This window comes from Anomalospiza imberbis, chromosome 5, assembly GCF_031753505.1.
Source record: "Anomalospiza imberbis isolate Cuckoo-Finch-1a 21T00152 chromosome 5, ASM3175350v1, whole genome shotgun sequence".
NCBI classification, from domain to species: domain Eukaryota; kingdom Metazoa; phylum Chordata; class Aves; order Passeriformes; family Viduidae; genus Anomalospiza; species Anomalospiza imberbis.
In genome coordinates this window covers 7370758-7649742 of record NC_089685.1, presented here as the reverse complement: position 1 = coordinate 7649742, position 278985 = coordinate 7370758, and the positions used below count along the sequence as shown (strand labels likewise).

Genomic DNA, 278985 nt, shown 5'->3' with positions numbered 1-278985 from the left:
TCCTTACAGAGATGCTTCTCTCTCCGGGCAGCCAAAGGAGCACAATGGCAAAAGGCCAACAACAGCAAAGACCCAGCCCTGCACACAGGGAGGTCGCCCAGCTCAAAGCTGCCCCGGCACTGAGAAGGTGCCCTAGGTATGCCAGGAATGCCCTTTGCCCAGAGGGCCTCTTGTGCCCCCCTTCAGCTCCTCTTCTTGCTCCCTCTTGCCTCACTGTCCCACAGCTTCTGCCAATGGAACTGCCAACACACTCAGGCTCGAGTGACCTATTATGCCCTCAGCATCACTTGGGGCACCCACTTCTCCCTCAGTGCTCATTCCGGTCCCTACAGATTACCTCAGATTTTCCCCTCACAAACAGAAACACCCTGCAGTCCTGTGACAGCACAGACCCATCCGTTTTTTTACCATAAATTCCCTGTTCCTGATTTTTCAGTTGTCCCCAACCATTTCTCCCCTGGGTGACATTTCTTATCATTCTTTCATTTCACCCCACAGGATTCCAATCCCTGTTTTACATACCCATTTCAGATGTGCATCACAGTTTTACTTTTCTTCCCCCTTATCCTGTCTTATTTTCTCCCTACGGCATTCAAGTAACATTCTTCCAGCTTGCTCTGTCATTACCTATGAATATCCCCAATCACACCCAAAGCTTTACTTTGCCAGTCATGGAAAAAAAGTACTTTACCCTTCCAGATGCTCTCTGGACAAACTCAGTTTGGGAACGGGCTGGTAGCAGGGGCATTTTGACTCTCAGTATGTGTGACTGCCTGTAGCATGCACGGGTGACCCCAGAACCATAAGCACAGTGTTCTGCCATTCCCAGGACTGGAGATCTTAGTCAACATCTTCAGGACAGTTAATGACTAAATATGTATCCATTGCTAATATATAATTTTTTTAAGGCTGTAAATGTGCACCCTTTTTTTTTTTTACTGTTTTGGTACATGAAAAGAAACAGTGAAAAGAGAAAAATCTGAAGCAAAGGCTACTACCCTCTTCTCCCTGATAATTTTTAGCCTTCACTCCAGACTTTAGGAAAGTTACAGACATGTTTACCATAGTGCTTTGAAGGCTTTTTTTTTACCTTGATAGCAGTGTTTAACAGCCTCACCTCTAGGATGGCTCTCTGCCCAGAGAAACTGCCAGAGAGCCAAGCCCCATGGAGACAAAGGCACACGACAAACTCTCACACAGCTTCAGAGCTGCTGGAAGAGGAGAATCTGATCTACTGCCTTGTTCCCAAAATAGCACCCGGTGGGAGGTGACTGACTGGCTAATACCTGTGGTGTTTCCATTACCGATTGAGATGAAGTCTGTTGCCAGGAATCCTGGGGTGGTTTCCTTGACAACCAGAAGAAATGCACAACTGAGATGCACATGACTTTACAGGTGTTTTTTTTAACTCCTCTGAAACAATGAGCTGCCCTACCAGAACTCAGATAAATAAAGCTGAGGTGTACAGTCAAATGGTGAACAGCATTTATGTTCAAGGGCAAATTTGAGCTGAGCCTGAAATCTCCCAAGAAACAAATCCTCAAGAGAGCAACCAGCCTGGAAATATTTCTCCTATCCAATCAGGCAGAGATCTTGCAAGATTATCTACTTTGTTATTTTTAGCCTTTTTATGAGAAATTTTAAGAGATGGAAGGTATTTCCGCTAGAGAGATGGATATATCTAACATTGAATTAATTGGAATGTCCCTATTAAATCCAAAGCCTTCAAATTTCAAAGTTGATTGCAGACAATGCACTGTTCATCAGAAGCACTAGGGGCATTTATTGAAATCAGAACATATTTGGATATTATTTTAACAAGACAGTGTAAATTTTAAGCTGGAGCATACAATATTAATAGGACTAACAGTATCTTGTTACTCATTGTTTGTATGTAGACATGGCCACAAATTTTCTATGGACAGTAAATTCACTGAAAAAATTCATATTTTCATTAATTCAAGTTGTACTGATAAACAGTTTAAGCCAAATTATAGCCAATATTTTTCAACAAAGGATTCCATTGTAAAATATTGAAATGTATTATATAAGGATTTCAAAAGGAAATGTTCTTTTAGGTTTCATAGTCTTGGCATTTTGTTTGACAAATTAACTAATCCTTAAGGGAAATAAAAGAAAATAAAGTAAAATAAAATAAAATAAAATAAAATAATAAAATAATAAAATAAGGAGTACCCCAAGGAGTATCACGTACAATAGATTGACAAGTAGTGTTAAGACCAAAAATATATTAAGGATTTTTTTGGCTTTTGTTTTTAGCCCTTTTAGGTGAAGAACCAAAATATTACTATTCCAGTTGAACACAGTGTTTTATTTTTCCTTTTAGTAAATATTCAGAAACATCCAGTTCCCTGCTTAGTGCTTAGGAGGAATAAGCACATGTGAGGAAAGTAAGGAGAAATTGAAGGGGATGCCATGGATCAAATAAGCAAAATAGAAGGAGTAAAGAAGGGACTTATCGAAGCTGACAAGCCAGATGACAAATGTAAATGTTTTTGAACTCTATCTGCTGACATAAGGAGGCTGAATTTACTCACTTTACTGTTAGTGTTGATGGATGACAATCACTAGAGAAGCACTGAGGTCCAGAACTAATTTTTTTTGAGTTAGGAATCTGGGGTATAGTATCCCAGCAAAAATGTTGGCTGGCAGATCATAAGAAATTTCAGAAAACTTCCCTAAATGTTACTTGTGGCTGAAAGAGTGAGGAAGGTAATAAAGTGTTACTGTGGCGAAAAATAGCTATAAAATACAAAGGGTGTTGCATAAGGAAATAAATCATCCCAGTCTGTCATCTGCAGGAGTCAGGCCAAAAATATCTGAAACAGAGTGAGAGTGGAAGCAAATCAGGTAATATAGAAAAATGTGCACTATTAAAATAATCCGGAAAAGTGGGGTTAACCTGGACATTTTAAATGAGGACAGTGCATACATCTGAATGAATCATTAGTGGAGATTTACGTGCTTTTCTAAAACAGATTACATTCATAATAAATAGACTTGAGCAGAGAATTTTAAAACCACATTAGTGGTAAAGGTTGATGCTGGGGCCACATTAGCTCAGCATCAAGCTCTGATCTGTCATAGATCAATGAAATGTAGCAAGCCTGAATTGCTGATTCAATTTAGTATTCATTTACTTTCAGAGCAGAACATAAATAGTAGGGAAGAAAATGTGAAACATGATCTCTGAGACCAAGATCATTTTCTGTGGGGAACTTAGTATGCATGCACACATTCATTTTGTGAGTATTTAGGGAGCTAAGTACTGAAAGAGCCCAATCAGTTTTAAAGCTGAATCTGCTCCAGTGCCCCAAAAGCCTTTTACCCCTAAAGTTAAAAGAAACTTTGTCTTCCTTTGCAGCAGAGGCTGAACACTACCGGGTTGAGTGTATAAGAATGAACCTCTGCAGAGTGGCAGTGAAAGCCCCCAGCAAATATGTGGTAATTGTAATATCTGATTTAAAATCATCGAGTCACAGAATATCTCAAATTGGAAGGGACCCTTAAGGATCATTGAGTACAACTCCCTGCTCCTTGCAAAACTACTTAAAAATAAACCATACAATAAGAGCATTTTCCAGACCCTCCTAGAACTCTGACCAGCTTGATGAGTGACCACTTCCCTGGGTAGCCTCTTCCAGGGAATGACCACCTCTCCGTGCAGAAACTTTTCCCCATGTCCCATCTGAACTACCCCTGATGCATCTTGATTGCATTTCCTCATTCATTGTGTCCTGACATGGTCACCAGAGGGAGATCAGCCCTCACAGAAAGGTGAAGCCTCTTCTCTTTTCCAAGCTGAACAAAGCAAGGAACCTCACATGCTGCTTACAAGACTTTCCCTCCAGGCCTTTAAACATGGTGATTCCCGTCCTTTAGATGCTCTCCAATAACTTTACATCCTTCTTACACTGAGGTGCCCAAACCTGCACACAGCACTCAAGTCGAGGCCAATTTAGTGCAGAGTAGAGTGGGACAATCATCTCCCTTGACCAGCCAGTGATGGATGCTGTGCTGGATGAACCCCAGGATAAGGTTAGCCCTTTTTATTAGTCATTTGTTAGTCAATTTGCCATCCACCCAAATCTTCAGCTTTATTTCCATGGTGCTGCTTTTCAAACTCTCTGTCCTGGTACCCCAATTTGTGTGTATAACCAGGATTGTCCCATCCCAGGTAGACAATCCAACGCTTACTCTTGTTAAATTTCATGCAGCTCTTTATTGCCCAGCTCTGTAGCCTATCCAGATCTCATGACTGAATGAGATAAGGTCCAGTCTGCATAGCATTATGAGAGAAGAAACAGGAATACATTGTTTCTTTTCCCAAAAGGCTTCAAAATGTTTCCATAGAACTTAATAAGGCTAGCTGGCATGTCTTTAACAAATTCAAGAAGACTGATTAATATTTATTTTATATTCAGCTTTAGTTATTTCATATATTAAATCAGATACTGAAATTAAAGTCGGGACATATAAATGTGGTGCCCCAGCTCAACACAGAATCATAGAGTATCTGTTGTTAAGAGGTCCTTCCTGTAATGCATGTGGTACAACACCCCAGCTTTTGCCATGGCAACATTGATCTGCCAAGTGTGATCTGATGCTGACTGTTGGACAAAACAACAGCCTACAGCAGCATTAAAACTTCTCCAAATGTTTTGAAATATTTTCTAAAAAAAAAAGAAGTGGTTTAAATTGTACCCTAGTCTCACAAAAATCATCGTGGTATACTTCTACCTGAACCAGCCCCTGCAGTCAACAGTTTCTGAAGGCAAAAGTATACTGGACTCTTCCTACTGCTCTACTGAGTGTTGACATTCTGTTACTGGACAAAATATAATCTCTTTATCCCATCTCTTTTACCACGTATGACCCTGTATGTGTAAATGCTCCTCTTTCAAATACCCCTATGCATTTTAAAAGATTTTCTTTTCCAAAATAGTAGTGCTATCTGTTCATACAAATAACAACTGACAAGAAAATGTCATCAAACATTAACATATCCTCTGAAGTTTAGATTTGCTTTCAAACTCTTTCTACTCCACTTCTTATTTTGTTGTGGCAATAAACAGCTTTAGATTAGAGTTGCATAGCTGATAGAGTGTATTTATACTTAGCTACTGTCTGTAGAAATAAAGATTAGCATCAAGGCTATATTGGTTTTCCTGTCAGGATGCTGATCTTTTGAAGCTGTACTGTAGCCAGCAAATTCATATTTGCCTACAGATTTAACACTGCCAATGCAGATAAGAATATACTAACAGTTGGGGTAGGAATAAAAGATTAGTTTCTTTCATGACCAATTTTGCAGTAATCCTATCTCTGTCAAAACAATTTGAGAGGGGTGTCCTACAGTGAAAAGTTGCACCGATTGAGATGCACTCAGAAACAAGAATTTGTTCTGCTATTTTTTCATTCAGGTTTAATATCTCTAAATGGAAAGTTTAAATTTAATGTAATGCAAAAAGTTTTATCTGTGTCCATACATGCATGTATTTTTGCTTGACTGTGGATACATGTGTGGGTGCACATGTGTGAATGGTTGTATATGTATATATGTATGTATGTGTGTATTCCTACAGGATTATATATATTTTTACTAGAATGTATTTTAATATTAAATAAATAATAAAATTTAGGATCTTCATCTCTTGGTTTGTCCTGACATCTCCTTGTAACTTCAGTCTGTAAAAGCTTTAGGATTTACCAGCATTCTCTTATTTTTATGCATTATGTGTGTTTAGGATTTGACCTAAATTGCTGAATCCCATTGGAGAGGAGCTGGACAAAGGTTGTCCCTGTCTGCAGTGTTGGAGAGGAACATACTGCTATGTTTACAGAGAGAAGAGTAGGACAATCTTGATGTTGAAAAATATTCTTGGCAGTGATTCAGTATTAAAGCTGCATAGTAATTGCTATGATTGTGGCAGTCAACTATTGATTATAATATTTACTATGCATGGTAGCAAAATAAAAAGATATGCATAACTGGCAATATGTGCTTTTCTATAATGACAACAATAATAGCCACTATAAAAAATTACACTGTAGAAACACCATGGTTGTAAGGGTAGGTACAGAGATTGGCTTTTTTTGCTGCCAATTCCTTCCCTGGCTGCTTAGGCAGTGGCTTGCAAAGGTCACTAATTTCTCTAAGCTTAGCAAAAAGGAAATTTTTTGTGTATTTTCAAATGCAGCAATTAACAGCATAAATTCTAATTGTGGTGAGGTTTTTCATTAAAAGTATATGTGTGTCATATTCTGGTGGTGATAATTCTCAAAACACAAAACTGTGTAGGGGGCTGGATGCTGTATATTCAGTCACTGGAGCTGTCTCTTCTGCCAGACAGAAATTCTGCTTTGCATCTGTCATCTTTCCAGAATTTTCTTTTTTTTTTTTTTCCTTTTGGATTATCTTTGTCATAAAGACCAAGTTGATTTAGTGTTGTCCTGTTCCTGGACAATACATGTATTATATATGAAGCTAAATATATGTATTACAAATGGAGCTGAACTTTAATATTAATGATTCTTCTATTTTTTTTCATTGGGAACCATCTTCCAAAACATTCTCAGACTGGTTCCAAGGCATAAATTCCCCAAGGCTCTCAAGTGCACCCAGGATGGCACTGCCTCAGAGCAGACTTCTGGCGCATTATGGTGAATCATATCTGAAAGTCTTTGCTGAACTGACCAGCTGGACTGGTAAGACTTGACTTGGTTATTGTTGTGCCAGTCCTGAAACTGCAGCTCCTACCTGTTCCTGCAAAACTCAATAGGAAATATCCACAAATCCTTTGCATTTTTGTATGTTCAAAATTATCATGATCTTGATCAGAGGAGTGTACAGCCACACTCTTGTCCAGAGCATGAAAGAGGACAGTGATATGCACTAGTGAGTGTTATTTTTGATCCACAGTGCATAAATCTGTGTAGTTATACGATAGCTTACACACCTATTAAAGCCAGTTAGCCCCAGAGAAGCACATTGCTAATGCACCTGAGATGCTTTTATGTACATAAAAGTGACAACTCTGCTGTAAAAAAAAACATTATGCAGTAAAGTTTAAAACCCATGTACAACTGGGATGTGGACACCTGTGACTCTAAACCAGAGGTGCCAGTTGAATTTCAGAGATTCATACAAAACTGTGCTGCAGAAGAACTCAGCCTTTTCAATTAAATAAAGCTTCCTGTAAAGATAAGATCTGGAAGGCTGAAACAAAGACCTTCTGGAAAGTGAGCAACTATAAAAGTCAGAGATGAGCTCAAGAAACTGCAATCACAGTCTGTTGATAGGAGTTTTTTTGAGAGCTAGAAGTCATCAAAGTTATACTCAGTGACCCTTTCTGTATAAAGGTTTGTGTCAGTATTTGGGAAGTGCTGATTTAATGGCACCAAAACTGTGAATTTCTCACATTTCTGAATTTTTTGTACTGAAAATATAGAAAAACCGAATCAGTAGACTAAATAATTCCTTCTTTTCAAAAAGGTAATTTTAATTCAAAAGTGTATTTTAAAATGTTCATTTGTTTGCCTTTTTTTAAAGGCTATAGCTTCATCATAGATCAAAATAAGCTTTGTTTTTGATGAAACTAAATGGCCATATGTCATTTTTAGTTCACTGGTGAGCATTAAAATTAAAATTAGTGGTTGTTTTTTTCAGAACCTCTCTTAATTTTGTTCATATAAGATTCTAGATGAGCTGTCCTGCAGTTCACAGAATTTAAATAACAAAATTAATCTACTTAAGGTGACACTCTGCTCTCTAGATAATAAAGAGCATGTTATCCATTAGTAATTTTTTTCATTAGTGTTAGGAATATTTGATGTGACAATCTACCATTGAAATTTTCTCTATTGAGAAAATAATCAATAAAACTTCTGTGTGTTTCATTTTAAAAGAAAACTGTGTTAATTTAGAAACAGCTGGTAATGATGGAGAGAGATTTTTGACCTTGATAAGGTCAAAATTGAAAAGAACTCCATTATTTATGTGAATATGTGATAAAAGCAGAGAACTGAAAAGATTTGATTTCACTCCAGCAGATACCACAGATGCACACAATTATGGGCAAATGTCTGTGCTTTGTAGCAGGTTCATTGAATGCCAGCTCTCAGCATTCCCTGTGATTGGCAAAATGAGAGCCTTCAGAAACACAGAAGTTTTCTGATTGTGTGGGTGTCTTGAGAGCCTTAAAAAGAAGACAAACAACCTCTTTTAAGGAAGAGCATCCCAGGATGACTTCTGTGATACTTTTCTACAAATTAAAATACTCTTTTAGGAAAGATTTCAAAATATTTTGAGAAGGTCAAATGCTTCTCCATGCTGGTGTTTTGTCTTACTTCCAGCATCTGATCATATTCGGCAGCTTCATGTTCCTATGGAAAAAACTTCAGTGTTGTGGTGCGTATGTTACAGGAAGAACTCCTCAATATGACCACACTTATGTTGTACTGGGTTTAAATTCAGCATCTGATATAATATAAATATAAAATAACTGTAGCTTCCTATAAATGGAATATTATTCAGTCTTTCATAGCTTTATGAAAGACATGTTGAATTACATTTTTAATTAATCAGAACAGTTAAAATGTCTGAACAAGGTCATGAGCTGCATCTTGGCATTATTTACTACTTTCTTTTGACTGTAAGGAGGGATTAAATATTCAATTATTTAGTTAACTGCACAAATGTGTCTAGTGACATGGTAAGTATTATGGAGAATCCAAGACGCCTGTGCAGGACCAATATATAACACCAGATCTTCAGGAGAGTTTGCCTTTTTGGACCAGCAGTCAGAGATAGCATGGATTTGTGAGGGCATTTCAACTGACACTGTATTCATGTTTGCAGATATATGAGTGAAGCCCTAGATGACTAGCTCAGGAGACAGAACCTATGCACCTTTGGTTTTCCTCTGTACAATTAAGAAACATTTTTGGCGTCCTTACAGGAGTGTTGTGAAGAAAGTTACTAAAATTAATTTCTCCCCTCATGCTTCCTTTATATCTCTCAAAGTTGGCACTTTTGCTCACAGAAATTTCTACTACATATGAGTTGCTACTCAGTAGCCCAGCCACAGAGTTTATCAAACAAAGGAAAAGAGATTTGGCTGCACAGTCTATGTAATTTCTAGATTTGCCTTATGTTGCAGTAAAGTTCTGGAAGGGCATTACTATGGAGAGTTTAATATCAATACTGACATTCAGAGCTCTTGGGTTTATGAATCAGATAAACTACTTGGAAAGCACTCTGATTCTTTTCACTAAGTACTTGAGAACTAATTCAAAATTAAAGCTTCTAAAATCACCTCTATTCTTGATTTTCCAAATTAAAAACTTGATGTGAAGAACAGTCACATATTTTCTGAAGTAAATATCTTTAGAAGGAGAGATTGTTCTCCTTTTCCTTGATAATTAGAGCAAATTACTTGGGAATAGACTATTCAGCATTTTTATGTCTTGTCTTCAATGAGCTTCAGAACTTGAACACTTTAAATCCTCACTATAAAACACCCCTTGATGCCGTTTTAACCAAAACAGTTTATTCACTCTGTTTTTTAAATAAAAGAACACTTATATTCTGGTCTATTCTTAGGCTTAAATAGCAGAAAATTGATTGCACAGAAGACAAATAAACTTTTTTTTTTTTCAAAAGACAGAGAAAACCAGGCATAGTATTTGCTAGTATCTCTGCATGATGTGTCTCACATTCACACATGGATAAACACACTGTGAATTAATAAAAAAAAAAACTATTTCTGATGAACCCAGCCTTTTTTTTTGCATATACTTAACTATCATGTGAAAAGCAGGATTCCTAATCTCATAACTAGGATCCAAATTCAGTAGGCAATATATAAATGTCAACATGTGGTCTGGGTGTATAAACTCTAGCTACGGCCAGAGCTCTTCAAGAGCTCTGTGCAGAAGGTCAACATTTGGTGTTAGTGTTGTTTGAAGTGTTCTACAGTATCCAAGGACTGGGAGATCATGGGATAAATCAGGTGTGATTTATCAGGTGTCTCCTGAGACCTCAGGAGACCTCTCTTCTAACTTTCTGTTCATCTGAGGTCGTAGAGGTCATCTGTGGGGTCCTTTTAGGTTTCTTTGCGTTATTTGTCTCACTGAGTTTTGAAAAATTCCACAAATGGAGACTACACCACCTGCCAGTAACTTGTTTCACTGTTAGCTGACCTGATTGGAGAAAAAACTTTTCTTGATACCCCATCTGAACCTTGCTCCCATTCAGCTGGCATACACAACACAGGAACTATAGGAAAACCATGCTCTCAAGACCACCTGGTAACATGTCATCCAAAAGGTTCTGCAGTTCTCATGGACTGTCCTGGTTAGAGCTTCCCTGTCTATGACAGAAGCTCAGACACTTACCCCACACCTAAAAATGTAGGGGTGGAATTCCATGTCCTAAAATTAATTGCCCCAAATAGCTACTTTTGAAAATGGAAGAGTTCTGGTATTTACTTCTTGTAGAAGCCTGAATAATCTGGGATATCTCAAAGAACAGTAAAAGTATAAATATAGGCAACTGAAATCAGATGATATAGAATACCCAAAGAGATTCATTTGGTATCTTTCTTCATACTAGTTAAAGGGAGTTCTGTATTATTCCACTTTTGACAGCCTATCACACATTAGTCTCACAGGCTTCCCATATGCAGACATCAGACTGTGAAGTGATTTTTCCAAGAATTCTCAAGAATAAGAGAAAAATTAGGAGGTTTAAAACCCAAACTTATTAACCAGGATCTTTTAGTCACACAGGAGAGGAACATTTGCATGCAGCTGAGAATGACCATTCAAAACACTGAAATAATTCCAAAGCTTTTAATTAGAGTATGCTACATGATCCTAAATGATTAGATTGTAATTTTCTATCACACGGATGGATAATGTATGAAAATGTTAGAAAAGGGTATCCAGGAAAGTGAATTGAACTACTTTTTTTTTTTTTAATATAAATTAATCTTTTATTTGCAAGTCACAAATATCTTTTCTGTTCACTTCTGGAGATGAAGCACTATAAATGCCAATTTATCTTTCACTGTGAGGTTAGTCTTTGGAGTAATGGAAAATAATTTTGCTTTTCTTTAATGAATAAATCACTGTAGGAGGCTCTGCATGATAGTTTGATCCCGCATAGCTATTTCTTCTGATTATTAGCAGAATTTTACATTTAAATTCCTTAAACATTATTAACTCATAATCATTTGCTTTCAGACCTTTCTTGTAACTTTGCTCTTTCATTAATTCCTTTTCACTGAGGTAATAGGGATTTACTTTGTTTAGTGATTCTCTAAAGATCCAAGAAAGCTAAATATCAGAAAAAGGCAATTTTATTTCACAAATAATATTGCATTCACCAATATAATTAAATTATAATGTTTTCTTCAGTAGGTCATGTCCCTAGCAATGGGGTATGCAACACCCTAATCCAGAGGCAATTTTGGCAAAATGAGCTTGTCCTTTCCTAGACCTAAGTATCAGTCAGTGGAAAATCATCAAATAGATTGTTTACTCTGAGAGAATATTTAATATCACAAGAAAAAGAGAGAAGAACTCCTTTGGAGCAAAATTCCCCTTGAGTTCTTCTCCCATGGGCAGTTAAGCTATTGAATCCCTTGAATATATCCTTAAAGGTAAAAAGCTCATGGCCTGGCCACTCTGAGGTGACAGTCACCAACCCAACCCTTCTGTGACTGACTCTTCAGGCTGTTCATGGCCCCTGAGTCCTGCAGTGGGCTCTGTGTGTGCCCAAGTCTGGCCCATGGTGACAGTGGCAGAGAAGTCAGTCCTGCAATAGAAATGTGACTTGCCAAAGCAGTGTAGTACAGCATGGCTTAACAGGAGAGGTTTAACACACACTGCAGTAGATCTCTCCAGGGATCCCTTCCAGCCTCACACAGGTGGGATTTATCCTTGGGAGTGAGCTTCTCTGTATGCCCTTCTCACTCCAGATTCTGCGTCCTTGAAGCTTTTACAGATATACCCCAAGGAATTTCTCCCACCCTAGTCCACTCACCAAGAACTCCTTTGTTTCGACGCTCAGGATTTTGCAATAGTTGATATCCTCCTTTGATTGTAGGTGCAGCCTCAGGAAAGGAAAGCTTTCTCAAATTGTCTTCCCCCTAATCAAAAGCTTTCTTGTTCTCTGTCAAAGAGTTCAAGTTTTGTCATTGTTTCGCCTTTCCTTCTCTGTCTTTTTACAAATGTTTTCTTGATTAAAGTAGTTGAAAATCCTTCCAAACAAAACCAAGAAAAAACTCGGATTTGCGCAGTAAAAGCCTGTGGGTTTACTCTGTGTTATATTTTGCCCTGAAATTGACAGAAATCCCCCTGGACTTCTGCATGTATGTTAAAGTCCAGGTAAATTAACGCATTTTAAATCTGTGATAAGAAATACGCAGCCATGCAAAGGGAGGAACAAATGAACTTGAAATTTTGGTATATATTCCCTGCTGTATGGATCCACGGGCAGAGTCACTTGCAGTCTACAATATCTGTGGTTAAAAACTGCAGCCTGCAAATTCATGAGCAATCTGAGAAAGATGAGGATATGCTGCTGTAGCACTCCAGCCTACACCAGCAGCATAGCACTTCTTCCAGTGTAAGAAAATATTACCCAAATCACAGCTAAACCAAGCAGCTTGAACTGGCAAATAATAAGTATTTTATAGGAACCTCAGGGTATGGCATACATGTAGTGTCATAAACAGTCCAAGAATGTTCTGCTTGCATACAGTGTATTTCTCTTCCCTGCAGCTTTTACAGTGAAGTTTCCAAGCTGTGCATAAGCAGCAGTATAATAGGACCCCTATTTATTTCTCCTCCAGGAATGCTGTGTGTATTTACTTGCCCATATTCCTTCTAGTTCTCCCAGCAGCTTTGCTAGAAAACAAGTATTCTCTAATAATTTGCCTTTTCCATCTGTTTATTTTAGCAAGGAGTTTGATATTTTTTATCAACTGGTCATTATCATTTATTTTGTTCTGACATTTTTCTTCCCTTCTTCATGACAAGAGTATAATAGATGCAGACTTTGAAAATATAATAGATGCAGACATCTCAGTCTAGGAAGAAGGATGGTCTTATGAACTTCAATTCAGATAATTGGATTCAATATTTGGTTCTGCTAAATGCCTCTTATTGGTGTTCAATTTGGAAATGTGAAGCTACTGCAGATAGTCCCAAACCCTCAAAATTCCTTGGAAAGGCAGTCAGTTTACATTGTGCTGTCCAAGGCCAGGCTCTGAATGCTGTATCCTGATAAAGTTGCTTCTTATTTTGATCCCTAAAGAGAAACTAAATTCCATGGTCATTCTCATGTGTTTTCAAGATTACTCAGAGGTTCGTGTTTTATTTTTTTGAGAGCCCTCGAATCCTGTCAGCCAAAAAATGTCACTTCTTTCACACTCAACTCTTTCAGTTATTTACCTTCTAAAGTTTCTGACTACCTCAGTAAGTAGCTTCAAAGTCCGTAAACAGAAATGTCAATAAAATAATCAAATTGTCAAATGTTGGAGGGCATTCAAAATTAGTGAGTTTTGTTTTTTTCTCTCTGCATTTCCCTGAAGTCTCTATGGAGGTAAAACCCCAGACTTTAATCTCATTTGTAGTCTGGTCACCCACCAGCTCTAGATGAGGCACACATTATTTAAGCCTCCTTTCACATCTTAATTGTCTCAGTTAGAAGGGTATTCAGTGTGGTCAGTGACAGGGATAAGGGCGAGAAAAGAATCTGAGTAGAAGTGGAACTAGGTGAGATAATGAGGTACTATTTAATCCTTCAATATCATCTTTCAAGAGTAAGCATCAATTTTTCTTATATTCCAAGGTGGAAATGAAGCCACATTATGGCATCTGAGTAGTTTCTTTATTTGCAATAGTCAATAAAAGTTCAACTGACCAGCAGTACATCCAAATTGAGCTTTTACTTGTGATTTCATCTGAGCAAAAAGTATCTTGAAAAATTTCAAGGCAAGCAACCAGCCAAAACTTTCTCCCTTTTCCAAACAGCTTGGGAGCACAGCTTCTGAAAAGCCACTCTTTTCACCTTTCTTTCCATTACTTTCTAAAACAAGCTTTTCACAGAGGAGAAACATTTGCCACAACAATAAGGGTATAATGTGTATTGGATCTGTTTGAATACAAGTATGACAGCAATATTGTGGGTTTTATTGATTTTTTGTGTTGTTAGTAAATGCTTCTGAATAAAAAACTTTTTTACATTTTGAAAAAAAATACTTGTCATGGCTCAGTAGGTCACTTAAAAAATAAATCAAAGGAAAAGAAAGTAGACGTAGTAAATATGACTGTGTAATTTCCTGGATTTTTGGGAAAGAGGGATGAATTGGAACCTGAGAGATCTGTAAGTGATATTTATGGATGCTGCTGTACACCTTTGACAAAAAGGGCCTCATCCCTGTGCTCACAGAATCTTCTGGAGTTTGCCCTTGACAATCGGATGAAAACAGCTTCTTTTCTCACTTGCTAGGCTAATGCATGAAACCCCTGGGAGGTTTGAGGGAAAAGAGAAAATAATGTGTCTTTTGCAATCTCTTCTGAGTTCTTGGGAAGTGTTTCTGTAGACTTCTTCACAGTAGAGGCTTTTGGATGCTGGAATCCATCTCTTTTCCATGGTTCCTAAGCCATACGTCTAAGCTGCAGAGGAGGGGAAGAATTTCAGACACTCCACTATATTAAGGAGCTTTACAGTCAGCTCCCAGGGCTATCTGCTGCACTACATGGATTACTCCACAGTGGCTCACACTTTCCATGCACTGAGACCTTTCATAAATTCCATGTAAATCCACCTACCTTGTGTTTCTTCTTGGCCAGATGTATACTGCCAGGGCATGTAGCTTGTAGGAATGGTGAGGATATTGCTGGAAATTAGGCCATAAAAACTTGAGCTAAGGTGCCTACCATGGGAGTTCCAGCTTCCATTTTGGGAACCAGACATAGAAAAATAAATGTCTAGGCACTTCAGTCATTTATTAAAGCAAGCATGAGACCTCTGTGCTGAAAGTTGCCAGAAAATTGTAGTTCGAAGTGTAAGACATCCTTCAAAGATGTAGATTTCTTTTTTTCCCATCAATTATAATTTGTCCAGATGAAGATCTCTTTTAAGTCCCCTGCAGCTATTTCATAGCTTCTCAGCTACAAAAACAAGCAGCATATCAAAACCAGCACTATTTTGAAAATTGACAGTTAGAAAAAATGATGGAAGATAATGTAGTAGCAGCAATGAATCAGATTAACATGGACAACATGGGGAACATTCCACCTACGCAGGGAGCAGTGCCTGATATCAGAGGGCCCTTTCATCTATGATAACAGGACCCAGTGGCTGAGAGCCAAACCTTCAAACTGGAAATGAGATGGAATTTTTTATCAGGAAAATACTTAACCATTTGAACCATTTACTAATAGACATAGCATATATGCCTTCCTCCACAGCCTTTAGACCACAGGTGATTCTCACCCAAAATGAGACTCAGGAGAGTTTGCAATGAACTGAAAGTTATCAGGGTGATAAAACCACTTCCTGGGTAAAATCTAGCCCTGAGTTATGAAGATGATCACATTTATAATGGCCTTAAAAATTAATTTCTCTATAAGTGAGGAAGCAGCTAAAGGATATTTGTGCTTTGGGAAGCCAGACTTTAATCTGACTATTTTTTGGTGAATTTTAAGAGCCTGAATACTGTAGAAAACCTACACCATTCTGGAGTTGAGGGATCTTTCATAAAAACAGAACTGTTAAGCATTTGAATTTTAATATTCTAGATGGACCATATTTCTTCTAAGGAAACACTATTTTTAAAGTATCTTTGTGTTCGACAGAACTTCAAGTCTTTTTCTGTGCAAAACATTTCTTCCTCTACTCTCAAGTTTTGTTTATTAACAACAAATCCTGAATCTTTGAATTCTTGCCCAGGTATTCACAACAGATAATAAATTACAACATTCTTTATCTATGAAAAGAAATCAGCCACCTCTTTGAGATGAACAACAAGAACTAAATCAACCTATATTTCTGTGATGTTGGATAAATTACTGTATCTCAACAAATAACTTTACCAAATTCCATAACCTAGATTTGTAAAAGGCTCTAAAAGACCTGGATTTAGCAATGAATAGTAAACTAAAAACTTTTCTTAATCCCATAAATATTAAAACATACATTTTCTTCTGTTACATGACCATTTTCTATTGATCATATCTTCTTAGTGGTCTTTCAGGGATTTCCTCACATCATTTGTGTTCAAGTTTGTCCAATAGACCATGAAGAACTGACTCTTTTAGTCATGGAGTCATTAAAATGGATGTTATTTGCCACTGGAAAAAACTTGCTAATTGGAAAACTGCTGTACATTATGTCCTTCCTGAACAGATCAGGTAGTTGTCACCTCATACTTTGCCGTGGACTCTAATGCAGACGTAAGTATTGAAACGACTTCAATATCCAGGCACTGTATAATTTAATCACACTTAAAAGATTTCCATAATTGTATCTACAAACATTACTGCAAGATCAGCTTTCTGCTCCACAAGTTTCAATTAGGATGTGCAACACAGCAATGCATTAAAAAAAAAACAAAACCACAAACAGAATGCTTCTATTCCTCTCATCTTCAAGAGGTTTTTATACAAATATTAAGCAAGTGAGCACTGCCACTTCTCACTTTCTAATTAGTTTGTTTTATAATGTTCCTCTCTCCTGCACTTCATGTCATCCTTGTAATTTCTTGCATTTTGCTAAAGGCACAAGGAGAACAGAATTTTACTGGAGATTGCTAATGAAATATGGAGCTATTCACTGCTAAGTTACACATAAAATATCTGGCCTAGCTTGTTCACAGAGCAAAGATGTATCTCCTGTCTGCTGGCTGTTCAGAAAGCTGTTTGAAAACCACACTTAATTTCAGTCTCTTCCTACGAAGTCAGGAGAATTAACTGACTGAGACACAGGCAAATTAAAGACGTTTTCAGAAGTAAATGGCCAAACATCTGAAAATCAAATTGCTTTCTGAATAATGACATTGGATCAAGGTGCTAAAATTTTGATATCTCAGTCTGAAAAATGTGGACTAAAAATCTCAATTGTCATGATATCTTGGCAAGTCTTAGAAAAATGGAAATGGAAAGGACTATTTAGTTCTTCGTGTTCAAGAGACAAAAAAATTAAGGAGGATTTTAAAATACATTACACACTTGTAAAGCTAGATTCCCAATTATCATGTACTTCTTTGAGGCTTAATCAATTCAAACTCCAAATTAATGAGAAATGGTTATTAGTTCATTCTGTTTAATAAGTTATTCTCATTATGGTTTTGTCAGTTATGGACTTCAATAGAAATTTAAAAGAATAAAACAAGAGAATGAACATGGTCTAGTATTAGTCCATTGAAAAAAAAACATGATTTGTGGAAGGTACATGAAAGACAAGAAAGTGATTCTTAATTTCTACCTCTGATTTACTAAAATAGTTAGGTTTAATCTACCTGAGTTCCTTCTTGATTTGGAAAGAACCTGAAAGATCATCAGGTTCCAACACCCAGCCATAGGCAGGGATGAAAGCCACTACACAAGGTTCCTCAGAGCCCCATCCCAGCTCGATCCAAGATATCCTGTAGGGGCTGTAGTGAGGCACTGTGCCAGCTTAACTGGGCAAGAATCTGAACAAACTGATCTAACTTTGCAATTTGCTCTGCTTTGAGCATTGGACTACAAGTCCGCCAGAGATCCTTCCTAACTTGAGTGCTTCAAGGAAGATAAATACTGAAAATTCACCACCAGCAGCTGGTTCACTGACACTCTCAGCTCTTCTTTGATTCTTTCTACAGCCATTTTCATGGTTATCTTCAATGTGTTCTTCAAATTATCGTTTTTCCTGCTGTTGCTTTGTTGACAGCAAAAACAGTTTTCCTAGATGTCTAAACCAGGTTTCTTTGAATAATGAATTATACACCTTGAATAATAGGTCACAGTCTGTAGTCATGTTACACAGCTGTCTGGATATCACCAGGGAAGGAGATCCATTCTTAATGGGGCTTTATGTAGGTTTTCGAGCCATTATTATTGGGCAACTTTTTCCAACAGGTGATTCCCCATCCATTTTCACTATATAAAACTTGGTCATTAAAATTATATGGGGATATATGGCTTGACCTTTCCAGGAGGAATCCATCAAAAGATTTTTCTAACTTCCAAAAAAACAATGCTCACAGACGGGAAATAAGGACAATATAATCCAGCTGTAAGAAAAAACTGACAAGGGTTTAAGTGCTTGATCAAAATCCATGGAGACTATTAATAACTGGAATAGGTAATGGATCATGGCTGCACTCAGGAAAAAGATAATTTTTTCCATAATCCACATTTGTAACATATTCCCTGAGAGCTGTTTTATAATGAAGCTGGGCCATTCCCTGAGTATTGACACTTTTGAGTAACAATCCTTCCAGCTCAGTGGGCAGCTGCACTGAAGACCATGACCATGAAGACACTTTTGCAGCAGACAGTAGGACTGGGAGGAGATGATGAAGTGGTAACATGCCACACTGTGTCCTCCACAAGCATGAAAGTACCAGGAACAGAATATTGTCTCACTTCCCATGATTTTAGACTTAACTCTCAGGATACCATGAAACTTCACTGTTATATTAAGATTTAATCCTTCCTCTGATGAAACATCTTATTATTTAATTTGCTATTTTAAAAAGCACTGTCCGTGATTTTACAAACAATGGTTGCTCAAATGAAAATGTACAGATTTTTCTCTCTGCTTTCCTACAGAACACTAGAATAAGACAAGCATAGGATAAATGTTGGAGGCCACCTATCTCATGAGTTTTGTCCTGGTGATTTGAAAGCAAAACCTTCTGCTTAGTGACTTCACTGTTATCTCCCTCCTTTTTTCTCCTTTATTTCAATTTTTGCTTTTATATTCTGATATTCAATCCCTTGTTTTAGGGAATGTCAGCCCAAAAAAATCATCCATGCAGCTTTGAAACAAGAATAATATGAGTATCTGCAATATTAAACTTCTTTGTATATGTTCACAAAACCAGGAAGAGGACAAAAAGAAAGTACTTTGTGATCGTTCTTTATTAACCCAGTCTTTTGGGTTAATAACCAGCCTCAAAAAAAATTTACATTTTTTAGAATTAAGATAATTTTTAAAAGTGAAATCATTTTAGACAATATTAGAAATATAAAGCCCCAATTTGTCATCTGTTATGATATGAAAAATTCTTTGCATTCATTGCCCAGTGTTTAAAATAGATGTTAGACAGAGCTGGTGGCAGTTTAAGCACAGATACATTCTAGCAGTGCAATTACTAAGAAAAATAAATCAATTAGAATAGTTTGCTAACATAGAACCATTAGTTAACATATTTTCTCTTTCATTTATGAGCATATGGTGAAGGTTTCATCTTTTCTTGGCATAAGGACATTTCTGTAGAAGAAAAATGGGATTGACATTTTATTTTTACACCAAGTTAAATTTCCTTGTAAGATAATTATTTAAGAAATATGATATGTAAGTTGATGCATGATCTCTGGAAGAGGTTACTAAAGAAGGAATAAAATTGATGGTTTTAGCTTTAGTACATAAAATATATACTCAGGAGTGCTATTAAGAAAATTTTCTGATTACCAGCATAGGAGCTGATGTTGTGATAGCTGCTCTCCTGGATGATATTGTTGGGATTTAACTCAGTACCTCTACAGAGAAAATATCAGTTGTTATAGCTATAAAGCTCTGCTACCAACAGCTCTCCTCCTCACAGAATGAGTAGAGAGGGAGGAATTTGTAACCTGCACTTTCTATAAATGTAACTTCTATTATCTCTATGGTATTATTCCTGTTAAATGGAAATAACATTAATGTTGATGTTAGGCCACTGGGAATTATTGCCCTGCTACTCAGACTTAAATCTTGTCACAATCCTAAACTGCTCAAACTGGGTTGAAAGCTGACACAGCTAAGATCTGATGCAAAGATGTTGGATTGGCACCAGTGCCAGGCTTCCCCTTCCCATAACCATGTCTTTTTGTGGTAGGCAATATATCTTCATCTCGTCCAAACTTCTTCCTATCTCAGATATTGATGATTCACCACATTATTCCTTTATGGAAGCAACAGTCTGTGACCAAAATATACCCTCTGGTATGAATAAATGAGGAGAGAGTCCAGCACAATTTTAATAATTTCTCAAGTACATTTGCATTTAATTTTTAAATAATCACTGTATTAAAACTGTCTGACCCAACTGAATGACATTTAGTGTCCAGACATCCATATGGGTTTTCCCAGCTACACAAAAAAGGCTGAACACCCCAGCAGGATTCACTGGAATGTATATTCCCCATGTCTTGAATAACTAGAATAGATTTCTTTTCCAATTTTCTAATAGTCCTTTGAAATTGTAAGCTCTAGAACTGTTGATATAGTAATAATAATCTCTTCAGTATTATATAAGAAGATGTTTCTTATTTTAAGTGACCCCACACACAAGACTTGGAATGAGTGTTTTTGAACTCATTTTTGAATCACTGCAGAAACCACTGATTCTTTTTCTGCTATTATCCCTATATATATTAAATATCTTCTGTAGTTACAATTTTTCTGCTGTAGGAAGTGATCTGCATTCCCTATACTTACATGGATAAAATTTTTCATTTACCTGAGCTGAAAAAGCATCTTGATTGAATACATCAGTTCACCAGACAGTCTTGGTCATTGTGTCTGACTGCTCTACTTCATCATTTTTTCACCATCCCTCTACTCTTTGTGCCAGTCTCATACTTTATTGACAGTGTTGATGTATCTACTACTAAATCATGGAAAAAAACTTGAGTAGTATCAGGTAGATTTTCCATGGTTATTTTTCCCTCTAGAAAAACCTATCATGAAAATTCTCCGTGAATAAAATCTCCTTATTTATTATCCTTAATTTGTCAGTTATACCATTAATCAGCTCATCCTTGGTAATTCACAGTGCAATATTTTCAATTAGAATGTCACAAGGTTCTAAATCCTTACAAAAGTTTAAGTAATTAATGTAATAATTAATAATTGCATTAATAACTCTAAGTTATTAATGTAATGATTAATAATTAATTGAATAATTCAGGTACTTTTGGCATCCAAAAACGAATTTATTCAAAAATATTTCTCTTTTTTTTTTTTTGAGCCACCATAAAGTACACTGGCATTACTTAAATTTGAAGCTTTTAATCTTAAGTAACCAAATTGCATTATTTTTGTTTGGCCTAGAAACATGCAAATAATTTTCATGAAATGTCCCTTTTGAATACTTCTTACAGATTGTTGTAACCCTTCTGAGCTCCTTCTGAGTTCTTCTCACGATTTGTCAAAATGTTCTCATCACCAGTTTGGGCTGTGATGTACAAGTCATCTAGGTCACACAAATTCCTCATTGCTTTTCCTCAGTAGATGATGTGTGAACTGAAAGGTACTTTGTGTTGCGCAAGTACATTATTCTTGCCTGTTTGCAGTTATGAAACAGAAATATTTATTGACTGCTTCTGTTTTCTATTTGTGGATGTTGATTGTATCATCTCCTTCTACAAATTACCCTGCATCATCTCTCATGACACATCCAATCTACTTCAGAAATGCTACTGTGGAGGAAGGCAAAATGCTCCCTCTTGCTCTTGAGTCTTCCATCTGGAGAAGTGCCACTGAGCTTAGTGCAGGGTCTCAGGAAAAAAACCTAAGCACATCTAGCAAAACCAAACGAGGACCTACCTGCTTTGATGTTGCTAACTCTGTCTGTTAATACATCTGATTATCTTTGCACTCTTGCTGTGCTTTTCTTTGCAGAGTATTTTTTTCCTCAGAGATTCAGCTGAAGTGACATCATGAAAGCTTTCTTGGGATACATTGTGCCTTTTTATTAAGACTTCTCAGTAGCCTTTGTCATATTTCAAGATTCTCTACTCCCAAAAGCAAAGTTATCTTTAAAGGTTTCTTGCAAAAACATTACTGAGGAAACAGATAATAAAAGTCTTTGTCCAGATAAGCTGAAAATTCATAGATATTTTCTTCTTCCATTTGTTTTCTTGCAATAAATGTAACTTGTGTATAAAATCCATTTTGTCTTAAACACTATTAAACCTTTATAAAGATAGTTTTATCTAAACTGTAACAGAATAGAGCAGCAGTGATAAGACTGCTAGTTCCTGTGTATCCATATATTAAAAAATATTGCTGAGCTCATGTACATACAGAGCTGGAGAGATCAAGTAAATTGCCTGAAGTCACATATGAAAGTGCATTTGAAAGGAAGGACATAAACTATAGGATTTCTCTCCCACAGCCCAGAATGTTTTCCACAAGGTCCTTGGGGTGGTTTTTTTGTTGTTTCTTTGTTTGTTGTTGTTGTTGTTGCTCTTGTCATTTTGGGGGTTTTGTTTGCTTTTGCTATAGATGTTGAGATTCTTTGAAAAACATTCACCCTTATGGACAGAAAATATCATTCTTCATGAAAGAACTGAAAAGAAAAGAAGAAGGGGAGGTCACAGGGGCAAAGTCATCCACTGGATTTTTTGAACCCAGCTGTAAATCAAGAGGAAAATTACACAGCAAAAACAAGCATTCATTTACATTAGAAAAAAAGACACCATTTTAAAATCCAAATTCAAGTTGCAAGGATCAGACTGAAGCACATCTCTCTTCAAAGGTTCAACAGCTGTAATATTTATCTAGAGACCATTAGTTTTCTTCTGAGAATGAACTGAGGACCAGCAGCTGTAGAACTAGATTTTCTCCTTCTCCTCTTTAATGTAGCTATCTATTAAAAAAGAAACACAAAAACAAATCTAAGCAACTGATAGCAAAGTTTACAAGGACCCTCTAATTGCTTATTTTGAAGCTGTTTTCTCATGAAGCAAAAGGAGTGTGAAAGAGAGAGGGAACATTTTATGCTGGGGAAAAAATACAATGTTGATTCTATTTACTTCCATATGGAGGCAATGTTGGAAGACTCCACTAAGTTGCCTGGCACTAGCTGGCAGAAAAAAATAAATGAAAACACAGCTTTAAGAACAGAGCTTTATTTACTGATGCCCATAAATGGAGCAGAAATGGAAAGTGTTCAAGATTGCTGACTGGCTGATTGTCACAACTGATTGTTTTTCACATCAAGTGTTCCACACATTGATACACACACCCTGCCAAGACACAGGCTGCCTTTTTTTAGAGTCAAAACTCTATAGAGGCACAAAGCACACATTGCTAACACAATGCATAGTCATGAGTTTAGGTGCATCATTTATATTAAATTGTTTTTCATACCCAATGTGTTGTTGTGTTTCTAAGCAGGCTTGCTACCTGACAAATTAAAGTTTACTCTCTAATATATGACGACAGTGCTAAATGATTGTTTCAATAAGTTTTGCCCAGAAACGTCATTCCTGTTTTGATAGGCATTGATCTCAAGATTTGAACAAATACTAAAGGAAAGGCTTAGAAACCAACTGGTGGTAAAGGCACAGTTTGGAAATATCAGTAGAGCAAACGTATTGCCTGCTGCTTTCAGTGGTTGCAAGTACAACTTGAGTATTTTCAGTAAACTAGTGACAATTTCAGGTATGAATTCAGAAGCATAGAGTCAATTCCTTCCTATATTTCTACGCTAGTTATATCACCTGAAGTAATAATTAATCCATAAAAATTCATTATTTTCTGCCTAAATCTCTGTTAGTTAATTAAGGTTTAAAATATAGTACACAGTCATCTATAACGATAACCCTTTATGTACAAAAACACAAAGATAACTATGTGAATCTGCTCTTGGGTAAGAGTAAAGCCCCTATCATCAGATCTCTTAAGAGCTTTACGATCAGTTCAAGATGTGAATGCTCAAATCAAAATATCTTGCTGTGATTTCATGTTCTGAGATTAGGCGCTCCTTAGTTTATGAAGATTTCTTGGCTTCTGTTTGATTACTCTGAAATTAAAACACATGAGTTAGGGATGACTTCTAAGTGTATAAACAATAAAGCCTTAAACAATTATAAATCTTAATAGCAGGATTTTAGTACCCACTGTAAACAGTGAATCTACAAAAAATGAAGGTTTTTTATTTGCTCTCCTCTACTTATTATGCTTCTCTCACTCTCAGGTTTGATTTTCTCATCATACAAATGGAAAACAAGTTCTCCCTCACAGCCACTCACTCAGAGCCACTTTGGTTTCTGACAGGGGGTCTTTCTTTCTGACACAACACCAGTGACAACAGAGGTTGTGTTAGCCAAACTGTGACCTAATCTCCTTTTCAATTCTACCATTGTTCTCAAAATGTGATATCAGTGACACCAGGATAAATGTCTGTCAGATTTTTTGTCCTGAAGGATGTAAGAGTGAGAGAGCAAGACCTGGAAATTCTGCTGTTGCAGCATTGTAGTTCAGGGTTTATTCTACCCAGTTGACTTTCATTAATCTGGCTGTAATTTTCATCTACTGTTTCCACATTCAAAATTGAAGGGATTTAATAAATAATATTAATATTAATATTATTATTCCTTCCACATTTTTTCTTTTTGACAATTCTTGAACACATGCATTTAAAACACTTTATCTCCTCCCCTCCTCTCTGCCTTTTCTAAGCTCTATCAGGACCTACAGCCATTCCCCTTTCTCCTTTCTATATCTTGCTAAATACACTAACATACTGTTACACAATAAAGAATGTCCTCTTAAAAATAGATACTGTGAAGGTATCTGGTGAGGACACATGTTGAAATTGCTGCTAGGCAATGGGCAGCAATCACTGTTATCACAATTACCATTGTTACTATGAATCACCTCCACAGCTTTTCTTTCTCACTCCTCTTGAAAGTCCCTCTGGTGTGTTGATATCTTTCTAGGAATTAAATGCTTAGAACAGACCAGAAACCGTTTCAAATGTATCATTTCAGGAGGGCGTGAAGGATAAAAATGAAGAGCAGGTAGAACTGTAACTAAGAGGAAATAGGACTTTGAGACTGGGTACCGTTCATGTGCTGCTGGGGGGAAACAGATCACAGTGGACACCCACACACCATATGCTGTCTACCATCATTCTCAAGGACTTCCAGACACCTCCCACCATCCAAGGTATTTGTCTCAGGCTCCTTTCCACTCTTGATGCATTAATGCTGCCACTTTATGGAGTAAACTTTTTCTGAGACACTCCTCCAACCTGCTGTGATTTGTTCCTCGCTTGTCTTTGCTTCTTCACTTTACTCAATCCCCTCCACTGCTGTGTTCTTAAAATAAAACCAACAGACATAAACACAGTCATGTGCTCAATGGAAAATCTTCTTCAAGATTCTGGAGATTCAAAAAAGAGTTTAAACATTCATGGAGTTTTCAGTACTTCAAACCTCCAAGTTCCAGCACTGTTGCTGTACCATCTGGAAATGTGAAAATTTTCTCCTCATTTAATGGGTAGCAAAACAACACCAGGCTTACCTAGTTCAGGGACACACACACAAAAAAAATCATAGTATCATTAGAAATCAGGCTGCTTCACAGTAGAAGAGGTATAAAAGTTCTCTGCATGCAATCATGAGTAGTTCTGCCTCCAGGACTGGTATATCAAAATAATTCTAAATGGGCACCATAAAAACATTAGAGAATATAAACTAGATTTTGTGTGATTTTGTTGCGCAGGAGAAACATCAGTGTTAATAAGCATTGGAAATCTGATTGACATGAAAGTGGTTTAAAATAAAAGTCATTAGCTTAGGCCAGGCTAAGGAAACCTCAGGGTAAGCAGAAATGTCTACAACTGCCTTCTTTAAAATGTCTTTTAAAAACCACAGTAGTTCTTTGGCTAAGCAAATTTTGGTCTCATTAGTGACTCTGACAAATATCATCTGGAAACTAGAACAAGAAACTAGGAATAACTCAACACAACATAAATTCCATGACCCTGAGATTAACTCAGTTGGTAAGAGCATGGTGGTAACAACACCAGTCATGGATCCAATCCCCATATAGGCAGTTCACTTAAGAGTTGGACTTGATGATCCTCGTGGGTGCCTTCCAACTGTGATTATGTTTAACCATGGTTAATTATTATTCATTCATCAAATTGACACTGGACAGACTACTGAATGAAATATGAGTCAAAGTCATTTGATAACTTCATAACTGAAGAGGCCAAAACAAACTCTATGACAGCTTAGGACCATGTCAAGATTATTTTAATTGATGATCTAATGGTCTGCTACTACCATGCACATTCCAGGCAGCCACTCAAAGCAGGGTGTGATGAATTCCAGCTGGATGTAGTACCTGAGTGCTGGTTTGTGTCAGCTGTCTTTCCATTCATATTCATCACCTGTCCCCTTAACAAAGACTCTCACCAAGGGTACAGACTGTCTGCAGTGACATGAAAGAGGCAGATGATCTGAGTCATTGTGAAACATCACGGGTAAGCCTGGATTTGCCATTTCTAGGTGTTAGGAAGTACAGGGCATGGCATTTGGATTTTGACCTTCAGTTTCTTAAGTTTCAATGACCTAAAATGAGATTCTAGCCTCGTGATTCTCAAATCAATTCAGAAAATGGGATTTGAACATGTCTGAAGTTTTTTTCTCACCATTTTTATCCCAATAAATTTGATTTAGAGCTTGAAAATTACCGTATGCACTTTAATTTGCATGCGTCATTCTACTTTGCATAGCTGAGTAGTGACTGCAGCTTTCTACTCAGAACTTTTGCATTTCATTCTTTGATTGCTCAGGTTGCTTACAAGAACAAAGACTATCTTTTTAAAGTCCAGTAAAGATTAATGTAATGTCTTCTACTTCATAGCAAATAAATTAGTCAATTGTTGTTGTTATTATATTTTCTCTCTAAGGATTTCTAAATATTGGAAACTCACTCCGACACAAACTTGGGATCTGTTGTTAGCATCAAACAATTATGAATAAATAAACACATAATTAAAATTATGCATAAAATAATAATGATAAAAGATAAGAAACATAGTAAAATAAATAATAAAAATTATACTGATAAAATATTTTGTATTATTTTATTAATCTCAATAAAATAAAATACAAATTTTTACGTAGTTTCCATTTGACACTTATTCACCTCATACCAGGCTGCCAAGAAGCTTATTCTGAATGCCATCCTGTTGATTAATTCCTTGGGAAAATGGTTCAGCTGATAGGAAACCAACAACGGCATCAAAGGAAATTTGATGCCATCATGAACAGAAAATATGATCAGATTGATGGGTCTTAAGACCTTGGCAACCAAGATGGATTATGACTGAGATCTGGTATCTAAGTAAGGATTGTGCATGCAGCTTCAGATTTTACATGATTCAGTTTTGATGTTTAATATGAGCTGCCTGGAAGTGGATTTATTTATTGCAATGTAGAATTTTCTGAAAATCAGGATCTTTTAGAAGGCAAAACTATATGCCAGACTTGTAACTGTCAAAGTTCTGAAAAATGTCTGTCTTCCATTACCAGAGTAAGTATATCTTACTGCTTTTAAATCAGTCATTTTTGCACAGATCTTCTAGAAAAACATTCAGAAGGAAACCTCCCCTAACATCTTCAGAAGCACAGACAATATGTGGAGGTGGGAATTTATGACATTTTGGCATTTAAAGAAAGAAAATACATTGTTTTCCTCTCCTAGTCAGATGTTTGAGCACAATAAAACACACCAAAGGTTAAATGTGCCTCCAGAGAAAGGAGGAGAAAGAATGGTTCAAAAGCCAGAGAGAGAAGGAGAAAAATAAAACACATTTCTCATCTTAATTACATGAAAATGAATCACACATTTTAAAATCCAGCAGTCCCATTTTGATTCTTGGCTGCAGTTTTCTGGTAACACTTCTATCAGTCACATTCATTTGAAGCATGTGGCTACACGTATTGGAGATACGAAGACACAGTTTCTGCATTTGCAATTTCCCATCTTCAAAGTGCTTTTCATTTTTGTGATAAATCTAGAGAAAAGCCTGTGATGTGTGAAAGATATTTCTCTCTTCTTTTCTCTTTTTTTTTTTAATTCATCACTGTTATTTTCTTTCGTTTCTCCCTTAGCCAGGATGCTAATATTTATTTGTGTCAAGGACATCTTTCAAGTCTAATGAAGCCAACTCCAGTATCCCTTCCAGTTAAACCTTAATTAAATGCAAATATCAACCATTATACTTCAGCAAAAGGGGAAAACTCATGTAAACATTGAAACACAAAAGCTTCTGTTCTTTACTCTTAAACCTGAATGGACCTGGACAATATCTAATAGGACCCAAGAACTAAATTAGCATAATACTGAGTCACCCCTATTGACCTCCACTGGTTTCAAATACAATTCAATTTCAAGTACTCATTAGTCTAAAGAGATAATTGCAAGGACGAGAAAAATGACCATATGAAAATATATTATTTATGAGTAAGATACCCCTGAGGCAGCCTAAGAAAACCATAAAGTAGAAGACAAGGATTGTTTAATGTCAGAAACATGCAAAAACCTAAACAGACAGCATGTGGGCAAATCAATTTTAGGTGCACACATTCATTTATATTTATATAAATAAAAATGGAAATATAAAAACTCTTCTAGAGTATTATGGAAAAGCAGAAATGTCAGTTTTGGTATTTTAAAGTTCTTCCTCTTCATGCTATTTCCCACACACATAAAGTACCAGTACATGTGCTTGAAACACTGCTGTGGCAGACTGGAAAATAATTGACCATATAATGACTTCATACCTGGACCTCATCCAGAATCTCAATATAAAAGTCCTTGAAATGAAGACTTCTCAGGTCAGTGGTGCTTCACAGCAGTATGTGAAGGCATTTCATCTGTGAAATAGTACTTTCAGATGACAAAATACAGAGTGATCTGAGTAGACTGGAGGTTTGGTTTGAAATCAGCAAATGAAATTTAATAAAACATGAAGGATGCTCCATTTGAAAGAAGGAAATCCAGCACTGAGTTAAAAAAAAAAGCTTGAGCTACAAACCAGTATAATAGTATAATATCTGAAAGAATACAGCAAATCACATACATATTAAGGAGGAAATTTTTGTATGATTTTAAAAAAGGCATATGTGACATGTTATTAAAGACTTGACTATAAAATAAACAAGAGTGTCCAAGGAACATTCTGGGTTCCGACATCGGCATTTAATCTGCAAGAATGTGACAAAGATTGAGATAATAGATAATCTAGAGAAAGTCTAAAGGGGACTGGAAAACAATAAGAGGTTTAGGAGCACATACTAAAAAAACTAGATTTATTTGATCTAGAAAAGATTAAACAAAGATATGATTCTACTCTTCCAGTAGTTTTGTTTTTATAGTAACACCAAAGAAGAACAATCAATTGTTCAGACAGTTCAATACTGGTCAAACAAGAAGTAATTGTCTTAATTTGCAGAAACAAAGATTGAGGTTAGATACTAAGAAAGCTTCCTAACTAAGTATAAGGAAGCACTACAACAAGTTGCCTAGACGGGCTGCAGAATTGGTTTTATCTGATATTATAAATCAAATATCTGTTAGAGGTGGCCTCAGTACATATTACTTGCCTTTTTCAGTGAAGGGTGTGGGATTAAGAGGCTAATTAAAATCCTTCCCAGGTTTACTTTTAGAAGATTTATGATACATGAGATCATGGGCTCTGATATGTATACCCTTTTTCTAAAGACATGTATGAAAAATTGTCACCCTTAACTAATTTTTATTTTTATTAAACAAGCATCTAGTGCTTATAGTTGAAGAAAAAAATTTACTTACTTCTTATGCTCCAAGAAGTGTTATTCAAACTTCAGCTGAATTTGGCTTCCTTTCTGTTGCAGGTCAATTGTGCAAAGTTGCCAGCTGTTGGCCAGCTCCCAGTAACACAAATGACAAACTCTGCTTGGTGTGTTAGAACATAAAGTAGATATCAAAATTAGCATGAACAGAGATTTTTAAAATTGCTTCAGAGAGAAAACATCCTGAGAGAAGTCAGATACAGTAACAGATACCACTGTAAATCAATGGGAAGCTACACACTAAGGCAGTATTTTTCCTACCCATTAAGTTCCTTCTGCAAAGGAATCCTGCCTTGTGTCTTCCAACAGTGCTGCCTGAAAATGTGGGAAGATATTGCAGAATATTGCAGTTCACAGAGATGAGAGAAGCAAGTGACTTCTGCTGTACTGGTGGGAATCAGGTTATTGCCACAATGATCTCGTTTTCCTTGAGTGCAAGATGGAGGCTGAAGAGGAGAATGGGATGCTACATCCCAAATCAGGCTCTTGTCTCCAGCCCCTTGGCTCCATGTGTGCACCCCAGACAGAGAATACATGAGCATCCCAAGAGCCAAAGAATATAACTTTAAAACAGCAAGACATAGGAAAATACATAGCATAAACTTGGGGGAGGGGCGATGAGAGGAGGGGTGTGTCTCAAGCAAGATTGAAATTTTCAAATTTCAGTCCCTGAGGCAGTCCTGGTTTTTTGGATAAAGTTCCTATAAAAATGCCTCAGGCTGGCAAGAATATGGAAAAATCTGACTCGACAAAAAAAAAAAAGAAAAAAAAAAAAGAAAAAAAAAAAGAAAAAAAAAAGGCTAGCTATATAATTCTAAAATACTGTCTGTCTGATATACTGATATATATCTCTTCTGACAGCTATTCAGTAATTGTTTCCTGTTACAGCCCAATATTTTACAGTGATGGGGCTAGGTCTGCAGCACAGGTGGGAGCTGAAGGAACGGTGCCCTGGAATGGGATGGGTCTGCTCATGGTAACCTCCCCAAAGGCTGCGGCTGCTGTGGGCTGTTCCTGATCATCTTGGAGCATGAGGGACTCTCTGAACCTCGGCAGCCAGGCCTGACCTCCAGGAGGAACAAGGGTGCTCTGAGCACCTTTAATGTGGCTCTAAAAGGAGACATATCAAGCATCAGATATTAGAGACCAGTGATGGACTAATCTGACATTCCCATCCTCCAACATTTTGATGACTCTTTCCCTGATGTGACCAAAATCCACTGGTGTAGTACTGCCATGCCATTCACACAGGACAGGGCTTATGTACAAACTGACCTCCAGCTTCTCACCAGTGCTATGGATCTCATTATATGGAATTGCTCCTAGGACAGTTGGGAGAGCACAAACAGACCATTATGTAAATCACTGCGCACAGCTCCTGCCATGTGGGTGGCACTCAGTTCATACCTGCTCACCAGGATTAGGAACTCAGGTAGAATCACCTTTTGAGTTTTTATTCATAGTCACTATTTCAGGACCTAGCTGCAACCAGCTGCTCTATAGGACCTGTGAAGCCCATGACCCACATCCTCAAAACTTCCCACAGCTATTAAGGAAGATTTCTGACCCAGGAATCCCACAGGTTGTGCTACATACCCAGCATGAGCACAATCATTTTACAGTGTGCAATCACTGAGGTGAGTTTTGGGAAGAGCTGATGTGCAGAGAAATATCCATTCTTTTTTATCATCCACCTTGAACACAGACATCAACAATCAGCAGTGTTATTCATGTGCTGCCTCTTCTGAAGAATATATACAAATGGACCCAGAATAGAAAGTGCACTGTCAGACTCCTCTATGGACAAGGTTTTTTAAATATGGTGAGGGCATAAAGAGAGTTGCCTCTGTCCCTTCACCTCTCTTTACTCTGCATTTTGCACTCCGAGAAGAGAAATTATGTCATCTCTTAATAAAGATTATTCCATCACTAAGGAATTGTCTTAAGGCACTAGGTCAGGTTCTGCAGTATTTAATTTCTGGGAAAAATACCAGTGTAAATGGATGTGGAAGTGGTGTTATATTTCACAGGAAGAGAAGGAAAAAAAATTAAACCTGAGCAGAATATATGTGGTTTTCTTCTGGCTTTAGCTTCTAGAGTAGCATGACTGAATTTTAGACATTTTCAATTGGTGGATCCAAACATACTGCAAGATTATTAGAATTACCGACACCTAAAGTGAGCGATGGATCAGGGTCAATTTGGTAGCCAATACACCGAAACTGGAACAATTTATCTTGGCTCTCATTAGAGGAAAGTGTGAACTCAGAGATCCATAGAAGTGACGGTTCTTTCATGCTATGTTAATTGCAAAAACACCTCATAGTTCACCACTGGAAATCCATAACACATTGGAGGAGTGAATGTTTCTACAGAGGAGTTTTGCTTTGCCACTCACAGTAAAAAATGAAGTCAGTCAGTTAAGGGGAAAGAAAACCCCTCAATATCCATGTATTTGCATTTAGAACTTCCCTTTATGTTTTCATAAAGACAACTCTTTTTGAAGACAACACCACTGCATTTTTAATTAAAAAATGCTACATTTTATGGCAGTAGCAGAGAAAGGATACAAATTTGTTTGTGTTTTGTATCTGATGCCTTCATATCAGTATTGGGCCCTGTCCTAGGCCATTCTCCAAGTCAGAACAAACAACTGCCTTCCACTTTCCCTGGGCATGGCCAATTCACTCTCTGACCCATGGCACTGAGCATACTTGGCCTTTCATAGACAAGACTTTTCTACCAAGTCTGTCAGGATTTTTTCAGTAGTCAGCAGAGATGGACACCCCTCTTGAAGGCAACTCATACCCATGACTAGAAGACAGAATATTAATTTTTCTTTGGAGGTATTTCTCCCGCTCTGTACTCAATATAGAGAGCCAAGAGGATGGCTTTAATTTAGTCACCTGAATTTCAAGGAGATGAAGTTATATTAGGTGAATCCCACATTTAATCTTTGTCAGGTTTTTCATTTCCTGCAGATAGTTCCATTATCTGTCAAATAATGGAGGTTGAATCTAGAGATTAAAGTTTTCTTTCTGTGGGATTTGTAGGAGTGAGATTTTCACAATTATTTTATCCAGAACTATTTTTCTCCTTTGTTTATGTGTTCTAGAAAAAAAAAAATACAGGTCCCACAATAGAAGTTTTACACCATTTCCATGTGTTTCTTTTTAGTTCATTATTTCAGCCTTTTTCTCTTTAACACAATACTCTTTAGCTTGCTTCTGTGAGGAAATCCTTATTAGCCAAGAGGTAATCAGAACTTGGAGATGCGGCTTAGACAATGAGGTATATAGCATCTGACCCACAAAAACTATCTTTGACAACTATCAAATAGATTCACTGTCTATAGTCCTCAGTGGGAGACAGTTTTAAGAAGAAACTTTCTGAGGGTGCTCTTAGTCATAAAAGAGCTATGGTTGGTAAAGCTAAATAAGCCTAAATTTTCCTGAAATTACAATGAGCCTCTGCACTGAAGTTTAATCACAGAAAATGAGATTTTTGACTAAGTTTTAAGCCACATTGTCACATTACTTTTGTGTTACTTAGAAAACAAAAAAGCAATGTGGCATTTTGTTCATCACTGAAGTGTGTCACTGAGGTCAAGGAAAATAGTTCCTTTCTGGTGAGAGACAGCTGGTGTGCAGGCTGGAGCTGTGAGGGTAATGGATCAAGAGCAAGAAAAACTGGCAGTCAGCATGGACTACAGGACTATGGGATGCTGGGAGCCGCCTCTTCCCACCACCAGACCACTCTGTAGCTGTCAGCTGGGGAAGGATGATGGGCTGGTGCTGCATCTTTTGGGTCCTGCCTGCTCCTTTTTCCAATAAATGTCTCTAAAATGCATGTGTCTGAGAAAATGAGAACAAATTTTCATTCATTCATTCAAATTCATAGACACTGATGTCTCAGGGAAAACACTCAGTGTCAGAATGGGCGCAGCCAGCACAGCAAAAGTTGCAGAGGTGGGAAGGAGGAAGTTTAGAGCACAACATAATCTTGGGTCTATGAGACATCATAGCTGCTTGCTTTCTGTGATGCCAATGCTGCAGAGAGGGAGAGGGAAGAAATTGCAGAAGAGTTGTTTCCTTGTTTTTCCTCCTCACACTTGGAGAGGGATTTGGGAAAGCTGAAGATACAATTTCTCCTTCGCCTTTCGCTGTTTCCAAATAATGGTGTTGCTCTTCTGTTCCTCATTTTACTGTTGTGTTTGGAGTATACTGTTCACAGGATACTTCTTGTCAGTGTGTGTATGGAAAGAAAAGATAATTTTGGAGGAAATTAATCTCCTTTTCCTAGAATTTGTTTTCTTCCAAAAACTAGTCTGAGCAATAAAGCACTTTTTCTGGCAAGGTACTGCCAGTCCTTTAATTTTCTGTGCATTTCTGTGCTGAGAGAGAAAAGATTACTTCTTCTGCTTAACCTGGTTCTGGGATTGGGGATTATGCAGATATTTTGACCCTTGTTCCTTAACAGTCTAATTCCAAACAATGTAGAATGAGATATATCCCTTCATGTATTTGCATATCCATTACAGAGTTGACTGTCTTTAGGTGATATACATGTGCTCATGTATATTTACACATATGTAAAACCTGTAGGATCAGACCCAAAAGCAGGCAGGTTTGATGGCATTGCTCATTTTTGGGCTGCACCACAGAGCTAAACTTGTTGCTGTGTTTTCGCTCTCTGGGATTTAACATGAGAGCTACTGTTTGTAAGGGTGACAAACAAAATGTCCTCCTCATCCAGCTTTGTTTTTCTTGGGTTTCTTATTCCTCATCAGACTTTCACCCTGTCCTGGCACAGGACAGGAGCAGCTATCCAGGCTCTCTTTGCAGTGATTACACAGCCTGTAACTAAGCTTCAGGAGTGAAATCCAAGTGGGTGTCAAGAAGGCCAGAAAAAGGAGGATGGGTTTGCATGGTTGAACTTTATCCTCTTCTCTCTCAAATATTGGGATGATCTCTTCCTTATAATAGAAGAATGAGAAGGAAAACTTCTCAAAAGCATGCAAATAGCTTTTGCTGTTTCTTCCAACCTGATAGATTTACAGGTGCCACAGGCAGAAGTGAAACACAACATTGGAGCTGCAGAATTTTTATTTTAAACCTTGTGCAGACATGTCTTACATGTCTCCTTCTTTCCAAGAAGAGATTCTAACTTATTCTGAGCTTACCTGCTCATGCACAAATAAAATGTATGACTTGAGAAAGACTGAGGGTGGATTTGAATGACTAATGCTTTGGGAAGTGTGAGCACTGCTCTGCTTCTCACAGACACTAGAAAGCTGGCACCCTACAGTCTTCCTAACATGACTCACGGTGGCGTGTGAAAAGAAAGGTTTTATGCAGGTTCACCCATTAAAATCAATGTGTTCAAGCAGTAGATTAGCTGCTGCATACTCTGGTTCCTGATGGAACTAAGGAGTTAACATCCCTCTGCTAGCAGGCACCCTGACAGGCTCTTCCAGTGGCTACTGAACCACACAGGGTAAGCACCTGCTCTCAGTGGAGTCAGAGGCAAACCTCACCGTAGGAGTAATCCTGCACTTCTTGAAATATGTGAGAATAAAAAGGTGACAGCAAAATTGTAGAGGGTGAAACTCTGCTGCCAACTCAAGATTGTATCAAAAAGCCATTTGGCCCTTTTGCGTGTGTTCAAAGACTTGTCAAGTCCCACAAAAAGGTCTTTTGTTTCCACACTCAGTCTAGCATTTACTTTGCCAAGCAATACATCAAGGCATGGACCTTTCATGGGCAATGTCTGTGGCTAATCTTCTGTTGCTGATAACTGAGGTGAGCACCAAATTCAGTAGAGATGCCCAAGGTGGGCAGTGAAATAACATTAACTATTGCAAAGGCAGGTTATTGGTGAGATGAGGCAACATAGTCACTGCATTGTGAATTAACCTGACAGGCATGAATAGGAAACCTTTAATCATTAAGGAATTAGACTGGACTCAATATACATCAGTAAATAAGAATTTGCAAAAAAATTAATTATAGACAAACCTTTAATAATTAATAAAATATTCTCACTAAAATCTAGAAATGTGGAGGTGAAATGAAAAAATCAGTTTACTAGGTCCACTAGAAGTCTCAGATTTGAGCTATTTATCTAAATCATGCTGTTTTGGTGTTTTTCAGAAAGAATGAGCTTTCTTCTCTCTATTCAGCCTCCAACTGTACTCTCCTGAGACCTCCCCAGACCACTCACACCTGTCTCTGTCTCTGCAGAAGGTCTCAGCAGTAGCTATTTGTGTGATGATTCCTACTACGATCCAAATGGATGGAGCAGTGAAGCAGTGATAAACAAGATTAGCTCCACCATATGGCATCAGACACATTACTCCTCTAAACCAAATGAATACGCTGACTGTGAGACTCTTGCAGTCATAACTCCATCTCTGGAATGCTTCTGTGTTTGTGGACAGCTCAGCACTATGGCAGCTGGTTGAGTTGGCTGACTCCATCATGCTCTCTATGCTGTCAGTGCAGACTGTCCTTGCAAAGCGTTCAGATATCTGTCTCCAACATAAGAGTTTTGTTGGCAAGAAGGATGCACAGGAAAACTGAATAATTAATAAGAAAAGCATCCACAAATATGCTGGCTGGGTATAAGAAATGGGTCTACCCCCAAATTTCAAAATACCTTCCTCAAGTGAAGAGAAAAAAGGTTTTGTCAGAAATATTCCTGCAATGCCTTTTGGGAAGTGGCTCCTTAATTCTTCTTGGTACGTTTCTCCTCTGCAAAAAATCTCTTTAGAGCAAACTTACTCATAAACCCCTTCCCTAGAGGATTGTGCACTATGGGAGCTGACGGTCAGCAATGCAGTCACCTGAACGTAAAGAAGACATAGAGAAGAAGGGTACCTGCATTCAGACACCATCAATCAAAACTGCCATAAAGAATTTTTGCATTCAAAATATTTGGGGTTGATGGGGAATTTGTTTTGGAGGTGATATCAAAGTTACCTATCTAGGGTAGATGTGTCTTGTAAAAAGCATCTCTTAAAAAGTCAGTTTTGCAAGAAGCAAAAGTTATGCTGGGGATTTTCTGGGCTGAAAGACATTCTATTGTCACCAAAGGTAGTCTTAAGCTCTCCAAGTGTTTGACATGAAAAAAAACATTCTGGCACCTGCTCAGAATAACATGACTCTAATTCATGAGATGCTAAATTACTCTGCTAAAATGCTGCTTAATTCTACTGGAGTACAGGTGGTATTTTAGTCCATGGATAGATTCACAAGCATTTGATAAAAAATGTTGGCAGAGATAGGTAAGAGACTCAGAGATCCACGACCATGGTAAAACTCAGCTTCTTAGGCACTGGGAGAGAGGGAAGCCAGAGCCACTTAACACAGGTACTGCTCCAATATTCAACCATTCATAATTCTGAAAAGCCAGTACATGGCCTCCTATTCACCCAGAAAACGTGTAGAGGAATCAGGATGGAGCTAGAAGCTGTGTGAGTTGCACAGGGGGAATGTTAAGTGCACAGACACCAAACAAATCAGTCTTCATACTCCCCTCTGTGTTGAGGGTGCACATTATTCCTCTATCAGGTGTGCAGCTGGTCCCAGTATCCTGGGTATTATGCATGCTGGGGTGAAGAGTTCATAACCACTAAACATTTCTCAATAGTGCTGTTAACATGAGCAGTTGGATCATGTAGGGTTTTATACCAGAAGTATTAGACATATTGCAGAGCAGGAAAAGGAATAAATTATAACTTTTCTGAAGTTTCTGAGACGTGAAATCATGCATTATGAATTCTCCATAGATACGTCGCTACTAGCCATCCTCTGTTTTATTTCTAGCTGCAACACTTAGTTTCTGTGAGAAATGAATGAATATGTTAGCCAAGAATTTCCAAAGCAATGAGTCAGTTAAGACTGGCAAAGGAGAGAGGATGAGGAGCAATAGCTCCTACCCCATTAGTATCACCTGGCTCAGAGTGCCTACCCCAAGCTGCATGATTGGTTAGAAATGCCAGCACACACATTGCTCCCCATCTTCCTTTTCTCCTGATCTATGGTCCAGACACATCCATCTGACAGGTTTCCATTTTTAAATTCCCTAGTCAATTAATTGGCACATTCCTTTAGACCTCTCAGCTCTGGCATGCAAAGATGACAGTTATTTTTAGAAATCTGAACTACTGTTTTTCATGAGTAGAAAATTCACATTTTAAGAAAAACTGTCACAGTTGTTTTGTCTTCAAAAGAAATGCACCACCAAGGAGCTAAAGGCTAAGTTTTTGCAGTTTTGTGTTTGTATTGCATTGGTTAGCTGCAGAGTGGTTGAAGGCTGTGACATTTGATAGGAAATGGATATTCAAAACAAGATGAGAGATCAGGACACTCCCTTATCAGCCTGGCAGAGAGGCCTTTCCTGGTGATATGTTCAGAATTATCAGGCATGTCCATATTTCTTTATCTCCTTCCTCTCTGATTTTGAGTTCCATCTCAGGGAAAATAATTAATATTTACCAACAACATCTTTTAGCGATTTACGTCTTAGGATTAAGGTGATTTGCTAACACAAAACCTCTGATGTACTCAGACACCAACTGTGCATAAAAAGAGTTATTCATTCCCCAAGCATGTCAGTCTGGCACCTTTCACCAGTGCTACACACACAGAGAAGAGAAACTTGGAATTACACAAGACAAAGGGCCAAATAGAAATTGCCCTCTTTTTCTCAAAATATTGTCTTTTTAAGCATTTCACCTATTATTATTCCTAGCTTAATGAACAGGCAAAGGCAACAGATGAGGCTTTTGAAAGCTGAAAAAAGGAGTGAAAAATGTGGGTCACTTATTGCTTCTCTGAGTTTGTATTTAACCATAACTCCAGTGGAGAAGCTGAACTTCTAACTGAACCATCCCAAGCAGAGCTGAACTGGAATAAAATGAGATGCAGCCTGATCTCAACAGCTTCCCACTGTATCCGCAGCTCTGCTACCAAATTGGATGCTGAGCACAGCCCTGAAGGATGCCTACAGGTATTCCTCAAGTTATAAGATAGATAGAAAGGATTTATGGAGGGTTCTTCCTACAGCTTCTGCTGGGAATCATTTACTCAAGGCAACCTTTCCTTTAAATATGTTTAAATTATGCTTCATATAAGTTAGTTCTGCAACATCAACAGAGCAATATAGGACAGAGTTGGGGTTTATGACTCCCATGTTAACAGCATGGCATGGCAAGAGCTAAAAAGTGTTTCATCTCACACCCAGTCCTGGCAAAAGTTCCCTGCTGATGAAGTGACGTGTTGCAGGGAAGGTTTGGTCCTGACTGAGAGCACCTGATCTGGAAATCAGCAGGCAGCTACAAAACATGGAATCTGCATGAGTATTTCTACATCAATTTTCTCTCAGGCAAGAAATTACAAATTTAGAAGCACCCAGGTTTATACCTATGTGCCATAAAACCATGCAGCATGAAGATACCTAACAAGTGCTTAACAAACAAGGTGCATTGTGGAGCTCCACTGTGATTAATTAACATCTAGAAGTTGCTATATTAGTCCGGGCAAACTGCCATGCAAACCTACTATACTGCTTTTTGCATCCAAGCAAATTACATTAGAGATACCTAAGGCATCTGGAATGCAATACACTTTCAGAATGGAGGAGCCTAACTCCCACAAATTATTAGAGATGCAAGGCTTCCAAAAGCCTAAGTCACCCCTGAATTCTATTTTAAAGCAGGAATAAGCCTAAGGGAGCAAAGGCGCTTCAGGAAATTGGTCTCTACATAAACTTTATTTACTAAATTCTCACTGTATTATCCATTAGAATTCTTTTAATATCTTGTCTGATTTAGATAAATATTGTTTGTGCTTAAGTAGTGTGAAAAAAAGAACCCATAAGAAATCCAGAGAAAGGTGATTCCTTCATTTTAAAGGTTACTTGTATCATTAGTAACTGATTAATATTTTTTCGTCTAACATTCCTTCCAGGAATGAACACGGTTTCTAACACACTCCTGAGCCAAGGTCCTACTATACTACCCTAGTTTTCTGACATTGTTTTTAAATTATTCCTCCTAACTTATATCTGCACAAGTAGCAAAGAAATTACCCCCTGTAATGGACTGAAGAAGGTGATATTTATTGGTTTGAAAACTTCAGCAATTGTAGGTTTCATGAGCACTCCTGAAGAAATGTTTATCCTTAAAATAGCTGAGACAATACAAGTTGTTCAACGGATCCTTGTGTGGGAGTATGTTAAGAAGAATTGTTCATTGAAGCTTACAAATATGATGAGCTGTTTTAATAAAACAGGAGAAACAAGAACTAATGGAGGAGAAGGGATCTGCCTGTCTCCTCTCTGCCAAGATACTGCCAACCAAAATTAACTCCTATTTCAAATCCCAGTGTTTCAATGAAAGGATTAATCCTTACCCATGCCCAGCTGTGTGAGACTGTTTTAATCTACAGGACTGATCCAGAGCCTGGAAGCAATTCCCAGCATCCATTCAGGACATGAGGACTCTGCTGGAACAGCAAGCAAAGGTGATGCAGGTAACCAGCTGCTGGTTTCTGAGAAATGAAGCTGTAGCTGCTGGGAGCTGATCCAAACCCTTCACTTAATTTGATAAAAGCTTTCCAGCATTATTGCTATCGCTTACAGTTTCTGTTACTATAATGTTGCTTTCAAGTGCCTGACTTAAATGTCCCAATATTTTTCAAAGAAGAGTGATGGATATATTTATTCATCTATTTGATAAATAAATATCTTGTTTGCTGGAGCTGACATGTGTTGCTCTGTATGTAATAAATTTCAAAAAGACACAACAGATATCAGTGGCATCTAGGTAAGACACATTTTAAACATCTTTTCCACATTCAGAAGAGAATAGGAAAAAAAAAGGTTTTGAATGTGATTCGTCTTTCTTACTATTAATCTGTCTTAGAATGAGTTGAGTCCTCCTCCCAGCATAACAGTCTACCTATCTTGGGTAGCATGGCTATTTTTTTGCTTCAGACTTTCCAGCACAGTAAGTCATTGAAACCACCACAGTGCCTTTAAAACCGGTGTTAGGGCTGTTTCCTAAGTCATTGAGGTAGGAAACATAGTCATGGACCCTGATTTCAGCATGGTAACTGCTGTATAGATGCTTGCAAGCATACAGTGTAAGATGTAGGGCAGGAATCAGTAGATGGACAGAAGAATGCAGAGTAGCAAGGGATTCTGTTAATTAATGATGAAATTTTACCACAGTATATAAAAAGTCTAACTACAACCAGCCTATGTGTGTATCATGACAGAATGTGGTTTTAAGAAGTATCAGAAAATGGCATAGCAGATATTCAAATACTGCACTCCTCCAAGCATGAAGGGGTTCAATCTACCCACCCTGCTCACTCAGGTCTCTGAGAGCACCAACATGAAAGGAGAAACCCCACTCGCTTTTCCTGGAATGTATCCCTGGAGGGAGACTTCATCCAGTGTGCAGCTGCACTGTACAAGGGGAAGGTGGCCCAGCACACCTGGGAATGGGTGCAAACCTGCTGTGGCCATCCTCTGGGTGCACACATGAGCTCAAGGTAAGACCCAGCCTCAAAAGGCCCAGGGACATTTTGCTTGCCCTCAGCATTTTTGTGCCTTTGAAAGCAATATATGCAACAATAGCATCACATCAGTTTGGAAAAAAGTAGACAAGCTTCACCATGTTTCTGTGCGCCACAGCAGATCTCATTTTTCAATTATATCAGTCTAATAAAACTCTCTAAACATTATTTCTTTGGCATGCATAGTCCAGATTAGTTACAGCACCACTGGTATTACTTAACATTAGGTATTACTAAACTGCTGTTCATAAAAGATGTTTATGAGCCCTGAAACAAATCAGCTGAGTGCTTTTAAGGAAATATATTATTTTTCTATTTACTCCAAAGAGCAGATTGATACAGAAGTTGTAAGGGCTGATTTATATTATTTCACTTCTGATAAATAAAGTATTATTTGTGCTCTAAATTACCTCATTTGTCATTCAATATGGGTATTTTCCAAACATTTTATTTTATGGCTCATGTAAGCAGTAAAAGAAACACCAATTTTTTCCTATATTTGCTTGACTTAAAGAATAGTAGGAGACTAATATTTTCAAGATACAATATTTTCACTACTGCTATTTGTTACTATTTCTAATTAATTTCTTCTGAGGTTTATAATTTGGGACTGTTATGAGGGTTTAGGGGTTTTGCTTGCTTTAAGAAATTTGCTTGCAAGGTATAATTTTTTTACCTATAAATTGCAGTTGCAACTAAATCTCCAAGATGACACCAATTTATTTATCTTAGGTAAAAAGAAACATTAAGACGATGCCTAGCAGCAGCAGGACACAGTTGAAGTAGAGTATCATGATAAATTCCTGGCTGAGTAGCAGCAAATCTAGTGCTTTGCCTACCCTAAAAGACCATGGTCTGAGATTTCAGGTGGTGTAAAGGAACATTGTCACAAAGTTCATGGAGTGGTTAAGACTGTCCAAGAAGACAGCATTTTAATATTGGATTTTTTTTCTATCCTTAGGTTTCATGCCCTAAAAGGTCATTTCCTGCTAAGACCTCAGTAAATGTCAAAGTTTGGAGTTTTGCCTGAAGATGTGCCTCAGCTGCAGCTTTTGTTCCTAGGGCACAGGCTTGTGTGCAACAAAGAGCAGGGAATATAGCCCTTACCTGCAACCAGATTAATCAACACAGCCTCTTTCCTGCTGCCTGGGTTTGAACAGGAGTTTACAGATCCATGGGCATCATAATCATGGCTTAGATGTTTGTGAATAACAGCATTCCTTTCCTACCAGAAGGCAAATTGAGTGTAGAGGGAAGGCAGGCTTTTTTTCCTGTAATCCACTGTAATCTATAATAAGATTTAATGTTTAAAACAACAGGTTTCCAGCTCTTATATAATTGGAAAAATGAATGTAATTTCTGTGAATGAGAGTTCTGCTTGTAAACGACTGTTTCAGTAGGCACCTAGTTATCACCACAATATCACTGGCTTTCCATAGTTGGTGATTTGTTTCCATACCATACACCAAACCTAAATGCAGCTTTTGGGGCTGAATGTGATATTACAGCCATTTTAAATATGTTTTGAATCACCCTGGATAATTGTTAGGTCAGTATGAAGGATTCTAATGCTCAAAAACCTAAATCAAGCCAAATTTTCTTCTAGTGTGACTTCTCTGAGTTCTGCTGTAAAGAATTCCCCAAAGTGCAACATTGTTGGTAGTATGAGTAAATAAATTGTTTCTGAATCAAAAATGCCTTCAGCAATCATTGGATTAGGCACTAATTGAAGCTCCAGCAGATAATAAAACATGACTGTAAATGATTGCTTCAGCTTTATCTTTCAAAAAATCAAAGTCAAAATGCAGTTTCTTCCAAACAAATAAAGAAAGTATTTAAAGCAAAATATACTCCCTAATGAATAAAATGTACAGCCAGCCACAAATATGTGCAAGAATCCATTCATTTTTTTCAAGGAAATCCATGGGCTGCTTATAAACATACTGAACCAAAATATTTAGGTTATCACTTGAAAGGGTCTCTCCGCTGAGATTAGGCCAGGAAAGTTTAAAGCCTAGAGGTTGTTCTACAAATATCTCTGTATGTGTCTATAAATATCCCAGCATTTCCTGTAATTAGTGATGCTTGATACTCCCTCTTTCAGGATCTTTTATTAGTGTCTCATAACTTTGCTAAACATCTTGATTAAGGGTTTTTCCCTACTAGGGCTATCCAGGCAGAGTCAGAACTAATTTGTTTAAATCAAAACAGCTAAGCCTGTACTGTTGTTCAATATGAGGGGGGAAAGAAACATGAAGAACATATTTTTTTATAAAGATTGGATAGTTCTAAAATACTTTGTGGAGGGTTTTGAAATTTGGTCTCTTCTACTCAGTGTATATAAGAAAATCTACAAGGAGATGAGCAAATTACAAGTCTCAGAGAAAATAAAAACAGTTCATGTATGATTAAGAGAGATTATTCTGAGCCTAGCAACTGAAATTAGCAGTAGCACTCTCTCCTGAGCATACTTCAGTCCCAGCAAGGATAATTTGTCCTTCAGTGTCCCTTCCATTATTTCCCACACAGCAAACAAGTATGACCCAAGCACTTCCTATCTCTTTGGCCAGTCAGTTTTGTCTTTACTCTTCCTTGAGACTTCTCTCTTTGTTTACATTCTCACATATCTGAAGCCAACTGAAGGCTCTTATTGGACCATCGGCCCATCCAGTACTGACCTACCCCCACACTTCTTTCTCCTTCCTGGTCTTATGGGCCAATCTTTTTCCCTGAACACCTGCTATGATTGTATTTTTCCCTACTACCCTAAGATCTTTCTTTTTTGTGCTCTTATGTTAGATCTTATTCCATTTTATCTGCAGCCCTAAGCCATCCTATCAATACATATTCCAGATTCTCATGCTACCCCCATGTATACCAACAAATGTACTTGCAACAATTTTCCAAACTGTCCCCCTCCCTGAATTGCCACCCCTTCATGGTACTTTGTTCATTTTACACAACCTCCCAGTCCCAACATCCACTTAGAGACAATCTGTTCCAGTCTCTCCTCCACATGCCCAGACACACCAGAAATTTTTACCTAATATGTGCATCTGGATTTTGTTTTGTTTGTAATTTTCATCCTTTATTCTGCCTGAGTCCAAAAAGGATTATTGATGATGTGGAGGACTTCAGCTTTCTGACTAACATTTAGCAAGACTGTAGGCAGTTGCTCTTATCAGCAGAGATGATGGGTAAATTTAACACCAGATGGTGTTACCAGGCCCACCACGCTCACAGAATAGTGTGTGTGTACGTGTAAACACCCATGCATGTACACATGCAAACAAATACCCTGCTGTGTACATGCAAATGCTCCTTCACACTACTTGCAGCAGAAGAAGCTTTATCTGTCTAGGAGGATGCAGCTGCCACTTGCCCTGGATTTGTTGATACACCAGAACTCCTTGGCATTGCTCCACTGACGCAGTGAATCACAAATGCTGGCTGTACCACTTTACAGCTGCTTTCCATCGTTTGAGAGGCACCCCACAGAAAGCTCATACCAGTAGATCTAGTTCTGGTCTTATCTTTATTTTCAGACACTTGCAATCCTGATCACTCTGTCCTTTCCCTGATTATCCTTATCTAAATGGTCTTTAAATTTTAGATGATGAAACAGATTTCCACTGTGATTCTTCACTTTAAAAAGTGAAACTCGTCCAAGAAAAGTTTCCTTGGAACATGCCCAGGTGAAATTATCCTACCCTAAAAAATATTATGAAACATTTTCAGATCAGTATTTTTTTATTAAGAAAAGGTCTTTTCTTCTGAAAACTTGTAGAGGGACTTAACAGCAATTTCAGAAGAACTGGATATGAAAAACAAGATGCAGTACAGTACTAACTAGGTTTGGGGACTGAATGATGGCCCTCAGGACAATTTACACCTACCTAATAAAAAATGTGGGATTTATAATAGATATCTAAATGGAATCCGTACAGATATTTACTTTGATACTGAGAGATTCATGTTGAACCTGGTATCCACCAGGAGTTCCATGTCCTTTTCCGCCAAGCTTCTTTCCACTGAAGAGGTCGCCATCATACACTGGTGCATGGGGGTGATCCTCCCCAGGTGCAGGACTTCACAATTCCCTTTGCTGAACCTCATGACATTCCTGCTGACCCATTTCTCCAGCCTGCTGAGGTCATTCTGGATGGCAGCATGACTCTCTAGCATAACAGCCGCTCCTCCCAGTTTGCTATCACCAGCAAACCAGCTGAGGCTACACTCTGCCCCATCATCCAGAGGTTTAACAGGACTGGACCCAGTACTGGTCATTGAGGAGCTCTGCTAGCCACTGTCTCCAGCTAGATTTGTGGATCACCACTCCCTAGACCCAGAAACTCAGCCAGTTTTCAATCCACCTCACTGTCTGCTCCCCCAGTCTGTGCATCAAAAGCTTCTCTGTGAGGGTCTAATGGGAGGCATCATCATAGGTCTCACTGAAGCTCAGGCAGACAATACTCCCTGCCTCCCTCTCATCCAAGAGGTCGGCCACTTCACCACAGATGTTGGGCAAGCATGACTTCCACTTGGTGATGCCTTGCTGACAACTCCTAATGATGTTGTCATCTTCACTGTACCTGGAAATTATTTCCAGGATTAACTGTGATCCTAAAACCTGAATTCAGCAAAGATCTCAGGAAGATAAAAACTGTGCAAATTAACTTTGAGCAAAAACCTAAGTGCAGAGTTCTGTCCACATTCCCATTAATTCAGAACAGTTCAGAGACTTACATGCTGTGTAATTTGAGCAGTCATCCAATGTGGCAAGCACATTTCTCTCTCTCTCAGGATTTTTATAAAGGTGCACAGCGAGAAGTGAAAGAGAAAACAATTTCTATTTCTGCTCCTTGTTTTTCTCTTGTGGAATGTGTTTGGAGAATTGTTTACCTAGAGCGAATGCCTGGTTGGATCCGATGGGCCTGATGGCCAATGAGATCCACCTGTGTCTGGGCTCTGGAGAACAGGGTCACAAGTTGTGAGTTAGATATGATAGTTAGAGAGAGTAGCATGTAGTTTTTAGTATCCTCTTTTATATAGTATATTAATGTATCATAGCATAATTATAATAAAGAAATCATTCAGCCTCCTGAAATAAGTCAGACATCATCATTCTTCCCATTGGGTTCGCCAACATCTACAACAATCCAATTCAAATATCTACAGGAGAAGGGAATTCCAAAACATCCTGGAGGTAAAAATATGTGAATTTTTAGAATTAATTAGCACTAAGCATAAATTACAAAGGTAACTAAAAGGGGATATGTCAACTTAGTGTTTACAATCTTTTCATCCCTCATTGTATGTATTCCAACTCTTCTCTTTTCCATTGGAATAAGTGCAGTGAAAACATGCAATGTGTCACAATGAAAGACATCAGGCAGCATTATAAAAGTGGCTGTAACATATTTAGCTGCAGTCCAGTTTTACCATAAAATGTTGTGCCTGGTGTTAAAATAGTGTTTTAGTACTCACTGAGCTGCAGAAATTTTGCCCAAACATCCTGTTGTAAGGAGGAAATCTCTAGAGCTGAATATGACAGTCTTCCTGGGCCTTGTGACTTCTAAACAGTCAGCTTTGTTAAAACATCCAGCATTATGCTGTTTTGTTGTGGCTTGAAGCCATGAGACAGGCTCCTAGGATCTGAGTCTGGAGCAGTCAGCAAAAAAGGCACTTTCAGATTTCAGTGGGTTTGCAGCAACTGAGGCTTTCTGGAGTTCAGTCTAAAAGCCTAGCTCCATTCAAGTATCTTCAGGGCTTCCAGGGTCCTTGAAAGTCTTTTCAAGAGCTGTGAGCTTCATTAGTCTTTGCGGACACTGTGAGAAATTTTATATGTTTGATCATTTTACAGCTCTTACTGCAGCTGTGGAACTGACAAAAAATCCAGCAGACAGCTTGCAGGCCTAGTCCCAGCCTGCGTCAAGCTAAGTCCTAAACAAGAAAGAAAAAAAGAAGTGAAAGAAAAAAAACAGGTACTTCTGAAGGAGAATTTCCCTGGCTGCAGCACTCGCTGGGTTCTGGAACCCGATGGAGGTGGTCTTTAACCCAGCAGGCTGGAAACCATCAATGGACATGGGAGAGACACCTCAAAACAAACTCCATTTCTTTGTGAATAGACATTGATCCCCATCCCCAAGGCAAGCTTTGGGATAAGGGTTCTGTTGAGATCTGCTTTAGCTACCTGAGTTAAAGGCTTCTCCCAGCTTTTTATCTCCATCTCAATCATCTCTTAGTGGTCCCATTTGCAGTGAACACCCCTCAGAAGGAGGAGATCAGAGATCCCTTTCCTGATGGCACTGAAAATTCCTCACACATGACAGCTCTAAGTTCCTCTCTCTCAGCAAATGGGGACATCTGAGCCTGAACAGACTTTGTACCTCCTCTGAATGCAATCAAATTATTGGGAAACCAGAAACACTCTTTTCTTGCTCCTTATCCCTATATGTGGCTATGTGAGAACTGCTGCTACATTGGGCTGGGTCAGAGGCCTGTGCTCTGCTTGTTACCCCAGGTGATGTGCAGCCACAAGATTCAGGGATCTTCCAGCACTGTCACTGTTTCACTGGTTTTTCATATACTGAATACCACAAATATATGGAATTGACAGGCTCTTGCAGCAGGAAGTTATCAACGTCTTCAATCATCCACTAGTTTAGGAACATGGGCTCTTAAGATTAATACCTTTATCATATGTATCAGAGCACTGGATAGTTTTACATCCAGGCAAATGTGGCATTTTGGAAATTAACTTGTGGATGGTCTAAATCTTACTGGAAGTATTTGGGGTTTGTTTTCTCAAATGCTTCAGTCGTATTTAAATATACTCTAGACTTCTAAATCGCGTTGGCATGTCTAAAAATTTTGCTGAGAAGATCTGTGAAATATATGATGTGTATTTAAAAATGGCAATGTGAAAGTTTGCTGAAGCTATAAATCTGTCCAAGTTTCAGAAGCTAAGAACATTGTTATTGACTAGCTAGGCAGGATAAGATTTAAATGCCAACTTCCCTCCAAAAAAAACACCAAGACACCTTCAAATCCAGCTATTTACAATTAATTCCACATGAACTATGTTAAGAATAAAGCTGGAAAGAAGACAATTCCTATATGTAGGTCACTGTTAGCTTGCAGCTGTTTTCAAAATGAGAATGCTGGTTTTCACATGGAGCATTAAATGTGAACAAATATATTGATCATAGGACTGCAGCATATCCAGAAGAATATGCTGATTTTCCCTGTGGAGAGGAGTTAGCTAGTACTGCAGAATTCCTCCTCTTAGCCTAAAGATATGACAAATCTCTTCTTGGCAGCAATACTGTTAACCATCAAATGAATCCATTGCTCAAGGAGATTACTTGGATTCAGAGAATTCCCAGAAGGAGTCATGCAGCTTGAAGGCAGATGCTTGCAGCTTCACAGCTCAAAGAGAAAAGCTCATATTGGTCAGTCTCCACAAATAGGGTGTACAGTATTTATTTATGGAACAGCCAGATATTTCTGTATCCCCACCCTTACAACTAACAGTTTCAACCCATATAGGCACGAATGGTCTAAGAAAACACTTCGTAGTACATAGAGAATTGAGCACATTTACCTTAGCAGAGATCTGAGAAGGTCATAAATACAAACCAGGGTTCATAAAATAGAATTGAAATCCTCCAATCAATAATAGCATTTCTTTTTCACTATCATAATAATAATTTCCTTGGCTAAGCATTTTATTTCTCTTTGTTTTGTATGCTAGGATTTTCATTTTCTAACCCCACCCTTCTTATTCTCCTCCCCTGGTGTGTAATGCTCTACATTCAATCTGCTTTAGTTCCTTTTAACTACATGGGAAGTCTGTAGAATTCCTTAATTTAATTGGTTTGCTGATGTAGCAGCCCAGGAATAATAGACCTTTACTTACTTGAGCTGAGAGGTACTGTCTGGTTGCATCAGTCAGTCAGTTCCCATTCTCTTCCTGCCTGTATCAGGCACTTGTCAGCATAATCTCGTTGCTCTGACTTTTTATTTCTGCTTTACACAGATGCAAATTACTATTACTCAAGGGGGGAAAAAAGAAAAAGAAAAAAAAACAAACGCAAGCCTAGCAAATTACTTATTTGTCCTACATGAAAGAGGTTTTCAGTGAACCAAACCATCACTGTTACAACATTTATGTATGGCAAAAAACCAAACTGACAGAAACAAAAAACTTTTTAGAACACTGAAATATTTTGTTTTGACATTTCCACAATAACACATTATTTTCTGGGAGACAACATATAAAGAAATAGGTGCTATTAAGAAACCCAAAGCAAGTTTTCCCAGTTTTTGCTTACACCTCAGATGCTGGAGGTGTATGCGTTGTCTGGGAGGTCCACATCCAAACTGCTTCTTACCTGACTTGGAGCACAGGTAGGACCTGTCTGAATCTCCGCTTACACCAATCAAGCCTGAAAGTCATTTGAGCCTTTGCTACTTAAATAAACATGTTCTCAGTTGCAAGCCAAGATAAGACCTCTTTGGCACAAAATTGCATCCCAGTTCCTTTATTCAATCTAAGATGTCTTAATATTTCTTTAATCTTATTTTTTAAGAGAATGAGTTGTCCAGCCAACTCTTTGCACAGTTCTAATCAGGACTAGCTACAGGGAAGCCAGAGGGCAGAAAGAAGTGTGTTAAGTAAATTCAGTGAAGATATCCCTGACTGGCACTGACATAAGTGAGAAGAAAATCAGACAGGGTGAACTTAGCACTTCTGTCATTTGCAAATACATATTTAAAAAATAAACTGCAAATAGGTAGAACCCCTGTTTTTGTAACTCAGCAAATCACTGAGCTTTGCAAATTTGCACAACCTGTGGTTCTGTCCCAGCCCTACTGCAGTTAGGACCGTGCTATTTGGGATTGTTTTTCCATGGCCTTCACTTTTGTTTGATTCTTTCTAGGAGGAGATGTGCTACACACATGCACAGAGAGCATCCTCTGACAACTGCCCTGCTTCTGGTTGAATCACCATCATGTTTCACCTTATCCTTCCATTAATCCCTAATAAATGTTAAATCCTGATGAGTTTGAAATCCTGGATAAAATATCAAGTTTAACAATATTTGCTTGATCTTTTATAGTCAATGCTTATTCTAAAAAGCATTGGTGTTATTTTTTTATCTTTCTTATATTCTTTCAATTGCTTTCAAATAAATCAGTAGGTATAAGGGTATAAAATATGCACACAGAGCTTTCCTAAATGGAACTTTGACGTTAGTATTAAAGTATCTGTTTCTCTGCAGAACCCATCATGTACACAGATGATTTATAGGACATTCATGAATTTATAAAGATTTATATGTGAACTATATGTGAACTATCTTCTTTAAAACAATGTAACAAAAAGGATTATAAATTAAATTCTCAAATAAAGTAGTCATCCTTTGCAATTCACTTCTATTGCCCTGGCTTGGTAACCACAAAACAGATTCTTCCCTGTATCCAGTTCCTGCTCAGTGCAGGAAAAGAGAGAAGTCACAGCCCTCTGCCTGAATTGATTGCTCAGCATGAACTAACACCAACAGACTCTTAAACCAGCTAAAAGTATGGCAAAGATCTGCCCTGTGCCCAAGGAAATGTCTGCAGGGCTTTACGAGTCAGTGTGCTCAGTTCAGCACTTGTGTTTGCTGCATTGTAACCTCTGCCCTCTGTGCAGCAGCTTGTTCCACAGGGGGTGTCAGTCCCTTTAAAACCACATGAAGTTTAACAAGGGTTAGTGCTGGATTCTGCACCTGGGACAGGAAAACCCTGGTTGTATGGACAGACTGGGGAATCAGCAGGGCAAGGGAGGGGACTGTCCCGCTCTGCTCTGCACTGAGGTGGCCTCACCTCAAGGCCAGTGTGCAGTTTTGGGCACCACAGCATAAAAAATACTCTGAGCTATTAGAGAATGTCCAAAGGAGGGCCACCAAGATGGTGAAGGGTTGGAAAGGGAATCTTTATGAGGAGTGGCTTAGATCAGCCAGGTTAATTTCACAGGCCTTTGCTTCTTTTTCTTTCTCCAAGTAATTTCCTTGTAGATTATTTGCACACTCCTTTGCTTAACAGTTTGCAAGCTTTGGCTAGAATAACAACAATTAATGGGTATAAAAAGAAAAACAGACCTAGTTCACTTGTAGTTCTAAAACATAACCAATAACTGAGTGCAGAGTTGTGGTTTAACCCTATCTACAACTAAGTACCATGCATCCACTCACCCTGCTCTCCACTGGCTCCCCAGTGGGATGGGGTCAAAAATTTTTTTAAAAAGGTAAAATTCATGAGTTGAAATAAAAATTATTTTAAAATTGAAATAAAGTCAAATCTAGTAGTTATAATAATGATAACGACATTTTAATGGAGAGGAGAACAAATGACCAATGATAGAATTATTTACCATGATCCAATCAATGCTCAGCCTACTCATGAGCAGCAATTGTCATTCCCTGGCCAACTCCCCCTGTTTCAATACTGAGCATGGTGTGGTATGGTATGGAACATCCCTCTGGGCAGTTCCAGTTCTCTGCCTTGGCCATGCTCCTCCCCTGTTTCTTATACATCTGGTCACTGGCAGAGCATGGAAAAATGAAAAGCCCTTGATTTAGCACTATTGAGTAACAACTAAAACATCAGTGTGTTATCAACATCATTTTCACTCTACATCCCAAACACTGCACTGGAGCAGCTACTAAGAAAAAAAATTAACTGTTCCCCAGATGAAACCAGGACAGGTAAAGGTACTGCATCAAAACACAGCACTGGAAAGCGAAGCAGTTCAACCTCCCAAGAACCATGTGGACGTGCACACCATCCAAATGTGTGTTACAAAGGTAGCAAAGTCAGATTTCAGGAAGGAGGGGGATGAATGCGTTTTCTTTGTTCTTATCGCTGTTATGGTTTGTTATGCATCAACAATAATCCCTTATTGCTTTTTTATTCCAGATGCAATAAACTTTTTTTTTATGAGAGATTAGTACCTCAACTTTGCTTCTGCATTTCATCAGCCAGAGCAGCTGTTCATTATTTTGTGTATTTCAAAATATCAGAGATTATCACTAAAACAGACATCAAAACTTGTGGTGGGGTGAGTAATCATTTCAGCTGTGGGAAAACAGATTTATTTGCTCTCTTAAAATATTGTAAAATGTTCAAATATTTCTTTGACAATGTGCTGTTTTGATTGTGTTCTCTGTCACTTCAGTTTAGTGCACAGGCAGTAGTTGCTACCCTTTAGCTGGTCTGGGAGGTGTTAGAGGCTTGCAGAAAAACCCAGGTGTTGGTTTGAAGAGAAGTCAAGACTCCTGATATTGAAAACACTATACTAGGATTCCAAAATCCAGATTTTATTCCTGTCTTCATGTGTTATTTTGCATGAGTCACACGGGTCCGGCTACTTGAGACTTAATCATCTGAGGTCTTTTACAACCTAAATGATTATATGGTTTAAATATATTGAGGAATTAAAGGAATTTGGGTGAATCTAAAGTTTGTTACATATGTCTCCAAAACAAGATAACAGATTTATTTAAGAGTTAATTGAAAACTTTCACTTGAAAATCAGCATATTTTACTTGTTGAAATACCACAGCCTCTCATATTAGATGAGCATGAGGGAAACTGGGTTTGAAATCTGTTCATCTGTTCATTTCCAGGGAAGTGTTTATATACTGAGACAGTTATTTGTCTTCCTGCCCACAATATTAAAGAACATAAATTAATAAAAATGCAATTTGCCATCAGATGTGCCCAGAGAGTGAAAACAAAGCCCTACTCCATAAATGTTTTCAAAAGTTAAGTGTCTAGTGTACTTTTGTTTCAGTATTCACTGAGGTCACAGATCCCAAAGGAGAGGGGTCTCTTCATTTCCAATTAATGAAATCTGAAAATGCAGTAGAAAATACTTGCTTAGAAATCGTATTGATTGGAGAGAATCTTCTTGCTTTCAACTCTTATGATCATCCAATTAAGTGCAAGAACTGTGTTCACTGTTCACGACAGAAGCCCTGTTGCCTGCTCATGCTGTGCTGCCTGCATATGTGTATAAAAAGAGAAAGATAATTTCTATCCTGCTCATTTTCTAAAGACTAAGATCAGCTAAAAACAGCTGTTATACTGAGAAAATAAGGGCAAAGCAGGCTGATAAAGATAGACACCTTGTGAGATGTTCAATTGTGCATCTATATGGGCACCTAAAGTACACAGGCCTGAATAAAATCTAGGATGTAAAAGTAATTCAACCTAGTAGACTTGAAAATTTTGGTGGAACATACACTTAGGGGACTAAACTTTTCTGAAGATCTAGTCCAAGATTAGGTTTGTGACAGAAGAAAGATTGTGTTACCCCTATCACATTAAGCATCTTACCCACAGGACTATCAAGCATAATATTTTGCTAAAGGGCATTATGAAATTGTCATGGACAAAAAGGAAAAATAAATTCTTGCAACAATGAAAATCCTCACTGATCACTTTCCTGAGACAGAAAGTCTTAAAGAATCTATTCAGAAAACTTGACAACATTCACATGAGCTTTCCTAGCTCTCAGAAACTTGGGGTCAGAAATACTGTTTGGTAGGTTCCCACCTCTCAGCTCCCTTGTCCCTAATCTGCCAGCAGGGGGACAGGGACAACACATCCGAGCAACCAGCCCCTCTGGCAGCACGGTGTAATGAGCTGAAATCAACTGAGTTTAACACACATCTCTCTATTTTTCACCTCCTGGTTATAGAGGGAGGCAGCTGAGTTTGCAGGTGTCCTCCTTGCAGGCCAGCATATGGCTGGAAGAAAAGCAGAACGTCCCTGCTGGACTTTTGTTCCAGCATAACTGACCTTCAAAGGATAGGGAATCTCATCATATGGAGCACTACAAGTCAGACTGGGGAATGTATCACCTGGACAAAATAGCCTTGGGGGCTGCCTGTCTTTCTGTCTTTTCCTTCTTTGTGGTCATAAATCAAATGCAGACTTCTACACTTGTCTCTGAATAATAAATTAGGACTGGTTTTAAAACATATTAAGCATTTCAATTTATGAGGGGGTTGAAATTTGGCCAATATAAATTATGAAATCGCCAAGAATATTATTTCCTCTCTCCACTCATTCCTTTATCTCTAAGCAGATTTCATGGTACAGTTCTTTTCAGAGTTCTTTAATTTGCATTCCACGGGAAGAATGCATCCTTCCATTCAGTGCATCCTCTGGGTTCAGTGTACCTTGAAAAGTCCAGTCTGTCCAAGCATACAATTTACTTCTCACCATGGTAAGGTATTTGTTTATTTAAATGCAATTTAAATTTCGGTCTCCTTCTGGAGTCAACAGGTTAGCTTTATCTGAAAAAATTGTGAGCTTGCAATGAAGTATTAGTAGCTATCCTGTAGTTAATATAATTTTATCAATGCAGGAACTGACAGGAATGCTTCTCTTCCAATATCATTCTTATTTTCTCTTTTTTTTTAAATTTATTTTTTAAAAATCATTAATTCAGAATCTCATATCTGAATAATCCCTGGTGCATAGGATGCTAATTCTAAAATACCACAAACTGAACTTCTTTTGTCCATTTATTGGTTGGCTTGTTGCATAACAAAAAAAAAAAAAAAAGTTTAATTACTTTTATGAATATAAAAGGGAACTATTATAATTTTGCTAGAGTGTAAATAGTAGTGCCACTTTAAACTAAACTAAAGCATGCCACAGGCTAAGTGACATGCTTGGTAGGGAGCATATCAAGGATTGGAAGAAAATTCATATTTATTAGGACAATATTAACATTTTATGGTACAGAGATTGATTACCCCACCCTCATTTGTTTGTTTCTCACCTGCCATGCAGTTCTCCTTTAGGCTCTTGCATAATTCCCTGTTTCCCAACAGTAATAATAATTACTTGATTCAATGATAGATTATGTAGTCTGTTTGTAATCAAGAGCTGGTAGCAATTAAATTCAAATTTAAAGAATTTAAAAGAATGTTTACATGGTAGATTGACAATTACATAGATTAAATGTCATGGGTCTCATCCCTGAGGACAGAGAGACAGGGACTTTTGCTTGTGTTTTAATTCTGTAAGGAATTCACTATCATTCATATCATGCACATTTTATGGATGAGTTATTAATCAAACTTCTCCCTTGTTAGTACCACAAGTTTCTTTTGCCCTCATTAACACTGCTGTCCACATGCAATATACTCCCACAGAAATGTTGCTCACTTGTGTAATTCAGTTAATTGTCTTAAGGGTTACTTTTGACGTCACACCATTAGAAGTTAGAGGGAAAATCACCCCAGAGACTTCTCTGGGAACATCATCTGTCACCAAAATCTCCACTGCTCCTCCACCACAGGTCTAATTTCCACAACAGATCAAGGGAAGGGGGAATCAAAACCATCATATTGCATCCTAAAATAAATTTGAAGGCCATTTTGAAATTGGGTCATGGGTAGCAGTTGGGCTTTTAGCTGTCTCTGAACATTTTTAATGGCACAACTATTCTTAGTTGCTGCATGATTTAATTTAGTGCTTGGGGAACTTAAGGTTGAGAGATACAGATGCAGCCCTTGTCTTCTTGTTATATTTGAGGTAAATGATCTAGTTAAGCTTTGGGCATATCCCCATCAAGTCAACTGGCATGACTTCATTGATTTTGACCAAAGGCATAACAGTTTACATAGCTGAAGATGAAGCCAAGAGTTAGGCCTTAGATAGAAAGAGATAGGTAAGGTCTTTTCTCCTTTGCTTGCGTGAGATTTGTTTTTGAACAACATCCCAAAACCAAAGTGAAGGCATCTACTCATTCCATTGCTAAGAGAACATAAGAAGTTAATTTTTGTATTTATATAATGGTTCAAACTTGTAATGAGGTGCACAAGCATTCCTTTTGACTAAGTTCAAGGTGAGTCATATCTGCAGGATTATGTGAAAATCAACTGAATGAACAAGAAATTCTGTAGTATTCTGACTGGCTTCTAGCTGCAGCTCCAGAGAGCTGTGGGCCTCTGATAATTCCTATGGATTGCAGATAAGCAGGTAGTTCAGATGCTCTGGGGCATCTGAAAGGTCACTCCATGCCTGCATTTAGGTGACTGACACCCCAGGTGCCTACATTCAGAACACTTATCTCCCCTTCCAGTCAAAGGGGTTCAAATCAAAATTGCTCATAAAGTCTAGGAGATGAGTCCTGCCATCACTGAGTTCTGCAAGCGGTCAGAAAAACACCACTTAGGAGCTCATCTCCTCCCTATAAACAGCCTGCACAATCAGGTGTAGCCATCCATGCTGGAAGCCCGGAAAGCTCCCACTCTTCCAGCCTGGGATGCTGCTGACTGCAAGTATAGCAAAAACAGCCTCTGGTAGTACAGTTCATCTCAAGAGTGAAGGACCTGATGCAGGTTCACTCTGATGAGTGCTTAGAAAAAGAACACTTCAGGCTTTGGAATAAAACTCAGGAAATAAGGGTTGAGGTACTGGCTTATTCAGACACTTGCTATGAAATCTTGTACAGAATAGGGGATTATTCACACACAAAACTTTAAAGTCAAGAGTGTCAAGAAATAATTTTACAGATAAAGTGGTGTGCTGGTTTTTGAACAGCGTCATTTTTCTGTTGAGGGCCATGAGAAACAGCTGCCATTAACCATAAACGAAGCAGGGGAAAGGACAGAGTAGAAATATGTTGCAATTTGAACTAACACAGTTTGTAATCCCAGACTAAGTCAAATTGGTGTGGCCTCTCCATTCCAGCAGTAGGATCAAAAAAAGGTCTTAAGATAAGGTGAAGGAGTACAGTAGCCTCCTCCTTATCTTCTTTGTTGATTAGATATCATTATTAAGTGTCCTGATTTGGTTTAAACACAATAGTTTCTGTCTGGAGGCAGAAATAGGAACCAAAAAAACTCTGAGGTCACTTTGGAGCTTAATGTCTGTGTGCCAGGATGTTTCATGGCTGTATTTCCACTTGCCTTTCATACTAGAAATATTTGGGTAATTTAGTCTCCTTGGGATGCCATCTTGTCCAACTTACCACCACACACAGTTGTGACTAAAAGGATGAGTTGAAATTTTCTTACCTGTGAACACTAAAAACAGGCTGCTTCAGTGCAGCAGCACATAAAGACTGTTTACTTACAAAACACCTAAATGTTATATATCCTTTGAAAGTCCGTTTAGCCTCTGGGCCAGATCTAGGAAAATGTTTACCTGCTTGCATTCGCTCTGAGACAAATAGAAATCAGGCATGCAAATACTTTGATGTATCCATTGCCGTGTTTGATCCACTAGTTTATATAAAAGAGCCATATTTTTATAGTTCTTCCACCTTTTGTACTCCTTACAGGGAAGCCTGAAAAACTACGCTTTCAGGCAATCCAGGGGGATTTTAACAACAAGCATTCAATGCTTAAGTTTAAAGTGCCAGACCTTAAAGGTAAGCCCCAAAATTCTAGGTCAACTTGGATCATCTTGGGACAGACAAGGAAGGAAAGAGGACACCAAGGTCTGAGACATCTGATTAGGCACTGAAATAAAGTGGCCTCTGACAATTCAGCAGCTGCTCTGGGTGGTTAAGATTTCTGTGCAGTTCTCAGAGTAAGGAAGGTGACTCGGAAGAAATTGGAAATGCCACATGGAATCCTAGAATGGTTTGGGCTGGAAGGGGCCTTAAAAATCCTCTGGTTCCAACCCCTGGCTGTGGGCAGGGATACCTTCCACAAGCCCAGGCTCCTTTGAGCCCCATCCAGCCTGGCCTTGAACACTTCCAGGCTTGGGGCTTCCACAACTTCTCTGGGCAACCCTGAACAGAGCAGAAAAGAGCCCATTTCTAGAGAGAGGGGCAGATCTGCCTGCCTGCCTTTGCAGGAAGCACTGATGCACATGAGTAACCCTGATAATGTTAGCAGCCATACACTGCTGCTGTTAGAGTGACCCATACACAGGAGAAGAGATGGGATCCACCTCTCCTAATCCTGCAGGACAGACATTTTCATCTGAGCTGGTTGCCAGAATCTGCCTTTGGAAGCAGTGGAGAGGAAAAGGCACCCTCAGAAGTCTCTTCACCTCATCCTTAGGTAGACATAGAGAAAGGAAGATTCACGTGAGTAGCTCACAAACATGCCTCCATTACAAATATCTGTCTTTAATCAGATTAATCTTGCCTATTCTCACAGTGTCCTCAAACAGAAGCTCAAAACCCAGGGACCCAAGGGAAATCAGGCTTTGCACCTCTCAGTGGTGTGGGAGCTGCCATCTCTCTGTCTGCAGGATTTGCAGGGGCAGAGTGAACAAGCCACAAGCTCCCTGTAGCATCCATCAGGAGTAAAAAGCCCTGGAGAAATAGATTTGTGAAAGGTCACAGGCAAAGCAGATTTGGATGAGGCTTCACAGCTAAGGCAGGAAATGTTTAGCAAGCAGATAATTATTTCATTGGTGCTTCCCCAGGAGGTGGAGGCTGGCTTATTCCACGCTGTGCAGCAGCAGGTTCCAGACACATCCAAAATGAGGTGCAGTGAGATGAGATTTTATGAATACCAGAGGAATTTGCATTAGATAACATTTGTATATCTTCAAAGCCTTAATATCTGCTTGCAAATCTCATTCCCAAATCCCCAAAACACACAAAATTAATTTCATTTGAATAAGTCAAGGCCTTAAAAACTTAAACACTTAGAAGTCTCCTATACTAAAGTAACAGGCTGCCCAGACCAGTGATGCAGTCCCCATCCCTGGAGGCATTTAAAAGATGTGCAGATGTGGCATTTGGGGACAAGGGTTAGTGGTGGACTTGGCATTGCTGGGTTAATGGTTGGACTCTGTGATCTTAGAGGGCCTTTTCAACCTAAATGATTCTATGAGTCTATGGAATGGTAAATTTTATCACAAAGTCATACCATTTTACCATGTTCCCCATGGTAGCAACTTCCACATTAAAAACAGACAGCATGTATGAAACTGGAAATATTTTTGTAGGAAAGCATGTGTAAATTAACATGAATAGGGTAAAATGGGGTCATGCTGTATCTTGCTTTTTCTATGTTTGAGAAAAGTGTCATTCTGGGGGCAGAGAAATAAGTGAAGAATGCTTATTAAATAGAAAATCACATTTTTGAGATGAGTTCAGTTTTATTTTGCTGTGTTTGCTGTATAAGGAGCATCTCAGAGGTTTACAGTACTAGTGTCTGAGAGAAAATTATTAGGAAACAGTGCAAATGAAAGGCTGCAAAGTTCATTTTCCATACAGTCACCTGCATTCTATCCCACTCATTTTTTATCACAGGTATGTATTTAACATAATTATTTGACAGAATTTTAGCACATTAGAAATAGCATAAACAGAATTTCTTCACAAAAAGATGTTTTTCCTGAGAGAATGCTCACTAGCAACATTAAAATTTGAACATGAATGTGTCAGAGCAAAACAGTATACAAAAATATTTTCTGCTATTTCTCTAGCACTAATAAAACAAAAAAAAACTCGAAAAAACATTCTATCTGTAGCTTTTATTCCCCATTTCACTGTTATTTCTTGCAATTCCTATAGAAATATATACAGTTACGTGGAAATAGATTTTACAAATCCTAACCAGACATTTTTTTGCATCTCCTTTTTTTTTTTTTAATTAGACTTATAAGTATACAACGCAACTTTACAGTGCAGACTTTTCAACTTCCAGCTGGCACAAAAAGATTAAATACCTGAGAACAACTAGGATGCAACTCTATAAATCAAGGTGATGCTGGCGTGTCCATTCCTGCAGTCCTCTACTGCCCCGAGGCAAAAAGCAGTAGGGATTTTCTTTATTCTTTCCTAATCCTCTCCGTTTCAGTGACTGACAGTGCTGGCAGCACTGCAGGGGAAAGGTAGGTTCTGTGGCTGTGCTATTGGAGCTACAGGGCTGGAAACCATGGGGCTGCTGAGGTGACATGAAAAGAGGATGGGCATTGCCACAGGGAGCCCTCTGCAGACCCCTCTGACCCCTTCACCAGGTGCATTTAGGGCTCAGACACATTTAGGGCTCAGACAGACATCATCAATTACAACACCTACAGAGGCGTTCATCTGGCCAAACGTCTGGGGTGCAACCAAGACTCATTTCACAATTAGCAGAGGGAGACAGGCAGTTTAAGGATGTGAGTCATCTAACACCCTACATCTAAAAAGAGTTGTCAAAAATGGGTAAGATCAATTGCACATCTTAAATTAAAACAAAGAAAAAAATTGTTGCTTCTCTCCATCAAGTATAGCCAATTATCCAAAAGTGGCCAATCCACTTTACCCATTTATGCCATAGATATTTCACACTCTTGAGGTCTTTTTTTCTGTGCCACAACTCACAGCTGATGTGTCAACTGGTTTTCAGACCTTTTTCCCTCTGTCTCAGTTGCCTGGATCATAATCTACAGCAAGTCAAATCTTTCCTTTGCCTGTCTCATCTGCTTCATCAGTAGCATGTGTTTAGCTGGACTAGCAAATTCAGAAAGTTAAAGTTATTCTGACAGCCACCCTCTGAGTGTGGGGTTGTCTCAAGTACTTAGCAATATGTGTTTACATGCTAGATACAGGTAGTTGGTGTTTTGATGAATCTGCCAGGCCTTTTGCAAGCACTTGGTGCCAGATTTCTTCTTTCTCTAGTTGACTTATGTTAGCAAGTCCCATTGAGTTGAAACCAGAGGGAAGTGTCTTTCCTTTGCAGATGTCCTCAAACCTTTTTACTCTTTAGTATGCACAGGTTTCCTTTGGGTCTGCCTAGACTGTAGAAGTAAAGAAAGCTAGTTGTAAGCTGTGAAATCACCTAAGCCTTCATCTTTCTACTGTAGTGCAAAAAAAAGGCATACATTGATTAGTCAGGTGTAATAGGTTAGACATTTCACTTCCCATTCTCCTGTTTTGCTCCCATAAAAGCAATTCAGGAAATATGAAACAGAGAGAGAAGAAAAAAAAGGGGGGTTTTACTGCTAGGGTAATATCTCTGACTCTTTTAATGTTTAGAAGTATGACCAGAAAGGTGAGGAAGTCAGAAATGAAATTACCAGTCCAAGAAATGAGAGTTCTTTTGAGCAGTGTCAGCAAAATATTTCCCATTTGCTTCTCCACAAGACTTTCCACAGCAAGCCTTGACAGCTGCGTAAGAATCGACGAAGTAAAACCTGTGTGGCTGGACTGATGGAAGAGGAGCTGCAAGGGTACTTTGATATTCCACTAAACTGAACTTATGAGTCCTGTCATCTACCTCACACTTATACAAGTCACTTCAGATGCCAACCAAATGGCCACAAATATCCATTTGTTCACAAACAGCTGGGAAGTTCGCCTTCCGTACAGCTCATTTACATTATTCCCTCTTCTGCAGTCAATTGCCTGTTGGTTTAGAGACAGGATTTAGGCAATTGCCTTATGATCTATAAAAGCTTCAGTGTCAGACATTAAACAGGAAGGAGTTTTGAGGTGAAATGTGCAAAAAAAGGCACAATATCACATAGAATTATTTTTTTTACTTTACTACCTCAGAAGAAAGCTGGCAGAGTTGGAGGGGCAATAAATAGCCCAGGTACAGAAGAAGTACTGAAGGATGTTAAGGCTATAACAGACAACACAAATTATTTTTTTGCATCAGTGTTCACCATAGCCTTTTTTTAGAGGTGATCTGTCTCAAATCTAGCTGTCAAGAGGAAGAATATATAAAAAAGTGATAAAATGAACAATAAAATACCTAGAGTCCCAAGTGATAAAGGGATTCAGATATGAAATTGCTGATCTGTGATCTGTAGCCTCTTTCTTAATTCAGCCCTGTTACCAGAGGAGTAAAATAAGTCAGCTGTTGTTTAATAGTATTTTGGGGGTGATCTGGAGAAAAAAAGATGAATAAGCCTGTCTGTCATATCAGAAAATTGCTAAGAAAACTAGCTAGGATGGGTTTTAGTAATGTGTGGAAAAATCTGTTTGGAATAGGGGGAAATCAGTGCTGCACAGGGCTGCAGAAGCACTTTGGATCCTGTAAGATACAGGTGACTTGTATTTGAATCTTTGCAACATTTCTGACAAATTTCCTCATAAAAGAGTCGCAAGGAAACTTAGCAAAGACAAGAGCAGGTAGAAGGTGCCTGAAAATGAGGAAGGAAAGGGAAGGGATTCATGTTCCATTTTCATTATGAAGGAAGACCTCCCTCCCCAGTGAGTTCCCCAGCTGTCTGTTCTGGGACTAATATTGATTCACATAGTCTGGAAAGATCTGGAAAATGGTTGACTAATGAGACATGAGACTGTTACTTATATAGAGAGATATTCAGAATAGTAAAATGCCAAACTAGCAGCTACAAGGCACAAAAGGATCTCACAATATTGACTGACTGGACAATAAAATGGCAGATGAAAATTACTGTCAGTAAATGTGAAAAACTGCAGATTAAACAAAAAGCTCTGCATATGATACAATGGCCTCTAAATTAACTACTACTCCTTATGACAGTTTCTCTGAAAATGCCAGCTCAGCTTTCCTTTGTCAAAATGACAGAGAAAATGTTAGAACTTTTAAGGAAGAAATAGGGAAAAAAAATAGAAAACCAGTATCATCATTATGAGACTGTAATAATAGGTATTTCTCCCACACCTGGAGGTCTCCAAATGGTGGTGTCCTGATCTCAGAAAAAGGGAATGTAAAGTTAAAAAAGAATAGAGAAGGACAAAAATGTAGACAGAAGCAAATAATGAGAAAGGAAAACTGAATAGCCTGGGATTTTTCAACTTTTATGCAGGGGAAGGGTATGAAAAATGTCTGAAGCCATGAATAGATTGAAGAGCATGAAGAAGGAAAAGGTATTTGTGGTTTCCCAGAACAAGGTAGATCAGGAGTTTTGCTGAGGCAGGCTTAAGATTTAAAAAAAAAAATGGAAGTGCTTTTCACTCACTGACTATTTTGGTGAGGGAAATCCCAACAGCAGGGTTTTGTAAAGGCAAACAGAATAATGGGATCAAAAGAAGATTAAAGTCCCTAAAGCGCAGGTTGCCCAAAGCCATAAGTGGTATATCAAGAGAAAAATGTTCTATTTTGTCCAGTCCCCAAGTTTTTCTAAGTATATGCTACTGACCAGGATTAGACAGAATATACTCTCCTTGACTGACATTTGGTGTGATCACAGAACACTGTGCTTAGGAAGCTACTTCTGTTCCATGGCCAGGATCTGATAACTGTCACCACATGAGGTGCTCCTTCTACTCCATAAGAGAGCCACCAGGCCAAAATCCATCCAGAATCTCTACTTTGGGGATATTTTCTCTTCTCTTCTCTTCTCTTCTCTTCTCTTCTCTTCTCTTCTCTTCTCTTCTCTTCTCTACTCTTCTCTTCCTCACCCCTTCCCCTTCCCCTTCCCCTTCCCCTTCCCCTTCCCCTTCCCCTTCCCCTTTCCCTTCCCATTAGAACTCCAGGATTAATACCAAGCAGTAGTCTAATTAAATCTGCAAAACTAAGACACTGAGCATTTCCCATGATGAAGCTCAGCTTACAACAGCTTGCACCCTTGCCAAAATTTGGCTGAGATGGAGTTTTTCATGTTGATTCTCTGCCTCTCTGCATAATTTCATACAAAAATATTTAGTCACTTATGAGTCTAAAAAAACCCATAATGTTCTCCTAGTCATATTCTAGGACTAGACAAAAACCAACAGCTGGGAGCACAAAATTAACAGAAGGTGAGCAACAGCCATTGTGTCAAGGTATCATGTCAGTTATTCTGAAAGTGTAGAGCTCCTAATTGTGAAAAATCAGGTACTAAGAAGTCACTGACACATTGGGTTTTAATGCATATGTCTTATCTGGGAAACAGAAAAAAACAACATACCAGCCCTACCTCAGGAGTGGAGTAAAAACTAAATTAAATTTTAAAAAGTTTCAAAACACTTGAATGTTTTTCTGAAAAGAAATGGACCATTCTCCCTGTAATGCAGAGGAAGATGAGTGCACAGTATACAAAGGGCAAGGCAGAGTCACTGAGCAGTGCAGGGAAATCAAATTACTGGCAAAATCCTATTTCTTTAGGGTGCTGAATGTGTCAGGATTTTCTGAAACAGAGAAAAAGACAGTGTTAAACCAATTGAAGAGTGTATCCACATGCACGAGGGAGCTGAATTAAGATTCCACTATCAACGTTTGTTCTCATTGCTTTGCAACTTTAAGTTATTCTCTTAACCACATTTAATGGTGGGCAATTTAAATAGAACAAGCTAAAGAAAAGCATACAGATCTCACAATTTCCCTGTATTTCTTCTCTTTTCTTAAATCAGAGAGCAGAACAGCATTCTGGAGGGGAAAGGAAAAAAAAAAAAAAGAAGAGGCATTCAATAAAAGGCTTTTAAACAGCTCAAGTGCTATTTTTGTTGCCATCTGCTCGATTATATTTTATGCTACTAGCAGTTTTCCAAGGCCAGGTATGTCTTTCCTTTTGGAAAATGGTTTGTCTTTGTTAAGGGAAAGTCAAGATCCTTAGCTTGTGACTGATTTGGATTTCTTGGCTTTTTTGTTCCAGTCTCATTTCCAGGAACTTCATTCTTTTTATTTCAGCTTTCTAATTCTGGACTCACTGTTCCTTCCAGGGGTGCTAGTAAAATTAAATGGTTGGGAAAAAAAAAAACAATAAAACCCAAAATACCACTAACAAAAATCTAAGCCAAGATAAACTCTAGAATATCTTTCAGCTGAAAAATACAATAAACTTCCTGTGTATAAATTTATCCATTCATTTTTAACTAGTGGCAATGCAGAATCTCAGCAGGACACTTCCAAAGTAGTATATCCAGATGGATTCTCAGTGTGAAAGAATTCAGAAATAAACTCACTGACATAATAAAAACAGGGTTTCCAGGCTTGCAAAGCAGTAGTGTAGGGACTGTGAGTAAATTTATTTCATAGGAAGCCTGTATCTTGTGCTAATGGGAAAATGTAGATCTCTTACTTTGCTCTGTATGTGGTAGGTCATAGATATGATGGGATTATAAAGGAAATGGATCTGTGTGCCACAGACCCTGACAGCACTGTGCTACATTTCTTGGCCCGTGCCCTAATTCAGAGTCAGAAGTAATCCCTCCTATGAGCCAGTCAATGCTTTAAGTGGTTCACAGCTCGACTGTGTCACATCACCCCCCAGGGGCAAGGCAAACCTGTCAATAATTCCTAAGCACCTTAAACAAAATATGTAAATGCAGTAATTCCTACAGAGAATTACTATTCTCTGTAATAGTATATTACAGAGAAGAGCTAAGGGTGAAGGGAAAGTGTTTCACAGAGAAGAAATGTTAGGGGATTTTCAGGGGGGAGGAAGAAGTAGTTTGAAGAAGCCAGACATCTAGCAGATCAGACACTAATAAAGAGAATAATAATGCATAGAAACTTAAAGATGACTTAAAAGCAAAATATGTAGGAAACTCTGGTATCTGATATCCAGTTATTCACAAGGTAAAAGAGATAACAGTCAGTATTTTGTAGAATGGGGTCATCTGTTCATATTACTTTAAATATGGCAGAGATTGGAATGTGCTACTGTGCCATGCCCTGTCCCCTGCACCTCCTGGGAAAGGCTAGAGCATCCTTTCAGAAGACAAATAAGACAAATAAGAAGACAAATAACACCTTCTGTATGAGACATGGAAGGATGGAGTGAGAAGATGCAGAAGGGTGGTGGACCTTGGACCCGTAGTCATGAGCTGGCACAGATTTAAATTGTCCTGCACGTGTCAGGCAGATCCTGTGTCATGTTCATCCCTGCACCTGCACAAGCAGCAGCTGGATTTTGGCTAGCTGCTGGAGTGGGCTGGAGTGTTTAAGTGGAGAGTGTGTACTTGTATATATGGAGGGACCCTTGCCGCTCAAGTATTTTTACAAAGGAGCCCCAGTTGGATAACATCTGGATGTCACGTGTGTCTCCAGCAGTATGTTGAGAAACCTGATTTCTGAGAAGGAAGCAGAGGTGGAAAGAGGGCAGCTGGTTCCCACAGTGAAGCCAGACCTTTTCGCCTCTTGTAGCTGATGAACAACAGCTGCTGTTTTTTTTTCCATGGAAAGAGGTTTCTTTGTTGAGAAGGGGCAAGGAGACCTTGGAGTTAACTGGAGACATGGCTAATAGGCATGAGCAGGCAGCCAGCTATCTAAAGAGTAAAAGAGAAGGAGGTGAAAAAGGCAGAGGGAGACTGAAAGAAATGGGAAAATTCTCTGGAGGAAAGGTGAGAAGAGACAGGTAAAGACATTGATGGTCATGGGAGATGGAGGCAGAAGGGTGGATGCTGCTACATGTGCACAGACAATGTGGAATGCAGTCTTTCTTCCATGTGCCAGACCATACCACATGAAGCACAGGTTTTTATTGTGTTGAGCCTTATAGTCAGAGTTGCCACTGTCCTCGGGCATGAGAAAGGCTCAGAATGCACCAAAAAAGCCTGAGTATGTCATGGCATATTCTTCATGTTGGTACTAAGCCAGTAACCCTTCACCAGCTAAGAAAGGCATCGCAGGACATCTGACAGGGAATAACAATGTCACTGAAGGCCCAAGGGATGCCACATGATTCAGCCATAAGAGGAACGGCATTGAATCTACATGAGGACTTTCTGCACCATGTTTATTGACCTAAAATCTCTTTAAAGCCACTTAACAATGAGAAAGGAAGACATTCCATTTCGATGATGAACTTCATGATGAAGACCATCAATGTTTTTTGTTAAGAGAAAAGGAAAAGTCTATTTTTGTTATATTTTCTACACCCTGCGCAGCTGAGGAAGTAGAGGGGCTTTGTTGGGTACTAGTGTCCAGCCAGCAACCACAGCAGTGCATAATTTTCCACAGCAATCCATGAGGTCCTGGAGTATGACAGAGCAACACCCCTTACACTCTTCATTGCTGCGGATCTTCCCTAGGGATCCCATATTCCTCTGAAAGCCAGGTGCCACGAGACTGTTCCTTTGGAGTATGTCCGTGTCCCTCACAACTGGCAGGTAGGGATGAGCCAGAGAGTGTGGGGTTTTGTAGATCCCTGCATCAACCATTATGAACTTTTTGCCTTTCTGTCTCAGGAGACAGAGACTGACATGGCTATAGTGTTGTGGAGACACGTCTAGATCCCTGTGACTTCTACCATCCAAGCTGGGTTTTGTACCCTGAGACTGGCAGACTCCCAGGAGAACATGGTATCATCTCTAGGTGCTTCTGATGTGTGCCCCAAACCACAGAGGTAAGGATTGGCCCTGGGGTGATGACCACAGGTGTTAGCTCAGGCAGAGCCGCAGAACAGGATCCTGCCCACTCACACGTCACTTCCACACAGGAAGGAGATGCAGAGCTGTTAGAAATCAGGTGGCAGGAAGCAATTTGCTAGAAAAAGCCTCATTGATCTATGGCCCTATTCCTACCCATTTCTGTAAGGTCCCCAGGAAAGAAGGAAAGACCATAAGCCTCATGAATTATTCAGGGAAGCCAGACCCAATCCATAGGTCACTCAGTGGCTGTACAAGCACATTTGCAATTTTTCTAAAGCTGTGTTTTAGCCTTTAATCAGCAAATAACTTGAGTGTGTCCCAAAACAGATGCTTATATAAAGTTAGGGAACCCTACAAAGTGTTTTGCTGGAACAGTATCTTCCTATCAAATGTAAAATTGGAAAGTTCCCATTCATACAATCTTGAAGCTCTTGCTAAAATTCTGTGTAAGGAAAAGACATGCATCTGTTCATTTGTGGTTCTGAGCCTGTTAATCGCATTCACAAATTTTATAAAAACAAATTCTTCAGCTCATCAAAGCTTTCTATGAACTCAATTTGGTGTTATGTGAGATCTGAATTTGAAAAAAATAGATCTTTTAACTAGATATATCTACTATTTCAGTAACAGATAATTCACAAAGGCAAAATATTTCTATTTCAGAAAATTTAGTGCTGCTTTGCCATCTTTGTTTCACAGGCAAGAAGGAAATAAACATATTTCATATTAAAACCCCTTCTTTGGATCCAGGCCATAGACATTGAGGGCTGTTGATTGTTTTCTCCAAGCTGTCCCCTGTCAGAAGTGACACAGTCTGATTTCTGTGTCTAACCGTGGGTGTATCGACAATTAAGTGTAGCATGAGGTGCTCAGTTTAGCCTGAAATGGATGATTTGCCAGCAGCACCCAAACACAGCTTAGCCCAGAGCTTCACTGAGATCATTGTATTGCCTTGCACTGTCCCACTGTGTGTACCTGTAAGCCTGAACCTCTGACAGACTGAAAACACACGCTCAGTACGCGGCTGCATCTTCAGAACACCCTACATGGATGCACCACGTGCTATCCCAAAAGAGAATTGAGGCACAGTTGTGTTCCCTACAAAAGTCACATGTTCTTCCAGGGTCATAAACTGAAATGAGGTCTCCAGAATCCTGGTTTAGAAAGACAGTGGTAGGTTGCCTTATGGCTAAAATGAGACCCTACTGTGCCAGGAGAACTGACTGAGAAGCACCCTGGAAGAAAATGGGAATGAAACCTTTCTGTCTTTGCCTACATCGTGTTTGCCTGTTTCTCAGTAGCTATGAATCATGTGTAAATGCAAGTAGTAGCAACATTAGGAACTGATATCAGATGTTGCAGGGCAGTGAGGCATGGAAAGGGAGTAAACCATTCGTACCACTGATGTTTTTTGAAGCACAGAACAAATGACTGGGTCGCCTCCCCGGCTCTAAGTGACCTGCTGCAAATCAGTCAACACATCTCAGCCAAATTCCACTTGGCGCCTGTGGTGGCCAATTTCATACACAGTGGGTTTTACATCCTACCCAATGAAGAAGTTACTTTCATACTCACTTTGAGGCATGATTGCTATGTACAAAGCAATGCAGAATAAGATCCTTCTTTCCCCTAGTCTCTTTTGGCAATCAGCCTGCAGGACTGTGAAAAAAATTGTATTCTGAACCTATTTGTCAAATTGTGGTATGATTCAAAAGACGTGAGACTGATTTCCTATTCATTTCAGTTTACCCTTATGTTATAGCAATGTCTCATGTACATTTTGATCTAATCTAAAGTAGGGTAAACCTGAGAGAAACTGCTATCTTTCATTCTGCTCCCTGCTTAAGTTTAGTCCTCAATGAAACAGTTGTAACATGCACATCTCTGCAAATGTCCTTGGCTTCCAAGAAAGAAACAACTCATAGAATTAGCCAAGCAGATAAAATATAATGGCAGATCACAAAAGTAAACAGATGTTAAATAACTAAACATAAAATATTACAAAGCAGAAGCAGATTTGGTTTTATTTCCTTTTACTTTGGTCTAACTCCTTACTGGAACCGTGGTTGCTGCAACAATAGTGGCCCCATGTGAGCTGCTGGATTGCAGCTTATGGCTGCAGTGTCTCTTTCCTTGCTTTAACTGAGCACTGGTGGGGAGTTGCCTGGGGTTAAGTCCAAGGGTGGAGGGAAACATTCAGGGAGAAGTGGACAGTGGGCATCTCCCTGCTAAAGAAGGACAAATCCACAGTGTCCCAACTGCAGCTGTATGGAAAGGGACGTATTGGGATTTTACAGGCATCCTCTTCATTTTACACCCAACCAGCACGAAGCAGCTGCTCAGTGTCCCCCATAGCAGAGAATAAACAATGGAGCCACATATAACACCAACAATGTCCCATGCAGCATGGCTTAAACTCACCCTCTCTAAAGTCAACGCATCCATCCTCACTGACTCTTACAGATCACTCACCTCATCAGGTTTAATTCTTTCTTTAGAACCACAACCTTCTGTTAAAATTACAGCTGGTGTAAGCCTATGGTTTTCAAATATATACAAGCCAAAAAGTAGCTTTATTTTGCCCTTTGCATCCAGCTTTGCTGCACTCTGAAGTGATCTTTTCTCAGTAACTATTTTTCTTCTCTCTTCCCATATAGGAGTTAGAATATAGAGCAATAATATAAAGACTGTGGATAATACATATACATGTATCTGTATATACAAATGCATATGTGTATATACATATATTTGTGTGCATATATTGGTATATTTTCTATCTATCTATCTATCTATGCATCCATCCATCCACAAACAAACATACATACATACATACATACATACACAAAGACATTCTTTTCCTAGGAGATGTAGAGCAGAAGCAAATTGATCAAGCCAGCTGGAAGCGAGAAGGCAGGAGGAGGGTAACACAACGCCCTGAACTGCCTCGGCTCTCCCGGCTGCTCTGTGCTCACCCTGCCCGCTCCCGGCTTTTTGAGGATGCGACAAGTCGCAGTGCCGGGGCGCAGCATCCTCGGAGGAGCGTGTGTGTTCCCCCCGCCCCGGCCCCGTCCAATCAGGCCGCTGGGGGAGGGATGCTCAGGGCAGGGATGCAGGGTTGCCAGGCGACAGCAGCGTCCCCGTGTCCCGTCCCCCCACACCCCTGTCCTCCCCCCGGGACCGGGCTGCGCTCTGCCCGCGCTGCCGGCGCAGTTAAACAGCCGCGGGGAGCCCCGCAGCATGGGGCTCGCCTCCTTCCCAGGGCTTCTGCCACAGCCCCGCTCCCGGCCGTGCCAGGAGCAATAGCCAGCTCCGGAGTGAGAATTAGGAAGGCAGTCAATGAATAAATGGTAGGGATAAGGCTCAGCCGGCCCCTCCGCGCAGCGCCGAGCGCCGGGGGAGGCGGTCTGCGAACGCCAGCCAGCTCCCACTCCCTGTCTTTGCAACTCTAGGTCGCCTCCTAATTTAAAGCTTTGCACCAATCCCCTTTGCCCGGAAAGGAGAGGAAAGCTAGAAAGATGCCAGGCTGCGAAAAGGGACCCCAATTCACAGCGCCGGTCCCAGGCGCTGCCTGGCTAAGCAGAGCCAAAGTTGGTCAGAGGAACGGGAAGCGGGTGCTCCAGAGGAGAGGGGAAAGGAAGGGGATCATCGCTTGGTGATCACAACCTCTCCGTCCCGTTGTCCCCCTCTTCTTCTTCCCTCACAGCTTACCTCTGACCACTTAGGAGGCCTTGATGAGTTTCCATCGGGATCCGATCCAAGGCGGGGGGGAGAAAGGGTGATTGTTCCCGGAGGAAGCAGCTCACACAAGTTTGGGGGTGAGACTCCCCGCTGGATGTTTAACGAGCACATCGGGAGGCCCGCGATGCCCGGGGACAGCTGGAGACCCTCACCAGGACCTATCCTCATTGCACGGTAAGAAGCTGGGCACTGCTATCCCGCGTCCTGGTCCCTGCATCCCACATCCCTGACTCTGCATCCTGCGTCTCGAATTCGCGCATCCCGGTCCTCACATCCCCGTATCCCGCATCTCAATCCTCTCATCTCACTCCTTGCATCCCACATCCTGCAGCCCGGATCCCTGCATCCCGGGTCCCTGCAGCCCACCCCCGCCCCATTCTGCCCTCTGGATCAGACGCAGCCGCTGCCCCGGGGGTTGCGGGTTGTGCAGCCAGGAAAAGTTTAGAGTGGCGAATTGCAAAGAGGTTTTCTGACGGGATTCGGGGGGTAGGAAAAACGGGGAAGGGGGAAGCAGGAGGAGAACAAGGGCTTTTACACTTGCAGAGGAAGGGTAGGATTCAGGGGCTACCCTATGGATCGATCGGGGCAGTGTGAAGAAAGGAGCTGTGTCCAGATGTCGCCCAGAGGTTCCTGCTCCCACAGGCTTTGGGGGTGAAAGGATGAGACCTTAAGCTTGCCATCCTATGCCCTTCCTTAGCCTGGGGTGGAAAGTGCCAAGCCAGCAGTTGGGAAAGCTGTGCTGAATGGCCAGCTCATCTCCCTGGATCTGCTGCTGGGAGAGAGGGCGAGAGAGGTGGGGAACCTTAAAGAAATTGCAAGTGCTTTGCTCCTCTGGGAATATCTCCTCTGCAGGGACCTGGCTCACTCCAGGATCCTAAAACTGGATTGTTTCAAAAAGGAAGGAGAGATTAGCAGGGTTGATATAGCCATTGTAATTCTTCCTCACATATATAATCTGTGTGTCCATGTGAGTACACAGCCAGCTGTGCAGGTGTGTGTGTGTGCTCCTGGAGCTGTCTGTGCCTGTGGATGTGCCTCGCCCATGTCCCCGTGTCTCTGAGTGTGCAGGTGTGTGTATCTGTGCTTATGTGTTTGCTTGGATTCATGTGGATGTTTTATATGTACAGATTGATAGGAATGTGTTTTTTATTCCCAGACAGTGTTTATCTAACCCTCTGTAGACCTAGAGGTGTGTGGGTACATACCTTCCATCTGTGTGTGTGCCAGCCACATGCATCTGCTGGGACACATGTGGGTGTGAGAAAGTGTATCTCTGTGACAGTGTGTAGGTAGGATTCTGGAAGGAGGGTTGGATTTTGGGGGCTTTATCCCCCCCATGTTATCACAGAGATTCAATGGATCATTTTATGTACACATCTGTGTATTTCAGCAATCTTGATAAAAATCAAGCAATTAATAAAAAACTAGGCAGGCATCTCACCAATACTGCATTGAACTGAACTAAGGATTTGCTGGTAGTTTGTGAGTTCTTTGGCTTCTCAGTTTATGCCACCTGCTGAAGATGATTTCAGTTCTTTTTGTTGTTGGTGGTGGCAGTTTTTTTATTAGTTAAATCAGTTTTTAAAAACACTCAATTGGAAGACTGTGAAACAGAACAGCCTGGGACACAGACTGGTACCTATTTCAGCTTGCATAAGTTTATGTCTCATGTTGATTAAATATTCATGAGAACAATTTGAAAATCACACAATCCACCTGATCAAGTACATATTTTAGGAAAATAATGTTTTTCATTTTCTTGAAATGCACCCAAATCATGATAACTTCTTCTGCTGTTATTTATGTTGACAAAAGTATTACAAGAAAAGGTAACTTCTCCAGTTATATTGGGAAAAATTGCACATTAAGCTAATTTTATTCACAGTTAAGGTAATAGAAAAAATATACTTCTGTTCATCCTTTGAGTGAAATCAGTAGCAGTTCATGCAAATCCTTCTTAATGAACTGATTATTTGAAGAGCAATGCAAGTCAATTTTTCCCTACTAGAATATTTCGTACTTTAATTTCAGTGACTTTTTTCTTGGTTTTTTGTTTGTTTGTTTGGTGTTTGTTTTAAGAATAATGTTCTCCACTACTCTCAATATCTCTTGAGCCCTCCATTATGTATAAAACATAAAACACGCTCCAAAACAGAAAACATATTAGTTGCTTTACTGCTCTGTAACTTAAAGACAAGTAAAATGGCATTGGTACCAAGTACATTAAAACTAGACTTTCATCCTGGAGCCAAGATGCTTTTCTAATCACTGTTGATGTTTGCCTGGGTTACTTGTGTTGATGACCTACTTATAAGCTTCTACAAATAAAGGAATAAAGTTTTTTTTTTAGGCAAATGTTGACACCTTGTCTAGAAATAAGATTCTAATTTTATCATTGAAAGACTGGATCTAAAGCAAGATGCAGGGATAAAGCCTCTTTCTGGATTCGCATAATGTTTGTACAGTTAAATAAATGTGACAAAGCAAATTACTAAATCAGACTGGAAAGCCAAAATAAAAGAAATACATTACAAACAATGCTATCATTCAGTTCAGTGGTCTGTGTTACATAAGTGGAGCTGAATTTGGAAATGAAAGCAGTGTAGGGACATGTAGTGCATTAAAGAAAGAACAATTTGGGTGTTTTGCGTGAACACAACTTGCCCATGGCAGTGTCCTACAGAACATAAATTGTGCTGTGGCTCACAGAGTCCTCTATAGAATACTATAAAACATGAAAGACCTGGTTCTAATATTGCCTATGCTGGGGTCAAATTGCAATTTTTTTACCTTTAAAGCCAGTGGGCTAAATTCTCTGTTTGCCTACAAGAGTTCAGGTGGGTACATGAGGTGTGCACCCACCAAAAGTCTGGTTTAGTAGTGCAACTTGAGAATCCAGTCTCAAGATTTCACAGGGCGTGAGATCCGGTCTATGAGGCTGTTAAATTTGCCAACAACATCCTACTAAAAGGACTTCATTCTCTGACAAGTTTTTGAAAGCTGTCTCAAAAGTCCTACAAAATTTTATCAGGTTTGTTGCACCATGTTTGCTCCATCTTGTTGTACTATAGTTATTGATCTGTTAGTATGAATTTTTGTCATTGGTAAAGTCACTCTAAGGATGTCACAGAACGCCACCAAGATGTTTGACACTCTCCAGGATCAGACAGCATTACTGTCTCTGTTGGAATGTGTATAACTATGGCAACATACATAAGCCGTTTTGCAGATGGTGTAATATTGACTGTTGGGACATTTTTTAGGCTTATTAGCATAAAACTGAGAGCTGGTTTAAAGCTTCATCAAGAACTTAGTCCAGGTCAGAGAGTTAAAGAGAAGATTGTCCTCTTGCTCTCTCTTAGTGTGGAGAATAAGTCCGTGCTTTAATCCCTGAGTGGGTTGCTTTTGCAATGGAGGGGTATCCACAGCCAACAAAATGGGGTGACCAGACGGAGAATCAGCCACCCTGCCCCTGCAGCCAGCCCTGAACGTCCAGAGAAAAACCGTGGTGGACCTGGGGTCCAAAGGTGGCAGGAAAGGAGGGCAATACCCTTCAGTGGTACCATCCTCCTAAGTCTCTGCCTGTGACTGTTTCTTGCTATGAATTTAGCTGATAATCCAGCCCTAAACTGGCAGAAAAAAAGAAACAAACAAACAAAAAAAAAAAAAAAAAAAAAAAAAAACAAACAAAAAAAAAACCCTGGAACACATTTCATTTTATGGAAATAAAGATTGACTGAAAATCCTGAGTTTGATTTAGCAGTAAGAGTAAAATGACAAAAAAAAAATTCCTCCAAGGGACAATGCTGCCTGGGAATAGCCTCAATGCAATTGTCAGGTGTTTCCACTGGGATAAAACCACAGTTAGTTGTGAGGAGTGCTTCAACTATTGCAGATTAATGCAATTTCTTCAGGTCTCTTTCTTCAGTTAAGCCCAGAATGCCATATGTGATCTCAATGGATTTTCTGGTTTATCTATTGTCTTAAGAAGTTTTCAGGCATTAATTTCAGGGGTGTGCAGATTTTCAATAATACTGCAAGAAATATACTGTCTTGTTCCCAGCTGCCTTTCGAGAGTAATGCAGCAAATTTCCCTGTGAACCTGTCAAAGTCAAAAAGAAGTTACAAGAGCTACAGCAAACTATAAAAAAACAATTGGGCTGTAGAACTATATTGCTTTTATCTGATGTTGGTCCTCTCAAATATAAAATTATGTAGTTGGAACAATTATCATGCTTGTTTTCATAGCTATGCTGAGATTATGGGAGTAGTTGCATAGTCAGCACTGATACTTGTGTGGGAACGTATGGGCTCCTCATGTAAATCAACAGGCTTTCCCAAAAATGTAAGAGTCAGGTTAGCAGCTTTTCCAAACTGTCTAAGACACACATGCAAAAGCGTGTCCTTAACACCAGTTACTGAGGCAGCCTTTCTTCAGAATACTTTAAAGTCTGGCAAGTGGCTTGAACTTGATAGTACTGATGACCCTGACCTTCAAAGTCACTTTCCCAGTGCATCCAAAGGGATACAGCATGATCACCAAGTATATAAACCAGATCAAATATGCATCAAGCAAGGTGTGTAGAGAGGGAATCGCTGATAAACTTTTCACGGATGAAATGGGAACTTGGGCTTTTGGTGGATGCTGTCAGACCTTGAAATTCTCTGTTAGAAAAGTGAATAGAGAAGGCAAAAAAAAAGTGGAAAAAAATAAAAAAGATTGAGGAAAATAGCTCTGTACAAGACAAAATGGGAAAAATAAAGAGAAGAAAATTGCTTGATAGAAAAGCAAAAAAATATCAGTAGAGATACTCAAATGACTATTCAAGCTGGAAGAGAAGTGAAATTAAATGATAAGCCAGTTGTGGGAAGAAGAGCTTTTAAGGCAGATGAAGGTGGTGAAGTCAGTGGAAACATTGTCAGATTCCAGAGGAAAATCAAGCAAGTCTACACAAGAGAGAATTAAGTCAAAAGCTAATTGGGAGACCATAAAGTCCGAAAATTCATAGGACAGAACTGTATTAGGAGAAATCACAAGATAATTGGCTTTTCATCTGAAGAAGGATGAACATGTTAGTTTAGAGTACCCTTTAAGGAACATGGTATCTGAAAGAAGGGGTGCTCCATAGGTGAAGTAGGGTATGCCAGTGAGAAGAAACAAAATCTTGATAAAATGAGAAGTGGTTGAGGAGATAACAAGGGGAAAAATAACATTGGGAAGTAAAATGAAAGGATTGGGACTGGCATGACATCAGCGGAAAAGCACTGACAAAGGCTGGAAGAAGGTATTGAGGAAAAAAAGAAAGAGGACAAAAAAGAAAATAGTAACAAAGGGTGTAGGAGGTACAGAATAGTCATCTTCCACTGGTTCAGAGGAGGAGCTGGGGCCTGGGCTTGCCAGGAGGAAAGAGATGAAGGGAACCTGAAAACTGAGAGAAACCTTTGTCTAGAACATGACATGCTGGTGGAAGACAGAGAGAAGAGAAAATGTGCAGAATGTCGAGACTGACAGCACCCTCAGCTGAGAAATACCGTTAAACTTATACATTAGCTTCCACTCCCATGAAAAGCTCCACTAACGAGCCCAGACACAAACCAGGGACAATTTTTGTGTTACCTGAGTGCTGCATCTGGAGGAGAGACACACAACAACGTAGCTGCATGACCTGGGGCTCTGCAAAGCCTCAGCCCCTGTGGGTCGTGGTGCTGGTCCTCCAAGGGACGCATTGCTGAGCCGACTGAGATCCTGCCCTGTGCTCTGGGAAGGAGGATGCTGCAGGCAGCTCACCGCGTCTGGGACTTGGCAGCAGCTGGATTCTTCTCTGCAACGAGCCTTGCAGAGAAGCTGGCTGAGATAATTTCCAGCAAAATTAATGTGTCAGATGTCAAATCTAACACTAAAGGGACATTAATGGCCTGCAATAGGCTTTGAAGACTGTGTAGTCAAACTGATACTGAGGTGTAGAATGGGACACAAGTGGAAAAGGGTTTGAAAATCTTACAAAATATCGTTTCATACCTAAATTCTTAAATTTTTTCCCCAAATATATTTCTAAATTTTTTCAGCCCTAAACGTTCCTAAATATTGTTTCATCAGTGATGTGACTCCCTGCTTTACAGACATGTAATATCAGGGCTATAGAAATTGTCTTTGTTATAGGAATGCAGGTTAAATACACTCCTCCTCCCTGGTGGGGAAAGGAGCCCTAAGGGAAGGGCTGGGGTTCTCTGAGAGTCTCCTAGACCAGTATTGATCTTTTTGACCTTGAGCTGCTAAAAGCACAGTTCACCATATCAGAATGGTTATTTTCCATAACATAGCTGTGATTAAGTCTCCTTAGATCCCAAACTGTCCCCAGCTTGTATGTGCCAGGCCTCCACGATGGCGCACCTGCAGCTGTGCTTGAGGGAACGTTTCTACATGTGTGTTTTATAAGAGATTTTTGCCTGAGGTATTTTTGGATCCAATATCTTACTGCCTTGCAGATTCGGTATTGCTTTATAATCATTATATATTATATTTTTATTACTAATTTAATTCATATTGGCTGCATCATCTAGTGAAGAAATTATCAGGAAAGCATGAGAAGACATGTTCTGCTAGTGTTTAAAAATATTATATTTGTAATGCTTAGCAGAAATTGGCTGCGCTACTGTTAGACTCATAGCAAGAAATGTGATAAAAGTCAAGAAGCAAATTTTGGAGAGGTTTTCAGAACCCATAGAATGATTAATTTTTCCCTTTTATTTATCTGTATTTTCAAGACAAGAGAAAGCAGATAAATAGACAAAAGGATGGAGGAAAAAAGATAGATAAAAATATTGCTCAGTAACACATGTAGGGTTCAGTGCTGAGGCATTAAGAGTATGCATGGATCAGCTCACATGGTTAAGAAATATCAAAAATTATATTTCTCTGCAAGACCATTTAAAATTTTATATTTTTATGCAAAAAATATAATTGGTTGTGCCATGACAAATCAGTTTTCAAAAAGCTTCCTTATAATTTTTGGTGAGATTATGTGAGTATTTGATTGTTCAGTGTCACCGTCAAGAATATAACTAGGGACTTCTTTGCTTTTCATCATAGATTTTTAATGTCATTTTTACAAAACTTTAGTCAGTCATAAAGACTTCTTCACTGTATGTCAACTAAAACTGCATTTTGTTCCATTGCAAATATTCCAGATGTTTCTGTAATACCACAAATTGCCTTGATTTTACCTTGTTACAGATGTATTTTACCAGTATTTAACTCTGCTTTGCAAAAAGCTGGGGAGAAAAACACCCACATGCGTCATAAATGTAGTAATATTGGATTAAACTTTGGCAAAATTGTGTGAAAAGAACACCTTTACAACACCTAATAGATGTGACAGTGCATTATTTGCATAGAGACTATTAAGTTTCTTGTTTTCCTTATTATGAAATACTTGTCTGTAAAATAATATTTTACCAGAAAAATTGTAAAGTTTATAGGAATCTTCTTAGATATTTTCCAAACACTGCAGGAACACACTAAAGTATACTTGTTAAATCTCTGTTGCGAGTGTTTCATTGTATTCCCTTGGGATCTCTTAATTGTGCTGCTCATTTTATTCCTTGCAGCCACCACGGCTTTAGAAGAGCCCTGACAATACCAGAGATCAGCAGACAGTGTGTTTTATTAAACAGGTGCAAGCTCATCCTACACTGACTGATGATGGGGTTGAGTTATCAGGCAAGTCTTTGCTCTCAGACGTTGGGGAAAAGGAGAGCAATTGTGTGGGAATGGTAGACCAATACTCAAGTCTGTTTCAGCCAAATACTCCTAAACCATACAGCTCAAACTTCTTTATCACACCATTATTACAAAATGCATTTACATTAAAAAAAAAAAAAAGGGCTTTTGCTTCATAACCAAGAAAAGAAATAAAACTGTCTACCTCAGTTCTTAAAAGCAGAACAAGCCCCACTGCTGTTCCAACAAAAGCAACATGCAGCCCATGTCTTTTTCATACATTCACTTGTCATTGTAGCTGTCATAAGGTGCATTTACATATGGCAAATCCCACAGCTGGTTCATTAAGATGATTTTATGGGTGAAAAGGGAACATGACTTAATGGAGTCACTCCAGGAATACAAATAAAATCAGATAACTTTCAGAGGATAATAACTTTCATTTCTGAAGTGGACTTTAAATCTCAAAGAAGAGAATAGCTCTGCTTAAAGCAATCTTTGCTTCTTCACTCAGAAGTGATTTCCGAATAATTGTTCAGTTTAGCTGAACTTTGCTTTCCTTGGTATCCTAGGAGAAAAGCTCTGACAGACTGGGAATTTTAACTTGTTTGTAATGTAAACTCAGTATACTGGTGATGCTTTTTCAACACTCCAGAAACTGCTTGGGAGGAAAGAGAAATAAATAAAAAGGCTTTGATCCTCTGAGCAAACAAAGGGGAGAAGGAGGCTAAAAGAACCATCATTTGTTAAAGGCAGAGAAGGAAAATGTGGGAAAGGTGTTTCTATTTTAACAGTTTCAGAGACTGAAAGAAATATCAGACACTTCAACAGCATTAGAGGGTTCTGAGGAATAAGGTTGGATGCTTTATTTTTATCGTGTCATTGACATTTTTGAGATTTCTAAGGATTATGCAATTCTCAATAATATCAATCATCTAAGCAAGATCTTTTTTTCCCAGAAGCAGATATCCAGGACAAAGCTTAGTGATTAATGCTAATACCTTGAGTATCAAGCTCAGATAAACATATTCCAAGTGGCATTATTCAGTATGGAGAAAGGACAAGTTTAGTCTGGAAGTAACACCACATCCTGGGAGCTGAGATTTAATTTGTGTATCAGGTTTTTGGCCAAAGGGTGGGAATGTAAATTGAAGTTTGCAGTAGCAAGGAGGGGTGTGACCCAGCCATGGGTGGTTGGCTGGTTATCTCTGAGAGATGCTTCCACACCCTAAAATGTGGGTATTTTGGCCAGTAGGTAAGATGAAGTTAAGTCTTACATTACTTCTACTTATCTGCCTGTCTATTTCACATTTTTTTAAGGAAGGAAGTAGACAAATAGTTCCACTTAGACCTAACTGCCTTAAATCAATGTCCAGGGAGCGGCTGCAGAGTAATAAGGTTTCTTAGCCCTGTGATTTCCTGGCGAGGGCACAAGGTTCCAATTAGAAGTTATCCTGAGAGAGTGCAGTGTCCATTAGGGTAGAAATGGATGGAAATAAGCCCTTTTTATGTAAGATTCTTCATTTTCAAAGATTGTACACAATGTTCCCTTTGCCTGAACACAGCATTTATAGTTCCACAGATAATGACACCAGTAAGGACCTCGTCTGATCCATCTCCCCCTCTAAAGATGGCATAAACTGTCTTTAAGTTTTTATTAACTGATACCTGTTGAATGATTTCCTTAAAATCTGCAATGACACATTTCACAGCCTCTTGCAAAAGCATATATCTTAAGTGCTTCACTGCTCTTATGGACAGAAGGTCTCCAAAAGCTTAACTGAATTCCACTTTTTGCAACCAAGCCTATCACTCTTATCCTCTCTACTATGGAAATTTGAAGCAATTCAGTATTTTCTTTCCCATTCCAGCCTTTTATATTGCAAAGGGATTAGATTTTGGCCGTTTAATGTTCATTTAGGTAATGTTCCCCTCAGTCATCTCCTCCTGACTCAGTGAAATAACTGGTTTTCTTTTGCCATTTGCTTTTTTAAGTAGCTTGTTTTTCTTGTTGTTTTCCTTTTTGCCTTCTCCCGTAGCTCGTCTGGACCCATACCCCAAAGAAGAGTACAGACAATGAAGGGCTCGATTTCCCTTGTCTTGAATACAACATTTCTCAAAGAAATCTTTTATACCATTTCATTCTTCTGTTCTCCAAGCCTCCCTCCAGCCAGCATTTTGCCCAAAGAACCCTCAGGAGCTGCACAGAGCCATAGTGATGCCCTTGTCCTGTCACGTTTCAATTTGGTATATTTTTTCTTGACTGCTTGTAGTCATTCCTAGTTTGCAGCCACGTCCACCTCCAACCAAGTAACTGTCAGCCCTCACATCCACATTAATATTTCAGAAGAAAATTTTAAGGCACTTTGAACAACCTGTTGCTTTGTCTTTGCCAGAAGGGTCTGTGTGGACCATGGCTCCTCTTGGCTCAGTCACTGCTAAAGAGAGGGGATGCTTGACTGCTGCATTGTCTACCACGTGCCATGTGCAGGAGGGGAAGCCTCCAGACCAGCTCCAAGCATAAAACATACTGATGAATGTTGCAGAGTGATGGATACAGATGTGTGGTGGGTACTCCTTTGGGTATTCCAGCTGTAGGCCCATGGAAAGGCAGAAGCTGTTCATGCTCTCAGGCTCATAATCACAGAGTCAGGAAGTCTCAAATGAAATGTTCAACCTGGCTGCTGGCAAACCCACACAGAGTTCATCTACTTTAAGCCTGATGAATGTGGCATTAGGCAAGAATCCAGAATTTCAAGACCCCTAGACACACTTTGTGCCTTACTTGTTTAATTTCTCTTCTTTTATTAAGACTCAAACTTTTCCCAAAATGTACAGGACATGGATAATGTCAGAGAGGTCCTAATGAAGATGCCACAGGTACTTGCCCCAAAGGCTCCTTAGAGAACCCTTTACATCTGTTACATTTGTGCATAAGAGAGTATTAGTTACTGCTAAAAACGAAAACAAAAACAAGCACAAAACCCAAAACCAAAACAAAAACAAAAAAACCACCTCATGAAGACAAAAACAAAAAGCTCGTGTATCTGTAGTAATTAATGGAGCACTTTAATATTTCAAAAAAAATGTTCCCTCTAGCCTTCAAATTAATCAACATGCTCTTTTAATATACCTTAGTGAACTAAAACACATCCAGTCCAACTCACTTTTTCCTGACCATTAACTTCCAAGCCTTGAATTCCCCTGAACAGGTAAGCAGCTTCTTTGAAGATTTAACTGGTCTGACTCTACCAGGGCACAAGACATCATTATGTATGAGAGAAGTCCCTTTTCTCTGTCTAGCTTTGTCACACTGGACAGCTAAATAATCACTCCTTGGATGCACTGGGTGAAAGGGAAGACAGGTGTCCATGTGAGACAGAAATGTTTTGCAGTGTGGGGTAGGGAGACACAGAGACACATATTCAGGCAACCCGTGGATGCATCTTGATGGCTTTTTCCTCTCCACTTGTAATATAAGCGACCCCAAATACTCATCTGATATGTTGGCTCTTGAACCTGGATCACACTAAATAGATCAAGTACCTAAGATACACTGTCTGATCATGGTCATCAGGGCCTGGCATTGTACTGCCACTTATTGAATGGCCAACAGTGTGTTCCTAAGGCCTTAAAAAACAGTTTCCAGGTAGATTCATCTGTATTTAATCAACAGGCCTTATCTCACTAGTATTTCAGAGTGCTGCAATTTTTTGCAACACTTTTTTTAAAGTGCCAGGTAAAGGATCCTCTAACATGTCCCATTTTTGTTCATTCTCATTTATGAGATGGTTTCCATGCCAATGATTATAATTAAATACTAATATAAGTAGTTTTCAAAAATAAAAGCATGTCTGGAATGATCCATGTTTATCTTTAGAGACTAAGAGCAGCAAAGACTAATGGATTGAGAGGGATTAAACACAAGGCTAATTGCTCATTAGGCAACCTAAGACCAATTAAGTGTGCTAATCCATTCAATATTTTTTCTAGCTATTTCCATTACTATCCATGTCAAAATTATTTTGCATGTATTAATTCACCTATGCTTATTTATTAATAACAAAAACTCCCTTGAAATGCAGGTCTTGCATCCTATAGTCCTTTCTCAAGCAAAACTTTCAGGATAGCAGTAGCAGAAGGACTTCAAGATGTGACTGGAAGTCTCTGTACTGCTCTTCTCCTAAAATAAAACGTAAATTGTTTCAATAAGATTAATGTGAGTGCATTCTCCATTTGTATCGATTCCAGATACTCTCCATGTTTAATTAAGACATAACATCATGCAAAATTATGCATAGCTCTATGCAGTGTTCAATGAAAGTGGCCCAGACTGTACCTGACCAAAAAGAATTTATCTAAAATTTATTGCTGATTGATGACTATTATTATGTATTAGTTTTTACATTATTTTGATGTGTAATTGATTATCTGTTTGCCAGATAAGTAGACAGAGAGTTATTGATAGCTAACTTGATCATCATGTCTCCCAAGTTCCAAAAAGTAATATTTTTGGCTCAGTTATACATTAATATTGTCAGATTCTGGCTTCCAAAATAATCCTTGGAGGAAAACAGATTTATCATAAAATTATTCACAAAAATGTCACCACAAATATGGGAAATGAGCCACAGGCCAGGTAGCAGTGCAACAGGAATAGGTTTAAGGCTATGGAAGCTCAGAAGCAGACCATGACTCAACACCATGGTATCATATTGCTGTGGAAAAAGGAAATTTCCTACTAGGATTAATTAACAGGAATATTGTCTTCAAGATACAGAATGTAAACATTAATCTCTACTCAATACTAGTAGGGCCACTTTCAGAGTATGGTGCCCAGTTTTGTGAATAATGTTTTAAGAAAGACTATGACTCTCTTGGAGTGCACAGAATATCAACACGGAGAATTGTGTGAAACAAATAGATTTGTCACAGGTAAGTAAAAGGCTTAAATTGTCACATAGAAGACTAGACCTCAGGAAAAGCTTTTAATTGTAAGGAATGGGAAAGGCAGAATAAACTGCTGGGAAATAGAGGAAGTTCCTGACACCAAAATATCTAGAAAAAACTTACCCAAGACATGAGTTAGATAAGACATAAATAAAATTGATCTTGATTTGGGTAATAGCAAAAGGAGATCAAGATCAAGACTTTCAGGGTCCCTTCTAACCCTCTCCTTCTCTCAGTGACCTAAACATAATTCAGGGTTCCTATCCCACGGTCTGTTTTGCAAACCCCTCATGGTGAAGCACAGCAGAGGCAGTCAGAGCAGGGAGCATCATGCTCCTCTTGGGGAAGAGAGGGGAAAATGGACAAATTGCAGGAGCAAACAAGGTTGTCCTGCACGAGAGAGGCAAGCTCTGCCATGCAGGGGGAAATCACGTGCGTGTACAGGGCAAGAAGGGATCACAAGTCTCTGCTTAGTTCACACGCAGACTCCTTATGAGTGACTTCAGTAAAGACAGACACATCATGTAAAGACCACGGGCAGTCTCCCCTCTCACTGTAGGGGCTGTGCAGAAGTCCCTGTGTGCCTGCAGAACCAAGCATTAAATGAGTTCTAGTATTAGGACAACAGAGAAACAAGAAAGGAAGGAGCAGCATGACTTGTGCTGTCAACTTTAAAATCTACTCTGCATGTTCACAGCCTTTGATACCCTCATGTGTAGGCAGCATGCTATATAAGGTTATAAACTTATGTATGTTTTTGGAATATTTGCATAAGGAAATGAATGCAGTAAATCTGTTGACGTCGTCAATGCAGAACTACCGTAACTCTAAAGCTTTCTGCACTGCAGTGATGATTATGAAACTAGTAGGTAGTTTATGTTATTAACTCAAGGCATCATTTCTAATAAATACTCATAAAACACATCAGCAAAAGCATAAACTGCAGGAACACGAGTAGGAAATTTGTGACATGCCCTCTATCATGGATAAATTGTTAACACTGCTGTTCTGTAATTATTTAATCAAAGGCATACTTAGGGAAAATCTGAAATAACAGAGAGATTTCAGTTTTTAGACTAAGAGTCCTATCTTCATGTTAATTACTGAAGCGGGGTTGTAGTATATTTTAATAAAATTGTGAGATGGTATTGAAATTCAAATAACTCCTTTGAGGTTTTATGGCTTATACAAAATGCAAAGAAATTCAGAAAGAATTTTTTTCCAAATTAATAATTCTTTCTTAAAGAGTGATAAAGAATTAGATGTTGTCTTCTAAAGTACATTATGTTTTGTCGTAAGTTTGTGAAAAAATATTCATGTCATGGATAGGAATGATATGTCATGTACATTACACTCTTTCCTTTCTATCCTGAAGTTTTTCTTCCATTCAAAAGATACTGTATCTTTCATCATTCAAGGCCTCTTTGTATTGACCCTGGAGAATACTGAAATATTCCTTTTGTCTGTCCTAAATCAGGTGAAAAATAAAAATATATTGATTTTTTCATACAGTATAAATAGTTCACAAATGTATAAAAATTTAATTCAGGATTCACTGGGTCAAATACTAGATTGTGATAAATTAGCAACAAACAGTGGAGCTGGTCTATGTTACAGCAACTGGCAGTGCTGTTCAATTTGTCAGGAGTGCTGCACTTCCATCATTTAATAACTTCAAGAGATAATAACAACCGCAGTTTTGGGTTTTCAAAGTCAGCCTCTTCCTTCCCTTACTCTTACTCAAGCATTAGAGAGGACTTTGCAGCAAAATCTTTGCACTGCAATAAAATATCTCACTAGTCCCTCTCATTGACAGTGGCTGCTGCACTCTGAGCTTGGCCATCACCAGTAGGAAGCTGCTGAGGAGCTCATGGTATAAGAACACGAGACATGAACATGTCCCAATCCCCCAACTAGTGTAAATCAGTGTAACTGCACTGTTACAAGCTCCAAGGACAGAGACAGCTTATAAATACAGGAAATATAGGGGTCGTGCAACATAAATAAAGCCAGAAGAGACAATTCAATCTCCTACCCCAAAGCAGAGTCAGTATTATTGTGTCACTTCTGGAAAAAAGGTTGCTTTTTCTTGAAATCTTGTGATGGTAAAGACTCCACAACTCTCCTAGACAGCATGTCCCTATGCCTCAGTACCTTTATGACGAGGACATTTTCCCCTAGTGTCTAGCCTATATATTTATTTTTACAGTTTAAGTTAATTTCTGCTGTAGCTAATGACTGACACCAAAGTTCTTTCATCCCAATTAATTTCTCACACCCTGAGCTTGATGCAGCTTTGCTTACAATCTGGTCTGGCCAAAACTGTGATGAACCTGAGACTGCTGATTGGATTTGGAAAACTGTGAGTCTCAGGCTGGTGTATTCATGCCTTCTCTTGAGGTCTGAAACTGGCGCACTTCTCTGTCTGAGAGATCTTCCAGTCTGTTGAATTGGCCATCAGGCCATGAAACATCCATTGCTTCTGGAAAGAGTCAAAGTAACACTTGTGAAAAACCAGCATCCCAGCATTGGGGATTTTTCTTTGTCACCTATTACAGGAATATTCTGTTAGGGTTTTTAACACAACAAATAGATACAAAGACATGTTTTAGACTGTGTGATTAGTACAAAGGAAAGTACTATCTCATCAGTGGGATAATGCTTTCTTTCTAAGTTGTAGCACTTTTAATCTTGTGCTCTTTAGTGAGATGACAAATGTCAGCTGGCACATTAAGTGGTTTTAAATGGCATTGAGCTTTTGTTGCATTGTGGTTCCAACTAATGCTTAACATTATAATCTCTTATGCTCATTAAAGGAAATGTTTAGTTTCTATCAAAGTAAAAGACTTAGTGTTAGGTGAAGAAAATAGCATTGGTTTGAAAATAAAATGTATAAGTAAAAGAAAGAGCTGTTGCTGGTGAAAAGGGCTTTGATGAAAACATTATTGAGAATGGCAGAAATGTCTTTTTCTCTGATAATTTCTTCTCTATTAATGGCCTATTCTGCTATGATAAATAAAAACTCCTTCAAGGGTCACTGTTCTTCCCAAGTTGATTACTGCAACAGAAACAAATCGGTTCAAAGCCTTTAATGAGTAAACAGTTATTGATAACTCTTTATCCTCCCTGTTCATTGCTCTTCACTAGGGCATGGTCTTCTCTAGCAAAGCAACTGGAGACAGCAGCCTTGGCTAAACCTCAGGCTGGGGGCATTTCCACAATGAAGAGATTCACAATGGCATTTTCCTGGCCCCTGCTCAGCCTCACTTGGTACCAGGGTCAATTCACTTCCCTTCTCCTGAGATGGAGGGAAGGAGCTTGGCATTGTCTGGTGGCCAGGAATATGTGTAGACTTTTCCAAGGCTCTTCTCCTAATTGCTGACTGTCAGCCATGCTTTAGGGCCTGGAGCTCTTCTTCTGTTTGTTTAATCCTCCCATTCCACTGCAGAATGCAGGAACACAGTTTAACAACGTCCTTCTGGTGTTTCTAAGCCACTTTCCTCCCTGAAATTTTCCAAGAGCCTTCAGAGTATGGACAGATTCCCTAGCAAGCTCCTTTTTGCCTCCTGCACCTTTAGGAGATGGCCCTCTTGAATTTCTAAGACCCTTGCTGACTTTTTCAGAGTGGCAGCGAGCAAGAATACCTGAAATTACAAAACAGGGTTATTTTCTCAGCTGAGGCACATTCTTCTGGAGTAAAATTGCAATGTCTCAGAGGACCTTTGGGCCTGTGGGGAGGATCTGGATTGGTGTCTGGCACGTAGGCAGTGATCTCCTCACTCTTGCCCACAAACCTCCTGCTGTCTGCAGGCTGAGAACCTTGTGCCCCATGCCCTTGAGGTCATGTGTTTCTCCAGCCCAAGTGTGTGGAGAGCAACTTCGAAGGCTTAGCTGGTTACACAACTATGTTAATTGTTTTGCCTCTGGGTCTCTGGTATCAGTTCCTTTTCCTGAGAACTCCTTGCAGTTAACTAAATACTTGCAGTTCATCTCAGACGCTTCAGGCTTTCACCACATAAAAACCTTTGCTAAGCAGGCAAATAACTCTTTCCACATTGACTCAAATTAATGGATTTCTATTGGAGCTTTTTACTTGTGACTGATACCAACAGTGAAAGTAATATTTAATTTGCCTCATGTTCCTCTAAAAGACCAAAACTGTCTTGACTTCCACTCAGATGTCTGGAAGAACAAGCAATCTCTCACCATTGCCCCTTCTATGAGATAATCTTGCTTTTTCAGTAAAAGCTTGTGAACTTTAGGGGACATGGGGAGAGAGAGAAGTATTTGTAGTGACTTCTTGTACTTTTCACCATTTCTGTGACTATTGGTGCTTCTTTTGGTCGTTTCATTCCATAGCCTCATTTCTTCCATACAAATCAAGGAAAAAAAGTATTTGAGGGTGGGATTTATCTCAGCAGACATAACCTGAAGCCATAGTGTGGAGGTCTACATCTTTGGAGAGTCATATTTCATTATATAAAAAGAAGAATTACACTTTTAAGGAGGGATTCAGCTGACCTGTTTTAGACATCTAAAACATCTTGGAAGAGAGAAATAATGTTCAAAAATTGTGGGTTTTTTTTTTTTTAATTTAAATAAAGCGACTATAAAAGGGCCTTTAAATAAGCAGATCACATGCACGACCATATAATGTGACTGTTTCATGAAAAGAATCTCACCTAAGTGTCTAGGAGGGGACTCCAGCAGTTCAGGCTGTTTAATCCATGTTTCTTACAGGACTGAAATTTTAGTCATAATTTTATTCATAGCCTGCTCTGTAACTGAACTCAAACAAGGTGCTATGTCAGCGAGAGAGGAAAACATGGTGCTGCTGGTTTTTTCTCTGGTCCTTGCCAAGTTGTCCTCCCTCATTTATTTCCACAAGAGTCTGCTCTGTGTCTGTTCCAAAAAGAGACATTTTTCTCTCTGCAACGCATAGGAGGAAGGCAAGATGTGTCTGAGATCCCACAATGCCATCTTTATTATTTGGAGATAACTTTGCTTTGCAAAATTAATTTTTTCTCCCAGAATCCAGAGTTTGCCTTTCTATTGAGGTTTGACTTTTTAACCACACATGAAAGCAAGAACTTACTTGTGCTGATGGGGATCTCTTGCACTGTTATAACTATGCTTCCTTGAGCATAAACAGATGACCTCTGTCAGAGGCTGAATAATGACAGACATGGGCTACAGGAGCCTTTGTTTTAACCCAGTGCAATGCTTCCTAAATTTTTAGTGCTAAACTGTTAGCCTTAAAGTAGGAATTAATACAGGGAGACCTTTTTGCTTGCATTATAAAAGAGGCCAAGCAGGAAAGTCAGTTGTGGCCCCTGTGCCTTTAAAGTCAGTAGATATGTGAATTAGCCATCCATAATCTTCAGGGATGCCAAATTAAAACTGTGTTAAAATGAGGAAGAAATAAATTAGAAAAGCTAGCAAACATTCAAGTCTAAGCTCACTGTTCATCTTGATTTTGTTGATTTGAAAGATTTGTATTTCAGGCTTTTCAGAAAACATTGAGCTATTCTCTCAATCATCTCATAGTGTCAACACACTGGTCCAATATTAAGGTACTCATATATGCAAACTCTTCTCAGTTTATATACTATGCATATGTGATAACTTTCGTCTTGGTTACAATAAAGACTGAAGCAACAATTTCCTAAGCCAAAAAAATTAAAATTCTTAAACTAAAACACTGTTTCCTGTTCATAAAGTTGATTTGGGCTCAGAGCTTCTGTGGTTTGAGTGTGGAGGAGGTTGCACTGCACAAATTAAAGCAAATACATTTCCTTCCAAGTGGTGCTGTCAGAAAGTCACTTCTGCTAGACTCCAGTTTTCATGTAGAGGCGTTTGCAGTATCATAAATACCTGTTCTTCCTCCTCACGTCAAGAGCCCCTGAGACCTCGGGTTCCCTAATTTCCTTTTTGAGCACAGATTCCCTGACAGGGTTCACCAGAGTTTAGTTTAGTTTAAATTTGGTGCCTGGTGGGTTGAGTTCTTTCTTTTCTTTCTTTAGCCTTTGCTGCCTTCTGTTAAAAGCTGTCATGCATTTGAAGGTCTCCGATTAAAGGCTATACTTTGCCTTTTCTGCATAAAACAGCAGGAATCTGAGTCCTATAGCCCCCAGGAGTGGATTCTCATGATTTCCCTCATATACTCCTTCCTCCTTCTCAAAGCTACCTTTTATTCCTCCTCCTCTGGTGCACTTTGCAGCATCTCTCATTCTGAAGCTGGCTCAATTAGAGCTAGGTGAACTCATTCCTGGTGTTGTCAAAGCTTCCTGGAGGTTCCCACGAACCGTAATCTTGCAGAGATTTCCCCACCTGCTGGATTTCCTACTTGTTCACCAAGTCAGCTAACTTTTAGCCTCAAAAGACAGGAATACTAACAGCATCAGGACAAGGCCTTTATAACATCGATCTTCTGAACAATGGATGTGATTTTGGTTAAAATAGTTCATTCCTTTACATATTAAAATTGTCCTGTTGATTAGTTCAAGGTGTTCCTTTGGCTTTTTGTGGCTGAACCAGGTAATAGCAACAATTACAAGGACATTCCCCTGCTGAACCTCAAAAGGACACACCATCTGCATTGCTCCAGTCGTAGAGCCTGGGCAATATTTGACTTCAGGGTTCAGGGATTTGTGAAAATTTCTCACCTCTATGTTCTTTCCTTGTACCAAGGGTCTATAATCACACACCTTTGCCCCAATATCTGTCAATGTGGCAGAGGACTAATTACAATACAGGCAGCCACTGCACCTACACAGAGACTGCTCATAGCTCTGACCCTGCTACATTTTGTCCACAGGACTGACCCACCAGGATGTTGCTGTTGCATTTGTGATTTTGATGATTTGGTTTTTCCTAATCTAGAAGTGAATAACAAAAATTGAAATTTAATATTAACATATTCCCGCTGTGCCCAGGAATGTCACTTTTTTCCTAATGTCTTCACAGCTGAAAATATATCTCTGACAAGAAATTGAAGGATCTCCACTGATTTTTCACTGAATAACTTTTGAATTACATCACCATAAATATCAGGGAAGCAGACCAAGTTATTCTTTTGTACCGTTTGAATTCACAAATCCACTAGTAGTAACCCTCTTGTGATCATAGCTGTACTTAAGCAGACTAAGTGGGCTGTTTTTATAGATAAACCTTTGTTTATGTCTCACCAGGCTTCATATTTACTGCTAAAATCAGTCAAGAAGTACTTACAGAACCAGGTAACAACTCTCCTTATGACTCATATACTACTAGGTCCAAACTGCTCTTAAGCTGCTCCTGCACAGAGTTAACATATTTTTTAAAATAAATCCCAACTGTCAGTGGATGACTAGAGGTGCAGAACTTACTCACTCTAAAAGTTATCCGGTTCCTAATGTCACATTGTGTTAAAACAATTGCGAATTAGGCTAGACGTTTCATAATTCTGGACATCTGTCTTTGATAAATAAATATGTCATAGTCAAGCAAAACGGCCCTAGAAGAATATTAAAGATGCTACTACCTTTTTAAAAAAAGACTAGCATAATGAATTGAAAGAGTTAAGGCCGTGTTTTCCACAAATACAGATGAACAAGCAGCTAAAGATTATTAAGATGACAGCAAAGACTGTAGTTTCATAAAGTTTTATCTGTAGCTTGTATCATACATCTGAGCTCTGTGAATGACCCTCTATGTGATTTACTCAAAAATGTAGATTTTTCCTCATTGTTCCTGTTGATTGTGGGTTTTATCTGGTCATTTGACAGTCTATTTCCTAGATGATTTTTTCTCTGGTTTGGTTTAGTTCTGAGAGCTGAGAAATGCTGCAGATATTAAGCAGGGTAGGACTTTGAACTCTGTTCCACTTGCTAATTCTCCATTGGATATTCAGCACAAACTTGTCACAGAAGAAAATGACATCTCAACATGTAGGAAGTGAGGAACAGAGACAACACCAAGGAGAAATTATTTTCTCTTTTTGTGAATTATTTTTACCTCACAGACTGTTATTCCACTGAGCAAACTCAAGATAGGCAAAAGAAAATGCACTTTGCAGGCTCATCTTGGATCAGTTGGAATCCTCAATATCTTTATGTGCTCATATTTTTACCACTTGGCTGGTGACGTTGTGTCTGGGAGGTTGCTGTGGCAAATCCAGCAACATTTCTTCTGTAGACCAGCCATCCTGCTGTATAATAACGTACTCCCAAAATCTGCATTTTACTAAAATAGACACCATGATTATCTAAGAACAGCCTGCTTGGAGCTTGCAGAGTTCAATGCTACATTTATATTTTCTGCAATAAAAATAATAGCAGTCTGACTCCAGTCCAGCACTTTCCTCACCACTCTCTGGACAATAACAGTGTCATTGTTGACATTATCAATGATTATCACCATCTACCTTCTCTGCATTTCAGTCTTTCCTTGTACAAGGGTAGGTGATATTCCATTAATCAAGGTGCTGTCATTTAAAAAAAAATGCCCAGAGGAATCTTTATCAATTTTCTCATGTTGAGTTCAAAACCAACCCTTTTGTACCAGTGGTTTTCATTCCTTATTGCTAAACCTTTTCTATTTCTCCCTGTGGATGCAGATTCTGCTGAAAATATATTATCATTAGGATTGTGTTTCTCAAAAAAGTAGAAAAACATAGATATCATGAGGTTAATCCTGCACCCATGAAGAATCACAGACCACAGACTGAAAACTGAAATTTTGATGTTATTGGGGAACAGCATTAAAAAAAAAAAAAAAACAAAAAAAAAAAAAAAAAAAAAAAAAAAAACAAAAAAATTACCTTAGAAGCAGACTTTGAGCTACCAGAACACACACTGAAAAACAGCATTTCAGATGGATTTCTGGCTAATGCTTTGGAAGAACAGACAACTGTATGGATTAAGTTTTTCTCCACTAAATGCTTTTCTGAAGTACTTTCTTCTACATTATCCTGTTGAAGTGGGATTTTGCACTCTTGGCTCCCTAGGAACGCACCTCCAGCCAAAGGATTTACCCAATGCCTCTTTGTCATTTCAAAAACCACCATCAGCACTATTTATGATGAAGTGTGTTAGTAGAAACATATCTCACTGTGATTACACACCCTCCCTGTGTTCTTAGTTCAGCAGGTAGCTCCCATCCTTTTCCCATCATCCCAGCATCTACATCTCCACAATGCCTGTGTCCTGACACAGAACATAGTCTGATTTGGGACTGCTGGGTGGGATGTCCTACACATTTGTCCAGTTGGTGCCCCAAGACTGTGTTCAGCTCTCATTCTGTTTATTTCTGGAAAAAAAATGAAGCAGATTTCCCTTTCCATGTTCATGTGACGGCTTCCCACATTGCTTCTTGACAGCTTTTTTCAGCCTGTTAAAGCAGAACGATGAACTGTCATGAGAGGGTAAAAATCCACCAACTTGTTTGCCTGATTGAAGATTTGTGGCAGGTCTCCTGCAGCCCCTCTGTGATATCAGCTCACACAGGTAGCTTCCCCTCAGCTCATGCAGGCACACAAAATGTTCTCAAAGATGATATATAGGCTGTTGAGCATCCTGATGAGTGTGTAGCTTACCTTCCATCACCTCACATCTGGCAGAGAGCTTCTAGTGCAATTAATGAAATCCATGAGCTGCCTCTGTGTTATTAAGCCAATAGAAATGTTCTTACCTCCTTTTTGGAATACCAGAAACTGCAAATAGTTCTGCTAATCTTAGGCTGGCCATAGTGACCTGAGGTAATTTTTTAAAAATGGCTTTGGGAAGGAGGAAGCTCCCATGTGTAACTCTTGGAAGGGTTAGACATCCTGCCTACGTAAGACCAGATGAATTAATCTCCTCCAGTTCAGAGAGACCCAGTGTCCCTGCTTTTTAAGCATTTTTTTTCTGGGTTGGTATGAACATGTCTCCCTTGAGGTCTCTCATGGGAGAGGTAGCTATGTTGATACACATGGCTAGGCTCCAGGCCTTTGAATTATCAAAATTAAACAGGATTAAGTTCACCCATTTTGCTATTTTTTCACCTATGGCAACAATATACTGGAATTACTGAATTTACCTAACCTTTTTTCTTCTCACTAGAAGTTTGGAGGTATTAATTTTTTATCACTTTAAAATTTCAGATTTTTAGCACAAGCTACAATGTGTATTACCAGTGAAAATGTTTTTATATAGTAGGGACTTTACCACATGCTCCAGTTGTTTTTATATCCGTTATTGCTGTGCCATTTTAATGCAATTTTCCGCAGACTCCCGTGTTATTAACCTGCATTCATCATTTATATCCCTCTCCCGAGGCTTGTTGTAAGACTCTATAGAAAAAGATAAACAAATTACAGATACAGGAATTAATTGTTGCCTGACTGGAGCACCCCTCCCAAGGAACTTTAGGAACACTGGTTGGAATGAAGCAGCACATAGGCCACACTGATGGGACTGGTAGGAAGAAGGCTGAATACAACTGGACAAAACCATATACAGGGAACCACACAGATTATGGCAGACATGAGAAAATGGAAGGCAGTGAAAGTGAATAAAATTATTGCAGGCCTCCAAGGAATGAGGCTCTGCAAATCAGACGTTAAACACTCCTCCCAGCCAGGTTTGCTCCCCGTTGCACACACAGCCTTTTCTACAAGCTGTGCAATCTCTGATGAGCTCTGCCTCTTCTTTCTATTTAGGTCCCTGCCCACTGAGGTTCAGGCATAGAAATCCCTGCTCCCTCATAAGGGAGAGGAGACAGAGTGGCTCGACTCTTCCTGCAGATCCTGGGTGTCCCCTGGTCCCAGCCCCCTCTCCAGCCCAGGACAGCTGCCCCAGGCTTGGCAGCACAGCCCTGGAGGAGGGCAAGGGGAGAGTGGGGAAAAGGAAGAAAGACTAAAGGGCTGAGAAGGAAGACATTGTTGAAAGAACAGTAGAGAGAAGAAGAAGGGACATGAGGGTGAAGTGAGTTCAGAGGAATGTGAGGGCACATCAAAGAGATTGTGTCTTTTAAAGAAGCATATGGTGCCTTGAACCTCGGGGGAGTTGTGCTGTGCTACAGTGGGTAATGACAAAGAGTAACAGACTGTCCCTTTCTTTGAAAATCACGTGGTTGAAACAGATAAAACACATCAGAGGAGAGATGAGTGACTGGCCCAGGGTCCACAGGAGCTCTGCACTGGAGCCACTGGAGCACCCAGGCAAAGCCCAGCCAGGTGTGCCAGCAGTGAGGGACTGCTGCCCTCAGAGCACGGGCAAAACCCGGGGGACAGGAAACTGTGATGAGGCAGAGGGTATGAAAAGGGCAAGGGAAGGGTGCAGTTTGGCTCCAGTAAGGTTTGCTAGCCTGACCTCAAGTGTACACAGAGCCCATGAGAGAGTGAGAGCATGACTGAGTTCTTTGCTTGAGCAAAAATAGTGGCTGTGAAAGAAATGGGAAAGAGGCAGGCTGATACAAAAGAGAAGAAAGCTGGGGAAGAAAGGAAAAAAACATGAAAACACTATCCTCAAAACCAAGGCAGACATGCCAACCATATTAATTTCCAGTACAAATGCCCTTCTTCCACTGCAGCTCAGTGAGGGATCTGACCACAATTAAGTTTATGTTGTGTGTTTTCAATAATAGTAATAATTACAACAAAAAAGCCAAAGCTCAGAATTGAAAGTCAAAAGCTCAGCTTAATTCTGAAAGAGGAACAGAAGGAACAGTTTGCATGGAGGTGAATGTGTTTTTCTCTGTCTACAGAAGAGTTTTGTGGGTGGTTTTAAGAAGTTTCAGTGGTGGAGCTGATAGTTCTAAGGAACAATCTCTTCTGTTATATTCTACAGTTATTTTTTAGCCACAGCTGTCAATCACACTGCTTTTCAAAGAAGGGAAATGTCAGTATCTCTGCTCTGTAGAGACAACACAGAGATGAGAAACAGCTTGGCCAGTATCAGTCAGTAGAGAACCTGTAAGGCAGCCAGTACCAGTAAGAACCCCACCAACAGGGTCCCAGCCTGGCCCACACCTCCTCTGTGTCCCCTCTGTGAGTGCTGGGGGGTGGTTAGTGTTGATCTGCTGAAAAGGTCCTGCACCTCATTCAAAACCACAGGGTAGATTCCCATTTGCCTTGACTGCTGTCTGGCCAAAGGGGAGTGGTCATTTCCATGCCACATCCCAGATTGTGGGGAACTCTGCTGGAAATATATACTGGAATTACTGAATGCAGAGGTGGGAGTCAGGTTTTTCGGCTTCATTGCAGTCATTCAGTGTATGACTGGGAGGAAGCAATTAATGCTTTGGACAATGATACCTGAAGTCTGAAATGGACACTTCTGTTTCATTTTTGTGCTGTAGAAAGAAAATAAATCTACACATAACAGCAGCAGCAATAACTGGAGATTAGAGAGATGTTTTCCCCACTTGTGGAAATATGACCTGGTCAGATGCTCTTGTACCTTCTCCTGCAGCATCTGATGCTGGTCTCTCTCTGACACAAGATGCTGGGCTAGATTGGAATTGGGTGCAGTCCCATCTGAAAATATCTGTGTTCCTAAACAAGTTGTGAAGTTTTCTCACATTCTGTTCCTCAATCTGTATAGAAAAGCCCAAATAAAGCATAATCTTCTCCTTTGAGAAATCTCACATTACATACTTTCTCATACTCTGAAGCAAAATTCCTTTCAATACTCTCTTCAAAGCACTTGTACTCCTGACAGAGTTTTTGTAGTGTGCTTACCAAGGCTCTGTTTTCCCAGTGGAGTGCCACAGCTCATTACTACAGTCACAGTCTTTGTAGAGCAGGTCTTAAACCTCTTGCCATCCTCAAAACTGTCTGGTCTGTTCATTCTTGAAATGACCACCTAAAATAACAGGGTAGGTAGAGATGCTCTGTTTGCTTTGCAGTTTTTAGTATGAGATCATTTAGCACGTTTCATACTTCAAATCTGCAGTTTGTTAAACCAGAAAAAAAAAGAACTAGGAGGTGAAAACACAGCTTTTGAATCTGAATTCCATCATGTCATGAAAAAATATTTCTTTTTGTGCTAGAAGTGGAGGATAGATGAAGAACAGGTATTCATTTAAAAACACGAGATGCCAAATTGATGCATGAATGAAATTGTTAATTTTCATTATCTCCTAAATTCAGATCAGTGTTCTTTTAATATAGTTTTTATTATTACAAATGCGATTGTGACTTCTATTACATGCACCTTGCATCACAGGAGAAAAATGTCTATGTTCCTTGATGGATGCCATTTCAAAAAAGCTATGTGATGAATGTGGAAAATGCTCTGTCCTGGGACACTGGCAGACGGAGTCCAGTATCTGAAACACAACATCTGCAGAGGTAATAGTAAGAGATGTGGCTGGTTTTCTTTGAGGGCCAGACACAGAGGTTATGCTCAGTATAAGAAACTGGTAGATAATGGATCCAACCTTGCAGACAGCGGTGAGCAGCCTGAGATTTCAGACAATTCTGTGGGAGTGATGAGGGAAAATTGAAATCCACATGACAATAGTTTTAGGAAGAGAAAAAAACCCAAACCTTTAAGAGGACCCTTAAGTTGTGGATTTCCAGAAGCTGGGAAATTTATTTGGAAAAAAAATTGCTAAATGTTTGTATTTTGTGCCATTCCATGCCATTTAAGGAATTATGAAACATACAAAGGAAGATGACAAAGTAAAACAACCAAACCTCTAAATCCAAGTAATGAGACAAAACAGAGAAAGCAATTGGCCTTTGAAATGAAGATTCATCATCTTCATTTCATCCAATTTACACCCACTGTAGAGCTGACCCCTGTAGGAAAAGAAAGACCAGTCAGTTATTGCCCAGTCATGCTGGGTATTACAATCCCTCCCCACAAACCACTAGTGGCCCATACATTGATTTTGCAATCAGGCCAAAAGCAACATCCTTAACACCACACTGGATTATTGCCCTGACTCTGACTCAGGGAACATTTCCTCTAGCTCTTGTGTTTTCCTTGGAGACCTTTCCATCTAAACATTGACCAAGCTCAACCTGCTTTAGCGTTTGAACTATGACAAGGTAATAAATCAGAGCCACAAGCAAGCAGGGCAGCTGTGCTATTGCAGTTAGAGGGAAGGCTGCCATACAGTGCCAGGACAGCTTCCCATTTCACACTGCCAGCAGCACTGTGCGTGTCCAAACCATACCCCAAGGCCAACAGGATCCCTCCTGTGATCCCACACTCCAGGGGGTGGTGGGGAAGGGATACAGGTAGCCAAGCCATGGTTTCAGTGATTTACAAAATTAACCTTGATGCCACAGTCTTCTGAAACACACCATAGGACTCTGTAGCCACCACTCTTCACAGGTAAGCCCTTGTCTCAGGTTAGAAACCTGTCTTCTGCCCTGGGATGCTCCAGGCTGGAGGGAGGAGAGAAGTAAATCCTGGTGTTCAACACCACTGCACCACTGGCAAACCTCTGAGCAGTGGACAAGCCCCGAGATGTAGATGTTAGATGTTAGGGAGGAATTCTTTACTTGAAGGTGGTGAGGTCCTGGCACAGGTTGCCCAGAGAATCTGTGGACACCCCATCCCTGGAAGTGTTCAAGGCAAGGTTGGATGGGGCTCTGAGCAACCTGGTTTAGTGAAAGGTACCCTTGTCCAAGGCAGGGTGTGGGAACCAGAAGAGCTTTAAAGTCCATTTCAACCAAAGTCTTTCTGTGATTCTATGAAACTGTCCCGACATTCAAAGATGCTGCAGCAGGTCCATCTTCTGCCCACCACAGCAGCCTTTCCCACATACAGCCTTTCCCTGTGCTCCTTCCAACACTCCTCATTCCATTACAGTGCTTTTGAGGAAAAAGAAATTGGACATTTGGTGCCCAACACTGGAGGAGCCATTGGGAGGCTTCCAGATGAGTTTAGGGAATTTTTATCCAGCACATCAGTATCAGACAGTGGAGCTCTGCTCCACAGCCGCTTCACTGCCAGACTCCTCATGGCAAGGCTGGCAGACCCCAGCTTCCTGCTGGAAAGAGGAATCCTCCTCCAGGCACTTGCAGCCAGCTTACAGCTGCTGCAGCAGTTTTGAGGGAAATTTGTCCCTCTACTGCCAGCACCAATTTGTGCACATTTGCAGGTATGACAAATTTGCTTCAGATGACCTCTGGGAAGGCAAAAGCGTTGCCTTGAATGTGTGTCAGTGATACCACTTAGCACATTTTCTACTTCAAAGTGTTCTACCAACATTAATGAAGTGAGCTTAAAAACAAGAGCTGAAAACACCCTCATAACATGAAAATACTGCCCTGGAACAAGTATATGAGAAAGAAGGCAACAAAGCCATTATAAAATGAGGACATTATTATTTTTTCCTTTAATGAGCTTGCTTTACCCAATCTTATTTAGAAGTAGCTCATCTGTTTAGCTGAAACCCTCCAGTCATTTTTTGAGAACACTGTGAGGTGGAATATAGGTATATTACTAGGGATGTAAAATTTCAGTTCTGTGACCTTGGTGGCCTGGGAAAATATAGTTTTCTATTTAGGAAGATCTTAAATTACTTCACTTATCACTCCAGACTATTTTTAAGACATATGCAAATGTATGGTGCAGAGTCCCTCAAAGAAACAGCCCTGTTTTGAAGCTCTGAGACTGAGGGACTCAGCTGAGATTTGACCAGGAGCTGTACACAGTCACAGGTGTAGTTTTGTTCTGAAAGCATCATCAGGGCACATGTAGCTGTGAATAGATCAGAGAGGTTTGAACAAAGCAAGCAAAAATTGCCAAATCCAGGCTTCTCATAAGTTAGTCTCCCATTGCTTTTAATAGGGTTAGGATTTTGCCTGCTGGACTGAATTCCCAGCTCTACACTGAATTCACTGTAGCAGAAATCCCTTAATCTCACTGTGCATCCTTCTCTCTGTGCTCTTTCCTATCTCCTCATCTGTGGATAAGAATGATACTAACATCTGCCTCTATGGGTATTATGAGAACTAATTAACTGAGCTTTCAGGAAAATTTCAGCAGCAAAGGCAAATTTCTCCTCTGGAGATAAAACACATGCGCACACACACACACACACACACGTATAGATACAGATATTTCTGTGTGTTGATAGATATACACGTATAATCTGGCATATATAATATACCTATCACCTGCCAGACCTTTCCAAATGTCAAGGCTCCTCTTTTCTCTGCCTTGTCTTCCTTTTACAGTCCAACTATTTTTAAATGCTGTACTTGATTCAAAGTCAGTGTGGAGATGTCAGGCAGGTAGTTATTAAAAAAAAAAAAAAAAAAAAAAAGGAAAGAAAGAAAAAAGAAAAAAGAAAAGTCTTTGCCTTCTCCTTATTTAATAGCATTTTTCTTCTGCAACCATTGCTCCTGATAGTAAGAAAAACTGCTTGGTTTTTAATGAAAAATCCTAACAGCAACAAATTGCAACCCTCCCTTTCAGCACAGGCATGCCCTTTGAATTTAATTATGCCTCAGGTAATGCATTATAAAGAGCGTGTGATAAGTGACACCAAAAGTCTTCCAACAAACACAGCAGATATCCCCCACTGGGCAAAAATAGCTGAGCACCAGGTCACCTGTTTTGGTGCAAACTCGCTCAGGGCCAGAGTGGGTCTGCCTTCCCCCACTGGGCTGGGGTGTCACAGCTTGGCCCCGCTGATGCCAGGAGAGCCGAGCGCTCCCTGCGCAGCCTGGATCCCGTCTCCAGGAGAACACCAGCCTCCAGCAAGGGCTGCAGGACTCTGCCCCGGCGGGGACATTCCTGGAGAGGTGATTCAGAGCACCAGCAGGAGCAGAGGGGAACCGGGGACAAAGGAAGTGGAGGAGTTTGGGAGGTTTCCTTTCCTCCCAGAATAACTTCTCACAAGCTGTGTCAACTATCCACAGTTAAACAAATACTTGAAATATCTATCATCATTTCCCATTTGGAGGGAGAGGCAGCACCAATATCCTTTGTGAGCTGCCACAGCCAGAGAGGAGACGGCCTGGGATTTTTCTGATTGTTCGCAGAAGAAAATTTCCTTTGAAAACAAACACCCACAGCCCTACCTGTAATGCAACACCAGGGTCAAACTCTGTCCCTTTGCATCCTTCTGGGTGCTAACTTGGGATAATGCAATACCCCTGTGTTATTTAGATCTTCTGGGATGGCCAGTGACTCCCAAGAGACAGCAGACCATGGAATTACAGGACCACTAAGGCTGGAAAAGATCTCCAAGATCATCAAGTCCAACCTTTGACCGAATGCCACCACGCCCACTAAACCATATCATAAACTGCCATGTCTACCCAGTTTTTTGCCACCTCTGGCAATGCTGGTGGTGCACAATGGTTGGGTCTACTTATTATTAGGATGCAAAGTATTCATTGCACAGGGAGACAAGTCACAGACACCTCCTGACTGCTGGTGGGCAAATATCAGGACAAGTTCTATTTAACCTCAAAAGCCATACAGATGTAAACATAAAATGAAGCAATTCCAATCCTGCCAGAGGGTTTTGTTATTTCAAAATACCTGCATTGGACATGGTCTCTGTCTTCCATTTCCTTTCTTGATAGTACAGGTGCCTTGGCTTACTGGTATTTTAAGAGAGGTGAGTTTTCAGTTTTATGCCAGATATAGCTGCTCTGGGTCTGAACACCCTCTTGCTCATGTCAGGGAGCTATTTCCCTGCTGTGGTACAGCTCTCTCGTGAGCTTCTGCAACAGCTGTTTTCATTGAAGTCTTAAAGCTGAAAGAGAGGCAGAGCTTTTAAAAAGAGGGGGCTGGGATTCACAATCAAGTTCTTGCAGTTTAATGTGTTTCTGTGCAGCAGCTGAGCCACACCAGCCAGCTGGGTTCACACCCTGAGCTTCAGAAAATGCAGGATTTAAACTACATGTTACCATGGCCTGAGTATGACTCTGGTCAGACATCCACAATAAATCATTCACTTTCTTGAGCACAATGACACCATCATGTAACCGAGTTCTCCAGATATTTAAATGCTTGATTCTTCTTTTCACCACTAATTTACCCTGCAACCATGGGTCTTACCACCTCCTTAGCTTTCAAGTGTTAAATGAATATGAGGAGTGCTTACACAAAAGGGTACTATAAGAACAAAAATGAGAATCTATGAGGTGCTGAGATATTCTGGATACCTGGCCTAAGGGTCATTTTAAACAGCCCATTCTGCTAAGAGGAATCGGAGCAGCAGTGCCTTGCTTTTAGTAACCCTCAGTGCTCCTTGTTATTTATGCAGCTGTGGAGCTGAAAAATGACTTAGAGTCCTGGCTTTTTCCTGCAGTAAACAGAAGCCAACAGGGCTGCATTGCTCTACAGGAGCCGAGGAGCTGCATCGCTTTGTTGCATGTTTTAATGAGAACCTGTGAGTCACAGTTCTTGTAGCAAAATATTTCCAAGTACATCTCCTTTCAAAGACAAAATTTGAGGAGCTGCTGTCATGTGTCACACATAAACAATGTGAACTATAACATCAAACACTTGGAAAGTGTGCAAGTACACCAAAAGGAAGGAGGGTGATTTACTGAGCTTTAGTTCAATATAACTGCATGAGTTTTACACCTAGAGGACTCGGATTGCTGTAACTGTTACCGGTGAATAAAGCTTTCCTCCGGCAAGTGATAATTAATTCTCAGATTTTAGAAGTTTCTGAATTTCAGGGACCCCTGAGCACATTTGTATGAAGATTAGACATTGTTTCTTTTCTCCTTTTCTCTTTGAAGTCTTTTCTTCAAAGATTGCAGCTCACTGTTCAGACTGCATAAATCCTCTCTTGACAGAGCTGGCTTTTCTCTGCACTAGCAGAGCTCTGAGTCTGACTCTGCTCTCCCTTACTCTGCTCTATGCCCCATCAAAGAACAGAGAGATTGTCAGCACCACATCGCTGCCAGTGGGGAGGAGAATCAAACCCTTTGCCAAGTACATCAAGTGAATTGCTCACCCCCTGTGGGGAAAATTTACCACCTAAAAATGCAGTAATTGATATTGATGGTGTGTGTTGTTCACATTTCAATTTTTTAGAAACTTGTTTTCAGGATTGTGAGAAGCCAGGTTACAGTGATCAAAGATCGAAGCCTTTATTTCCCTGTAAAACAACTTCCCTGGGGCTATGCCTGATGTGGGAAGAAAATTGTGCTTTTGGAAAGAGATTTGTACAAGACACGTACCTAAACTAAAAAAGACCAAAGATGCTAAATTACAGGAGTGAGATTTTCTTCTTATTTTATTAACACCTATGAATTGTAAGTAACTGCTGAAGAAATGAGCTCATCCACATTTTTAGTTGGAGTAGTAAGTGCTGGGTCCATAGAAATGCAGCTGAGTTCTTAATGTTCACACCTTAGAAGTTCTTACTTTTCTCTTCTTAAACTGTGCTCCTCTGAGCTTGTCGTGAGATAATATGTTGCAACTTCTTTTCTAATGAAAAAAAAAAAAGGAGAAGTGTTTGCTTTTCTTTTCTTTTCCATCCTGTTGAACTAATTTTGGGAAGGGAAGAGAAAATGGAAAAAAGAAAAAGGGAAAGAAAAGGTGAATATTCATATAATCCAGAAATTCCCTTTTTTTAAAGCTTGGGATAAATAACCTCCATTAGTGAGAAATTAGAAAACCAGTGTTTCACATTTATAATTCACAAAATGCTCTAGCTGTGTGCATAGCTGAATTTCAGGCTTGGTGTTTAGTACAAATTTTCCAATATTCCTACTGCTGCCGCTGCTCTCAGCTGCCCTCCCTCAGTGACCACTGCTGACAACCTGTGTGTGAGGAAGTCACTGCTGAGGTGAATAAAAGTTTCACCATCCAGTCGAATTCTTGTACATTGAGTTTCTACTCAATGTGATCTTGGTGATGACCCAAGACAACCAATGGGATAAGAAGAAACAGTGTTCTACAGTCAGGCCAAAATCGACACTTTTCCTTGTGGTAACATCATGGTTTTAGCCAAATCACTGCAAGTCATGGCAGAAGCCTTCACGCTGAAAATACATGGCTGTGTGTTCAGTGATGCAAATTATATTTAATTTTCACACTGCCTTGCTCATTAGCAAGTACCTTAAAAATACCCTAAATTATCATAGGCATTAGAAAGTTCCAGAGTAGTGAAGTGTCTTGCCCGAAACATCTGGGCAATGACAGAATAAGGAGTAGAGCCTGGAGAACACATACATCCCACCTTCAAACCACTCTTTATGTTACATTGCTTCCCAGTTTAGTGTCCCAACTGGTCTAGTCATGCACAGCCCTCTTAAGCATTCTTGACTGTTCTCTCACATCATTTCACAGAAATTTCCTTTCATAGCCTGACAAAGGAAATATTTCTAACTCTTGTTATGAGTATTTTTTCTTTTTCCCCCAAAATATTCAATGCACGGACCTGAAATTTTAGGTCACTTCTTGGAATTGGCCCTCTGAGCCCCATATGCCTCCTTCGCCTACCCTGAATATTCACAGCACAGCCCTGTGGTGGCCCAACGTGCCGGATGCACAAGTGCAACTGCACCAGGAGAGCTCTCTCCGGGGGCCACAGGCCAGATGACAAAGAGCCAGGGAAGGAGGTTCATAGCTGCATGTCTTTGCCCAAGGGAAAGCAGACCAAAGAATACAAAATATCAGCAGAGGGCATGTTGCCCATGATTGAGACCCCGCTGGCTGGAAACCCAGAATTAACAACAGCAACAACAACAAGAAAATTAGTAAGGCTTGCCAGCTGGGGAGAGACATCTGGCTAGTGATCAGAGGGGCATGTGAGTCAATTAATCCATCTCCGAGCTGGATTAGCACATTCAAACATGCTTCCCTTCACTGCTGCAGAGGGACCTGTTGAATGAGCTGTAAAGATGAATGGAACTAAAGAAATTTCATTTAGATGAAGAAAAATGGCTCTGAAGTAGTGAGTGGGTGGTTTTTACATGCCTTATGTGCTGCAAGAATTAAGCACAACTCAGAGAATTTAGGGCATGAAACAGCCATTTGGATACAAAAATTCTTTCATTTCAGATCTCATTGATTTAAAATTTGTATCTAGATATCTGCCAATTTATTTCTCATGTTTATAGAATATCCAAGTGAAAAAATACTACAGCTTAGGAAAAATATATCTTTCAGTCCATTCTTTCACAACTGTGGTAAATCAGTTTACTGTTGCCACAGAAGCTATTCCTGGGCTCTTTTGCTATTAAATGGAATGGCAGGACTGTTGCTCAAGGGTATCACGCTGCCTTTAGATCTAGAGAGATTGAGACTCAGTCTCCACCCTCTCTGTCGCTGCAGATCAATGGGACATGGTCTTCTTAAATACTTTTCAGATCGTCAGAGATAGGACCTGAAGAGATTACTTTGGTCACTGAGTTCAGTTCTTGCTGTCATGAACCATCAGGTCATATAATCCCTTCTTTGGAACTCTTCAGCCCCCTCTTAAATTTTGCTTTTTTGACTCTTATTCCTGCAGTCAGAAAGCTCTTCCAAAACTTCATTCCCCTACTGTTTAGAAACTTCTTTATAATTCCCATTGTCTGTTTATTCAGGACCAGGTTACAGTCATTTGTTCTAATTCCAGAAATGTCTTTTACTCTCCTCCTTTTTGAGTACTCAGACCCCTGAGGCGTCTATGGATAGCTGTCAAAAACTCCAGCTTTCCTTTCACTAAGCTAAACATGTGAAGCCATATTTTTTCTCCCTTAAAACAGCATCATCAGTCCCATGTGTTCTGTAGTATACTTATATATCTATATAATATATATATTCTTTATACCTTCTTCAACTATTATTTTCACAATAATACATGGATTATATACAAGTTTCCTGTGCAATGGCAGCAACACCACCTTGCACATGCAGAAAATACCCTTTCTGTCTCTCTTCTGGAAGTTGTGTTCACTGACTGGGGAGCTTTCAACTTTAGGAAAGTATGAAGAATTTCAGTTAGCATCTAGAAGTTTATACTTGAGACCTCATAGGAAGAGGCACATGGGACAATCTTGATGCAGCTATTAGCAAAGCAAACTGAGTGCTGGGATGCATCAGGAAAGATTTCTCTAGCAGAAGTGGTGAGGCCTTTTTGTATTACTAATGAGGTAAACAGTGCCAGTGAAAAGACATTGACAATATAATCCTGATTGCCAATACTGAGAAAATGCTTGAATGATCCCTGGAGTTCTTTTGGGATGTGGCATTGTTCTGAATAATTCATTGACATGTGTGGGGACTTAGCACATAGTGGGAACCATTCACCAGATACATTTACAACATGGGCCCCCCTTTTCAGAGGCTGGCAGAGGGGAGCTGGTTGAGTGCCCACTACTAATGGGCTAATGATCTTATTGCCTCCGGATGGTCCCGCAGAGGTTTAATTTATGAGACCAGACATAGCTATACACATGAGGGTGCAGCTCCTCATGTCAACGGCTGTGCACAGTTCTGATCATCTGTACTGGTGGCAGAGGAGCTCAAAGATTGCAGCTACAGCTCTTAAACAGCGACAGACACCAGAATATGATCGTATCATTTAATGGCTAAAACAGTCTCCAGCCACAGAGTTTTGACCAATATAACTCTCCCAACACAGCTCCTGGGAAGAGGCTGAAGATTGTCTTAGCCCCAGCACTATTCACATCAGATCTGTGGGATGGGATCTTCCAGTTCTGGGGTGCCAGAGATTTTCTCTGCAATGGCACAGCACAGCTGAGTCAGATGGTATCCAGATCAGAGTGGTCCATGACCCATCCTATTCACTAAGATCATTTCAGCCAAACTGGCTCAGATATATTGAAGAACTACCTTGGTGATCAAAAGAATCCAGAATTAACTCTATGAGAGTAGGAATAGCCGTTTTTGAATGCTTTTGAAAAATCTCCTTTATACTCAAAGAAAGCTTTATGTACAGAAACTGTCCATAGCCCCTGGGAATTTGGCTCTCAATTCCTTTAACTGGAGCATGTCAAATAATTTCAGCTGTCACATGTCATATCTGAGAGACCATGAGCTTTGACACAATGTGTGTCAAATATACCTTCAAACGAATGCAGCACTTCTCTGGGAGGTAATGACAATTGCTGAGCATGATTTCCTTCTGAATAAATATGAAAACTCCACAGACATCAGTCAAAAAAAATTAACTCTCCTTGAAGACATTTCATAAGAAATGCCTTCTTTCATCTGTCTCCTCTACCTCTCTCTTCTCTCATGGAAAAAGCCAAAGTGGATAAGTTCAGGACATACCACTCTGAAAAACAAGGGGGCCTAGAGTAATGAAAGCCCAAACCCACAAACATTTGTACACAACTAGAGTTGTATGAAGTTGACAGGCATCTTGTCCCTATTGCTCCTGTGTCACTCAGTGTCCATTACTGGCTATTGACTGTTGTCCAACAGACAGACCCAGAGATAAACAGGGAAGGACTCCCTCTTGGCATGTGTATGAAGCCTATTGCAGGGAGCATGTCACCTCTTTAGGGCCCCAGCTTACACTTACACATTGCTTAAGATACAGTATTTGTCAGACATTCAGTTATCTCCTCAGAGGAACCAGGAAGGAGAGGAGAAATATTTCTCCCCTTTTCTCTTTAAGCACAATGAAAAGACTCAGACCTAGTACACAGTTCAGAACCTGTTCAGATCAGAGATCCAGCAAAGCAAACTCCTCTTTGTTAGGGGACCACCAACAGTTCATTTGAAAGGAAATCTAATTTTTAAAGTGATCATAAATAGATACATGTACTTGCTAATAAGAATTTCAACATGAAATGCAGTTAGATATAAATAGAAGACAATCTAAATTTATTGACTTTATAAATATATCCAAACTTACTCTCAAAGCCCATGAATGTGGTGAAAGGACTCCAATGTGTTTCATATCTCCAGTGGGGAGTATGGGACTTTACAAGGATGGAGAAATGTCCCTACAGTCTCACCTGACAGAGAACTATGAATTCTATTGAGATTTCATGATCAGCAGATGATAAGTTAATAATGATGAGAGAAAAGTGTCAATTAGGACAGCTCTAAGATCATGAAATAGATGTAAATATCCCATTATAGCCACTAAGCACTATTTCTTCAATATGGCACAGCAAGAGACACAGGGAAAAGACCAAGGAAAGACAAGCCTGACCAAGCTGGTTGTCACCTAAGCCAAGTGTAATTTTATCCCTGTTTGCTGCCAGCAAACACAAACCACCAGCAGTGGCTATCTCAGGAGTAAGAAGTCCCTGATTCAAGAAGGAAAAACAAATGGGTATTTTAAGTTTACCTGCAAACTGTCCTGACTTTACTCGTCTCTAAAATAACCTGTGTATTCTAAAAAGAAAGTGCTCTTTAAGAGGAATTTTTAGCCTGTTTGACAGGATATTCAGCAGAAACTCTGGGAATAATAAAGGAATGTTTAAAGCAGATTGCCTGTCTCATTCAGCTGTGTCATGGAGCTGATCCAAAGACTCCCAGGAACTTTAAAAGGTGCTGGAGCTGGCCCATCGGTTTCTAGTACTAATAGGAACCGAGCTGTTAGTGTTTTTGCATGACATCCTGTAAGGAAAATCACTGGCATTTGGCTTACTCGGGAGATTTCACCATCTGTTATTGTAGAGACCCAATAATGATACAAAACACAAATAAGCAAAAAAAAAAAACCCTAACACTGTCAAAGTTAGTGAGGTCTTAAAATATTCCTGCACAGGTAGAGAATTTTGCTGGAGGAGAATCAACAGAGCACCGGGCTCAATTACATCCGAGTTTCCTGTGTAAGACCTGTCAAGCAACTCCTATCATCACATCTGTAAGTGAGTGTGAGTAATGGGTTTGATTTAAATTCATGCGGTGTTTGCTACCTACACCCAGACAGATAATGGACAGATAGCAGAACAATGATCATTAAGAGGCTATCACTTAATTCTTGTTTTATTCTGCAGCTTGCCTGCTTTCATCTGTCTTCCCTCCTGAAGAAGTGAGCACGTTCCTTCTGTCTCAGATAGAAATTCAATGGCCTATTATGCATTCATCACAAGTTTTCCATTTTATTCCAAAATCATGACAGTGATACAAATATGAAAGCCCACAGAATTTGTTTCCAAAAGCATTCAGCTCCACGCATATATGTTTAGCTTTCTGCAATTGAATTTCTTATCCCCCAAAACACACAGCCGACTTCCTTCTAAATAGCAAATATAACATTTAAGGAGTTTATTTGTCTTACCAAAAACAAGAGGTATTAAGTATGGTGGTAAGGGCAGAGCATCCTACAAAATATTGAAAAAAATCTGTTGGCTCACTGCAGTTCTATTGATTTAAGAAGTACAAAGGGAATATGCTGAACAAGATGAGATGAGAAATTCAGTAGCATCACGTGAATGTAGTAGTAAAGCATCCTACATACCCTCATCACTGTCAGCTTCCTGCAGGACAAAAATGTGTGTTCAGCCCTGAAAACTATGTCCTTCCAATAAAAGTATTGGTATGTATTCATTGCCCTGGCTATCTGAATTCCTTTGAGTTTAAGGAAGCTGTCAAAGCCTTACAAGTTGTGAATGCTGTTGTGCAAGTAAAATGAATGACTCCTTTTCTGCTTCCCATATTTACAGCTTTAAATGAGTCTTATTGCTGTGGAAAACATGAGGACGAGCAGAGGGGCTGTCAGGATGGAATTGTAAATCTTTTGGCATTTAAAATCTTAGACCTGATTGACCTCATGACGGTGCTTCAGACCAGTATTTATCTTGGTGTTGTAAAGCAAGCAAATTACCTTTACCCAGGCATGAATCCCACTTTGCAGTCTGCTGTAACTAACTGGGGTATGAGGCTCAAGTGAAATGCTCCAGTCAAGCAAGTAAACATCGAAAAACAAACAAAAACATTTGCATCTAGGAGGAAATAATAAATGTATTTATCATCTGCCCTTTGAGTCTGTGTAAGTGCTGGAGTAAGGAGACAGTAATATGAATAGTTGTAACTCAGTTATTAAATAAAACGGAAATACATTAATAATAAATACAGATAATAACTGGTGCTTGCCCAACTGGTGTATGCTGAGGTTTTAGCTGATGCTTGTCAAGTCATGATGGACTAAGGGTTGCTTGGGGAGAGTGCTCCCTTGTTGCCCAGATCCCCCAGCACACTGTGGGCTGCAACACAAGCTCGGGGCTGGCTATTTTCAGTGCAGTGAGGAGCTCTCAGCAGAGCCCTGCTCGTGGCTGTAGGATGAAGCCTGGCTTCAGAAAGCAGAGTCAGCCTGCCAAGCACTTTGCCTACGGTGTCTGTTGAAGCAGCAGCTCTGGCCCAGGGGAACTCAGACTCAATAGGTGTTATTGACGCCCTCGTATTTCAGCTGGCTTCCCTGCTCTTCCCCACAGCCATTAGAAAGGCTCTCCAGAAAGCACTTTGGAACAGCAGCCAAACCCACATTCTCTGTAAATCCCACAGGATTTTCTTAAGGAACATTCATGTGCCCAGAAAGTAGAGGGAGCCCTGGAAAAATGGCTAGCTTATGATTGTCTCTCTATGTGCTAGCAGTAGAGATGACCCCACATGCCCCACTGGATTGTTCTTCTACCAGTCCTTTCAGAAGGGAGCAGGTGATAAAATTCTCCAGAGTATCTCCTGTTTTACCAGCGTGCCCCTAGTTCCTGCTTTACCTATCAAGATACTCTCCCACAACCCAAAAGTTACCTTTCCTTGCAAGATATGTCACAACATTGAAGTTAGGTCTGAGGCATGGTGCCAGCTGAATGAATCTGTCCATAGCCTGGAGATCATGGGATTAATCCAATGGGGCCAAATTTCTGCTGCCATCAGAGGCACACCTAATTTACCTCCATGCAAAGAAGAACAGAGTGTACTCACTGACCTGACTGCTGTTCACTGTGGGAGTGTGTAGTGCATTCCAAGCATTAATCCTTAGGACACAACTGCAAGGTCACAAAGTAATATCTTCTATTTTCTATAGGTACAAAGAGGTGAGCCAAAGACAGAGATGAGACTGGAACAAGATTTCACTGCTCTGGTTTACCTGCTAGACCGAAGCCTTTCCAACAACAGCTGGAAGGGGATTTTGTATATTATACTGTGAACGCAAAACCACCAGAAAAAAATAATCTTGTGTGCTTTAATGAGGAGAGCGTAGGAAATATGTGATGTACATGAGTTTTTCTAAGATTTGGGGAAGTCAGTAATTAAGTTAGATGATTGTCGTACATTCAAAAAGTGCTGAAGTACATCTTCATAGAGAATTCCAGGGTTTGCTCCTTCTCATCAACAACACAATTCAGGACACTTTAAATGGTCCTGACCTATTATCACAGAGCTCTTTTCTCTTCATTCTGCTGCTGGCTATGCATTTCCCCATAGAAATTAATTATCTTTATGGACAAAAAGCTTTGTAAAGCACTAGCACTGTGGCCATAGCTGTCTAGTTTAAGTGAGGCAGCATAGGTAAAGAGAAACGGGTATTCAAGTAATGTTTTTGAGGGGAAACAAATTAGCTTTGGATGAAGAAGACCTGAAAAAGTGTTTTGGTAACCTATATGTTGTTTACTTTTAGCAGCTATATCAGTCTTATAGCAGGAACCATTTCTTCTTTTGTATGGACTGGGCTGCAATGAAGGTAATACCCTATTGCCTGCAGCTTCTTGTTCTCTGCATTGTTCTTAGCCATTCATGATCTCTGAGAGTTTTATGCTGACACTGGGAAATAAGTGATCTTTGCTTCTTCTGCCATTGATTCAGGCCATACTTTGTTTTCTCCACAGCTTCTCATTGCTAAATACAGGGATGGCATTATACCCTGTAATAAAGGGAGTTGTAACTGTGGAAAAATACAAAATCTTGTTTATTGGTTCAGCTGCTGAAAAGGAGAGAGCTGTTCATAACTCTGAAAAAAAATATTTCTGAGTGTAAGGGCTGGGTGTTCAAAACAGAGAAGTAAACTGGATAAAATTAGTTTTGTTTCACATTTTTCTTCTCTGTTGCCTTGCTGATCCATGTGGGACACTCTCAGTCCCTGAGTGAAGATCATGTCATTACTTTAGACTCACAGTCTGCACTGAAGCACAGCTAATGCTCTCCTGTAATTGTTTCCTGAATGCTGAAAACAGCAACAAAGCCCACATGCATGCATGCACATATATGCTCACTGCTATGCTTAGCCTGATGGAAATTTTGCAAATTGCTAACCCTGTCTGGAACCGTATCACTTCCAACCAAACATTAGCACAACGGCTTGGGCAGCAGAGCTGGGAGTCAGAAATGGCTTCTGTGGAACAGCAGGCTTAACAGCTGAAACCATCAAAGCTCTGAGCCTCCATGCTGGCCAGATGATGAGTTTTTAATTTCTTCCCTGTGGGTCCTGAGATGCAATAGATAAAATAGGAAAAAAATCATACATCAGTTCTTTTGGCCTTTAAATGTAAATGGAGAAAATCTGCAACTTCTGTCAGAAAATAAACTAATCAATTGATATATTTCTGTGGACCTGCAATAGTCGTGTATTTCTCACATGCAGATATCTATCAAAATGCTCTGAATTTCTTGGTACACCTACTCAAATTCCATATACTTTGTACTAGATTCATAAAATCAGAGAGGAAAGGAGGGAGGAATTTAATTTTACACTTGAAAAATTATGGATCTTTCATTTCTATGCCTCCCCACATTATACTCATATTTAATTTAAGATCTTAAGTGGTTCTAAATAAGCTTCTAAGATTCAGTTTGAGCACAAAATATCCAATCATGATGAATGAACAATTCTGAATTGCTGGAACAAGAGAACAAAAAGGTTTTTAACATTAACAATAGGACAGATCCATCAACAAGATAACTATGATTGACACAAATGGAGCCTCTTTCACTGGTACTTGGTTTGGCCATTGCATTAGACAATGTTTTATTCCTTGTGATAGCAGTTCTAGCTCAAAACAGTCTGTTCATACAAGAAAACTTGTAGCTCAAGTCTATAATACCCTTGACCCACTGAACTAGTGGACCAGACAAAAGTCTCATGTTGATAACTGGCACAAATTCTTGAATTTATCTTGAAAAATGTACAAGTTTTCTCTGACTGTGGTGCATCTTCTTAAATTTCTCAAATATTTCCCATCACATGGTTGTCTCAAGCCCTAGGTGAGTGGAAATGTAGAGTGTTTTCTACTTCAGGCTAAGTGCACCAATAATTTGGGAGAAAGAAGCTGCTGGCATGAAGAAGGAGAAGGCTTGGAAGAGGAATACAAGGAGGTCAACTTTGCTACTTCTCATCAAGGAAGGATGGGAATAAGGAGTGGGATACACCTGAGAGCTGCTGAAGGGCTGAGCTGAGCAGGAATCAATGAAAGGAACAGCTCACAGACTGAAGAAATGGACCTTTCAGCATTTAAAATGCTATTGTAACAAACAAACTTCCTGAATGCCAACACCCCGACTGCAAAGTGCCAAGTTAACTCACCAAGTTCATGCTGGACTAACTGGGGCATGCTGTGAAGATAATAAGAGCATTTATCTGTCAGGAATGCAAGCTTATGGATTGATAGATCATTTGATCTGTATGACTGTATTATGGATTTGCCATTAGCTTTTATCTTTAGCCATGCTGACAGAATCAAAAAACATATTTATTACACTTGGTGGGTTTTAATCGACTTTGCATTTTCCTATGAGTAGAGTTGGAACACAGATAATCTGCAAAATACACTGACAATCTTCCAGTTTATTCTGGTTTATTCATATTTTTTTCCAAAAAACAGCTGAAGAGCATATCACAGACATATTCTCCTGTAAAAGTTTTACATAAGATTTGAAGGAGAATAAACTAGCATTAGCCTTAGAAGAGAGAAAGATGCAGTGGGAAAAAAGCTTATCCTCTGGGCTTGATGAAGAAAACAGCTCAAAGCCAGTAAATCATTGATCCCAGAATGAAACTGAAATACTGCCCACTGGAAAAATGGATTTGCAAAATGTGAGTTCTCCCTACCTATATATGGTATTGCTCCTTCTCACAGAGGAGAGCTTTTAGTGCTAGGTGTGATACTACCAAGGCCTGATAACATCCAAATAATGTGACAGAAGGACCAGACCTCTGCTACACTGAAAATCTGAGAATGAAGGGGAGTCCCTCTTATGGAGATATCTTTGTTGTTAATGTCTCATGTGACCCAAGTGTCTATATGTGGATTTTATCAATACAGTCAATAGAGGGCAGGCTGTGAATCAGCCTGAAATAGAAGGGACCTGGGGCTTCTGGGGCACAGCAAGCTGTCCATGAGCTACAATGTGCCCCAGGAGTCAAGAAGGACAATGATATCCTCGGATGCACTAGGAAAAGCATTGCCAGCAGGTCAAGGGATGTGATCCTGCCCCTCTGCTCACCCCTAATGAGGCCACATCTGGATACTGTGCCCAGTTTTGGGCTCCTCAGTGCAAGTGAGAGGGTCAAAGAGGCTACAAAGATGGGACTGAAGCATCTCTCCTACAAGGACAGGCTAAGGGAGTTGAGCCTGTTCAGCCTTGCAGTAGGACAAGAGGCAAAGGGCAGAAACTGAGGCCCAGGAAGTTCCAACTGAACACGAGGAAGAATTTCTGTCCTGGGCAGTGACCAAGCACTGGAAGAAGTTGCCCGGAGAGGCTGTGGAGTCTCCCTCACTGGAGATAGTCAGAATCATCTGGACACAATCCTGTGCTCTGGGATGACCCTGCTTGAGCAGGGAATTTGGACAGGTGACCCACTGGTCCCTTCTAGCCTGACCAATTCTGTGATACTGCGAAATTATTTGCATGCCAACAATTTTTGGCCATGTTGACCTCACTGACTAAATGAGAGTCTAAAGAGTCTACTCCACCCAGGAAATTCTTTTGTCCAGTTCTACAGACCCTGCTCATTGCCCATGGAGAGAAATAGATATAGTAGTGTGCAATTGATTTCATCCTATTTCAATGTCTAAAATATATTTTATGAACCACGTTCTATAATTAACTAATTCCAGGAATAAAGCTGTGCTATTGGCTTATATAACAATAGGGGAGGTTCAAAAGCTAAAGCCTGGGACCCTGCAAAGATAGAGGAGTTCTTGTAGCATGCCCTGGTCTTTTGAAGGTTTTTTTCCTAAGGAAATAGGGCTTATGCAACTACATTAACTGTCAATTACAATAAAGTTTCAATGCTAGCCAGTGTCAACAAAATTATACAAAATACAGACTTTGAAGATATACATTTGTATACAGGTTTCCTTTTTGGGGAAAGGAAGGTGGCTGAATGAAGGAATGAAAAATGTGATTAAAATCCCTTGATAAAGAAAGGCTGAAGAGTGAGCTCAGCCACATAGCAAACACCAAAAAATGCCCCTGCAGGAAACCACAGGCAAAGCGGCTTTCCATAGAGAGGCTGTATCACTATTGTAACCTATCTTACATCAGCTGGAAACTGCCAGATAATGTATGTGTCTTGGAAAAAAAATGCCCATGTCTTATTCTATGTCAGAAAGAATAGACTCAAACTAGAACACAAGTGTCACCTGGGGATAGCCTGTGTTTGACTGACATCAGAGAAAGCTTGGCTCTGAATTCAGTAAACCCTGATTTCACGCCTTGCAGATTTGTTTTAGACAGGGAAGTTACAGGCAGGGCACAGTCAAAGCAGTCAGTAGCTTATCCAAACCAGTGAGAATTCCTCTGGTCTGGACTATTGGCCATCTTCAACACCTTCTTAGTGCAAATGTAGATGTCACTTCTACAACCTACTGGGATGTACCAAAAACATGCAGCCTGTGATAAGAGTAGGCTGCCACTCAAGTGTTGTCTTCATTTTATATTGGAGAGACGCCATAGGAGTTCCCATTTTAAATTTTGTCACCTGTTTTCACAAGCCTCCCCTGTTTTCCATGAATATTTTTCATTCCTGGCTGGAATAGGAAAAGACAGAAGATGTTGGCCTTGCTGATTTTGCTTTCCTGAGAAAAGGTACCTGGGCCTGAGCCATGAAGGGAGGGTATGTCACTGCTTAGTGCCAAACTGAGTGTGATAATCCTAAAAAGCACATAAGGTCATTCCATTTAAAACTTAGGGAACAGCAGTTCTTTCTCCCTGCAAGCTGTCATGTAGCTTAAAGGTCTAGAATTTTGTCAAAGATATCTGCCCTAGAAAATGAATTTCAAAATTTCCCCTCAAATTCCTTCACAATTCCATGCTTGTTATTCTTCTGTAATTCCCTGCTTCCCAGGCACTTTTAGTGAGATCCCCAGAGCTTGTTCTCACTCTCATCACACCCTGAGATGCTGTTCAGCTACTGCTGCAGCAGAGCCACATCCAGGGCTGTTGTTTGCTTCCTGATTTTTCTCCTTGCTCGAAGATCCCTCTGCAGTTCATCACGTGTGATGTAGGGCCCTTTGCCTCCCAGAGGCATGACACTGGCATATGGAGTATCACCACAGCCCCAGGAAAAACAGACAATCTCCAGAGATGGTTCTTCTCCATCATCTTCCTCTCCATGGAACAAGCTGTGGAACTGGAAGAATATGCCCTTGAGGGGAGTGCAGCCTGTACAATCTGGCATGTACAGTTCCTAACCTACTTTTTATCTCATGCACTTGGTCTTGTGGTTCTCAGCTCTCATTTTTCAATCACTGCCTGACAGGAGAATTTGAGGCAATTATCACAGAATGGCTTTTATTGCGTGCCTGCTGCCATGAGGATGGCTCTGCCTTCCTGTGGTCAGTAGAAATGTTGGCAATCATGAAGTTTCTTCCCAGTCAAAGCCAGAAAGTGCAAGCAAAGCAATGAAATCCTCACCTCTGGTTCAGTTTTGTTAACAAATACAACTAGTGACTCTTGGCCAGTTCTTGAATTCTTTAATGGGATTATTATTCATTCATGCTGGTCTCGGTGAAATTTGGGATACAAATATTAATCTTAGATTGCAATGAGAATTGTAATAACAAGAGAGCTTGTTATTACAAGCACAGAGGCCACACAGAAAGAATATCCAGTCCTGATCCTCCCAAAATAAATCAGATCTAACTCCTCCTGGAGTGAGGCAGGAGTACATCCTTACTGTGGACTGTACCTTCCAAGAAATTATAAGCCTCTATACAAACATCCATGCAAAGCAGTTTTAACTCTTCCTTGAGCAAAACTCTGTCTGCCTCTAGTGAGGGATGAAAGGAGCACAGTTAACACCTGGGCTCATCCTCCTTAGCTTTAGGTTCCAAAGAAGGAACCCCACTTTAGATGGCTAAAATTGGATATGAACATTTCTCTGAATATTTTTGCCTATTTCGTGTTTCATCCAAAGCAAAGGATCATCGCCACAGAACAACCATAGAATGATTTGCATTGGAAGGGACCTTAATGACCATTTAATTTCCACCCCTGCTAGCAAGCCACAGCCAATTGAACACTTCTAGCAATGGGGAGTCCACAGGTTCTGTGGGTGACCTGTCCAAGTGCCTCTTCACTCGCACAGGAAATAATTTCTTCTCTATATCTAATGTAAATCTACTCCCACTCATGCCCTTCTAAAAAGTCCCTCTCCTTGTAGACCTTTCATCTTGGCTTATATAAGATGTGACCTTATATAAGAACATAGGACAAAGTTTGCACAGGTTTTAGAAAGACATGAATTCCCTCAGAATTGTTGAGGTTATTCATGTTTGTGTTTCCTCTACTTGGTTGTTATATCAGAGATTTGGCACCACAGAGCAGCTCCTTGCAAGGAGAAGTGTCCCAGACATGCACTGTGCTTCATCCAGCAACTCAGCTGGGCCTTCATCTGCCGCCAGATACACTGATGCAGAACACTAGCCCTGTTCCAGACACTCTAAATAGGGCCTGTGTCTTTCCTTCCCTTCATTAGTGAGGAATTCCCCCATCACACCACCAGGCCATGAATTATTCCAGCAGAGGGATTGAGGACCAAGCTGGGTGGACTGCAAATTCAGTTCTGTGGCCAATCAGATGGCTGAAAGTCCATTTACTGTCAGCACAGAAAATAATAAAGACAAAGCCAGTGCTAGAGAAAGCTGTTTCCTGCACAGCACTGGGCAGAGGGTGACAGACTACACGTGGCAACGTTCCCGGGGTGTCCCGAAGCAATCGGTGAATGGAGCCACAGTGGGCCATCAAGCCATGCATGGCTTTACCCAGTGTCTCATCTCTTCTTTCATAATTTGTGCTAAATGCCTCTCTAAATTTTGAGTTAAGCTGCTGTTGCCATAGCAATGGCCATTTAGAGTGAGAGAATGCAGCGTATGTGTTGGGGGTGTGAGGCTCTGGCTCCTCTCATAAAAATATATGTCTGCATGTACATACACTGCTGCGGAGCTGCATGAAAGGAGCCAAGCAAGCAGTTTGCATCAGATCTGAGGGAGGGACAGGTGGTATGGAAAGGGGAGAAGCTTGGTGCAGGTTGAAGTTGTTTGTTTCAGGATGCACCTGCAAAGAGCTGAGTACTAAACTGAAATGAGCCTGAGTGAGAACTGAGTGAGAACTGACTGACATTTCATTTCCTAGCAGTAGAAGTCACTCCCTTGCTCAGGGCAAGTCATATTTGTTGCTGCCTTCATGAAATAAATCTTTGCAGAAACAGGAAAAATTTGCTTTCTCTGGTTTATTTTCATTAAAAATAACTCTTGCTGCTAGATCTCTAACAGGAAATGCTTTTAAGCAATCTACTCCCGCCATTTATACAAGTTTATTTACCAGGGCACAGGCTGAAAAAAAGTCAATAAATAATGCAGGCATTATATTACCTAATTTTAGATCCACTTCTAAGATTTTTCAATACGCTTCTAAGATTTTTTTCAACACTCTTAGCACTAGCATTTTTAGTGGTCACAGCAGGAACGATTCAGAACTTGTGAGGTGTATTCTTCACTTTATGCCACCTCTCTGTTGGGTGAGGAAACTTCTTTAATAGTTACAGCTAGGGCAAGATCCTGCTCATATCCCTGAGCCTATTTCCCTGAGGACTTCGGCAGAGGTTCATCTTCCTCCAAATAAATTTGGCTTAGAAGTGGAGCTAAGCATCACCTTGATGCAGGCAGGGTCAAAAGTGTTTTGGGAATTCTCAGCCTGAGAGTGAGATTTAGGTGCCTGAAGCACTTACTGATGGAGCAGTCCATTTGTGTCACTGGCTGGGCCTCAAGTTCTTTTGAGGTCCCGCATTTGACTGATTGTGAACAGCCTTTTTAAAGTCCATAAATTCATAGGAGGGCATCCAAGTTTGATAATGTAGCCATAAACTTGTGTGACACATCTTGTCCCTCCATGAGCCCAGACAGGGTCATGAATCAGAATTACCATTCCAGGTTCCTGTAAGAATACTTGATTTAAGTTTTGAAAATAATCTGGGGCCCAAAAGAGAGACATAAATGCGAGTATTTACAAAGTATAGCTCTGTATTTGCCTCTTTCTCAGGAAATAGCAGCCACCAGCTCCTGCTCCCTGTTGGTGCCATAAGGACACAATTTGTGCATGGTAGGTCTGAGACTGAGCTATTGTTTCCACTTCCAGTTGTACTTTCTGGTGGAGGTGAGGCAGTCTTGTGTCTCTCTTTGCTGACTAGAAAAGAGAAAGGCAAAGAGGATCTATCAGTCAGCAAACCCCATAAGCTTCAGTAGTTTACTGATTTACAACAGCTGCAAAACAAATTCTGTAAAATTTTTAGTACAATCCAGTTCCCACAAATAGCTGAGGGCAGCTTTTGTTTCCAGCAAACTTCTGAGACTTTTGTGATTACAACTATAAAGGCAGTAAGCACAATTCACAATCAATTATGTTTTATTAATGTTTTTTTAATGCACGCCACAGCCCAGTAATCATGAAGCTGTTCAACAATGTTGATCTAAAGTCAGCTAATAGCAGGATGTAATTTGTGGCCGTCTCTGCTCACTTACAAAACACTTGCTCTGTTAATTGTGATTTCACACTCCGCTGAATGCTGTTGCCTGGAGGTAACATTCATGTGATGGAAGAGTTACCAGTCTGGATGGTGTAGGGGGGTGGTGGAGGGAAGGATCATTTCAACAGAGGCTACTGTTGTTAAATTTTTATTCCTTTTATGTTTAAAAATAAGGAAAGAAAACAACTAAACATCAAAAAGCCACAATAATCCACTGCTAAATAGGTCTTTCTTTAAAACCTAAACATTCTTTCCATGTTTTGATCCCTTTCTATTGCTTTGTTTTGTTACCAGGAACACGACAAAACACGTGGCCAGTAGGTGAAACCCTGTCAGGGTAATCAGGCACCTACCTTGACCTCATACTGTAGATGCTGGGCAAACCCAAAGCAGGAGCATACCTTTACATTAAAAATGTTTTCGTGCCTTTGGAGGTTCCAGAGACAACTGGTGTCTTTCTTAACCAGAATAGGCAGGAGATTCTCCTGGAGGAGGTCAGAAGTGCCTAAAATGTTGCCATATGATAGTGAGCAAGTTAAGCAGATGGAATCTCATCACTGAATGGTTGGTCAGTGGTGATGAGACAAGAGTTCAGCCCTGCACAGGCACGGGCAAGGCAGCTCCTGCTCTAAGTGCTTGCAGTGAATATGTCAGAGGGAGAAATATTGCCTCAATCAAAGGAGAAGAACCATCTTAACTTGGAAAATTTCCAGCTGAGTGTTTGGTACTGCTGTGGCAAACTGGGAGATACAGCTCAGACCAGACAGGGACAGGAGCATCAGCCTGGGAAGGTTGTTGTTTGACTCATCACTAAATTGGGGCAGGGAGAAGGAGCCACAGAGGGGACTTTGTCCACTGCTTGCCATCACCTCCACTATTCCAGTTTCTCCCATCCTGAGCAGTGATGTGGAGAGCCCCAAGCCAGGTTTGAGTGCTCCTACCTGGGGGTCCAAGCCAGGATTGAGTCTCATCAGAGCAGGCTGGGTGGCAGCAGAACTCACCACACATGCAGCCAGAGAGGAAAAAGGGTGCACACTCTGCTGCTCTGTGAGTCTGGTGTGACCCTGAGGCTGCCTGTGCTGCCAGCCAAAGCCTCAACAGAAACAACAGTAGCGAAGGACCCTCTGCCCTCCACATATGCAGAGGCCCAGCCATATTTTCTGTATTGCCAAAATGTGGGGAAAACACCTTGGCACAATAGCAAGAGTGAAATCTGGCAGCTCGCTTTGGAGTGAGCCAAGAATGCCCAGGCAGAGCACCTCAGCTGGAACACAGGTTCACGGGCAGATCCAGCCTCAAGGAAAACCCTGCAGGCGCTGCAGAGAGCTGAGAAGTGATTAGCAGCACAAAGCAGCTATGATCTCTGTGTGGGCAGAAAAAAATAGATGCTTAAGAATCAATTAAGAGGGAAAGGTTAAATACGTGTCTAAAGAGTAAATGCACAGATACTCCTTAGGGGGCTATGCTTTGGATGGTGTTAACTTCACTAAGTTAAGCCTCACTTGCATTAAGCACAAGTGTTAAAGCTTCTCTTAGCTAAATATTTCATCCCCAGGACATGACACTGAAAACATCATGGTTTACTCTGGGCAAGACTGATGCCATCACCTCTCTCACCCAACATTTGACATGGCTGACCTTAGCCTGGTGCTGGTGTTCCCACGCCACCCAGGAGGAATAATTGCAGTGACATCCACAGGTCACAGAAGCCAGCTGCCCTTTGTCCCCAAAGGCTTTATAGTCCCATTTTTTTCCTTTTCCACGCCTTTCTGGGATCACAGGTGAAGGCTGAGACTAAAGTCAACTAACACACAATCAATAAGCACATAGCACTTGCCTGTTCATTGCAGTCACTGCAGGTGGGCTTTCAGCTGTCACCAAAGCCTGGAAGAAATAAGCAGATGGACAAAAAGCAGTAGGATTCAGCTGATTCCAAAGAAGACAGAAGGGAAGATGGTGGGACTTTCAAAGGTCTAACCCTGCATTACATCAAGATCATTACACCACAAATTGTCCAGATGGCACAAAGCCTCGGGCTCACGGCTGGACTTCTCAGTGCACTTGAATGTACTCATTGTCAGAGTAGGGAGGAACTCTAATGATTTAGGAGCCTATAATGGCCTGACCCAGAGCTCTGCCTCTGGTGGTCTGCTCATTGTAACTCCCTCTCCTGAGACCAAACTCACTTTGGAAGAACTCAGTGCCAAATGCTCTCACGTATTTTAACAAATAACAAAGACTCATATTTCCACACCATATTAATGTCTGGCTATCTTCAGGGGCTCCTTGTTCCTCACCAGGCTAAATTAATACGTGTAGTTCTAGTCTATAGAGTTATTTAATATCTGGAAACTTAAAGAGTAACACGTCAATGACATCTGTTTTCCCACGTGATTAATATTTTAAATACTTTTTTCCTGAAACAGGATATCATAGATCTCTGAGGAGAGGGTTGGGCATCTGCTGTATGTTGACATTGTAGAAAACATAAAGCATCAGATGTTGATGCTAACACAGTACAAATAGTTACACAGTGTTCTGAATTTTTCTTCTTGTTCTAAAGCAACAGAATATAAGTTTTTATTTTAAGATTGATGATTTACTTCTACACTGATGTATTATCTCTTGCTTTGTATGTCTTTATACTGAAATTTCCCCTAAATTTTTAGAGCTTTTCAAACTCTTTTACAATATACTAAAAATGGCATAAACTTGTATGGTTTGTAGCCTCTTGCTACTGCTGGTGGTAATTGCAATAATTAATGTTTTTCGTGTACAAGTTTTCAAGATGAAATTCACAAAAATACCTAATTGGAAAGCCATTTTTGTCCTTTTTTCACAAGGCAAGAAAAAAAATCTGAGATGGAACAGCCAACAACTGAAATTTAAAGCACTTAGATTAATTTTCAGCAAATTTACATGTCAGGACCTGATTAACATTTCATGAAGGAAATTCTCCATTTCCATAGAAGAAATTTACTTGTTTTCTCCACCTCATCACATGTTCCACAACTTTTCCCTGGTTTGTTTTTTTCTTTCTTTTCTTTTATGTCCTCATTTAAGCTACCAGATTTCAGCCAGTCAGAATCAGGGTGTGAGCAATTTGTGTGCTTGGCACAGGTCTGTCACTGTAAGCTTTGGGTTACTTTACAAATATTTCTCTTCCAGAGGTGATGACATCTCTAATGTTAATTGGGAAGGAGACTCAAGCTTGTCTATCACTTTTTTCCTGATTAAATAAGACATTATATTTCAGTGCAGTTCTCATCAGGTGTTAAGGTCAAGTTCTGCCAGGGCACATATAAATGTGATAAATGTGTTGGATGATCTATGCTACTGTGTAAGTTATCCATGATCTCTGAGAGAAAGAAATTCAGCTTCTTGTGTCACTCTTGAAAAACACACTGTAATTTTGAGCTGAAATTTGAATTGTTTTAGAAATTTGCTTCCCTAAGATAAAATTTGTAGGGCACAGCAAGGGCTCAGGGAAAGATACATCTCTGATGGGTGACCTTGGAGAAAGATCTATTGATGAAACTATTAGCTTCAATATTTGTAAAATGTCACAAGAGCACAGGTGTGGTGGGAACTTCCTCTGTGACCTTACACTGGGCATGGTTCTCCTCCAAAGAAAGTTTACAAAGGACAGCAGGTGATACTGAGCTAACATATGGCTCCAGGCACCACAATAACACATTATGGTTCTGAATAATGCAGTATAAATCCTCAACTGTCAAGGGGGAGCCACCCACAATGAAGCTAAACATAATCTTCTCCAGCACCCACGTCAGCTCTTGTTGCATCCTTTGTCAGGAAGCTGCATAAACAGATGAGCCCTGTAAAACACTGTGAAGGGGAACAAATGTGGGGAAATTTAGGATATAGCACATGGTAGGGAGGAGAGGAAACCTCTCCAGAGTTTTAGCCCTGTCATGTGGATTGCCCTTTTCATTAGTTAATGGTGTTGAAAAATAGCTAGGCAATCTGAAGTGCATCAGCTCTGTAAGGCTTCCCATTCCATCCTTATAACTAGAAGATTGGAAAATACATGGCTGCTGGATGCTGGATTGCCAATACCAAGCATTGGTGCTGGTATGATGGAAGGCATGGACAAAATTGCCACTGGTGTATAAGCAATAATGTTTGATTTATAAGTCATCTGGCTAAATGAAAGATTCAACGGCAATTCTCTTTGAAGTTTGACACCTACTAGACAAATGGACTGAAAATGCTTAGTCTGATAAGAATTCATCTCTGAACCAACACCACAGGTGGACCTGCTCTGTGAGCTACAGACAGAAGGCCTGCAGAGGACCAGAGCTGACATGTGAATACAGCCCTGGAAGACTGATTTAGTCTTCCCCAAACCCCAAACTTCTTTTTCATTTTAATAGCTTTCACAGAAACAAGAATGTGCCCATCCTTAGTAAATAAGCACATTTACACCAAGAAATAGTAAATTTGTGCAACCAACTTGTCACACACAGAGAAATAATCCACCAAAGCTGATGATTCAGACCTAGAGGCAAGTGGATTTTCAATGAGAGCAGCACAGCTGCTATTGTACACAAGTGAGTTGCTTTCAGTAAGGGGTATACTGAGTGTCCCTCAAGGGCAGATATGACTTCCCCCTGTGGGCTTCTTGTGGTGGAAAAAAAAGGGGCTCTGGAGTGCCAAATGAAGATATTTCACAAGCAGGATGCTTCTGGCTAAAGTTCAGATAGAGCAATGCTGACAGAAACAATGCTGCAGATACTTTCCTCCATCATCCTGTTTTCTTTTCATGTTGATATTTACATTGGTTCTACACCCAGACTCTACTTCTATTTCCACCAGGGATCCAAAGACTATAGGGCAGGAATGCAGTGCTAACAGAACACCTACAACAACACGACCCTGCCAGTAGCTGACATTAAAACTTTAAATATAAACAAAAAACAAAAGAATTCCCACTTTATCAGCAAACACTTCTTTTAGAAATATCCCAGAAACATGCTTTTAGTAGGAGACAGTACTGCAAAAGCCAATAGGAGTGGTCAGTATAGTGAAATCACTTCAGGAAGGATATGATCAGTGGTATTTTCACCATGTTTAAGAGGAGGAATATGGGCTGTATCAGCCTGGAATAGGTAGGAAATGTTTGCATATATAGTCCCGAGTTACACAAGCTGCAGAGAAAGCATGTGGGAGGCGCACACCAGAGAGAACAGGAGAGGAACTGAGCTGCAAGCTCATCTCTGTGATCTGCTTTAAAATATTCTCCATCCCACCAAGATGTCTGTTCAGCATCACCATAGTGACGCTGCTCACTGACCACCCAAATCTGCCTCACAGCTTCCTTCAGGAGTCCCATCCATGAGAAGCCCTGGAGGCATCCATCCCTCACAACCCAAAGGGGGAAACCTCCCCTGACAAATCAGCCTTTGCATGAGCACCTTCACTCGGAACCTCTGCTCAGCATCCTTGGTGCTCAGCAGGACACTGCAATGCCACCACATGGGCAGCAGTGCTGCCAAGTCTGATGAAGGAGAGAAGCATATTTTATACCCTAAGCTGTGATTTTGTTTACTGTCTCCCATTTATAAAGAGAGGATTTGAACACAAAAAATAGGATGTTTTTCCTGGGAAGCAGGGCTCTGCATCCGTGGTGTCATCCTGCAGTCTCAAAGCTCCCATGACAAGATCAGAATTCACAGGAGAGCAAGACAATTGGTGTAGGTGGGTGGCCTCCACCCATGGACACCCCTTACCAAGCATTATGTCCCCAGATAAAGCAGGACTGTGGGGATGAGTCACTTGCGTTCTCCAACCTAAATGGGGTTCCCACCACCTCCTCCTTTCACATCCCTGGACACCTTCAGACCAGTGCTGTCAACACAAAGTGGCAAAGAATCAGAGAAATGGTCATTCCCAATCCTCACCTACTTGGATTGCCCCTTGGGCTCTGCAGGGACTGATCCCTTGCTGTGCCATCACTGATTCCAGTTTCCCTCATCAGTACCACTGTAACAAGCAAAAGTGACAGGACACAGAAATCCTTTGCATTCTTTGCTGAGGAAATCAGTTGTCCATGTGCAATGTTGAAAAAAATTTCAGTACCTTTGTATCCTTTCTTGCTGATGTGTCAGAGACACACACATTCCTGAGACACAGAGGAGATGCAAGGTGAAAGGCAATGCCATTTACAGAAACCAGCACCTATGAAGGAGTCAAGGGAATGGGAGCATCCTCCCTGCTGTGAGGGTAAATCCACTGTAGCTCTAGGTACGTCCCAGGGTAGTTTTAGAAAACCTTATAGAGGGTCCCATTTTAAAGCCTTTTCTTGGGGAAACTGGTCGTGTTGAAGAGCTGTTGAAAGCAGATTGGTTTAATATGACCTTATAAAAGACTCACATAAAAGCCAGAGGGAGCAATAGGAAACAAGGGAGATTTATTGTTAAGGTATCAGAGGAGCACTGGGAAAGATCAAAGTTTGATTCTTGGCTGTGTTGATGACCTTAGTTAAATCGCTCAGGAACAAGCTTGGAAGAACTTGTTTAGGAAGTTTTTCAGGCTCAGTGCCTCAGTGAGAACCAGGGGATTCAGGGCACAGTTAACCTTTCCAAATTTTGATAGTGATTGTGAGTGTTGAGCAAATCAAAATCTGAATTTAGAATCTTCTGAGAATCTTAATTCATCTCTCTGTGTCTCTTTTTCTCCCAAGTGTAAAACAGGGAAAACAAATATTTTGCCACTGTTATAAAGCTAAATTTATGAATGTTTGCTGAGATACAGTGGCAACAGAAGCCACAGAGGTAAATAAGATGGATATTGCATTAAAAAAAAATCCCAAGTCCTGTTTTTATCCAAACGGTGGATTAGTGATGAAAACAATGGAAGTCAACACAACTGAATTATTAACCACACAGTCATTTATGCAACAAAAGTCACCTTTTTATCTGATAATGATTTCCAATGGGATAGTACCACCATTTTATATGCCCTGTATACACTTGAATAATGTTTGGTAAATTAGAGTATTAAGTCTGATACAGAGAGTACTGCTGAATACAGTCAACATCATTACTTCTGTTAAAAATTATCAGAAAATATATTTTCTGGACCTGTTTAATAATCCACAGGTGATAAACCAACCAGCTTACTTAAAGATCATTTAGAGATGAGGAAGCCTTTTTTCCATTGACATTTCTGAATGGAAAATTCTGCTGAGACAGTCTGCAGCTCAGACATTCAGAAAGCAGAGGGAGACCTTTAACAGTGCATCTGACCCATTACTGATTTATGAGAGAACAATGTTGGAATAAATATGAACAAAAAACTATCCTTTCACTCAATTTGGTACAGCAATGTTGAAATTGTACTAGGATAAACAACTGCCTTGCAATAAGCATGCTCATTCATTATTCAGTGTTAAATCTTAATTGTTGCTGATTTCAATTTCTTTGTGCTAAGTGTTTCTAAATTATAAATAACCCTGCAACTCTAATAGTATATACTCTGTTAAGGAAAAGGTAAGTACAGAAATAAATTATTAAAGTGCACTGCTTAACTATTGCCACACAATTTGTCTCAGGATTGGGACATTAAGGCAGCCACTTTGATAAATTTGAAGAGATATTGACAAGGAGTCTATGGACAAGTCACGTATCTGTGTCGCATAAACAGACTTTGTGTATGTATATTTATTTACAAAATTGTTACATTGTGATCTTCACTCAGAGGTTTGATTTTTCTCCTTTTCAGGTCATTGGCAAACTGTCCTGACCTTAGTGAGAGTAAAATCATATCCTAAGTACACACATCACTGCTGTGTTCTCCCTTTGATCTGAGCACTGAACTGTGATTAACATTAAAGAGAGAAAGTCCAGCCGCAAGCATTTTCATGCCCTGAGCAAGCATCAAACATGAGACTCCTTCTTGTCATGTCTCTTATTCTCCTCTTTCATGTCTCTCTTACTTATGTATTTACCTTAATTTGCTTGGAAGAGGTTTGTTTGCCTCAAGGGAGGATGGTTGTGTGATTAAGGCATCTCACATCCCTTTTGCCCTTCTAATTCTTTGCATGTCTTCTTTAGAGGTCCAGTGGAAAGACTTGTTGGCTTGTTCTTCACGGGCTTGTGGGACAACACTTCATATCTGGCAATGGATCAGAAGGACTGAAGAGTGTTTTTGCTCCCACCTATGTTTCTTAGAGCTGCTAAAACAGGACCAATGAAGATGTTCACCAGACTCCAAGTCCTTGCGCTAGCTTTATTTTCCAAAGGAGTTTTCCTTTCCCTAAGTGACCACAGCTTTGTCAGAAAGGAAATTAAGATAGAAGGAGACCTGGTCTTAGGAGGCTTATTCCCAATCAAGGAAAAAGGCACTGGGATAGAAGAATGTGGGAGAATCAATGAAGACCGAGGCATCCAGCGCCTGGAGGCCATGCTGTTTGCTATTGATGAAATCAACAAAGATAACTACTTGCTGCCGGGAATTAAGCTTGGAGTTCACATCTTGGACACGTGTTCCAGGGATACGTATGCCTTAGAACAGTCTTTGGAGTTCGTCCGAGCATCTTTGACTAAAGTGGATGAAACAGAATACATGTGCCCTGATGGCTCCTATGCCATCCAAGAGAATTTGCCACTGCTCATTGCAGGAGTCATAGGTGGTTCCTACAGCAGCGTCTCCATACAGGTGAGTCACAGCAGCCCCACCAGGTGAGAACTGTTTATCTGCAATTCTAATGAGAGAACCACTGCTTATGTAAGTTTGCCAGTAAAGCAAATCTTAGCTTGATCACTTTAACCTAGGGGTCAATCTAGCATGTGATTTTTACTTAATTTACATTAGTTTGATTCACTCTTTAAAATACTTACTATACTTCTAACCTCTGGCAGCTGTCCACTTCTTCTAGTTATGTTGTATCCTGAAGGCATCTGAAGTTTCCAAAAGTCTTAGTATTTATTTTGAACTTTTCATTTCATGACACTTCTACAGGTCTAAGTGCAGATATATGTTCACATCAATCACAAATTGTACCACCTATGTGTTTGAATACATGTGTTTCTGCCATGCTGCATGTTCATAACATTCATCATTTTAACAACAGATATTAAAAATTAAAAAAATTAATCCTTGTCTTACTTCTAGTCGCTAGTGGGATTCCCCAAGGCTCAGTACTGGGGCTAGAGCTGTTTAATATCTTTATCAATGACCTGGGTGAGGCAATCTAGTGTATCCGCAGTCAGTTTGCAGATGACACTCAGCTGGGCAGGAGTGCTGATCTGCTGGAGAGTAGGAAGACTCTGCAGACTGAATCAATGGACTGAGGTCGTCAGTGGCATGAGGTTCAATAAGGCCAAGTACAGGTCCTGCACTTGGGTCACAACAACCCCCTGCAGGACAACAGGCTGGGGGAAGAGTGGCTGGAAAATGTTCCAGCAGAAAAGGACCTGGGGATGCTGGTTGACAGTGGCTGAACATGAGCCAGGTGTGTCCAGGAGGTCAAGAAACCAATGGAATCCTGGCTTGTATCAACAATGGTGTGTCCAGCAGGACCAGTACGGTGACCTCTGTACTGGGGACTGGTGAGGCCACACCACATATCCTGTGCCCAGTTCTGGGCCACTCATTGCACCATTGAGGTGCTGAAGCATGTCCAAAGAAAGGCAACAGAGATGGGGAAGAGTCTACAGATAAAGATGGTGAAGAGTCTCCTCCTGAAGGAGCTGGGGGTGTTTAGCCTGGAGAAGAGGAGGCTCAGAGGGGACTTTATAGCTACAAATACCTGAAAGGAAGTTGTAGCCAGATGAGGGGTGCCCTCTTCTCCCAGCAGCCTGTGACAGGTTGAGAGAAAATGGCTTCAAGCTGCACTACATGCGGTTCAGGTCGGACATCAGGAAGAATTTCCTCACAGAAAGGGTTGTTAAGCATTGGAATGGACTCTCCAGGGAGGGAGGTGGTGGAGTCACCATCCCTGGATATATTAAAGAAATTACTGGATGTGGCACTCAGTGCCAAGGTCTGGCTGATGTGGTGGTGATCAGTCAAAGGTTGGACTCTGTCATCTTGGAGACATTTTCCAACCTAAATGATTCTGTGATTCTGTGGTCACATTATTTTGGGTCAAATAAAACAAGCCAGTTCACATGACTCATTATCACAATTGAGTGGTGTCTTAAGTCCAGACTGACGTAGACTAAGACCCTGCATCTGGTATTTCTTCATGGTCAGCTGCAGGCTTCCAAAGGCATCAAGTCTTGACAGAGCAGGATGTTTTTTTCAGACTCAGTGTGGGACGTTTTTCCAGACTGAGCATAAGCCTTTATCACTGCACCAATGTCAACAGCAATAAGAGTTCTTGTGTACTGCAGACTACCCCAGCAGTGACAGAAAGCCCACAGAACCTCATTTGCCTGTTTCGTAAATAGGGCAAGAGTTCATCCAATGTTCGTTTCAATCAGAATTACTCCGGGGAGCTGGTAGCTGCTTATGTGAAGGCATTAAATCCCATCAGTTGGGAGCATGGTCAGATCCCATAGGACATGCAAAAGCACAGAAGAATTTAAAGAAATTACATTTTATTTCCTTTTGTATTCCAGTGTGTAACTCATCTGTGTATTCATAGGGAATATAAGGGCAAATCCTTATCCATACTGCAGGAGAATATTTTCTGCAGAGCAGAACCTCAGCCATCTCTTGTAGTAGAAGTGGTTTTGTCCCACTGTGGACCAGCTAGCAGAGCAGGAATGCATCCTTCACCAGTTATGTGGGTCTGATCACTTGGAGCACAAAGAACAAGTAAGTTTCAGGCTGAAAAAGAGACATCTGAAGGGGAAAAATGGTAGCTACAGAACCTTGGGCAGCACAAACTGTTAAGGAAACAATTTTTCATTGTCTCTTCCAATCACACAAAGAGTACAGCAAATGAAACCTGTAAATGGTAGGTTGTTGTGAATGCTAAAAGCTGAATGAGTTCCAGAAGTGATTAGAAACAAAAAGAAGAAATTCTGTAAGATACCTCCTTTGGTTCAGCCATTCCCAGAGCTACAACTGTCTGAAAGCTGGCAAATATTTTGAAGCATCATATGACTGCCCTATCCCACTGGTGGAGGAGTAGGAGTTTTTTTGCTGTACCTTTGGTTTGTGGTCAGTGTGTTTCTCAGTCTACCCTATGTTCAAGTGTGTCCAAAGGACATGAAGATATGAGGTAACCTAAAAGACATATCTATAAAAGTAGTTTCAGCAGAGGAGATGGTACAGGTGTTTCACTCCTTCCCAGAAACCCAGAGGAAGTCAGATCACATTTCTAAAGTAGTCTGTGGCCTCTTGCACAGCATCTTTCAGCCTGTCCCTTTGAAACCAATCTCTGGTGATCACTGATCTTACACTAAATCCATATCTGAGGCACTAGATTGGATGCAGCACACATCAAATATACATAATAGAGTGTATATAGATATTTCATATTCCAAAATCTTAGGTTTGGAACAGCTGTCCAATGAAAATTGGAAGTCCTAATTAGAGACTTTCCAAATCAGTACATGAAAAAAATAGTAATATAGCTGTATGAAAATCTGTAGGTAATCCAATTTTCAAAACCTAAGGAGGATGATGGAACAAAACTTATAATTAATATTACTCTGTGGTCTTCTCTAGACTTGTCAATAGTTTTGCAAACATAAGGTCTTTCTTAGCACAGTTCTTCAGAAAAACAAATCGTTTCACAAATCATTCAACTTGTCATCAAGCATCTTCCATTTTTTCTTCTAGAAAAAGGTATTCGGTTGTTTATTTTCTCTTTACATCGATTGTGTTGGCCTTCCTTCAGTCCCTCTTTTCTAGCTTTCCTCTAGATTTCACATCACCTAAAAAAGATGTAACTAAGCACTAGAAAATATATAATTAAGCCATTCACTCCTGTTGCCCATCCTGTTAAGATAGTCAGTCACAAGTTCTCTTTCAAAAGAAAATCCCTGTCAAGAATAATAGACATTGTAGACTCAAGCCTGAAATTGTAAGGACTTTCAAGCATTGAAGGCAAGCATTTTGGTGCCATACCAATTTCAGAGTCAGTCACCTGTACAGAGTAGCTCCAGTAACAACTGGAATCACACCACTGCTGAAAGTCAAAATATTTAACCAGGGGTGTGTGTGCAAGGCTCAGCACCCCCTTTCCCTGTGTTTTCAAGCAACATCCAGGGTGCTGGATGCTTCCAGATGTAGCCCTGGCAAGCATTTTTCTTTTGCTGAGAGCTGTAAACACCATAAAGTCCACAGTGCAGTTTCTTAGCCTTAAAATAAAACATGCTGAGTTCTTCAGACAAAAATTATTTCTGGCTTTTTTATTTTTTCCCTCCTGTGAACTTGTCTTTATATTTCAATATTTTTCTTCCCCTCCCTTCACCCTCCCTCTCCTGCTTTTTTCTGGACAGCTGTCTGCCAAATCACTTCATGATGCTCCCGCTGTCAGATTTGTACTTCTTTCATTACCCTTCCACTAAGGAATAAAAGATTTTGCTGGTAAATCAGCAATGAACACCTTCCCCACTGAGTCAGTATGTGCGATAGACACTTTTTGCAGAGACTAAAAACAACAAGAGAATGCAGAATGCTTAATTATTTTCTGGTCAGACTAGGCTATTATCGTTAATGATGATCTGGATAATTAGTTTTTAGATGTTGTGTTTAAATTAGCAGTGAGCCAAATCTGCACAGCACTTGATTCTTCAAAACTCAAGCCAGGATTCTTAGTCAATGGAAAAGCTCATGTTAAAAAAAAAATTTAAAAGCTGTTTTTGTTAAATTAAATTCTGACTTGAGTAGAATCTAGCATCAGGAAGTGAAGAATTCAAAATTTCAAGAGTTTTCCTTTGGGCTCATGGTTTTTCATCTGAGCCAGGTTATCCACTCTTTCTTAGTTTACAACAGAAATTTCAAACATATTTTCCTTGGAGAGATTGACACAGTAAAAATGATAAGAAAAAGAGACAGTATTCATTTGCAGAAGAGCACCTGCATAGCCAATCCCAATTCCATGTTTAAGATACTTAGGTCAGCTCTTTTCAGGAATATGCATGTGGAAGCAGGAATACCTTTATTCAAGTACTGGATTTGTTCTTCCCTGTTTCTGAAAACTGGATTTTCTTCTGAAAATGAAGACTAGAGTCCATTCCCTTCAGTCAGCTCTTAGAAAAATTAAAACATTCTTTTAGGTGGGCTGGATTTTTAATTTCTATGTATACTATATTCACATGGATGTAAAGATTGTCGACTGGCTGTCACCTGGCTGTCAACACACAAGACCTCCAGATCACGACCATGAAAGTTATTTCCAATTTAGAGCCTCATCGAGAAAAAATGGCAGAACAGAAACCAGTGCCCTGCTGTCTTCTCTTCAGTTCCTCACTGTGTCTCAAGCAAACTGTAACAAAACCACTGCAGCAGATTTAACAGTGCATTACTGCTATCACAAAAGCTAAAGCCACTCCTAAGTGAGTGACCATCTAGCATGAAATTCAAAATATGTACTCATTTACTGGCAATCTTTTCCTGGCTGTCGTTTCTGCTTAGCCACAAAAGTCTGCCAAGGGCTCATGGAGCCTGAAAGATAACCACCTCCATTTCCTTCCTCCAAGGATAAACCATCTTTCAACCAGAGTCTTAACAATAGCTTCTGACTTTCATCACCACTGAAAATAGTGTAAAATCCTTAAATTAATCAAAAAATAAATGAAACATAGCACATGGGGCTCTGTCCCACTGTGCATGGACCCAACAGGGATGTGGGCAGGAGACATGTGCAGGGTGTTGCAGAGGTTTGCCAGGCCACACACACCATTTGTGCTGTGCACTGACAGCCTCTGGTGATTTTGTGCTTGTGAAAGTAAACCAGATCCTTATTAAAAAAATCCTTTCTGTGAGATGGACCACCTACCACCAGCATTTAAGCTACACATGCACTTGCCAGCTTCCACGAGTCTCCTTTATACTCTCTCCTCCTTTGTCTCTGTTCTTCCCCTCTTTCCATCACCTCTCAGCCAGAGCCTTGCTGTTTGTTCCTCTCTTTGTTTCTATTCCACATTCAGAAACTGAACAGCCACTAGGCTGAGATTTTCAAATGCCCAAAGAACACTGAGCATTTATTTCCTAGAGATTTCAAAGGAATATGTGTACCTCACTCTGGCTTCTCTGAAAACCCCACAGTAACCGATTACTTTGCAGTCTTTTTGATTTGGTTTTGGGCTATAATTTTTATTTCTTAATTGTATGCTGTGCATTTTGTCCTTTTGCTAAGGGGATGTTGTAAGATTTTACAGGGATAGATAAGTAACCACTGAGATCATAGGTAAGAAGGAAGGAGCTCTACCATACAATGAGAGAATCATAGAATTGTTGAGGTTGGAAAAGACCTCTAAGGTCATTGAGTGGGACCTTTACCCTGCACTGCCAAGTCCACCATTAAACCATGTTCCCAAGTGCCACATCTACATGTTTTGAGAATACTTCCAGAGCTGGTGAATCTATCACATCCCTGGGCAGCCTGTTCCAATGCCAGACCACCAATTCAGTGAAGAAATTTTTCGTAGTATCTAATCTAAACCTCCCCTTCCTCAACTTGAGACCCTTTCCTTTTGTCCTATCACTTGTTACATGGGAGAAGAGACCAACCCCCACCTGGCTGCAGTCTCCTTTCAGGGATTTATAGAGAGCAATAAACTGTTCCAAGTGGGAAGGGATGTCACTAGAAGAGAAAGTGGCCAAAAATAAGAACTAGCTAGGGTCACCTAGACATCCCCTGTACTTGTTCTACCCCTTCTGACTAGGCTTTACTCTACACTCATTCTACCCCTTCTGACTAGGATTTACTCATCAGTTAATGAGTGTCAAATTGCCATATGTATCACTGATAGCTCTTTTAACTCCAGAAGCAATTGCATGTCCCTTTAGAACCAACAGCCCCAGTTTTAGCACCTTTTCTGATCCTGTGTAAATGGGACATGAGTCACGGGCAGGTTTACAAAGTCTCAGAGAAGAGTTGCAGTCTCATGCAAACCAAGATCTTCTGCACAGGTCTCTTTTCAGGGTGCAAGTTTGGTGTACTCCGCTTACTTCACTGCAACAGTAATGCTGTATGGAGGCAGAGTGCATATGTGACAGCTTACTGTGCCATCTTCTGCAGGAAAAAAGAAAAAAAAAAGATTTCCAAACAATTCCTTCAAAGCACAACATTTCTCTGCATGCCCTCCATGGTTTACTTTTTATTGCAAGGACAGACACAAATATAAAAAGAAATTCCCAGGTCCTATGCAGAAATCCTAGCTGTTATTCTGACAGTATTCCTTATTTCTGATGTTCATATTGCAGATGAAGTTATTTCACAGTTCAAACACTGCTTCTCTCTGTGTGGCAGCTACTGAGTCCACTGCAAACATTTAGCTATATTTTTCCTAGCTTCATTGCCTAAACTTTCAGAAGTGCAAGGCTAAAAATAATGTTTCCTTCACCCTTCTTCCCGCTAACAAAAAATGCCAGGCATTTTTATTTGTTTGATAGTGAATTATCTTTTCCTGAGTTACCTTTTGGAAGCAATTTTATTAAGGAACATTACTTACAAAGCAGGAAACAGGCTTCTTAATACCAAAGAGTGTGAAAGCTGGTGGAAACCACTGCTTCAGTCCTGCAATGCACCAGAAGATTCCACAGGAGAACAAGGCTGGGACTCCTAAATAACCTCACTGCATCTGATTGAGTTCCACCTGACCTTTAATGATTTACAGAACTGGGATATTGGCATTCCCAGCAACCTTCCGGGGTCAGTGCTTGGAGTTCTGCTGAAGCCAAATTGGTGCTTTCTGCCGCAGGTCATGACACAGCCCCTGTGCAGTCACTGCCTTCATTAGTGCTCATTATGATATCCCAGAGATGGCACCCTTCATTTAAAAATGGGCTAGGGAGAGATGATGTTCCAGGCTGATAAAGATTTTTCAGTTCTGAAGGCAGTGAGGCCCTTAAGGTCCTAATTTCCCTTTGAAAACAAATTAGCTTGGAGTGAATTTTTTCTTGGGTCCAAGGTGAGCAGCTGCGTTTGCATCACTGAACTTTCCTCCTCCCAAATACTCCCAAATTATGTGAGTATGCCAGAAGTGTCCAGACTGAGTCACTCTGGGTCACACTGTCCCCAGGTAGGAGCCTACTAAATCCCACGAGAAGAGGGAAAATTATGGTGGAGCCCAGTTTTTCAGTATTGCTCATATTTATTGCCAGTGATACAGTCTGGCAACTCACAGCCTGCTGGGCTGTGTCTGCAGAACATAGCCAGTACATAGATGGAAATAAATATTTCTGTTTATTCTATTCTCACTGGACCACATCTAGAATATTACCATTAACTTTGGGTCCCTTGGTAAAAAGAAGATTCAATAAATACAAATATAATCATGGGGAGGAGAGTCTGAAGCACAAACCCTACAAGAAGAAATTGAGGGAACTGCACGTGTTTAGCCTGGAGAAGAAAAGGTTTGGTGGGAAACTAATATCAGCTTTTCAGTATATACAGGTTTGTTCTCAGGAACAAAAAGTAAATGTCTTTATCAACATGATGCAGGACTAGACTATAGAAGAAAATACTTATACATGGAGAAAGGGGAGATTTTAACCTGAGAAAAAAAAAGTACATTCCAGCAGTTGGGACCAGGGGAGACTGCACAGGCCAGTGGAGACTGTTGGCTAGAGAGGTTCCTCATTTAGTCATTACCTTAGGTTTATGCCTGCCACCTACCACACACCCAAATCCCTGCCCATTCAGAACCAGTGTGTCTTTCCTGCCTTTCTAAAATAGCTCTTTCTACCAAACTTTTGGTATATTTTTATATTTAAGAAACAAGAAAAATTTAAATAGGGAAAAAAAACTGTACTATATATTGGTATGAATGCTTTAGATGAAGTTTGACTTCCAGCTGCCCAAATAATAACAAAAAGCCAACAAGCTAGATTACCATAATTTAGGAACTGGATAAAACATACACTAGCTGCAGTCCATGTTTTTTCAAAGCAAGAGCTCAGGCCCTGTGTTATAGCAATGAAATTAGGAGAAACCTTGGGACATGGCTTTGCCATGGTCTTGCTGTGGGAATCTGGACTTGCAACTTATTCCCAGAAATATAAAGACTTTCTCAGGAGACCAAAGGCAGCAAAAGAATCTCCATTAGGATAGATTTCAGCTCAGAGAGACAGAAATTTGCCCAGTTTCTCAGTAGAGAAAAAACTCCTTAACCTTAAAGTTATTCTGCTCCACAGCCTAATTTATTGTCTGTTCAGAGTAGCTCTTCCCTGTCTCAAAGGAGCTCTGTGAAATTAGATTCATTAAGCCATGTTAAGTGCCATGAGACTCTCGCATGGTTAAATTTCAGAAGGGCAGAGAGCACTGTCATCTAACAAGGGGCCTCCTCTGTCCAACAAATGTGCAATACACACTTGTGGTAAAGACACCCTACCTGTTCTAGCACTTCTGAGATTTATCTTTCCTTCTTTTCTCCAAAATATTTCCTGTGTTTTCCAGTCTCATAAACATTCCAAAAAATCCATGTTATAATCTCAGGGCCATTAAAAAGGGAAATTTTTAACAAACCATCAGAATAAATCCTACTGCCAGCAAAAATAAAAATCTTATGAAGGTTAAGAAAATGTTCAGTGAGATTCAACAAATCATAATATAGGTCAAGGTTACTGAGACATAGAGGTGCTACCTATCTGTCCCCATTTACCAGCAAGATTCTTGAATGGCCACAAGTACACCCAGAAACCAGGTTCATGTGTTTGAAAGCTTTATTTAATTCATGGCTCCTTGCAGGTGGTTATTATGAAGCCATTTTCAGTATTTTAAACAAGACTGGCAATATCTCACAAGCATTTATCTTGTCCCTGCAGCTCAGAGGAGCAGAAGTGACAGATGTGGAGAGGGACACTGGTCCCCCCTGGCACTGCCACGGCCACTCCATTTGCAGGGTTTGCTGGTGCCAGTATGCCCCTGTGGAGGGATGTGGCTGGCACTGGACTTACTGCCATGATCATGTTGGGCAACAAATCACCCAGCTGAGTGAGAGCCAGGTTTGCCTGGGGAGTGGCCACTTGACCACAGGATAGTAGCTGCACTGATAAGCCCAGCAGCATGAGAGCAAATGAAGGTTTCCCATCTCTCTGAATGCAGAATCCATCGACATGCTTTATTCACAGCAAGCTGTGCAAAGTGGCTGGTTTGGTTTGCAGATGCAGAACATCCAGACTTATCTTCAAAGGTATCTGCAAAACCCACCAGTTCTGACAGCAAAAAAACCTGGCTACTACTGCTGCTGAAGTGCCAACATATGGATTTCAGGCACTAATTGCATGCACCACAGCTTGATTAAATTGTTCCCTGGAGCTTTGCCAGAATAAATTATTTCACTGAGCTAAAGCTGGATCTGCACTGCAATTTTAAAGCTGTTCCACACGTGCCAAGGCAGCATGGAGCTACACTGGAGGTGTGCCTCAGGTGGTTCGATCTCAGTGCACATAACTCTGGTTTACATCTCACTGTCCTCTACTACCCTGGGCAGACATAGCCTTAGACATCATCTCCTCTGCAGAACCTGCTACCTGATCCTGTTAGTCTCTCAACTAGGATAACATTTTCATGATCAAATGCTCAGATCAGCATGAAAATGGCTAGAAAAAGAGACTGTTCTGAAATCAATTGCATCAGCTAAGTGCCTGAGACTTGTGCTTTTTTGAAAAATTAGTCCCTAATATCACAACATTACAATATTCCAGAAAATCCCCTCTTGAGAATTTCAAGAAGAATGTCCTGATCTGAATTAATAACAGATACAACTTCACTGAACTCCATGAGCAGTAATAGTTCTCAGGGAGGATTGGATCACTATCCTTTATGATTAATCAGACTTCCTTGTATTTTTTTTAATTTTTAGTCCATGAAAAATCTACCATCTGGACAGCTTCATAATGAAGAGCTTTACAGCAAACAGCTGTAAACACATGAAAACTTTCTTCTCTCAGAACACAGGAATGAGAATTACAGGTGTTTGCAGGGACCCTGGAAATATAGTGGCCTCCAAGGCTGAGGGTCCCCATGTAAACTGGGAGAGTAGTTCTATGGATGCTTTTGCCACTTTGACTAAAAGAAAAAAAAATTAAAAAGGCACAAACAAACAGAAAAAAAAAAGAAACTAATTATAAAGCTGCTATATTTGTTAGGAGCACCTTTCTGTGAGCTGAAGGCTTGTCCCACTCACTGATCAGCATTACTTGAGCTGCTGAAAATGGACTTCTTCTTTAGCCAATTTGAGGGGGGAAATGCAGAAAGGTGTGTGTGCCTATCTTCATTATGGTTTAGCACAAATGAAATAACTCCTGCTAGAATAAACTGAGACCAGAATAGCAATTCCAGCCCACACAGTTCTGCAGGAAATGTTCCAGAATAGCTACATGGAGTACATTCTTATTACCAGATCGGATTGCTCTTGAGAGAGGACATGTGAACCAAACCATGTGGATATGTGGGCATGTAATCAAAGTTACAAAGCCACAGGGACTTAACAATGCTCAAAGCATCCATTGTACCTTGGTGACAGAACAAGCCTCTCTGCCCATCCTGTTGCTTTAAAGCTGTTCATTTCCATCACCAGATGCAAATTAAATCCCACACTTCCAGTATAAGGTGGTTTAATGACTGTTACCATCCAGCAGGGAGGTTAAGAACACAGCAGCTGCTTTCTGAGGGACAGTAACTCGTTCAGCTGCAGCACTTCCCAGCCTTGTGCCTGTACCCACTGGCAAAACTGCAGTGTCAGCTAAAGCTCAGCATACTCCTTCCAAGTACTGTAGGAAAGGTTTTATTTTGGCCTAAACTAAAATAAACCACTACCAATGTTGTTTTTTGTGAAGGTAAACTTCAACTCAACAGCTACAGTTGAGATGCCAGGACACCTGGTCTTTCGTGGTGCTCCAGAAGGTCAGGAGGATAAGAACCTCCTGAAGTCCTCAGTTCCATGTGGTCCAGAGGTTGTAGAAAGTCCCTGTACATACGTGGCTCACAGCAGAGTCTGGCCCAGATGAGATTACACCAGTTTACAAGGGCAAACTGTGCTACAGCAGGATACTAGTTCAGTGTCTGCATTACAGAAAAGACAGACTCTAAATCTATAAAATCCTAAGTCGTACAGGTTGCTGAAAAGCAATAAAATTCTTCTGTTTGTTTTTTGGGCTTTTTTTTACCAGACTGTCTAATTTGCTACTGATGTCTGAGCCTCCAAAATTTGCCTCTTCTACAACAATCTTTTCAAAACAGTCCGTTGCCTTTGAATTCTTACAGACAAACTGTGGTCAAAGAAACATCTGGGGAAGATTAAAAAAAATTAAAGGATTGGGCAATTTTTAATAAGTTTCCCTTGGGAATCTCAAGTACACTACTGCAGAAATCTCAAGCACACTGTTGCTTTTCAAATGGTTTTTGTACTTAGGCTGTACTCTAAGATTAGCTTCAAATTTTATTTATTGGACAGAACTTCTAGTCACCAATCTTCTCTTTGTCATTTAAGATATTATCATAGGAAAAAAATGCCATAGCCTTTCTTCATTTCTTTCCAGATGTGACCAAGAGTTGCACTTCTGTGAGAGCAGCAGAGTAGATTTGGAAATATTTAAGTATTGGACATAGCCAAATTAAAAAAAAAAAAAAAAAAAAAAAAAAAGGCAGGACTTTGGACCACATAAATCAAACTGGAAGGACAAATAAAGATTATTATTTTTTTTTTTTTTATTAAAAACTGTAGGTCAACATGACATTAGCTCAGTTGGGTAGAGCCCAAGGTCATTGGTTTGGTCCCCATATGGGCCATTCACTTCAAAGTTGCATTCGATGATCCTTGAGGCTGTCTTCCAATTGAGACAATTCTGTGATTCTGTGGTTCTGTGATTTTGTGGTTCTGTGACATTGTGAAACACTTGAAGAGTACTAACATGCCACAGATGTGCCATCTCAGCTGGTCTGCAGCCAGAACATCTCAGAAAAAAAGTTAGTTTAAATGAGTAAAAAATAGGAGAAGTGGGGACTTAGCCTGAGTAAGTGAGATCAGAAAGTTCTGCAAAAGGCCTGTATATTTGTGATATTTGCACAAAACCGAAATTTATGTCTTCTTAGTGCATTTGGTCATCAAATACAATGAATCTTGGAGAAGATGAATCCCACTACGAACAGCAAAGGCATGCAAATCCCCAGGCCTTAGTAAGGAACACAGTCTGAAATTGAAATATATTGTCCATTTGTGTCTAATTATTTGCTGCTTAAACAGGCTGAGTTTCATGAAAATAAAGGTCCATTACATTCCCAGCAGGACCCAGGGAATTAACTGGGCATCAGAACAGGTTTTGTGCTTATGCTCAGTGCGATGCTTTCCCTGGAGTTTGTTATCAACATCCTCTATCAACACCCTCAATCTATGATCATCAGAACACCTCTTATTAAAAAACACTGTCAATGCCTTTCCCTAAAAATATTTCCGTTCCATTTTATAAATACCCCTCTTTAATAATCTGTGCACCCTGCTTTGTCTCTAGGTGGCAAATTTGCTCAGACTCTTCCAGATCCCCCAGATAAGCTACGCCTCCACCAGTGCCAAGCTGAGCGACAAATCCCGCTACGATTATTTTGCACGGACGGTGCCCCCGGACTTCTACCAAGCGAAAGCCATGGCTGAAATCTTGCGGTTTTTCAACTGGACTTACGTGTCAACGGTGGCTTCTGAAGGAGACTACGGGGAGACAGGGATCGAGGCCTTTGAGCAGGAAGCTCGCCTGCGCAACATCTGCATCGCCACCTCTGAGAAAGTGGGACGGTCCAACATCAGGAAGTCTTACGACGGCGTGATCAGGGAGCTGCTCCAGAAACCCAACGCCAGGGTGGTGGTGCTCTTCATGCGAGGCGACGACTCCCGGGAGCTCATTGCGGCTGCCAACCGCTTCAACGTGTCCTTCACCTGGATTGCCAGTGACGGGTGGGGAGCGCAGGAGAGCATTGTCAAGGGCAACGAGCACATAGCGTCCGGGGCCATAACCTTGGAGCTTGCTTCCCATCCAGTTAAAGAGTTTGACAAGTACTTCCAAAGTCTCAGCCCTTACAACAACAGGCGCAACCCCTGGTTCAAGGACTTTTGGGAGCAAAAATTCCAGTGTAACCTGCAGAACCGGAAACCGCATAGAAAGGCTTGTGAAAAGCACTTCACCATCAACAGTTCCAACTATGAGCAAGAATCCAAGATCATGTTTGTTGTGAATGCTGTGTATGCAATGGCTCATGCCCTGCATAAAATGCAGAGGACTCTCTGCCCAAACACCACCAAACTCTGTGATGCCATGAAGCATCTGGATGGTAGGAAGCTGTACAAAGATTATCTCCTGAAAGTAAACTTTACAGGTAATAACTCCTCTTTTGGTACCTACAGAATTTAATTAAGCACTGTAATTAGGGAAATGTTCATCAGTCATGGTAACAGCTCACCAAATTTCTGGTAGCAACTATTTACACAGTTTAGACCAGGATGGTACACAGACAAGGTCACTCCTGTCACAAGAAGGCAGGAAGGAGAAGGATGAGGAGCTTGATGAGAGCTCTAAAAGAAACAGGCTGATGCTCCTCCTGCTTCCAGCAGAAGGAAGAGGTGAAGGTGGCAACAGCTGGTCTTGGCAATGTTGTACTCCATTCTCTAAAATTCCACACACCAACACCCATTTAATTCACAGCCAGTTTGGGCATGTCTGAAAGGCAATGGTCCTTTCACCACCTGCTACACCAGGCAGCCGCCTGCTAATCCCATGCCAAGACTTGGCCTTCTCTCTCTCGCTTTGCTACAAATTTACATAATTGCTGGACCATGGCCAACGTCCTTGCAATAGTAAAGTAATAATTCCTGTCATAGAACCAGAGGTACATAAACTATTCAAACATATGGGGGAGTGCCATTACTTGTGTTACAGAACTACAGGCTTAAAGGCAAAGTATAAAAAAGCTGCATTAAACATGTGCAGGAGATGTGGAGGAGGGTGATCCTTATGGGAATGATATGAGCAAACTTCACGGGGACTGGCTGCACAGCACATGGCATCGCTGTGGTTTTGCCACCACATAAGGCTGAGTTTAGCTTTTTTATTAATACTATGACATAACAATATTACACCTCAGCAAAGCTAAATAGATCTACAGAGGAAAGTAAAGTGTAGAACATCCTGTCTTTTTGTTTCTTCATGTCTGAATTTCTTCTGAAGCATCTAGGTTGAACTTGAATTTCTATGTACTGTGAAACTGATACTCTCAACTGACTGAGTCGATAGTAAGGAACCATCATGATGTGCTTTGAGTGAGAACTAGCTCCAAGAGGAATTGAAGGATAAACATGTGTAGGATGCAGCATGCTCAATCCCAAGAGACCTTCAGTAACTGTACAATGCTAATAACACTGAAATCTACATAAAACTGTCAAATTGGAGCTCGAACTTCCCCCTCCTTTAGAGGTGTTCTCAGTGTTTGGCTCAGATCATTTCTAGATACTACCAACCACATCCCTGGTGCTTCTCTAACTCCCAGTGGGGTGCAGCTGCTGTAGCCAAGTACTCAAGACAGAATAAAACAAACTTTTTGGGTTTAGACCTCTAGAAATTAAGAATAATCCTTTCTCCTTCCCCTCCTCACAGTACTTAAAACATAAAAACTCTTTTTTCGCTTGCCTGCACTTATCCTCAGAGATACTTGAATGTCTTTAAATTGTTGAAATCAATTGGTTTTAGGAGGACAGCACTTCATGGGAGCTGATTCCTGGCATGCTGATCAGGAGGGAAGGCAGTGGTGTGCTTCTGTCCCTGCCAGGGAAATACTTCACAACTGTAATGACCTACCTAAATGAGTAGGCAATTCAATATTTTAAACTTCAATTATTTTGAAGATTTTTCTGACACTACAGGTATTTTTATGAGCTTAAATGAAAACACTCTTAATAGAGTCCAGCCTAAAGACTAAGCAACCTTTGTTCAAATATAGGATTCTTAATAATTTTTCTAACATGCAGATAGTTTTAATACCCAAGCATTTTCCCACTCAACATCCAGACATAAAGCCAAAATAACCCCAACTTTCTTTCACCAAAATCTCAGGAAAAATTTTATTTATCTAGAACCAGAAAAATTAGTTTCCATTTTGACTGAAATATCCTTTATTTTTTTATGAATTCAGAGTTGAAGCTGTTCAAACTGGAAAAAAAATTGAAGCCTATCATTTTTCAGTTTTGAAAACAGAAGGGTCTTTTTTGAACCAAATTAATTATATTAAAAATCAGCATGGAAATCTTTGAAAATCTGAAGAGCTTTATTTTCTATTAATTTTCATTTCCAATTTAAAGCATTAAGAAACCTGTCAAGTGCTTTTCCAATGGCTTTGTTCCATATACCTTTTTTTACCAGCTTACAACATTATTTGCTCATCTCCTTTCTTTATTATTAGTTCTTCCATTATAATGTGAATCCCTGTTTTAATGTAAGTTATTTTTTGAGCAGGTGAGTGATTTTTATGTAGCGAGTTATTAAGCAAATCTTCCATCCCTTCCTCCTTTCAGAAGGGTGTGAAGAATTAATACATATGTGAGATTTTAATACATATAAGTCTTGTCATTGATTTCTATGGGACCAAGAATTATTCTTTGCTCTTTCCTGGATGAAGAAAACCTTTGTGTGTGTTGTTAATGCAATACGAGGATTTTGTTGCATGGTACATTTGATCAAAGATGCTCTCATATTTCCATCTCCAAACCTGACAGTGTTTTCCCAGCGCAGAGAGAGGGTGGCATGGAAGTTACCAGTCCAGCAGCTACACTGCAGCCAAGTCAGGCTGTGGATGTTTTCTCTTCTTTAGCCTGGGTAGCAATCCAGACCCACCACAAGGAAACAGGCAAGAAACAGAGCAGTGATAACCATATTTGCAGACACACAAAAAGCTATTTAAGCAATGTCTCCTCTGCTAAAAGGCAGGGGTCCACATAGATAAGCCCTGCCAGCATAGAAGTCAAGCAAAGAAATAGTGGAAGAAATCAAGCAAATGGCCCTGAATGTCTTGTCCCAGTTTGCTGGAACATGGTGCATTTCACACACACCAGTCTGAGTAAACGATCAGGTGCGTTTCTATCACTGGTGTGGGACAGAGCAATTTTAGACATTTACCCTTCACACTCAAATTAGTTTTGATTAGACTTTGATTACAGTTAATGGAGGGGATCAGCACTTGCAGAGTGTGCTCCAACCCATGCGAGGTATGATTTGCCCCTACATCTCTTGCTACTGACTACAGATGGAGTATAGAGTGATTAAGGTTTATTTTCATTTGCCATTTAGCTGAAACCCTGAAGTGAGACTCTCAGGAACAGCAATAATGTGATTTGCAAGGAAATACTCAGGGACCAGCTAACAGCAGGGTGGTTGTAGGGGACTGGCAGGATTTGTGCATCCTTGTGCTGCCACTGTTGCTGACATGCTGTGTGACAGGTAATTTCACTAATATCTCTGGGTTCCTACTTATTTCTTTTTCATTAAATTGAAATAACTCCACAGAACTGCAGTGTGGGATGAAGACAGCGTGAGATTTCACTCCTTATTGTCTGTGAGATACATCAGGCGCATAATTTTTTTGCAAGTCAGTAAGACATATATGACAAATGTCATGGTATTCTGAATCTTTTTAATAAAGGAAAAAAGAGACACCTGTGCCTAATTCCAGCTTCCAGCACCAGGATGTGAGAATGCAAAGTCCAGCCTCTAGATAAATGCACTCACTCAATTTCAGTGTATATTTGGCTTTTCAAAGAGATATAGGCTGGTTCTTCTTCTTGATTTTCCCATCCTCTACATTCCCTCCTGAGGGCAGAAGTGCAGCACTTGATGTTCTAAATCGTGATGGTTTTCTGCTGATAAAGAGATGCCAGTTCAAGAGGCTGTTAACTTCTATTAACAGAACAACAAAGAAGTGCTGAACAAAAGTAAAGGTCTCCACGGCAGAGAGCACAGAGTAAACTCGACTTCTCGCCATACCCTTCACCGTTGCCTGGTGGAGGGCAGCATACAGAGGAGCTCCTGGGAGGGCTATGAATCCAAGTATGAACTCACACACCCAGAAGCCTTCCTCCCTCACAAGGGTGGAGGGGACAGTGCAGCAAACAGCTTTGCTGACTTATTTAGCTCGTTTAAGCCACCAGCACGACACAGGAAAGCAGCATTGTCATTGGCCACAGCACTACTGCAAGCATCACATTTGACAAGTGCCAGGACAGTGTGAGAGGGGTGTCCATCATTTGGGATAAAAAAGTGGCAGGGTCCTGCACAGCTGTGCCCTACATGTTGCTGCCTGGTGTAGCTGCTCCTCCAGGACATTGGATTGGAAGGGAAGGGTGAGGAAGGGTAGCCATGATAATGAAAGGCCAGCAGTAGCTCCAGGGTTGTTTGTCTGTTGTGCAGAATAACAGCCTTGTCATGCAGGAGTGTGGGGATGGGCTCCAGCTTTTCCCACACAAGTTAGCAGGGCTGATGGTGTAACAGGACTAACCCTGTCCTCAGTCTAGTGTGGGAGCATATGGGCAGAAAGGGGTTGGATTTTGGGATGTATTCATGTCCACATATCTTATGCAGTTTTCAGAACCTGCACAGCTAATGGTTGGAGGAATTTAGCTAAAGTAGTAGACTTGGAAAAAAGATCATTAAAAAATTTAGGCAATGCATATTTAAAGTACCCAGTGTCTTTTCCTATCCCTTTCTCCCTCCTGAGTTAACAGAGCCACTGTCATGGACCTTTCTGTCTTGTGTTCAGAAATCCATCTCTTCTACAGCAAAGCCTGTATCACCAAAAATAGCTTGTCCTGGGCAAGTCCTCTCCCCTGGCTAACCAGAATGACTACTCCAAATGAGAAAAGTCTTGTAAGTCAGGTCCGATTTTAACTCTTTCCTCCACTGGACTTTATGACAAAACTTCTATTCTTACCTGGTCTTGCATTTCTATGTGGTTTGTTTTTTCCTTCTCTTCCTCCTCACTCTGCCCCAGTCAACACTGAAATGATATGAAGCAGAAGCACAAATTCACCTTTTCATTTATTCTTGAACACTGGTGACTTCTGTTGTGGGAACACAATTTCACAGACCATTTCCATCCTATCTGTTCTATCCAAGAAAGAAAGTGCTTAATTCATGGTCTGCAACAAGCAGATGTCACCTTACTTTTGAGCACAGCAGCATTGGGTAGTCCCTGCTCTGGGATTTACCCATAAATATTTCCTGTCAAAAGAACACTTCAAAACTCAGTGCTCAGCCAGGCTGCATGGAGCACAGACCAATGGAATCTTGCATTTGCTATCACAAGCAGATTACAGCTGCAGAAATTTCAAAGGCTGGCTATGAGTTCACAGCAGGGAGTACTTGTGAAGGCTAAAGCCAGCACTCAAAGCCAGGCTCTGCAGCAGTTGGCCCTGCTACTCCAACACTTCACCCAAGGAGGTCCTTCTTGTCGGGTCAGATCCCCCTTGCCTTCAGCACTCAGTCAGCAGTGAGGTCCTCATGGCCTTCCTTGTGATGCTTATTTGTAGAATAAACCAGAACACACTTTCAGAGGAAGGCAAAGCTCACATGGGCAGAAGGCATCCACTACCTTGTTAATCATAAAAGTTGTAAAAGTGTAATACATGATGGATTTGTAGCTAATAAAAGCAAGGAAAATGAGTGAATTCCCCAAGATACTAATTAAAGATATACATGAAAAAGATGTCTAGGATTTATAAGAAAAAATAGCTGTCTTTTCCTGGGACCACAAATGTGTCATAGTGTTTAAAACCTTGCAAAGAGCTAAGCAACAGTCCCTGAAAGCACACTTGAGACTTGCTGTTTCAGAGCAGAGGAACAGTTGAACCTGCACAGTATTTTCCCATATTCTCTCCGTATTGGAGTTACATTGGTGTAAATACACAGAGAGCTGCAACGAGATTTTGATGGCCTGGTAATCCTGATGTTCCCATCTACTTTCTCCTTCCTCCTCTCTTTAGAGGCCTCATGGGATCTGCTGTTCCTTTTCTTTGGGTAATGTCATGGTTTGACACTGGCACAATGCCAGCGCCCCTATGAAAATGTACTTTTCTAAATAATTGCTGTGAGATGTGATCAAGAACAGAGCAGAGCAGGCCCAAGCTTAGTAACAAAGAAAATAACTTTATTAAACTACTACTACTATAAAAACTACAAACACTAAATCCTGGATGAAGACTTTCCAAAACACTCCTCCTCCTCCCACCTAATTTCCAAACAAACTCAACAGTGAGACACCACCCAGGATCCTGATCAAGTGTTACCCTTCAGATATTCAAATACTCAATCTTTTAAGGGAGACAGGAGTCTCTCCTGTGCCACAGACTCCCCAGGAAACACAATTGCCACCCTTGTGTTTCCATGTCACACATGGCAACTGCCCGGAGAAAATCTGCCAGTGTGACACTCTCCTTTCCATGTCACAGTGCTCTCACCACCGTGCATGGACAGACTGCTCATAGGGCTCCTTTAAGGATGCTTTGCCATGGACCAAAAGAAACAAGAGTTCCGTTTCTCATTTTGGGACTACCGTCCCCCCCATTTTCCCCTGGGGCTGAGGGTCCAAGAACAGAGGTCTTCTTCTCCTCTTCTTCTTCCTTGAAGATAGAGGGCTTCTCCACACCTTCTCCAACTCTCCTCTGTTTTCTCTACTCCTCTGCTGGTAATCACTGAAACAAATCTCTTGGCACACCAACGCACCACCCTAAGTGCAGCTTCTGTTAGGAGAATTTCGTTCAGTCTATGGCTAACAAGAAAAGTCCAGCCACAAGCCACTCCATCATCTCCTTCCAACTCAAGAATTTCTTCTTCCATCATCTCGGATCCCAGACTGTCTCTCTTCTACTTCAAATCAAGGAGGAGTAATATTTTACAAAGCCTTCATTTCTCAGGAAAGGGTTAAAAGCTCAGACTCCCTGGACGGCTGATATCTCTGCCCAGCAGCCAATTCCCAAGGTGAAGGCTGGGCACCTTCCCCCCACCTCCTTCTCCTCTGCCGGTAAAGTTACAGGTGCCGTCCGGACTCTCTGTCTCTTCCCTCTGGTGGGGGGGGGGGAATGAAAAAGACATCTCCGCTTCTCTCCACCCTTCCATCCACAGGAGCTGGCTCGGTTCCAGTCCTTCTACCCCTCAGCTCACCTCAGCCAGGCCACATGGCTTCCCCTCCCCCACCCAGCCCATGGCTGGGCAGGGGAGGTCTGCACAGCACCCTGACCGGAACCAAAGAGAGCGAGCTCTTGGGAGTTCTTGCTTTTAACCCCCTGTGTTCTCAGAGGCGTATCCCTATCTTCAGTGGTCACTTCAGGTGCCAATATACAAACTTGACCACTGATTGGTTTGACCCAACTTCCTGAAAAAATCACTTCCATGTCAAACCACGACAGGTAAATTTACCCTCCAAGAGTAAATAAGCCAATCTCTACTTAGTCCTCCTGAAGATTTTAGTATGTGTATATATTAATATATTTATATACTTATATATATATGCATTTATATAGATTTTAATTGTGCATGCTATAGATTCATAATATAAAATCATGAAATATAAAATCATGAAATTAAAGAATAAAGCAGGTTGGGTGGTCTCTAGGCTAACTTCCTGATGAAAGATAAGGCAGCTGTGCAGTCAGAAAAATTTGCTCAGGTCTTTATAGATGTAAACCAGTTGAAAATAAAATACTATAGAACCTTTTCAACACCTAGTTCAGGTTTGAGGTGTCATGATGGCAAGCAACTGGTCTGCACTCTGGATGTGTTGTGTGTCACTCACTTCGCTCTGTGAACTGGATACCTGGGCTGGCAGAGGGGCACGGGTATCGTCATCTCTAGGGTACTTGACCCAAATAAAATTTCCATTAAAACTTCTCTCACCATAATGGCAGGTCAGTGACCTACCTGTTAATGGTGACTGCTATCAAGCCAGAGACCATCAGAAAAATCTGCTGTTTCATGCTTTCCTTTGTCACTAAGTCACAGTAATTAGCCTGAGTGAGCAGGAGCAGAGGTTGAATTGGCCAAGGTGTGCTGGGCCATTGCTCCCCATCTAACTCGGGGGCAAGGTACTTTTGCCTGCTGCCACCACTGTCACCACTGCCTGCTGCCACCACTGCCACCACTGCTGGCTGCCACTGCTCTCTGCCTGACATGGGCACTGAGCTCCCATGGACAGCAAGATGGGAAATGCAGCATTAGCAGGATGCAGAGCAGCAACAGCTTCTCTACATAATCCTCAGGAAGTCTCTGGAAGTATGTTGCCTTTGGCCTTTACCCAGCTGGGTGTCATTCCTGGAAAGCCTGCAGAAACCACAGGCCAGCAACAGCCCCAAACTTGCTATAGTGGCATATTTAGATGAAAGTACTTTGGCATCCCTAAAATTGCAACTGGATCTCCATCTCGGTTTCCTCTACTTGAATATTTAAAGAACCCACCACTTCAGCTGAGCTATGAAATACTGAACATAAAATTATATAGTCTATGTCTTGTATGTAATTTATAGTCAGCTGCTTATCTCCTATTAATAATGTAGCCTTTAGGCAGCCATAAATCTCTAGATTTCACAGCATCCATGGGAGTGTGTAAATGAGGATGAGATTAGACACCCTGTGTTTGTGGAAAAACACATGACTGGCAAACAGCAATGATTTTCTTTCAGCTCACATAGTTGAGAGACAGAAGGCTTGGTAACCTAATTTCTCTAAATCACAGGCTCCAATGTTTGCCTGCTGCTTGTTTTATAATAGTTATTATTTTATCTTTTGTTTTGCTGGCAAATGATAAGTGAATCCCAAACACCAAGGGTCAGTACAAGTCCTCAGAGGAGCAGGAAATCTCATACAACATTTTCATCCCCCAACTATGTACATTCCCTTTCACAATCCTACTGGGTTTTAGAGTAGGAGGGCAACCCAGGACATACCATGGAATTATATTCTTACTTTTTGTGCAGATTTACCTGGGAGAAATGTTTCCACATAAGTAAAGAGATCTCAGGTCTGCTTTTTCCTGTGACATTGAAGGAGAAGATGTCAGGTGAGAAAGAAGACTTTGGTTCAGGATTCCTATCCCTAACATTTTAGCATCTAATTTGGCTCTGAAAAGCCCATGGCAAGACCAGATTCTTCTCTACCACCTGCTACAGAAGAGCACTTTGTCACTTCCACACCTAATATCATAGTCTCACTTGGGTGCTGAGATACTACCACGGGGGCTGACAAAGGCAAAGGCTGTGCTCAGAACATGACCCCAGAAGTGTTGAGGATGAGGACAACACATGAGAAGGTGATTCCATTCTACTATTTTGAGTAATCTAGGTGTGCCCTGGACTTCCAGTGAGTCTTCAAGAAAACTCATCTTTTCAAAAGGTGATGAAGAAAACTACAGAAAGTCACATATCCAGATGTCTAATCCCAAAGATAACTAAATGTTACGTTATTTTTACAAAACCCATGTCCTTGTTGGCAGCTAATAATTATACTACAAGGGCAAAAGTGAAAGCATAATCTATAGAAAAGTATCTTTTCTCCTCTAAATAACCTTAATTTCACAACATCCCTGGCAGATATTTTCTTCACCCAGTAGATCACAGTACAACGATATTTCCAGGCTAACAATGGTTCAAAAAAAACAGGGACAAGACCAGTAGAGCTGCATTAGTGAGACACTAACACTCAACCCAGCCTGGTGCTGCTATCTAGACACAGATCATGGCCTGAATCCTACATCTATTCCACTTAGCAAGTTTGCAGAAAAGTTTGTCCCAAGCTAACTGCTGTATTTGTACTTGTAAACTGCAGCCCAGATGAGCATGTGAATCTATTTCAGCTTTCTGCAAAGCCTAAACTACTCTCTTCAAGTTTGTCTTTCCCATTTCTGATTCCCAGTGCAAAAAATCCCCACTACTCAGTGATACAGGGCCGTTTCTCTATAAAGAGGGACAAAGAAACTCAACCCAAACTAAAAACAGCCATTATTTACATTTTCCACTAACATATTTTTCCCAAAATTCTTCCAATTTTTTTCAAAAAGCAACCACCTTTACATCTCTATGGAGCAGAAACTCCTTTTACATATGCATGCTTTTCACAAACTGACCTTCTACACGACTCCTATCAACTGCAAACTGGATGGAACTGACAGACTAATGTGCGTGACTTTTATTTCCTCATTTGTCAGAGCCAAGTTTCTAAACACCTCTAAAAGCATCTCAGAGACTATCTGCCTTGGCATCACTGCAATATTTATGGTTATTTAGTTAGCAGATATAGAATATAATGTAAAAATACATTTCATTGCTGCTATCTGGGTGAGTCATTTCCTTTTGTTTCCTTCTTCCTGCCTGGAAAGTGCATTTGTCTGAGCATATAACAAGTGAAGACAAAGAATATTAAAATTCTTCAAGGCAAGGGGAACAAGACGCATATTCATGTGGAATGAATTAATTTGCTCTTTTGCTTTTTGCTCCATCCATGGACAGCTCACCTGCTTACTGTTGGGATGAAAAGGGGTTCAGCACTAAGTCAGAAAGGACCATGTCTCCAAATAGAAATCCTTAAACTTAAGGCATGTATTTTGTCAAGAAATTACCTAGATCATTAATTTGTGATGTAGGGTCTCCACACAAAAACTCACTTTTTCCTGAATGCATGTGAAGAACAGCTCACAGCCAGAAGCTGTGGGGATGGGAATGGTGGTTACAGACACCCAGTAGATGGAAAGCACAGGTTATTTTACCTCCCAGTCTGAAGGCACCTGACCCCAGTCTTGCATCTGAATTTCATCTCCTAGAGTTTTGATTTTCTTGTACAAATCCATCTTCCTGCTTGGCAATATATGAATCATCCCATCTCTCCTAGACTAATGACACACATCTAGCATATTTCTTACAAGAGCAATTCAAGACCATTTCTGAAGGCTGAGAGACATTCACGTTTTCAATGTATATCTGCAATTGCTCCTCAATTCAATGGAAGTTTCATGCAGTCCATTTTTCTCCTTGCTGCTAGACACAGATTTCAGACAATTTGATGGAATAAGCTAAGGCAACTATTCCTTTGTACATATGAAATATTTCCCCCTTCTGTGGCTGAAATATGAGGCTCAGCAAAGAAAACAACATCATTTTATTCAGGGAGGGGAAAGCATTGTGCTCAGAGGAAAGAGGGAAGCTACTGGTGTGAGAAAGCTGAGGGAAGCCCAGGCTTGAACAGAGTCCTCACGCCAAATGTATATGCTACAGAAATCCCATGTAACTCTGTAGCTGAGAGAATATGGATTTGCAGGGTGGAAAGTGATTGCTAAGGGCTACCTCTGATATCACTATAATTCTATGATCCAGTATTAACCACGTTTGCTGTATGGGTTGGAAAACACACAGAGAGGCATGAACTCGCACATTCACAGGAGCACTCACCCACTGTCCTTTAAAATTTACTTTACCTAACCCAATTCTATAGTAAGAAATAATACTTGATGTATGATTGTTGGGATTGCATTTATAAAAAAGTGAGCAGTAAATACAAAATCAGTGGTCTTTACACACCAAAGGGAAGGGAGGACCTCCTGGTGTTCAGTTAGCAACACTGGTGAGTTCCAGTATTCACAATCAGGGGACATTCCCAGTTCTTTTTCTTGGATGGGCTGTACCTTCTTGTTACTGCATTTGTTTATTCACCATTCACAGGATGTTTTGCACATGCTGAAAACATGCTTTTCTTTCTATTAATTATGCCCTAAAAGCCATCTTCCCTTCTTCCCAAGGTTTAATTTGTGTAGTGATCAGTAGCTAACTATTTGTGTGCAGCTCTGGAGCCTCGAGCATCTTCCTGTGCTTCTGCTACAGAACTGTCCTGCTCTCTTCCTGTGGGAACACTTTCTCTGTGGCTCTAACTTTTACAAGAAGTCTTAAATTTGCTTCAAAACACCAAGACATGCCTGATCATATGCAGAAATTTATGGGGTGGGGTTGCTTGACTCTTCTATCCTAAGCAGCAACTATGTCATTGCCTGTAACAGCAAAAGGTTGTGCTCTTATGGTTCCTTCCCTTGATATAAATAATGTACCCCAAATAATACATTTTACCTGTGGTTTCTGTGAAAGTAAAATTTTTCCACGACATTTCTCTATTTCCCTGATGAATGCAACAGCTGATCACTGCTCCGAGTGATCAGCTTTGTGTCAAAAATTGGCCTGCTGTACCAGGATAGGTGTCTACCAGACAGTGGCTTAAAAAACAATTAAACTAGTATTGGGAACTGATGAAAATGTGCTGAAAAAGTTTGTTAAACTTCCTCTATTACATTTGCACATCCATTTGAATAAATAGCTAATGGCTAGTTAATGTTCCAGTAACTGAAAGAATAAAAAGCCCATCTTTAAAGGCTCTTTGGAGAAGAAATTATCTTAAGTCAGAGGAAGGTTTGAGGCAGTACTGTTAATGTCTTTTCTAGATCTCTGAAACATTTTATCAGTCTAATCCTATCAATGTGTCTCTACTTCCACCATAAAACAGGCAAATAAATCAACATTTTCATTTTACATTTTCCCCTGAGGTCCAGTGATTGCTGTTGCTGAACTGATTCAGTGGAGAAAAGCATTAGCAAAAGTGATTCTGTGGTCTCAGTTTTATCTTTTATCCCTGAGAACAGAAGAATTTGCAAGTATTAATAGGACATGCAGGTTGTGCGTTGTAGCATAACACATGCAAATGAACACTCAAGATGTTGGGAGAGATGACGTGCTACCTTGGCAGCTTGTGTGTGGTATGCAGGAATAACCTTAAAAGCCAGGAGTTATCCTTTATCTGACTCTCTTTTAACTGGAATTCATTGTTGTGAGAAGCCCACTTTCCCCTCTCTGGCTGACTCAGCATTTGGTCAGCTGAGATGGACTCTGTTGAATACGGAATTAACTTCCAATTTCAGTAAATTTACATTTCCAGCCACTGCCTTATTAAATGGAAAAGAGTAAAAATAAAATCCAGACTCATACCTTTACAAGGGAAGATGAGCACAATTAATGTGTGTGGTGGGCCTTACTGAAAACATTAGTTTTATTTCTCCATCAGTGGAGAAATAAAGTATTCTTTGACACACTTTTGTAGTATAACTGGAGAACTATTGATGGGGGAAGTTACCCATCTCCCTGATGGCATCTCACATTAGCAGGAGCCCCTTTTTGGAGGTGCCAATTTCCTTCCACTCTCCATAGGAGATCTGTAAGAAAATTGCACTCCCAAAACAGACACTCCAATTAAATTTCTGATCATGAAATATATGTCACTTTTCTTTTCATTCATATATTATATTCCTAGAGAAAACTGATCCACTCCAGAATCTTACACCACATGATGTGTGAAGCATTCACCTTTCCAGCTGTACTCCAATTCTTTGTCCTCTACCAGCATATGTCAGATGTGCCAAATGTTATAACTGAGCTGCATAGTATGTCTAAGCCTAAAGGTTCCTATGTTTCTCTGTGTTATTGTGTCTTTATTCCAGCTCTGAGGCATTCTACAGCTCCTTTTTTCCCCACAAAATGTTCAGTAAATTTGAGCTTCAATTATTTCAAATACATGCACTCCTTAGAATTCACTACTTAGGGTTTTATTTTCCTACTGCAAATACAATTTCATTTTGCAAATTACCTCATTATTAGCAATTTGTAGGGTGATTGCCAAGAGTTTTCAGTAGCTCCTTAACAAAAATAATAGCATAGTCTCATAAGATTTGTAAGAAGAGGCAATGCCTTTATTCGACTGCCCACATATCTGGAAAAAAAAAAGAAGCTTTTGGCATAACATCTCTTTGCCATATCTTGTCTTGCATCTCGATCAGACCTTCTGTTTCTGAACTCTATACTTTTAAAGAAGTGAACAAAGAGCTTTCAGCAATTACTCTGCAAATGGATGGTAATGAGGCTGTTTGCAAAGGGAAATTGTGTTTCCAGCAGGAAATAAAAACCTGATATACTAAACTCCGAGCAGAGTTGTTCCTTCAAAATAAATGGAGGTCAAATTTATTGAGCAATGGTGCTGGTGACCTAATGGAGTGACCTTGGGCCTGAAAGCTTGTGCTCTTCTTCCATCTGTAAGTCTAATAAGGAATACTGCATTTCTTAGATACTTGAAATTTCTTGTATCTTGGACTGTCACAGCTACAATATTACTACTACTAAATAATAGAATTGCAGTATAAGTAATTAAATCTATGTCAGTCCACCTGATTTGGGAGTGTCTTCATATCAAGTCAATTAGGAAATAACAGCCAGAGGGTCTATTTCATGGTTCATTTGCTTCTGATCTCTAAGGGCAAACTATCTAACTAAATTATTCAGAGCTGTGTCTGGAAACATGTCTCTAATCCTTAAGTCCCCCACAGAGGAGAGAATGTTTTAACCAACTTCCTTTAATATCTTAATAACTAAAACTATTCAGATTTCCTTCAGGCTGACAAAGAAGGGCAAAAATATTATTAGGTATTTAACACTTCCTTAGACTGCTACGTATGCAGTCTGGGGGTGGAATTAGCACATTATGGAACAGTGCCTCCAAAAAGAGAAAGATTCGCGCCCCAGTGATATAACCATGTCCCAGATTTAGTCCAAAAGTAAATTTTAGCAAAATTAAAACACAGCTTCAATTTCTTCTTGCTGCACCTTGGATGTGCTGGGAAGAGAGGGGTAAAAGACATGGCACCAGTTCCCAGCTCTGAGGTCACATGGGAATGTCCCTCACCCCAATGTTCAAATTGGACACAGGGCACCCAGAACCCCTGAACTGGCAGAAAGTCACAATCAAAAAATCCATCACGTTCTCTGAGAGCAACATTAATGTTCAGCAACTGACAGAGAGCTCACCAGCCAACTCAAATTTTCTGTGGATCAAAACTTTTCAGAAGCTACCAAAGGCCAGCCCAGAAGTCACAGTTCCAGCTCCTGAGCTGATGTGCTGTCACACTAAAGAGTGGCCATAATTCTTCATAATGGGGGTGGGCTCCCCTTGCTTCTGTGTACAAAACAGGGAGTTGGCCTGAGGGGGGAGTTAGGCAGTTTGATGTCATGGTTTAATTTCCTTTGTAATTGCAAGTTGATTGCTGGTTTCAATTACACTGCATGCATTTTGCCTCTTGTGCCAACCATTTCTTTAAGTGGATAAACTTAAATTAAAAAAAATTATATCAACTGAAATTAATTATCAACTAAACAGACATTTAAAAAAAAAAGAATAACACCTTGGATTATTTTCCATATGTATTTGTTTTATTTTAAAGTTAAACTAATAAAACCTTTACAAAAAAACTGCAAGAAATATTCTTAATTTCAGGGGAGATTATTTGTGTTTTTGTGGAGAAATACAATAAGTGCAGAATTTTGACATGTTTTTACCTTCCACGTCTCAAAATCCAAATGCTTTAAGAAAGAAGAAATTATTTTTTAATTCCTTAAATTTCTTTAAAAAGGGTAAGGGCAATTCCACAGTTTCCTTGATGAAGGTTTGTAACTTATCATCCATTTCATTCTCCCCACATCCTAAAGACCACATCTGTGCCCAAGAGCTGCACAAGCAAGAGGACAACACATACCTGGAAATGTAAAACATTGAGCTTGAGGCAAGTAATTCACAGGAAAGGTAGCCTGGGAGTTCTGTGCTCAGCCAGGCTGAGGATAATGAGGGTAATGACAAGCTGAAGGAATTCCCCTAGTTTTTCAGACCCTTCTTATCTTATTTTGCAAATGTTCCCAAACCATTCTCTCTGATAGCCCCCACAGCAGCCTGTGCAGGCAGCTTGAGAGGCACCTGCTCTCAGGTACTCTACAGAGAGCTTGGACATGCTGCAGCCACTTGGTGCTCCCGCTGCGAGCCTTTCTGTCCCAGACACTGGAGCTGCTCATCTCACTTGACTTCAGATATGTAAATAGTGGGTGTATTTCAGATAGGCACACTCATGGTGGTCAAGAGAAAAAGAACTGTTTGGCTGGGCTGTTCCAGGTACCACTTTAAAGTGAGCCCTAGAAATAGCCAATACTCATTCTCTTTTGTAGGACACAAGTTTGGGATAACAAACTCATCCACATATATCCCTTGATGGATCCTTGCAACAAGGCCTGAGGAAAACATTTCTGCCTCTGACCAGTGCAAAAGTTGTGGGGGTCTATGGGTAGTTTTAAAACTCCCTATGGCAAATATCTAGCCTAAGAGAGAAACCATAGACCTGAGTGGAAAATCTGTAGACATAGATAGGAAAATGACATTTTTAGGGGACTAATCTGTCTTATTTGTCTCATTTATTTCTTAAATGAGAAGAAGCAATTCTGCCTATGACCCAAACACCAGACATCCAGAGACAGTGGTGCAGAGGTTAAAAGTGACTGCTGGTCTCTGTGGAAAGTAGTATGTTGTTAATTGTGGAGAGGTACAGTCTAGTGACACTTCACTCTGATCCTTCCCCATACCAACTTTTAAATTGCCAAATTTCAGTGTCCCTACTGTCAATCACATATGAAACCAGTTGTTCTGTGCTGAAGCTGGAACAAGAGTGGGTGCATCAGGTCTCTGTTGCTTGGTCTAAATGTTCAGCCAAGCAGAAATAAGTCACTTTGACCTCAACAAACCATATCAAGCTAAAAATAAAAGAGAATGAAAAGAAATGTGCATTCTCAGGGTCTTTTCTGATTCTTTTCAAGATAAGGCACCATACACACAGATGAGCCTGTTGGACAAACACAACATATCTTGTTATATTATTATCTAGGCTCTCCATTAAAGTGTTTTAAAAAGGCATTGCCCTGGATATGGAACAGGAAGAGTAGGGGGGAATTAAAAAATAACTATATTTTTCTGTTACATAAAAATTTTCTTATTTTTCAGTCTTAAATCAGGATTTTGGAGTTTTTGCAGCACCATCTAGTGAGACTAAGGAGGTTTTACTCAACTTTTCAGAAACTCCAGCCTGTTCCCTCTTTACTTTTCCATTTCTATTTAATCATGATCTCCTCATAGTCTTTGGGGCCAACAAGATGTGGAAGAAGGTAGCTTCAGTGCACTCAATAGTCCTTTTTACATCTCTTTCCAAACCACATGAAATCTCCCAACTGTCAAGCTGAAAAACTGCAGGGCTTTCATCAAGCCTTGCTATTAATGAATTGCCTCCTAGCTAGTGAGCTGTGTCTCTGTGATCTGTGCCTTGTTTAGAAAGAATACAGTCTGCAAACAAAGAACAGAGGTGCGTTTTAGCGGACATGAAAAATGCTCTTAGATGTAGGGGTATCTGTCATCATTCCTACCAGGAAGTGTTAGTGAGGATGTTTTCTATAGGACAACATCTACACACTCAAATCTGTGCCAGATACTCTGTGCCAGACACGTGAGAGACTCTATGCAAAATATCCTTCCTGGCCCAAAGATGTTGCTGACAAACAAAACCCAGTCTGATTCCAAGCCAGTTAAGATGACACACATCTTTCCCTAGGCTGCTCAGCCTCTTAAAAGATTTCCAGTGCCTAATTAGGATGAAAACTTCTTTGTTTTCCTCATCTATTCATTCCTTGTTAAAAAATCCTGGACTGTTTTTCACTCAACCGAGGCATTGCACAGAATTAGAAGTATTTAAACATATTTTTCATACTGCCTTTTCAAATAAAGGTTTTGCCCAAAGACAAAATAAATCTCCCCTTCAGAACTTTGTTTCTGAATTTTTTCATGTCATCAAGAGCTGTACATCACTGACACCAAAAATATCAAGGATATTCAAATAAAAGCAACTCATCTGCTTCCAACAGCAGATAAGCACATTTTTGCAAGTTATGTGACTGTTGGAAAAATTGCTCCCACTTAGGAAGATGGAAACAAATGACATAATTCACTACATAAAAGCTATGATGTTATTTTATGTTCTTATCTGTATCTGCTACTAAAACAGCCATAAATCTGCAGTTATTCCTCTCTTATCTGAAGCTGAAGGAGTTTGTCCTCCACTTGCACAATGAAATCCTCCCCTCCAGTAGAATTTCTCCAGGGAGCTGACAGAGTTGAACTGCCTGCACTGGGGTTCCAAAGATTTCTGCCTTCTGCCCTCCTTCTCTTATAAATGTCACTGCTGCTGCACCTTCATTGCTGAAATGCTGCAAGCTGAAACACAAAGCATCACTGCTTTAGGTCTTTTTAAATTATCCTTTATTTTCCTTGATAGCTTCTTTTGCAAAATTCCTCTTGTATAACTGCTTTTCACAGGACTAATTCATTTCATGAAATACAAGGGAAGGAGAATATTCAAGGGCTCAAAGTGGCCAAAGTTCATATTGTCACTCAGCCTCTTAGCTAGCAGCTGATGAGATCCAGAGGCTCTTGTCTGTCCTCTCCTGAGGGATAAGTGTAAAAGAGCTGAGCTACAATTCTGAAATAGACCTGCCAGAAATACCTGCTATAAGGATTGTAGGCTTCCTCTAAAAACTGAGATATATAAAAGAATTTGCAGAGTGACTTATGACAGACTGACATCATCTCCAGGAAAACCAATTTGCAAAAAACAGTTATTTTTACTCTAAAGCATAAGATCCTGCCTTCTTGTGATAAGCACCTTTCTTGCCTATAAGCATCTTAATTGTATTATTATTATTACGTCATATTTTGTGAAAACATTACTTTTTGGAAGTGTTCCTACAGGATCTAGAACATGTTGATAAATGATACGTTAAATTGCCTTAGTGAGTTTATACATAATCAGTGGGTATATTAATTGCTGCCACTCAGTGGGCTCATTTGTAGGCTTTGGCTCACCATACTATAATTTAATACATCATTGTTTGGTTAAATGATTTCATCCTTTCCATCTGAAAGATGGTGATTTATTTTCCTCTGTCAGCAGCCACTAAAAATGAATGTTTCAAGCTGCAAGCTTTGGTTAACTTAGAACATGTTGTCCTACAAAAATCTTTTGTTTCTTGTAGCGTGGGAACAGCCCTATGGAATGAAATTATACTTGAGCTTCAAGCTAACTCTGTGTGGGATTACCTGCTTTGCCTTCTGAACCTAACTGCAAAATCTAAGGAAAATACTTTTCTCCATTTAAATGATAAATATTCTATCAGAACTTCTATAAGAAGTTGTTAAATATGTTATACAGAGGGAATTCTTTCCTGAAAAGTGCAGGTGTTTCAGACCCTGAGGTAACTTGCACTGGGGTTCTTGTGGCCTTCAAGTTATGCACTTGACAGATGTCAAACAAGCAGTTTGCAGTTTGTCTTCCTGACCTGCAGCTCCACTGGTGCCAGCAGCAGTCACAGGCTCTCAGCCCACCTCAGGAGCTGGCCTGGGTAACACTGAAGTGAATAAACTGGCTCTTAAAGCTGGGCTGCTGTGTTAACAGCTTCTACAATCTATATAAGTGTTATGAATAATGAAATAAGACACAGGCAATGACAGCATATTATTGAGGAGCTGTTAAGTGCTGCATTATGGTTTCATTTAATGCTGCTCCTGGATGAGGGAGCTTGCGTGCCTGTGCATGAGGAGGAGGAGGGAGAGGAGGAAAGCTGCTTTGTATTCTTCTTGTTGACCTATATTTTGAATTTATCTACCTGTTTAATTTAGAGCATGTCACTTCCAGCAGGACTGGCCATTTGGGGGAGGATTATGCTGCTCTTAATTTTTGTGCTCTCAGAGGACTCGTTGGACTACAGAGTGTTACAACTAGATGCCAACAGTGACAAAAAAAGATAAAATAAACTTCTTACAATTTTCTGGGCTACCCAGTCCTAATTTGTACAGTACAAGAAAGACATGGAGCTCCTGGGGCAACTCCAGCAGAGGGGTATAAAGATGATAAGGGTACTGCATCATCTATCTTATGGGGAAAGGCTGAGGGAGTTGGGCTTGTTCAGCCTTTAGAAGACACAGCTAAGAGGGGAAATCATCAGTGTATGTGGGTTTCTGAAGGGAGCCAGGCTCTTCTCAATGGCAATGAGACAGAGGCAAAGACAGGAGCTGCAACACGTGAATATGAGAAGGAACTTCTTTTATGTGCAGTGACAGAGCACTGGCACAGGTTGCCTGAGACGGTGTGGAGCCTCCCTCACTGGAGATATTCCAGAACTGTCTGGATGAGTCCTGTGCCATGTGCTCTGGGATGGCCCTGCTTGAGCAGGAGGGGTGGATCAGAGGGCCCTGATTGTTGTCCCTTCCTACTTGAATTATTCTGCAATTCCATGATTCTGTAATCCTACAAACCAAAGTTGTCCACTACTGTGGCTGACAGAGCTGAGGTGGGAAAGAGCAGGAGAGGGTAGGGATGAGAATAAGCAGAGTCTTGACTCAGAAGAGAGTGTAGGTGGCTGTAAATTAGATTACAGTTTTGCCCTACAATAAGCAGAAAGTTGGGGGAAAATGCATACCAAGAGCAGCACCTGAGGATGTGCAGATCACAATTTCAACCCTCCAGCTGGGGCTTCTGTGCCAAAACCCAGTGTCCTTTTTACTGACCTTAGCCAGAGTGCTGCAAAATAAGGTAATGCTCCGCAGGAATAAAGGTGAAAGAAGTTGACCTCAGTGTTTTAAAGAAGCTAAATAAATCTACCACAAGAAATCCAAAGTATCTGGAGATTGAAGTGGAGGAAGGCATTACACCCTTATACAATATTGCTCAAGCACAGTATGGGCACAGAGGCAGGGAAAGAGATTTATTCCAGCAATGACAGTGGAACCACTTCTATGGCCAAAAGACACTGGGAAATAAAATCACCTTTATTGCTCATCAATGGTAAAAAAAATCCTTTTGCTTCCTATCTGTAAAGCTTTTTATCTTTGATGCTGCAGCAAATGACCAATAAATCACAAGGTAAATCCAATTTCTTCCCAGATTTTTAATATTTCTTCATTCTCTGGCTAAGCCTCAGCTGGAGGATAAACAAAACCCTGCGGAGCTTACCGGTTAGAAGTGTTACAATATTGATTTCACAGAAGGTCCCAGATCCAGCTTGTGGTTTTGTCATGTGTTCCCCAAACAAGATACAGGACCAAAGCAACACATGTTGGGGACTTCAGACCATACAAGAAATATCAGAAACTGGTAAAACTGAAGCAAAATAGATGGAATTCAAAACTTCCTACAACACAGGGAGAAGAGAAAAAGACATAGTAAGAAATTGTTGAGGATTTCACAGTTATTTCTCCATCATCCTAAAATGAATCCTTTATTCAACTGCATTCCAGACTGGTGGCATCAAAACTGTCATTTAATGACCTGACCATTAATTTTTCTTATATTATGGCATCCAAGTTTCACCAAAAAATGCTGAAACTCAGAAGCAGACCTCTTTCTTTCAAGAGAAAATGTGAGAGACAGCAGTGATGCATACTGGGACAAATAATTAGAGAACTGATTTGTATCCAAGACAAAATAAAGTAAGGACATTGGTCATCTTAGATTTATAAATGTAAAGTGAAATAGAGTTCCATTATGTGAGCTCTTTTTCCAAGTTCAAAACTGAGACAGACACAAACCTCTTGACTTACCTGTTGACAACTGAATTGTTTTCTGTAAGCTGTCAGGTGCCTGTGCTTGCCAAAGGGATGAAAAAAAAATCATATGTAGCTCTGGTAATAACATTTCTCTGTTTATTTTTTTTTTCTCAGCTCCCTTCAACCCTCCCAATGACGCAGACAGTATGGTCAAATTTGATGCCTACGGGGATGGGATAGGACGATACAATGTGTTCAATTTCCAGTTCACTGGAGACAGATACTCCTACGTGAAGGTTGGTCAGTGGGCAGAAAGTTTGTCACTGGAGGTAGACTCCATCCACTGGTCCAGGAGCTCTGTCCCTGTCTCCCAGTGCAGCGACCCCTGCGCTCCTAATGAGATGAAGAATATGCAACCAGGAGATGTCTGCTGTTGGATTTGTATTCCCTGTGAAACCTACGAGTACCTGGCTGATGAATTCACTTGTGCAGACTGCGGGCCTGGAAAATGGCCCACAGCTGACCTGACTGGCTGCTATGACCTACCAGAAGACTACATCAAGTGGGAAGATGCTTGGGCAATAGGTCCTGTTACCATCGCATGCCTGGGCTTTATTTGTACTTTCATGGTCATTGGAGTGTTCATCAAGCACAACAACACACCCCTGGTCAAAGCCTCTGGCCGTGAACTGTGCTACATTTTGCTCTTTGGGGTCTTCCTATCTTACAGCATGACTTTCTTCTTCATAGCCAAGCCTTCTCCAGCCATCTGCACCCTCCGCCGTTTGGGGCTGGGAAGCTCCTTTGCCGTCTGCTACTCCGCCCTCCTGACAAAAACGAACTGCATCGCCAGAATATTTGATGGCGTAAAGAACGGTGCTCAGAGGCCCAAGTTCATCAGCCCCAGCTCTCAGGTGTTCATCTGCCTGAGTCTCATTCTGGTACAGGTGGTGGTGGTGTCCGTGTGGCTGATCCTGGAGGCGCCAGGCACCAGGCGATACACGCTTCCTGAGAAGAGAGAGACTGTCATCCTGAAATGCAATGTCAAAGATTCCAGTATGTTAATGTCCTTAACATATGATGTCATCCTCGTGGTCTTATGCACTGTGTATGCCTTCAAAACCAGGAAATGTCCAGAGAACTTCAACGAAGCCAAGTTTATCGGTTTCACGATGTACACAACATGCATCATTTGGCTGGCCTTTCTCCCTATATTTTATGTGACATCCAGTGACTACAGAGTAAGTCTTTGGGCATCTGTTTCCATAAATCATATGCAGCACTTTAGAGGACCATGTTAGCATTCACTAAAGGCTTTTTATCACTTCTTTTGTCCCCTGGGTCCCTTGCAAACAAGTTCTCTTTCAACGTTACCAGATTTTGGCTTACTTCTAAGAAAAGTGGTCGCATTTCAAAAAGAGGATGTGCAGTCAGAGTTGGAAGGGATTAATACTGCTAGTCTGATTGCAAAAGAGGCATAACACATGGATTAAGTATTCATTTGGGTTCATCACTATCTGAAGCCACAGTCCCAACAGAAAAACCCAGTAAATGACCTAAAATTAGTCATAATGAATTATTGGGCAGAAATTGAGCTTAAAATAAAATCTGTATTAACTAGTCTCCTCTGCAAAAAAAAATCTGCTATTAAAACATGCTATTAAAAAATATAAAGATCAAATTTCAAAATTTCCTATGAAACAGGTTTGTTTAGAAAAGTTCAACAAATTCTATTTAAGTACAGAACTTTTTATTCTTTCTGCACTTTATAAAACACATACTTCACTGAGCAGCAAATATTGGTCAGTCTTTACCAGTAAACTTTAGAAACATTAAACTGTTTAAATTGCCAGATAGTGTTGCAAGGCTTCAAGTCCAATAAAATTGTATTTTTGAGCAGAAGGAAATTGTCTCAGAAAAAAGATTCAGATCTGCTCCACTGGAAATCTCACAGTTATTACGATGTGAGAAGTGATTGTGGGAGTTAGCCCTTGCAGCAGTTTGCAGAGAATTAGTTCAACTTTCTGCCAAGAAGAAAGGTAGATTACCTTAGGGGGATGTTATTGCCAATAGTGTGTACATGAAACAGCATATAAGACTGTGGAGTTAATAATGTCACTTAACATATTTTTGGTGTGGGCCACTCTGGAACAATATATTTAGTACTATTTTACTCGTCTTAGGCAATGTACTGAAAACCTCTAGAAAACAAGGATAAGTAACAAATGACGCAGAGAGACATGCAGAGTGACAGTAAAAGAGCTAAATATATTTAGTCTAGACAAGAGTAAACCCAGGGAGACGTGATCACAGACCATAAATAATTTCAAGGCAACAAAACGAGAGGAAGGGATTATTCAGTCTCAGGAGAAGTTAGAATAGCAAGTAATGGATTGAAGCTAATGAAGGAAAAGTTTAAGGAAGGCACTAGGGAACAACTCTGGACACCCAAAGTAATCAGAGGAAGACAGACACAGGAGGAGGGAAATATCAGTGCAGACAGTCACATGAGTGGGCAGTACAGACAGTAATGGCCAAAAGGAGCATGACATGATTGTTCAAGCAGAATTTTACAGCCTTGTCTCCTGAGTGGAGTTTTCAAAACCACTTGTAGGCATTTAATTTATATGCAAGGTTCCAAATAAACCAACTCAAGTACTACAAAAATAGCAGAAAATGCTTTCAACATCTTTTTGATACTTTCATGACAAGTCTACACTTCTGGGGTTCCTTTGAAAAGCCCATATTTAATTTTCATGCAGTGTCATCTATTGACTCTGAATCAACTTGTACCGTCCTAACGTAGCCCTAGTCTGGTAGCATAACAATAAATAGTCTTAGAAACAGCCCCACTCAGCCTGGAGTTATCTGCAAATTTGCTGAGCATACACTTGATCCTTTCATCTATGTCATTTATGATGATATTGCATAACACTGGTCCAAAATATGGGCACCTGAAGGACACCACGTGTCACTAATGCCCATCAGAACTCCGAGCCATTGTCCTCTGGATGTGACCGTTCAACCAATAACTTATTCACCTAACAGCCCACCCATCAAATCCATATCTCTCCAGTTTAGAGAGAATGGTGCTAGGGGGCACCTGTCAAAGCCTTTACAGAATTCCAGATAAATGACATCTGTAGCCCTTGGTGAAGCTGTGCTGGCTGTCCCAAAACACCTCCCTGTTGTCCATGTGCCTCAGCATAACACATGGTCTAGTGGGATTTCCTCCACTCTGCCAGCACACCGGTCCAGTCTGTGAGGCTGGGTTACGCACTGAACCTTTGGAGTGACCTGGATTAAAAGGAACCCTGTGGGATGGAGCTATTTTTAAGCCAAATCATTTAATTGATTGAGTGTATAATTATGCCAGCACAGCTGAGCTGCTCCAGGCAGCACAAACCCTAGGAAAAGCAGGGTGGGGGAAGAGAGCTTTGATAGTGAAAAAATCGTAACTTGAAGCTAAGGAAAATAAATGTAGCTTCATTTACTCTTGTTTTATAAGAAAACTCCTTTCATGTCTTACCCAAACAGCACCCAGTTCAACATCCACCTGACCTGACAGCATAGGTCTGTGGACAAAATGCAGAGAGGTGAAGGAGAATGTGAAATAAGCCATTCCTTTATCATGCAGGCTCTGTTGGATCTTCCGTGTTCACTCACCCTGTGAAAGCTGAGCACATTCCATGGTGTTTGCAACATCCACAATGTGCAAAGAGCGAGTATTAAATGATCACATTAATTATCCTCATTGATGACAAAACACCAATTGTGCTAGTGTATATGTAAAGCAACAATGTCCACTCCCTACTCTATTTTCCAATTTGCACCAATTATTTCTGACAAGGAGATATGAAAAGCATTCCCATGGAAGAAGGCTAATCTCAAAGAACTGCAGGAGTATAACTAAGGAAAAATGATCTGTAGATGTATAATCATTCACATTAAGCAATAGAGTTTAAAGCAGTTTAATTCAACATCTTAATTAAGGAGTCTGCTTTAGAACAAAAGAGTATAAACTGAAAATGAGGCAGTAAACTGGCACCTAGTTATACTATTGAATAAAAAGGATAAAAGATAGACAGTGCCAGCAAAGCTATGCTAACAAATGCCCGAAGGCAAATATTCTAAAATCCTGCCTCCTTACAAACAATTCATTTCTGAGCTCAAAAAGTGATGTCTCAAAATCAGGACACCTTTCAGACCCAGTCTGAAAACAGTCACCAGATATTATCTTTACTCCAAATCACACCTTTTTTTCTGCAAGGGCTTACTCAAGTTCTCTGATTAGGACTGGAGGTAGAAACTAAAGTGGTTTTCAGATGCATGCTTTGCATGAGACAACTGATGTAAACCCACATAATGTACACTCTGTGTGAGCTGGTTCCCACTGCAGCCAACATTGCTCAGATATTGCATGACAAGCATTACAGAAGGTTCTGTCATCAAGTTAGAGATCAAGGGTAGGAGAGAAAGAGCAGATCTATCCTTTCTGTACTAAAATGAGGGAGAACACAATCAATCTCTCCCTGACATGCAGAGACACAGGGTACCACCAGCACCAGCATCTCATTCCCATGATACTGGGATTGTGGATGGTAAGAATGCAACAGAGGCTCACACCAGCCTGCCCCATTGCAAACCCCCAGGACTGTGGTTCATGCTGTTATGTAGTAATGTTTCTAATATTTGGCATTTCAGAGCTCTCCATACTGAAGCACAGTGTTTTGTGCCCACTCTCTCCTAGGTGCAAACCACCACCATGTGCATCTCTGTGAGTCTCAGTGGATTTGTTGTGCTGGGCTGCTTGTTTGCACCCAAGGTGCACATCATCCTTTTCCAGCCCCAGAAGAACGTGGTCACTCACAGACTCCACCTCAACAGGTTCAGTGTCAGTGGGACCGGGACCACTTACTCCCAGTGTAAGTAACAAGTCTGCCACTTTCTGTGGGGGTGTGGTGGGTTCAGGTAAAGACAAGGTGGGCTGAACTGTGTAACCCTGTGAAAGCATCATTTCCTTTGTGTCTGGAGAGGAAAAGTCACTCCCCTCACATGGGAGTTTGCTCAGAGCCTGCTCTGACGCTCACAGAAGTCAGCAGAAAGTTTTTGGCGGGCACTGACTCCAGCCTGATGGACACACCGAGCAGACCCTGTGTCCCACTGTCTCTCTGGCAGTGTGACAGGAGCAGATTGCCTCGGAGAATTCCTGTCAGAGCAGCATGCTGACAGGATCTGGGCCACAGCGCAGCGTGCTCTCAATGGCTCATCACCTGCATTATAAGGAAAGGCTCCAAGTTTGCAGAAAATGCATCCAAGAGATGCTATAAACTGCATCTGTATGCGGAGCATGATCAATAGCCTTTGTCAGTGCCACAGCCTGGAGAAGCAATCAGTGTTCTGTTGCAAGGACAACTCATTTGCTCTGATTCCCTTCTTTCCTTCATCTTCACTCTCTTCATCACAAGCAGGTTCACAGCTGTGATTTTGTTTTGAGGCTGTCCCTCCTTTTCTGTGTGAGTTACTCAGACAGTTTAATGGATTACAAAGAAAAAAAAAGAGAAAAAGGTCACCTGTATATTTCTTTGTCCAGCTTAACTAATTTAACTCATCAAAGATGGGAGCACACAGTATCCCATTCACAGAGCTCTCTGGACAGCATGTCTACCCTGGAAATCCAATTGAAAAGCACACTACAACTATAAAGAGGAAGGGAATAAGAAATAGAGGAAAGGGGGGAGGGGGGGGCACAGAGCAAGGGTTTTCCAGCAAGTTGACAATAGCCTAGCCTGAGGTTTTTGAGTGTCACTTAAATTTCAAAACTGTCTCAAAAGCTTTGGCACTTCAGATTTCAGACAGAACATGGAAGTAACTATGTATCACATTAGCAGGATTGGGAAGTGAAGAGATCCCAACCATCCCTGGCTCTTCCATCCCAAAACACACTGTGCAAGAATGCCCAGGGTCCCCTAACAAGAGATCAGCCATCTGGCTCTATAGGTCCCCAGTGTCATCAGCCAGGACTGCATCCAGTCCTGACACCAGAGAGCAAGCACTCCTTGCTATTTTGGAAAATTTAATGACATGGTACTATGTGCCTGAAGTGCTGAACACTCCCAAAAGACCAATCATTTCCCAAAAACTCTTAGAAGTGTGGTCCCTTGGTGAAATGGTAAGTCCCATGAGATTCTTTTCATTCCTTAACAATTTTGTGTAAGTGATATTTCCAAGTTTTTTTAACATTCTCATGCTATGGAATGAGCTTAGTCAGAAATCATTTTGATTCATAAATACTTTCTACTGGATTCTGTATTGCATTTTGGAATTTGATGCTTTTAATGGCTGAATAAAATATGTGTGTGTAAGCGTGCATGCAACTGAGAGACATCCTCAGTGTTCATCTTCACATTAAAACCTGCACTTTCAGGCTTGTGAACAGCTTGAAGACATTAAGAAAAGCATAAAAATACAGACTTACAATTTCTTACAACTTCATTGTTTAGAAAGTTTGCTGCAGTTATTTACTTTTACTGCTTTCACCTAATTGAATCAGGGCTGCTTACCTTGTTGGGCTTTTTAGACCATGAAAAGACATGAAAGTGGGGCTAAAAGATCCATCACATAGAAAGGAAACAGCCCTATGGTTTCCATCTAGCACAATTATTTGGGAAAATAACACTGTCTATCACAGTGACAATATTTTCAAGATGAAAAATCTTCCCTTACTCTCTTCCATTAATTTAAAATTATTTTAAATAAATTTCCATTATTTTTCTTAACTATTTAGTCCTTTATAAAACTCCAAAAAGGTTGTCATCCAAATTGGTTCTAATCTTTGTCTAAAATATTCCTCTCATCACTCCTGGGGCTGTCAGCTTGTTTTTATTTTGGTCTCGATAGCATTTTTCATCATTCAGAAACTTCTTCATATCAAACTCATCAAAATTAGCTCTAGGGCATTCTAGTAACTTTGAAAAGCCAGCTCTTAAATATTATCAGAGCTCTAGAGGTCAGTGCTTTTCCTATCTCCAAAGATTCCCACCTCTATTGCATCTCAGGGCTGCCACCACCTCTTCAGTCCATTGATCATGAATGCCATGAGCACAGTGTCTATTGAACAGCAAGTGACACACAGACAGTTTTTAACACAGCTTCCTGAACCATGAAAACTGGACACTCTGAGAAAAAGTGACACTCATGATGCTTTTGGGTAGTCTAAGTGTTAGTGTCAAGCTTTGATCGTTTTGATAGCTGAAGTCTGGACTAAAAAAAGAGTATAGATTTAAGCCAAATAGAGGCAGGCTAAGAGTGTACTTGTGTATATGACATGTTTTGAAATGCATATATTTGTACACATTGTTTTGGTTCTGAAAATTCCCATTTGGCAGCGTGCTGCATAAGTTTTGCTGCCCCAGCAGTGTCTCCGCCATTGGGAAGCTCCCCTGTTTTCCTCTTTTATGGACTTCAGCACACACAAAACTTCACAGAGAACTCCCCTTCCTGAATTCATAAGCACCTTCATGATTCAGACTAAGCTTTTACACCCAGATGTCATTCATCCAAGTTCGGTCCACATGGAGAGCTGCCCACAGAGCTGAGCTCCTCCAGGTGGCCTGCACAGGGGTCACAAGGAGAACTGAACCTACTGTTTATAGCCAGACTGGCAGTTTTTTCTCTCTGAATTTATTTTCCCAGGCCTGGCTCCAAACTAGCCCTGACATAACAGAGATTAACTCACAGTTATCCAGTTGTGAGCATGAATAGAGGAGACTGCTCTCAGGCACATGGTGTGATTCCTGGGGTTGCCCAGTGCGCAGAGGGGAGCTGGACTCAGTGACCCTTGTGGGTCCCTTCCAAGACAGGAAGTCTCTGTCTCTATGATTCCAGTTGGCACACAGACAGCAAATTCAGATCTGCCTGTTCTTGGCTGTGTAGGCAAAGCTGCAAGGTCACCATGGCAGTGCTGGGCTCTTGCATTGTACCTCTGGTTCTTTTCCTTGGATTACCTAAGCAAAATGAGGGACAGCCAGGAAGAGGGAGATCAAAAGCATGAACTTGAGCCAAATCACAACTTCTGCTGATGTCACACTTTTTGTCCTTGGTCTCAACACAAAATGAAGGTGAAGTGTCTCTTGCACATCCAGCAGTATTCCAGGAAAGCCCTTGGTGGCTGCTATCAGACACGGAGTGTAGCTCAGAACCCTGCAGGGCCAGTGATTAACACTGCTGAGGTCTGTAATGAAAAGCAAGGTCTTTTGTTCTGTCTCAGGAGAGCTGGATGCTTGGTGTGAACACTTTACTCCACCCAGCAGAGTTAATAACTGCATCCCAGCATTGCAAGAGAGCTACATGCTGTGCAGGAAACCTGGAAACTTAAAAGGCAAGGCCACTCTTTTCTCACCTACCACCATATATTTCTGTCCAATTTTGATATCCTCCTGACCCAGTTACCATAGTATTTGAGCTATTCATGCTTGTCAGTGTGTTGGACTTCAAAAAAAAAAAAAAAAAAAAAGCCTGAAGCTAAAAAAAATTCTGGTTAAGAGACTGATGTTCATGGAAACAAAATGCTTTTGCCTGTAGCCAAACTGAAGTGGAACAGGGATTTGAATCAGGTTTCCTGAGCAGAACTGATTTTTCTATTTTCTAACAAAAAGTAGAAAATTAAAATAACAATTAAAAAAAGTTTAGGTCATTGTGCTGCCACATTATACCCAGTTAAAGACAGAATACAAAACCAGAATAAAAAATACAAAATAACTTTTAGAAATCACAGACATGATGCCCTGTGGTCTTTCACATACAACAATTCCTCCACGCCTGTGATTCACGACACATATCCATGTTGTGAGAGATCAAATTCCATTGACCAATCCAGAAGAGGGGCTCGTTCTTGGGTCTCCTGTTTCAGGAAGATATCCTGCCCTTTGAGTCGTAGGTTAGTCCAGTAGATTAATCTCTAAATTTCTTTTGTTAAAGGAATTGTGTTTTCCATGAAATATTTATTCAGTCAATAAAAGAATGAAAAATACCAACTGATTTGAACTGATTTCTAAAAATTATACTGAGCATCTTTACAGAACCAGTGTGCAACTGAGATTGCAGCCAGCAGCAGATGTGGAAGATTGAGCATGCCCTTGTCAGCTGCATAAATTGCTTTTTACACTGGATGATTGAGTTTACTAAGTCATTGCTTGCCATGTGTTTTTGTTTTTGATGAAGGCATCACATTTCTCTGGGTCACTGTTACCATTAACCTAATGTATCTTTCAAAAAGCAGCTTTATGGTGCCCTGAGCAGAGATGTCAAAGAGTATCTGAAAACATGTTCTTGATGCCCAATGGATAATTTTAACAAAGATGGGCAAAAGAATCTGCTTTTAAATGAAAATCCACAAGATTTAAGCAGAATAGGGCAATATATTCTCTGCTCAAAATGCAAATACATTTGCAAACAGATTGTTATACTCAGCTTCAATTGTCACCTAATACCACTAAAGCAATGAAAAACTGATGTATAAAATGTTATACCATGTAAACAAGTTTATCAGAATCTGGTCCTCATCTCTGGATGAATACTGAATCCCGATCCAGAGCTCCTAGAAGTGAAGTGTATTATAGTTAGGAATTATTCTGGGATTAGGTGAGAAATAATCGTGCTTTTAAATTCAGTTATTAAAAAATTTCTTCACTTCACCCAATATGTTCTTAGAACTCTTATTTTTATTAATTAAAATGTGATTGACACAGAATTCTAATATGGTAGATTATTTCCTGGATTTAAAACTATATTTATTTTCTTCATTAATGTCTGCTCCAATTACATGAAAGCTCAAAGGATCAGACCTTAGCATTTCTTGCCAATAAAACATAAAAAATCCAAAGGTTCACTTTTTGCTACTGAGGTATTTTAATGCCATTATAGCTGTATTAATTCACACTACCATTCAAAGTGCTACAAAGTGAGATCCAGTGGCACAGAATCATTAAAAAAAAAAAAAAAAAAAATGTATTTTATTCTGACACTTCTTTGAGAAGTGTAATCACCCTCCATACTCCCAGTGGGCAGCAAAGTGAAATCAGGTTTCTTAGAGGATGCTTCAGCCTGAAGTCTGAGTTGCCATGCAGAGGTGCAAGCAGCACCTGCATCAGCTCTGCTGCTGACATAGGCAGTGACTTTTCATTAGGCACCTTGGATAAATGGGCTGAGCTGGTCCAGACCAGCACGAATTCTAATCCTGTGTTCTAATTCCCTTTTTGCTGTGCTGAAGTCGGTTGATTTTCCCCTCTCTTTCTCTTCCAGCATCTGCCAGTATGTACGTGCCAACCGTGTGCAACGGGAGGGAAGTTCTGGACTCCACCACTTCGTCTCTGTGATTGTGGCTCGTGGTTCAGTTCTTGAGTTTTTAGACTGTTAGGCAAAATTTTGCACATGTTGTGCGCTCCAGAGAACACCAGAAAACAAAAGACATCCAAGCAAAATTAGTACCTTTTTTTAGAAACAGTGTAATAAATTATTTTTGAGGATTGTACAGTATATAGTGATGTTCTGGAACTTTTTAGACTGATTTTAGCCCTTCTGTTGTTAATGGTTGTAAGGGACATGTAAATAACCATGGTTCACAATGTGCATAGTCCTGCAGTAAGGGAGTGATTGTTGCAAGCACAGTTGCAATGTTAGGTGACTTCTTTCCTACGAATTTTTTTTGTAGCTCCTTGTTGTAATTAACTTAGACTGCATTTCTATGTTGTATATTACAGTTACCTTACGTGTAACAGATTGGTTTTCTCAGCACAAAACAGCAGTATTAATGTAAAGGCACCAATAATAAAAAGATAAAAGTTTTTCAGCATGGTTTCATTTTTGTTTCTTACTCTCTCAAGGTCATTACATTTTTCTAGAGAGGACGTTAGGTAAAAAGGATAAAAAGTCTGGAGTGTGTGTACACAGGTGTTTGTGCGTTGGTCGGTGCCTGTGTTATAAAATCCATATCACAGTATATGTGCTTATGATTAATGTTTTTTCAAAGTCACATAGAAATTCCCTCTTAAAAAACTCCCACATTATTAAAGCTTCTCAATTTCTTTTTCTGTTATTTAAATAGAGGGTAATTTTCAAAAGTGAAAATGTCTAATTTCATGTTAATGAGATGCTAGCAAAAATTTGTTGACTCCTGGTTCACTCATTTGGCACGACTAAATGCTGTCATGCACAGAATAGATTGGTAGCATATAAAAACAAAGAGAATTTAGATTAGGTTGGAAGGAAATCTGTCAGAAAATTAGCTAAGACTGTTTAATAGCTCCAGCCAAAACAAAGCTGGTTCAGCTTGTCTACATCAACAGTGCTGCGAAAGGTAATTGGAGCACCACAGAGACCCGAAAGTCAAAAAAGAGAAATGCAGGAGACATTTACACACGTCTCTGGGGTGACCTTTGCGTTCAAACCAAATGCTTCAAGACATACATACCACCTACTTAGGCAATTGCAAAATACCTTAAAAATCTGGCTTTTGAAACTGCACTCTTAAAGCTGCCCTCACTCTATTGAAACAATCTGAAACCCTCTCTTCTGCCAGGTCTAAAAGTCATTAAGGAAACAAACACACCTTTGATTAATGTGTCTGAGCATATTTACCTAAGGGCTTGTTCCCATTGATCTCATTCCAGCTGAGGTCAATAGCAAAATTCTCATTGGCTTCAAAGACAACACCAGCAAGGCTTGAAAGTCAGATGCCACAGATGCATAGTGTGGGATGTACGTGTTCTCTGGAGCCCAACTCTCCTGCACTTGCAGATGTTTCCACATATTTCTGGAAATCTGCAAGTCCTTTAGAGCGGAACTGGCAAAGGAAGTAGCTGTTATTAGGAATGCTAAAGATGCATAAAATTAAAGATGCAGGTTCTTAAAATTCCTACTTATAGATGGATGCTTGTGTATTTTCTAAACATCCACATGTCCACCAGCAAAGATCACTTGATGTCAACACTTCCATGACAGAGTCAGCCATTTAAGCCTCTGCATCATGGAGCTGTGCAGAACAGGAATCTCTGAGATTTCCCACGGAAGTGGGCATAGATCAGCCCACCCTACCTGCAGAGCTCTGCATTCAGCTTCTTCGTCTCCACAACCTGATGTTTCAGGCTTGTTTCTCACCTTGATGCAGGGCCCAGGGTCAAGTTTTGACAGGCTGGGAGTCTTCCTTTCCAATCAAGACCTCTTAAAGCACCACGGGTTGGTTCATTTGCCTTTGGTGTGCTCTTTGGTGGATTAAGAGGCTGGTCACATGTGACAAAAGGTCAGAATAGCTGACCATAATTCTGACATCTTGCCTTTATGGAGCTCTTAAAATGCCTAGGCCAATGAGAGTTTCTTCTCAATTTTTATGGAAAGCCACAATCAGGGTCAAATGCACCTCATCTAACACTCATAATTTACAAGGACTAACTAAATATCTACATCTGAGATTGTCAGCCTGTCTCCCTTTGTACTCAGTGGAAGGAAGCAGGCATAATTCCCCTGGCTTCTCTCAGGAAGACACTTCAGGCAGGGATGAAACTCTCCAAATAAAAGCGGGCACAGCTTGCTCGGATCACAAAGTTTGCACTAAAAATTAAGGCATTGTGTCAAATGAATCCAGCCCCAGGATCAAAATTGACATTACTGAAGTTAATTTGTAGCAGGTGAGGATCTCACTGTGCTGGAGTTTTCATTCATTTTGATAGGACTATTGAGAAAATGACCCAGTGTCTGTGTCTGAACACCTGCTATGAATACTTAGTTGGCTTGAAAGCCACTTGCATGTGGGGTTTTCATACAAAAAAAACCCAACAACCAAAACATGCAGAGCTCTGGACTTCCATCCCCACTGAATTCTCCTGACATTCTTGTACCTTATTTGGCTTTGTCTTGAAAGCATTTCACTACTTTCTATTGGATGTCCACAGATGCAGATTGTTTGGTATTGCCTGATGAAGTAATCCAGTTTCAAAACACAGCAGGACGGAAAAGGAAAATGACAAAGCAGAGGCTTTCCACACCATATGGGCGTGAAAACCTTTTAAGAAAGGGAATTTTAGGTTGTTTTTTTTTTTCTTTGCTGTTGTCTCACATCACTATTTTATTTTCTATATTTATAACAGTTTATAGTTTTTGTACCCATTTATGTAAACCTTGAATTTAGAGTACAAACCTTTTCCAGTATCTTTATTTTCCCATCATATTTAAAGATTTGAGCAATTCACCTCAAAGTAAAAGGGTCCTATCACAGTTCCTCCCAAGTACCCTGACTGTGAGCCTTGAGAGTAATCACACTTCTCTAAGCCCTGCACACTAAGAGTAAAATGCTGAAATCAGAGGGAATGCTGTGAATGAGAGCAAGGCTTAACCCAGAATCGACAATGCCTAATTGGAGGCTGAAGAAAACTTTAGTTTTTTACTCAGAAGACATAAGTTCCAAGTACCTCAGCTCTCTGATAAAAATCACAGTTGCAGAAAGGTTTGTGAAAAACTGATCACTTTTCATTTATTAGCAGAATAGAAAAGTAAGACTCAAAAAGTTTATTGCAGGCCAATCTGAAATAAACAAGCTTTGTGGGTTTTTTCTCTTTATTTATGGTGTGGTTTTTGGTGGTTTGGTTTTTCTAGAAGAGTTGTTTGGTTTTTAAATTGTCAATGAATTTTGAAAGCAAGGCCAAAATCTACTGTGGAAAACCAAAATATTTTATTTTTTATCCAAGCGATTGTTTTTCCTCAATTAATTGAACACAGATGGTTTCACTCATAGCCAAACCAATTTACAAATGAATTGTCTTTTCAAATTGAAAAATCAAAATCTATTTAAAATATATTATGTTCCCCCAGAATGGAACAAATTCTGGAAATCAGAAAAAAATACGTCCAAAATACCTGACCACACCCAGAAATTTCAGCTCTGTTTAAGGAGATTTCCACTGCAATCTTTCACCCAATTAGTACAATTAGAGTAAGGGAGATCAAAGCAAACCCTTAACTCATCACCACATGCAGTCTGATGTCCATTGCCTACTCATCGATGCCAGCAGTCTGCAAGACAAAGGGCAGAAGCTGTTTGTCCAGAGCCACCTCAAAGCTTCCCAGCAACACAAACACAGGCAAAACTGAGCTTTCTTACTGCAAGAAGAAAAGGCCAGGACCAGGCTGTGCTGGTTCTGCAAGAGAAAAGGGATGGGGTGGCAAATGCACATCACAAAACCCTGCTGTGGCTTTTCGGTGCTGTTACAGCATCAGCCTCACAGTACACGGAACTTAGAGAATTCTTCCTGATGGGCTCCTGCTCTACAGACCCAGAGGAACAACCAAAACACGATGGCAGCCTAGAATCACCTCTATTCTTGTGTCTCCCTTGTTCCTGCTGCATGAATTCAGAGGGGGCACCATCCAGACAGATGACTGGGGATGTCACTGTACACTGTGACACACACTGCATGTTCTAGGACGAGCTGACTTCCTTTTGTTTCTGTTCCTCTCCCCTTACATCTCACCAAAGCAGCACAGTGCAGAAGTCTTCAACAAGAAATAAAAACAAGGGAATTCAGTGAATGTAGCACACAGGGGGAAAGACTAAGGGAGAACACCACTAAAGATAAGCAGAACTTCATAAGAGTTCTCTTGAGGTTATCACTGAGAAGAGAAGGCTTTGGGGACACCTCATTGCAGCCTTCCAGTACCTAAGGGGGGCTTATAAAAAAGTTACTTTTTTATGGGCAGATAATAACAGAAGAGTGAATGGTTTTAAGCCAAAACAAGGGATATTTTCGATTACATGCTAGGAGAAAACACTCTGAGGGTGGTGAGGGTCTGGAATGTGCTTCCCAGAGAAGTTATCAAATATTATCTAGAATAAATATTTAAGTCCACCACGCTTCATGATGTGGACCAACCAGCAGCACTCCTTGCTGAGGAGGAAATCCTCACTGGTGTGTCAGCACAAATTGTAGCTGCTTCTACACTTATATTGAAGCATCAGTGTTGGTCACTGCTGGAGAAGAGTCAAAAACCACTGGCTCCTAAATGGTGACATCTGCTGCTATCTGATTATAATTAAGTCCCTTGATTTTACAGGTACTACTGGCTCTGGAAAGACAAAACATGCAAACTTTCCCCTCTACTATCAAAGAATCCCAGAACCTATTTCTCAAAAGCAAATAGTAAAATCCTTTCTTTGAACAAAGATTATAGACTATTGAAGCTACTCAGTAATTTCCCTCTGTGGCTCTAAGACATAGTTTTCCCCAAACCTTAATCAATTGTATTCTGTATTACAAACACCAACTAACACAATCAGAGCCAAGAGAGAACATATTCTTTGTGCATTTTCCCCCTAGCAAGGACTGTCAAAGCTGAGACAATGACATTCTGCTAATTTGCAAATAATTTATACAGACACCACTAAAATGTGCTTAATCCTCAAAGAGATTCAGTTGCTTGACTCCAGATTTCAAAGAAAAGCATGCAAATGCAGCAATAAAATGTATTCCGTTTAATCAAGTGAACACATAACAGACTGATTCACATTGTTTTATGGCATCAAATAACACTTTTCTAATGTGATACCATGTGGAAGAAAAGGGGGGGTTGCTGTCAGTATATTTTGGCAGAGCAGTAGAAGAGGTCACACTTAGCTGACTTTTTAGTGAACTGTTAAAGGCTTCCAAAATTTGTCTCTTATGGGAAAATGGAAACTTCCCCTCTCTACTACATCTTTAACAGAAAGAAATGAATAGCAGAAATCAGCTCAAATATTTCAGTTTACACTTGCTTAATTCTTGGAAAATGCCGTTTTCTTATTTTAAGGTAAGTAAATTCTACAGTATTGGTTTGTGTCCCACTGTGTTAGCACTGCACCAGAAACACCATTAGTCTGCCTGGGAGAATTTTCAACAGCATAATGATAAACCATTTGGAAGCAGAGCTGAGAAGAGTCATACAGCAAAGTCTGTCACAGCTGTCAAAAAATTCCATACCATTTTATTTGGAAAATATAATGGAAAGAGAAGGGAACCCAATGAAACCTGTGCGGTATTAAGTCAAATTAAATATAGTTCATAAAAATTAAGGCATTTCTGCATTACAGGGATATGGGTCCAGTAATAAAAAAAGAAATGGTGTTCTGGAGAATGAACTGTAATTATGGCTGAAAAAACATATGGAGAGAGAAGGGGAAAAATTAAAGGAGTTGTAGACAAATACAACTTGATGGCAGTGAAAAGCTCGACTCATTACTGAAGACCAGCAATGTTCAGGAAAGGCTGCAGTGCCACCAAACATCTCAAGTCCAAAATTTCAAATATATTTTTACTTTATTTTATGAATGTCCATCAGATATATATCTTTGATGCTACAACACACTAATTGAATAAAAATTAACAACATAAAACCCCTCATCATAAAAGATCCAAGAAGTCCCCAAGAAATCCCAAAGCCATAACCATTTACTCCATGAGCATATCATCTTTGACAACCATATATAAATGACATCATGACAACAAATACAGTGTACAACAATAAGTGTGCAATGGTACAAAATATACAAAAAGGAATGTGTATTTAATATACATTCAACATTACCCCATAAAAATCTTTGTTGGGAAAGTGAAGTGCCTTTTCAAGACCAACAGAAAATGTACACCACTTCAGTTAAGATGCCTGAAGGATCTCCCATCAAAAGAGTAGTGTGTGTTCTTTGACTGAAACTATAAAATAACGGAGCTGAATTTTCCCTAATGAAAAAAAAATCTAAACTTCATAAAATTTTTTGTTCACATCTAGAGTATAATAAAATATTTAGAGTGCAGAAAATTCAGTTTAATTAAAATTTTACTTAAAAGTGGGCCCTCTTTTATTGATAGACCTAGCTCAGTCATATAAAATCAAAAATCTATATTCCTTGTAGTAAAAAGACTATTTCTGCCCATGACTCTTTTCTGGTTTTGATGCATTCCACAATTCACATAAATTTGCTGTAATGGAAATATGAGTCAGACCAGAGGTCAATACAAGAATCGTTACTCTTTTTTCTCTGGCTCTATACAAGTCTTGCATAATTTTACTCAAATATTTTTTGCCTAAGTTTCAGATTCCTTTGAGCTCGACCTCAGAGAGAATTTCAGGAAATTATTACTGTGGATATTATGAAGAGCACATGCTTATAATGTGACTGATTTTATGGAAAAGTCCACCTAGCCTCCAGTTTCCAAGCCACCACTTTGTGCCTTTCCTCCAGAGTTGCTACTTGCACTGACACAGGATGCATTTAGATGCTGTGCAAGTACATAAACCATGCTTAGCTCTGCTGGACATCCATCCATCCCTCCATCCATCCCTCCATCCATCCATCCATCCATCCATCCATCCATCCATCCATCCATCCATCCATCCCTCCCTCCATCCATCTATCCCTCCATCCATCCATCCCTCCATCCCATGTGGGCCCAGGAATAAAGGAGGCCGAGTATTTCTAACAAGTGTCCCAACTGACAGAGCTGATACCTGATTCTCAAAAGTAGAGATTTTTGCTGTACCTCCAGAGTTCAGGTTTTGCTGGTTCCCAGCCCTGGGAAAAGTGACATTTACACAGCTCAAGGGAGAACACTGAATCTGCCAAAGACCTCTCTTGAAAGGACAAGCTTCCACAGAGAAGGACAAGTGCAACTTGCACTGTAGGTACCACTTTACTTCTCTATAAAGAGTTTGAATCTGCTGCTGCCTACAGACTCATGGGCCCAGACCTATAATTCACACAACAGCTCTTACCAAGTTTAAATTTAACAGCACTAGGTTTTACTCCAACCCTGATGGCCATGACTTAGGCATTAAAATAGGTTCAATTTGCAGGTGCAACACAATTCCTCTTGCATTAGAGGTCAACACAGACCATCCAGACCTTCAAAGCATTAAAATCAAAAGTATTTTCCAAAGTCCAAAACTCACCCAAGGCTCATTCTGAGTACCATTAACAATTTTGATTTCAAGAAAGACTCACAGTTATGCCAGTAAACAACAACACACAACCTTTGCAGGAGGTTGCAGGCCTCTCTGAAAATAATTTCTTAGGAATATGCACAGGAGTGAGAAGGAAACAAAAAGTACCTATAAATCATATGGCATGCCTGAGTGTTGCCCAGGTGAATGCAAAAAATTCATGTTATTTGCAGTATGTATATCTCTTCCTGAGTTGAATTTCATTCCCAGTATGGAATCCAAGAATCTGCTTTCTTTTTTTGGCAAGGTACTCAATCACTTGGTAAGGCAATCCAATTTTCTGGTTTGCTTCCTGTCTTCTTTCCTCCTAAAAGGCCAAGCATTTCTCACCAAGATCACCACTATAATGTGTGCCAGAATATGTTTAAAATATAGTCCTGTAAAAATAGAAATTAGGTTTGTTCCTTTGAAGGCAGCATTAATTCTTCATATATTCTGGGATCTTGAAGATTTCAGCTGAACAGATTCAAAATTATCTTCCTTTTCCTGCAATGGAAAGAGAGGTTCCCATCAATTGGATTTCCTCAAAATCTCTCCAGCAGTCAGCACAATCACTTCTTCTCTCAATATCCTTTGCCAAAAACTTCACTTTATTTTTACTACGGTATTTAAGTGCACAGTTTGACCCTTTAATATTTAATAACATTGCTAGTTCTGTAAAAATCTGCAAAACAAAAAAAAATTATGCTACAGCTATTGTTCACGGTACTTATCTTAGAGGGTACAGGGAAAGTCTGCATTTCATATTCAGAGAATAGGACAGGTAGTCTGAGCTGGGGAATTGCAAGGTATTCATCTCTGTGGTTATTATCACTTTTTAATATGTTTCCTGCAATACATAAAATGCTTGAAGCATAGCACATGACTGTGAACACCACTGCTTTGCTTCTGGATTCCAATCTCAACACCTCCTCTGGGAGACCCACAAGCCGAAATATCAGTTTCCATCTTAAAAATCAGGGCTAGAGATTTGAGTTTTCTCTCTGTTTTCACTTGCTGGTTGACAGCCTTGGCGATTTGGCCAGCAGGCATCAGGGTGAGCGAGAAATGTGGACATGCACACACAAATAGTCTGCAAACTGTCTTGAACTACCTTCATAATCTGATTTTTAAAGCCATCTCACACAGATCAGGACAGCCTGATGCAGACAAGAGAAAGAAGGGGAGAAATTGTCCTATGCTAATCTAGTGAAAAATATATGTTCTGAAGAGTGTGGTATTGTCGTGCCAGAGACAACAGACACAACTAGAACAGCCCCCAGTCTGAAACAGGTTTGTAATTATTTGGCTTATATCTTCTCATTAAATATAAGTCATCCCTTTCTATATTACAGGCCTAGCCCTCAATCCCTTGGGTACTCAAACCCACCAATACCTTTATGACATGTTGACAGAAATGCCATAGCCTGAAGCTCGAACATATAGTTAGGGTACTGCAGATTTTCTTTCTCTCTCATTTTACGTTTCTCCTTTTTCTCCCCTGTTTTCCTCCATATATTTTTCTGTATTTTACATGCATATGTAGCAGGACATCTTTTGTATAAATGAAAAGCAATGCCTATAACATTTGTTTTCGATAAATATCTATTAAATCTGAGTTATCTGCAGGGATGCAGGACACAGAGCTGAGTAAGCTAATGAGGTACTGGAAGTTGAATTTACCAGCTATTGTTATCTAGCAGTAAAAAAGGAACAAGCTTAGAAATATCTGACAAGCTTGTTGAAAAAGGAGAGAACACTCAGGAGGCCTGCTACAGTGAATATAAGAACATTAAAAAAAATACAAGTAGGCATTCAAGTTGTCTGAATACTGAAGTACTAAAGCTTAATTCTATTTTTGCAACATCACCAGAAAATTTTATGTGATTTGATTTTATTTACATCTTCAATATTCTCAGTATTGAATTAAGAATTAATATTGAATTTCTGCCCCTTTCCACAAGGAACAATATTGATTTTTCAGGACAAATAGTCAGGCTGGGGTCAAGGGAAAATTCTGCACATTATCTGTGCAATAGTAACTTCTCCTAGGAGGGATATCTGAGGAGCAGGTAGTGTGGCAAGAGGACACCAGACAAATAAAAAAAGTAAAAGAATGAAGAGAAGAGAATAATAAGGGAAAAGAAAGGCAGCACACAAGTTTTAATTATATTGCACTCAATCAAAGAAAGCAAAAAAAAAAAAGGGATACAAGGAAAAGATCTCAAAATTCAACATCCTGAGATATTATTTGACAATAAACTAAAATATGTTTTTAAATTAATTTTTATTATGAGTTTTTAGAAGACTTTCTAAGAAACTGACTTCAACAAAACTGCTTGAAAGGGAAAATGTCATTTGCCTTTATCCTGACCAAAACAGATGCCCCCACTTGAATCCCTTAAAGACAACACTACCCCTTCCATAGCACATGTTTCAGGGCACTTAGAACAAAGACCAAAGAGCTTTTAGAATCAACCATGATGGCCCTCTTTGGCTCCTCTCAGAAATGTTTAAAGGACACCAAAGACTTTGGTGCTGTCAATTCAGACATGCAACAATCCACATCACATCCACTGTAGAAAAAAATGCTTTTTTGGTGTTGCTTCCCACTGAAATGGAGGAGGCTGCTGTGTTGGGAAACAAGATGAAGCTGATGGTTCCTCTTCAACTGAATCCTACTCAAAATTATGGTTCTCAAGTCAGCCATGAAGCCAGCCCAGGTGAGCTGCAAGCAGCTGGCTGGTGCCTGTATTGCCAGTGTTAATTTTCTACATCTCTAATAGCTGTGTTTGCCTCAACAATGGATGTGCCTGGGAGGATTCCAGGCAAAAAAGGTTCTCTCTGACATTAACTGTTTTTTTCTGGTGTCATCCATGCAACAAAAAAATGCTACTGACATCTCTCTGTGGAGGAAGGAGCATTTACCCAAAACCCTATAAAATTTCTTAATTTTATCCAGACTGTGGATTTCAGCAGATCACTATGGACTGGATGAGATGTGCGTGGGAGGCTGCACTGCTGTGAAATTAGCATCAAAGACTCATCACATCCAGTAATAAATAAAGGTAATAATTATTTTTAGTATTAATATTGGTAATTACTACTCACCTTTGTTGCCAAGGATTTAAGCTTCCCCAGCAGTGACTGCTTATTTGAATACACAATTTCTTCTTCATTATCTTCTCCTTCCATTATAGCACAGCTGTCAGCAGCTGGCAGTTCACACTCTTTTGAGTTCGTTGTCATCACTAATTTGGAATATTTATACTCCAGCCTGAAGATATAAAGCCACACAGGAACAGATTTTTTTCTCAAATGTCCCATAGTCAGGGGTTTTGTAATTTAGATTGTCTGCAGTCATCCCACATAATTATTTCTGAGATAGTGGAAATTAGATACTTTTCAATCATTAAAAATATGTAACCAAAATACTATTAACAATACACTGAGCTCTCCAATTAGTCCTCTATCCTTATAAAAGAACCATGTTTTCCCAAAAGACCAAGGGGAGGACAAGAGGGCTTTCTGCTGGGTGGGGCAACAACCAAAATAGAACTAAGCAATATGGTCAAGAACCTAATTTTTTACCAAGCTGAAAGGGACTAATTAGACTAAAGATACCCTTTTGGTCTTCAGAACTTGAAAAGGCCATGTTGCTTCAGAAACTAAAGTCAAGTTCAAACTCTCAAAAGTTCCTATTGGGGAATTATGCCATTGCAAATTGCTGTGGATGTTCTATACTTTCCTCACCAGAATTTTTTATCACCACCGTTGACAGAAGAAACATCAACTTGGTGTATGAATGGATTGATCCTACAAGGCACTGCTCATCAAGAGTGCCATGAAGTCAGATGCAGGAAAAGTCACTCCATCAAGCTTTTAGCTAACTTTTATTTAGAACACAATTTGCAGCACTTACTTCTGGTTCTTCTTCCAAAAGTAGCAAGTCAAGGCTATGAGCAGAACAGCTGTGAAAGCACCAACACCAGCTCCAACTTTCAGCCAAAAATCTACTGTTTCACAAGGGCTGGTCCTTTTTTCTGGCAAGGGAACTCCTTTAATGCAATGCTTTGGCTCATTCCATACATATAAGGTTTCCTTTCAAACAGAAAACATCAAAAAGTGAGCTGCTTGTAGGAAAAGAGAGAACTGTTTAGACTTACAGAAAACAAGCTGTTCTGAGGCAGAAAGGTAAATGAAAGCAAACCAAAACACATCCTTCAGGTTGTCAGACTTCAGGTTTTCAGTTATATTGTCTAATCAGTCCTCCCCTTGCTTGTGCCCGCAGGTTCAGGCATGGCAAAGGATTTCCTCCCTTGTACAGGTCTCCATGAGACACAATATGGGCTGGATAGCTATGGGGAATAAGTTGTGCCTGCACAGGAGCTGTTGATCAACAGGACAGTTTGAACATGTGGAAGGACTTCCTAATATTTGAATAGAGAATGCAGCAGCAAAAACATTGCAAGCAAGTAGGAGGAATTTATGAACTGAAATTTGGAAACCTTTCCCAGCCTGCTCCTGATGTTTATGGCTACAAAACAACTTAAGTCTTTTGGGCACTCCATCCTTCAGAAATAACTGTCCTGCATGTCGGAATGCATTGAGAGTTCACATCCTTGCTCACACAGCTGGTCAGCACAAACCAGCTCTCTTGCAGGAACCACCCTGCCACTGACACAAACATTCCTGAGTGTCAACACAGCTCTCCTCCCTCAGCTTGCATCCCAGCCAGCTCAGAGCCTAGGCTGAGATCTTCCAGCCCACTTACATATCATTTTGCACACCAAATCTCAACAGGAGTCCAAGTTATACCCAAATGAGCCCAGCTGACTTAGATATATGGGTCCTGTACCTGAAATCCTTTTTTGCAGGCTCCCTCAATCTCATGGTAGTCTTGCTCTGTGCAGAGAGGACAAGCTTCTGCACTTTCCCATAGGAAGTAGAAAGTGCACCCATCGCAGGTGCCCGCAGGGCAGGAGCTACGAGGAGAGCAGAGCTCAGTTATCACTTATGAAAGAAACACTCTGGGGTGTGCATCCTCATCCACGCTCTGCTGCTGAAGATTGGGAAATATGAGAAATGGGTAAACATTCATCAAGTTAGCAGATGGGAGAGTCTGGGGGAAGAATTTTTCCCGGTTTGTAAAATGCCTTCTCAAGTGAAAACAGGAGTTGAGCTGTCAAAGATCTAAAAGGAGGGAGAGGGAGAGGGAGAGGGAGAGGGAGAGGGAGAGGGAGAGGGAGAGGGAGAGGGAGAGGGAGAGGGAGAGGGAGAGTCACTACACCAGCGTTTCGCTAGCCCAGCATACTCCTCCATCACTGTTCTCCTGCACAGGGTGGCTGTTCCACCTGAACGCTGCTATCTGGTTCCTGCCATTGTTCTAATGATGTCTGGGTGATTTAGTCCATATGGAATGGACTTGTCCTGTCAGGGTTAATTACTAGAAGGATGTTCACCAGTTAATGAAGAGATAACAGCTTCTCTTACTCCAAGAAAAACTAATGGCCTATTTTGTATTCAGCCTGCAGAAGAAAGTTGTACGGACAGTGGCAGGACAGTCATGTAGATTTTGTTACTGACAATCACATCAGATCTAAACAGTAGCAATGGCCAAAGGCCATGCAAGAAGTTTGGTCATGTAAATATGAAATATATTAATGCAGAAAATAATTGATTTAAAGTTGTGTTGTTCTACATCATCTGGATACCTGATATGCTGATCTGAAGCATTGAAAAAAAAACCCATCCCTAAAAGCCCATTCTGGCTTATCCAGATTTGAATACCTGACAACAGGTACATTCCTCTGTGAATTATGGAGCATTTTTCCAACCTACATGGCAAGAGCAATGACAGACCTTTCTCCTCAACTGCTTTCATCTTATACTGTAGATTCATGTGATACTAAACACCATGCCTGGAGGATCAAGGAGCTACATTATTTGACATATTTCTGATACCTCACCATGTGAAAACAGCTGACTGCTGAGCTAATCAAAGGAGGATAGGAAAGGAGAAGTCTATATGACTGAGATAAGGTACACGTGCCATTTCTACCCATGCTCACACTTTCAAAAGCAAGGTAGGTTGTTCCTCCCTCACTACTGCTGCTTTATCACAGCTCACATCGTGTTTATCCTGTGGCACTGGAAGAACAACTGAAGAATTTTCATGCAGAAGCTGATAGTGGCTTACTGTCCAGCATCATTTGTAGTAGGACAGGTCACTCAGAAACTGGGGAAAGCATCTCCAAAGGTGTTTAAATATCAGTCATTTCATCCATGACCTGTGAAGGAGACTCTGCCTTCAGGCAAGCAGAGTTCATGTGTCACGAGAGGGACAAGGATCAAAGGATCCCACACTTCTCACACTGTTCTCTTTTGGGAAGAGGACTCAGCTTGTGGGAAGGAGGATGAGTGAGAGCTATAAGCAGAGTTGTAGTAACATCCAGATGGACTGGAATGGGCCTTGATAACCAAAGAGGAGGCTTATCAGAGTTGAAGGAAGCTTCTGAAAAATCACAGTGTGCTGCTAAAGAGTAATAGAATTGAGTATTTTACTGTTTTTTTCTCTGCAGTTTTTCTATCATGCTTATGCCTTAAGTTATGTTTATATTATATTATAATATAAAACTACTAATGAGTTTTGTAAAGATTACCTGAGGAGCAAAGGCTTTTTGGTACTAGTAGGACACAAAGACTGAAATACCTGGGCACAGAAAGCTCTCCTTGGTCTGGTTTGTTGGGGTTGCATCTCATTGTCACAACAGTTGCACGGCCATTTTCACAGGAGGTTGTCACTGTTGAAGACCTAATGTCAAACAAGAGGAGAAAAGCAACATATTTCCACTACATAAAATGAATATTACTGTTTCATGGGTCTGTAAACACTCATGCAGCTGCAATACTAACAAAATACCCTTTACCACAATGCTTTTGACTTTGCCAGGTTAAAAAAACAAAAAGCAACAGAATCAGGGTAGACCTCACCAATTCATTTAAATCTCAAAGTGCTCCGAGATGCTACTCAGGGAACTGCTCTGGTTTTCTAGCTAGTTTGGAATCTGCTGCATCAAGGAGTGAACTTTCCCAAAAAACAGAACAGAGTGACTGAAAAGGAGAATCACAGGTGCTATGGTTGGTGTGTTACTCTGCTGGAGAGGTTCTGATGGCTCACTCCCAGCCTAGCAACCTGAGAACCAAACTGTCCTGAAATGGCACAGGGCAAGGGGGATTAAAAAAATCTTTCTCCAGCATGACAGACATTGTAAGCCAAATTCATTATATGCTTAAAGTAGGGTCACTGGTGTGGGGCTCAGTTTGCAGAATCAGACACATAATTTAAGTATTCACATAAGCATAAAGTGCTGATATCCAAAATCCTATATTCAATTAAGTCCCAGCTTAGAAACACAGCTGACATGAAGACCAGCATGTAGACATCTGAACTGAGCTGATCTTTGAGCTACTTCCTGCCCAAACTGAGGCATTCTTTTTATGAAGAGTGAAGAATGAGAAAAGCATACCAGTAACTGTGCATGTTGTAACAATTACTTTTAATCTTGATTAGTCCTTTTTTGTAGCATCAAAATAAACACAAATGAAAGTGAAAGAAAATATGCAACCAGAAGTGGACATTTCAAAGCTAGATATGAGAAAATATGGAAGGTAACAGGATATTGAAAGTGGCATCTGGATGAATCAAAGCTCTGCGATCACTTCCTATGGATCAAGCCTAATTCAGATTTGAGTAAAGAGTGCTTGCTGATTTCATTAGATGATCTTCAACCTGTCAATCAATATCAGGTAGATACTGATTAAAGTGGCAAAGATTAAAGGTGGGTTATAGATTTCCCCCCTCACAGTTTTACTTTCCTCTAAATAAATTAAGACATCTGGTATAGCAATAAGCAGCATTTTTTACCTACTTGTAAAAGAAATGCACATCCAGTATTTTGCTTGGAGAGGGAGGAAACATATCTGCCTTGATGCTGATATTTTCCAGCACTGTTTCAACAGTAGCTCCTAAAACGTGAGAAATTTAAAAAAAAGAAGCAAACATTAATGGATTTTTGAGGGGTCTATGTGTAATATTTTCTCAGTCTGAAAGGTGTGGATCTTACTTAATAGCATTTAATGGCATTGCTGTACACTACACACACCTTTTTCTGACTGAACTTTGCAGATATATATGTTCCTCATACAGCCTGATTTCCTCATGTAGACATAGCAAAATTTAAAAAATTAATAAAACACCTGTGTAAATATTTATTACTCTCTTATATTAATTTAAAGCAATCAATGGATATTAAAGAAACATAACATAATTTAGGCTGGCAAAAGACTAGTGAATATATCTGATGGAACCACTCAGAGCATATGCCGTGAGTGCATAACCCTCAGACATCAAAACCATGTAATGACCATAGCAATTTGCAGTACTTTGAGAGATGAAATAACAAGACTCAGAAGGATTATGGAATCATAGGCAAGCCTTGATGGCACATTTTAGAACAAATGACAGGCTGGTGTATGAACGACATGGATTTTGGGCAAAAGCTGAAAAGGAGGAAAATGCAAGTAATCAAAGTTTTTAGAGATCCTTCCAACCCCATGGACCAAAGAAGACAGAAAATATTGGTGCTCCACTGCAACATTTTAGAAGAGGGAGTTGTACAAAGGGGGCTGCATCCTTTTAGAGAGTTAAAAATTGACAGAACAAGAAGTGGTAGTGGTCAGAAACTGGTGAAAAGACTGAAGAAAATAAGTTTTCCACTTGTTCTTGAAACAGTTCACAGAATCACGCTCATACAATGGTTTGGGTTGGAAGCAACCTTAAAGATCATCTTGTTCCAAACCCCCTTCCATGGGTAGGGACACCTTTCACTAGACCAGATTGCTCAAAACCCTGTCCAACCTGTTCTTGAACACTTCCAGGGATGGGGCAGCCACAGCTTCTCTGGGCAACCTGTGCCATTGACTCACCACCCTCACAGGGAAGAATTTCTTCCTAATATCTAATATAAACCTACTCTCTTTAAGTTTGAAGGCATTCCCCCTCATTCTGTCACTACATGCCCTTGTAAAAAATCCCTCTCCAGCTCTCTTGCAGCCCTTTAGATACTGGAAGATGCTCTAAAATCTCCTTGAAACCTTCTCTTCTCCAGGCTGAACAATCCCATGTCTCTCAGCCTGTCACCCAGGAGGGGTGATTAGCCCTCTGACCATGTTTTGGCCTCCTCTGGACTCACTTCAGCAGGTCCACATCCTTGCTATGTTAGGAAAGGCAAACTTCAACCATTTTAAAATCTAGCAACTGAGATTTAAAAAGGCACCAGAAGAGCTTGGCATCTTTTCTTTGTATTAGGAAAAAGTCAGGACTATCTCCTTGTTTTTCAAGATAATGACTGCCCTCATTCCTCTAGTGGCAGGAGACAATATTGGCATTCACTGGCATGAATGTTTGTGAATTAGAAACCCATACCTAAGAGTGACCTTTAATAGAGCTTTTGATGACAGTGAATTGTCAAAAGACTCACGGAGAGGGGATATGGTGACCCGAATTACAATGTGTCTCTCACAATGAGACAAAATAATGATAATGGAAAATGGGTTTCAGATCATGGACAGATGCACAATGAGAAACAGTCAACAAGAATTTATGGAGAAACTCTTTTGTTGAACAAATCTGTTCTCATTCCTTGAGCGCTGATGAACTTGGTTGCTAAAGAAAGTTATGTAAATTTATCAAGTATTTCACTAATTACCACATGAGGTTCTAATTAAAAAGTTAGCAGTGTACTATCAATTAAGTGCATACTCTGCATTAAAAACTATTTAGCTAAGTCATTATAAAATTATCTGGCCATGGGAAATTGTCATCAAACGTGGGATGTCTCCAGGCTTCTCTAGGCATTGATATTGAAGTGTGAAAATGCAAGATTAACATCAGGGATCTGCAAGTAACTGTATAATCCATGCTGGTAAAGTGTGTAGATGAGACAAAGATTAAGTGGATTAAAAATATAATACAGAGCAACTTGGTTGCTTGGTTCACTTAGTAAGATGGTCCCAAAAAAACTCAATATAAGATATATATAATAAAAATGCAGGAATATTTGAAGGCCAGTCTTAAGAAAGAGAGATTTTCCCTTGGAAACTGTAACTTTGACATCAGATCCAAGAAGCCATCATTAAATCCCTTAAGTTTGGAGAAAGGAGGATGCTGGGATTCCAAATACAAAAGTGATTTTTATTGCCATTATAGCAAATTAAATACTGGAATGCTATTCCATTCTATACTTTAAAAAAATATAAAATGTTACAGAAGGTGTAGAAAGAGCCTCAAAAGTTATTTAGGTGCTCAAAATAAATACATGATAGCAAGACAATTGGAAGAACTTGGTGTACTTAATTTATCAGAAGGGTGAGATGATTCCAGTACACAAAATATTTCTTCAAGAAGAAAAACACTGGTGTGATCTGGAGAAAGACTAATAAAAAGCAAGAGCTGAAAACTGAAGTCAGGGAAATCCAAATAGGAGACAAGCCCACTTTAAAAACAGAGAGATAGTGTTTGACCAGTGGAAAAAAATACCAGTGACTGTGGCAAAGTTGTTATTTCTGGCAATCTTAGAAGTCCAGGTTGAATGCTTTCCCAAAGATGTGCTTTTGTCAGACATAAGTTTCTGGGCTCAGTGCCAGGGAGAAAGTACAAACACTCAGTGCCTGTAATGGATAGGTGAGCAGACCAAATGACTTCATTGTCTCATCTGGCCTCAGATTCTGGGGACTTGTGATCTGGACCAATGTAAAACTTAATGATGTGCACAGCCACGTGCAGCCCTAAGCCTCCTGACTCCTTGCCTAATTATGTCCCCACATCAGTTTCTTCTAAAATTGCCCAAGCAGGATCTTGGCACAGGCTGAAACACTTGCACTAATGTGACTGTCACAGTCATTGGTCTTGCCCTGAGTGAGGTGGGTACAGGACATAAAAGAAAACCAGTGCTTTTTAATTACACTCTCCAGATTTTTGTGCTGAAATGCTGTGCACCGTGAGACCCACCAGATCAAGCACAAGGAAGAGTGAATAACACAGAAAGGGAAAACTAAAAATGTGCACAGCCTTTACTTTTCTCCTCCAGCCGTCAGCTCAACTGAAACTTCAGCAAAACACAAAGACATCTGTGCAGAGCTGCTTCACAGCTCAGGAACCATCTCAGACTGGTCTTGGGCTGTCCCTTCAGCCTTCCCTCAAAGTAATGCAGCTGCTGAGCCAAGAAGGATTTACTCTGCAGCCCTAAATACATGAGAGTACATTCACAACAACAACAACAACAAAACAAACCGTGTACCTAAGAACCTGTCAGCAAGGCTGTTGGACTGCAGAGCCAGGGCTGTTCGGAAGCCCTTGCTGTCTGATGGGATGATGGTGGACTGACAGACAAAAGCTCCCACAAAATTGGAAAAATCTTCTGATTCCGCAACCATGTCCTTCAGAGTAACATCTGTGATATTGTCAGTGCAAATTGCCATCTTCTTCCCCTGCGGACAATCAGGAAAAAAGAGAGAAGCTGCTGGTTGTTGTTAAGATGTGAAAAAGTTTGGGAAGAGAGAGATTGCAAACTTGCTACTTGCAAACTGGATGAGATTCATTACTTTATAACAAGTTGATGTCTCTATGTGTCTGTCATAAGAGGGACAAACCACAACAAATTGTGCCATTGTCAGAGTTCCCATTAAAGCCTTGTACAGACTCAGAAAAACAATGTCACCTCTGGCAGGTGCCTTATCAGAAATCTGTACTGTGGAGCACTCTTCTTTGTTTATCTTGACAGCCCAGTGTTTACTTGCAGAGCATAGTAAAATGGCTCGCAAAGGAAAACTTTATTTCCCATGCCTTTAAATAATATACTGTGGAATACCTCTTTATTTGGGTTTTAATCCAGATAAAATATTTTCAAAGCACAAATACATGAAATCCCTAAACAGATATATAGCCTTCAAGACTGCTTTAATGTCATATGTCAAGATCAGTGCTAGAATCAGAGCAACAGCAACGAAAGACAAATTACCAGACTCAGTTTCCCTAGCACAATGTCAAGCACTCACCACCTAATCATATGCTTGGTTGTACTGTAGTAGCATTGTAGTAGTTTGGGAAAGTGAAGGCCAGATCCACAGAGGAGAGAGCATATCTGTATGCTTGTGGATCTAGCTGTCAGCAGCCCTAATCCAGGTGGTAGTTAAACACACATAGAAGCCTAAAAGTATGCAGAACGCTGTAAAGAAATGTGACTACTCATTTGTCTTAACTCATGCAAATCCTTTGATACATGGCAAAAAAAGACTTCAGAACTTTACAGGGCTGAGCATTATTGTTAACTACACATGTTGGCTTTCATGGGACAATGCACAACACTGGTACTGCTCTGAAAGTCAGTTTATGTGTGTGACAGTATGCTCTGTCTCAGTCCAAGCTCCAGGCAGAGCCTGTTTAACTCACAGACTAAACACATTTTTCTGCCGCTCTCCAAGGCTGCAAAGTCAGCACTGGGCATCTTGGCCACTGGCAGACAGCAGGGTGACCAGGGGCTCTGCATACAACATCTCCAGTGAAGCAATGAGGGATACAAATGGAAAGCAGTTGCCAGCTGAAAGACTCAAACTTTTCATTTGAGCTCCTGGGTGGCAGCACACAAAGGTCAGGGTCGTGATGCGTGTGACTTAAAGGCAGAAGAAAGAAAAAGCAGGGATGTGACAGGAATTTTCTTCTGAGCTTTATTTATGGCCTATAACACAGTATCTCTGCTCTGGAAAATCACTTGGCTGCTGAGAAGTCCTCTTGCACTGCAAAGCAAGATCCAAAGCGAAGTGTTTGCGCGGTATTGGTAACAACTCAGCTGACAGGGAGTCTTTGTCCTGTCTAGGTGTTAACCCAGAGCATCAACACATGCAACAAATTTGTTCATCCTCCCAGCCCTCAAGCCCAGCTGAGCTCACCTCATTCCCACACAGGCTGATATTAAAGAAGTGGAAGAACTTGGTCCCTCGGGAAGTGAAGCTAGGTCCACTCATCAATGAGCCCACTTGGCTGAGGTTGCTAAAATTGTAATTCAGGCTCTGGTTATCCTTGACATAGGACACCAGGCAATCACTGAAGCAGGCAGAGTGGTCCTGCAAGGCAGAGGCATCCATTAAAGAGCAGTTATGGAACAGCAGCAAACCATTCACCTCAGAGTTAAAGCATGGGTGCAGACAGGACTGCTTTCCTTGTTAAGGATGAAGGGGAACCCTGTCCTATTCCTGTAACTGATCTTTCCCTTGGGATAATTCCCATTCCCATTTCAGTCCCTTGCAATCACATATCAGGACTAAAATATTCCCTAAGCCTGATTTTTCTGTTGTCTGCTGCATTAGCCAAGAGAATGCAATTTCTTTCTTTGTTTTGTCCTGGGTACTTTTAGGATCCCAATGTTCCAGCTTAAAGCCCTGTAAACAGGCCAAAACACAACCTTGGTTACACTTGCATTTTGTAAAGGAAACACAAGAAACAGCTCAAGAAACAAGGACAGGATATGAAGGCAGCAGAACACAGGCAGAATACAAACAAACTGGAGCCATTCTTCCAGTACCTGTGCAGCTCCTTGAACATGATAAATGTTTAATTATGCTTACAGTTTCATGTAAGAGGAACTTTTTATAGGTTTCTAAGGCCCAGAAACATCATCCAGCTGAGGAAGTCTCTGAGTTTAAAAGAGCAGGCTTTGGGATAGCTTTGGTGGATACTTGCCCTGTTTGTACACTGTCCATAGTACAGCATCTTGAAATGAACCATTTTTTGAGCTGATGTTGTCATTTTTATCTGATTATTTACAAACAGAAATTAGACTAGTGACATCTTTGGTGGGCTTATTGGTTATAGCCATACTCCAGTGCTCACAAGGCACATGCCTGTAGGAAAGCACTAGGAGCAGCCCTCTGAGAGCTTCCAGCCCAACAAACTCTGTCTGCCCATCTCCCAGATACACTGAGGTTTGGTACCTTGGTGCTCTTGCTGCCAGGCCCACATGGGATGCAGGCCTCCTTGCCATACACCTGGTGGATGGACAGGAAGGTATTGGCCGGACACTCCTTGCACTGGCTGGTCTCCTTCTCGATGTAGTGTCCTGGCGGGCAGGGCACGCAGGACGAGCCAGACTGCTCGGAGCCCAGGGCACAGGCACGGCAAGAAGAGGCCACTCCATCCACTGCGTTGGTCACCGTGATGGAGTAGATCTTGGCCATGTCATTGATGAACTGCCTGCTCTGGAACGAGAGCCAAGGAAACCACCCCGGTGTCATCACACCATGGCACTGGGCCACCACCCACATCTCTGCACCAATTCAGGGATCAGCTTATCCATGGCTCTGTCCTTCCTCATGGATCGTTTATGCACAGCTGCCTCCCAGGGGCTGCTTTGTGGTGAAAGCCACTCGTCCCTTATGGGAAACCTGAGAGCTTCAACAGAGGACTAGAGTTCTGGCAGAGAGTGTCCAAAGAATGCTGTGTTGTAAAGCCCCACACATAAAGAAGTACTTACATCTTGGCCCTCATTTATTCTCTGAAAGGCCCAGGTGAATGTGAAGGAAGCATTTTTGGAGATGATATGAGTGTAGGATTGCCTTTCTTTACTTTTTTCCCATGATTCCACCACATTGGTATTTTTTCGATTAACATCCTACAAAATGGGCATAATTAAAAAAAAAATACAACAAAAAGCGTGGTCATACTACAGTAAGCACCAATGTTTTATGATCTAGAGATCAGCATATAAAAGGACTCCACAACTGCATTTAACATTTAATAAAGCAAACATTTTGTTTTGCACAACTGACAAATTTTCAGACTGTTCTAAATTGCTGCCTAATTTCCACTCAATTTTCTTTAAATCAAAAGTAGCTTCCTTTAAAGAGCCACTAAATACCAAAAAGAACTGGCTTCCCTTTTCAGTGGAAGGGGCAAGGGAGCCGTTGCAGATCCATTTGCCTTCCTCATCTAATGGACATTCAAACAAACATCTGTCTGCTGCTCTACTGATCCTCCAGGTCATTGACAGGATCAACTCTAAATTTCCAAATGTCTTCTTCCCATCCCTCTGTCCCAGATCTTGACTTGTCACTCTGTTACTAGATGCTAACACAGCAGCACAAGAGACACTGATAATTTTGTCAGTCAGTTTAACAGGGGAAAAATTGGCTCCTTAGTGTCCAATGATTACTGTTAGAATAAGCAGATAGCCAGGAATGGTTCACAACTCATGTGCTGGAGGAATTTCACTAGGTCATTAATTAAATCCTTCCTGCAAGGGCACTGCAGATACTAAACTAATGCCATGCTTAATCATAATAAACCAAGTGCAACTAATCACACCTATGCAGAGGTCTTCAAGTGACTTGTGGAACACCAGCCTCCGTCCCCAGTCATGGAGAAAGAAGTCTCACTTACTGCCATAAAGTACAGCACACAATCTGCTGAACAGATGGTCTCAAAAATAAAAGTAATCCGTCCAAGTTCTGACCCAGTTGCTCCTGTCACTGATGTTGGAGGTCTGTTTAACAGAGAAGGAACAAAATATTTATATAGTGCTCTCCAGACAGGCAGCAGTCAATCCTTCAAATTCCTTTTTGTACAGTGAAGCCATCAAAGTCCTGTCACAGAAAATCTGTCCTTGCCAAATGATGGGAGCCTCTGCACTGAGTACCAGGTGCAGAAGGGTCATTTTTGAAGTGTCTAAGTTCTTTATTGTACATTCCCCTCCTCATAGTGAACACCCAAATTTGACCATATTGGTAGGGAGCCTTATTATTAAAACACAATACATACTTCAAGTGATTTACACCTATGTAATTGCATCTACCTCAGCTGGAGAACAGCAGAGGGAGGATGAGGTTCATCTTCCACACCTTACTGGACTCAACATTCGGCACCTGGTCTGAGCTAGGAGTCTAAGCTCACTCTTTTGACAGAGACACAAGCTCCTCAAGCAGGTATTTCAGCCTGTGTGAGGGTTCAGGAGTTGGAGGCATTCCCATTCCCCTGCAACGCCTGCATCTCCCCACTGGCTCCAAGGAAGCACAGACTGTGGAGGCTTCCTGGAGCCATAGGGCAAAGTAACTTGGGTTTCACTAAAATACTTTTCCGGCAGGCTCCAGTATCCACCCCATGACAGGTTTAGCTGGTTACTGTGGAATAATTTGGAAACAGAGGTATAGCAATATCTTTTCTCAGTTTCCAGACAGCCAACTGGCTGCATCTTGGACTGAAGCAAATACTGCTATAAACCAAGGTCTCATACGCTTGCCTGCCTCAATGGAAAAACTGGGGACATGGGAATACAATTCAAGATTCCTCTTATCTCTTATTCATTACATTATTTCAGTTCAGAAAGGAAGACTCAGATCATCCCTGGGATAGCATGAAAGAGGTATAAGAGACAGAAATAACTGACAAATAGATGAAAAAATATCCCATTCCTTACTTAAATCCTGGGATGTGCAGGTTCAATATAAGATAATCATTGTCAGAGCCTCCTGCTCCACTCTGGATGTGATCACCAGCCACCTCCCAACCTTCACAGGACAGGAAAAGAAAAAAAAATTCAATGAATGGGTGGCAAAAGAAACCTGTGTTACCATAATTTTTAAACAATTCAGTATTTCAGTGTATTTTAAAGATACCTGATATAAATTACAGAACAATATCATGATTATTTGAATGAATAATTTTAGCAATTGTATGAACTGCTGATTTTACAGGCAATTTTCACCTTTCAAATCAGCAGAGCAATTGATATTCCCTGATCTGTGCTGTGCAGCTCAAGGGGAATAATCCATCCAATACCTTTAAGCCTTAAAACAGATGAATCAGTGAACCTGTGTGTTAAATGTTAAGCACATACTTCAGTTGCCCTCTGCTCAACAGGCATAATTCAAATCTTGAGTTACATCAGTCTGACAGGTGGATCAGAATGAGGAAAATCTGTCAGAGAAGTCTGGAGAAGTCCCAAACAGGATCATTTTCACCAGTGAGCTGTGACTGCTCTCTGCTGCAATTTTAACACATGTGCAGAGAGAAAGCTCTGAGCACTAAAGGAATAAAATTACAGACTGCAATTAAGTTTTCCAAAAGAATTATGTGTGACCTCGATGGGCATAGTTATCACAAAACAGAAAATGAGATAAACTAGGGAGAAGACAAAACAATGTTTTTTATAATGGGGATATGAACGCATCTGAGCATTTTTGCTGAGGGAACCTCACATAGGCTGCAGCTCCTGCCCTCCTCTGGTATACAAGAGATTTTTTATTCTTTTGTGATACTGTGACATTGCTTCTCACAGGAAATTTCAAGCCTGGTGCAACTAAAGGAAAGGGAGGAAACTGTGCTGGGAATCATGCAGCCAAGAGCACACTCATTTTGATGAGTGCTCCATTACAACGGGGATCCATGCAGGAGACAGGCACACAACACAGGGAGTTTGGCTCACCATTCATCCCATCACACTTCGAGTTGCCAACATTAAAGCAAGACGTCTTCATGTTTCCTGGCAGGATGTTCCACCACTTGTATTCAAACCCAAGAGCTGGTTCAGTCCCAGCAGGGCAGGCTTTGCACTCTAAAGGTGAGAGGGCAGAAAATAATATCACACAGCCAAGGCACATGTCAAAGAGTGCTTTGAAGAACATAGATACTGCCTTTTTACTCTCTGGTGCAAGTAATAAGCAAAGAAAATAATTCATTTCTTTGTAGTTAAACAGTCAAAGATTTATCAGGAGCAGGAGAGTGGAAGTGAGACCAGCATTTTGTAAATTGTAGATCATAATGTTATGTTAAGTAATCTGCAACTGGTCCCCCAAGTCACACTTTTTAATAGATTCAGCTGATAGTTTGACAAACAATAGCTCCCACAAAATGCTGTAGGGGACCATTGGGCCAATGCATCTCAGAATCAACAAGCCAGAGTTTAGGCTAGACAATGTTGGCAGGGTATTCATCTGACTGGGCTTAAAATGAGGTTTTCACAGGAAAGAATTTGGCATGGATAGGAGAATGGTTGAGGAGGAATTGCTGACTGGAAAAGTTCTGATTCCCCTCTCAGAATCCCTTAAAATAACTCTCAGGATGTCTATATCAACCAAAAAATGCATCCAGAACACAGGAAGTCAACTTAGAGCAGCAATCCCTGATAAGAAAGGACTCAGGAGAGAGAGCAGATATCCACATCCTGCTCTCCAATGTTATTTAACAAGTATTTAACACAAAATGAAAACTGGCTTATGATGATGTGACACTAAACTAAGTCACATATAAGCAGATGACTGCTTTTGGAGACACACAACATTTTTTTGCAGACTCCTACCCTGTGTCCCGTCCGAAAATGTGCCTGGTGGGCAGGGAGTACAGGAAGATGAGGCGTTGTTGTAAAAGCCAGGATTGCAGGGTGGACAGTCCTGCCTCTCTCCAGAAGGAGGTAGGGTCAATGCATCAGGGAGATCCTCTCTGCAGATCTTGGGTTCAATCCACTTGTACATGATCTGAGTCTGGAAGGAGGAGACACTGAGCTCACACGGTGTATATGAAGTTATAGGACTAGATGCACCAATGAAGGTCCCCCTTGTAAACTAAATTATGGTATTCCCATCATTTGAGGCCACAAACAGACCTTGCACACACAGGACAATAAAGAGAAGTGCAGGTAAGAGCAATAGAAATGACTGGGCTAACAGGAGATTCCAAGATATGAGGCTTTAAGGACAAAACAAAACAAAACAAAACAGCAATTAAAACAATTCCTATTTAATTAGTAAATTTAACTCCTATTTAATTAGTAAATTTCCCCATGCAAGCAGTCCTGAGGAACAGCAGATAAATAATTCTAACTGGACATGCAATCTCTGCACTTTAACCACAGTAACACAAAATACAACTTCTGCCACATAAAAGCCCTTTATTTGGATTAGCAGAGAGAACCACAAGTTCTGCATTTTTAATTCATACTGGCCTGTTCTTTGAAAAGTCCCCAATTTCTCTCCTGCCATTTTTCACCTATTGAGAAAATGTCAGAACCATTCAGGAGCTCTTCCCAAGCCCCTCCAATCTCTTGTCATCACATAAGGAGCAGTTTATGAACACAAACTTGAGTCAGTCCATGGTGTTATTTGGACTTCATCATCATCCCCCTTTGAGGACACAAGTTTCTGTCTTCAGGAGAAGCACTGGGTGAGATGCATCACCTACAAAGTTGTGTTTCAAATTTCGTCTGACTTTGTGTCTCTGAAAGGGTTTTACATCTCAAGATGAAACTTAGTTGAGTTCCACAGCTGAGAAACCCAACTGGCAAGAGTTTAATCTGCCCACAGCACCCACTCTGGGTACTTCCACCCTTTGGTCCCAGCAATCAGGGATCTTTGAGGCTGGAGGTTCAGGTAAGGGAGATTTCACCTTATGAATTTGATCCAGACCCGCTGTCACCCTGGGCCTTGAGCTGCTTGCACTCAGGGTTAGCCCTCTGGTAACACAGAGCACCTGAAGTATTGATCCTTCTTGAAACTGTTTCACAGAACAACCTGGGAGAAGCCTCAGTTCAGGCTCAGGCCCTGGCTCCTGGGAGCTCCAGTGATGCTGAGGATCTCACTCTCCATCCCTGCCTGTGCTTTGTTGCAGCCATGCCTGTGCCAGGTCATGTTCCCTGGCTGACCCACGGACACAATGTCCCAGCTTGACACTGGTCCTGCCTTATCTCCATGGACTTGTCAGGCCACCTTAGCTGAATCTGGTCACTGGCACGGGTCCTCAAGCACTGAGGGACTGCTCCTGCTGCCAGAGTGGCACCTCTTCCTATGGATCAGCCTGTCCTTGCAGCTCCTGAACACTTGGAGCATTTTCTGAAGAATCACCCCAGAAATGCTTCAGCAGAATCAGGGTGCACAGCATTTAAAATAAAAAGGCTCAGGAGCTGGCAAAGCACCTGTGTGGCTGCCCAGAGCCCAGACACACTGCCTACCATAGGAATCCTACTGCATCTGAGCAGGGAGAAGAGGGTCAGAGGGTGCCTGTGGCCATGTGGTGAGGGGTTTCTCAGACTGGGGATGAAGCATTCAAGTTGTGATTTTTAAATCAGCAGGTAGATGAAAAGTCAAGAGTAATGTGTATAAATCTCCAGAGGCCCCTTCTACACATGGAGTGGGACAGCAGAAGAGAGACAACAATCTATTGTTCAGAGAAAACCTGGCTTATTTTAGCAACCATGGATCAATAGGCTGGTCCTTTACAGCCACTGTTCTCCTGTAGATGGCCTGCAGAGTCAGGCCCTCTCATTGAGCTGCATCACATGGAGAGATGGCTGTGGAGTACAGCAAACCTGAACCAATTTCTAGACATGCAGAGCAGTGAAACCAACCCTGAAAACTCAGCCAGTATCTGTGTGCCTGTGACACCTGCTGCTGTCATTGCAACTGGACAGTGAAGGCTGTCTGCAGAAAAACCCACTTTGCATTCTAATGGTATCCATCAGTAAAGGGAAAGGCCAGTGGAAAGGTAGGAAAAAGGTCAAATAATAGGAACCTGTTCAGTGTCAGGGAGACTTGGGCCACACAGGGCAGTGACAGAACAATCCACAGGAGTCTGCAATTAAAGCTGTAGCTGGGGGTGTAGCTGTGAACACTGCTGCTAATTTCTTGAGTCACTAGAGACAGTTAACAGAGCAGAAATCAGTGAGTCAAGACCAGGTTGCAGAGCCTGACAGCTCTGGGGCTAAACTCACTGATGCTTTGTTATCAAAGCATACAAGCTCTCAGCTGCATTTTAGAACTCACTGATCAGGAGACTTCAAAATACTCAATCCTGCCAGCAAATATTAGGCCAGCGACATACAGGTGTTAGGGAATTTGACTATTTGTAATTCCATCTGAGAGATGGGATCTAAGAGAGATGGGAAAGGAAAGACATGAAACAGGCCTGACCATGTGTCCACATCTCTGTGGGCTTCCTATAGCAGTAAACAGCAGTTCCTTCTCCAAATTTCTCCAAATATTCCACTTGACTGCTAGGACAAAGCCAGGCTGCTCTACCAGCAGGTCCTTATATGAGAGACCAAGTGGATCTAGGGTCTCTGGGTGAAACAATGTCCTGAGAGTCCAGGTGATTTGAGGCATCCCATGGGACAAGCACATTACCAGAAGCTAAGCTGACACACATGAACACTCCAGACTATCTATATACCATTATTTTACCTGACCACAGGCAGGAGTTTGACCTGTCCTTTGATGCTAAAACCAAGGGACATGACACACTTCATACCTATGCAGCCAAACACTCCTCCACCTGAAATAGAGATCATATCCAATGCTCCTGGGCCATGGAATCACCTGAATTCTGCCTGGGCACTGCTGGGACAGTCATCACAAGCTTAAAGTACGCCAGAAATATTATTAACAACTAGAGAGATGGGTTTATGCTGGGACAGTTCTTCACCCTGTGTTCCAGCAGCATGGATGTATGAAAGCATCCCCAGTGACACCATCAGGCCCATCACAAGTGCAAGGAGCTTATCATCTCACCAAAACACATCCCTTAAGCAGACCCAGACCTAGCAGATTGTTGCAGAGGGATAAAGGCTGCAGAGAGGGCAGGCAAAGGACAAGCCCAAAGCCTAAGATTCAATACTGAAAGCAAAATTGGGAAGTAATTGGGAAATGGATTCCTAAAAAGAACTACCTTGCTTTCAAATACAGAGATAGCACTACGGTCAGTGAGCTTAAAAATAGTATCTTGCCTTCTACTTACTTTTCCCTCCTTATCACATGGGGTATGGATCTGGAAAAAGTCTTTGCTTGTGCATGGAGGTCGCTCTATGCATGCACTGGATCCCTCCTCTAAAAGAAAAGGTGAGAAACAGGATATTAAACTATCAAATGGTCCCTTGGAAACAAAGGTAACAAGTTTGAAATTTGGAAGTTAAAATGAGTCAGCAGAAAATTATAAAAGGAAAATGAAAAACCAAGCTCTTAATGGTGTCTGCATGAACCTTCCCCTGAAATGAAGCAAGGGAATGGGGAAAATACTAGCTATGCTTATACTGTCACACTGAAATTCACTGATTCAGTGTATGCAGGGACAATTATTAGGAATAAGTTTTTTTACTCTGAGGATGGTGAGACACTGGAGCAGGTCACCCAGAAAATTTGTGAATATCCCATCCCTGGAAACAATCAAGGCCTGGTTGAATAGGGCTTTGAGCAAAGTGGTCTAATGGAAAATTCCCTGCCCATGGCACAGGGGTTGGAACGAGATGATCTCTAAGGTCCTTTCCAACCCAAATCACTCTATAATTCCATCAAACCATCCCACCTTCAAACAGAAATTTATACAGTTTACCAAGCATGGAAATATTTTCTCACTTGATAAGGAACAAAACCACTCTAATCCTGTAGAAACTTCCTTACAACACTGGCCCAATTTTTTCTCTTGCCAGATAATTTTGCGATATTTCCATTCCCACTGTGAGCAGAGGCACAGGTCCCCAAGCATTTACAACCATTGGTGATAGCAGGTCAGTAACTGATGGTCAGTAACTGATTCTTCAAGAACTTTCTAAAACTGCTACAAGGAAGAAATCTGAAGACCTTTTGACTATGAAGAATAGATTAAGACCATATCATTTGAAGATTATCACCTAACCATAGCTGGAAATGCAGATGACTTTGGGACTAGGTTTTGCAACTGGATCACCCCATTTTCCAACCCCACAGGAGGCAGGGGCAAGGCAGGAGAGAGTGTTTGGAAAGGACATTCCTCAAAATGTGTTAAGGCTGAAGGCAGTGATGAAGGAAATTCGTGTCATCGCCCACCTATAGCACAAATTACCACAAGAGGGCACAGCCTGCCTGCTCTATCCTTCAGAAGAACTATTCCCTTCCTGGTCATAAAGGTCTCCATCACTTCACGTTAACACTGGTGACACTAACAACGTTTGACTGTGGCCATTATGTATCTATGTGCCCTCTGCATATTTTGGGAAGTCAATCATTTCCCCTTTACATATCTACTGGAGACTTTCATTGCTGGATACAGCCACGCTCACAGCTGAAACAGCCGGTGACTGCACATACTCAGACCTTCCTGGTTTTGCTCGTCCCACTTGGTTTATGTACCTGCATAATACATTTCTTCTTTACACTTGGTGCACTCTTTAGCTCCTTTCTCAGAATAAGTGTCTCGTGGGCACACCTGGCAGCCAGATGCACCTGGTTTGTCGCTGAAGGTACCAGGCTTGCATGCGAAGCATTCAGATGTGTACGCAACTCCTGTAAGAAAAATTCTGGATAAAGCATTGGAAAAGACCCATCTTTACCTGCTGCCTATCTGGGCTTATGGCTGAGAGCAAACCAGCTGTATAAAACAGCATAAAAAACCACACTCAGTTTCATCACTCACTTAGGACACTTTGGCTTTGCTGACCCATAATTTAGGTCTTTAATCTTTATACCTCAATGAAAGTCTGACCCATCTAAGAACCTTATATGACACTCCCAGTTTTATTATACTTAGACCAAAAGAGCAATTACAGATAAAACAGATCATTTGAACATTAATTCAACTTTCATTGTTATGATACATATCCATTTATCACTGTTGAGAGGCTTACCAATAACCACAGTCTTTCTACCCCTACAATAAAGAAAACCAGATTATTCCTTTTTCTCTCTATTTGCTAATCCAGTCTTCTCCAGTAGATGGCAACACTTACCAAATAAACTAATTTTTCAGCCTTTCCTCACTGTGAAGTTTTGCTGTTCTGTTTCTACTCTTCAGAGGAGGAGACAGGGGACAAGGGGCTAAAAAAAGCCACTTCCGTGCTGTAGGCACAGCAGTAGAAATAGCACTTGGCAAACATTGTGACAAAAGAGTGAGATAAAACCTCAAAGACAAATTCTACTTACCTTCAATTGTGATGTTCTTCACTAAAACTGGTTTAACAACTTTGGAGCCCATGAGAATCCCTGTTGTTCTCCAGTATAATATATTGCTACCTGATTTCAGAGTTACCTGCAACAACACATGTGAGTTAGCAAACATCCCCTTGCCAAGACATTGCTTCATTTCCTACTTCCATTCAAATTTCTTGCATCCTAGCAGCTTTTCCTGTGCTGTTTATTGGGTCAAGAGGTAATGGTAAAGCAATACACAAATGCTGTACAGACTTATCTGAGGAGTGCCAAAGTGTGCTCTATGAAAGTGTTTCTCAATACCCAGTCAGAAAAACACCAAGAGCTGTTTCTGACCTTGTTGTAAGCGGAATTTGGAAAAAGCTGTTCCTGTCATTATCCAATTACCCCTGACACTCAAGAGCTTTTATCTCCAGCCTTATATTCAGATATGGCCAATCAGTTTGTTTTTAAAGCCTTGAGATACACTTTCATAAAGAAACTCGACATGACCTAGAGTTCAAAAATCCAGTTCACAAGTGAGTTTTGTTTACAGGTTTCAAAAATCAAGCTCTGTCTGCATGTAACACTACAGTATCATGACCAGTAACCCAGGCACAAACCATGGCTATCTCCAGCAGCAGTCTCATCCCTCCTGCTCACTTCTGACTGCAAACAGCAAATGAGATGCAGAAAACAACCTGGTTTCTGACTGCCCTGACCCACTTGTTTTCATGGTGCGGTTCAGCAAGTGACTGCACAACCCCTGTGGAAGGGTGGTGGGTTGGTGGCATCATGGCTGAGGTAAGGGGCAGTAGGAAGGCAGGAAAACTCCTCCAGCAGCAGTTTTGGTGCCTTCTGCCTTCAACTCACTTGTGTATCTGCAGTGTAACTCTCATCACTAAAAGCAGCAGGTGCACCAAGCCTCTGCCTGACCTGCAAAGCTGTTCCATACCTATTAGCTCAGTACAAGTTGTTTACTGCCAATAGCAGGATAATGGCCTGAAAGTGCTATATTTTCCCACAAGAAAAGGGATAAACTCTACCAGCATAAGGGTCCACGATAATGTAACTTCCAGCAGGCCTGGCAAGACCAGAGTTTTTGTTCACCCAGGATAAGGAGTTGAAAAATTTAGCAAAGTTGGAGTACAGCATATTGTATCTCCCACACCCAAACATCTGCTACCCATAGGGGAGAGCTGAGCTATCCCATGTAACAGGGGAACTGGGACCATACTGAAACAGGCATCAGGTTGTGTGAGGTGAGGTGCCCAACACCAGCTCCAGGGCAGCAGGACTCACCTGCTGAGAGCAGAGACTGCAGCACCTGGAAGATTGTGCTCACAGAGGACACTTTGACAGAATTTTCAGTGCAGAAAAAGCCCTTCAGGACAGCCAGAATCATCATCTCACCTAGCTCATATGTTTACATTTCAGCCAGCCATCCCAAAAGCTTTCATACTTTCATAGACAGTGAGAACACTTGCACACCCCAGATGACAAGCTCAGGTGACACCATCTCCCATGCACACTGCCTACAACCCTCAGCTCTCCCAAGTCAATGCCCTGGCCTTGGATCTACCTTTCAGCTCATGCCACTCATCCCTCCTCAGCCAGCTTTCCAGCCTCCCACTGTAACCTGCACTATCTTGCACCTGACCTAACAGGCACTCCGACCAGAGCTGGCTCAGGAATAGAGTTTCTCCTCCAGGAGGAAAAGCACACCATGGGAAACAGAGAGTGTGCTGCTGCCTATGCCCACAAAAGCCTTTTTCTTCTGGCATAATGTCACCGGTGCTGGGCCTTTGCTGATATGGCTCTGGGGACAAGGGTGTGATGGTATAGTGGAAGCCAGGCCTCAGCTGAGGAGCTGGTCTGCACATGATCCTGTGAACATGATGTTCACAGGGCAAACTCAGCCAGCTGGGTCACGGGGCAGCCAAAGGGCTCCTACCCCCAACATGCACAGGCTCCTATCTGTGCTGCAGGAGCCTTCCTGGTGCTGCCAGCTGGTTTTTCACACAAGCCCCCATGGAGCAGGAATTGGGTGCAGTCCAGCTCTTCTGCACACACTTGAGAATGAAATGCCCATCCTGCTTGTCTCCACATACACACCCCACTCCCACTGCTCTGCCGAGACACAGAGAAAAATCTTGTGCTCTCATGAGCAAACAACTGTTGTACAAGTTTTCAATTACAATCATGCAGAGTGATTGTGGCATGCAGATTTGCATAAATCTATTTAACCTCATAAAACACTTAATTCAAAGCCCAGGGAAATCAACACAAAGTCTTGTGTCTATATAATTTCCTTTGGGATCAGCTCCTTAGGGATCTCATGACTTTTCCCCTCAGTACTAGGAAAGGTCTGCTTCTTCAAATGCATTCACAGGAGCTGGCCCGTGTTTGGTGTCGGGACAGAGGAAATTACAGACATTTATAAATGGAAAGAAACTTCATGAAGGAATTTTTCACACACTTACAGAATGAGAGCCCCATTCCCCGTTGTCTGTGAGCTTCACCCATTTGTCTGCTGTGGAGTCCATTTCTTTGCACTGATCATTTTGTATCTGTTAATAAAAACACAAGATCAGTGACTACAATCAGGTGCATCTCTCTGTCAGCATAATGACTTCTGGGAATGATAAGATTTAGCTCTGTTTCTTTTGTCTACATATTTAGACAGCTGCCTTACTTGTGGCAAAATAAAACCCAACTTTCAACATCTGTTACAGCTTAACAGTGCCTCCACTGGCCCCCTCTGACACAGATGGTAAAAAAAAAGCAGGATGAGATGATCTCAGACTCGTCCTCACACTATATGGGCAGACAAGGATGCTGAGCATCTTGTCTTGCTGATTCCTCCTTCTTCTGAGCCTACCAAGACTTAATTCTCTAAAATCCAGAGGCTTCTAAGTCATAGGGGAAGCAGGAGTGGATGGGCCCAAGCGGGAAGACAAAGTGTTTTCTCTACAGCCAATATGTGCTTTGCCTTTGGCCTGCTGCCACCTGACCTAGGAATGAGAGTAAAACTATCAAGGGAGAGGCAACATGCCATGGAGAGTCTGTTCTGGCAGAAGTGGGAGGTTGGCTGTCCTTTGCTCAGGTCCAGGGCAGCTCAGAAGCATTTCCTTACAGCAGGGTGTGGTGCACTTCTTTCTTCTTATTTCTTCTTATATCTGTCTTCTCAGATGGAAAAGTATGAAGTCCTTTGAGGCATGAGATCACATAGTCAGCTTTTATTGCACCAGGGAGAAAGGTCACTTCAACACTTTCAGACACTTGACCTGGAGTCAAGGATCCTCCTTAAAGTTGCTCCAAATCAAATCGGAAATAACCTGTGCAACTCCACATCCTCCAAAGCATCTATACACTCAATTCCCACCTAGACCAACTGCATTGAGGAAAAGCGGTGTGAAGAAGCACCTGTGTAGAAGGTGGGTCCTTAATTACCTTGTGCAACCTGAGCTACAGCACCCTTGTGTCTTGGTTCCCACCTGCAAAGAGGAGGTAAGAATATATAGCCTCTTCTCATCAGTTGTAAAGGGCTTCAATACGTAAATAGAGCCAAGGAAGGGCAGATAAAACACCTCACCATTTCCCAGTAACCTGCCACTGCCACTGAAATGCCACTGTCTAGAGCTAAAGTGTCACTGTTAAATATACTTAAGCACAAAGGCATGCTGGAGGAAAAAAAAAATTACTTCTTCAGGAACATTAAATATGGCTTCCCTGAAATACTGAGGCTGACTATGAATTTATGGGCATTTCTATAAAGGACTGCACCACTCATTGCTTCTTGAGCAGGGAAGGATAAATTCAGAGAAGAATGAGTGGGATATGGATAAAAGCAATAATCAAGAAGCCATTTTCAAAGCCAGTGCTCAGAGACACAATATATTTGCTCTATTGCAGGAGCAGATCTGCCAGTCAGTCAAGCAACTGGAGCTGGCATTCATAATCCTGGCACATTCACCTGACAGCAGAAAGCATAGTTCCTGCTTTGTTCCCATGAAGAAGGCAGGGTAGTCTAATACAAAACAGAAATGGCTAAATAACATTGCCTGCACAGTCTGTTATCCAAGTGCAGTAGCAATCTATCACACTGATGTAGCAGCATGAAGGTGCCTGAACAGGTAATTTTTGTCTTCCTTTCCTGGCCTACTAAGGATAAGATACTCTGCACTTTTTCCCAAACTCCAATAAATATTAACCGACACCAGCTAAGACTTCTCACTCCTGTGAGGTGCCATGAGCTGTGTCTTTCTGATGAAAAACAGAGCTTGTCAGACAGATAAGGGGGCACTAACAAAGGAGACTGAAAATTTCCAGTCATCTGCCTCTCTGAGCCACCCTCCCATTACATTTTCTTCTGTCCCAAATGGCAGGTACAACACAACAAGGACAGTGGAACCTCCCAAAGCACCTCAGTAATGTGGGGCATTAACACTCCACTGCAAATCCTGATGCTGGAAACCCTCCAGCTCACTGGACAGCAGCCAGTCCATCCAGGTGGGCAGAGCAAAGTTGCCTTCCCCATTCTGGTCACTGCTGGCCAGAGAGTTTCAGCAATTTGAGCACACCATGGTGCAAGCCCAGCCAGGCTGTTCCTACGTCAGAGCTAATGATCCCCAGCCCCTTCGTTTTGCAGCACAGACACATCCTCAGAGACTAATTCCTGCTGAAAGTCACCTGAATTTCTCCTGCTTTTCTTTTAATTACTAAATTACTAGGACACAAACCAACCTAAAACCAAAGGTTTCCACATAGTACTACCTTGGAAGAAGTATTTTTAAATGTCAAGTCCCTTCAAAGACATCTTCAGTCAGACACCCCTAAATAGGAGCATCTGCCATCAACATCTGTCTTGCAAAAGGCTGGACTAACTGGGGCAGTCATGACCTCTAAGGGCAAAATCCCAGTGCATGGAAGAAAGGATCAATTCAGACTGAGTTTTGAAGATTAAATAACTGCCACAAGACAGTGTATGTGACAGAAAGAGAAGCAGATTTTTTTGTATTGTTCAGAATAACAAGTTATGGGCATGCAGGGAATTTAAAAGGGGGAAAGCTGCTGCTAATGATCTGGGGTGAATTCTTACAATATAAGGTTGGATTCACCATTTAAAAGGCCTTACAAAAAATTCAAAGAAGATGTTGTTGTCAATATATTGGTATTCGAAGAAGACAGAGCCAGATTTCTTCAGGTGCACAGCGTAGATGAGAGAAACTGTACAGTCATCCCTGTTTGACTCTATGTAATTCCCTCGGGGCGTCCATGAAGAGCTGATGAACATAAACAAAACAAGCCTCAACTGAGATCACAGATACTGAGGAGACTTTTTGTACACTACTATACAACAACATGTTACATAATACCCCAGAATCCCACAACAGCTAACTGCAGTGAATTTTTAATTTTATTATAGGATCTCCATTTATTTTTCAGATAGAGTAAATAGAATTATTTTATATATATATATATATATATATATATATATATACACATATATTTATATGTTACGTGAATAATATAAAATATAATACTTTTCATTGCAACTGTGCATGGGAAAGGATATGGTATGAAAAATTTAGGTTTCAGCCTATATAAGAAAGGTTTATTATCCACAGGTTCAATATACCCTCAATTACACTCAGAAACAGCCTTCTGCAAGCACCACAGGTCTCTAAATAGGCTGTAAAAGGACCTTTAACCACATTCACTATACCATGACCCTGGAGCTTTCCAGCAACAAATAAGAGCAGCTCCAGGCTGATCCTAAACTCACTGGCTGCTGATGAGCCCAAGGAGACCACGTTGACAGCAAAGAGATGGGGCTACAGATTTCACCTCCCAGCCACTCTTGTTTGCCATTAGCAGGGCTGGCCATCCCCTGCAGAGCTTAGATGAGTCATTAAGCAGCTTTGTGCTGCTGAGCTGTCTCAGGTTTACCCACAGCTGCCTAACCCAGGTGCAAACAGAACTTCTCACTTGTTGCAGCTGTCGGCTTTACTCTCAGATGAGCCCACCGCCGTGTCCATGAAAGTCGCCACGTTGGAGAATCCTGCTGGCAGCTCATCCCACTCATCAAACTTGATCCCGCTGCCCAGTGAGTAGGTCCCCTCTGCACATTTGCTGCACACTTGGTTCTTCATCTCCAGGTACTCACCAGAGGCACAGGAGAAAGCTGGGGAGACAATGGTTTACAATATAGGAATGAATTCATCAATCCTTATTAATTTCCTCATTCTTCTTCATTTTTCTTCTGCCACTTAATTAATTAAGATTGAACTGTCACTAAAGGGAACTAAACAAAATGTCCTAGTCCCAGGAACACAACAGCAGAACTACCAACATCATCAGCAAAATTGAGATGTTCACCTGGGTTTTCACTGGCGTGGCAGCACTGAAACCAAACCCCAGTGACAGCTCCTGATTTGCAGCTCGCCTCCATTGGCAAAATAAGATTTTTAGAAATAAAATCTCTATGGACAGATTGTGTCCAAAAGCAATTTGTGAAAATGAGGATTTATAATAGAGTTCTTCTCACCCTTGTTCACCCAGCTGTTACACCTTGAACTCAATTAAAACCACCAGTACTTGAGAGACAGAACAGATTTTTCTCACTCACCTAAGCTAAGAAGGGCATACAGCAGCAGGCTGACAGTCAATATAACACTACAAACCTTGTCTGAGAGTAGCAGACCTAATCCAAAGGCCCCTCTGTGTTTCTCCTCACATGAACTACCTACAAAGCCTCAAACATCTTTCCTGATAGACCATGTGGTCTTGGAAAAGGTCGCCCACAGGTTTGTGACTAGAAGATGAGGATCTTTGATTAGGGTGACATTAACATGCTGAGAAAATAACAACTGGTTGTCAGCACAGCAAAGACATTATTCAAAATCTGTGTAATTAAGGGAAGTACAATTAGGAGGTATAGTCACAAAGTGCTTTTTTTCTGATGTGTCTAAATTATTTCCTTCAAATAGGTGTATGCTCCTTGTCCCCCTGATCACATCTCTGCCTGCTAAGGGAAATTATTCCCATTATGAAACAGAAAACTGGACAGTAGCTGAAGTCCTGTATGCCCACAGAGCCCCATGCCTGTGTCACAATCATAACTCTTGCCCAGACACTTGTTTCAATGGCAGGCCATCCCACTTTCCCTCAGTACCACCCTGCATCATGTCCTCTGAGACTGAACACCCTGAATGGAAAACAAATGAGCACTTTCCGCAGCCCATAGTACTTCCTATGATGTTTGCAGATTTTTTAACTACACCAGTCAAGCCAAAGCAGGATCCAGAGCAACGCACACAACTCACATCCCAAAAACTGATGGGATTTTCTTCTGTTTCACACATGCCACATTGCACTGTGACAGATATTTCATACACTCTCTTTGACAGACATAAACTCATTAGCCTGAGAAACTGCAGGATGAGATCAGACTGGCAGCCAAAGTGCTGAAATTGGCCTAAAACAATGATGCCGGCTGAAGTCCCAGAAAATGTGGTTCCACAGATGTGCCAGTGTTTACCTAAACTGCAGAAAAACTTGCTTTATTGCAAGCACTTTGATTAACTTATGGCTGCGTAACATGAATCTCCATCTGAATCCAACTAACAGTTCTGGCTCCCATTTCTGTCCCACTACCAGCAGGATTTCTTTCTGTTATTGTCCTTCATGCGTGCCACTGGAAAGCAGATTTAAGGTCTATTTTGATGGAATGATCTGCCAAAGGGTCATTTTTCCTTCTTGGTTGTATCAGCATACGCTGAATTTGAACCAATGGCCTTTAAACCAACAGATTTCTAACCTTGTTACCCACTGGTGATGGACCAAGAAGGAAAGTGGGCAAGATCCAGGCAGAGATGGGTGTTAGGGTGGGAATAAACAAGGAAATCCTGCCATGATGGATTTCTGTGAAACACTGACAGACAGACAAAAAAATCCACCCTCAGTGAGGGCAAGTGGTTCACTACAAGCAGTGGCACACGAGGTAGAGCTAACACCCCACCTGACTGACTGTGTGACCTCAGCTCAAGCCAGAGGATCTCCCTGCACCTGGGGTAGAAACAGCTTTCTTCAGAGATTTGGGCAAAAGCAGTGAATATGTCCCTGTGTGTCTGAAGTGTGACTGCACTTTGTACAGCTTTTCATCTTAAATATATAAAGATGTCCTGACTCACTGTGTTAGCATTATTAATAAATCTTGCTTTATTTTTTCCTTTTGAAGGGTGCAGAGAGAAGCTATCAGAAAAGGAAGTAGAAATGTAAGCTCTCTCACAACATCTCTGAATTCTTTAACATTTCAATTTTTTTCTTTTTCTTTTTTTTTTTAAAGAAAGTTAAGTAGCAAGAAATTGAGAGTGCTGCTTAACCATTCCAGAATCATGAAATTCAACTAAGGAGTCAAGAACCGTGAGAAATTCACTGCCATAATGAAGATGCTGAGGGCAGCAGAGCCTCCTCTTCCATTGCAGCAAGGTTGAGCAGAGATTGTTACTTTAGCTGAACTAATATATTTTAACCCCTTGCAAACTGATCATTTGAGAGAAATAAAAGTGTACAAGAGATCAGGCCAGCTGTCAAGCAGGACACATCATCCATCTCTCGCCTTCTAGGAAATAGGTGAGCCTTCATCTTATTTAGGTGGGGAATTACCTTCTTTCCTTACAAAAACTGTATTTCAAAGGCAGCAGCATTTCCCATCAAAATGTTCCCCCTGCAAGCAAACTGGCTCTGAGCATGCCAGCTGCTTGCCAGGTTCAATTTGGGGCTGAATGTGGCTAATGGCAACATGAACCACTTTCAGTATTGGAACAGATGCAACATTTGGTCTCGTTCCAGCTGGAGAAGGGTGGGGAGGAAATACAGTGTGTGGTGAGCATGAAGATGGTCTTCTCTCCTGATGTCCCATAACTTGGTCTTCCATCAAGGGGGAGACCAAAAGCCAGGGCAAACTTTCTTTAATCTAAATTGCATCAGTTCAAGAGTTCATCCCAGCTGGAGACAGGGAGGTCAGAGTCTCTTGTGGAGGGACAAAGCACAGACAGATGATCCATCCCAGGGCATCTCAGGAGCTTCTCCTTCCTCGTGGCTGCTCCATATCACTGAGACGCAGCTGAGCACAGATGCAGCACTTCCCAGCAGCCACAGAAACAGCTGGAATTATTGCAGCATCGCTGTGTTTGTGAGGGTGACAACATGAGATGCTGCCAACAAGAAGGGCTGCATCACAACTTAGGAAGTTAAGGAGTGATGCAACATTTTGGGAACATAAATTCTGTATTTTAGGAGTGTGCTCTGATTTGTCCTCCACTAAACTTCCCCAGAATCCAAAGAAAAAATTATTCTTCCACATTAGAGGAAGATTATGTGAACGTCCCTGACCCCAGAGTCCATTTGTTTAGGCATTTGATACTTAATTTTCAGAGAAATCATCTCTGCTGGATAACTGGACATCACTATTTTCTATCCCTCTCTATCTGCAAACTTTACTAATACACCTTTCAAATATCAGTTTGGGTGTTACACACCAACTTACACAGAGCAATGCACATTGTGCAGACTGGATGTGATCTTTCTGTGAAAAAAAACCTGTGAAATTCATGAAAAGATTTCATGACTTGCCCCACCATGGGCATTTTTAAAATTGGAAGAACATTTCCAGAGGCAGTTAGGAACAGCATGACACACTGTGGTGCTGGATACACTGCTGCCTTTGGAGCTGATACAATTATTGGTGATTCCCAGCTGTAGCTTTCCTAAATAACTACAGAAGGAAAAAAAAAAAAAAAAGATGTTGTGGTTTGTACAGGTGACTAGTCTTTCTCACAACAAGATGCTGTAAAGTACTGTTTAACTAGACATTGCCACAGGCAGCCACACACATTCACACACACGTGCAATAAAGCTGACAGCATATGCACTAAATAAAAATTTGACATGAGATCCACTACTAATAGCCACCACTGTATAAGTCTTCTCAAACAGACCTCATTTCATTCTTCAAAAGAATGACAAGTCACTTGATGAAGGTGGCAGAGTGGATGTCATAGACTTAGGGTTCCTAATACAGTTAGCTTAGTTTTGCATGTCACTGATGAAGAAAGGTGGTGCTGCACAACACCAGCGGGCAACACCTGAATAGGATTGAGAACTTCCTGAGTAACAGACCTCAGATGGGGCTGTCGATAAGAAACCATCCTTGAGCAGGGAGGAAGAGGGCAGTTCTGCCTGCCCAGGACTGAGTCTGATAGCTGCCCACATTTTTCTCAATGAAAAGGCAAAAAGAAAAGGAATGGTATCAAGATTGGCAGGGTAGAGACTGTTACCAAGACTAAGCCCACTCAAAGTCCGTGTGCTTTAGCAGAGTCAGAGGTAAAGACAAGCTGCTCAGGGCAAGGAGTGCCAACCCTGCCTGTAGAGGACTGAAATGTATCCCAGAGAGCAGTAAGCTGAGGATGAGAGCAGACCCACCATTTATCAAGAGCTTCCACTGTCAAGGCATCCAACAAAGTCACTATTGAGATCTGGATAAATTTAGAGGTGGAGGTAGAGATATGTAGGGTGAAACGTGTATTACAGGGAAGAAGATTGTTATAATGCTGCATATAGATGTGATTTGGAATTTTTATGAGGTCAGTACAAAACAAAAGGATTTCAAATAGTTTTAAAATTAGAGGTAATGTCCTGCAGTGAGAGATCTGAAGTGCTTAATCTATGTAGTTTATCACAAGGAGATTGAGAGTCAACTTGATTAATATATAAGCATCTCCAGGGGGAGCAAACACAAGATCCTGCCGCACTCTTAATCAAGCAGACAAATGCATAAGAAGAGCTACCTTCTGGAAGCTGAACCCAAACAAACTCAAATTGGAGCTAATGCACAGATTTTTAATAGGAGGAACGACTGATTGTTGGAACAATCTGTCATGGCATGTGATGGACCCTTTGTCTCTCAAGTGTTTCACGCCATAACTGGATACCATATGGAAGAAAAGCTCATGCCAAATACCCATTATCAGCCCCACCATCAGCCCTGCTCGGTGTATTTTAATGGTCTGCAAGGTCAGACTAGCAAATCTAATTAAACCCCTTACTCTTAAACTCTTTGAGTCAAGATCAGTGGTCCCCTGTCTCCCTCCTAGGACACACCACAAGGACTGGGGCATCCTGAAGCAGGAGCCCTGCCCATGGTGTAACCACTTTCGAGGAGTGCTTGCTCGAAAGTGCAAGTACATCACTTGGCAGATCTGATTGCACTTTACAATCACTTTGCAGACATGGAAACAGCTCCCCAGAGGGCAAAACAGACCATAAACAAGCTTGTCTCATTTGACCTTTGACTGCAAGTCCCCAGGGTCACATTCTGTCTTTTAGTACAGCGGTGGCCCTCCTGGTGATTGTGGTGGACTAGGATCAATATGAGTTGGTAAATTGCATTTCTACTAACTGACCATAACATTCTCACATTGCTTAACTCTCTAATGCTGAAGATCAGGATAGGATTATCAGGAACAAAGACTGACAAACAGAGTAGATCCTCACATGTATTTGGCTACTCAGCTTCTCCTGAGCGCTGAAACTTTCCTCTGGAGTGTGTTTTCATGTCAAGTATCTTTCAGATACTGCCACACTGTGAGAGGGATCAGAATATTTGAGATTTCACCAGAAGATTAACCAAAGACGTCTCAATACCCTGCATCCTCCAACACCAAACTATAATGTATTCATTTGCTTTCCTCCCTTATGCAGCCCTGGCCACTCAGTCTTCCCTCTTTCCTCATCCAGCTTCCCATCCCACACCACTTGGACCCACTACTTCTACCTCAACCACTCTTCTCAGCAGACTTTTTCCTCCAGACATTTCTTACTTAACAATACTTAAAATTATCTCAGGTCTTCTGCTTATTCTGTTGCCACTGAACATGTGCACATTCATGTGTATTCTTCTGTGTCTCCCTGGCTCTCGATAATTAGGATTAAAAAAAAAAAAAAGACACAGGGCTGGATTTTACTAGGTTGTACAACATCAGAAGGGGATAACAATTGTGCAATTCTACACAAATCAACAAAAATACAAACCAAAAATAATGTCAAACACTGGTTTTCCATCTATCCCCTCTCCATTACTGTGTTGTTCATCCAAAGCCCCACAATCTGGGATTCAGGTGATATTCTGCCATTTCCTGCAGGCAGAGTCAGGGCTGAATTGTCTCAGCCTCCCATGGGCAGAGGTGGAAATATGAGATTGGCAGCATCAGGCAGCTGTGTCTCAGAACAGCTGCTGTTTTCAGCAGACACATGCCACAAGCCTGGAGGGGAAGATGTGGCCAAGGACAAGCACATGGAGGCTTTTCAGTGATACCCTGGGGCATCGGGGTCCACACAACATGGAACCAAGGACCAACCAAAATACAGAAGGAGGAGGAAAAAAAAGAGGAAGACAAAGGATGAGAAGAAATCATTGCTTTATTATTAATGTTTCCTATAATCTTGCCAGCTTCAGAATGTCTTCTGTGAATAATTTATACGTGGCTTCTCCAATAGACTGTGAATAATTGATGTTCGTTTTCTTCAGTCATTATTTCCCAATGTGTTACCAGGAACTAGACTGAATCTTAATTAAAGAAAAAAAAAATTCTGTCTAGGCTGTTTAGTCTTGAAATGTGATCAAACTGAAACCTGATATAACTTGGGTTATGGTACCTAGTATAGTATAATACCTATATAGTATAGAAGAGTACCTTCTGTGAAAAACCTTTGTATTTCATAGGAATACATAGTTTTTCTTTTATCCAAAAAATAATGAAATAGAACAAAGTTTGTTTTCAGCTCACCTCTTTTCCCCAGCTGGCCTGACACTGGCACATAGAACACTTTTATTATCACTTTATTGCATCATTTGGACACTGAAAGGTGTGGGTTTGGAATGGAAATAATCAATCCACAGCAGTGTGGTGTAGAGAGCAGGAATGCAACGATCACCAAGAGGTTAGGAAGCACATTTGCTACCAGGGTTTCAACAGCCATCCCAGTGGAGATGGCAGGAAACAGATCTGGAGGTGAGTGAGCAGCTCTCCAGCCCCTACTGACTCCTTCAGGCATATTTTGATTGTTCATCAATCAAAGTGATTCTAGTGCCATTTGATGTTCTCTGCACACGCACAGACTCTTTTCCTCTCATCCCCCTACCAAGCCATAACAAATCTCAAGGTCTTGCCAGCTGCTTCCCTATTGAAAGAGAAATTAGCAACTCAGAGGAATTTCTTTCTAACTTTTTTAATTACATTGTGTACACAACCAAGGTGAAGAATTCATCAAAAGACACTAAGGCTAACTTTTCCCTTCATAAACTAAGTACACACATAAACATGCAGTTCTCAGTAACTTTTCCCCAGAGAAGAGAATTAAATTCTGAGGGTTCTGTGCAAACTCTTCAGCTTTTTAAGTATTTACCTATTTTGTTTTGAATCCGTGCTTCAAAAATCCAACAATGTGACTTGTTCCACAAGGACAGTGTCTTGCACAGAGTAAAAATTCCTGGAAAAAATACTTGTAAAACTGGGGTATCTCTCAGGGTATCAATCCACATGGAGACCCCATGAAGTCTAGCCTCAAGCTTCAGCCCAGGTGAGAAACCTAATACCATCAGTAAGACTCACACACCTGACCGGAGTCATGAACACCAATTATCAGGGATGCTCTAAGAGGAACAGGAATAAACATCTGCTCAAGTGCTTTGCTAAATCACAGCCTTTCAATAGCAACTCTCAAACTGTGCTGTGCACACCCCTGCCAGCTGAACACCTTTGATCCATGGCAGCCCTGCATTAATATGTGTGTGCACACAAAATTTGCAAATGCTCACTGACCCAGTTCTTACTTGCTTGGGATATCCAACTAAACCAAAGACTGAGAGAACATCAATCTCAAAACCTTCATTTAAGGTTTCCGTTATGAAAGAAAAATGCTAAAACTCCTGCTGATCATTTAAATTGCCCTAAAGTGTTATAAAGTGTACAGCCTTAAAAAGGTCATTTTGCCTAATTGAGACTGCAATTAGCAGGAAGATCCGTTTGTCCTCCTGTGGTATCCTGGGAGCAGATTACACAAGTCAGAATACACTCAACAAACATAGCTCAATTGCAATAAATCAGGTCAAATTTTGCTCTCAGACTCCAGTAAAGCCCATTGTAACTGAGGACAGTCTATTTTCTGAAGTTGGTGGAGCTTTTCACATTTCTCATTTGGTACAGGCTCACACAACTCATTTCGAAACTGAAGCACATTTCTGATTTCAAAGAAGTTGCTCCCACCTCAGTGGCACCAGGTGAAGGTGCACTTTGCTAAGCAGAGCCACAGAATCACAGAATTATTACAGTTGGAAAAGACCTCTAAAAGCATCAAGTCCAACCATTAACCCAACACTGCCAACTCCACCAATAAACCATGCCCCCAGGTGCCACATCTACATGGTTTTTCAACACTTGCAAGGATGGTGATTCCACCACCTCCCTGGGCATCCTGTTCCAATAATATGATCAAGTTCTTCTATATTATCAACTTTTTTTTTTTGTATCGTTTCTTTAAAAATCTTCCTGATTACAACTAGCATTTTGATATTGACTATAATAATGACCCCATCAGCACTTTTTCCTCTTGAACACAGCAAATCCAACTCCTTTAAAAATGTTCTATTATTTTCACTATATAAATGAAAATATATAAGTTTCTTTATTATGCACACAGCACTACAAAATGAGCAGACATTTATGAGATAAGGTACAACCTATTCTTGCCTAGGATGGCAAAAAATAACAAATATTCTGTGGAACAAGAGAATTAATATTTTAAAAGAATATGAGGTCAAAATGTGAACTTTAAGCTCTTTTTGGGCAACAATTCTGCTGAGATGAGAATATCAGTGCACCTGGGCACAACAAGGGCACACCCTGAACCAGGTAATTGGGCTGTACTGGAGGGGGAGGAAGGGAGGGAGGAAGGAAGGAAGGGAGGGAGGAAGGAAGGAAGGAAGGCTCCAAATTCAGACTCTGGAGTGTAAAACATGCAGCATATGGTCAGGCTGGCAGAAGAGCCTGACGGTGGACACAAAAACAGACTGCAGTGGAGTGTCAGCAGGAGCACCATGCCAAGTGCTGCTCCCACTGCCAAATCCCAAAAAATCCCCATTAGACACTGCCTATAGCCCCACACCAAAACAAAGGGCTCCCAGAGATCCCAGCCATAAGGGGGTGCAGGAAAGGCCTTAGCCCTAAAGCAAGCTGCTCCCTAGGACTGCCATCAATATTTTCCATTTTAAAAGCCAAGCAACTGCCCTGATGGCAGTGATCCTTATCAGCTAAACTCCCTTCCTGCTATCAGGCTCATGAAGGGATCAGAGAGAGATCTGTGGTAATTAAAATGAAGGAGATCAAATTAGTAAAGCAAATACCCAACTGTCAGGAGTGATTCAGAGGTCTGGATTCTGCTGAAGGAGGCTCTCTGTCTGCCACTCCCACCTCCATGTATGTACCTGATCTCCAGAACAGTATTGGGAAGATGCCCAGAGAGGATACCTTAAATGGGAAGCAGAGGAGAGCCAGAATAACTCTAGAAGTAAAAAGTATTACCTTTTCCCTAGCCAAAATCTTTCTGGACTTTTAATGCATCTCTTCACAGGAACCCTTGCAACCATGATGTGGCAGCATCAAAAATGTGACTCAGCTCTGAACAAACAGAAACCTCAGAGAGGTGCCCAAGCAGTCTGGTGTGGCCATGCCATGGCCTGTCCAGACCTAGCCCAGCCCCACAGGGTGGCCACTGAGGTACCATGCCATGCTGAATGGGAAAACACAGGCTGCAGGGTCTGAAAGTGGTGACAGCAGCTCCATAGAGCAAGGAGAACAGAAAAAAAGAAAAAAAATAGAGGGGAGTGAAATACAGAACAGGGCACGTTGCCCCAGTGCCTTGCAACTACAGAGCTGCTACTGCAGCTTCCCTCACATATCTGGGTCACTGCATAGCAGGACTTCCTACAGCACCACAAAAATCTCTCATGTGAGCCTCCTTTCTTCCCACCTACCACCTACATGGGAGAGATGTGGAGGGCAGGAGGGTAGCAGGAGGGGAAGGTGGATCATTGTGCTGCTCTGTGTTCATGGAAAGAAAAAAGTGTAAAAATCCTTCTCCTAGTAACCAGGTCATAAAGCAGTCAAAATATGACAGCCCTGTCTACTATGCGCCCCATGACTATTTCTCAGAGGACACTTTCTTCTCTGCAGGTAAACTGTGCTGATTAAGCTTCTGAAGACTCAAAAACAGGGTAGAATCCTGGCATGTTTCAGAGCCTACAGCAGTTTTAGGGAATGTTGAGGCTGTGCTCAGCAGGACACAGTCAGCTGTGATTTGCAGGTCACTGTGTGCTTCAAAATGCAGCAGAGCACAGAGACATCCAACCTAATTTTAAATGGTTTCATTCAAATGAAAAGCAGTAAAACACAACATCCTGAAAATGAGCACATCTCAAGACACCGACTGAGCTCTGATGCCACAGTTCAATTGCTCCAGATATGGGAAGCACCTGGGCTGACATATTTTTAGCAATCTCAAGAGTCTTTCCACTCCACTGGAAGCCACAGTCTAGACGTATTTACAAAGCAGGAGACATTTAACATATTGTTATACCATCTTTCAAATTTCTAGTTCAGGCACAATTTAAAGAGAGCGACTGCTGAGCATTTGGAATAAGAAGAGGTTGGCACAGTATTCTCAGGATTCAAAATTAATGACAGCCTGCACATCACTTCTCTTTTCAGGGAGCAGTAAAGATCAGTGGCAGATATTCTCAAGCAGCAGCATTTCTGAGTAGATGAAAACTGCAAACATTGTGAAGTCAGCAGTGATGGCAGATGTGTTCCAAAAAAACTCACTTTCTCATACAGATTACCTCATTCCATTGTGTCCACTGAGGGCTCCACCAACCTCAAGGAAACAATTAAAAAAGCCCTAAGAGCTCATGCTGCTTCACAACTGCAACTGCTATACAAGTGCAACCCTCTCTTAAAAGCAGAGACATAGTTGGCCACAAAGTATCTCAGGATTAATTGACGCTGAACAGAACATCTGAAGATAGCAGACCTCTGGAAGGAGGAAACTGGAAGCTGGAAATTGTCCTACCCAGAGTGATTTTACTGTAGGCCCTGATTCTGAAGGTTGAAGGACCAAAGAGGAACCCAAGGGGACTCCAGGATTCCAACAAATGCCAAAATGAGCCCCAGTTCCTATGTCCTGGCATAGGGTAGGACCTGTGAGACATAGGAGAATCTGAATAAATTTGTAGTACGACCAGAAAGACTCATCTCAGAGGATATGGCATAGTTCTGGCATTTCCTGATAGACTTTGGGATAAAATAGTACCAGGCCTAAGAGAGAAGGAAGGCATCTCAAGGAGCTGTTAATGTGAGTTGTGTGCAGCCCCTGGCCAAGCCTGCAGCACAAATCTCACTCTGCACACAATCCAACAAGAACACGACTTGTAGAAGCCTCAGATACAGAACCTTTTCTTTTCCTTAGGCTGCAGGAATTCATGCTTTTAGTGTAAGATGTCCATGGTACAGCTGCTGTATTGTCAGATGAGACAGAGGCCACCAGCTTAGAGAATACGACAAGACAGCAAGGAAATATCTGTCAGCATCTTCAACACAACTCACCATCAACAACATACCCCCACGTGCAAACTCTAGAGATTTGTGGGGCAGTCACTTTTCAAAAGGTGCCTCTCCCAGTTTATCCCACCCACTGGAAAATGGACTGTCAGCCAAACTCTATGCTGGTTAAAATATTTTACAGTAAAAACCACTACGTTAACCAAGCTGGAAGGGAAAGCTTCTCTACACATTCCTACAGTGACCAACTGCTGTTGACAGATTCATGTTTTCAGGGTGAAAGATTGGTTGTTCTTTAAGCAAAAGGTGAAAGACTAAGAGATGAGAAAACCTAAAATTACTTTTGCCATCAGAACATAGCCAGACAGCCCCTGCTGCCAGTTAATTTACTACAGACAGAAAAAAAAAAGACAGAACTCCAAGAGCCCAGGGAGATGGGATCTGAGGGGTTCAGTAAAAAAGTCAAATATCTGATTGCTTCTCAGACCAGCTGAATTGCCGTGGGATTTAACACCAACACTACAAGAAGGAGATGAGTTTTCCAGTGTATTTAACAGAATCCTGTATTTTGGTGTATAATATCAGAGCTCATCTACTGGGAAAATTTTACACCTTGTCTAGCAGGGGCCAGATATTGTTATAAACCAGCTGAATTATCATTGGAATTGATTTAAGACCAGAAAGAGGCACAAACAATAGAAGATGAAGAGGGAAGTGAACCATTTGTCAAAATCTGTAGCAGAAAGTTGAGGATAGTGTAATGTTGCTGGACTTAAACCATTTATCACAAGATTTAAGAAGAAATAATGTGTGTCACAAAAAAATAGTTATACCTATGTCCTCCAGGGTACACCAAAAGTGGTTGTGCAGCAGAAGAAATAAAACTATCTGCTCCTTTATAGTACAGGCAGCAAAATTGATAGGCTTGAAGTATAACAAGGGAGATTCAACAGCAGAAAAATCTATAACAGGAGGGGAAATGAAAAGAACTAAATGTATGAGCAAATATCTGGAGAGCTTTTGGGCTCTTCATCACAAGAGGTGCCTGAAAACAGTCCAGCCAAATATCAGTCATGAATGACAGTCATTTCTACTACAGCTATTTGGACTGGAGGGTGAATTATAGGATCATCTGAGGTGCTTTTCAGGTCTATATTTCTGTAATTGAAAAAGCACATCCTAAGCATATACAGAGATCCCACATTTAAAACCCTGGAAACTAAATCCAAATACCAGGAATGACACATTCTCAAATGATGCTTGCAAGCAGCAAGAAACCTTACAGTGATCAACACTGCTACAGAAAACATTTATGTACCTCACACTGGAACATAGAGAAATGAAAATAAACCTTTAGAGGAGCAGAGTCAGAAGTGAGTAAATCTGACATCTGCTGCAATAGAACTGAAAAGATGTTGCCATTGTTCATCCTGTTTGTCAGATACAATAATTTATACCACCTGGTATAAATTACTGATAGGATCTTTTGTGGAGAGAATTGCTGGAGCAAGGGAGTGTGATGGGAAAGAGCATTCAGACTGGGAAGCTATGAAACAGTGAGGGATGTGTTTGAAGAGCAGCAGTTTGTTTATATCCCCCAGATGCAAAGAAGTGTTCCAACATAAAAAAAAATGCAGAACCAAGTGATATGAAAACACTCCAAGTTGTTAAAAAATAAATGCATAAATAAATAAAATGCAGGAGATTCATCATAAAAATACTCAAGCAAATAAGACATTTACCATTCCTTGTGCATTCAGCTTATGAATTAGCTAAATAATGGAAGTAATGAGAATGTGGACACTATGCAAATATAGTTTGACCACTGGTGGTCACCATTTTGGCCAATACAGCTATAAATGACTGGAGAGCTGCAGAGCTGGAGAGCAGGGCAGCTCAGTCCAAGCAACCACAGCTCTTCAGGGGGTGCTGTCACAGATGTGCCTTGTCTGTGAATCAGCATAAAAGCGTAAATGTAGCAGTGACTTTCATGGATACACTGCAAAGACAATCCCTGCTCCACATCTCCAGGGGAGAGAAAGCTGGGTTGGAAGGGAAGGACAACTCAGGGAAACTCGAGACATCAGTGACAGCCCTACAAATGTAAATAGCACAAAAAGCCAGTAACAGTCTGTAAAATGAAAAGTCACAACATACTGCATTCCTTCCCTCTCACGGGGTCAGGTAGTCCAGAGCACTCCACTGACGGATTCGGGACAGCCACCCTCCATCTGGAGCCACTGCTGTCGCACTCCGTGTACTCGAAGTGGTAATCTGTCTGCAAGCAATTACAAAGAGTTTCAGTTTCATCATAACATTTGCATATTAAGCTCATTAATCAAGACTGGGATTAGCAAACTCAGTTGTAATTAAACCAGAGAGGAAGTAGCTGGCGTGGAACATACTGTGCAGCTTTGATGATTGCCGTGTATCATCACGGAGCAAACACGGCTCTCATCAGATGCTGCGCAGCACAAATGCTAGGGCAGAAGGTGGGATTTGCAAAAGCAAATAGATAGACAGGAGGCAGATTCCACTAGAATATTTTCCCCAGTCTCCTAGAGCAGGATTGATGGAAAATTTCTGTCCATCACAGTATCTGATCTACAGTAGCCAAGGAGACTTCCTCTTTTATCAATATATTTGTCAGCTTCAGAGGAATCCCAGGCAAATTAGGGCAGATAAACCTGGTATTGGGACACCTCTGAAAATGTCATCCAGGGTCAGCTCTGAGGAGTACCTCAAGGCAGAATTGTGGTGTGAGGGGAGAGCAGTCCTGTGGTCTCTGGGGCTGAGATAAGCCCTGGGCAGACTCAGTGAAAAAGAGTAAGAAACTTCCTAGCATTAGCTAGGAAGGAATATTAGCTATTTGTCTTATTAATAGTATTGATTCAGATCCCACATAAAATCTAGACTCACATTTAATTACATTTTTAGTTTTGTGTTTATAGCTCTGTTTTCAAATTCATAGCCCTGAAGTTTTTGATTAAAATAAACCTCAGCAACATCTCATTTTTCAACCAGTTTGGGTGGAGCTGGCAGAAATGGTGATAACCTTCTTCAGAGGGAACAGACCCATGTTCAAATGACACGCCCTGGCAAGCTCCATAAGATGGTTCCATATGGCCAAAGCCACCTCCAGCTCCCTCTGCAGTTAACCAAGGTAAAACATTGGTTATGTGCCTATTTTAGATGCCTGTTGCAGAGGGGACAAGGAGATAACACATCCTAGAAACACTTCTTTCTCCCCACTGGCTACAGAGGAAAACTAGCCACTAAACTTGGATGGAGTCTTCTTCATTTCCTCAGGGGACCCCCACCTCCAACACTGCACATCCCTTCCTGGCCCATGAAAGTACCACCAAAAAGCATGGTACCAAGGAAAATTTAGCCACAGGCTCAGTGTTTAAGAAGCTTCGGGGCAGCCTGGTGTGGTGATCCATAAAATCTGGTGGGCTCCTTTCAATTTATCTGTCTTCTCCAGGCAGGACTGGCCACGAACAAGGAGAGGAGGCAGCGGCCGTGTCTGCAGCCCAAGCACAAGAACAAGAGCTCTTCAGCCGCTGCAGCTCACTCTCACTACAGCAAACCCCACCCAAGGGGCAGCAGAAATCTGCCTTCCTGCCATGACTGCAGACATCAGGCCCTTATTCTGATGCCCTAGGAGGTGCTACTCTGTGCACACAGGGATTAATTTGGGGGCAATCTTCTCCTGTTCCTTTCCTTGCAACTGACATTGTACATGATGGAGCAGAAGAAGGGGGATCAGGTGGATAAGAGTTGATCCATGCTGGCTCTGATATAGATTAGTTAATTCCTGCAAATGTCCTGCAAATTCTTCACATGGAGAAGACTTGCAATTCTCCTCATTTATTTGCAGAAAAACAAACAATACTGAGTTTAATACTTCTCCTACTGTTACCATAGCTCTCCAGAGATATTCAAATGTTAATAAAGTTCTACCTAAACATCATTAAAGCCTTTGCTATTTTGCATCCAGGTGCAAATAATAATCTGATTTCTCTGGAATTAATATTTTCATGGCTGAATAATTATCTCTGTAGTTCAATCAATGGTTTAGACTCCTAACTCACAGCACTGTGGAAAGGAAAACTATTTGTCTCAAAAAAACCAAACCCAGATCAACACATGAAATAAGATATAACACACTGTCAACTCTACAAATATACTCAATTATAATATGTATTTCCCCCCTTTCATCTCATTATGCAATCTTTCAGGAATACTTTAAAAAAATATTCCCGAATCATCTCAGTATGAAATCTGCCATAAGGCAACCAGAATACACAAATGACAAATGTAATAGATTAATCTCTTAGTTCATATGACATAAGAAAAAAATGTATCTATTAAATTAAATATGCAAGACTGGAGTGAAGCAAAGGAAAGGATATTGAAGTGCTCTAACTCTGACCTACTTGCAGATCCATCTTCTATTTAATATCAGATTTTTTTTTTAAATTACAGTGAGCAGTTTGGTGTCAACAATCCAGGTTGCTCTCATAGCCACCCTCCCAAAGCATACTTCAGTGATGCTGAGCCAGCAATGCAATCCCTCTGCAAACAAAGCAGGTCCCAAAAGTGGGGCAGCTGTGAGGGACACATCATGCCGTGCAGAAACATCTCCTCTAATGGCTGGATAACTGTCAGCTATCAACAGGGATTCAAAATTCAGGACACTAACAAAAATTATAAAAGACTTCTGCTCTCCTTTCCATATTCAGCCAGATGAGTCAAGTTTCCATCCCTCCACAGAAACCTCTCCTGCTTTAACCAGTCAGGTGAGGTTCCTGGAGAGATGGACTCAACACATGTCATTCCCTCTGATCACCCCATCCCTGTGTGTAACTGTGTCCGCAGAGGAGCCACAAGACTCAAAAGGTTTGTACAGCAGAACAAGAGTTCTGTGTGTTTCCATTACTTTTCCCTGTACTACGCTCAGTTCCCTTGTGGATGAGTGGTTGGGGTGGGGTTTTTGTTCGTTTGTTTTCTACCTGACTTTCAACTCAGCCTTGTGTCTGAAAACACCTCTATGGACATGGCTGTTTGTCTGATAAGTGACTGTATTGAGGACTCTTCAAATTAACTTTTGCCTTTGGTTGCACACACATGCATGGCTCCAAAAATCTCTGCCAGCTACAAATGCTACTCTCTTAGAATCAGAGAACCACAGAATCCCAGAAGGGTCTAGGTTGGAACGTTAAAGATCTAGTTCCAACCTTCCTGCAAAAAATCAGGAAAAAAAAATTGCCCAGAGAAACTGTAGATACCTCCTCCATGGAAGAGTTTGAGGCCAGGTTGGATGGAGCTTTGAGAACCTGGGATAGTGGAATGTGGGAACCCAGGGAAAGGGGAATATCCCCCTGTCTGCCCTGGGGTGCTCTGACTTCCAAGAAAACACTGACTTTGACCCTCATTCATGGAGAAAGCCCCCAAAGCTTCAAAGTAAGCTAGAAACCACAAAAGTGTGAAATAAATTGTAGAGTAGTTTAGTATGTCACATGGGCGAGAAATTTAGGTTTTAAGATTTTTAGCATACTGTAGACAAATACAAGATAAAGGGTACAAGGTGTTGTCTCAGGCTCCTTTCTTCTTTCTTCTTCTTCCTTCTTCTTCTTAGGTTTGGGTGGTATCTTTTAATTAGGTAGTAAAATCCGCATTGCAGGTCTTTAGGGGTCAGTTATTGGGTTAAAAAGGGAAATAATCTAGGTGTCACTTCTTAATTGGGAAGTTTAGTTTTTGATTAAACTTAAAAGGCTTTGCAACATGAGGTCGTTAGCCATTTTTGTGCTGTTTTCCTGAATACAAAGTCTAGGTGCAGACAGTGTGCTGAAGTCATGATAAGATAACAATAAAACAAGAACCTGAAGACCGAAAAAGTCCCGTGCGTCTGCTTTTCCTGACAAAGAACTGCTTCAAGAAAGTTTCCCGCTACCAAAGAAGCCCCCTAAGAGCTGCCGAACCTAAAACCCACAGTGGAAGATGTCCCTGCCTGTGCCACAGGGCTTGGTATGAGATCTTTAAGGTCTCCTCCCAACACAAACCATTCTGTGATGCAATGATTCTATAAAACAAACACTGAGGGCCCAGCTGTATCCATCTTGTATAATCAAAATACATTTATGCTGCATCACAGGCACAGCAGCAGCACATAACTTCAGCTTTAAATTCACCAGCGTGGGTGGAATGGTGAATTCCATATGGTGGGTGAATGTAAGTGCAGGAACCTGTGGTTCAGCAACATGATCCAGCACCTCAAACTGGTTTAACAGCCACGGTGATGTCCTCAGCCCCCAGTGTAGCTCAGGTCCATCCCTGTGAGCTGGAAGCACACCTTGGCTGCAGCACCCACAGCTTCCATCACACAGAGTGTTTGCAGGAATGTTTACTGGAAATTGCCCATTAGTGCTGCTCCCTGGGCTCAGAGCTTCTAATCTGCCTCAGGAATTTTGACTTCCAAATATAGAAGGCTGACCATGGAACCACCACAGCACCATGGGACACTTACAACACCTTAGTTTCTCATGGAAAAATGAGACATTTTGGCATTTCCTCATGGAATCATAGAATGGCTTACATTGAAAGGACACTAAAGATTGTCTACTTTCAACCCCACGACAGAAAAATTTCTTCACCTACCAGTTCTTTGAAGTGAATTTCATGGCAAATCCATTGCCAGATGTTATCTGTTGCCAGCTACTACTTTGGCTTTGCTTTCAATATTTCTTCCTACTATCATCTACCCATCCAGTATCTTTACATTTGGCCACAGGCCTGTTTTAATTTTAACTGTAATTCTGACTCTGTTTTATTACTTTTCTGCACTTGGCCTTCATCTTCTAAATATGTCCCTCCCCTAGTTCAGCTCTAATTTCCTATAGCATTTCCTATTTTATTGATCATAATTCCTAGGGTTTGACAAAACCGGTTTGAATTTCAGACCCAAAGAGGAAGTTTCCATTGGAAAGTGTCTCTCAGGAAAAAATTAACAACATCCCACATAGAGTTAAACTTGGAAAAAATGCAATTTTCTAAATGGAAAATTGATGCTGTTCCAAGAAACCGCTCAGGATCAATGTGTAGTCCTCAGCATTAAATTTCAAATGAAAACTTAATAGTAACCTGAAAAATGCTACCAAAAATAGGCATCTGTGTTTGCTTTACCCTGTCCTGAATTTTGCTTTATTGTTCTTGGAGAATCAGTGAAATCACATCAGCAGTACCATGCAAAGCTGTAATGAGAAACTCTCTGACCTACACATGCTCTCTTTGAAGGACATCCTGCACAAAAGAGAAGCCTTTGTGCATGCACATGACGTGAAAGAGATGGTGCACTGGTCACAGCTCTGCCAGGGGGAGGAAAACACGACGGAATTTTTCCAGCACCCTATGCTCAAAACCCATCAATGTGGGATCGATGTGTGGGCTTGGCACCCTCGCATGCATCCTGTGCAAAGCTCCAGCAGAGATCTCCTGGCTCCCTGGGGCACACACACCTCCTGCCCTGCAGCCCTTCCCCAGCTCCCAGCCCACCAGGAGCTGCCTGAGCAACACTTCAGCAAGGCGTGTCCCACCCTGTGTCCCCTGCAGCTCCACTGCCCCCATCTCATACAATTCTTGTCTTCACTTTAAGTGGTACCAAGTGCCCCTCCACGCCCAGCTCTCCAGGCCCAGTGCATGTAATGTTAGATGTTTCCAGACCTCTGCATCTGAGCTAGACATCTCACAGTCCTCCACAACAGGATTGACTGACACGGGCATTTCCAGGGCACAGATCCTCTGTCTTAAAGTAAATGCCTATTTCAGGGCATTTCTGAAACTCTACAAATATTGTTTTCTTATCCACTGACTGGACAGCTTTCTTCCAGACAACCCCCGTAGCAACGAGCTTTCTCCTTGACAAAGAGCAACACCCTCTTCAGTGCCCTTCCTATTTTTCTGCACCAATTTCTTCATTCCTGCCTTTCACATAGATGGGAGATGCCTTGCACTCCTTCCACTTATTTAGAACCGAAGAGCAGAAAGGGCACAAGCCCTTACAACCAGTTCCCAATGCACTGAACACTCAGTCTGGGCAGAAAATACTGGATGAAGCCCAGGAGCAAAGAGCATTTACCATATCTGTTATGAAACACGATAGCAAAAGGCTCCTGCAATTTAACAGCTTGCTCTACTCCTGTTGTTTTCCAACCACAGACATCACTGAGCCAAATAAAAAAAAAAAAAAAAAAAAAAAAAAAGAAACAAAAAACAAAAAACCAACAACAACGAAAAACTCTTCTATGCTACCTGGCCAATATCACTAACCAACAACTCTCAAGAGGGTTGTCACTTACGCCTTCCCTGAATGTGGACTTCTTGTTCTACTGATACTTTTGCTTAACCCGATTAACTGCACACAATGCTATTAAAAGATACTGCTTGCCAAAAGGGGCATCCATAATCTTTACAGACCTCTGTGCTGTCTATATTTACATGTACAATAGGGATTAGTTGCGTATTTATTAAAAAAACCCTCAATCCTCCTCACGAATAAAAGCCTCTTTTAAGGAAAGAATGGCTACAGGCAGAGATAAGAAGGGAACCCAACCTCACTGAGCACTGCTGTGATTCCCCCCAGACTAATCTCAATGAAAATGAGTCAATATTTTCACTTCCCTGCTACTCCAAGAAATGTCACCCCAAAAGAGAGCAGATGCAGAGACATGGCATTCTCCCTGCGTGGCTGTTTCCCATGTCTGGCATCCATAGCATTAGCACACTCAGGGACTATGCTTTCAACACTTTGAGACAACTCCAGAGCTTTCAAGGGCTGCTTATCAGTCACTTCTAATTCAGGCCTTGAAAATGAGAGGCAAGTTCCCATTTCTTGTTAGTTTTGAGCTTCCAGCCCTTCCTCCTCTTTTACCACACATTATTTTTAATTGTATCCCAAATATCCCTGCTGCCCCTCTGTGCTCCTATCACCCCAGCCCATGAGGAAGCAACAGACCCTTGACTCAGCAGGGCTGTCACATCACTCTTCCAGACCTAATGCCCAGCTCTACACTCCCCCCACACATGAGCACATTCCTCCTTAATCTCCTTTGAAATTACTTATATCAGTGATTTTCAGCTGAAAATTTGAGCCAGGCTTTCAATCATTCCTAAATCCCCAAATTCCTAAAGACATTTATGTGTATTCTGCCACATTTCTCTTTTCTGGACCCCTAATTCATTTGAGGCTGTTTTGGCAGTAAGAATCCCAGCCCTAATAGTATTACTTAGAACTTCACAAGGCAGCTGCATATATTCAAGACTTTCTCAAAACCAGGCTATTTGCATCTTAAATCTAATTCATGCACCAGGTTTCAATCACCAGAAGCTGAGGTTGGAACACTGCCAAAGCCATCTGCAAATTAAAGATGAACTGAAGAGGTTTACTGAATGAAAGCCAGAATTCAGCAAAAATATATCATCAATATTTGCAAGGAATCAGAATAAATGGCATTTTACTAAGTTTTTATATAACCTATTTAAATCTTAACCAGAATTCTAACCCAAATGTATTAAAATAAATGTCCAGTCTTAGGCCAGTGAGCAGAGTGACCTACAGTGGACAGATGTCTGCAGAATGATGGGTGAAGTTCAAGAGGCATGAGCAGCTCTGTCAGCAGGAGAAAGACAGGGACAACCCTTAGCAATGTTTACAAACAACAACTGATAAAAATGTGTTTGGATGAATATCGTGTCCCACTGGAAATGAAAAAGGCATTGAGGTCTCACACGAACTAGGTCAAAGGACTTCCTTTGCTCTTGGTGAACCTGCTGCAGCATGGGATGATGACCACCAGAGAGATAACCAGGAGGTGGTTCCAGCATATCCCAGATGTTCAGAGTACACATGAACTGCATCTGTTTCTCCCTCCACAGCTGCAGAGTTTGTACAGACTCCTTTCCACACAAGTACCTGAGGTTAGGTGGGACAAGTCTCTGCTGTTCCTTCCTGCTGCACCAGCTGTCGCCTTCTGGGCTGCCGAGGACATTTTGAATGTGTTGGTGCAGCCTCTGAACAGCTTCCAGTCCACCTCTCAACTAAGCCTCCCAGAGATGCTTGTGATAGAAATCATGTGCAATTACTACAGCAGGGTTTTAAATTAAGAGGTTGCAGAGTTAGAAGGGCATTTCAGAAACCATTTAGTTCATGTCCTTGCCCCCCACACCTAAACCATTTCTGACAGAAGTTTGCCTAATCTTTTAGAAACCTCCCAGTGATGGATATTGCACAGCTCTGCAGGGTGAAGCTCGTAGTTATTGGCTCGATAAAACGATGCTAATGTACTCAGACCATTCATCAGGCAGCTAATGAAGCAGATATCATCAGCCAGGGAGCTGAGCAGATGAGCTGGGAGAAATATCTAGGGGTAAAGGGTTTATTTGTTGAAAAGTGCAGCCCAAAAGATACCATTTCAGCATATAAAGAGATTCAGAGAGCACGGCTGGCCTCAAACGTTGGCTGCATCCCTCCAAGAAATCACATTTACTCTGCTATATATTTATATATATTTATTGCATGATTTGTTGAAGATAGTTTCTTAAGGACAGTGCATTCCCATGTAACACAACATCAACTGCAAGAAACAGCAGGGCTGTGCTCTGAACAGTTCTTCTCTTGGCTGTCAGGCACCCTCCCTCTGGCTGGAATCAGTGGAGATTTCTCCAGCCTCACAGGGCACCAGCCAGGTCAGAGACTGTCATCTTCCAGCAGAGATGGTACTTTCTCACTCTGACACTTCTTCAGCCTTTGCCAAATCCCTTTCAGCAGCAGTCTAGTAATGGCTAGGAGAGTTTTTTATTATCATTACCTTATTTTTCCTTTCAGGGACCATTTTCAGTCTGAAAAGGTCAGATCAGCCAGCAGCTCTTTGACTATGAGAAATTTATTTTTCTTTTAAATAAAACTTCACAAAAAAAGCTATGTGCAGCCCAACCCCAGCCATCTTTGAAAGTGTCTGTGATTATTTATTTTTGCAACCTGCAGAAACAAGGAGCTTCTAGTAAAACACTGTCTCTTTCATCCAGGGCCTTATCTGTTGTCCAGTTAAGTCAATAAAAGATATCCATTCATTTCAAAGGACAAGAGGATGAGCCACAGTTAACCAGCTCAAGCACTCATCACCCTGATGTTGTTTAAATAACAGGTAATGGTCACTGTCATCCTTGCAAGTGAAGCTCTAAGGAAGGCAAAAACCTTTCTTCCTTTCAAAATAATCCCATTGGATTTCATGGGAGGAGATATCAAACAGAGAATTCTATAGGATGGCACAAAATGACACGTGAAAAGATTATTTTCAGCCAGACAAGCTGCATTTGCCATCCAGTGATGGCTTAATAAGCTAATAAGGAGTGTTGAGCAATTTGCCTGCCCCAAACCACATTTTTCTTTTCTCTTGTGTCAGCACTACATCTAAAAAGAACCTGATCCATCATAAAGTCATTTTTTCTCCTAATTTTCAGCAGAACAGCTCCCTGCACACTCTGTCAGCACTGTTGTGGACACAGGAAGGAGTGGAAATGGGTGGCCAAGGCAGAAAGATGGAGAGGAAGAAAAGCATTTTCAGTCAGGAACAGGACTGACCTATTGCTCACACAGACTTAGACTGGATTAAATTGATGGCAAAAGTACTCCTTGATCCTGATGTCTTCTTTCCCAGCTTCCACAGCTTTATTATTCAAGGATTTGGGTCTCTCAGGCACCACAGAACATTTTAATGAATATGGAAATTAACACAGTCTCTAGGGATACACATCTCCAAAGCCACTCAACAGAATCTCCAAATGCATATTCTGGTTCTTAGCAACAAAGCCTTACAAATCTTCATCAAAGACAGACTTTTTAATGCCAGTCAGACCATAGAAAATTGAGAGTTAAGAGAATAAGCTTTGTGCTTTAACTGCATCTTTGGTGAAATGCTGGTTCCTGTTTTGAAAACTCCTATCCCTGCTTTACAAAAAACAACTTGCAGGAAATCCATCATGCAGAAATTTACACATCATGATACACATTTGCATTGTATCTTAAGACCTAAAATATTTTTTTCCTAAAGGAGAGAGGAGGAGTTAAACCTCCCACCCTGCTCCATCATCCCCCCATAGCTTGACTTAGGTGATTTGGAGACGGGGGGAGTGAGGGCTGTAACACATCTCAGATAAAGCATGAGATGGATGTAGCAAATGGCACCTTGTAAAAATGGCAGGAGACATCAAATCCTTTGGCAAACAGGGCTGGGTCTTCCTTACAATGCACAGGAAGGTTATTATGGGCATAGGTGTAAATCCTATTTCTTCATCAGCTGCTGGCTTGCTTGAGGAGTCTCAGAGAAGTGTTCACTCACCTGCCTTTCAAGTATAATCTCATTTGGCACACCTGGAGATGATACCTTTCTCCACAAATTATTCTGGGAACCAGACCACTTTACATTGTCTTACCTAATGCCAAATACTGAGACGTGTCAGGAGTGGAATCCAGAAGCTGAGTCCTTAAACATATAATAACTGCCTTATCCACAGGCAAAGGGCAAAACCACAAAACAGATTTGAATTTACTAATGCAATTCCACAGTATTTTGCCCACTGTCTGCATGGCTTCTGGGAAATGGAAAGCTTGGAGCACTTATTTTTTTTTTACATTTAAGACTCTGTAGTAGGCCAGTCACAAGTGCAATAAAGAGGATATTTCTGCCAGGAGAGAGCTTGTAAAAACAGCAGGTTAATAACATGTTCTCTATCTCTGGCAGGTCATTACACGTATAAGAGCCACCAAAAGCACCTACCAGAAAGAGGGAATAAGATTTGAAATAGTGTGGCACAGAAAGCAGCAGAAGTTTCCCACTTGAGTTTCCTACCATCACATCCCTGTCATCATCTGTCACAAGAAGTCCCATCCCAAGGCTGAAGGGATACTCCCTGCAAGCACTTGCTTTTGGCTTCCACTGCCCAGGACTATGGAAAACAGTGCTGGTTAATATCTTTGGAGTATGTTTGGTTTAGAATAAGATGCCAGTCAAACGAGCAGTTCAAGCATCAGGAAAAACATTTCAACTGAGCTGTCAGGTGGGACCTGCTGCCAGGACTGGATTGAGGAGTTTCACCTTATCAGAAAACTTTTTATAATATCCATACCTGTATCTCCTAAAATACCACCAAACCTTTTAGCTCAAAGTTAAAAAGTTAACTGTCTCAAGGGCAACACAACTTTCTCAGGTCACAAATAAATTTAAATGATGGTATAAAACTGTCTGGCTTGTTTCCAACAGAGGATAGAAGAGAAATGAGAGAGACATGTCCAATATCCAGCGATTCCGCTGGGAGGAAAATCTGCTAGACGTGATCAATTAATTCACTGTAATGAAGAGCACTGTAACCTGCTATCAATCATTTTTGCCCTGTGCTTTGTATCACATGGATTTCTAATATATGCACATGCCAGGGGACCTGGAGGAATATTACTCAGCGTGTCTTTCAACTGGCTTTTTTAACTGTAAATCATGCGATTATTTGTTAACATGACGGGGATGTGTTAACGATCTGATGACATTTCATTTATGACTCTTGTCTAGGTAAAGCCTCCAAGGTGCACGAAATACAAGCAAATAAAGAAATCAGCCACCTATAATGAGTGTGTGGGCACGTACACACCTGCTTGTGCATTTTTGTATGCACACATAGCAACTCACACAAGGATAATTCTGTCATCACTTAACCCACAAGCTCCATCTCCCCTTGGCTGATAAAGTTTGGTACAGCTCTGCTGCCTGCAGAGCCACACTGATTTACACCCACGGAGACTCTAGCTTCTTGTTTATCTTTTAACAGAATGACAAAAGGCTGTTAAGGTAACACACAGGTCTTGGGGAAAGTTTGGGGTATCTGACCATCGCTCCATGAGACCCCCTGATGGTGCAGCCACAACTAAAACACCTTGTCTTTGCTCTCGAACCCTTCCAGTAGTGACAGCTAATTAGGTGCTGCAGAATTGACTTTCACCTTCCACCTGTGTGCTGGTGGTGACTAATTGCATTCACAGAATGAATCAGTTCACAGTTCCAAGAACACCAGTAAACCCCATGGACAAGCATGAGAAGATGCTATAAGGATGGGACTAACCTCACCAGGACACAGATGGCAAGGATGACAGAGCAAGGGCTTGATGTCTTTCCCCACATTTGAACCAAAAACTGCTCTGAGAAAGAGCTCCTTTTGTGACACAACATCTTGCTGCAGGTGGAGCACTGGGCACAAATGCTGCTCCCTTCCAGGGTCCCACCACGGCTCCTCAGGGTCGGTGGCATGGGCACGTCAAGGCAATGCCCATAGTGCTCTGAAGGAAGATTGTAGGTAACTTCTGCCTTCTCTGCTTGCTAACACCCACTGAAATCTTGTGCCTAAATCCATGGCTGGATTTCCTTATGGGATTCAAAAAACCTATTTATTTTATCCCTCCCTCCCCAGATACTTTTAAGTTGTGTTACATATCACTGAAGTGCTGGTGCTCTGGGTGGAATATTAACATCAAATATAAATATAGGCATTACAACCAAAGCCATCTGTTCCTTTCTGTTGATTACAAATCTATTCTCTCCACCCAGAACTACTTCAGCCTCGTGATCCCTCCTGCAGCCTCTGTGGCAGCCCAACAAGCAGGCAAATACACAAGCTCCATTCCAATTAACCTCTACACAGGTTCAGACCAGCCACAAGGGATTGTCAGAAGCAAGGGAACAAGCATCTAGAGCTGGATAGAAAATATCCCCATGGACATTGAGAGGGAAACACATCACAGGGGCAATGCAGTTGCCCATGTATAGCACCATGTGGGCTTCAGTGCTTCACCTCGGGTGCTGGAGACAAACCTGTGGCTCTGGTAAGATAAAAATCACACTTCAGGAAAAGCACATGCTGCTCTGAATCAGAGCAGTTGCCAGCAGACCACCCTAACCTGGCCTGAGACAAGAGCAGGTCTTTGAAGAGCAGATACAGATGCCCCAGAAATACAGGAGGAACAATACATAACTTGGGACAAAGCATGAAGGCATTCAGACCCACAGGACAAACCAGAAACAACCAAGGCTTCTTCCCTTTCCTTTAAGGACTGTGACCTAAAGCTCCAGCTAAAACAGCTGCAGTAATTTTCCCCCACAAGCTCCACATAATCACTTTCTGCCCTTTAATTATTTCTATTTCCTATTTCTATACATAACTCCCATAGGAAAAGGTCACAAAAGATTTGGATGGAAATACCCTTCAGCAAGCAGAGCAGGAAACACAATTTACAACCCTTTTCCTGGGGCAATGACAACCCTCTTCCCTCTCTTGTGACATCAGAGATTCCAAGGAGAATTTTCCTTGTGTCCTTGCCAAGCCAGCTCAGCCTGATCCTTCCAGCAAGGAGCAGATGCCAGGCTCCCCTCTTGTCCCAGTTCCCCTGGCCAGCCCTCAGGACCGCTGCGTGGGGCAGTCAAGCTGTTTGGAGCTGCCCCAGGCAGTAACAATAGCTCAGGAAAGCTGTTTGCTCCCTCAGTTCCTTTTCAGGTAGGGAGAAATGGAGCCAAAACCCAGCAAACAGAAGTTCAATCAATTGAGGCTCAAAATAGAAACAAGACCGTGCTGACCGCCACGACAGAGGACAGAAAGGGCTGCCTGGGCTCGAGAGCACAGAGAGCTGAGAGAGGTGTCATATGGGCTCCTGGGGCTGCAGGATTTGCACATGAGTCCCTCCGAGTTTATCAGCAGTTTCATTGCATAAGGAAGTAAATAATCTGGGATTTACAGAACAGAAGGCTCAGGCTTGCTGCACTGCTCCAAGACAGATCCACAGGCAGGCTCCACATCCCTGCTGTGCAATGGGGAGGGAGCTGCATGCCCTAACATCAAAATCTACGAGAATCAACCAAAAGCACCAAAGGCAAAATTCAAGGCAAATTTGAAATTCTAAGAATAGAACAAACCTATGCCTCTCCCCAAAGCTGGAGCATCACCTGAGGCCAGCATATGAGGGAAAACTACAACCCTGCTCAAGTCCGTCTCCATTAAGCAAAAGTTTCCTCAGCATGCTGCAAGTTCAGCACAAAAGCTCTGAACCAGCTTCACTAAGCTTGCTGAAAATTCATGTCCAAAGCAGGATCTGTCCGCAGGGGTTCATATTCCTACCCTAACTGGAAATTTTGAAATTCTGAGGTAGTGGTGACACCCAGTGAAATGGGTGAGAACAGCCCTGATGTCCACACCTGCTCTGTAGTGCTTTTCTCAGCTCCAGATCTAAGATCTGAAATCAGAGTCTAAAGAAATCAAATAATTCAGTGTTTAACTTACATCTGCTTCCTCATGACACAGAACATTGAAGCACAGCTTGGGTGCCCTGGTGACTTTATCCTCAGAGCATCTTTCTAACACAGAACAACAAAATTGTTTGGATTGGAAATGACCTTAAAAATAATCTACTTCCAACCTCCCTGCCATGGGCAGGGATGGCACACACTAGACCAGGTTGCTCAAAGCCCCTTCCCATCTGGCCTTGAACACTTTCAGTGAAAACAAGTGTTCTTATCCCAAATGTAATTCAGCCCAGGAGCTAAAAGCCAGGACATTTAGGTCTTTATTTGTAAAAGGTACAAAAGAGCTTTGCTCCTATCCAGGCCTTGTTACAACAGCAGCTGGGCTCTTCACCAGCTTGGAATCATGTCCTAAGTGCTGTGGCAAGTGGCACACAAGAAGATCAAATGCGGCTCTCCTGAGGGTCAAAAGACTGGATCAAACTCTTTGTTAAGAGCTTTCTAAATCGGTAGTGTTGATCCTGCCTGAGGGACTGCTGGAAGGGAGTTGCTTTCCCCGTGGGAGGAAATCTTGCAGCAGCCCTCGCCATGGCAATTCCAAACTGCACTTCTGCAGAGCTTCAAAAAGCAATAAAATAGGAACATCTAGGCCCACTTTTATAATTCTGCAAAGCTTTCTTGATAATCCATCTGTTTTCTTGCCAAGGAAAGCTCCTCACAAAGTCAGGGGCACAGGGCTCTCCAGCCATTCGGCAGGTAGTGCTGCTCAAAGTGCCTTCACTGAGCAAACAGGCTTCCCCTCTGCCAGGCCACCAGCATCATCCGTCTTGAGCCAGCCAGCCCCACAGAGCCAGCACAAGGTTAACGTAGTCAAGGTGTAAAAAAAAAAAAAAAAAAAAGAAAAGAAAAGAAAGAAAGAATAATAATATGCTGAAAGGCAATGTGCATATAAAGCAGCTAATTTCCAAATACTGTGAACTCTGCATTTCTCAGGATACCGCTGGCACAGGTTCCCACAGCCTCCTCCCACCACTGACCACAGTGCACTTTGTAAGCTCTGAAGTTTTAAGCAAGGCTCAACATTGAAGGAAGAGCAGTGGAAGTTAAGAGATGTTATAAGGGCATGACATGCTTATATCTTGAAGTGGCAGCCAAGCATACTTTTAATTGGCTTTGAAAATCAGAATTAAGCACAGCTATAGCATAATTACATTTCCATTTTTCTCTACAAACTGTACCTATTTCAACAGTATCAAATCTGTCCTGAGTTGGGAGTCTGGAAATTTGCTGTCCTCATTTAAAAGAGTCTAAATGTCTCTTTTAACTGTCCAAGGAGAAAGGTGGGGCCTCCAGAGGATGGTATATGTCATCTCAGAGGAGTCCCTGCCACCTGAGAGTCTTTAAGCTGAAACCACTCAGGATGTCACAGTCATTCACTCTGAAAGCTGGAAGGAAGGAGGGGATGAGGGAGAAGATTTTGAGTTGTGGGGTTTGCTCAGTTGAAAAGCAAAGGATATTTTACCCTGAAATACCCATGCAACAGGAGACAGTCTGCTTTCCAGCTAAAAGTGTGCTTGTCAAAATGCATTAGAAAACATTCCCTTCAATGTGGAAGACTGCAAATCCCACCCAGAATAACATTTGCTTCTAAGGAAAAAAAAAAAAAAAAAAAAAAAAAACAAACCCAAAACAGAAAAAAAAAAAAAAAAAAAAAAAAAAAAAAAAAAAAAAAAACCAACCAAACCAAAATCAGCCCAGTGGACATTTTCACCCATTTGAAATAATGCAGACATCAGATTTTTTCAGGCCTCAGAATATAACCACAGCACAACCCAGAGAACCCAGCCAAAGCTTTATCACATCAGATGGAGACACCCTCAACACTAATTAATTGTAGCACCCAGGGCAGAGATAACCCCAATCAATGTGAATTAAGGGTCTCCTGCCACACTCAGGGAGACTCCAGGGATAAAGCAGTCCTGACAAAGCCACTCCATGCCTTCCCAACATATTACCTTCCCTGTGCCTATCTCCCTGCAACGTCCTATCATATTTATTCACAACCTGTCACACACCAAACTGGCTGCCTAATGCCATAATTCAATGTTCACAATGAAACATCCTAATTGTCTGCTCATCTCAGCTACAGCAAATCAATATACAACTATGCACCACCAGGCACAGAGACAGAGAAATAACTATGAATCTTCCACCACTGGCTGAGTATTTCACACACATAAAGACAGGCAGAGAACCAAAGGCAGCAAGTCTCAGTTACAGCCTTTCGAGCCACCTGACACCTCCAGCAGCACTAGAAAATCTGACACAAGAGATGGCAAAGTCAGCGAGGCATTCTGGGGGTTTCCTGAAGAAAATAACTTGGGGGGTTCTGCAGGAATCCCCCAGTGAAGAATCCTGGATATTTCCTGCAGAAGTATTACCTTTACATCCATGGAATCCATAAAGAGAAGGAATTAACTGCTTAATCAAATCCCCAACGAGCAATGCCAGACTCCCTAACTCACAACTGCCTCCAGTCAGTCAGTCTCTTGTGAAGATTTGTGGCCATGTTAAGCTGTTTTGCTTCTGTAGGCTTTTAACTCCAGCCTCTACAAAAGCTTTCCAATTTAAAGGCTGAAAGATATTTTTAAAAATACATAAACACAAGTAGTAAGCAAAAAGTCGCGTGTTGGCAGGTTATCTCAACAGCAATGAGGTCCCTTTCCGAAGAAGTCATTCCCTCTTCTGTGTTGTCCTTTTCTGTGAGAGATGCCTGAGTGAAGCAAACTGCTACAGCCAAGTTTCATATCCCAGGAAAACTGTTCTCTCTGATGGAAAACCCTGAGAGGCAGTGAGCCACAGCTGCTCTTTCAGGAGCCATTACGACAAAGGATTACCAGCACAGGCCATCTGCCTGAGCTTGGAGGTTTGCTTTGGTTTTTGGTGGGTTTTTTTGTTTGGGGCTTTTTTTTTTTTTTTTTTTTTTTTTTTTTTTTTTTTTTTTACTGTATGATGCTGCAGTGAAGAATCAGGACAAAATTAAACCCAGGAGTGGCTGATCCCATCGGGGCTGACTTGACCCTGAAGCACCACTATCACCACTCCACCATCCAAGGATATTAAAATAAAAAACACCCCTGAACAATGATTCAGCATGATATGAATTGATTGGCCAGTGTTTCTTTGTTAAAAACACAGTGCCAGACTGAAAGGGAGACTAAATCTATAGCCACAATTCAGGCTACATTAATTCCAAATCCCTTTCACTGTGCAATTACATTACAGTGATTCACTGAGACAGCCTCAAAGAAGCAAGTGCCTCTGCGTTATTACACAGCAAAATGTAAGGTGCTTGGGAGTCATGTGGGAAAATGATGGCATTAGGGATTTAATTGGCCCTTATGGATAAAAATGCAAATGAGGAAGGGTAGGGCTGTCAGCAAGCAGCAGAAGCCAGGCCAGAGGAGAAGCTTTCAGATGTTTTCCCCATGCTGGGAGAGCAACACGGTCGCTTGCTGTGAAAGCTGTGGTCAGGAAGCAGAATCACTGAGGGATGCAGGGGTCATGTCCTCCTCGTGGAGACCAGAGGGCCACATGATAGCAAAGGTGGGTGATGGGTGCCCTGTAGAGTGAAGGAGGAGGGTGCAATCCCAGGATTATCTTTGCATTTAAAGCCAGGAAGCACTTTAAGGTACCTGGTGAAGAGGCACAACCTGACAGGGCAAACCACAGAGGTGCAACCAAAAGCAACCCTCTACCAGTGCAGCAGAGTGGGAGATGTCCTCATCCCACTCACAGAGAGGACAGAGAAAATGTTGTTCATTGCCTGAGGCCAGTGATAAATGCACACTGGAGGATAATGATGCACATCCTGATGCCTTTTCCTTTCCACCATTCACTACAGCTGTGCAACTGTGAAACCCAGCACACTGCAGGCACACAGACAACTCCCATCCTCATCTTCTGCTGCACAGAAGCAATTTATAACATCAGTGGTTGGTCCTGCCTGCAGCCCCTCAGCTCCCAGGAGCTGCACACCAGCTCTCACTGCAAGTGATCCCAAACAGAGAAACACTCTGAAGAGCCAGGATCTAAATTTTGTAGACAGAAGTAAGTGTAACTGGACCATTAAACACCATGCTCACATCCTGCACAGAGAATAATTCTCAGTATTTTGGAACAGTAATGATGTAGCTGACCACCAGCTGTTTGCACAGGGCCATTGCACTTACACAGAGCAGCTTTTAAAGAAGGAAAAATGGTGCAGATGATGCTATCAGGCACATAATCAAGTTCTAATTACCTTTTTATTCTACAACCACATGCTACCCAAACCATACGCTGCATCATGTTAGATGATGGTAGACAGAAGTGGAAAAGCAGCTTTTTAGAGTCTTTTTTTTGCCCATGGGAAACTCTTTGCCAAACAAAATCCCACCTTTTGGTTAGTGGTGAAAAAGCTGCAGCCTGCAAGGCACAGCCTGAATCCAGGTGATTCAGGATATTTCCCATCACAGATACTTCACCCACCTGGGTCCTGGGCAGTAACAGCGCTCCCACAGTGGTAAATCATCTGAAGATACCCCATGTAGTGCAGAATATGAACTAGCAGCTGAACACCTAAATCTCTGCTGCTAATTAGCAGCAAACAGAGAATACCTTGCTTAGGAAGGCCAAGCTTAACTGATCTTCCCTGCCTGGGGAAGGTGACCTGCAAGGCTGCATGCAGAGCTGAAAGGGAAGATGTGCCCACGGGGTTGTATTGGGGTCACAGAGGACTGTAGGACTAGGCAGGCTCTCTGGGACAATTGGAGTGTTTGCAGTGTAATTACCTGTGTCTGGAGATCATGGATCCAGTACAACCCTAGCTGGGTGGCTTGGAGAGGAAGATTTCTAGTATAATTTAGTAGTCATAAAAGCACAAAGGTTTTCTAGGACTGGCATGCAAGTAAAGTTTGTCTTTTTACCTAAGAGGATCTCATACATAATCCTTTTCTTTAAAATAATTTCATTATTCCATATTGCAGTTCACAGACCCATTTCACTTTCATCCTAAGTGGGGGAAAAATCATGTGCTCTTTTATGATCACGGTCAGTCACAGGCTCCTCCTAAAGTCCTGATGAACCAGAGTTCATGGAAATGAATCTGAGCCCAAACAGCTAAAAAGCTATTTTTCATGAGCAGAATTTAGGAAAGGAAGCAGGGGAGGTACAGATTTATTGGCATCTCAAACCCTACTAAAAATCATGGAATACACAATAATTCCTAACCCTTGGAGCTCAGGTTGGGGTGCTGCTGCAGGAAGATTGGGCAGGGGAATCTCTACTCCCTGTCTTAGAGAAAGAAAAAAATTACAGCAATTAAACAATTTACTTGTCCAGTGTCAAGGCAGAGATTAGACTAAAGAGATTATTACATAATCAGAGATCATGATACATGAGGAAAATGTTTAAGAGCCAAGCTTTGGTGGTCTCTTCCTTAGGTGAATAATGTGCTTTCCTTAGCAAAGGCCATGAGTTTCTGAAGAAAACTCTCCTGGATTTACACCAAGCTTTCATGAATGCCCACACATGTGAGGGAGAAAAGGCTTGTCTTAGGAAGGATTAACTCCTCAGGCCAAGCAAGCTTTAGCACATGACTAAGGACTCTCTGAAGATTTATGTAGCCAGGAAAGGGAAAAAAAATAAAATAAAAAAAAAGAACTGGCTTTTGCAGGCCAATAAGCAGCACAGCTGAATTAGATCTGCCTAATGCTTGGTTAAGATCTGTAGCCTCAGGCAATCATTCTCTATTAAACAGATTATATTCAGCACAAACACAAGACATTTGTAAGCTTAAAGCTAAGGGGCTACACATGAAAAGACAGAAAATAAATTGTTCTGGGAATAGGAGCAGGAGGAAATCTAGAGGTAAAAAAACCTGGTTTTAAACTTAGGAAAGGAGGTGATTAGTGTTTACCAGAGAAATTATCACCCCCCCAAAGAACATCTTCTTACCCCATAAATACATCCAGCACATACAGATCCCCTCCTGGCCCCCTACCGAAGCAGGGAATACAATGATGGCAGGTCTCTGGAAGATGCTCTCCCAGGGCCTCAGGATCCCCCAAAGCTCCCACTGCTCCCAAAATGCTCCAGACCACAGCAGGGCAAATTTCTCATCCCGGAGGACCTCATCTGGCCTCACACCACGGCAGAGGCTCTGGCTCAGTAAGATCAGTACTTATGGACAGGAACTGGCTGGGAGTTTCTGGTTGAAAAATTGCTCTTTGCAAAAGCATCCATTTCCTGAGAAATTTTGAGGGAAGTGACCACATTATTGTTAACTTTTCAAACACAACCATTTTAGAAAATCTTTATAGCCCACATATTCTCACTAGTCATTTTATATGACAATCCACTTTTTCACTCAAATGGTACAGAATACTTTAACCTCCAAGCAGACAAACTCTTAACATCCAGCCTTGTCTTTTTCAGATTTCTTTTTCATTTTTTGTTTTAAAAATGAAGCTTGACTTCTATATTGAATGGGAATGTGCTTGTTCTGAGTTTTGCTGAGCAGAGAAACAGCTGCTTCCAGAGAAGCTCAGCTTTTAACTGACTCAGAAAAGGGCCATCATCCAAATCCACCAAATCAGTAACTATTTTTCAACTAGTTTCAAGCAGGAAAACAAAAAAAGTCTTACTCAGGACCAAACCATGCAATACACCAAACTGTCTTTACTTCCACAGCATAATAAAGCTGAAGCCTTCAAAGAATGAAGCCCTGAAAGGGCACCTAGGATTTGATCCACAAAATCCTCCCACACTGGGGATTTGGTACTCCCATCAATTCCTAAGAAAACAATGTTATATGACCTGTCAGCAGAAAAACTTTGTGATAAAACACGTGATATTTGTTTCTGAAGTGGCTGGAAGAGTCCCCTGCTTTGCTGGAGAAACAGCTCACGCTTTGGTTTTTTCTGTCTGACTGCATTTGCCACATTTCTGGAGTTCCAAGTAAGCCAAACTGAGCAGAGCAAAGCTGACAGCAGGACCCTCACTCCGTGAACCAATAAATCTAGTGTGGATAAAGAAATTAAATGAGAGAAGGAAAAATCTCTTTTAAAAGGAAAATTCTCCACTCAGAAAAAACTATTTGAAAAGGGACCACCGAGACACACCTGTCCCCACCTCACCCCAGAAGAAATCCCTCTGGGGCAGGAACAAGCCCCAAGGGGAATCACACAACTGAAGCAAGAGAAGGAGAGAAAGCTCCACTGCCATCCACCATTTCTGAAATGCCCTGGTGAAAAGGTTCAATTACAACATGGCCTTCACTGGTGTCACCATATTTTTATGTTATCCAAATTAAAGAAATCTTCAGGTCTATCACCCAACCTCACTCCTTTAGCCACGTGTGTTTTTAGCATGCCTTGACATCAAGGACAGACTGAGGATGAGGTTTAATATAGACTGGAGCTGCTTATACATCCTTATATCTTTAATGTATTTTAGTCTGACAGCATCCTATGACACTGTTGCCAAGCCAACTATAAAAAGAGCAGCTCTGTGTTTTCATTGTGAAGAAGATAAAACACAGCAGCAAGAGCACAGGCTCTAAGTGAGAAATGGATGGGAGGGAAGGACACAGAGCAGTTAAAGAAACCCCTGAATTCAGAGGAAAAACTTCCCCTGCCTTCAGCACACTTTGAATCCATCCTCCTTCAGGAGATTTGCATTTCAGACTTTTTTAAAACAAAAACCCAGAGTTAAATTTTTTTAAAACAAAAATTCTTCAGAGTTAAATTTGTCCTGGAGTTCAGCTGAGGAGAGAAGCTTTCTCATCTCTTATCGACTTGAAGGACAACTTCAATGCTTTTCAGGATTGCCACATTGCAATTTGCACATATCTATGAATTTCCAGACTCCTGCGCCAACTTGGCTTCACTGGAGGTTTCTTATCAGTTTCCTCTTAGTAGTAAGAGTTTCCTTCCTTGAATTTCCCTAATATGATCTCTTTTTAACTCCAAAGTATGATTCAATAACCAAATGGTAATTCCTTTCCTTTAGCTTGACATGAACAAAGTCTTTATAATTTTCCCTCTAACTTATAAAAGTTAGAGGGAAAATTATAAATTCAATACAATTCCGAACTTGTAGCATGTCAGACATGAGATATTATTTAGACTGTTGAGACATGTTCTCTAAACCAAGAGTCATTTTTTTATTGAAATCAAGGGTATCTATATATAGCACATTTGTGTATTAAAAAAAAAATAAAAATAAAGTCAGTGCTCTGTGAATGTAATGCTCCAAGAAAGCAATGAGAGATTCCAATGTATTTCATACTTTCAATATAAATGTAAAGGTTTCACCCCACATCTAGAAGCCACTTTTCATTTAAATCTTTGGTATTATTACCAAGTCATCCTTCAGCATAACAGAACTGGTTGCCAACATTTGTCTTTATCTTTGCTGCCTATGTTCTCTTTCTTTAAACAAACAGCTTGCTCTATTTTGATAACTCCTATTTACACTAAAATGACCCCTCGTGCATTCACATCCAACTTCACAGAACTGAATTTCTGCCCCAGAGAGTAAGCTGTGAAAAATGCAAATCACAAAGATTTCTACAACTCTCTTAATTAGAAGAAATTTCTTTGGTCCAAAGTCACCCTGTTATATCTTTACTGAAGTTACAACTTGTCCCGGTGCTTTTTTCTTAGAACATGCATTCTTCAAAGGAAACTACTGAGACAAACTCAGTATCAAAATGTAATTTCATTTGCACCATTAAAGTCAATGGAGTTTCTTTACAGCTTGAACCAATAGCACATTTCAAAGAAAAGAGGGAAAAGAAAAAGCACCATTGGCTTATAAGTAGCAGAAATCTTCCCCAGCTTCCTTCAGGATTCATTCTCAAGGTTAATTGGTATTTTATGTACAGATGACTTGCATGAGCTGGCTCTTTATATCTGTTATTTCAGTTCATAAAACCATTTCTAAACCTGCCTGTGCTATAGTAGGGGAAGAAGCACAAGCCTAGTAGGGAAAAGACATAAATTAAAGGATTATAAGGAGAAGGAAGAAATAAAACTAAAATGGAGGCAGTAAAGGTCATTGCTGCCAAAAAGGAAGTAGGGGGTTGTTTTAACAGCAAGGGATACATTAGAAAGAAATGTATCAGCTATCATGTTATACATTCACAGAGTAAACCAGGTAAATGGTAAACATGCAGATAATATTGCAGCATGGTTAGATGAAGTCAATAGAACATCCCACATCTAGGGCTGTTTTCACCTTACAATAATGAACATTTAGCTGGTTCATTTTCCAGCAGGATATTTGTTCCTTTTTTTCAGCTGTTTCTGGACAGTGGACAAAGGCAGCAGGTAGAACACAGTCTCATCAGCTAGAAAACACAACATCCTCACAGGAACTAGGCTGCATTTTCCTGATTAATTTAATGATCCTGAAACCCAAACAGCACCTGTAATTGGCCCTCGGTCTCCACTATTGTGAGAGGCAGGCTCATTAAAGTCCCTCTGGCTTCAGGCACTGCTGGGAGCTGGAAGTCAGGAGGGGACAAAGCTTCCAGCCCTCAAGCAGCTTTAGCAACATGGGGTGCCACCAGAGCTGTTCCTAAATGGATGCACACTCATACCGGCCAGGACAGGCTGCTGGCTCCCGGGATCCACCACGGCTCACACGGGTGCTCTGAGAAGGCAGCAGGGAAAGGGGCAGAAGCTGTGTCAAAAGTGTTTTGGTAATCATCTTACCTGCTTTTGCAAGGGTTTTTGAAGGCAGCAGTTCCATTAATGCTGTCACTCAGGATACCTGTATTTGATTTTAAAAGGCTAAATCCACCCCAGTTTCCCAGAAAAATATTTTTATACCACACCTTTGCTCCCCAGTGAAAAAGAAGCACCTTGGAAAGCCTCAACTGCTGCCACCACAGGATGCAGAGATGGAGCCAGGAGTCCAGGAGCCAGCCCCAGCAACCCCAGACATCCCAAATCATTTACCCTGTCAGCAGTGAGATGTCCTCATCTCATCCTGGTGGTATTCCAGACAGCTCAGCTTCAACTCAGTGCTCAGGGGCCATAAACAGGAGAATAAAACTGATACCACATTTTCCCTCCCCGTTACAACCACTTACAATCTACTTGAATTTGAATTGAACTTTTGAATTTAATTTGAATTGAGTTTGAATCAAATTTGAATTTTAATTGAATTTTTCCATAAGCTGTTTCTTTACACCCTTCATCACTGGTATCTTCTATTATTTCTTCAGGGAAAGCCACCGTAAGACAGACTAGCACTTTTTGTCACCAAACTGATCTTTCTCACTATGCTGAATTTCATCTGTTATGCTGACACCCTTTATCCCTGTGTCTATTTAGAATTTCCTATTTACAGGTTTCTACTTCCCACTAATCATGTCTTTTGGATTATTTTTCACTACAGATACTTTAATTAGTCACTGGAAGTAATTTTTAATGGTTAATATAATTCTCCTCTAAAGAGTCATTAGAAAGTAATTTTTTAAATTATTGCTAGATAGTAGCTATCAGGCAGACACTGAATCATTTGGGAGATCATTTCTACCTGCAGTTACACAGTAGAGCATTCCAGCATGTGGATCCATCATTTAAACCCAAAATACTGAGTATTTTCATATCCAGCCCAACCTCAGCACTAAGCATGTATCTGTAGAGGGCTGATAAATCAGGGGCCAGGAGCTATATTCTCTCCTATGAGTTGCATGCCCTGCTATGTGTTGTATCCAATGATTTACAGGGGAGATGTAACTTTTAAAATTAAAATTAACAAATATGTGTGTGGACAAAAAGCTGCCTACAGCTTTTTGGGTCCAGGAACAGCCCTTAAAGGAGATGTAAGACAGAATTGGATTACCATTGCAAATTTGGGAAATTTGGCTCAGTCTCCTTCTGAGCAAAGCACTGCAAATCTGCTCTAGAGTGGATTCACTGCATATGGCCAACCCTTTCTCTTGCATAGAAACAAGGGAGAGCTTCATGTCATCTCTTTTTTTGTGTGTGTACACTTAAAATACTGAAGAAAAAAATCAAGCTGACACCGAGGATGTAAAAATAATTTAGTGGACGCTTTGTCACTAAGTTACACGTGTAGCAACCAAATATCTCCATGCCATGAATGGAGTGTTTCCTATGCCTGCCAGTTTAGTACCATCTACACAGTTAAAACATGCCCCTATCAAAGGAAATGCTAAATGAAAGTGCCTTTTGCTCTGTGGAAAAATTACCTGCTATGAATCTCTGTCTGGGCGTGCCACTGCTTTGTTTTTAGTTCTTTGGTCACTTATCGATGTGATGGGGTTCAAAGCAAAGGCTGAATGTCTTTTATGAGGATATTTCAATGCAATACGATAGCAAGTGCAAAAATGCAATGAAATTTGTCTGGCATTATTTGCTCCAGTGAAATCCATGATTTTTCTATTTGCAAGATAATGATTTTCTCTCCCCTCTTATTTGTTACACTGTTTCAAGGAGGTTTATGGGCCAGTGGTAGCCAAGGGTGTCTTTTTTATTTTTTTTGAAAAACACTAGGCATTATTCTTTTACATTTCCCAGAATTTTCTGTTCCTCGTTATCATACCAAAATCTTCACATACATTAATTGAATATTTGTTCATTAGATTCCAATCATCCTTCCAGTTATTGTACAAGCTCTTTACTACTAATTATTTTCCATAAAGGTATTTCATGAGTCAGTATCCTTTCATCATAAAATACTTAAGATATTATCAGTAATGGACTTATTGTAAAGTAAACATTATTCTCTCTTCTCTAAGAGTCTAAAATCTCTCTCCATTTCTTTGATATATTTTAGCCCAACATCACCTATTTTATATAATATGTATAATTCTTCATTTCTGTTTGCTATTTTTCCTGTATTACACAAAGAAGCCTCTTTTTTGTTCACCTGGTTGTTTACCTTCCTCAGAGAAGGCATCTTTATCCCCACTGTTTTTATAATACCATTACTTTCATCATGACCAGGATGATTAGTGGATCAGTTAGTGGTTCTGCAGTCTAATTTTGATCTGTTCAAGCTTTTGGTTTGTTTTTTTTTGTTTGGTTGGTTTTTGTTTGGTTTTTGTTTTTTTTGTTTTCTGTGGGGTTTTTGTTGTTGTTGTTGGTTTTTTAAATTGGTTTTTATTTCCTTTTTTGTAGTAGTAGTAGTAATAATAATAATAATAATAATAATAATAATAATTTCCAATTCTTGCTGCATACCTAGCTTGTTGGGAAGCAGCTTTTTGATGCTATGAGCTGCATGTTGCAACACCCCACATCAAAAGTTCATTGAATCACATCATCAGAGAGAAAAAAAAAAAAAAACCACTAAATGATAAAAGCAGCATAACTCAGGCTGTAAACTTTTCCTGCCATTCCCACCCTATACCACACCATAGAAAATGCATGGCAACTTGAAGAACCTTCATATGCAGCTGTCAGGGAAAATCTAGAAACATTAATTTTACTTGAAGCGGGTGGCTTTGTTAGTCAGGGTTTTCCTTTTAAACACCTGCAGGTAGCTGTTTCACAATATCCCAGTCTATCTCCATTCTTTTAACCTGGTGAAGAAATTATGACTGCTGAAGTTGTCCAAGTTAGGCTTTCAAATCCATCAAAGCCCTCATCACTGGCTTACAAATGATTACAGCAGAGATTGTTATTTGTGGCAAGAATGTACACAGCTTCTAGGCTAGTGGAGACTCTTCCTGCTGACCCAATGACATCTAACCTAATCTGACTGGGAATTCTTGGAGGAAACTATTTCTTTAGTCATGCTTCCTAAAGTGATGAAACTAGAGAGCAGGGATGATTGCCTACATCATCTACTCAGTAAGGCTGGATCTGTGCCTTCCTCTGAGAAGCAGCATCCTCCCTTCAGTGCCACACACTTCATTAGGGCCGTGCAGGCGCTGTGACTGATGGCTCCTGCTCAGGCAAGTCATCCCACTGACTCCAGAGAAATTGCCCACGTGAGCCAGAAGTACCAAAAAACACCATTTGTCATAGACTGATGCTTTCAAACACATTAATCTTCCTACAGCTGCTTCTTTTTAAAAATGGTTAGAAGATTTACTGCTGATGAAGCTGGGTTATTTAGCAAAGTCTGGCAACCCATAGGCTGTGGACTCCCCTTTTAGCCACATTAAAAATTGGGAAGCCACGTGGAAAGGTCTGTAGCACAGTGGGACTGAGCATGCCCAGGTTAATCTGAATGGGCAGATCTTTCCTTGAGTGATCTGGTGCCCAGGTGGCATTGAACACTAAAAACAGAATCCCCTTTGCTAGCACCCTGCTCCAGCACTTCTGTCATGGACCTGAATATACAACATCCACGGCACCCACCCTCCCAGAGCTGCACTGCCTGGAGAAAGGGAATGGAAACCATATCCCAAAAATACAGATGCCTTTCCCATTAATTCCAGAGCGTTTTTATTGACAAGACAAGTTGGACTGGCAGGACTAACCCTTCCCCTCACTGTACTTCCCTCCTCAACTCCTCCTGCTAGAAACGGTTGACAGCTTTTGCATGTGCTGCCTTGTTTTTCTCTGCACCATCCAAGAAGACACAGGAGGAGCATGCTCACTGCCACAGCTGCCCAGAAATTGAATTTGCTGCTGAGAATTTAATTACAGAGAGCAATCAACGCAGCAGACTGAGAAGTGACCAAATGTGAAATGGGGTAAGTGCAGAGCAGAGGTGTGGTACAGCAGTGCCTCTCATCCTACATGTTACACTTCGTGTGCCTCCACTAGCAAAAGGCTTTGTAACATATGGGGATGATATTAACCATACAGAAAGATTGGTTGACCAAAAATAGTGGGGCTTTTTTATCAAATTTCATCATCTTCTCCAAAACACTGTTTCTACAAAGCTCGGTGCTGTACAGTAGCTTTAACATGATATTCACTAAATTGAAATGTATTAACATTTTCCAAGCACACATTACCCTTTATGTACAAGAGCCATTTCTAGTCCCAGAAAAGATCATTTTACTTTGACATTTCTAATTAAAAGAAAAACACTGCTCACAGATAAATAATAAATGAGAGTGCAGATGCTCTTATCTGCATGGCAGAAGGCAACAGGGAATTACTCATGAGTATGTATCCAAATGAAACTACCAGACCTGTCCATAACATGCACATCTGGGTACCACAACAACTACAGTCACTGACTCATTTCCCTCCCACTTTTTTCCAATATCCCATCTAATTAATTATATGGTTTTCTCTTTCTTCCTGAGGAGTCCTGTGATGACTAAGTACAATGAAAATGTACATGTAAGAATGAATGTTGTCACTCTTTGGGCTGTGGGTAGTTTTAGTAGTTACCCTAAGCTGGGCACTAGTTGCATGTTTTCTCCTGGACCTGAGAAACTGTCATAAATAACTGTAATCAGAGATTAACATAATTTTACCACCTTGATTATTCATAATGTTATAGAAGAGTGAGTCAGAACTCAGGCATTAAATGCCTGGGAGGGTTGAAGATAACTGGCTTATAAGCATCCTAAGTTTCACTCTCCTGGATATTTCACAACACAGACTTTAGGCTTTGGCTTTGCATTAAGAAAAGTGTTCATTAGTGTTTAAAGCAAACACTGGGAATAAGGCTAATAGCTCCTGATCCTCCTTCTGCCACCAGCTTGAGCTGTTCTGTGGCTTTGAGAGTACCACTGGGCCACCCACTTAAATCTCTGCACCTCTAATACCTTAAAAGCATACTCTGATAAAGCCCTTCTCCAGAAGAAATGGGTATTACCAGATCTGAGCATGCGTGCACACACTGGCTTGTTAATGTGCCACTATGCCAGTGCTCAAGGGCTGCAGCATACTGGGTGATGCCTCACTGCTGGGAACACAGAAAACTCACAAGCAAGGCACAGTTTTGGGCTATTTGACTTCCAGGCAGCAAAGCAGGTCTCATCCTCATGCCTGACCCTATACAGTAAGAGAAGACAAATAGCTACAAACCTAAACCATGCCCCAATAACAAAAAAAATCAGACGCAGATCCCAATTTTCCTGACTGCACTGGGACCTGGGGTTCCCCTGGACATCTGATGGTCTGAACTGACCCTGCTGTTCTTGGAATGATGACAGCAGCTTGTGCCCATCACAGCTGCCCATTGCACAATCAGCTCCCACTCCCATGGGCAAGCATCTTCCTGATGGCATCAGAGGGAGTGGGAGCAGAGCAGAAAATGGCTCAGTGTGCTCCTCATGGAAAATTAACAGAGTGGTCTTGCTCCTGAGAAATGTCAGTGACAAAACACTAACATTATTTAACACCATTCCATCCAGCCTTACTGATTGGGAAGTTTTTAAGGCAGCAATTTAGGCTTAGTCACAAAAGGACATAATTAAAACTTCACTATGGATTCACCTAAGCATCCAAAACATTTCTCATCTAATGTTCATTCTTGTTCAGATTATGGAGCCGAGCACTCCTATCAGTAATTCCACCTCCTTCTTAATTTACTCAGACAGGGTCAGGATTTATATCCGACTTTGTGTAAGTCCTTTCCCTCCTCAAAGGCCATGCCAGCATGGGGGAAGGGAGGCAACACTTACACATCCTCATATGTCCTCCAAGTAATTAGTTCAAAGACCTAGAGATTAATTCAAAAGGCAACATCCAGCTATGTCGAGAATGAGCCATCATTACATCTCCAGTTTCAGCAGCACATCACTCAAACCTCAAGCCAACATAGCAACAAACAAAAAAAAAAAAAAAACAATTTCCTCTATAATTTTATTTTTATTACTTCTCCAGTAACAGAGAACAGGACCAGATTTTACCACTGCTAACAGTGTTAGTCTGGGAATAAAAGGCAAACACTGTGCTACCCTGCGTAGGTGGCTGAGAAACTGAGATGTCAATTTTCTCTTTTGTAGAATTAGAGCAAGAAATTATATCAGGCCATAACACTGAATAAAAATAACAGGTTTGACAGTCAAATTGCCCAAAAGGCAGGAAAATGCTGCCCAATTCTAGAGGTGAAACACTTGAGACAAAACACATTATAATAATTAGAGACAAAGACCTCAGGACTGTCAGCATATCTTGAAAAGCACACCTAATTAATCCCCTAATGAGGAGATGAGAGGTGCAAAGTTTCTACCTATCCTCTTAGAGGGCTCAGGGAATACAAGGAATATTTTATGGTAAGTATTCCAAGAAAAGTGTCTGAGGAGACCTTCCAGCATCTTCCACTACCTAAAGGAGATCTACAGGTGAGGTGGAGAGGGGCTTTTCACAAGGGCATGTAATGACAGGATGAAAGGACAACGGTTTTAAATGAAAGAGGGCAGGTTTAGATTAGATATTAAGAACAAGAAATTCTTTACTGTGAAGGTGGTGATATACTGGAACTGGTTGCCCAGAGAAGCTGTGGATGCTCCTTCACTGGAAGTGTTCAAGGGCAGGTTGGATGGGGCTTGGAGCAACCTGGTCTACTGAAAAATGGAATTTGGGACTGGATAAGCATTAAAGTCCTTTCCAACACAAACCATTCTGTAATTCTATGTTCTTCCTATGCAAGTGAGGTTTTTCAGTAGCTCCCAAACACACAAAGCCTCACCTGCTTTGCTTAACCACTGCCATGCAGTGATGGGGCTGCCCAGACCTCAGGGACTGAGGGGTACTGGCACAAAACTTCTTCATGGCTCAGAGGTGATGATGCCTGGGGCACAACACATCTCTGGACAGGCAAAAACCTTGGCACAGCACCCAGAGTGGGGGGAGATTCCCTTTCTAGCCAGTACAGCTGCAGCTTGAAGCTTCAAGCTTGTCATGACCCTTCCTGTGGTAACCAGTGCTTGTAATCCAGCAGCATTAATTGGATTAGCACAGAGAAATTATAGGAGCAAGAAAACGTAAGAAGCTGCCTAGTTAGGAGACTATATAGAATCTGGTTTAGTCTGCACTATAGATTTATATAATTGTGGTGCAAAAAACAGCACAGACTATGTCCAGCCCAGACAACTTCCACAGCAAGGGAGACATTCCCACCACCCATCCCCACCTCCTCCTTCCCTGCAGCCCCTGCTCCTGCCAGGACACCATGTGTGTCATGCAGCTCTCACCTGTCAGTGTCTCACCACACATTTAGTAACTACTATTTCCAATCCCTGGGATACATCTAATGTTTTGCTAACCCATGTGTTGATTTGCCTTTCAGGATGCTCAGCAGCAACCCTATGCTTTTCTGATACACACTCTTCCAGTTATAATTTTTAAACTACCCAGGGTCTTGCTCTTTCTGATCCAGAGGACCTTGCTCAAAGGGTTCTACAGTCTAAATACCACCCTGGACTGGATTATAAGGCCAGATTTTACTATTTCTGCCCTTAAATAACAGCTGCTTTGGAGGAGGTCAGCTGTTTTAACACCAGCATTGTCTTTGGTGTGGAGAAAAGAAATTGCTGCAACCATTTTCTCACAGTTCTTCCTCGAAATTCTTTAAAACACTTTACCCTTTGTAAAAAGATGCCAAACGCAATAAGCCACAGTCAGACCTCACTGGTAATAGACTTGTCAGAGGCACATTGGCTTTCTGCAAGGTAGCAGCGTGTCACTGCAGCCTCTGAACTGTAACACTGAGCACTCACAGCCTTTCATGCTCACAAAGCTCTACAAATATCAAAAGAGACCAACAGATAGTTCAGAGCCTTCCCTCTTGAAAATTAACCTCTGTGAAGATGAATTCACTGTGACTGAGCTCCCCTCACTTCTCCATTTTCTCCCCTAGGAGAGTGCTGGTGAAAGTCCCTTGTACCAGTAAAGGAAATACCAAATTCTTTTGTGGTCAACAAGCACAGGTAGGGGGTGGACTGGTGCAGGCAGGACAGGGTGGGATGCAGGTTGAAGAGGGCAGTGCTGCCCACTGGAGAAGCACCACGAGAGAGATGAATTCCACTCAATTTCACACACTGGGAGAAGCCCAACTCATTACAATAAAAACCACCAAGCATGCTACTGCAGTTGTGAATTCAAACTGGGGGTTTATTTAACAGAAAACGTGGCCATTGCTTTGTGAACAGGCAGAAGGGGTTGACCCTTTCAAATACTCCTTTGAAAGCTTGCTTCACACCCTAATTACCCCATAAACACTGAGGTTTCATCCCAATTGACCAGCCTTTCTTCTCAGGGAGTTCTTCAGTGTCCTTGACACAGGATGGAGTTAACTCCACAACCAAAGCAAAAATCCCAATGATTCCTTTTATGCCATCAGGTTTTGGGTTATGGGGTTTTTAACCCTTCAGTCTTGAAACCTAACAAATTCATCTGCAAATCTCTATTGCTTCTCAAACAGGTGTTAGACAAGACTGATTGGAAAATCATAATTTTTCAGTGAGCTTCTAAATTTTCTAAAACAAAAAAAGGCTAAAGAGAAAGCCAAAGTAAAGAATGTGATCGTAAAGGATGTTGATACATAAGTTTATCTTTATTGTTCTAATGTTATTGAGTCATCTAGTCTTTTAGTCACCCAGCAGTAATATTTGGACAGCTTTAATCCAGTTCCACAGAGTGAATATTTTTCCATTAACTGCAGCAAGCTTTCTATGAGTTTTTGTATTTTTCCTCAGATTTTTACAGCCAAATAAATGTAGTTTGTCAAATTGAGAATGACTTTTATTATCACCTATGCATGACACTCTTCTTTTAATATTCATGACATGAAAATCTTACATTTTAAAATTTATACATCATGGGTTGGGTTTTGTGGGTTTTATTTTCTTTTTATTACATACATTTAAATGCACACATAATCATATTTTAAGTTTAATAAATGCACACAACTTCCTACATGGCTAAACCTTTTCAGTGATACTTTCACTATATCTGGTGATTTTACACAATCCTACATATATTCACCCCACTGCCTTGTATCACTTTGCTTTCACACAGCAAGAATCAGCATTTTCAGGAGGTCCAGGCTTTTCAATTATTTTCCTGAGGTTCTCTCTTCCAAAGCAGGAATTCCAAAACTCAAAAAAAGCATTTTAAAATAACACTTTTTTCACTTGTTCTTGTTTGTGACAAGAGGTTTTCAGGTCACTGCAAGTGCAGGTTTGTGGTGGAGAACAGGGGTCACAATGGTAGAGGGCACACGTTGAAAACAACCCCAAAAGACCAATCCCTAAAACCCCTTGCTGAAGCAGGTACTCAGGGCTTAAATCTGCAATTATTGAAGTCAACTACACTGAAAGATCATGCATTGACAGAAATGTTAGGCTTAAGAAAAAACTGTCAGCTTTAATGCCAATATTCACAATCTCATGAAGGCCCATCATAGTAGCATTAGTGGGCTACAGCTTTTTAACTCTCAATATCTAGGCATCCTATGCATGGCTTAAGCAGTTGCCTTGTTAACTACTGGAAATCTATCTCTTATAGCAATAAAAAAGGCAAAAAGAGGTGTAGAGGTGTAATTTTATAATTTCCCAACACACACTCTGCAATAAATTTCTACCTACAAAACTATAAAGGAGGAAGCTCACTCAATGCTGTTTTGTCATTTGGAATTCACCGGTCAGAGCACAAAGCTAAGTGCCCCGCAGAGGGGACAATGACAATGTGGCACCAGTGGTGTTCCCCACAGTGCTGGGGCCGAGTGCCGCTGTGCGGGGGGGATGGACAGTCCCCAGCTGGCCGGGTGTCCCTCCCTGCCACACGAACAGAGCAGCATCCAGACAGGCTGGCAGAGAACTGTTTGCACAAGGTCACTTCCATACACATAAACCCAGCTTTTCTCTTCAGGAAAGTAAACATTAGTGCCTATTATTCCCAAACATCATGTATACTGCACGCCTTATGCAAACGCGGCGTGCATATGGACACCAGACAAGCCACCCACGTGCTGTAGCTCAGATCCACACACCCTGGCACTGTGCAATCGACCAAAATGTTCTCCTAGAACAAGATTCGTGTTTCACTACCAATATGGTGAAGCTTTTTATTCAGAGCTACTCTGTTATTACAGTCGAACAGGCCTGACAGTATCAAAGTTGATCACAGTTCTAATTATAACTTTTAATATGCTGGATTTTATTCATTCCTCCTCCTCTTCAACCTTGATGTTTTATTCCCAGCTATTCAGGGCTTAAGACTCATAAATGAAAAGAGAAGCTTCTGGTTTTTTGAGTATGGATGTTGCTGACTGTTACCTATTCAGAAGGCAATCTGCACAGAAAGGGCTCGGGGTATAACTATTTAATAGCTCAGAAGCAAATCCCAAGAAAGCAATTACCTGCAGTATCCCAAGTAGCTCTAATTAAGCCACTCAAAAAATTGCTGAGCCTTAGTTTGTGAAGGATTCAAGGCCATCAAGGCCAGGCTGGGAGGGGGCCCTGAGCAGCCTGGTCTAATGAAAGGTGTCCCTGCTCATGGCAGAGCTGGAACCAGATGATCTTTAAGGTCCCTTCCAACCCAAATCATTTTGTGACTCAATGATCCCAGGCCTGAGATGGACAGCAAGCAGATGAGCCAGCTGCTCCAAGGTGAACAAGCAGACCCAGGCAGTCTCCACTCAACAGATGCATAAGCTTTCACCAGGTTTCCCTTGGGCACTGAGTTTTCCATCACCCAAGACAACTTTTTCTCTTTTATTTCTGCTCCTTGTTCTCCTTCTGAACACCAGCACAGTGGCAAATTTCACTGCTTCCTGAAGCATCAGCCAAATGAACTCACTTCTTTTCATGCCTTGTCATGACCTTTCTTTACCAGATGCAAGACAAGATGATAAATTGGGGTCCCTTTTTATAATCTCAAAATAAAGGACACAGACAAACCCTCACTTTGTGTGCTCCTGTGTAGAATTCACAAAGTAGAACTACATCAGATATAAAACAGCTGAGTAGGACAAAGTAACTTACCTCAGATGAGGACCTGAGCTGGTAACTTCAGTGGGGAAATTATACCCATGTACTTGAGAAAAATTAACCAGATGGAGCAAATGTTAAGGCAAATACTATAGCATATGTATCTACAAGGCTCCTCCAATTTGAGTGAACAATTTAGCTCAACATTAATATTTTTGGGCATGTGCAAGTGCATCCAAGAGCTTGTGCCTCTCATTCTGTACAGCCACTTCTGAGCCACTGCTCCAAACCAGGTTTAACTTCTGCAATTACAGTGTCCACTGGAAAAATGCATCTCCAATGATTCAGTTCACTACTGCCAAACTGTCTCATCCTCACAGGGCTCCCAGGGGGTTCGTGTAGAAGAGGATAAATGTAACAATATTTTACAAGTTGCCAACTTTAATTCTGTGAGGACCTGAACTATGGCCAGATTTAATCATCTGTGGAATCAACACAGCCCATTTCATTGCAGTTCCCCTCCAGCAGCAGCCCCACAACATCATCCCGTCCACACTGCTACACAAATTCCATTTTAAAAAGCATATGAGGACATCATTAGTGAGTCTTAAAACATCCGCAGAATGTATACAGAAGAAATATCTCTATGAAAACCCAAAAAAGAGCATGAAATGAGCACCAAACTGACTTAACATTTAAACAGTCTTAACACCAATCAATATGCTTTTTTCCACACTGCACCTAAAGCAAAATCCTCAACTTACCAGAGGCAAAAGATTTCAATTCAATAATATATCTCAGTTATGTCAGAGCATTGACTCTGTGATATACAGAATTCCCTGACTTTAATCCAGGATGGTATTTAACATCAGCTTCATCTTAAATAAGGCATTCATTTTCAAACTTCAGAGGAATTATTTATGTGCTTAAAAGGAGACACATGCATGAGCATTTTGCAAAGCTTCCACTTCTGTCCCTCTGCTGTTGGTTATCACTTTCCATTAGGTGAAAGAATTTTTCATAGCAGGCACCAGAAAATTATTAGAAAAGGAACAACACAGTTATTAAAGGGAATCCTGGGTGATGCTCACTTGTCTGATCTTGTATCATTTTTCTGCCCTGTCACCTCCGCCACAATTTCCTACCAAATGCATTTGCTCCACATTTCCCTTTCTCCTGAGAGATGTTGCTGTATGAAAAAATACCCATTAGGTACTTGGCCTGCACAGGGCAGGGTGTGACAAACCCATCCCTCATTCCCTCATCACTAGTGACCCACGTCTGTGTGCTCCTGGTGTGCTCCTCCCTCTCTCCACAGGGATGGATGAGTCTGGCTCACTTCTGGGCTCTGCTTGTCCCCTTCAGAATTTGACTTCCTCAAGGGCTGAATTTCAGGTGCAGCCAGGGAGAGAATCAGTGAAATTAACCTTCAATGTGAAGGGAATGTTACCCCAACCCAAAGTGTCCTCTACCCATACATACAGTCCCCAAAGGAAGCCTACAAGTATTGGTCAGTTTTGGGTCAAAACAAGTGATTTGCACTCAAAACTCACACAATTTTAACCAAAGTGGTCACATTGACAGCAAACATGTTTATAGACAGGGCTTTGTTACACTTCTATACAATATATTACTTACTATATTACACTAATATATAATACCGCATTTACATGTAATACTACAAAGTAAGCATTTTGAAAATTAAGAGAAAGTGTGCCTCTTTTGCCAAACCTAATTAATCCTTGTGAGGAAGTAAAAATAAAAATAGCTTCATTGACTTTAGGCTTTGCCAAAGCTGCATTTACTTATATGAAGATTATTACCAGGTTCTGCATTTTACAAATACAATTTTTACCCAGGAAAAAAAACATTGTGGAAAAAAACACTGCAAAACCAAAACCCACCAGGCTACAGAAAGACTGTGAACTGTTTGCTTCTCCCATTCATTGTTTTTCAGTGGATGTTTTGCTGCCAATATCATTCAGCATTTTATTTGTTTGCTGACCAGATGGCTGAGTATTTTCAAACAGGGAAAAAAAAAAATAAAACCAACCCCATAGCAAATAAGACATTTTTTTCTTTACAAATTTTAGCTGAATCTTTATCAATATTCAAGTTTGGAAATGCTATGTGTTTTTATGACTATTCCATTTTGGGTGGGGGGGAAGGGGAAGACAAAATAGAGACTGATGTCACCTGTAACACTAGAGGGACATCATGCCTGGGAGGTTTAGCCTGGGAACTTCTGCCTAACTTGCAACCACTCATCCCAGGATAGGACCAGCCCTTCGGGATGAATTAACTGCCTTATGTGAAACAACCCTGTTCACTGAACAAAGCAATATCTTAAATCACAGCCTGACAAGAAAAATATGTAACACTGTACACTTGTGAACAAGCCTCATCCAGTATTGCCCTCCTGGGCTGTCTCCAAGCCCACAGAGTCCATTTCCACTGCAAGAATAACCAATAAATAAATAAAACCAAGGAGAAACTAGCAGCCCAAGGCAGCCTGAACTAAGTAAACGGTGGAAAAAACACATCTTAGATTTTACTTTGCCATCAGCTGCATTCAGCTTCTGGATTCTTTTCTGTGCCTGTGCTGCTGCCTCCAGTTAAAATGACCTCCAGTAGCAAGGTCTAGCCAAGCCTTGCTCAGTGCACTATTCTCCTGAAGTCCAGATTTACCCATAGGGCTAAGGAAGCTTAAGCAGCTACAAATCCAAATTTGTTAGCATTTCTAGCAGCTAGAGAGTGCCCAGAGCTGCAAGATTCCCTTTTGCATCCAGCCAAGGCCTGGTGAGGGATGAGCTTTGTCCCTAGCCCCATTAAACCCTGTTCCAGGGGCAGGGTAATGTGTTATCAGAAGAGCTGCATCAGTCAAATCAACCAGCAGTGACTCATCAGCCCACGCTCTGGGGGAAAGGCAGGAGGGAGAGATCAGGCTTTTGCTCGGGCACAGTTCCTCAGCTGTCCCTGGCTGCTGATTGTGCCCACGAGATACGAGCCAGCCCAGGACACAAAGAAAGAAATGCATTCAGAGCTGGTTTACCTGCCTGGGCATTGCAGCCAGCCTGTAACCATGCACATGGGAAGCCATGAAAAATCCTGCAGCTGCCTTTTTTGCAGTGAGAAATTAAACAGAGATACAAGGTGTAGCCCATTTGACAAATTACAAGCTGATCATTACAGGCAAGCTTAAATGTGTGTGTCCAGAGATAGACAGACAGACAGAGGTATATCCTGCATGTATAATACAGAAATTTACCCTGATGTTAATTATTCCCTGGATAGGAAGGGACTCTGCTGTGTGATAATGCACTTTTGGTAGGAAGCTGCTACAAGGCAAAGCAATAAAAACTCTTGGCTCACAAACAGCTCTCCAGAACTAAGGACCAAGACTGTGCTCCTGCTGTGTTTCCCTTCTAATTCAGCAGTTCATAGGCAAAGATTTAGATCCCTTCTCCAGAATAATTAGGTCACTGCAGAGACCTAGCTGTACCGCTGTGATGTCCCAGCTTATCAAAACACCCTCACCCCTGCAGCTCACAGAGTGCTGCAAAGTGACCTTGTATCTTGTGTAACAGCTAATGCCACTCACAGTGGGGACTGATTCCACTGATGGGTCCTTGTTTTACTTCAGGTAACTAAAAGCTGAGCATCTACCTGGCAAAAGCCAGCTTCCCTCTGTAGCCAGTGGGAAAAAAATGGACATATTCAACAGAAAAATCACTTTCAGGATGATAAATATTAATCTTGAGTGGTGATTGTCTCAGCTAGATACTTAGGTCAAGCTAGGTGCCCAACTGGTACAATTAAAAGCAAGGCAAGTTCTTTTTATGGTAGAAATGCTGGGTCTGCCCTGTGTTACTTCCACACCATCAGGATCTTATGCTTGGACTAAGCATGGATCACTGGAGCAAGGTCTCTTCACACTGATTTTCTGCTGTCCTGAAGAACAATGAGGATGCTACGTGCTTTCCTAACATCTAACAAGTACCCAGTTATCATCATCCCATGACAAAACTGCCTCTACTCATCTTTACTGCCTAACTGCAGGATTCCTGTGGAGTTCATCCAGAGGCTCCACTGCAGTGCCCCATGCTGTGCCAGCTGCCATGGGCAAATCCATGCCAGAGGGCACACTGACAGCTCAGGGACCAGAGCTCCTTGGGTCTGTCCTGGTCAGCAGGCTAGAGACTGCCCATGAGAGCAGGTCACTGCCCCAGTAATTTATTCCTGTTTCTAGCATGCGTGGTGCCCAATGAGGCACTACTGGCTCTTCCCATCAGCCTATCTACAGTGCAAATGCTAAATTTAAATAATGTCAAAATTTGTTAAGCAAACTGTACTTTCAGTAACAGTCACATAAAGCCTCCCAAAACCTTGAGTCAGGCATCATTGCTTCCACCCCATCAAATTCATATAACCTTTTTAAGTGCCACAGGACCTTAAAATACTATGCAACTTAGCTCCAACTCATTTAACTTTACAGATTTTCAAAGTTCACATTTGAAACTCTTCAATACTGAGGAGCCAATTTAACTTTTCTTCCTCCCACCTTTTTCAATGAAAGCTGTGATTCCTGCATGACCACATGATGAGGCTTTAAGGTAATCTTTTTTCCTTGTTTAGCAAAGCAGTTCAAGAGATTTGCAGGTCAGTATCACAATAGGCAATGCAGCAAACCAGCTGGTTTGTTTGGGATTTTCTTTAATTTAAAAGCTGGAACTGCAAAGCAATGACTTTTCAGAGGAGCCAGCAAACATTTAAGTAGAGTTGGCTTTAAGTGCCATTAAAAATAATGCAAAACAAAAAGATAGAGGAATTGATTGGTTTTGGCATTATGCCTCCTCTTAGCTGGGGTGAATGAGAGTGTGATCATTGATCACAGCTATTTCAGCAGCAGTTCAGGGCTCAGTGTTGAACTTTTTGTGATACCTGGTCAGTTCATCCCTGAAAGAATGGCTTGACTCTAATTGGATGTGTTCCTTTGGTGCAGAATAGAGCAACACCTCTGGATCTACTGCCTTACTGTGCAGAGGCTAACACAGAGAACAGTGGGCTTCTAGCTAAAAAAGGGGAATTCAGAGCCCATGTGTATCCTATATTCAGCATCAAAACCAGGCATTAATCGACAGTCATCCTGTCAGATCTTCTGGAAGAGGAGAGAGTTGGCCTGGGTTCAGCTGTTACTTGAGCAGCTCTAGGGGAGAGCCACTCTCCTACTAATCAGGACACCTGACATTCATCACAAGGCAAGACAAGCTGCCCATCAGCAGGTCTGCAGGGCAGGTGCTTGTCAGGAAGGTGCAGCATCATAAGCTGACTCATTTCCCACTCCAATTCTATCATGCAGCCTTGCCCCAGCATCCCTGAGATGAACATCAGTTCGTAGTCCCTCCATGCAAGCATGAATCCTGCCATAAAGAAGTCTGGTTACAGCCCCTCATGCTTTCCTTTCAAGAGAAGTCTGAATTTTTAAAAAATTGGATTAGATAAGAACAAACAGAATAGACAAGAAAAGAACTGTCTTGGGAAATCTTTCTTTTCTTCATTTGCTTCAGGGAACCACGGAGCTGGAGATAAAAAGCAGCTTAAGCAGAAACAAGCAGCATTTGATCAGCACTGTTGACCTGCCAGCAGGAGGGAGCCATGGATATAAAAGCCTGGGAAAAATCAGCCGTCATCCATTTCTGCTGTACATCTCTCAAAAGACACAGCACCACCCCTTGTGTGCATAAAACACCACCAGCCTGTGTGAAGGCCTTCCTTTAAGAAACTTCAGAGAGCAAGTACAAAACCAGAAGGATTTCATACACTGCAGGAAACACCATGGGAAATTAACACTTTAAGAGCCAACAGCTCAGGTCTAAATCACCTTCACCCTTCAGTTTGCTGCTAGCAGTCACCACCTTGTACACCTGAGTTTTCTGTGACAATACAATTAATTCAGACACTGATTTATCTCCTATTAAATGTGTCCTGTATTTTATCAAACCAGCAGCAATTATGTTAATGGCATCTTCAGGTTTTGCACACCCCATCGCTCCTCCCTCTGGCTTGGTTATCTTATGCATTTGAATTTTCTGACCATATTCATTACATCAAAAACACCTCTAAGCATGTTCAGGCCAGTTCTACCCTCAGAGGGAAAGTTCACCCTCTCCCTAAAGCAGGGTTTTTTCAACAAATGGGATTATAAGATTAGCACTAGTAACCCACATTGGTAATTATCATATAGAAAATAGCTCTTTTGACTGGGTCAACCCTGCTGACTAGAAGAGGGCCAGGGATCTGCCCACACTCAAGGACTTGCTCATCTTGTTTACAGGAATATCTTCTCCTGATGCTCCTGTTCTTGGCAGGGTGGGCATAGCCTTTTAACCAATCACAAACACTCTGAGCCACTTTCCTGTGGATTATCCCTGGAAAATATTTGTACTTCTAAGGTGGAACAAAATCTAATCAAATGAAAATTGAGCTGCCCAGCATTTTCACCACCAGATAACAGTTCCTTATCATTTTTTGTAGGTACTTTCCAATAGTCTTCAAGTATCACCATAAATCACCTCTGTTGTGTGTTGTTCCTTGACCACAAAACACTAACAGGTAAGAGAGGTTAATTCCACAGCAATGGGATGAGTGATTTGTTTTCTCTTTGTAGCAGTAAAAACTCAATGCCAAAGAAATTTTCCAGTTGGGGATACACTATCATCTGGAATTATTATTTTTTTCACTGAAAACATGTCTTGCAATCAGCAAATACCATTCCTTGCAGGGACAGCACTTGTGTGTCTTAAGTCAAAGCACAACAGAGAGCAACAATCCAGTTCTTTCACACCTTTAACACACAGCTCTCATTTTCTTCTTCCTACATCACAAAATACAATCCCCTTGCCATTATCTCAGTGTAAATCCAGGCTAGCTCTATCTCACCAAAACTTTATGTTCTAGAAATAAAAAGACCAGATTTGTGCCCTTGAATATGTCCCAAAGCCACCTGTATCACTTCTATCACCCCAGAACCTAAATAAACACTGAGTCATCTCTGACACTCTCCCAACTAAACCCTCACCCTTTTTTCTTGGCTTCTTTTTTTTTTTTCCCTTATGGCAGGTGAGTTTGCAGCCGAATCAGCATTAGTTCTGACTCAGCACAGTGACAGAATCATCAGCACCATCACAGCAGAGCCAGCAGCTCAGCTGCACGTGTCGTCCTAGATCATCTTAAATCAGCTCTGAGCCCATGTCCCAAGTGCACAGAGATTACTGTCTGGCACTATTTATCAGAGAGAGTATCACAATGCTTGTGAAACAAGGTCATTATGAGATTTAGACAACATTTTGTACTCGAAAGGGTTTTGTTTGTTTGCTTTAAAAGATGGTTGTTAAAATTAAAAGAAACAAAATGGAGGGTCGATCCATTTCTCTCCTTCAAAATCAGACATTTTTGTTTTCAAAAGACTGAAAAGCAAAATCTAAGCACATTTTCAGGTGCAGGGTAAGACCTAAGGTATTAACAAGGACTAGTGAGCAGGACACTCTTTTCCAAGTAGGTGTAAGAGTCAGGGAAGGTATGGCTATGCTAGATAATAATATTAGACCTTCATAGCAGCAGCCCCTAGAAAAACCTTGGCACCATCTGGGAGACATTCCCAAACACTGTTTCTTTCCTATCTCAAGCATGAGGCATTCAAGGCTGCTTTTCTTATTACCAACCATTATCTGTTCTTTAATCTTTTTATTTCTACTTAGTTGATGCTTATGATTTCCTTCAGCAGGCGTTGACAGCAACCTACCATATGACACAGGGAAACCCGCAGCGATGGCATCTCCCTGCTGCCCACAGCCTGAGCCCTGCAGGTCTGAGAGCCCCTGGCTCTGCCCCAGGGTTGTTGCAGTCAGTGGGAGCCCTGCCAACACCTTCTCTGAGCACAGGATCAGGCTCACGGAAAAGGTTCCCTCCAAGTGATTCCAGCATTTCTGACCCAGGTCATCACTTGGCATAAAGCAACACACAGTAATGCCAAAGCCTTTCCAACCAACACCTGGAGGAAAACATGGCCTGGATGAGGGAGCTGACAGCCCAAATCCCTGCAAAAACCCATCCTGGCCCCTGGCTGCCTGGTAGTCCTGACTCCATGATGCATGGATGTATCAGGAATCCCAGCACAGCTCCTATTCTCACTTAACTTATGAAGAAAAAGAGAAAATAAAATCATGGTCTTCTTTATAAATGATAAATCTCACCCTGAATGACCCAGTGATATTTGATGGTGGAAGAAATGCAATCTTGGGTTGGTTTAATGGCTACTACTCTTTTGAGCTTATGGTCTGTTACAGCAGTTTCCACTATGACTAATTCTCTTATCCTTGAATCATTACAACCATGGCTCACTATCCAGTTTTTATGTCAGCATCTGTCTTCCTCCCCAGGTTTTCACTTCTGACACCTCACCAATCTCTTGTGCTTCCCCCACCTTGGTCTGCTCATGTGCTTTCTGCTGTGGTACCTGTTATAGCATCTGTCTCCTCACCTTTTGTGCACGTGTTTCCACTCCATCGACTTCATTGTCAGCAGATTTGTAGCCTGTTTTTTGCTCCTCTTTCCTCATCTTTATGACCCTTCATCACCATGGAAAATGGAGGCTGTACATTTCTCTTTCCCCCACAAAGACAAAATCCATGTAGCAAGACCTGACTGAAATAACACGGTCTGTGTAGGAATCTTTCCTCAGCCTCTTCTGGTGACTATGAATCATGCATAGATTAAGTGTCTAATATCTTTCAAGGTGGTCAGAAATTAGGGAATACAACATTGGATCATCCCAGCAGCTGGTATAGGTAGCACCTGCTCTGTTGCCAAAATAGCAAATCCAGATGCTTCAGAGAAATGCACAAGGGTACCAATAAGGGGCAGCAAGGAAACCAACTTAGAAGGAGAATTCTTTCCTAAGTGAGCTAATTCCTTCAAAGTTTTTAAAGCCAACAGAGACTAAATGAATCTCAGAGATCAAATAGTTGTATTTGATCAACCCCACGGTTATTTATGGTTACATAAAAATTTTAAAAATTATTACTTTTTAATAATAAAAACATTTAGCCTTTCAAGTGCACAAAAATCGTTTTTATTTCTACCTTATCCCATAGATTTGCATCTCATTCATTTTCTCTATCCCATGCATTAATGCATGTTCTTCTTTCTCTTGCTCTGTTAAGTTACTCCCTCCTTACCAAGACAGCCCCGCCCTTTGCTGTGTGCTCATTAACCAGCTGTAGAACAAACACGGCGTTCACGGTTCCTGAGTACTAATGCTAGGGCACAAAACCACTCTGACAGGTTTTATTCTTTTCTTTTTCTTTCCATCACCCACCCAAATTGTTTCACCATCAGCACATGTGCGGCCTCTACAGAGCCTTCTGCAATGACTCCAAACCTCTTCCCAAGCAGGTACAGCTCACTTACAACACAAGAGTGTTTCAGATATTCAGATTCCTGCCAGCAGACATCCCTGTTACTCCTGCCACGTGTACTTTGTGACAGGCGTGCTGGCTTACCTAACACCTTTCCACGACTGACACATCTCCTCTCCATCCTTTACATGAAAAGGCAGAATTTCACCTTGCTTCCCACACTGCTCAGCTCAGTACCTAGTATCCTGATTTAAGGTATTTATATACTTAAAATGCTTCACACTTACCTTAGACATACTCGATTTTTTAACCTTTTCTCGTCACGAGAATTGGCACTATTTCAACACACCAAATATCCCTTACTTGACCTAAGTTCAATTTCATGCTTCCTCTTTATTCTTAAAACTTCTTTGCCTTTGCCTTGCAAGTAATTTTATAAAAGACTCATTTTCCAGGAACATTTCTTATACTGTTTTTGCCTTTTCCATAAGGATTCTAGCAGACTAGTGCAAAAATACATTCCCTTAAAGGAAGCATTTGGCATCACCCTTTATATTACCTGTCTACTAAAACAGCAGGTAAACCACGCAATGTATCAGAATCACATTTATTGTCAATGTCAAAGGCACTTCTCAATCTGCATAATAACTGAGAGTTGAACGGGAGTATGAAAGAAAACATCTTTGCCAGCAGGATACTCTGTATCTCTCTTTGAAAGCAATTTGGCTGAATAGGAATCAAGAGAAGAGTCACTCGGGGAGTTCAATTTTTTTATTATTGCAAAAAACAACACAGGGAAAGATGAAATGAAGAAAAGACCAATTTTGGCTGAGTATCAAACGTCATAAAAGCAAAATCTGCTCAGATTTGGATGAATCTCTAAGGGGAAGCTGAAGAAGACCCATTCAGTTGAAAAGTTCAGAAAATAAAAAGTACAAAACACTGGAATATAAGATGTAAGAATCATTGTCCCTGCAGCAGCAGGGGGACTGGCATGAATATCTCATTATTTCCAACATAACAGCTTAATGTGTGTTTAATGGCAGTGAAAAGCATGGGTGTCATCAATTCCACTCAGTCATAATTTATGCAACACGTGAAATATTTGCATGAGTACCCTGATCATCATTGGCACAGCAGAAAGAATTCACCAAGCACTTATTCTTCTACCACTGTCCTAATTCGAGCTGCCAAGTCACCAGAGGCACAGTAATGGGTCTCCCCAGGTTCTGTACCCCAGAGGTACCCCAGCAATCCAAGCTGAGCCTGCCTCCATCTCTTGGAGATGCACAAATCTCCTTTAAATTTGTTGCTGGCACTGGAGAGCTCAGGGAGGGCTCATGATGTGAATGACCATTCCAGCCTGGACTGAGCCCTGTTGTGCCAGAAGCTTATGGCTGTATCAATTTACTCCAGAAACTCACAGGAGCATTCACTCAAGCTGCTTCTACCTTTGGCTTCCAGCACAAACGCACCCCTCCTAAATCCAGTATGCTGAACTACTACAGTCCCTGATGAATGAAGTCAATGACAAAAAGGTTTCTGGAAAGTGACATTGCTAGACATAATTATTTTACTATCCATGTAATCAGAGCACCACAGAGCCTCAGGCACAGCCAGAGATCCCACTGCTCCGAATGTTGTGCCAGCACAGAAATCTCACAAACCAGCAGATATCTGTATTTGCCATAAGTGAGGGAACCAAAAACAAGTTGTCAAGGCAGGAGTGGGGACAGTGCTGCTAAAGAAGGATCCCCTATAGATTGAAAATGAACCACCTGTCAGTACATTAATCCTTGTGCTTCTCAGACCTTTCGGGTATAAAACAAAAGATGTTTGCCAAGTCTTTAAAGGACTGCAATACCCTCTGACAGGCCGTGCTTTCTTATGGCACAACTTCATCCCTGTCTGAGTCTGCCCAAATCAGAGTCAATCTCATCGAGAGCCGATGTGTTGCTAATGGCAATACACCCAGGTCACTCAAATTGGACTGAATTAGGGCAAATGGCAACGTTTTGAGACAAAACTATTAACTTCTGTTCTTCCCTTTTGTAAAGCAGTTCATCTGCTATCCTGGTTCTTTGTAAGCTCCTTTTTTTTTCCCCTCTGTCTCCATCCAGACATGTTTGTAATTATATTTCCTGGGACACACACTTTCATGGCTGCACACACCCCAGCACAAGTAACACACAGCTTTTTAACCATGTGAGTGAGGGTTGTCTCCGTTTCACACAGCACTCAAGTCAAGTAAAACAAAATTGTTAGCCTCTCTGAAAAGAAAGCAAAAGCACACAGGTCCAGATCCACAAGCATACAGGAGTGGGGGTCCAGAGAGAATTTGCACACCTAAAGCCCAATGCAAGATGCTCAAAATACCAGCTCTACACTTTTGGTACCACTGCACAGGTTCAGCTCTCACCTTTAACCATCTGCAGAGGTTCATTTTTTTTGAAGCAAAGACTTTAGGATGAAAAAAGCTCTAAAAGTACCTGTTTCCCTTCACTAGCTGAAAAGGAAGCTAAGTAATTTAAAGCAGGTGGCTGCATAAAGTCCTCTCTCTGGGAATGACTAACATTTAGGAAAAACATGCCCTAAGAATGATCAACATTTAGGAGAAACATGCCCAAATCAGACACTGATTTGCCAGACATCACCTCTCCCTGCTGCAAGATTTCCCACGCTAGACTAGCACTGAGCTCTGCTACTTGGAAGACAACAAGGAAATTTCATATGCAAAGAGAGAATATTCCCCAGGTCAGAAATGCTCTCTTTCATCACAGGAAGGAGACATGGACTTCTGCACCCCCAGCCGAGGAGCTCCCACACTGCAATAGCCTCCAAGCACGGACCAGGACCCTTCACCAGCTGAGTGCTCCCATCTGGCTGCAGTCACCCACCCCCAGCCCACTCTGAGAACGCACCAATTCGTTCTTGCTAAACTGTGAGCTGCAAGAGGTATAGTGGGGAAGCTGTGGTCCTAGAGCATCCTCGGACAGAAGTGGGTTAGAAGGAAGGGGACTGACCACTGTTAACCCACTTACAGGTTTCTGCTTGCCTGAGCGGCCACCTAGACCTGTTTGGGATGGTGATACCCAGCCTCCTCACTTCTACTGCTGGTTTAAAACACAGGAAAGACCCACTTACTCTTTAACAGCAGCAGAGAGTGGAGGAGTAGGATGCATGTAGGAGTAAGGCTGGAAACCCTAGAAAATAGCTCCATGAAGCCCAGGTCCCTTTCCCGGAAAACCTCGGGGGCCACCTGGGGCTGCGCATCCCTGTCCGGCCGCCTCAGCCCCGCATCCCGCACAGCCGTGCGGAGCGTCCCTGCTCCGAACACACCGACTCCCTCCGGGTTCGGGTTCTTACAGCAGGAGACAGCCAGAAAGTTTCTCTCCCCATGGCAGACGCACGGCTCAGCCCCGGACACACCGAGCTGACACCAGACGGGCGGGACAGCTCCACACACCATCCCATCCCTCCCTTACTCTCCACCTTTGCGCTGATTCAACACGGTATTTAGAAAACCAGCGAGGCCGGCCGAGCCCCTTTCGTTTGGAGAGGGACTCTAGTATTTCCATGCACCGAAGGGAGCAGCCCCACCACGGGCAAGGGGAGTGGGGAGCGCGGTTCGCGACCGACGGCCAAGGGAGCCGCTCTGCTCGTGATGATGCGGGGGGGCTCGGCCGCCCCAGAGTCCCCGCCCGCACCGCGGCGGAGGGTCCTTCCCCGTGGGTCGGATGCCTTTACCATCCCCCGGACAGCTCTGAGGAGCCAGCAACACCCCCTTGCTGGGATATCACCCCCCACCCGCCCTTGGGGATGGGGAAAACCCAAAGAGGAGGAGGAAAATCTCACCTCCTCGCAGGGCGGCAGCTGCAGGGCGGCCGCCTGCCAGCCCAGCAGCCAGCAGCACACCCAGGCGCTGCCCGGGTACCCCCGCTCCGCTCCGGCCCGCCGCATCCTCAGCATCCTCAGTAGCAGCAGCAGCATCATCTTCTTCCTCCTCCTCCTCCTCCCCCGCCGCGGAGCGCCCGCGCACCCCTTCCCGGGGGTGGGGGGTGCGGGTGGGGATCACCGCCCCCTGCTCCTGCCGGACACCTGCGAGCCCCGGCCGCGGGCTGCCCCTGGCCCTGCGCCCCGCCTGCAGCCGGGCATAACCCCGGGGCTCTCGGACACAGCGGCCCCGCCGGCCGCCCGCCCCGGCAGCCGGCACCGCCAGAGCCGGGAGGAGGGGCCGGCAGCGGGGGGAGGAGGAGGAGGAGGAGGAGGAAGGCTGGCAGCGCAGGCGCACGCTGCCGAGGCTGGTCCAGCCCCGGCGTGGCGAAGGGAGCGCGGAGCATCCTCCGGCTGCATCTCACCAGCCCCAAAACCTTCGCGGCGGGGACGCAGGCACCGGCAGCCCGGGCCCTACTGGGGAGCACGGCAGCAGCCCCCTCCTGGAACCTCTGGGTCGATAGGCTCCGGGATGGGAGCGCAGGATGGAATCCCCCCTTCCCCAGCCCTGCCGTGGGATGCTGGCCTGCATCCCCCGCCGTCTCCCGCCTGACTGCTGGCAGCCCTACCCCTGCCCATGGCAGCGCCAGGCAGGTGTCTGCACCCACCTCCCTGCTCCTCGGACCGCTGAGGATGCCCCGGGTCCCCCACGCAAGGCGGGATCCCACCAGGCAGGATGTGCGCTGGACCGCTCAGCTCATGGCCAGAACAGGGCAGCGACCTGCTCAGTGAGATGGGAAAGCAGCTTATTCGTGGCCTGACCCAAATTATTCTTATCTCCCAGAATTACGCACATTTCTCCCTTGGTGGTTGCCTTTCATTCTGAATTTTGTCTCCTGCTCCCCAGCAATGTCCAACTACTCATTCCTAATGAAGTGTGTCACTGCCTCAGGCACCGATCGTCCTCTCCCTCCCTGATATCTCAGGGGTTGGCCCTGCTCACTTTCCTGCTCCCTCCTGCCTCTTCCTTTCTGCCTCCTCTTATCTAACTAGCAAACCCCGGCAAAGGGCTTCCCATGGCTAGCACAAGATGTTCCTGTCCTTATTGATCCACTTTTCAGACTCCAATACATAGCCTTTTTTTTTTTCTTTCAATTCATGGAGTGACTTTTTTTTTCATTAATTTTACCGCAGTTCCTGCTCACCGTGATTCAGGTTTGACTCAGCTTTTATTCACCTCATGAAAAGAGAGCTGAGGTATTAGGGCAGAGTCAGATCTTTGCATCATGCAAGCCCTCTGTCCATCCCTGGCTGGGGTCATTGCTGTGACCATATGCTAACACAAAAATTGTTCAATTTGCTCATTTTATGTCACTTGAGACCCTTGCTGGAGCAGTCAGGAAAGGAGCTCTGTGATGCTCTGCTAACGGAGACAGGTTTGCAATTTCCCTTTGTTCTTGTACAGAGCCTTGCTCTGATTTTAGCTCCAGCTGGAGGAAGGAAAGTGGGTTATGGTGCTTCCATCAAAGGCCCCATCACTCACCAGGGTGCCAAACAAAGCACCTTGTGTAATCAGTTACATGAAAAAAATCAAGTGATCTTTCCAGAAAAAGTGGAAAACAGGATAGAAACCCTGCTGCTGCTTAATTTTGTTCTTCTGCACTGGGTAGGTCACAAGGTTGGTCCCAAGGATTTGTTGCTCACCTTAGGTGCGGGATAAAATCCGGTGTCTGAAGAGCACTGATTTCAGCTGAAGCAGCATTTCTCTTCACTTTTGGTAAAATAAAACACACAAAACTGCAAGCACTCCCAGGAATGCAGCAAGGGACTCACTCTGAAAGTATATGGGAAAAAATATATTGGTTGGATACAACATGCTTTTCACGCAAGGAAAATGGGTACAAGGGTGTAGGCACACAGTTTGTGGTCATTGGGAGTGGGGCTGCAGCTGAGCCTCATCCCCAGGGGGCACAGCTGTGAGAAGCAGGTGAGCAGCACTGACAGCGGTGAGCCAGGGAGTGCCCAGGTGCACTGAGCAACCACCAAAGGGAGCAGAGGGCACACAGGTGAAATGCATGTAAGATGAAGGGTATAAAGGATGGACTGAAGAGCAATAAAGAGCAGGTGTTTGAAGCCTTCTGAAGTGGTGTGACTCTGTCTGGGTGGATGCTTAAAGCCTTCTGAAATTGTATGGCGTTACTCTGTGTGTCGTGGCATGTGCTACAACACCAGGTCAGCTTGCAGAAAAGTGCACTTGCTGCTGGTGCTGACCTCGAGTAAGAACGCAGAGTGGGAAGCAGATCTGGGGGGCTGGTGGCAGAATTGCTCTCTGCAGTGTGGGGTTACTGCTGCTGATTCCCAGGGACCCTCCAGGAGGAAACAGAGCCAGCAGAGTCAGTTCAGGTGAGCAGAATTTCCACACAGCACAGGGATGGGTGAGGAAGGGGGGTACCAGAGTGTGCTTTGTCAGCTGCTCTGTCACCCTTTTGCATCACTAAGTTATTTAACCTTAAAACTGAGAGTGGGGCTAAGTCAATTTACAAATAACAGGCTACATACTCTTCTTCAGGACTCCCTGTATGTTGCCAAAGTTTTTCTACTGTCCTTTGTGGGACTTGTTGTCTTCCTAGCAAGAAAAATCTCTAGATCTGAGATTTTGGGTTTTGTCTTACTTTGTTTCCAAATGACACGAGGTCCAGAAATTAATCTTTAAAAGCAGTCACATCACTATGGTTGCTGTGCTAATTGACCGGCTCTGAAATGCCTGTGATACTAAATCCTGAAGATCTTGCCTGAAAGCAGGATGGCAGAAATTCTGCAGTGCATAATAATTATGTGGCCAGCAGAAAATACAAAGTATACAGTTTAAAAATTTAATGAGCTTAGATAGACATGAACAAATGACGTAGAGGAAAGCAGTGTGGGATTTGAGGCGTATTGTGTAATTTTTATACCAAAAAAGAGTAGCACTTATATATAAAGCAGCAAAGATAAAAGAGTTTTAAATCTAGTAAAAACAGATAGCAGGGAGTGAAACAGTTCAGATCTGTACCTGAAATCTTGACCTAATATTTTGAGTCAAGTGAAAAATACAGAAGTAATTCAGAAGATTTATGCAAACTCACTTATATACAATTGCTCAGCTCAACTACATTAAAGTACAAAAGAAAAAGAAAGGAAAAAAGCAAAGTAGCACGTAATAATTTATACTGTAATGTGTACATCTCCCCTATTGCCTGAATTTTATTGTGCATCAGCCTGGTATAAGTTAAAGATGTAAAAGTGTACCTTTATACTGCTATTCTAAGTTGTGCCCAGAAAAAAAAAAAAAAAAAAACACAAAAACACAAACAAAAAAAAACCCAGCTTGCAGGCATTTAGGATCTAGATCTGTAAACAATTCTTCCTGACTCCATCAAGATGCTGAAAGTTAATCATGGACTTTTGTGTTTGCAAAGCTCAAGCCATAGGTTTCCCTGGTAGCCACTGAGCTGGGGCAGGGAAAGAGCCATATGTCACTAATGTTAATGACACCAAGTGAAAGGGAAAATTAAATGGCTGCCAGCTACTGTTTGGATGACAGCAATTAGTAACCACACTTGGGATTAGTCAGGTCTGTAGGCTGACAGTGGCTTTTGTGAGAATACATCACACAGTAAATGAAGCTATTAACCCTTTTCTGCTCTGCCTGTTTCTGGTGAAATTGCCTTAAAAACCTTGCCTGCACAAACATTTCACTGCAGCTTTTGGAAAAGCTAACCAACATAAAGGCATTTCATAGAGTTTCTTCAATGAAGATCATTTTCTGACATTGTTGACTAACCATGTGGTTAAATTTTGTGATTGCTCTACAACAGTAACTGTTTTTTTACAGAAGGCAACATTCTTTTAGCCTGCTAACACATCCACCTGTGAGCTCTGCTGCAGTATGTCCTGCTCTCACTTATTCTTTTTCTTGTGAACCATATATTTTCCCATATAACCTGGTTATCTGTGTACCTTCCATGAGGGAATACTTCATCTGAGACAAAACTTAACACTCTTTCTAGACACTGTGTCATCCTGGTGCTTTACTGAATGCAGTTCAAGAAAGCCTTAAAATATGTGCTTGCTCCTACAATCTTTTGGACTTCCAAACTTTTCAAGCTTTTTGGATTGATTTCCAAAGATACATAGCAATACTAAAAGAATGTTTATGCCAGGCCTATGACCTACTTAGACATCACTTATGCTTTCAAGTCATTCAAGGACCATTGTGACCCCATCCTACAATAATCTGGAGAACCCAGTTGAGAAAGCTGATGTGATGGCTAAGCAGTCACTGTAAAAAATGTGTGGCATTTGCAGTGAGATCTCTCTCAGGTTCTCCTGTAGCCCATGGAAGAACCCAATGCTGGGATTCACCTCATTTAACTTTGTCACCCATGGCTTGTAGGGCTCTGGGAGTACTATTCACCCTCCCCTGAAAAATAAGTTATAAACACATCAGAAACCTTTTTCTGAAGGGTACCTGACAGCATCCAGAGCTGAAAGTGAAGGTAGCTGAAGTGAAGGTAGCATTGTTTTAATCATCTATTTAAGGAGGAGTTGAATGTCTTTTCTCACCATTAACTGTACAGGTAGTTCTGCTATAGACATCTATACTTGGTGCAATGAAGCCACCCTAAATAATTTCCTGCTGTCTACTGAGTGTCCTCTTTAAACAAGGTTTGCCTCCTCCAGCTTTGGGGTGTGTTAACTGGCACGTGTCTGCCTGGCTTATATTCTACCCTCAGTCCCACCTGCTTCCAAACCAGAGCCCAGCACAGGGGAAGAGACGTAGTACAGAGGTTGCTGGGTGATGCAATTGTGAAGCTTCATCACGTGGCTGTAGCCTCCTGATGTAAACCCACACCTGAAAAACAAGGAAACAAGGCTTCCTGGATAGAGAAAAGCCAGGATCAGCCTGTACTGCCTTTTCATAATTCCTGCTCTTAGAGGTAACATTCAGGGTTTATCCCTTTCCCTTCCTTGCTTCTCAATGCTGTATTTTTGCTCTTCTCCCTAGAGATGTTTAGAGTGCCTGTATTTTGCTTTTCTAGCAAACTTCATCTTTGGATCCACTTTAAACCTCTTGAAGCCTTCCATTTGTGATTTCATTGTTCATCCCTTCTCTTACTGTGACTTTAGTTAAATTTTCCTGTAAATCTTGCTCTTGGCTTGGCACTAGAACAGCTCCTTGAATACATACAATTTAACATGAGCTGTG

General features: G+C 41.1%; 2 protein-coding genes and 2 long non-coding RNA genes across 8 annotated transcripts; 2 read left to right on the top strand and 2 right to left on the bottom strand.

Annotated features, from left to right (window-relative positions):
* The first annotated feature begins 10122 nt into the window (after nt 1–10122).
* LOC137473679 (uncharacterized) lies at nt 10123–27284 on the top strand. Its single transcript, XR_010998926.1, has 4 exons — nt 10123–10332; nt 22514–23674; nt 25006–25183; nt 27186–27284. It is a non-coding gene; the product is annotated as an uncharacterized lncRNA (long non-coding RNA).
* Nucleotides 27285–71475: 44191 nt separating this feature from the next.
* On the top strand, nt 71476–174383 carry GRM3 (glutamate metabotropic receptor 3). Of its 4 annotated transcripts, none has more exons than XM_068189545.1 (6): nt 71476–71613; nt 128017–128620; nt 141542–142397; nt 163709–164775; nt 168285–168459; nt 173837–174383. In XM_068189545.1, the coding sequence occupies exons 2-6, from the start codon at nt 128123–128125 to the stop codon at nt 173908–173910; spliced, it is 2670 nt and encodes an 889-aa protein (XP_068045646.1). In that variant the 5' UTR covers nt 71476–71613; nt 128017–128122; the 3' UTR covers nt 173911–174383. The 4 variants fall into 4 exon arrangements, with proteins under 4 accessions (XP_068045646.1, XP_068045647.1, XP_068045648.1 ...); XM_068189546.1 differs by lacking the exon at nt 71476–71613 and adding an exon at nt 108738–108851; XM_068189547.1 differs by lacking the exon at nt 71476–71613 and adding an exon at nt 108752–108845.
* Nucleotides 171721–175762, bottom strand: LOC137473678 (uncharacterized). Of its 2 annotated transcripts, none has more exons than XR_010998924.1 (3): nt 175691–175762; nt 175172–175376; nt 171721–173975 (listed from the first exon to the last, which is right to left on the bottom strand). It is a non-coding gene; the product is annotated as an uncharacterized lncRNA (long non-coding RNA). The 2 variants fall into 2 exon arrangements; XR_010998925.1 differs by having other exon boundaries at nt 175628–175746.
* Nucleotides 175763–179855: 4093 nt separating this feature from the next.
* ELAPOR2 (endosome-lysosome associated apoptosis and autophagy regulator family member 2) lies at nt 179856–273991 on the bottom strand. The gene is made up of 22 exons (XM_068189544.1): nt 273660–273991; nt 225343–225463; nt 211499–211694; nt 210645–210792; nt 207991–208077; nt 205523–205628; nt 204734–204886; nt 203367–203455; nt 199942–200122; nt 199069–199197; nt 198061–198151; nt 197028–197130; nt 196123–196260; nt 195584–195847; nt 194543–194716; nt 192895–193084; nt 189466–189562; nt 188247–188348; nt 186393–186519; nt 185457–185635; nt 184646–184811; nt 179856–182041 (listed from the first exon to the last, which is right to left on the bottom strand). Exons 1-22 carry the CDS (start codon nt 273795–273797, stop codon nt 181982–181984), a joined length of 3039 nt encoding a protein of 1012 aa, XP_068045645.1. The 5' UTR covers nt 273798–273991; the 3' UTR covers nt 179856–181981.
* Between the last annotated feature and the right edge of the window lie 4994 nt (nt 273992–278985).

Excerpts from the sequence above, each read along its gene's own strand:
- GRM3 (XM_068189545.1), top strand. The coding sequence starts at position 128,123 with ATGTTTCTTAGAGCTGCTAAAACAGGACCAATGAAGATGTTCACCAGA. Across the intron at positions 128,621-141,541 it reads ACAGCAGCGTCTCCATACAG|GTGGCAAATTTGCTCAGACT; the intron begins GTGAGTCACAGC and ends CTTTGTCTCTAG. Across the intron at positions 168,460-173,836 it reads CGGGACCACTTACTCCCAGT|CATCTGCCAGTATGTACGTG; the intron begins GTAAGTAACAAG and ends TTTCTCTTCCAG.
- ELAPOR2 (XM_068189544.1), bottom strand. The coding sequence starts at position 273,797 with ATGATGCTGCTGCTGCTACTGAGGATGCTGAGGATGCGGCGGGCCGGA. Across the intron at positions 193,085-194,542 it reads TCAGCCTGTGTGGGAATGAG|GGGAAGAAGATGGCAATTTG; the intron begins GTGAGCTCAGCT and ends GATTGTCCGCAG. Across the intron at positions 184,812-185,456 it reads TTTTGGAAGAAGAACCAGAA|GCTGGAGTATAAATATTCCA; the intron begins GTAAGTGCTGCA and ends TTATATCTTCAG.